The sequence below is a fragment of the Scyliorhinus canicula genome, chromosome 16 (genome assembly GCF_902713615.1).
Source record: "Scyliorhinus canicula chromosome 16, sScyCan1.1, whole genome shotgun sequence".
Lineage (NCBI taxonomy): Eukaryota > Metazoa > Chordata > Chondrichthyes > Carcharhiniformes > Scyliorhinidae > Scyliorhinus > Scyliorhinus canicula.
The window spans coordinates 91956865-92245222 of NC_052161.1; the positions used below are offsets into that span (position 1 = coordinate 91956865).

The window sequence follows — 288358 nt, forward strand, 5'->3', positions numbered from 1 at the left end:
TCTGAACTGTTTCTAACACATTGACACCTTTCCTTAAATAAGGTGACCAATACTGTACACAACAATGTCGATGTGGTCTCATTAATATCCTGTATAATGGAAGCAATAACCTCCCTACTTTTGTGTTCAATTCCCTTTGCAATAAACAGTAATGTTTTATTAGTTTTCCTAATTACTGGCTGTATGTGCAGACTAAACTTTTGTATTCATGCACGAGAACACCTTGATCTCTCTGTACCCCAAAGGATGTAAGTGTGTATCAGTGTGTGTGAATATAGGTGTGTATCAGTGAGTGTGAATATAGGTGTGTATCAGTGAGTGTGAATATAGGTGTGTATCAGTGTGTGTGAATATAGGTGTGTATCAGTGAATGTGAAGGTATATCAGTGAGTGTGAATAATGGTGTGTATCAGTGAGTGTGAATGTGGTTGTATATCAGTGTGTGTGAATTTGGTTGTGTATCAGTGTGTGTGAATATAGGTGTGTATCAGTGAGTGTGAATGCGAAGGTATATCAGTGAGTGTGAATAATGGTGTGTATCAGTGAGTGTGAATGTGGTTGTGTATCAGTGTGTGTGTGAATTTGGTTGTGTATCTGTCAGTTTGAATTTGGTTGTGTATCAGTCAGTGTGAATTTGAATGTGTATCAGTCAGTGTGAATATGGGTGTGTTTCAGTCAGTGTGAATTTGAATGTGTATCAGTCAATGTGAATATGGGTTTGTATCAGTCAGGGTGAATATGGGTGTGTATCAGTCAATGTGAATATGCGTGTGTTTCAGTCAGTGTGAATTTGAATGTGTATCAGTCAATGTGAATATGGGTATGTATCAGTCAGTGTAAATATGGGTGTGTTTCAGTCAGTGTGAATATGGGTATGTATCAGTCAGTGTAAATATGGGTGTGTTTCAGTCAGTGTGAATATGGATGTGTATCAGTCAGTGAGTATGTATCAGTGTGTGTTAAAGTGAGTCTGTGTCAGTGAGTGCAAATGTGGGTGTGTATCAGTCAGTGTGAATTTGAATGTGTATCAGTCAGTGAGTATGTATCAGTCTGTGTTAAAGTGAGTCTGTGTCAGTGAGTGCAAATGTGGGTGTGTATCGGTGAGGATGAATGTGGCTGTGTATCAGTGAGTGTGTATCTGTGAGTGTGAGTCAGTGAATGTGAGTGTGTATCAGTGAGGGTGAGGACGAGTGTGGATCAGTGAGTGTGTGCATATCGAAGAGTGTGAATTGGTGAGTGTCTTAGTGAGTAAGGGTGCAATTCTCCACCAAAATTTCTAAGTTATTTTGTGGCGGGTTTTTCAGGGAGTTTCCCGCCGGCTCTGCCAGCGGGTTCTCCATTGCTCTTCAATGGCACTCAGATGAGGTACTTATCAGCCATGATAGAATGGCGGAGCAGACCTGATGGGCCGAATGGCCTAATTCTGCTCCTATATCTTATGAACTCACGAACTTAGTCACTTTTTTGGACCCGAGGGAATTTCTCATTGGTTCAGCCCACAGTCAGAATTTTTAGAAGCACTGGGGAACTGAACTCGGCCATTTTGAAATGGTGCCCCGATCTCGATGTGAGCTTATGGGTTCCCCACATCCCCACCCATTGGGCAATGACACTCACCACACAATGGACATTGCCCCACACCCCCAAGTGAGGACACCCCGGTGAATCGACGGAGGTCATGGATCCTGCGCAGGTAGGTCGTAAGTAGGTTTATGACTGTGATGATATGATTTGCATACCTGTCTGCCATTGGGGCAGAACACCGGCTTACCATTGGCCCTGGTCGGTCATGTGCCTCTCAACCGATTGGCCGAGAGGCTGAGTTAACCACGCCTCCATTACCGAGGTATAAATAGACAAATGCCCGGCGATCGTCCATTCCATTGTAGACGATCGCAGAGCTGTGTTCTAGTTTATTAAAGCCTGACTTTTGTAAAGCACCCGTCTCTCGTACAATTGATGGCACATCAATTTAATAAACTACGACTTTGAAGATGGAGTTCCGGATCAAGCACGAATGCCTCCGCATCAGCCCGCAAACTCCGAACTCTGCAGAACTTTTCCAACTCTGGCTGACATGCCTCGAAGGGTTCCTAGCATCTACAACCCCCCCCCCCCCCCCCCCCCCCCACCCCCCCACCCCCCCCCCCCCCCCACTGGGGCACAGAAGCTGCACGTCCTCCACTCCAGCGTGGATATCGACACCTACGCAATAATCAAAGAAGAAACGACTTATGATGAAGCAATACTAAAGCTAAAGGGACAATTCAGCAAACCAGTCAACAGGGTATTCGCCCGACATCTGCTGGCCACCAGACAGCAGCTCCCCGGTGAGTCACTCAACCAATTTTACCGGGCCCTCCATACCCTGGGGAGGAATTACTCCTGCGCGCAGTCTCAGCTACGGAGCACATGGAACTACTGATCAGAGACGCTTACGTGGCTGGGATGCAGTCCCCCACTATCCGCTAGCGGATGCTGGAGAGAGACGACCTCAGCTTAACTGAGACACTGACCCTCTCCTCCTCTCTGGAGGTCGCTGATCAAAACGCCCGGTTCTATGACCCCAGCCAGTATTCCTGGCACGCTTCCCAACCGCCATCCGCTGCTCCCGACCTCCCTCAGGCCTGTGCCGCGTGACGCCCCGACAAGTCCGCGGGGTCCTGCTGCTACTTTTGCGGGTTCGCAAAACACCCTCGCCCGCGCTGCCCAGCCCGCTCCGCCCTCTGTAAGAGCTGCGGGAAGAAGAGCCACTTCTCCACTGTCTGCCAGGCCAAAACGGTGGCTGCAGTGCTTCTGGACGCCACGCAATGCTCTCCCCCCCACCCCCAGGGCCCTGCGATCGGCCTGTGCGCCTCTCTCTCTCCTCCGGGCCCTCCTGGTCCCCTCCTAGCCACTGCGCAACACTCTCCCCCCCGCCCCAGGCCCCCGCGCCTGACCTGCTCACCTCTCTCTCTCCTCCGGGGCCGCTCCAGCGCACCGAGCTCCTCCCAGCTCGCGCCCCGCCGGCCGACCAGCGCGCCTCTCCGGGCCCTCCCGGTCCCTGCCTGCCCGCCGCGCGCGTTTTTCCCCCCCACCCCCGGGCCCCCGCGCCTGGCCTGCTCGTTTCCCTCCCTCCCCCGGGGCCGCTCCTCCCAAACCGCCGCCCCCGGGCCCCGGCACCCGACCTGCGTGCCTCTCCAGGCCCTCCCGGTCCCTACCTGCCCACCGCGTGAGTCTCTCCCCCCCGCCCCCGGGCCCCCGCGCCTGGCCTGCGCGCCTCATCTCCCCCGCTTGCAGCCGCTCCACTCGGCTCGCCGGCAACGCTAGCCCCGCCCCCACCGACCACGAGCCGCCATCTTGGGGTGCTGACTCCACGTGCGGGTCCTGGGCGCCGCCATCTTGGGGCCCCGACGCCACGTGCGGGTCCTGGCCACCGCCTTCCGGGACTGGCACGCAAGGTTCTTCCCACATCGACTCGGACGGCGACGACGGACACGGATTTTCTCCACGGCTCGTGGCCATTCAGCTCGACCAGTCACGTCCACGCACGCTCGCCAAAACGACAACGCTGATCCACCTCAACGGCCACGAGACGGGCTGCCTGCTGGACTCCGGGAGCACGGGAAGCTTTGTTCACCCTGACACAGTAAGATGCTGCGCGCTCCCTGTCCATCCGGTAACACACAAAATCGGGTTAGCCTCAGGGTCGCACTCCGTCCACATCACCGGCTGCTGCATCGCGGACCTCACGGTCCAGGGGAAGGTTTTTAAAAATTATAAATTCCTTGTCCTCCCTGACCTTTGCGCACCGGCACTCCTAGGACTGGACTTCCAGTGCAACCTGCAGAGCTTGACCTTCCAATTCGGCGGCCCTATACCCCCCCTCACTGTCTGCAGCCTCGCGTCCCTCAAAGTGGACCCCCCCTCCTTGTTTGCTAATCTCACCCCCGATTGCAAACCCGTCGAAACACGGAGCAGACGGTACAGAGCCCAGGACCGGTCCTTCATCAGGTCCGAGGTCCAGAGGCTGCTGACGGAAGGGTTCACCGAGGGCAGCAACAGTTCCTGGCGAGCCCAAGTGCTGGTGGTCCGGACTGGGGAGAAAACCCGGGTGGTCATCGACTATAGCCAGACCATCAACCGGTTTACGCAACTGGACGCGTATCCTCTCCCCCGTATTTCCACCATGGTAAACGAGATCGCGAAATACAAGGTCTTCTCCACTGTGGACCTTAAGTCCGCTTATCACCAGCTCCCCATCCGCGCGAGTGACCGCAAGTACACCGCGTTCGAGGCTGATGGGCGCCTCTACCACTTCCTTAGGGTTCCATTTGGTGTCACAAATGGGGTCTCGGTCTTCCAACGGGAGATGGACCGAATGGTCGACAGTTACGGATTACAGGCTACCTTCCTGTATCTTGATAATGTCACCATCTGCGGCCACGACCAGCAGGACCATGACGCCAACCTCCAGAAATTCCTCCAAACCGCAAAACTCATTAACCTCACATACAATAAGGATAAGTGCGTGTTCAGCACCGACCGCCTAGCCATCCTCGGCTACGTAGTGCGGAAAGGACTGATAGGCCCTGACCCCGAACGCATGCGCCCCCTAATGGAACTCCCTCTCCCCAATACCCCCAAATCCCTCAAACGCTGCCTGAGGTTCTTCGCATACTACGCCCAATGGGTTCTCAACTACACGGACAAGGCCCGTCCCCTCATTCAAACCACGACCTTCCCGCCGTCGACAGAGGCCTGCCAGGCCTTTAGCCGCATCAAAGCGGACATCGCAAAGGCCACGATGCGCGCCATCGGCGAGTCCCTCCCCTTCCAGGTCGAGAGCGACGCATCAGAAGTTGCTCTGGCGGCCACCCTGAACCAAGCGGGCAGACCCGTGGCCTTCTTCCCCAGAACTCTCCAGGCTTCTGAACTCCGCCACCCCTCTGTGGAAAAGGAAGCCCAGGCCATAGTCGAAGCGGTGCGACATTGGAGGCACTATTTGGCCGGCAGGAGGTTTACCCTCCTCACAGACCAACGGTCAGTAGCCTTCATGTTTGATAATGCACAAAGGGGCAAGATCAAGAATGACAAGATCTTACGGTGGCGGATCGAGTTGTCCACTTACAACTATGATATCTTGTATCGTCCCGGGAAGCTCAATGAGCCTCCTGATGCCTTGTCCCGTGGTACCTGCTCCAGCGCGCACATAGACCGCCTTCGCTCCCTCCACGTGGACCTCTGCCATCCAGGGGTGACCCGCCTCTACCATTTCATTAAGGCCCGCAACCTGCCTTTCTCCATCGCGGAAGTCAGGCCAGTAACCCGTGACTGCCACATCTGCGCTGAGTGCAAACCGCACTTCTACCGCCCCGAGCGCGCACACACCTGATCAAAGCATCCCGCCCCTTCGAACGTCTCAGCATTGACTTCAAGGGGCCCCTTCCCTCTAACAACCGCAACATTTACTTCCTGGCGGTAATTGACGAATTCTCCCGCTTCCCCATCGCCATTCCCTGCCCCGACATGACCACATCGACCGTCATTAAGGCCCTCCTCTCCATCTTTTCCCTGTTCGGCTACCCCACGTACATACACAGCGATCGGGGATCCTTCTTTATGAGCGACGAGCTGCGTCAATTCCTGCTCAGCAGGGGCATTGCCTCTAGCAGGACGACCAGCTATAATCCCCGGGGTAACGGACAGGTCGAGCGGGAGAATGGTACCATCTGGAAGACCATACTACTGGCCCTCCAGTCCAGAGATCTCCCTATTTCCCGATGGCAAGAGGTGATCCCCGATTCCCTACATTCTATCCGCTCACTCCTCTGTACCGCAACTAATCAGACACCCCATGAACGTCTTCTTGTTTTCCCCAGGAAGTCATCCTCCGGATCCCCTCTCCCGACGTGGCTGGTCACCCCCGGACCCATCTTGCTCCGGAAGCATGTGTGGGTGCACAAGTCCGACCCGTTAGTGGATCAAGTCCAGTTACTCCACGCTAACCCGCAGTACGCGTATGTGGAGTACCCCGACGGTCGGCAGGACACGGTCTCCCTCTGGGACCTGGCACCCGCCGGCGTGCGGCCTTCCCCCCCTGACCCCCCCCCTCTGTTTTTTTCCCCCAGCACCCCACTCAGGTTCCCCCTTCCCCATCCATGGCGTCTCCACAGCCAGCTCGGGTGACGGAGACTATTCAAGGACCATCGCTCCCGGACTCCAGGACGTCAGCGGAACCACCACCATCGGCCGACCCGACGTCAACTCCTCCACTGCGGCGGTCTGCCAGAACGTCACGGGCCACAAAAAGACTGATCGAATCGTTCTAAATTTCGACAGCTCCATGGACCTTTGTGTACATACCGCTTCTTGTCTGGGCCAGTGGGAAGCACCCAAATTCGTTAAGAGAAAGGAGGGAAAATTTTATCCTCCCGGCTGCTACTCATATCACCAGTTCTCTCCCCCCCCCCTCCCCCCCCCCCCCCCCCGGCTCCCGTTCATACCCCCCCCCCCCCCCCCCCCCCGGCTTCCTTCTCCGCAAGGGGTGAATGTGGTGATATGATCTGCATACCTGTCTGCCATTGGGGCAGAACACCGGCTTACCATTGGCCCTGGTCGGTCATGTGCCTCTCGACCAATTGGCCGAGAGGCTGAGTTAACCACGCCTCCATTACCGAGGTATAAATAGACAAACGCCGGGCGATCGTCCATTCCATTGTGGACGATCGCAGAGCTGTGTTCTAGTTTATTAAAGCCTGACTTTTGTAAAGCACTCGTCTCTCATACAATTGATGGCACATCAATGACCTACATCCACAAGCATCATTCGGTGCCGCCCATTTTGGGCGGAGTTCCTACTCCGACATCTCGCGGCACTCCGGAGAATCTAGCGAGGCACCGAGTGCGTTGGGAGCCTCGCTTCAGGCTTCTCCACAATTCTCTGGCCGTATTGTGAGCACAACGCAGCTGTAACATCGTGCCTTCAGAGTGTGTATTGGTGAGATTGAATGTGTAATGGTGAGCATGAGGGTATGTGTATATTGGTAAGTATGAGTACATTGGTGTGAGTGAGTTTGTGTCAGTGTGTGTGGGTGTGTGTCGGTGAGCATGAATGCGGGTGTGTATCGGTGAGCGTGAATGCGGGTGTGTATCAGTGAGCGTGAATGCGGGTGTGTATCAGTGAGCGTGAATATGGGTGTGTATCAGTGAGCGTGAATGCGGGTGTGTATCAGTGAGCGTGAATGTGGGTGTGTATCAGTGAGCGTGAATGCGGGTGTGTATCAGTGAGCGTGAATATGGGTGTGAATCAGTGAGCGTGAATGCGGGTGTGTATCAGTGAGCGTGAATGCGGGTGTGTCTCGGTGAGCGTGAATATGGGTGTGCATCAGTGAGCGTGAATGCGGGTGTGTATCAGTGAGTGTGAATGCGGGTGTGTATCAGTGAGTGTGAATGCAGGTGTATATCAGTGAGCGTGAATGTGGGTGAGTATCAGTGAGCGTGAATATGGGTGTGTTATCAGTGAGAGTGAATCAGTGTGTGTATCAGTGAGTGTGAATCTGGATGTATCAGTGAGTGTGTGATTGTGGGTGTGTTTCAGTGATTGTGAATGTGGGTGTGTATCAGTGAGCATGTATCTGAGTGAATGCGGGTGTGTATCAGTGAGTGTGAATGTGGGTGTGTATCAGTGAGTCTGATTGTGTTATCAATGAGAGTGAATCAGTGTGTGTGAATTTGGATTTGTATCAGTGAGTGTGAATGTCGGAGTATATCAGTGAGTTTGAATTTGGATGTTATCAGTGTCAGTGAGTGTGAATGTGGATTTGTGACAGTGAGTGTGAATGTGGGTCAGTGAGTGTGTGAATATGGGTGTGTATCGGAGAGTGAGAATGTGGATGTGTATCGGAGAGTGAGAATGTGGGTGTGTATCGGAGAGTGGGAATGTGGGTGTGTATCGGAGAATGAGAATGTGGGAGTGTATCAGTGGGTGTGAATCTGTGTGTATTATCAGTATCAGTGAATGTATCAGTGAGTGTGCATCAGTGAGTGCAAATGTGGGTGTATTATCAGTGAGTGTGAATGTGGGTGTGTATCAGTGGTGTGAATTTGGGTGTGTATCAGTGAGTGTGAACATGGGTGTGTATCGGTGAGTGTGAATGTGGGTGTTATATCAGTGAGAGTGTATCAATGTGTGTGAATTTGGGTGTGTTATCAATATCAGTGAGTGTGAATGGATATCTACCAGTGAGTGTGTGAATGTGGGTGTGTTTCAGTGAGTGTGAATGTGTATGTGCATCAGTGAGTGTGAATGTGGGTGTGTATCAATGTGTGTGAATTTGGGTGTGTTATCAATATCAGTGAGTGTATGAATGTGGGCATGTTTCTGTGAGTGAGAATGTGGGTGTGTTTCAATGAGTGTGAATGTGGGTGTGTATCAGTGTGTATGAATTTGGGTATGTTATTAGTATCAGTGAGTGTGAATGGGTGTGTATCAGTGAGCGTGATCATGGAGTGTGGATGTGCATGTGTATCACTGAGTGTGTATCAGTGAATGTGGATGCGGGTGTGTATCAGTGAGCTTGTGTGTATATCAGTGCGTATGTATCAGAGTACATATCAGTGAGAGTGAGTGTGTATCAGTGACTGTGAGGACAAGTATGTATCGGTGAGTGTGTATCAGTGAGTGTGTGTGTATACTGGTGGGTGTGTCTCAGAGTACATATCAGCGAGAATGAATGTGTATTGGTGAGTGCGAGTGTGTATCAGTGAGTATGTGTGTGTATCAGTGTGAGCATGAGTATTTATCAGTATGAGTGTGTATCGGTGAGTGTATATCAGTGAGGGTGTGTGTATCAGTGAGTATGTATGTGTATCAGTGAGTGTGAGCATGAGTGTTTATCAGTATGAGTGTGTATCGGTGAGTGTGAGTTGTATCAGTGAGGGTGAGTGTGTATCAGTGAGGGTGAGTGTGCAGCTGTGAGTATGAGTCTATCAGTGGGTTTGTGTGTGCATTGGTAAGTGTGCCACGGTACGTGAGCATGAGTGTTTATCAGTAAGTATGTGTATGTATGGCTGAGAGTGAGTGTGTATCGCTAAGGGTGAGTGGGTATCAGTGAGAGTGAGTGTACATTGGGGAGTGAGGATGAGTCTGTATCAGTGAGTATGAGTATATCAGTGAGTGTTAGTGTGTATCGGTGAGTGTGTGTATCAATAAGTGTGTGTGTTAGTGACAGTGAGTGTTTGCTGGTGAGTGTGAGGATGAGTGCGTATCAGTGAGAGTGTATCGGTGACAGGACAAGTATGTATCGGTGAGTGTGTGTATCAGTGAGTGTGTGTATATCGGTGGGTGTGTCTCAGAGTTTGTATTATAAAGAATAAGTGTGTATTGGTGAGTGTGAGGATGAGTGTGCATTGGTGAGTGCAAGTGTATCAGTGAGCATGAGGGTGTGTGTATCAGTGAGTTTGTGTATCGGTGAGTGTACATCGGTGAGTGTGAGCATAAGTATTTATCAGTAAGTATGATTGTGTATCAGTGAGCGTGACTGTGTATCAGTGATCGGGAATGTGTACCTGAGCGTGAGTGTATCAGTAAGTGTGCCACAATAAGTGTGAGTATGAGTGTTTATCAGTAAGTATGTATGTATCAGTGAGAGTGAGTGTGTATCGGTACGAGTGAGTGGGTATCAGTGAGAGTGAGTGTGTATTGCGGAATATGAGGGTGAGTCGGTATCAATGAGTGTTAGTGTCTACCGGTGAGTGTGTATTAGTGTGATTGTGTACATCAATAAGTGTGTATCGGTGAGTGTGTTGGTGAGAGTGAATGTTTTCTGGTGAGTGTGAGGATGAGTGTGTATTGGTGTGTGAGTGTTTATCGGTGGCTGGGAGGACAAGTATGTATCGGTGAGTATGAATGTATCAGTCAGTGTGCATTGGTGAGTGTAAGCATGAGTATTTATCAGTATGAGTATCAGTGAGAGTGAGTGTGTTGGTGAGTGTGAGTGTGTATCAGTGAGTTTGTGTGTGTATCGGTGAGTGTGCATCAGCGAGTGTGATCATGAGTGTTTATCTGTAAGTATGAGTATGTATCAACGAGTGTGTGTGTGTGTATCGGTAAGAATGTGTGGATATCGGTAAGAGTGTGTGTGTATCGGTAAGAGTGTGTGTGTATCGGTAAGAGTGTGTGTTGGTGAGTGTGAGGATGAATCTGTATCAGTGATATGAGTCTGTATCAGTGAGTGTTATTGTGTATTCAAAGTGAGTGTGTGCATTGATGAATGTGTATCAGTGAGTGTGACTATCAGTGAGTGTGTGTTGGTGAGAGTGAGTTTACTGGTGAGTGTGAGGACGAGTGTGCATCAGTGAGTGTATTGGTGAGTATGTTTTATTGAGTACGAGTGTTATCAATGAGTGTGCATTGGTGAACGTGCATTGATGAGAGTGAGTATGTATCAATGAGTGAGTGTGTATCAGTGAGTGTGTATGTGTATGATGAGAATGAATATGCTTGGTGAGAGTAAGGGCAAGTGTGTATCGGTGAGTCTATGTGTGTATCAGTGAGTGTGAGTGTGTAATGTGTGAGGACGAGTGTGTATCAGTTAGGATGAGTGTGCATCGGTGAGTTTACAAGAGAGACCAAGACTCAAGACACATTGATCAAGACATTTATTATCAGCTTTGTAGTTCGTCTCAAGCTGGATTTGAGGTTGGAAATATCATCGGAATCTACACTTTAACATTTGTATCTCTGGAAACCGACAGCTCCTCACTGGGATGTTCAACTGTGGAAAAAACACCAGAGAATAAAAACACTATCAGAGCTCAGGATCCAGTAACACAGAATGGCCTCCTCCTGTTCCTATGTAACAGGCCCGAGAGGGACCAAATGGCCTCCTCCTGTTCCTCTGCAACAGGTTCAAGAGGGGCTGAATAGCCATTCTCCTGTTCCTCTGCAACAGGCTTGAGAGCAGCTGAATGGACCTCCTCCTGTTCCTGTGAACATGCTCAAGAGGGGCTGAACGCCTTAACTATATTTGTGTTAAATATCATGAATAAATTATAACTTTAAGTTGGTTTAATTCAATGTTTCTATGCAAGGAAGGGTAAACCTCTAGTTTGATTCATGCCAGACAAAGGTGTTTGTATGTGTGGGGGTTTGCTCAGTTCAAACTTTGCTCCTATTGTGCTTAGAGAGGGTTACGGCGTGAAAGGTAAACAAGCCGGCAGAAGCATAAAGTCATTGCTTCGCAACAGGGGCAGCTTTAAGGTAGGAAGGCTTTTTGATTTTAGTTTTAGCTGGATAAAGAGGCAGTTAAAGATAGGAAGCCGGAGAATGAACATCTCTCAGCTCTGCCAGAGGTAAATTGGACAGGACAAGGGGGCTGAAAAAGGCAGATTTACCAAAGAAGCTGATACAGTCCACACATCCAGGGAATTGGGAATGAAAGAATGTGCTAGGAAGACTGAAGTTAAGGGAACAGAGACCAAAAAGTTGAACGGGATCTGTTCAGAAGAGGTTAAGGGAAAAAACAAAGAAGTGTTCTGAGTTAAAGAGGCAATCGTGGCAACCAGATTTAAAGTGGGAAATCAGACTTCAGAGGTCAATTAAAAGTTTGGTACCATCTTAATACAATCTGGGAATTGATAGTTAAAGCAATTGTGAATTGTTTGTGTAGCAGTCAAGACAAAATAATCCTGAAGGGAGAACCCTAAAACTGGAAGTAAATCATGGACAGAAGAAGCTGAGGGAAAATGTTGTTTAAAAGAAGAATTGAAAGCAAATCTTTTGAAAGCAGAATTTGAAATCCCTCATGTGGAAGCCGGAATTCAGTGACACAAGGTGGCTCATGGCGTAAGAATAATCTGGGGGATTTTGAGGAGAAATCCATGGAAATTCACTCTGGTTTAGAGAGAAGTGTGTCTCCAGCCAGCCTGTGTGTCTACAGGGACAGTGTGTTACTGAGACCATTATAGCACAAAGTATATTTTGTAACATGTTAACTTTGTAATCTGTGTAAATTTGAGAAGGTAAGTGGAAGTTGAGGAGTATCGTATTATTAAACTTTTTAATAAATGTTTTTTTTTCTAATTAGCGGTCCCATGACTGCTCTTCCAAATATTGGACAATAAAGTAAACGTTACGATCCTTTGAGCCAGGTTATCGTTCTGGGATCGTCCTGTCTAGTTATAACTCAACTGGAATCGCAACACTGGGAACACAAGAGACAAACTGAGAGTTGGAGAGAAAGAGTGAAATAGATAGAAGACAAGTGTGTGAAGTGTGTGTTACTGTGGCAGAGTGACAGATACAGAGTGTGGGAGAGAAAGAGAGTGAGAGAGACAGTGTGGGAGAGTGAGAGAACGAGAGGGAGTGAGAGGGTTGGAGAGAGTGAGAGGGTCAGAGAATGTGAGAATGAGAGGGACAGAGTGTGGAAGAAAGAGAGTGAGATTCAAAGGCATAGACGTCTACAGTCCATCGTGTCCATGCAGGTCAAAAACAACCACTTAACTATTCTAATCCTATTTTCCAGCACTTGGCCCATAGCCTTGTGTGCCTCGGCATTGCAAGTTCACATCTAAATACTTATTACATGGATTAATTATGTCTCCCCCTCAATCGCTTCTGCTCCAAGGAAAATAATCTAACTCTTGATAGCTAAAACTCTCAGTCCAGACAACATCCTGGTAAATCTCTGCTGCACCCTTTCCAGTGCTTTCACTTTCCTCCTATAATGTGGATTCCAGAACCACATACAATACTCGTAATGTGGCCGAACCAATGTTTTATACAGTTCCAGCATAACCTCCCTTCTCTTAAACTCTATGCGTTGGCAACTATCCCATATGCCTCCTTAACCACTTTATCCACCTGCTCTGCTACCTTAAGGGACCGGTGTACATGCACACCAAGGTCCCTCTGATCCTCGGTGCTTCCCAGGGTCCTGCCATTTATCATGTATTCCCTTGTCTTGTTAGTACTGCCCATTTGCCTCACCTCACACTTATCCGGATTGAATTCTATTTGCCACTGACCAGCCCGTCTATATCCTCCTGTAATCAAAGGCTATTTACCACCCACCAATTTTCATATCATCCGCAAACCCACTGATCAACCCTCCTACATTCATGTCTTAATCATATATATAAACCACAAATAGCAAGGCCCCAACACTGATCCCTGCAGCACCCCACTGGACACAGGCTTCCAGTCAGAAAAACACCCAGCGACCAAAACCCTCCACTTCCTGCTATTCAGCCAAACCATGCTGACTGTTTTTCATTAATCCCTACCTCTCCAAATGAAGATTAATTTTGTCTCAGAATTGCTTCCAACAGTTTCCCCACCACTGATGTTAGACTGACTGGCCTGTAGTTTCCTGGTTTATCTCTTCCTCCCTTCTTAAATAATGGTACCACATTGACTATCCTCCGGTCCTCTGGCACCTCTCCTGTTGCCAGAGAGGAATTGAGAGTTATTATTCCCAGCGCCCCTACTATTTCCTCCCTTGCCTCATTCAATAGCCTGGGATACATTTCATCTTGCCCTGGAGATTTGTCTCCTTTTAAGCATGACAGACTACTCAGAACTTCCTCTCTGTGTATGGAGGGACAGAGTGTGGGAGAAACAGAGAGAGTAAGAGGGACAGATGTGGGAGAGGGTGAGGGTGAGTGAGGGCAGATTTAGTGGGAGGTAAATCACTCAATACTGACCAGGGTTTTACCAGTAAATTAATTCACATGTTCTCCGATCCTCTTGGTGCCTCATATTCAACTTCAGCAAAGTCATCTGTAGGATAAAGGGACCCAGAGTAAACACCCAGGAATAAATACCCAGAATAAACACCCTGGATAAAGACCCAGGAATAAACACCCAGGAATAAACACACACAATAAACACCCAGAATAAACAACCATGAATTAGACAGGGAGTGCTGGAATGAGAATCAACACCCGGGAATTGTACAGGGAGAGATGGAAGGGAATAAACATCCGGGAATTGGACAAGGAGAGATGGAAGGGAATAAACATCCGGGACTTGGACAGGGAGAGATGGAAGGGAATAAACATCCAGGTATTGGACAGGAACTGATAGAAGGGGAATATACACCGGAGAATTGGATGGAGTGCAGTAATAAGACCACAAGACATAGGAGCAGAATTAGGCCACTTGGCCCATCGAGTCTGCTCCACAATTCAATCACGGCTGATATTTTTCTCATCCCCCATTCTCCTGCCTTCTCCCCATAACACCTGACCCCCTTATTAATCAAGAACCTGTCAATCTCTGTCTTACAGACACTCAGTGATTTGGCCTCCACAGCCTTCTGTGGCAAAGAGTTCCACAGATTCACCACCCTCTGGCTGAAGAAATTCCTCCTCATCTCTGTTTTAAAGGTCATCCCTTTAGTCTGAGATGGTGTCCTCTGGTTCTAGTTTTTCCGAAAGTGGAAACATCCTCTCCACGTCCACTCTATCCAGGCCTCGCAGTATCCTGTAAGTTTCCATAAGCTCCCCCCTCAACCTTCTAAAACGCCAACGAGTACAGACCCAGAGTCCTCAACAGTTCCTCGTATGACAAGCTCTTCATTACAGTGATCATTCTTGTGAACCTCCTCTGGACCCTTTCCAAGGCCAGCACATCCTTCCCGAGATACGGGGCCCAAAACTGCTCACAATACTCCAGATGGAGTCTGACCAGGGCCTTATACAGCCTCAGAAGTACATCCCTGTTGTATTCTAGACTCTTAACATGAATGCGAACATTGCATTTGCCTTCCTAACTGCCGACTGAACCTGTACGTTAACCTTAAGAGACCCATGAGCAAGGACTCCAAAGTCCCTTTGTGCTTCTGATTTCCTAAGTATTTCCCCATTTACAAAATAGTCTATGCCTCCATTCCTCATTCCAAAGTGCATAATCTCACACTTATCCACATTGTATACCTCCTGCCACTTCATTGCCCGCTCTCCTCGCCTGTCCAAATCCTTCTGCAGCCCCCCTGCTTCCTCAATACTACCTGTCTCTCAACAGATCTTTATGACATCTGCAAACCTAGCAACGGTGCCTTCAGTTCCTTCTTCCAGATCATTAATGTATATTGTGGAAAGTTGTGGTCCCAGACAGACCCCTGAGGCACACTACTAGTGACCGGCTGCCAACCTGAAAAAAGACCCTTTATCCCCACTCTCTGCCTTCTGCCTGTCAGCCAATCCTTTATCCATGCAAGGATCTTACCCTTAACACCATGGGCTCTTAACTTATTTAACAGTCTGCTATGCGGCACCTTGTCAACGCCTTCTAGAAATCTAAATAAATTGCATCCACTGGTTCTCCTTTGTCTAACTTCCTTGTTACCTACTTAAAGAACTCTAACAGAAAGGAATAAACACCTGGTAATTGGAAAAGGAGAGATGGAAGGGGATTAAACACCAGACAATTCAACAGGGAGCGATGGAAGGGAATAAACACCCGGGAATTAGACAGGGAGTGATGGAAGGGGATTAAACACACTGGAATTGTACATGGAGTGATGGAAGGGAATAAACGCCCAGGGATTGAACAGGAAGTGATGGAAGGGAATAAGAACCTGGGAATTGTACAGATAGTGATGGAAGGGGATTAAACACCCATGAATTGGACAGGGAGAAATGCTCGATAATAAACACCTGGCAATTGGACAGCTTGCGACGGAAGGAGAATAAACAGTAATTGGACATGGAGTGAAGCTGATGCAGGGTTCCTGTTAGAGACAACCTACCAGTCTCATAGTAATCGTACACCTTTAACACGGCTGCCTTCAGATTCTCAATCTCAAAATCTTGGTGAACGAGAATGGACAATTGTAACAGGTGATTCGGTTCCATCTGGAGAAACATAAATAGGTTAAATCCCCGAGAAACTGAGACTTTCCCCAAAAACAACGGGCGCGATTCTCCGCACCCGCGGGGATTCGCGGAAGCCGCCGTCTTCCGAAACCGCTCCCGGCACCCGATTCTCCCACCCCCCCGGTGGGGCTAAGAGCGGGCCTCTGGGTATCTCGGCGGCGCGGCATTGACACTGTCGTCAAGGCCGTGCGCCAAGAATGACGCGCAGCTGGCGCCCATATGACGTCAGCAGCGCATGCGCGGGTTGGCCGGTTCTAACCCGCGAATGCGCGGATGACGTCATCCCGCAGACGGCACGTTTCCGCGCATGCGCAGTGCCGTCTTTCCCCTCAGCCGCCCCGCAAGACGTGGCGGCTTGATCTTGCGGGGTGGCGGAGGGGAAATAGTGCGTCCGATTTGGACGCTGGCCCGACAATCGGTGGGCACCCATCGCGGGCCTGTCCCCTCCCGAGCACAGTCGTGGTGCTCTTTCCCAAATCGGGCGCCTAGAAACCCCAAACGGGCTTCTGGCGCCCGTTTCACGACGGCAGCGACCAGGCCCATCGGGCTCGGAGAATCGCCGTTCACCGTAAAAAACGGCAAGCGGCGATTCGGTGAGTGGGGGGAGGGGCGCAAAAAATGTTGGGAGGCCCTCCCGCGATTCTCCCAGGCAGCGTGGGTAGCGGAGAATTCCACCCACCATATTAATTCGAGGAAAAAACGCAACTCAATTCACAGCCCACATCCACCCCAAATCTCACCCTCTATCATTATCCGACTATCTGTCTCTCTCCCTTTTAATATCTCTCATTCCATCACTCTTGGTCTGTATGTGTGTGTCTCTTCCCCTCTCCCTCCCCCCCCCCCCCCCCCCCCCCCCGCCCGCCCCAAGTTCCCCCTCTGTCTCTCTCCTCTCTCTCTCTCTCCCTGTGTGTGTGTCTCTCTCTCTGTCTGTGTCACTCACTACCCAACCTCTTCCTCTCTCCTCCCTCTCTTTCTATCTCTCCCCCTCTCCCAGTACTCACTGGTTTAAGATACAGGACTGTGTGATCATCGTGGATTTCAGCTCGACTGATATTCAAATGGTCCAAGCTCTGGAATAGCCGAAGGGATTATGAAATATCAATGTCAAACAATAAATATTAATGATAAACAGTGAATATTAATAACAAACAGTGATCATTAATGGTTAACAGTGAATATTAGTAATAGAGTGATTATTAATGACAGACAATGATTATTAATGACAGGCAATTAATATTAATGAATATTAATTCTAAACAGTAAATATTAATGAGTCAGTGAATATTAATGATAAACAGTGACTATTAATGACAGAAAGTAAATATTAATGACAGTCGGTGAATATTCATGATGAACAGTGAATATTAATTATAAATAGTAAATATTAATGTTAAACAGTGAATGTTAATGATAGTCAGTGGGCGTTAATGACAGTCAGCAAATATTAATGATAAAAGTGAATATTAAAGACAGTCAGTGAATATTAATGACAGTCGATGAATACAGTATTAATGATAAACAGTGAATATTAATGACAGTGAATATTAATAACCAGTAAATATTAATGATAGTCAGTGCATGTTAATGACAGTCAGCAAATATTAATGAGAAACCGTGAATATTAATGACTGAATATTAATGAGAAACAGTGAATATTAATGACAGTGAATGTTGATGATAACCTGTAAATTTTAATGACAGTCAGTAAATATTAATGACAAAGACAGAAAATGCTGGAAATCCTCAGCATGTCAGGCAGCTTCTTTGGAGACAGAAACAGAGTTAATTGCCGTGAATGCAAAGACTGGGAAGACGGGAATCTCAAAAGTGGGACCTGGGGCTGGATTCTCCATTATTGGGACTTTGTCCCCACGCTGGCGTCAAAACGGTGAAGTTTTACGCCTGAAAATCCTGGATTAAAGGGACACGAATTGCCAGTCCTACAGGGGGCTAGCAGGGTCCCAGAGTAGATCTCTCAGCTTTTGCTGCAGATACGGGCCCTGCACTCCTGGGACGGAGACCGCACATACGCATGGCTAGACCCACAAAAGAAACCCTCCGATCAGCCGTGCACCCTCCACATGAACATTCACCGGCCGCCCACAAGGACCCCAGCCACCAATCCACCCGCCCCCGGCCAGGACTGAGTCTGTAGCTGCTATTCGAGTATCCCGACCAGCTGGAGCACATTAGTTTCACGCCGTCGGGATTTCGGCTGGTCGGGGGCGGAGGATGTCAGAGTGGGCCTCTGGCAATAGCCCCAGGCGGCACGACGAACTCCCCGAGTACACCGCTTTTCAGGGCCTGCAGAATCGGTGAGCCGGCGGCAGTGCCGATTTCTTGAGGAACATGGATTCTCCGCCCCCGCGCCGGTGCGATTTCGGCACGAGGATATGGAGGATCCAGCCCCTGGTTTTCACATTCACGCTGGCACCCCGCCGGTGACATTACAAGGTTCTCGTGCAGGAAGGTCTGGAACCTCATTTCATTAAATTTTAATTCAATTGGCGAGTTTACCTGTCATACTGTCCCCATTGGGAATCTCCCTCATTAGCAGATTTAGAACTGCCTCACAATAATGGGAAACAGGCACGGCAGGGCCGAGAGTGGGGGTGACCTCAGTGTCCATGGGGGTCCTGCGTGTCTGTGTGGGAGGGAGGTTCCTTTGTGTCCGTGCTTGGCCGTGACAGGGGTCCCCCATGTCTGTGTGGGTGGGGAATCCCCCGTATCCACGGTACTCCATGCCCGTGTAGGTGGCATGTTCCCCATGTCCCTGGTCATGCCGGGGGTCCTCCATGTCCGTGTCGGCGGGTCCTCCATGTCCATGATCCTTTGTGTAGGTGGAGGGGGTCCTCCATGTCCGTGTGGGTAGGGGTCCCTCTGTATCCGTGTGGGTGGAGAGTCCTCCATGTCCATGTGGTGGAGGGCTCTCCGCATCCGTGTAGGTGTGGGGGGGGGGGGTGTGTGGGGGTTCCCCCATGTCTGTGATCGTGCTGGGTCCTCCTTGTCCGTGTGGGTAGGGGGCCCTCTGTCTCCGTGTGGGTGGGGGCTCACCATGTCCATGTGGCTGGTCTCTGAGTCTGTGTGTGGACGGTTCCTGTCTTTTATACCAGGGAGGGGGTGGGTTCCAGTTTAAGAAGTAACCTCAATCTGGGGATTCCCAGCTGCCGGCTGTTTGCATCCCCAACCGGTCAGTGGGAAGACATGGGCCACATCTCCGGATACTTTCTTCACAGACGCTGGATTATCTGGAGAGAAAACCCGGATGTGCAGCCGGTGAGTTGCACGTCTCAGCCAACACTCTCAGCTACACGTCTCAGCCAGAATGGAAAATTCCACCCAATGTGTCAGCTCTGTGATCTGTCATCAGAGGCCAGAAAACTTCAAAATATTATTTCATCCTGAGGTGCACCCACAGTGTGGTTTACTGAGGAAGTTCCAGGGTTCTGGCCCAACGACAGTAAGGATCGGCCAATATATTTCCCAGTCGGGCTGGTGGGTCACTCTGAGGGGAACTTCCAGGTGGGGGTGTTGCCCATGTATCTGCTGCCCCTTGTCCTTCTAGATGGTAGAGGTTGTGGGTTTGGAAGGTACTGTTGAAGGATCCTTGGTCAGTGGCTGCAGTGTTTCTTGTAGATGGCACACACGGCTGCCACTGTGCGTGGAGGGAGGGAATATTTGTGTGCAGCGTGTCGATCGGGCGGGGCTGCTTTTTCATAGATGGTGTCGAGCTTCTTGAGTGTTTTGGGAGCTGCAAATGGAAAGTGTCCCATCCAAGGTAGACTGGAAAGAGTTACTTGTGGGGAAATCTACAGAAAAGCAGTTGGAGGGACTCAAAAAATAAATGGAGAGGGTACAGGCCCAGCATGTTCCCGCCAGGGTAATAGAAAGGAGAAACAAAGGGATCTTGGCGTGTTTGTCCATAGATCTATGAAGGCAGAAGGGCAGGTTAATAGAGTAGTGAAAAAGGAATATGGGACACTTGCCTTTATCAATCGACACATAGATTGCAAAAGTAGGGAGGTCATATTGGAGTTGCATAGAATTTTGATGAGGCCACAGATGGAATACTGTGTGCAGTTCTGGTCACCACATTCTCGGAAGGATGTGGTTATACTGGAGGGGGTGCAGGGGTGATTCACCATGATGTTGCGTGGGATGGGACATTTAAATTATGAAGAGAGGCTGGATAGGCTTGGGTTGTTTTCGCTGGAGCAGAGAAGACTGATGGATGACCTGGTTGAGTTGGACAAGATTATGAGAGGCATGGACAGCATAGATAGGGAGCAGCTCTTCCCCTTAGGTGAAGGGTCAGTTACATTGGTCTTAAATTCAAGGTGAGGGTCAGGCAGGAGGTTTAGGGGGGATTTGAGGAAAGCTTATTATCCAGAGGGTGGTGATGGTCTGGAATGCACTGCTTGGTAAGAGTGGTAGAGGTGGGTTGCCTCACATCCTTTAAAATGTACCTGAATGAGCACTTGGCATGTCATAACATACAAGCCATGATGTGGAGATGCCGGCGTTGGACTGGGGTGAGCACAGTAAGAAGTCTTACAACACCAGGTTAAAGTCCAACAGGTTTGTTTCAAACACGAGCTTTCGGAGCACGGCTCCTTCTTCACCTGAAGAAGGAGCCGTGCTCCGAAAGCTCGTGTTTGAAACAAACCTGTTGGACTTTAACCTGGTGTTGTAAGACTTCTTACTATAACATACAAGGCTATGGGCCAAGAGCTGACAAATGGAATTAGGTAGGCAGGTCAGGTGTCTTTCATGCGTCGGTGCAGACTCGATATGTTGAAGGGCCTCTTCTGCACTATTATTCTGTGATTACACTTCTGACTTGTGACTTGTGACTTGTAGATGGTGGACAGGCTTTGGGGAGAGTCAGGAGATAAGTTCCTTTCTGCACATTCCCCAGCCTCTGACCTGCTCTTGTAGCCACTGTATTTATAGAGCTGGACTCAGTTCAATTTCTGGTCAATGGTAACCCCCAGAGTGTTTATTGAGGTGGATTCAGCAATGGTAATGTCATTGAATATCATGGGGAGATGGTTAGATATTCTCTTGTTGGAGATGGTCACTGACTGGCACTTGTATGGCTTGAATGTAACTTGCCACTTGTCAGCCCAAGACTAGATATTTTCCAGGTCTTGCTGTATTTGGACATGGACTGCTTCAGTGTCTGAGGAGTTGCAAATGGTGCTGAACATTATGTAGTCATCAGTTAACATCCTCACTTCTGACCTTATGATGGAGGGAAGGTCAAGCAGCTGAAGATGGTTGGGCCTCGGACACTAACACTGAGATTCGCAAGTGAAGCCCATCACCAGAAATGGAGAGAGAGAGACAGCAGTTGGAAAAGAGAATGGAAGAGATGAAGATAGACCAGGTAAAGACAGGAAAAGTGAACAGGTGGAGATGTACCAGGTGAATACAGCAGAAGAGAAGAGGTGGAGATGGGCCAGGTGCAGACAGGAGAAGTGAAGAGGTGGAGATGGACTGGTGAAGACAGGAGAAATGAAGAGGTACAGACGGACAAGGTGAAGACAGGAGATGGGAAGAGATGGAGATGGACCAGGTGAAGACAGTAGGAATGGAAGGAAAGTTGAGATTTTGCAGAGTGTCACTCACTTGCTGATAAGAATTCTTAACGGCTGAGAATCCGGACAGCATGGAAACATCGGCAAGGACCATGTTTGAAACTGGACGGTCACCAATATAGCTAAAAAGGAGGGGGAATGAGAATGAGATAGATGGACATTGGTCACTAAATACTGACCACAGCACCCACCCCAGTAAATACTGACTCTCACACCGAGTAAATACTGACCCTCAAACCCAGTAAATACTGACTCACCGAGTAAATACTGACTCTCACACCCAGTAAATACTGACTCACCCAGTAAATACTGATTCTCACACCCAGTAAATACTGACCCTCACACCCAGTAAATACTGATTCTCATACCCAGTAAATACTGACTCTCACACCCAGTAAATACTGACTCTCACACCCAGTAAATACTGACTCTCACACCCAGTAAATACTGACTCTCACACCCAGTAAATACTGACCCTCAAACCCAGTAAATACTGACTCTCACACCCAGTAAATGCTGACTCTCACACCCAGTAAATACTGACTCTCACACCCAGTAAATACTGACTCTCACACCCAGTAAATACTGACTCTCACACCCAGTAAATACTGACCCTCAAACCCAGTAAATACTGACTCACCGAGTAAATACTGACTCTCACACCCAGTAAATACTGACTCTCACACCCAGTAAATACTGATTCTCACACCCAGTAAATACTGACTCTCACACCCAGTAAATACTGACTCTCACACCCAGTAAATACTGACCCTCAAACCCAGTAAATACTGACTCACCCAGTAAATACTGACTCTCACACCCAGTAAATACTGACTCTCACACCCAGTAAATACTGACCCTCACACCCAGAAAATACTGATTCTCACACCCAGTAAATACTGACTCACCCAGTAAATACTGACTCTCACACCCAGTAAATACTGACAACAGCACCCACCCCAGTAAATACTCAATCTCACACCCAGTAAATACTGACCCTCAAACCCAGTAAATACTGACTCTCACACCCAGTAAATACTGACTCTCACACCCAGGAAATATTGACCCTCACACCCAGTAACTACTGACTCTCACACCCAGTAAATACTAACCCTCACACCCAGTAAATACTGACCCTCAAACCCAGTAAATACTGACTCACCCAGTAAATACTGACTCTCACACCCAGTAAATACTGATTCTCAAACCCAGTAAATACTGACTCACACACCCAGGAAATATTGACCCTCACACCCAGTAAATACTGACTCTCACACGCAGTAAATACTGACTCTCACACCCAGTAAATACTGACTCTCAAACCCAGTAAATACTGACCCTCACACCCAGTAAATACTGACTCTCACACCCAGTAAATACTGACTCTCACACCCAGTAAATACTGATTCTCACACCCAGTAAATACTGACTCTCACACCCAGTAAATACTGACTCTCACACCCAGTAAATACTGACTCTCACACCCAGTAAATACTGACTCTCACACCCAGTAAATACTGACTCTCAAACCCAGTAAATACTGACCCTCACACCCAGTAAATACTGACTCTCACACCCAGTAAATACTGACTCTCACACCCAGTAAATACTGACCCTCACACCCAGTAAATACTGACCCTCACACCCAGTAAATACTGACTCTCACACCCAGTAAATACTGACCCTCACACCCAGTAAATACTGATTCTAACACCCAGTAAATACTGACTCTCATATCCAGTAAATACTGACTCTCACACCCAGTAAATACTGACTCTCACACCCAGTAAATACTGACCCTCACACCCAGTAAATACTGACTCACACACAGTAAATACTGACCCTCACACCCAGTAAATACTGACTCTCACACCCAGTAAATACTGATCCTCACACCCAGTAAATACCGACTCTCACACCCAGTAAATACTGACTCTCACACCCAGTAAATACTGACTCTCACACCTAGTAAATACTGACTCTCACACCCAGTAAATACTGATTCTCACACCCAGTAAATACTGACTCTCACACCCAGTAAATACTGACTCTCACACCCAGTAAATACTGACTCGCACACCCAGTAAATACTGACTCTCACACCCAGTAAATGCTGACTCTCACACCTAGTAAATACTGACCCTCACACCCAGTAAATACTGATTCTCACACCCGGTAAATACTGACTCTCACACCCAGTAAATACTGACTCTCACACCCAGTAAATGCTGACCCTCACACCCAGTAAATACTGACTCACACCCAGTAAATACTGACCCTCACACCCAGTAAATACTGATTCTCACACCTAGTAAATACTGACTCTCACGCCCAGTAAATACTGACTCTCACACCCAGTAAATACTGACTCTCACACCCAGTAAATACTGACTCTCACACCCAGTAAATGCTGACCCTCACACCCAGTAAATACTGACTCTCACACACAGTAAATACTGAATCTCACACCCAGTAAAAACTGACCCTCACACCCAGTAAATACTGACTCACACCCAGTAAATACTGACCCTCACACACAGTAAATACTGACCCTCACACCCAGTAAATACTGATTCTCACACCCAGTAAATACTGACTCTCACGCCCAGTAAATACTGACCCTCACACCCAGTAAATACTGATTCTCACACCCAGTAAATACTGACTCTCACACCCAGTAAATACTGACTCTCACACACAGTAAATACTGACCCTCACACCCAGTAAATACTGACTCACACCCAGTAAATACTGACTCTTACACCCAGTAAATACTGACTCTCGCACCCAGTAAATACTGACTCTCGCACCCAGTAAATACTGATTCGCACACCCAGTAAATACTGACTTACACACCCAGTAAATACCGACTCTCACACCCAGTAAATACTGACCCTCACACCCAGTAAATACTGACCCTCACACCCAGTAAATACTGACTCTCACACCCAGTAAATACTGACCCTCACACACAGTAAATACTGACTCTCACACCCAGTAAATACTGACTCTCACACCCAGTAAATACCGACTCTCACACCCAGTAAATACTGACCCTCACACCCAGTAAATACTGACCCTCACACCCAGTAAATACTGACTCTCACACCCAGTAAATACTGACCCTCACACACAGTAAATACTGACTCTCACACCCAGTAAATACTGACTCTCACACCCAGTAAATACTGATTCTCACACCCAGTAAATACTGACTCTCGCACCCAGTAAATACTGATTCTCACACCCAGGAAATACTGACTCTCGCACCCAGTAAATACTGATTCTCACACCCAGTAAATACTGATTCTCACACCCAGTAAATACTGACTCGCACACCCAGTAAATACTGATTCTCACACCCAGTAAATACTGATTCTCACACCCAGTAAATGCTGACTCTCACACCCAGTAAATGCTGACTCTCACACCCAGTAAATACTGACTCTCACACCCAGTAAATGCTGACTCTCACACCCAGTAAATACTGACCCTCACACCCAGTAAATACTGACTCTCAAACACAGTAAATACTGATTCGCACACCCAGTAAATACAGACTCTCAATCCCAGTAAATACTGACTCTCACACCCAGTAAATACTGACTCTCACACACAGTAAATACTGACTCTCACACCCAGTAAATACTGACCCTCACACACAGTAAATACTGACCCTCACACCCAGTAAATACTGATTCTCACACACAGTAAATACTGACTCTCACGCCCAGTAAATACTGATTCTCACACCCAGTAAATACTGACTCTCACACCCTGTAAATACTGATTCTCACACACAGTAAATACTGACTCTCACGCCCAGTAAATACTGATTCTCATACCCAGTAAATACTGACTCTCACACCCAGTAAATACTGATTCTCACACCCAGTAAATACTGACTCTCACACCCAGTAAATACTGACCCTCACACCCAGTAAATACTGACTCACACCCAGTAAATACTGACTCGGACACCCAGTAAATACTGACTCTCGCACCCAGTAAATACTGACTCTCGCACCCAGTAAATACTGATTCGCACACCCAGTAAATACTGACTTACACACCCAGTAAATACTGAGCCTCACACCCTGTAAATACTGATTCTCACACACAGTAAATACTGACTCTCACGCCCAGTAAATACTGATTCTCATACCCAGTAAATACTGACTCTCACACCCAGTAAATACTGATTCTCACACCCAGTAAATACTGACTCTCACACCCAGTAAATACTGACCCTCACACCCAGTAAATACTGACTCACACCCAGTAAATACTGACTCGGACACCCAGTAAATACTGATTCTCACACCCAGTAAATACTGACTCTCACACCCAGTAAATACTGACCCTCACACCCAGTAAATACTGACTCACACCCAGTAAATACTGACTCGGACACCCAGTAAATACTGACTCTCGCACCCAGTAAATACTGACACTCGCACCCAGTAAATACTGATTCGCACACCCAGTAAATACTGACTCTCATACCCAGTAAATACTGACTTACACACCCAGTAAATACTGATTCTCACACCCAGTAAATACTGACCCTCACACCCAGTAAATACTGACTCTCAGACCCAGTAAATACTGACTCTCACACTCAGTAAATACTGACTCACACACAGTAAATACTGACTCTCACACCCAGTAAATATTGACCCTCACACCCAGTAAATACTGACTCTCAGACCCAGTAAATACTGACTCTCACACCCAGTAAATACTGACTCTCACACCCAGTAAATACTGACTCTCACACTCAGTAAATACTGACTCACACACAGTAAATACTGACCCTCACACCCAGTAAATACTGACCCTCACACTCAGTAAATACTGATTCTCACACCCAGTAAATACTGACTCTCACACCCAGTAAATGCTGACTCTCACACCCAGTAAATGCTGACTCTCACACCCAGTAAATACTGACCCTCACACCCAGTAAATACTGATTCTCACACCCAGTAAATACTGACCCTCACACCCAGTAAATACTGATTCTCACACACAGTAAATACTGACTCTCACGCCCAGTAAATACTGATTCTCACACCCAGTAAATACTGATTCTCACACCCAGTAAATACTGACCCTCACACCCAGTAAATACTGACTCACACACCCAGTAAATTCTGACCCTCACACCCAGTAAATACTGACTCTCACACCCAGTAAATGCTGAATCTCACACCCAGTAAAAACTGACCCTCACACCCAGTAAATACTGACCCTCACACCCAGTAAATACTGACTCACACCCAGTAAATACTGACCCTCACACACAGTAAATACTGACTCTCACACCCAGTAAATACTGACTCTCACACCCAGTAAATACTGAATCTCACACCCAGTAAAAACTGACCCTCACACCCAGTAAATACTGACTCACACCCAGTAAATACTGACCCTCACACACAGTAAATACTGACCCTCACACCCAGTAAATACTGATTCTCACACCCAGTAAATACTGACTCTCACGCCCAGTAAATACTGATTCTCACACCCAGTAAATACTGACTCTCACACCCAGTAAATACTGATTCTCACACCCAGTAAATACTGACTCTCACACCCAGTAAATACTGACTCTCACACACAGTAAATACTGACCCTCACACCCAGTAAATACTGACTCACACCCAGTAAATACTGACTCTTACACCCAGTAAATACTGACTCTCGCACCCAGTAAATACTGACTCTCGCACCCAGTAAATACTGATTCGCACACCCAGTAAATACTGACTTACACACCCAGTAAATACCGACTCTCACACCCAGTAAATACTGACCCTCACACCCAGTAAATACTGACCCTCACACCCAGTAAATACTGACTCTCACACCCAGTAAATACTGACCCTCACACACCGTAAATACTGACTCTCACACCCAGTAAATACTGACTCTCACACCCAGTAAATACTGATTCTCACACCCAGTAAATACTGACTCTCGCACCCAGTAAATACTGATTCTCACACCCAGTAAATACTGACTCTCGCACCCAGTAAATACTGATTCTCACACCCAGTAAATACTGATTCTCACACCCAGTAAATACTGACTCGCACATCCAGTAAATACTGATTCTCACACCCAGTAAATACTGATTCTCACACCCAGTAAATACTGACTCTCGCACCCAGTAAATACTGATTCTCACACCCAGTAAATACTGATTCTCACACCCAGTAAATACTGACTCGCACATCCAGTAAATACTGATTCTCACACCCAGTAAATACTGATTCTCACACCCAGTAAATACTGACTCTCACACCCAGTAAATGCTGACTCTCACACCCAGTAAATACTGACTCTCACACCCAGTAAATGCTGACTCTCACACCCAGTAAATACTGACCCTCACACCCAGTAAATACTGACTCTCAAACACAGTAAATACTGATTCGCACACCCAGTAAATACTGACTCTCAATCCCAGTAAATACTGACTCTCACACCCAGTAAATACTGACTCTCACACACAGTAAATACTGACTCTCACACCCAGTAAATACTGACCCTCACACACAGTAAATACTGACCCTCACACCCAGTAAATACTGATTCTCACACACAGTAAATACTGACTCTCACGCCCAGTAAATACTGATTCTCACACCCAGTAAATACTGACTCTCACACCCTGTAAATACTGATTCTCACACACAGTAAATACTGACTCTCACGCCCAGTAAATACTGATTCTCATACCCAGTAAATACTGACTCTCACACCCAGTAAATACTGATTCTCACACCCAGTAAATACTGACTCTCACACCCAGTAAATACTGACCCTCACACCCAGTAAATACTGACTCACACCCAGTAAATACTGACTCGGACACCCAGTAAATACTGACTCTCGCACCCAGTAAATACTGATTCGCACACCCAGTAAATACTGACTTACACACCCAGTAAATACTGACCCTCACACCCTGTAAATACTGATTCTCACACACAGTAAATACTGACTCTCACGCCCAGTAAATACTGATTCTCATACCCAGTAAATACTGACTCTCACACCCAGTAAATACTGATTCTCACACCCAGTAAATACTGACTCTCACACCCAGTAAATACTGACCCTCACACCCAGTAAATACTGACTCACACCCAGTAAATACTGACTCGGACACCCAGTAAATACTGACTCTCGCACCCAGTAAATACTGACTCTCACACCCAGTAAATACTGACTCTCAGACCCAGTAAATACTGATTCGCACACCCAGTAAATACTGACTCTCATACCCAGTAAATACTGACTTACACACCCAGTAAATACTGACTCTCACACCCAGTAAATACTGACCCTCACACCCAGTAAATACTGACTCTCAGACCCAGTAAATACTGACTCTCACACTCAGTAAATACTGACTCACACACAATAAATACTGACTCTCACACCCAGTAAATACTGACCCTCACACCCAGTAAATACTGACTCTCAGACCCAGTAAATACTGACTCTCACACCCAGTAAATACTGACTCTCACACCCAGTAAATACTGACTCTCACACTCAGTAAATACTGACTCACACACAGTAAATACTGACCCTCACACCCAGTAAATACTGATTCTCACACCCAATAAATACTGACTCTCACACCCAGTAAATGCTGACTCTCACACCCAGTAAATGCTGACTCTCACACCCAGTAAATACTGACCCTCACACCCAGTAAATACTGATTCTCACACCCAGTAAATACTGACCCTCACACCCAGTAAATACTGATTCTCACACACAGTAAATACTGACTCTCACGCCCAGTAAATACTGATTCTCACACCCAGTAAATACTGATTCTCACACCCAGTAAATACTGACCCTCACACCCAGTAAATACTGACTCACACACCCAGTAAATACTGACCCTCACACCCAGTAAATACTGACTCTCACACCCAGTAAATGCTGAATCTCACACCCAGTAAAAACTGACCCTCACACCCAGTAAATACTGACCCTCACACCCAGTAAATACTGACTCACACCCAGTAAGTACTGACCCTCACACACAGTAAATACTGACCCTCACACCCAGTAAATACTGATTCTCACACCTAGTAAATACTGACTCTCACGCCCAATAAATACTGATTCTCACACCCAGTAAATACTGACTCTCACACCCAGTAAATACTGACTCTCACACACAGTAAATACTGACCCTCACACCCAGTAAATACTGACTCACACCCAGTAAATATTGACTCTTACACCCAGTAAATACTGATTCGCACACCCAGTAAATACTGACTTACACACCCAGTAAATACCGACTCTCGCACCCAGTAAATACTGACTCTCGCACCCAGTAAATACTGACCCTCACACCCAGTAAATACTGATTCGCACACCCAGTAAATACTGACTTACACACCCAGTAAATACCGACTCTCGCACCCAGTAAATACTGACTCTCGCACCCAGTAAATACTGATTCGCACACCCAGTAAATACTGACTTACACACCCAGTAAATACCGACTCTCACACCCAGTAAATACTGACCCTCACACACAGTAAATACTGACCCTCACACCCAGTAAATACTGACTCTCACACCCAGTAAATACTGACCCTCACACTCAGTAAATACTGATTCTCACACCCAGTAAATACTGACTCTCACACCCAGTAAATACTGACTCTCACACCCAGTAAATGCTGACTCTCACACCCAGTAAATACTGACCCTCACACCCAGTAAATACTGACTCTCAAACACAGTAAATACTGATTCGCACACCCAGTAAATACTGACCCTCACACACAGTAAATACTGACCCTCACACCCAGTAAATACTGATTCTCACACACAGTAAATACTGACTCTCACGCCCAGTAAATACTGATTCTCACACCCAGTAAATACTGATTCTCACACCCAGTAAATACTGACTCTCACACCCAGTAAATACTGACTCTCACACCCAGTAAATACTGACCCTCTCACCCAGTAAATACTGACTCTCACACCCAGTAAATACTGAGCCTCACACCCAGTAAATACTGATTCTCACACCCAGTAAATACTGACTCTCACGCCCAGTAAATACTGATTCTCACACCCAGTAAATACTGATTCTCACACCCAGTAAATACTGACTCTCACACCCAGTAAATACTGACTCTCACACCCAGTAAATACTGACCCTCTCACCCAGTAAATACTGACTCTCACACCCAGTAAATACTGAGCCTCACACCCAGTAAATACTGACTCTCACACCCAGTAAATACTGACTCTCACACCTAGTAAATACTGACTCTCACACCCAGTAAATACTGACTCTCACACCCAGTAAATACTGACTCTCACACCCAGTAAATACTGACTCACACCCAGTAAATACTGACTCTCACACCCAGTAAATACTGACCCTCTCACCCAGTAAATACTGACTCTCACACCCAGTAAATACTGACTCTCACACCCAGTAAATACTGACTCTCACACCCAGTAAATACTGAATCTCACACACAATACATACTGACCCTCACACCCAGTAAATACTGACTCGCACACCCAGGAAATACCGACTCTCAATCCAAGACAATTAACCCTTGTCGTAACTCACGTGATATTAATATTTATCTTGTGCTTTGATTCTTCAATCACCATGTCCACCGATAGGTTGAAAACGGTGTCTTTCTGTGCGGTTGGCGTGTTATAACGAAGTGTTGTCTGTAAGTGGAAGACATTTAATTACTGGATGTATAGGTTGCCAGGGATCAAGGCTCCCTGTAACCCTCACATCCCCATATCCATCACTCTCCAATCCCCATATCCCTCACACCCCCATCCTCATCTCCCTCACTCCAATCCCAACACACCTCTACACCACCCTGTACCACTCATTCCTCTTTCCCCATATTCCACACTGCCTCCATCCTATATCACTCACTCCCATAAATCCCTCACTCCCACCTGTTCATATCCCTCACTCCCACATTCCCAAATTCTCTCACAGCCCTATCCTCATTTTCCTCACTCCCACATGCCCATAGCTCCCTCTCCTCATTCCCCATATCCCTTGATTCCAACTCCCCAAATACCAAGTTCCTATCCAAATATTCCTTGCTCCCATCCTGAATATCCCACATTCCCAGCTCCCCATATTCTCCATTCGCAACCTGACTATCCCTTGGTCCCATCCCGAACATCCTTCACTCTCACCCTGAATATCCCTTTCTCCCACCTTGAATATCCCTCACTCCCATCCTGAATATCCCTCGTTCCCATCCTGAATAGTCCTCACTCCCATCCTGAATATCCCTCACTCCCACCCTGAATATCCCTCACTCCCATCCTGAATATCCCTCACTTCCAATCTGAATATCCCTCACTTGTCCTGAATATCCCTCATTCCTACCCTGTATATCCCTCATTCCCACTGAATATCCCTCATTCCCATCCTGAATATCCCTTGCTCCCATCCCGAATATCCCTCGCTCACACAACTCCAGATCCCTCACTCAGGATGATCGGGGAGTGACTGACCTGGATGAGGAGACAGCTGGTGCCGCTGATTTCCGCAGTGTAGTCTCCGGGAATCTCCGTCAGGGGCTGACTCTGGAGCAGGAGCTGGTTGGTAGAATCAATGTGAAATTCCTTGTGGAATCCACTCTCCGAGGTCACGGACACTGAGCCGTGCGGGTCGGCGACGTGGGTCAATTCGGCATAGAGGGCAAGGGCCTGGAGGGCAACCACGGTGTCCTGGAGGAGGGGAGGTGCAGGTTAGTCAACCCTGCAGTCACAGTCACACAGTCACAGTACAGTCACACAGACACAGTACAGTCACACAGACACAGTGACAGAAACACACAGGCACAGTACAGTCACACAGACACAGTACAGTCACACAGACACAGTGACAGAAACACACAGTCACAGTACAGTCACACAGACACAGTACAGGCACACAGTCACAGTGACAGAAACACACAGTCACACAGACACAGTCAAACACACACACACAGGCCTAGAACCTGAGAAATACGTGCTGGGGGAAGTCCATTCGGCCCATTGACCTTGCCCCTCAATTCAATATGGTCATGTGTACAACAATCGAGCACCCATTACCCTCTGGGATGTTCAGTTCCAAAGATTTGCACCCTTTAAAGTGAAGAAAGTTCTCCTTATCTCAGCCCTAAATGATTGACCCCCTTGTCTTTGGTCTTTGTCCCCATGTTTCAGATTCCCAGATGAGTGCGAACTGTCTCCCAGAGCCTACCCTCTCAAATCCCTTCCAAAATTGTCTTTCAATGAGATCCCCTCTCATTCTGCTAAATTCTTGGGAATCTCCACCCGATGTATTCAGTCTCTCTCATCCCAGGGAACAATCTGGAGAACCGCCTGTGATGGGAGTATATCCATTCTTCATTGAGGAGACCCTAAGCTGCTCACAGTATTCCAGATATGGCCGCACCAAACCCCTGTACAACTGGAACAAGTTAACTTTATTCCTGTAGTCCAATCCACTCACAATAAAGGTAAACCTGCCATTGGCTTTGCTAGTTGCTTGTTACACACAAGCCTGTATCACAGTATACCACAGGGATGTACCTGCTAGGGTCGGTAAAGGGGAACCTGTAGATGTACTGTACCTGGATTTACAAAAGGCTTTCAGCAAGGAGCTACACAGAAGGCAAATGCACAAGGTTCGCGCTCATGGAGTTGTGGGGCAGATATTAGCCTGGATAGAGGACTGGTTAACAGACAAGCTAACTTTCTGCATTGGTCGCAACAGGACAGTCAAGTCCCTCTGAACATCAACACTGATAGATTTCACACATTTGAGAAGATATTCTAATTTTCAATTCTCCCAGAGTGAATAACTGCGCTTCCCCATATCAAACTCTATCTGCCATCTTGTTATCCACAGGTTGAACCAGTCTATGTCACTTTGCAGCCTCTCTGTATCCTACTCGCAGCCTACCCTCCCTCCTCACTTTGTAACGTCAGCAAACATGGATACCTGATTCACTGGGCAGAATTTTCCTGTAATTTGTCAGTGTCAGGCTCTGACTGAAAACCGCTAAGTCACTCTCCAGATGCACTGCCAAGATTTCAGACCAGACCTTGAGTCACTCTGACAGAGTCCGGGCGGGGGGGGGGGGGGGGGGGGGGGGGGGGGGTTGGTCGGGGGGGACATGGTTTACACTGTCTGCCAGGGGCGGGGCTTATTATTACCATATTAAAAATAACAATGCCACACCTGTATCACCAGCGTTCTCTCCAATCAATGCCGACTCCCTCCATCACTGCCAGGTCCCCCCCTTCAAAAGCTTAGCTGCTCTCCCCCCACCACATAAATTGGGAACACCGCTGATGTGTTGGGTAGCTGGGTCTAGGTGGACTGCGTTTGATGCAGTGTAGCGAGAGACAGACTTCCAACACTTGATGAGATGCAACACGATTTTATTTAACATCTAACTATTTTACATATACGACTGTGGGTTTACACTATCCTGACACTAGCCTGACCAGACTTACTGACTACCACATGGTGTTTGCACTGGCTCTGCTCACGAGCTCTGACTGTCTCAGTGGCTGGATCCCGAAAGAGCGGGAAAACTGGTGCCCTCTGGCTTTATAGTGGTGGTGTCCTGTCTGGCGATTGGCTGCTGTGTTCTGTGTGCTCACTGGTCATCCTGTGTGTCAATCACTGACTGTCTGCACTCCATTATATACATAGATGTATATTATGACAACCCCCCCTTTTTTTTTAAGCTTGTGTTCAGATAATAAATATTAAGGTACATGTGCGTGAAAATTGTATGTGTACGTATATGTACGCTATATACATAATATGCTATAATGGACTTATACACACAGGAAGGTGTCGCTACTGCAGATATAGGGCAGATAAGACGGTTAAAAAAAACGATATTTACAGATGCCAAAACGATGAAGTAACAAAATTGTGCAAACATTCAGTCTATAAGTTTAGTCTCTGTGGCGGGCGACGAATTCTGGTTGACCGTCTCAAGGGTGGATCAGGGGCCGACTTGGATAGGCGGGCGCAGAGGTCGGCAGGATTACTGATAGATCGGTGGCCTCATGGCAGGGCGTGTCTGGAGGAAGCAATGTGTGAGGTGGGACATCACGGTTGGATGGCGGGCGTGGAAGTCTGCGCAGTGCCCGCCTATTGCGTCGGAGGAAAGAGCCATCAGCCATGCGAATGAGGAACGATCTCGGAGCCACTTGCTTGATCGCCACAGCTGAGGCGGACCAGCCACCTTCAGGCAGCTGTACACAAACTCGATCAGTTGGGACCAGCTCGGGGCGATCCGTGGTATGAGCGTTGTAGCTGATTGCTGTTGGACCCGAGACTGCTGCATCTTCCGTATGACCGGGAAGTTGTCAAGATCTGGAATGTGGATGGCTGGAACCATTGTTCGCAGAGTGTGGTTCATGAGCAGCTGCGTTGGAGACAACCCAGTGGACAGCGGGGTCGCTCTGTATGCCAACAGCACCAGGTTGAAGTCGGAGCCTGAATCTGCAGCCTTACATAGTAATCGTTTGACGATGTGGACCCCTTTCTCGGCCTTCCCATTTGACTGCGGGTATTGGGGGCTGGATGTGATGTGACGAAAATTGTACAGCCGGGCAAAATCAGACCACTCCTGGCTGTAAAAATATGGGCCGTTGTCACTCATCACCGTGAGTGGTGTCCCATCTCTGGCAAATGTTTCTTTGCATGCTTTAATCACTGCCGCCGACGTGAGGTCAGGCAGTCTGACCACTTCGGGGAAATTGGAAAAGTAGTTGACCAGGAGGATATAGTCACGCCCCTTGGCGTGAAAGAGGTCAACGCTGACTTTGGACCATGGTGAGGTCACTATCTCATGTTGCTTCAGAGTTTCTTTAGGCTAGCCGGCTGAAATTTTTGGTATGTAGGGCAGTTGAGGACCGTGTTGGCAACATCCTGGCTGATGCCCAGCCAGTAGACTGCCTTCCGAGCTCTGCGTCGATATTTCTCGACCCCCAGGTGACCCTCGTGGAGTTGGCCAAGCACCATGGCTCGCATGCTCTGCGGGATCACAATTCTGTCAAGCTTCATGAGGATGCCGTCTACCACCGTCAGATCATCCTTGACATTGTAAAACTGGGGACACTGTCCCTTCTGCCAGCCATTCGTGAGGTGCTGCATCACCCGCTGGAGCAGAGGATCCCTGGCCATTTCCTCACAAATCTGAATGACCCTCTCATCAGAGGCCGGAAAGTTGGAGGCACAGAATTGCACCTGCGAGTCGATTTGACAGACGATGTCAGTTTGCTCACACGGTGTGGTGATAGATCTGGAAAGAGCATCTGCAACAATGAGTTCTTTGCCCGGGGTGTAAACCAGGTCAAAATCGTAGCGGCGTAGCTTGAGAAGGATGTGTTGTAATCGTGGCGTCATGTCACTGAGGTCTTTTTGGATGATGTGAACCAATGGCCTGTGGTCCGTCTCAACCGTAAATTTAGGGAGGCCAAACACATAGTCGTGGGACTTGTCGATTACCGTTAGGAGGCCCAGGCATTCCTTCTCAATCTGAGCGTATCGTTGCTCAGTGGGCGTCATGGCTCTGGAGGCATACACAACTGGGGCCCAGGAGGAGGAGTCATCCCGTTGGAGGAGCACCGTCCCAATGCCAGCCTGGCTCGCGTCAGTGGATATTTTTGTCTCCTTGGCAGGGTCGAAAAACGGCAGCACCGGGGCTTTGGTGAGTTTTGCCCTCAGCTCACGACATTCTTTCTCATGAGCGGGCAGCCACTGGAATTCCGTCGACTTTTTGACGAGACGGCGGAGGGCTGTGGTGTGGGACGCCATGTTGGGGACAAACTTCCCAACGAAGTTGATCATCCCTAGAAAGCGGAGGACCGCTGTCTTGTCCTCTGGGGTCTTCATGGCGTTGATCACTGAAACCTTGTCAGTATCTCGCTGCACACCTTGCTGCGAGATGTGGTCGCCAAGGAATTTGATTTCTGATTGACCGAATGAGCACTTGGCCCTGTTGAGTCGGATCGTGGATCCTGTGGAATACCTGCTTGAGGCAATCGATGTGTTCTTGAGGAGTTGTGGACCAGATTATGACATCGTCAACATACACTCGCACCCCCTCGATACCCTCCATCATCTGTTCCATCATGCGGTGAAATACCTCGGAGGCAGAGATGATGCCAAAGGGCATCCGGTTGTAGCAGTAGCGACCAAACGGGGTATTGAATGTGCACAGCTTGCGAATGGATGCATCCAGCTGTATTTGCCAGAACCCCTTGGAGGCGTCCAGCTTCGTAAAGAATTTGGCATGAGCCATCTCGCTGGTCAACTCTTCTCGCTTCGGTATCGGGTAATGTTCCCTCATGATGTTGCGGTTCAAATCTTTGGGGTCGATACCGATTCGAAGCTCCCCTGACGGCTTCTTGACGCAGACCATGGAGCTAACCCAGTCTGTGGGTTCCGTGACCTTTGATATGATGCCCTGGTCCTGGAGGTCTTGCAGCTGCTGCTCGAGGCGGTCCTTGAGGGGTGCCGGCACCCGACGTGGTGCGTGAACCACAGGGGTGGCGTTTGGTTTCAGTAGGATTTTGTATCGGTCTGGGAGCGTGCCCGTTCCGTCGAACACGCTATGGTGCTGCGCTATGATGTCATCAATTTGAGCCTGGAAGTTTTCATCAGGTGAGGCCGTCGCCTGTGAGGATGACATGGTGTGGATTCGCTGAACCAGGTTCAGAAGTTTGCAGGCCCGGGCAACGAGCGGGGACGCTCTGTCATGTCCTATGATTTCAAATCGCAGCGTGGCTTTAAATGACTTATTGGAAACTCCGAGTTGGCATGAGCCACTGGCAGCAATGGCATTGCCATTGTAGTCAGGGAGCTGGCAGGCCAGTGGAAGAATGCTTGGTCTGACGCGGATGGTGTCGGGGTCGGATTTAGAAATGAGGTTCGCTGATGCGCCGGTGTCCAGCTTGAAACGGATGCGAGCCTTGTTAACTGTGAGGACAGCACACCACTCATCGTCAGGATCCACACTTAGGATTGGGAGGTGTTGCACCATCTTTGGGAAAGGCAGCGCATACTTAGTAATGATGCCCACCCGGAATGGGGATTTGAGGCACTCGGCGTCTGGATCTGTTGGGCTGTCGGGGTCGGAGTCTGGCACGGCCTGCTGTATTGAACGGACGCTTCTGCGCCATGGCTGGGATCTCTGGATGCTGGGCAGTGGAGCAGATCTGCAAAGGGCTGCGTAGTGGCCAAGCTTGCCACACTGTGGACACCGTCGTGATTTTGCCGGACATTGCCACTTTAAATGGGCGGAGTCACAATTCGGACACGTCATGACGCCAACGTCAGCGCGTTCCGTGCGCCAACGTGCATGTGCAGTGCGGTCGAATGACGTACGCACCTGCGCAGGCTGGTCACCGGTCTCGCCGTCCCCTCGGTCGTGGCACGCATGCGCTGGAGCCCGGGAAAAGCGCGCAAAATGGGCACTCTCATCAAGACTCAGGCCCTGCATTTGTGTGATGGCCTGCACCCGTTCTGCCTCATGGGGGGTTAGCTTTGCCGTTTCTGCCGCCCTGATGTGGGAGTACCGGTTGTTAGCATGCTCGTGGAGAACGCACGTTTCAATGGCGATGGTGAGGGTGAGCTGCTTGACTTTCAGGAGCTGCTGGCGAAGGGAATCGGGGTGGACCCCGAAAATGATCTGATCGCGGATCATGGAATCAGTTGTGGAGTCATAGTTACATGACTGCGCGAGGATGCGGAGATGGGTCAAAAAGGATTGAAAAGGTTCATCCTTACCCTGAAGCCTCTGCTGGAAAACGTACCGTTCAAAGCTCTCATTCACCTCAATGTCACAGTGAGGAATTGAACAAATGAATGTGATAAAAAATAGGATTATTAGTTAAAATAGTATAGATAATAGGGCCGGTCCGATGGTAGTGAGCTCACAGACAAAGAACAAAGGAATTTAGCAAAGCCTGGCTAGATAAGGGGGAGGGTAGCCTCATGGAGAGAATGGTGAAAAGGATGCTGGGTAACAAGGGGCCCAGGATAGAGAAATGCAAAGTGACCCAATCAGGATATATGGCCAGGTCAGGAGGTGTATAGAATGTCCAATGGGAAGCTTATATGTGAATCTTACTGTGATTTTGAATATATCTGTAGAGACCCTTTGTCCTCAGTCTCTCTTGCTCTGGGCTCCCAGAAGATGGCTGTGTGTGTGTTCTGAGGTCCTACGAGTAAGCCAGCCTTGCAAGTTGCTTATTATTAAATGATACTATACCTACAAATCCATCTTTCATTTTATTGAGCCAGACTACCGGGTGAAGAATTTAACTATCAGCAGTGGCTGTCGAACTTCAGCAGGATTGTTTTCAATTTAGTCTTGTCTTCGCCTTCAGTGAATGTAAGGGAGTTGTAGATGTGGATGGCGTGGTCCCTGGCTGTGGAGAGGAATAGTGCGATCTTCCTGGCGTCCGATGCAGCCTCGAGGTCGGTGGCTTCGAGGTAGAGTTGGAACGTCTGTTTGAAGATTTTCCAATTTGCACCGAGGTTGCCGGCAATGCGGAGTTGCGGAGGAGGGCGGACGTTCTCCATGTCACCGGATGGCTGTTTGCTGGTCAACGCTGATTCACTCAACGTATGTCCGTCAATTTTCAGCTTCCAATACTGGTACCATGATGTGTTGGGTGGGAGATGCAACACGGTTTTATTTAACATCTAACTATTTTACATATACGACTGTGGGTTGACACTCTGCTGACTTGACTGGAGACCTGAGGCTAACCTGACCAGACTAACTGACTACCACATGGTATTTGCACTGGCTGTGCTCACGAGCTCTGACTGTCTCAGAGGCTGCATCCCGAACGAGCGGGAAAACTGGTGCCCTCTGGCTTTATAGTGGTGGTGTCCTGTCTGGTGATTGGCTGCTGTGTTCTGTGTGCTTACTGGTCATCCTGTGTGTCAATCACTGCCTGTCTGCACTCCATTATATACATGGATGTATATTATGACAACCACCAACCCATCAATTGGGCTCCTCAGAGGGCTCGTACCAGGCACTGCCCCCAGTATTACCCAGGCATGTCCCTCTCTACCCCTCTGACTCCCTCTCAGGGGCTATACTTACATTGGTGCCCCAGGCGAGAGCACTTCGACTGTTTCCAGTCTTCCTAAAGCTGTTGTGAACCTCGCCGATGTGAAGTTTGAATATTCCGAGGGGGGGGAAAATCATGTGACCGGGAGACACATTAATATGCAAATTCATTCAAATATATTCAGATGATATTACCCACATTCTGGGCGGGAAAATCATTACATCACTGGCGAGGGGCAGGGTAAATCGGGCAAGGGGATCTTGCCAGCATACATGCGCGGTACTTTTTACCGGTGTCGCCATTCTTGCTGATGGCTCAAAATCTCCCGTATTGTCTCTTCATCCAAGTCATTGGTATAGATTATAAATAGCTGAGGCCTCAACACTGAACCGTGCGTCACACCACTCATCCCTACCTGCCACCTCACAAATGCCCCATTTATACCCACTACACAGTACATCTGCAGGTTCCCCTTTACCGACCCTACCAGCGACATCCTCAAAAAACATGGACCTCTCCGATCCCATTTTCAGAGGGGTGCTGATCCCCACTCTCTGGCTTTACCTGGGTCGAAGCGAATCCCCCGTAGGAATTCCTCTGTTTGACCAGCCAGCTGACGATGTGAATGGCCTGGTCCAAGTCAGAGGCCGGGACCTGGGGCTGGGACAGCAGGGCCAGCAGAACATAGGCTGTCATCTCCACCTCAGCTGAAGGAGCTCTCCACCAATATCCAAAATCTTCCTCTTCCTCAGGATCCTCCTTGCGCTGCCAGTGGGTCAATCCGTCTGCAGCACAGAGATTGGAGACTCAACGTTAGTTACGCTTCACCCCACAGTCCAACATCCAAGGCGGGATTCTCTGAGCTTGTGCCAGAGAATCGGCGACAATCGCGGTCGCTGCGGCCACCGGTCAGGGGCTGCTTTCAAGTGCTGAGTGCCCGCCGAGTCCTGCCGGCATGGTTTACATATGGTGCTACCCGGCGGGACCTTGGCGTTCTGGCTGCGGGGGCTGCCCTGATGGGGGAGCGGGGGGGGATCCGACTCTGGAGGGTGGGGGAGGGGGGCCTCCACAGTGGCCAGGCCCGCGGTCGGGGGCTACTGATCGGCGGGCGCACTCATTCCGGGGGGGGGGCCTGTGGTCCTCTGCACCCGGCCCCTGTAGGGCTCCGCCATGTTGCCTGGGGGCCGGTGCGGAGATGGAAACAACGCGCATGCGCCGGCGCGGAGACGGCCGTGGCGCACATGCGCGAACCCGCGCCGGCCATGTAGGGCCGGCTTTCGGCGCCGGAGCAGCGCACAGTACTCCAGCGGCGTTCTAGCCCCCGAGGAAGAGGAGAATTACTGGTCCTGGACGCCTGTTGACGCCAACGCCGCTCGCGCCGGTTCTGACGCCTGTGTCAACACTTGGTCGCGATATCGGTGAATCCCAACCCCAGTCTTCCCACACTTGAGGATGTGAGAGAGGGAGTGAGAGAGGACGAGGAGAGGAGGGCAGGAGATAGATGTAGAGAACATGGTGAACAAGGCCTTACCTTTTTTGACTGCCAGCCCCTCGAGCCTGTTGAGTATTTTGCTCCGAGTCGCCTGGTCCCCGGCCAATGTGAAGGTGTAGGCCAGGAGAGAAAGAGTGTAGGTGCTGTTCACCGTCTCCAAGGCATCTCTCAGACAGCTCAGGGCCCTGTCTGTCACTCCTGTCTAGACAGCAGAGGCAGACGGAGAGAGTTGGTCAGAGATACAGGGTCACACACTTCCCCACATCCTCATACCCCTCACCCCTCCCTCCTTCTATCACTCATTACCTTCTCCCCATACCTCACTCCATATCCCTCACTCCCAAGACCCCATATCTCTCTCTCCCAAGTTCAAATATCATAGAATCATAGACTTTACAGTGCAGAAGTAGGCCATTTGGCCCATCGAGTCTGCACCAGCTCTTGGAAAGAGCAATCTACTTAGCCCCACGCCTCCACCCAATCTCAGTAACCCCAGCTAATCTTTTTTGACTCTCTATCCCTCATTCTAACCTATCCCTCATTCCCTCCTCCCAGTACCCCTTACTCCCCATATTCCTTAATCTCTCTCCCCATGTCCCTCACTCCCAAGGCCCCATATCCCTAACTCCCTAATTCACTTATCACTCACTTTGCCCTTCCCATATCCCTCACTTCTCCATTCCCATATCCCTCACTCCCCTACCCCTATCCCTCACACGTTCCTCCCACCTCCCCGTATCCCTAACTTCCCCCCCCCTGTATATTTCACTCTCTCCTCCCTATATCCCTCACTTCAAAATTCAAATATCACTCACTCTGCCCTCCCCATATCCCTCACCCCCTCCCAGTATCCCTCACTCCCCATCCCCATATCCCTCACTCTTCCCTTCCCATATCACTTACACTGTACTTTCTCTCACGCTAACCTCACGCCTAACACTGACCCATTTTGCCTGATATGGAGGCTGTTTACAAACTCCCCTCCCACTGGGACAAGAGACGAGTGAACGATTGTCCCTGTCCAGTGGGGAATGACTCACATGGAGGGTCAACCTCTACTGACCCCGAAAACCCTTCCCCCTCTGCAATCCATTCCCCTCTTCCATTTTAAATATCAAATTCCCCCCGTCACTGATGTTCCCTTATTCACACTGTTATCCCTCCCTCTTGATACATCGGCCCCTCCCTCATACCCCATTACCCACCTTTCCCATTAAGGGGCAATTTAGCGTGGCCAATCCACCTACCCTGCACATTGTTTTGGATTGTGGGGACGAAACCCACGCAAACACGAGGAGAATGTGCAAACTCCAGACGGTCAGTGACCCAAGGCCGGGATTGAACCTGGGATCTAGGCGCCATGAGGCAGCAGTGCTAACCACTGCCCCCCCGTGCTTCCCCCTCTCTTTGTTACCTGCATGAATTTCAGATACCAACTGCCACTGTCCAATGCTCCCTTACCTGGAAGTCTGTGGCGGTTCTGTTATTAGGGGAGGCGGTGGAACGTTCAGCTGCTTCCTCAGAATCTGAGGAAGACCAGTATTCCCCTGGGATGAGGAAAAGAGAGTTGGAGAGTCAGTGAGAGGGGTGTAAACAGAAGAAAGGGGAAAGAATGGGGTTTGGGCGTGAGACCTGCTCAATACCAACCTGTGGATAACGAACGCATCATCTTCTTCTGCCATTGTGTGTAAGCGTTATCAGCCTGGGGAGGGGTTCAGAAAGATAGCGGTGAGAGTCTGTCACAACCGTGTCATTTTAGATTCTCACACCAGTTTCTCACTCCTGTCTCACTCTAGATTCTCACATCAGTCTTTCACTCCTGTCTCACTCTAGATTCTCACACCAGTCTCTCACTCCTGTCTCACTCCAGGAGCGCGATTCTCCCATCGGGAGACTAAGTCCCGGCGCCGGAATGAAAACCGGAATGTCCCAGCCCCCTATTCTCCCACCCTCGGGGGGCTAGGAGCGGAGCTGCGTGATTTACACGCTCCGGGCCTTGGCACCGCGTAAAAGTGGCGCCGTGTAAATTACCCAGCCGGCGTTGTGTAAATGACGTCACCCGCACATTCACAGGCTGGCCGGCGCCAAACCGCGCATGCGCGGTTGCCGTCCTCCCCGCGGCCGCCCCGCAAGAAGATGTCGGATTGGTCTTGTGGGGCGGTGGAGGAGAGGAGGCCCTCCTTCAGAGGGCACCGATCGCGGGCCAGACCCCTTTTGAGGCCCCCCCCGGTGCAGGATCCCCCCACCCCCCAACAGGCCGCCCCCCCCAGCGTTCCCACGCTGTTCCAGCCGGCAGCAACCAGGTGTGGACGGCGCCAGCGGGAACCTGTCGTGTTGGGCAGGCCGCTCGGCCCATCCAGGCCGGAGAATCGCCGCTCGCCCATTATAAACGGCGAGCGTCGATTCTCCCAGCGCCCAGCTGTGAATCGCGCCGCACCGGTTTCGGGGCGGTGGGAGAATCGCGTGCGGGTGCCGGGGCGGCGTGGCGGGATTCGCTCAGCGCCCCAGCGATTCTCCCACCCGGCGTGGGGGGGGGGGGGGGGGAGAATTCCGCCCCAGATTCTCACACCAGTCTGTCACTCCTGTCTCACACCAGACTCTTACCCCAGTATGTCACTTCTGTTTCACACTGGAATCTCATACCAGTTTGCCACTCCTGTCTCACTCTGATTCTCACTCCAATCTCTCACTCCTATCTCACTCCGGATTATCACACCAGTGTCTCACTCGAGACTCTAACCCCTGTCTGTCACCCGTTTCACTTTAGATTCTCACGCCAGGCTGTTACTCCTGTTGCCCTGATCTCTCACCCTCCCACTCCTCTTCCATCATTCCCTCCACACTCTCTTCTCTCCCATGCAGCACCATCAGTAAAGCAGGAATTTTCTCACCAATTCCTTATCGTTTTTCCCCAATTCCAGTAAAGCTGACGTCACGTAAGCTGACAGGGAAATGTGATCATCGACACCTCCCTGAGGGGAAAAACAGAGATCAGAGCGAGAGGAACATTCAACACTCAGATAGCAATGAGAGTGTCATCCCTCAGAAAGTGCAGCACTCCCTCAGTACTGACCCTCTGACAGTGCAGCACTCCCTCAGTACTGACCCACTGACAGTGCAGCACTCCCTCAATACTGACCCTCTGACAGTGCAGCACTCCCTCAGTACTGACCCTCTGACAGTGCAGCACTCCCTCAGTACTGACCCACTGACAGTGCAGCACTCCCTCAGTACTGACCCTCTGACAGTGCAGCACTCCCTCAGTACTGACCCACTGACAGTGCAGCACTCCCTCAGTACTGACCCTCTGACAGTGCAGCACTCCCTCAGTACTGACCCTCTGACAGTGCAGCACTCCCTCAGTACTGACCCTCTGACAGTGCAGCACTCCCTCAGTACTGACCCTCTGACAGTGAAGCACTCCCTCAGTACTGACCCTCTGACAGTGCAGCACTCCCTCAGTACTGACCCTCTGACAGTGCGGCACTCCCTCAGTACTGACCCTCTGATAGTGCAGCACTCCCTCAGTACTGACCCTCTGATAGTGCAGCACTCCCTCAGTACTGACCCTCTGACAGTGCAGCTCTCCATCAGTACTGATCCTCTGACCGTGCAGCTCTCCCTCAGTACTGACCCTCTGGCCGTGCAGCATTCCCTCAGTACTGACCCTCTGACAGTGCAGCACTCCCTCAGTACTGACCCTCTGACCGTGCAGCTCTCCATCAGTACTGATCCTCTGACAGTGCAGCGCTCCCTCTGAACTGACCCTCTGACAGTGCAGCACTCCCTCAGTACTGACCCTCTGACAGTGTGGTACTCCCTCCGTACTGACCCTCTGACCGTGCAGCTCTCCATCAGTACTGATCCTCTGACAGTGCAGCACTCCCTCTGAACTGACCTACGGGCTTTGTTCAGTACTCTGTAAGTACTGAACCACTGAAAATGTGGCCCTCCATCAGTACTGACCCTCCAACTGTGTAGTGCTTCCTCTGCACTGGCCCATTGACAGTGTAGCACTCCCTCAGTACTGATCCTCTGGGAGGATTTCCGGTGGTGACCATGGAATGAGCGGTCGCACATTTGGCAGCTCCCGCTCTTGGTGGTCCTCTTGTGGCTTTTACACTGGCTTGTTGCAGGAATTTTGTAGAAGAAAGGCGTAGAAGCAAGAACAGAAGAAAGGGACTCCCAGTTTATGGAGCTGCGGCCCAAAAGTGATCGGAAAAGAATGAACCAGGTGGTGGTGGCAAGTGAGGAGCGGACAACCCGCGTGGAGATGGCAGACGAACAGGGTCGGACCCCACCATCACAGTGGTCGATGGACCAGCTGGGGAGCTTCTTAAATGAGAAGTTCACCCAACAGTGGAAGGAGAGTGTGGAGGACCTGGCCCGGGCGGTGGACTCGATCAAGGCAGTGGTTGAGCACATGGAAACGAGACTGGCAGCCTAAGGAATGGCAATACAGAGGTTGGAGGAGCTGGCGGGGGAGCATGAGCACCAGTTCACCTCAATGGCAGCAGAGATTGGGGTGCTGCGTGACCAGCAGAAGAGTCAGCTGGAGAAAGTGGAGGACCTGGAAAATCATTCTTCGAGGCAGAACATTCAGATCGTGGATCTGGCGGAGGGAATCGAAGGATCGGATGCTGGTGCGTATGTGGGGAAGATGTTGGAGAAGGTGCGTTTGATCAATCATTGGAGGTGGATCGGGCCCACGGGGCACTGATGCGTAAGCCCCAGGGGGGGTGAGCCGCCGAGGGTGATGGTGGGACAATTACATCAGTTCCTGGACAAGGAAAACATTATGAGGTGGGCCAGGCAGACAAGGCGATGCACTTGGGAAGATGTCGAGATCCGATACCTGGACCTGGGAGAAGAGCTTACGAAGAGGAGGGCGAGCTTTAACAAGGTCAAGTCGGCCCTATACAAGAAGGGCATAAAGTTTGGACTACTGTACCAGGTTCGCCTGTGGGTGACCTATGGGGGCTGGGAGTCATACTTTGGCTCGGCAGAGGAGGCAGCGGACTTTATGAAGGAGAATAGACTGCCAGGAGAATGAGGACCTTGAACTTTGACTGAGGAGATCTGGCCTATGTTCTGTAAATACTTTGGGTTTGCGTTGTTTGGATTTATTTCGGGGGTTTTGCTTGTTTCTTTATATTTTTTCGGTCCTGTTTGGGTCAGGATGATATATAGTTCCTTGTTACGGGAGGCGGGGTGGGTCTTTGGGTTTGGACCTTGGGAGGGATGGTTTGTTTGATTTTACTTCTTGCCTTTGTTTCGATTGTTTTGGATGTTTGCACTAAGAGTGGGGAAGGAGGGGAACCAGTGGGGAGTAAGATGCTGGGCGCCATGAGCTAGCTGGGGGGGCTAGTTCATGGAAGCAAAGTGCAGGGTTAGCTGAAAACCGATGTGGGGGGGGGGGGGGTGATGGGAGGGGAGTAGGGGAGTTGGGTGGGGGGGGGATTATACTGCTGACGGGGAGGTACTTTCAAGATGGAGGAGGAGGTGGGCTGATGATGGTAGTTGCCTGAGAGTGGGCCAGGGAAGGTGCGGGTCATAGGCTGCAGACTGGCCGAGGAGAGGTTATGGTTGATCAGCAGGGGAGGGGGGAAGCGGGGTGCCCCCCCGACCAGGCTGGTCACGTGGAACGTTCGGGGACTGAATGGGCCAGCCAAAAGGGCCCGTGTGTTCGCGCACTTGAGGCAACTGAAGGCGGATGTGGCTATGTTGCAGGAGACACATCTGAAGGTGGGGGATCAGATTAGGTTAAGGAAGGGATGGGCCGGGCAAGTGTTCCATTCGGGATTAGACTTTAAAACGAGGGGGGTGGCAATCCTGGTCAATAAGCGGGTGGCATTCAAGGTGGGAAATATAGAGGTGGACCCGGGGTGTAGATATATTATGGTTCTTGGGAAATTGGAGGGAATGGCCGTGGTACTGGTAAATTTATATGCCCCAAACTGGGATGACATTGAGTTTGTTCGGGTGCTGGGGAAGATCCCGGACCTGGATTCACATCGACTGATTATGGGGGGAGATTTCAACACGGTCCTGGATCCAAGGCTGGACCGGTCAAGTGACAGGTCTGGGAAGGTATCAGCTATGGCAAAGGAGCTGCGGGGAGTTATGGAGCGCATGGGGGGGTGGTTGATCCATGGAGATTTGGGAGGCCAAGGAGTAAGGAGTTTTCATTCTACTCCCATGTGCACAAAGTGTATTCCCGGATAGGCTTCTTTGTGTTGGACAAAACGCTGCTGGCAGAGGTAGTAGATGCTGAATATTCAGCAATTCTGATGTCAGACCACGCCCCACACTGGATAGATCTGCAAGTTAACAAAGGAAAGGCCCAGCGCCCACAGTGGAGGTTAGATGTGGGGCTGTTAACAGAGGAGGAGGTGTGCGAGCGGGTGAGGGTGGCCATTCGGGGATATATAAAGATCAATGACACAGGTGTGGTTTAGGCTGGGGTGGTGTGGGAGGCACTGAAGGCGGTTATTAGGGGGGAATTCATCTCAATTCGGCCCCGTAAGGAGAAGGCTGAGCGGGTGGAGTTAGACAGGCTGGTAGGTGAAATTTTACAGGTGGACAGGAGGGTTGCAGAGTCTCCGGATGACGGGCTTCTGAAGGAGCGTCAGAGACTGCAGCTGGAATTTGGGCTCCTGTCCACAGGTAAGGCGGAGTGACAGCTGAGGAGGGTAAACGGGGCGGTCTATGAGCATGGGGGAAAAGCCAGCAGGATGCTGGCGCATCAGCTGAGGAAACAGGAGGGAGATTGGGAAAGTAAGAGATACAGGAGGGAAGGTGGTTTGGGATCTGGCGGGGGTGAATGTTGTGTTTCGGGAATTTTATAGTGGATTGTATAAATCGGAACCCCCAGCCGGGGAAGAGGCTATAAAGCGATTTCTGGAGTTTCTGAGGATAGATGAGGAGTTGGTGGAGGGTTTTATAGCCCCAATTGGGCTGGAGGAGGTTATAGACGGATTGGGGGCAATGCAATCGGGTAAGGTCCCGGGACCTGACGGATACCCAGTTGAGTTTTATAAAAAGTTTTCCGGGCTGTTGAGGCCGCTTCTGGTAAAGGCTTTTAATGAGTCCAAGGAGTTGGGAGTGCTCCCCCCCAATGTTACCGACATATCGATTTCCCTTATTTTGAAGCGGGATAAGGATCCAGAGAGTTGTGGGTCGTATAGACCAATTTCCCTGTTAAATGTGGATGCAAAATTGTTGGCAAAGATCTGGGCCATGCGGATGGGATTGTGTTCCGGGGGTAATAGAAGGAAGGAATTTGTGAAGGGATGACACCTGACGTCCAACATTAGGCGGCTCCTAAATGTAATAATGATGCCTGCGGAGGGACGTGAGGTCGAGGTGGTGGTGGCCATGGACATAGAAAAGGCCTTTGGTCGGGTGGTGTGGAAGTACCTATGGGATTTGTTGATCGGGTCCGGTTGCTATATCAGGCACTGGTGGCGAATGTAAGGACCAACCGTGATCGATCAGAGTATTTTAGTCTGCGCAGGGGGTCAAGGCAGGGGTGTCCACTCTCCCCACTACGTTTGCCCTGGTCATAGAGCCTTTGACAATGGCACTGAGGGCATCGAACATTTGCCGGGGAATAGTGAGAGGGAGGGTGGAACATAGGGTCCCATTTTATGCGGATGATTTTCTCCTTTGTATAACAGACCCATTGGGGTGAATCGCAGGAATGATGAGATTACTGGAGGAAATTGGCCGGTTCTCAGGTTACAAACTGAATATGGGTAAGAGTGAGGTTTTTGCGATCCAGGCAAGGGGACAGGAGAGGAGACTGAGCGAGATGCCGTTCAAAGTGGTGGGAAGGAGTTTTATGTACTTGGGGATTCAAGTGGCAAGGGACTGGGGTCAGCTTCATAAACTAAATTTGGGCAGGGATATTGAGCAAATGAAAGGGGGCAAATGTAGGTGGGACTTGCTCCCGCTGTCATTGGCAGGGAGGGTGCAGACTGTGAAGATGACAGTCCTCCCGAGATTGCTGTTTGTGTTTCTGTGTCTCCCAATCTTCACCCCAAGGCAATTTTTAGGAAGATGAACGCGGCGATCTTGGGTTTTATATGGGCCGGGAAAGCCCCGAGGGTGAAGAAAGTCCTTCTTGAGCAGGGGCGCAGTGAGGGAGGCTTGGCCCTTCCGAACTTTATTAACCATTACTGGGCGGCCAATATTTTGATGATTAGGAAATGGGTAGTGGGGGAGGGGTCGGTATGGGAGCGAGTGGAGGCGGCATCTTGCAAGGGCACGAGTCTGAAGGCTCTGTTAATGGCACCTCTGCCGTTCTTGTCGACTTGTTACTCCACAAGTCCAGTGGTAGTGGCAGCCCTGAGAGTGTGAGGGCAATGGAGGCAACACATGAGAATGGAGGGGGTGTCGGTACAGTCACCGATCTGTGATAATCACAGGTTTGCTCTGGGGGGGAGGGGCTGGACGGGAGCTTTAGGAGGTGGCAGAAGGAAGGGATTGAGAGATTTGGGGATCTCTTCATTGAGGAAGGTTTCCTGAGCCTGGAGGGCTAAAGGAGGAGTTTGAGTTACCGGGTGGGAACCGGATATGAAAGTGAAGAATAACGGCAGGGAATCTAGTATACCGGTCGCTAAGAGTTAGGGCGGTGGGAAGTTGGGTATGTTGTGGGGTTTTTGCGTGTGCTGGACCGCTCTGTTGTTTAGAATGTTAAAATTATAAATGCCTCAATAAAATATTTTCTCAGAAAATGGACTGGCCCTCTAACAGTGCGGCACTCCCTCAGCAGTGCAACACTCCCTCAGTCCTGAACTTCTGAGAGTGCCGTAATCCCTCAGTACTGACCCTCTGACAGTGCCGTAATCCCTCAGTACTGACCCTCTGACAGTGCCGTAATCCCTCAGTACTGACCCTCTGACAGTGCCGTAATCCCTCAGTACTGACCCTCTGACAGTGCCGTAATCCCTCAGTACTGACCCTCTGACAGTGCCGTAATCCCTCAGTACTGACCCTCTGACAGTGCCGTAATCCCTCAGTACTGACCCTCTGACAGTGCGGCACTCCCTCAGTACTGACCCTCCGACAGTGCAGCACTCCCTCAGTACTGACCCTCTGACAGTGCGGCACTCCCTCAGTACTGACCCTCTGACAGTGCAGCACTCCCTCAGTACTGACCCTCTGACATTGCAGCACTCCCTCAGTACTAACCCTCTGACAGTGCCGCAATCCCTCAGTACTGACCCTCTGACAGTGCAGCACTCCCTCAGTACTGACCCTCTGACAGTGCAGCACTCCCTCAGTACTGACTCTCTGACAGTGCAGCACTCCCTCAGTACTGACCCTCTGACAGTGCAGCACTCCCTCAGTACTGACTCTCTGACAGTGCAGCACTCCCTCAGTACTGACCCTCTGACAGTGCAGCAATCCCTCAGTACTGACCCTCTGACAGTGCAGCATTCCCTCAGTACTGACCCGCTGACAGTGCAGCACTCCATCAGTACTGACCCTCTGACAGTGCAGCACTCCCTCAGTACTGACTCTCTGACAGTGCAGCACTCTCTCAGTACTGACCCTCTGACAATGCAACACTCCCTCAGTACTGACCCTCTGACAGTGCAGCATTCCCTCAGTACTGACCCTCTGACTGCGGCACTCCCTCAGCACTGACCCTCTGACAGTGCAGCATTCCCTCAGCACTGACCCTCTGACATGTAGCACTCCCTCAGTACTGACCCTCTGACAGTGCAGCATTCCCTCAGTACTGACCCTCTGACAGTGCAGCACTCCCTCAGTACTGACCCTCTGACAGTGCAGCAATCCCTCAGTACTGACCCTCTGACAATGCAACACTCCCTCAGTACTGACCCTCTGACAGTGCAGCATTCCCTCAGTACTGACCCTCTGACTGCGGCACTCCCTCAGTACTGACCCTCTGACAGTGCAGCATTCCCTCAGCACTGACCCTCTGACATGTAGCACTCCCTCAGTACTGACCCTCTGACAGTGCAGCATTCCCTCAGTACTGACCCTCTGACAGTGTAGCACTCCCTCAGTACTGACCCTCTGACAGTGCAGCACTCCCTCAGTACTGACCCTCTGACAGTGCAGCTTTCCCTCAGTACTAACCCTCTGACAATGCAGCATTCCCTCAGTACAGACCCTCTGACAGTGTGGCACTCCCTCAGTACTGACTCCCTGACAGTGCGGCATTCCCTTAGTACTGACCCTCTGATAGTGCAACATTCCCTCAGTACTGACCTCTCTGACAGTGCAGCACTCCCTCAGTACTGACCCTCTGACGGTGCAGCACTCCCTCAGTACTGTCCCTCCAACAGTGCAGCACTCCCTCAGTACTGACCCTCTGACAGTGCAGCACTCCCTCAGTACTGACCCTCTGACAGTGCAGCCCTCCCTCAGTACTGACCCTCTGACAGTGCAGCACTCCCTCAGTACTGACCCTCTGACAGTGCAGCACTCCCTCAGTACTGACCCTCTGACAGTGCAGCATTCCCTCAGTACTGACCCTCTGACAGTGCAGCACTCCCTCAGTACTGACCCTCTGACAGTGCAGCACTCCCTCAGTACTGTCCCTCCAACAGTGCAGCACTCCCTCAGTACTGACCCTCTGACAGTGCAGCACTCCCTCAGTACTGACCCTCTGACAGTGCAGCCCTCCCTCAGTACTGACCCTCTGACAGTGCAGCACTCCCTCAGTACTGACCCTCTGACAGTGCAGCACTCCCTCAGTACTGACCCTCTGACAGTGCAGCACTCCCTCAGTACTGACCCTCTGACAGTGCAGCATTCCCTCAGTACTGACACTTTGTCCTGCCCTTTGCCCCATGTACCTTCATGGCATTGTTGAACAGGCCGCCCAGGCTGGCAAAGCAGCCAGACTCCATTCGATTTTTCAGGAAGAAGGTGGTGGCTTTCTTGAGGATGTTCTCTTCGATGAATATGTATGGACGGGCTTGTACGAATGATTTCAACACAAAAGCTGTCAGCCTGAGAAAGAGCAGGAGAGAGATGGAGAGTGGGAGAGAAATGGAGGGTGAGGAGAACAAGGTTAGCAGTTCTTGTCTTCATTATGTCCATTTCACATTCTGATTCATTTCCTCTACGTGTATTTCACTCCCATCCTGAGTTGCTCCGTCTCTCTCTCTCTCTTGACTCAGTCTATCACTCTGTCTCTCAGTGCCACTGAGTATTATTAAATTAACCAGTCAATACACAAAAGTTTTGTATGGTACCGTATTCAGATTCAGCCCTATCGGTGTGTATTATGACCACTGTTTCTGAGTGAATCTGAGTATAACAGACACACACAGATTCACTAGGAAAAAGTGATCATAATACACACATAGAGGGATGAAAACATCACAGACACGCAAACACACATTTGTGTCTGTGATCTTTTCATCCCTTTCTGTGTGTATTATGACCACTATTTCCTGGTAAATCTGGATGTTTATGTGTCCGTCATATTTTCATCTCTCTGTGTATCTTATAATCACTGTTTCTCTGTGAATCTGGGTGTTTCTGTGTCTGTGATGTTTTCATCCCTCTATTTGTGTATTATGATCACTTTTTCCTAGTGAATCTGAGTATCTGTGTGTGTGTCTGTTATTTTCTGTTGTCCGAGTATTATGATCACTATTTCCTAGCAAATCTAGGTTGTGTATGTGATGCATTCAGCCCTCTCTGCATATTATGATCACAATTTACTGGTTAATCTGTGTGTTTATGTGTCTATGTTTGTTTGATCCCTATCTGTGTGCATTATTATCACTATTTCCTGGTAAGTCTGGGTGTTTATGTCTGTGATCTTTAAATCCTCGCTGTGTATGCTATGATCATTAATTCCTAGTAAACCTAGGTGTTTGTGTGCCTGCGATGTTTTCATCTCTCTTAGTGTATATTATGACCACTGTTTCTCTGTGAATCTGGGTGTTTATGTGTCTGTAATATTTTCTTCCTTCCCTGTGAGTATTGTGATCAGTATTTCTCTGTGAGTCGGTGTTTTTGTGTGTCTGTGATGTTTTCATCCATCTTTCATAGAATTTACAGTGCAGAAGGAGCCATTCGGCCCATCGAGTCTGCACCAACCCTTGGAACGAGCACCTTACCTATGCCCACACCCGTACTCTATCCCCGTAACCCCACCAAACCTTTTTGGACACTAAGGGCAATTTAGCACGGCCAATCCACCTAACCTGCACATCTTTAGACTGTGGGAGAAAACTGGAGCACCCGGAGGAAACCCACGCAGACACGGGGAGAACATGCAGACTACGCACAGCCAGTGACCCAGTGGGGAATCGAACCTGGGACCCTGGAGCTGTGAAGCAACTGTGCTAACCGCTGTGCTACTGTGTGTATTATGACTGCCGCTTCTCTGTGAATCTGGGTGTTTATGTGTCTGTGATGTTTTCAGCCCTCTCTGTGTTTATTATGGAAACATTGGAAACAAACAAGTAGAGGCCATTCAGCTCTTTGAGCCTACTCTGCCATTCATTATGATCATGGCTGATCATTCTACTCAATAGCCTAATCTGCCATATCCTTTGATCCCATTCACCCCGAGTGCTATGTCCAACTGCTTCTTGAAAGCATACAGGGCATGATTCTCCATCGCCTGACACCAGAATCGGGAAACACGATTGGGCGGGGAATTGGTTTTGATGCCAAAATTGTGGCGGTGCCGATTTCACTCAAAAACGCAACTCTCTGGGGCCATGACAGCGGTGTCAATGCGCTCCACTCTGCACATAGAGTAAACACCGTTGCCTTATCATTAGCGGGCCTGACCCGATATTCTCTGGGGCCCCCCGCAATTCTCCACCTACACCGGGGTGAATTTCTGATGGTGACGATCACTTGTGGTTTTAAACATTGGGTAACAGGCGCCGTGGTTGATGAGGGAGAGAGAGGAGGTAGGACCGTGGGCTGCCAGTTCTGACACTGGATGGGCTAGCTGGGATGGGGTGGGGCCCTGCCAAGGCCAGTGGAGTGACTGGGGGGGAAGGGCTGTGGTGACCCCCACGGGACTGGAGTGGTGTCCAGGTCCGGACCTGCATTGCTGCGTCCTGAAAGGCAGCCATCTTGCTGTGCACCCCACTGACCACCCACCTTGGCCCATAGTTCTGCAGAGTGCCATCGGCTGTATGAGTGCTCCCTCCCCCGCACCTCAGCCCCTATTCTTCCACCCCACCAGCCCCCCCACCCCAGCTCCTATCCTCCACCCCACCACCTTCGCACCCCGCCCTCTGACATCCCCCCCCCCCCAAACCGGCCATCACCCACCAGCAGGGCATCATGCGGCCCACCCAATGGCAACACCCACAGTAGCCCCTACAGGGTGGCTACAGACAGGGGCCATGGACCATACCGGTGGCATGCGCAGTGCCAGCCAACAGTACCCCTATCAGCAGAGGCAGGCAGCACGGCCAGAGGCCCCCAAGGTGCCAGGCACCGACTGGGCCAGTGGTGCGGGGATGGATGGGGGAGGAGGGGTGGGGGCACATGTAGGGGAAGAGTCTGCAGTGACAACTGGGGGCGCCGTTGAAACTGGTTGGGCACTGGGGAACGCACCATGTTACATGTCAGCCTTTCAAACCCTGCAGACAATGGATATTGGAATACAACCAGCAAACTGGCCTTCCTCCTAGTCGCCGCAGCCTTGGGGATACACTGCGGCTGTACGACCTAGAGCTGCTCGAGGAAGAGGAAGGTGAAGCAGCGGAGCAAGCAGCAGCTGAGTGTGTCCCAGAGGAACAGGAGACAGTGGATGAAGATGGAGAGCTGGCCACTCAACAAGGTTTGGGCAGCACGGTAGCATGGTGGTTAGCATAAATGCTTCACAGCTCCAGGGTCCCAGGTTCGATTCCCGGCTGGGTCACTGTTTGTGCGGAGTCTGCAAGTCCTCCCCGTGTGTGCGTGGGTTTCCTCCGGGTGCTCCGGTTTCCTCCCACAGTCCAAAGATGTGCGGGTTAGGTGGATTGGCCATGATAAATTGCCCGTAGTGTCCTAAAAAGTAAGGTTAAGGGGGGGTTGTTGGGTTACGGGTATAGGGTGGATACGTGGGTTTGAGTAGGGTGATCATGGCTCGGCACAACATCGAGGGCCGAAGGGCCTGTTCTGTGCTGGTTCTATGTTCTATGTAAGGTAAGGATGAGGTTCGAAGGAGGGGCCACATTAGGACTGTGTGCACCGGTAGCGCGTCATTCAAGGACCTGCCAGACCAGGCATGCTGTCGAAGACTCCGGCTGAGCAGGGAGACAGTGCGACATATCTGCCAGATCATGGCGCACCTGGCACCACGGGGAATGGGGGAGGACACCCGCTCCCAGTGGCCGTCAAGGTGATGGTCGTCCTGAACGTCAACGCCATGGGCTTCTTCCAGGCACGGTGCATAGGTGGATCCATGCTGTCACAGAGGTCCTTTATGCCCAGTCAGCGCAATAGATCCATTTCAATGTGGACTGGGCCCACCAGGATGCCCGGGTAAAGGAGTACGCCGCCATCGCCGAGATGCCCCAGGTCCAGGGGGTGATGGAGGGGATGCATGTTACCCCACGAGCGCCTGAAGATGACAGGTCGCTCTACACAAACTGAAAAGGGTTCCACTCAATGAACGTGCAGCTGATATGTGACCATCAGATGCGCATCATGCATGTCTGCGCCCAATGTCTGGGCAGTGTGCACGACACCATCCTGGCAAATTCAATGATTCCCGACCTCTTTGAGGTGCATCTCCAGCTGGGGAGTTGGCTCCTGGGCAACAGGGTTACCTGTTGTAGTTGTAGCTGATGACGCCTATATGGAAGATTCAGACCAGCACGGAGACCCACTACAACGACACCCATGCCATGACCAGGAGCATGATTGAGCGATGCTTCAGCCTCCTGAAGATGCAATTCAGGTGCCTGGACCAGGATGGTGCTGGGAAGGTCGGCTACATCTTGAAGGTCTGCTTCATCCTGCACAGCATCGCGCAACAGAGGGACAACATACTGGAGGAGGAGGATGATGCCAGGCCTAGTCTGATGAGGAGATTGCAGGGTATTGAAAGGATGGGCAGGACATGAGGCCCGGGCAGGCACAGGATGCCACACAATATGTGAGGCAGGATACTGCATCTGACCCCCACACACCCCCAACCCCAGCCATACCCCTGCCTGCAACCCCCTCCGTGATATATACCAGCCACAGGACGGGTTGCGGGCCCTGGGTTGGCAGCAACAGCCATGGATGGAGGATGATAAAAACCGCTCTGAGATTTAGCTCTGGTGCTCCACATTGTTTGACAATGTCTGGCTCCTGCCCAAGTAGCACATTTCACCATTTGTGATCCCTGCATGCGAGCTGGCTATTCCATCATACGGCCCCATTGAATCCCTGAGGTCGCGAAGGTGGGGATGGTGGGGGAAGAGGGTGGGGAATGGGGACACTGGAATGGTGAGTCAAGTCCACTCACAGTGTCTGCCAATTCCCCCCCTACCCACGCCCCCTCCAGAGCCAGCCCAGACCAGCCCACCCCTCACACCCTTCTGACAGAGCACCATGGCAGGTTGTAACATTGTCTACAGGTGGTTAATGTGAAATATATATACGGATACATGCCCTAGCCCCTATTACAAAACTATGCATTGCATTCATGCCAACTTAACTTTTGTCTACTTTTCTAGCCTTATGGATCCTATGGCTAAGTCTAGGTGGATCCCCAGACGGTATATCAGGAGTGGAGGCTGCCTGATCTGATTCCTGCCCTCTGACCTGGGTCCCCTTTGGCAGGCGTCTTCCGGGGCGACTGGGCCTGGATGGACCCAACCTCGGGGTGCCCGATGGGACAGGGGGTGGAAAGGGAACTAACCCCTGATGCTCCCCCCGCCACTTGCCAGTCCTAAGATCCACTGCCGTCTCGACCAGGGTCTACATTCTCGTGGCCATGGAACACAGGGAATGGACCACCCCCGTGTGGAACTGCGCTACATCATGCTGTGACTGTACCACCACCTTCTGGGTCTGTGCCACATCAGTCAGTGACTGCGCCATCTCCCTCTGGGACTGGGCCACCTCCCTTTGTGTCTGTGCCACATCGGCCAGCACCTGGGCACTGTCGCCAACGCTCTCGGTCGTGGTCTGCTGTGACTGGGCCAAGCTCAGGATTACTGCTGCAATATCCAGGTGGCCCAGACACATGGCTGCCTGTGAATGAACAGCCCTGTCCTTGGCCTCAGCCAGTGTCTGCACAGATTGCCCCAGGCTTGGGACATGCGGATCGTTAGATGAAACCCTCACCCCCAAAGCCTCCACCGCGGACGTGGCGGTTTTGGCCGGGGTGGCATGCATGGCCGGCACCACCACCTGCTCCTGCATGCAGTTAGTCTCCTCCACCTGTGCCTGCAGGCTGTAGATGCTCACCGAGAACCCCCCATGTCCCTGGCTCTGTGACTGCATCTCCACAATCGATGGGATTGGGGAACGTGGGAATATGTGGAGTGGGGGTGAGGTGGGTGTGAGTGAGGGTAGTGTGTGGGTGAGGGTGGTGTTGGGTGGGGTGACACACATCACAGGGAACTGCAACTCAGTGGGGTAGCACGATAGCACAAGTGGATAGCACTGTGGCTTCTCAGCATCAGGGTCCCAGGATTGATTCCCCGCTGGGTCACTGTGCGGAGTCTGCACGTTCTCCCGTGTCTGCGTGCATTTCCTCCGGATGCTCCATTTTCCTCCCACAGTCCAAAGACATGCAGGATAGGTGGATTGGCCATGATAAATTGCCCTTAGTGACCAAAAAGGTTAGGAGGGGGTTATTGGGTTACGGGGATAGGGTGGACGTGAGGGCTTAATGGCCTCCTTCTGCACTGTATGTTCTACATCCAGGGCCCTGCTGCTCTTCCACAGTGAGGGGCCGCAGGTCTGGCGGTCTCCCTTCAGACCTCTCCTACTCCCGGCAGTTCCTTGGGGGAGGAAAACAGAAAATGCAGTGTTAGTCCGATGCATACAGCCCAGGAGGTGGGCCGCTGGTGGGCTTCAGTGGCCAGGGCACCCGGCCATGGTGGCCGGTATGTGTGCCAGCATGTAGTGCAGGGTGGGGGTTTCGGCCACCCTCTGGGTGGTGGGGGGCGTGGATAGGATTTCGGGAGTGTGTTGGTGCCAGGGGCAAAATGCTGCTTATTCACTCTGGCTGCCCTGAGGAGGTCGTAGTTTCTTACAGCACTGCTGGCCGTTCCGGATGGTGTTGCTCGTGACACTTACTGCCTCTGACATCCATGCCCAGGGACGGCGAAAAGAGACAGCAGGCAGCCTTTTTTCCCAAGCCAGGGTATAGGGTAGCCCACCTCTCCTCCATGGTGTTCAGCAGCGTCTTTAGCTCGGCGTCCGTGAATCTCAGGGCCACTCTCCTTGCTGTCATCTTGTTGACTGGGACGGTATGTCTGGGGAGTGAAGTGCGTACATGCAGCTGCAGCACATCAGCTTCCTGAGTGTCAGTCACGAATCCGGCACCGTCTCTCATTGGAATAGGTTGTGTTCTATGTGGCACCGGTGCTAGCCCAGCAATGGTCGCTGAATCAGTCCAGATGCGGCGCCGGTTTTGCTGTCGTACATGTCCATGAATCCTGCCTGGCGTCAATTCTTAGTCTCAGGAACAGAGAACCCCACCAACAATGTTTGGCCTCAGCTGCTTTCTGTGGTAACAAATTCCACAGGCTCACCTCTCTCTGGGTGAAGGAATTTCTCCTCATCTCTGTCCTAAATGGTGTACCCTCTATCCTCAGAATTTGACCTTTGGTTCTGGACACACCCACCATTGGGAACATCCTTCCTGCATCTACCCTGCCTGGTCCTGTTAGAATTTTATAGGTTTCTATGAGATCACCCCTCATTCTTCTGAACTCCAACGAATACAATCCTAAGCGACTGAATCTCTCCTCATATGTCAATCCCACCATCCCAGGATCAGTCTGGCAACCTTCACTGCTCTCCCTACAGAACAAGAACATCCTTCTTCAGATAAGGAGACCAAAACTGCACACAATATTCCAGGTGTGGCCTTACCAAGGCCCTGTATAATTGCAACAAGACATCCCTGCTCTTGAACTCAAATCCTCTCGCTATGAAGCCCAACATACCATTTGCCTTCCTTACCGCCTGCTGTACCAGCATGCTTACCTTTAACAACTGGTGTACCAGGAACCCAGGTTTCGTTGCACATTCCCCTCTCCTAATTTATGGCCATTGGGATAATAATGTCTTCCCATTTTCAAACTAAGTGGATCACCTCACATTTATCCAAATTATCCTGCATGTGCCATTCATCTGCTCACTCTCTCAACTTGTCCAAATCACACTGAAGGATCTCTGCATCCTCCTCACAGCTCACCCTCCCACCCAACTTGTCATCTCCAAATTTGGAGATATTGCATTTAGATCCCTCATCTAAATAATTTCTATATAGATATATATATAGTGCATAGCTGGTGTATCAGCATCAACCCTGAATTACCCCACTAGTCACTGCTTGTCATTTGGAAAAATACCCGTTTATTCCTACTCTTTGTTTCCTGTCTGCCAACCAATTTTCTATCCATCTCAATACGCTACCCCTAATCCCTTGCATTTTTATTGTACATGCTAATCTCTTATGTGGGACTTTGTTGAAAGCCTTATGAACGACTAAATAAGCCAATGCACTAGTTACATCCTCGAAGAATTCTAGTAGATTTGTCAAGCATGATTTCCTTTTCATAAATCCATGCTGACTATGTCCGATCCTGCCACTGTTTTCCAAGTGCTCTGCTACAAAATCCTTGATAATGGCTTCTAGAATTTTCCCTACTCCCAACGTCAGGCTTTCTAGTCTATACATCCCTGTTTCCTCTCTACCTCCCTTTTTAAATAGTGGAGTTACATTAGCTACTCTCTAATCTGCAAGAACTGCTCCAGAATCTATTGAATCCTGGAAGATGACCACCAATGCACCCACTATTTCTAGAGTCACTTCCTTCAGTTCTCTGGGATGTATATTATTAGGCCCTGGGGATTTAGCCTTCAATTTCCCCAATATCATTTCACTACTAATATTGATCGCCTTCAGTTCCTCCCTTTCACTAAACATTGTCTTCCCCAACATTTCTGGTATGTTGTGTCTTCCCTTGTGAAGATAGAACCAAAGTTAGTTGGTCGGCCATTTCTTTTTTCCCCATTGTAAATTCCTCCGTTTCTGACTGTAAGGGACCTACATTTGTCTTCATCAATCCTTTTCTCTTCACATACCTATATAAATCTTTACAGTCAATTTTTATGTTCCTTGCAAGCTTACTATCATATTATTGTTGCTCATCCCCAAGGGATCTCGCAGAACTAGACTGCCAGTGATTCCGTTCTCATTACACAATACCCAGTCGAGGATTACCTATTCCCGAGTTGGTTCAACGTATTGATCCAGAAAATTAACTCGTATGCACTCCAGGAATCCCTCCCTCCAGCACTGTGACTAATTTGCTTTGCCCAATGTACATGCAGATTAAAATCACCCATAATTACAGATGTTCCTTTAGCACACGCATCTCTAATTTCTTGTTTAATGCAACTCTGTTCTTCCTAAATACTGAATGTTCAATTCCCAACCCTGGTCACCCTGCAGCTATGTCTCTCCAATCCTGACCACATCATTCCTGTTTACCTCTATTTGCATGATTAATTCATCCACTTTATTGAGAATGTTGCACGCGTTAAGGCACGAAGCCTTAAGGCTTGTCTTTTCAACATTATTTGTCCCCTTCCCACTATTGTTCACTGTGACCCTTTTGCATCTGTCTATCACTTTTCTTATTCTCCTTTCTGCCTTTTTTGTCCTTGAATCGCCCCTCCTCTGACTCCTTGCATAGGTTCACATCCTCTGCCTTTTTAGTTTAAACCCTCACACGGTTTTCCAATCACTTTAGCAGATACCACCCCCCTCAGGACATCAGTTTCGGTCCTGCCCAAGTGTAGCCTGTCCAGTTTGCATTGGATGCATCCCCCCCAGATCCAGTCCCAATGCCCAGGAATCTGAAACCCTCTCCCTCTCATTAGCTCTTCAGCCATGAATTTGTTTGATATATCCTGCTATTTCTACTCTGACAAGCATGTGGACAATAATGATCCTGAGATCACTACGTTTGGGATCTGACTTTTCAACTTTCTTCCTAACTCCCTATATTCTGCTTTTCGGACCTCATCCCTGTTTATACCCATGTTGTTTGTACCAATGTGAACCATGACCATTGGCTGTTCATCCTCCCCCTCCAGAATATCCTGTAACTGCTCCAAGACATCCTTGACCCGAGCACGAGGGAGGCCACTATCCTGGAGTCTCATTTGCAGCCACAGAAAAGCCTATCTATTCCACTTACATTTGAATCCCATATCATGATTGCATTTCCACACTTTTTACTCCTCCCGTCTGCAGCAGAATCAACCATGATGCAATGAATTCGGCTATCGCTGCTTTTCCTAGTGTCCAAAGCGGTATATCTGTTTTCCAGGGGAATGACCACAGGAGATTCCTGCGCTGCATGCCTAGCTCTCTTGGCCTGCCTGGAGGTCACCCATTCCCTGCCTGCCTGTGGAGTCTGACCCTGCGGTGTGACCGCCTCGCTATACGTGCTATCTATGATACTCTGCTTCACCGTCTCCTCAGCCACCGCTCCAGTTCCAAAACCCAGGGATTCCAGGAACTGCAGATTGAAACACTTAATAAACACATGCTGACCCCAGGCACAGGAACTGTTTCCAGCTCCTCACATGGAGTACAAGGAGCAAACCACAACTTTGAGCTCTCCTGCCATGACGTACCCCTTTAAATTAAACCTTTGGAAGATGCTTGATATCAGATTAAATCCAATTCTCCAGGGCCCTTCTTTCCTAGTCCTTGTTACTACCAAATATACCATAAAAAGACCTTTCAATCCATATGACAAAAGCGATAAATACTTATCCTATCTTAGCTACTAATACCAATCAACTCTCTCCCTCATAGTCTCTAATGTTTCAGCAGGGCAAGACCACTCTCTGAACATTGAAAAAGTTACAAAGCAAGAAGAAAAAGCACAAAACACCTCTTTCCGCTCTGCACCAAATTCCCATTCTGTTCCAAATTCTCGATACCCACACTCACTGTGGCCGTGTCTCACTCCAGACTTGATGCGGTATCTCCCACTCCTGGGGCGTCACTGTCATCATTATTTCCTAGTGAATATAAGTGTGTGTGATACTTTCAGCCCCTTCTGACTGTATTATGGTCACTATTTCTCAGTGAATCTGGGTGTTTTTGTGCATTTGATACTTTCAGCCCTTCTGCGTTTATTATGATCACTAATTCTCAGTGATTCCTGGTCAGTGTAGGTGTGTGGAAGACAATAATGAAGTAATTAATCCTTTTGTTCTGTACCAGGTATTTCCCTCAGAATCACTGTCTCCAAATATACTGAAGGATCCATCGCTATGTTTGTACTTCAGCTGGTTCTGGTACCCTGTGTGGAAGAGAGAGTAAATGGTGATTCAATTGGCACAGGACACATCGTGTCACATACACTGTAACACTGTAACACACACACACACACACAATGTAACACAGTGTAAAATAAACACACACTGTAACACGGTATAGCGCACACAGTGTAGCACACACGTACTGTAACACACACACGGTGTAGCACACACACGGTGTAGCACACACACGGTGTAGCACACACACGGTGTAACACACACACGGTGAAGCACACACACGGTGTAGCGCACACACGGTGTAACACACACACGGTGTAACACACACACGGTGTAACACACACACGGTGTAGCGCACACACGGTGTAACACACACACGGTGTAACACACACACGGTGTAACACACACACGGTGTAACACACACGGTGTAGCGCACACACGGTGTAGCGCACACACGGTGTAACGCACACACGGTGTAACATACACACGGTGTAACACACACGGTGTAGCGCACACACGGTGTAGCGCACACACGGTGTAGCGCACACACGGTGTAGCGCACACATGGTGTAACACACACACGGTGTAACACGCACATGGTGTAGCGCACACACGGTGTAGCGCACACACGGTGTAGCGCACACACGGTGTAGCGCACACACGGTGTAACACACACACGGTGTAGCACACACACGGTGTAGCGCACACACGGTGTAACACGCACACGTTTAAGGAGCTAGCACCGGCCTCATGTGGAACGCGATAGTTTTCACTGAAAAATGGTGTTGGGTTCGCTGGGTTGGGTGTGCCACTTGAAAGGCTGACAAGCTGCAGCCGCATATTAGCACTCCACTCCCTACACATGCTCATCCCGTCAAAGAAGATGGCACTGGTGGGCTGTGGGGACACCCGAGGACCCGCGGCACTAAGTTCGTAGTGGGCAGTCAGCAGTGTGTGCAGCCACATGGCTGCCTTGCAGGCATGGCTGTGGTGTTTTCTGCCCATCCACTGATAGATAGATAGATAGAGAAATACAGCACAGAACAGGTCTTTGGCCCACGATGTTGTGCCGAACTTTTGTCCTAGGTTAATCATAGAATTTTGGACACTAAGGGCAATTTATCATGGCCAATCCACCCAACCTGCACATCTTTGGACTGTGGGAGGAAACCGGAGTACACGGAGGAAACCCACGCACACATGTGGAGGATGTGCAGACTCCACACAGACAGTGACCCAAGTCGAAATCGAACTTGGGACCCTGGAGCTGTGAAGCAATTGTGCTATCCACAATGCTACCGTGCTGCCCTTAAGAAGAAATTAATCTACACTCCATTATTCTACCCTAATCCATGTACCTATCCAATAGCCGCTTGAAGGTCCCTAACGTTTCCGACTCAACTACTTCCACAGGCAGTGCATTCCACTGATGCACTATCAATTATGACAAGATGAGAGTAGAGAGTAATCGAGGCTTTATTACGCAGAGATGTGTAGCCTCCCGCAGCTGCTGCCAAAATGGCTGCAGCTCGGAGCGCTCACACTTTATACTCCGCCTACTGGGCGGAGCCAGCAGGCAGGGATCCACCCCCGTACCTGTACTACAGGGGCATTACCGTAAAACACCTCATATGCGGTACATACAATACAACAGTGGTGACTACAACATTCACCCCCTGTTAAAAAGAGAGTCTGGCGGGGGTGGTGGATTGCTATCTACATGTAGGCATTTAACATTTTAGGAACAGTTCATAAATTCAGACGATTGGGCGCCTTGATCCATCGTTGCGAGTGTCACAGTCTCGGTGGCGATTCAGGTGTCGGTTCGGTCGTCGGTGACTCCGGGAGCGTGTCGACCTCATCTTCATCCCCGGGTGGGACCAAGGGGAGGACGGATCATCCTGGAGCGGGGGCTGTGGGGGGGGGGGTGCGTTGGGGGGAGGGAGGGTGGTGCCAGGACAGGAGGGGGGGGGGGTGTCGGGACCCAGCTGGTGCCAGGTCCCTGAGGGAGACCTTGTCTTGGCGGCCGTCGGGGTACACTACGTAAGCGTACTGCGGGTTTGCGTGAAGAAGCTGTACCCTCTCAACCAACGAGTCCACCTTGTGGAGCCGCACGTGATTGCAGAGGAGAACGAGTCCTGGAGCTGCCAGCCACATCGGGAGCGAAACCCCGGAGGTGGACTTCCTGGGGAAGGCAGAGACATTCATGGGGAGTTTCGTTAGACGCTGTGCAAAGGAGCGACCGAATGGAGTGGGGAGGCGTCAGAGAGGACCTCTGCCAGCTGGAGGACGAGAGATATCTAGACCGTAGGGCCAGCTGGACGGCCTTCCAGACTGTCCCATTGTCCCTCCCCACCTGCCCGTTTTCCCAGGGGTTGTAGCTGGTCGTCCTGCTCGAGGCAATGCCCTTGTTGAGCAGGTACTGGTGCATAATATGAGGATCCCGGTCGCTGTGGACGTGGGCGGGGAAACCGAACAGAGCGAAGATTGTGTTGAGGGCAATCTGGAATATTCGTCGACCACGTTAAAAAAGTACGTGTTTCAATCGGTGGAGGGGAGGGGCCCTTTGAAATCCACGCTGAGACGTTCAAAGGGGCGGGAGGCCTTCACCAGGTGCGCTCGGTCTGGCCGGTAGAAATGCGGTTTGCACTCCGCGCAGACCCGGCAATTTCTGGTGACCATCCTGACTTCCTCAAGGGAGTAGGGCAGATTGCGGGCCTTTATGAGGTGATAAAAACGGGTGACTCCTGGGTGACAGAGATCGTCGTGCAGGGTCCGGAGTCGGTCCACCTGTGCGCTGGCACATGTACCTCGGGATAAGGTATCGGGGGGGCTTGTTGAGCTTACCGGGGCGATACAAAATCTCGTAATTATAGGTTGAGAGCTCGATCCTCCACCTGAAGATCTTATCATTTTTGATTTTACCCCGCTGTGTGTTATTGAACATGAAGGCAACTGACCGTTCTCCAGTGAGGAGAGTAAATCTCCTGCCGGCCAGGTAATGCCTCCAATGTCGCACAGCTTCTATGATGGCTTGGGCCTCCTTCTCGATGGAGGAGTGCCGGAATTTCTGCGGGTGAAGAATGCCACAGGTCTACCTGCCTGGTTGAGGGTGATGGCCAGTGTGACGTCTGATGCATCGCTCTCGACTTGGAAGGGGAGTGTCTCGTCGACCGCGTGCATTGCGGCCTTGGAGATGTCGGCCTTGATACAGTCATAGGCCTAGTGAGCCTCAGCCGTCAGTTAGAAAATGGTGGAGTGGATGAGTGGGCGGGCCTTGTCCGCATAGTTAGGGACTCACTGTGCGTAGTACGAGAAGAAACTCAGGCATCGTTTGATGGTCTTGGAGCTGTGGGGGAGTGGGAGTTCCATGACGGGGTGCATGCCATCAGGGTTGGGCCCTAGGACTCCGTTTTGCACCACATAGCCGAGGATGGCTACTCGGTTTGTGCTGAACACGCACTTCTCCTTGTTGTAGGTTAGGTTGAGGAGTTTGGCGGTGTGGAGGAATTTGGAAAGGTTAGCTTCGTGGTCCTGCTGGTCGTGGCGCAGATGTGACGTTATCCAGGTACGGGAAAGTGGCCCGCAGTCCGTACCGGTCAACCATTCGGTCCATTTCCCGTTGGAAGACCGAGACCCCGTCAGTGACGCCAAAGGAGACCCTAAGGAAATGGTAAACGCGGCCGTCCGCTTCAAACGCGGTGTAGGGGCGGTCTGCCTTCTGGATGGGGAGCTGGTGGTCGGCAGATTTCATGTCCACTCTCGAGAAGACCCGGTACTGTGCAATCTGATTGACCATATCAGATACGCGTGGGAGCGGGCACGCGTCGAGCTGCATGTACCGATTGATGGTCTGACTGTAGTCAACGACCATTCTGTTTTTCTCCCCAGTTTTCACAACTACCCCTTGGGCTCTCCAGGGTATGTTGCTGGCCTTGATGATGCCTTCCCAAAGCAGCCGCTGGACCTCAGACCTGATGAAGGTCCTGTCCTGGGCACTGTACCGTCTGCTCCTGGTGGCAACGGGTTTGAAATCCGAGGTGAGGTTTGCAAATAGGTAAGGTGGGTCGATCTTCAGGGTCGTGAGGCTTCAGACAGTGAGGGTTGGTCGGGGCCCGCCGAATTTCAGGGTTAGGCTCTGGAGGTTGCACTGGAAGTCCAGGCCGAGAAGTAGGGGAGCACAGAGGTTGGGGAGGACCTAGAGCCGGAAGCCACTGAACTCTACGCACTGGATGGTGAGGGTGGCGGTACAGTACCCACCGTATCAGGGTGGATGAAGCTCTCAGTGCTCCTGGAGTCCGGAAGGCAGGAGGTCTCGTGCCCGTCGATCTTCACTGTCGTCGACGCGGTCGTGAGGTTGTGTGGTCGGGACTGGTCGATCGTGATGGAGGCGAGACGCGGCTGATCGGCAGCGGTTGCTGGCGATGATCAGCCAGATGAGGTGCCCGACGAGCAATGGTCCTGAGCCGGGGAAGATGGCTGCGCCCACGGGGCGCATGTGACGGGCGGTGTGAAAGATGGCGGCACCCACGGGCCGCATGTGCCCTTAGGGGGCAAGATAGCGGTGCCCACTGGCCGCATGTGTCCTGAGGCAGGCAAGATGGCGGCGCCCACTGGCCGCACACGTTGTGAGGCGAGCAAGATGGCGGCGCCCATGGGCCGCACGGGGTCTGAGGCGAGGAAGATGGCGGCGCCCACGGAATGCACATGGGGGGTGCAGGGACAATAGAGGTGATTGAGTGGGCCTGGCACACAGCAGCAAAATGTCCTTTCTTCCCACAGGCCTTGCAGAGCGCACTCCGCGCCAGGCAGCGCTGCCGGGGGTGTTTTGTCTGTCTGCAGAAGTACCACTTGGTTCCCCCGGGGTTGCTTGGCTGCCGCGCGGTGCAGGCCTGGGATTGGCTGGGCGATGCCGCTGGTGGGGTCCATGATGGGGTGTTCGCCAGCGCGGTCCACGATGCACAGGAGGGGTGGGCCGAGCGGTCGGGGGCACATGCCTGTACATTGCGGGAGACGACCGTAAGTGAGATCACTAGCTTCTTGGTCGCCGCGAATTTGAGGGTCACCCCTTCTAAGATGCGCTGGTGGATGTAAGCTGACCCTTTGCCAGTGACGAACGCATCTCAAATTAGGAGTTCAGAATGTTCAACGGCCGAAACGGCCTGGCAATCGCATTCCCTCGCCAGAGCGTGCAGGGCACGCCAGAAATCTTCCACAGACTCACCGGGGAGTTGATGCCGCGTGAAGAGGAGGTGCCTGGCATAGAGTTTGTTGGTCTGCTGAGCGTAGTTCTCCTTCAGTAGCGCCATGGCCACAGCGTAGGTCGGCACGTCCCGGATGAGGGGAAAGATGTTGGAGCTCAGCCACGTGTAAAGGATCTGGAGCTTCTGTGCCTCTGAGGGTGGTTCAGAGCAGATCCGCTATATGCCTCGAAGCAAGCTAGCCAATGTACAAAGGCCGACTTGGCGTTGTCTGCTTGAGGGTGCAGCTGCAGGCGATCAGGCTTGATGAGCAGATCCATCGTTTTAAATTCTCTGCGTAATAAATTGATGCGCTATCAATTACGATGAGATGCGAGTAGAGAGTAATCGAGGCTTTATTAAGCAGAGATGTGTCGCCTCCCGCAGCTGCTGCCGAAATGGCTGCAGCTCGGAGAGCCCACACAATTATACTCTGCCTACTGGGCGGAGCCAGCAGGCAGGGATCTACCCCCGTACCTGTACTACAGGGGCCTTACCGTAATACACCTCATATGCGGTACATACAATACAACAGTGGTGACTACCACATCCACCCCGATCCCATGGCCCAAATTCGGGCTGGCCCCGCTGCTCCCCCCCCCCAACCCAGGCAGAAGCCCCCCTCGCCAGCGACACTATAGCGATGCTGGATACTTTTCGGACCCCCCCCCCCCCCCCTCTCTCCCTCTCTCAGCCATGGCGCCTATTTCCTGACTTTTAAAAGCACAAATGAACCTCGCCGTTGGGAATTCCGCCCAGCAGAGGCGGAGAATCCCAGAGTCTCAGGAGAATACCGGGTCAGGCCTGCTAAAGAGATGGAACGGCATTTATGATACGTGTGGAGTGAATGCATTGGCGCTGCTGATGATTTTGGAGTCAGGACCGATCCTCATACCAACCGCCTTTCCTGATTTCAAGTCAGCTGACGGAGAATCCCACCCATTGTCTCTAATTATCTACTCACCAAGGAAGCTTTTTTATATCAACAAAATTCTACCATCTGACTTTTACGATGCTTTAATTATCCCTTGTTGCCAAAGTGTCTGCTTATCTTGTAAACCAGAGTTTAAAAAATTACAACAGCAGCCGTACACACACTAATCCAGGCTTTTAACTCTTACTGCACCAAATATCTACAATACAATGAATTGGATTCTCTGATTATGAGGCTGCATCTTCACGCCAGCGTGGGAACGGTGGCATTTCACCGAAAATCCAGCGCAAACAGGCCACCAATCCTCCGTGTGGCTGAGGGCTGCCATGCCAATAGCATGGAGCACCCAGCTCTAGCTACCGATACGGCCTGGAGAATTGCCGGGTTCGTGGCCGCGCGTTCGCACGGCAGTGGCCTGCAGGGCGGCCAACATGGCGGCGGCTGCTCACGGACCTGGCCTCCAAAATAGTGCCTCTCCTTTGGCCAGCCAGTGTGCCCCGGACCACCTCCTAACAGCCCCTGATAAAGTCCCTGCTGTGGATCGGCCCTCCCCTGACTGTGGCAGCCCTGATTGAGTCCGCAGCCGCCACCGGGTGAGACCAGGAGAGATCCACGCCGTCGGGAACTTGGCCGCTCGAGGGCCAGGCTTTGGAGGGGGCAGAGCTTCACGAAAGTGGCGCCGCCCGCGATTTGGTCGGGAACTTTAATTCTCTGGCCGATCGCTGAACGCGATTTCGGCGACGGCAACCGGACAAGCCAGCCCAATATCTCTAAAATTTCCACATTCATCACAAACAGACACACACACACTCACACACGGTGAAATATTCTGGGCCCAACGCTGGTGGGTATTATTGCAGATGGGGCAGAAAAATGTCCCCTCCCAGCCAGCGGTAGTGCCTTCTGGTGTCAGGACCACAGAAATCTCCACGGTGTTTAACACAGACTCGTACACACAGTAATACATCATGACAGAAATGTACCTCTCTGCAGGTAGTCAACCGCCCTGTCCTGAATCTCCCTGGTCAGCTGGTGGGTTTTATTCAGGTATCTCTGCACGTAAACATTAGGGGCAAAGTCCACCATGCTCTGTTCTCCACATCCTGTCGGCAGACTGATTAAACTATCCAGATTCTCCATCGCAGACCCCATGATATCCCCTGGAAAGGGACACAGAATATAACAAGGACTTGGACAATCTGATCAGAGTTCAAAAAACCCAAGACAATTCCAAATCTCAATCTCAAAACCCACAACCAATCTAAATCCCCCTAACCCCCAAACACAAAATAGATCCATGGAGTAATAACCATGGGGGATTTCAACTGCCCCAACATGAATTTGGAGGTAAAGAACGGTAAGGGAATGCAATTAGCTCAATGTGGACAGAACATTTCCCTGATCTGATGTAAAATACCCAACACGAGAAGATTCACTGAGGATCTAGTAAACGGGAACAGACAAGAGCAGCTCAGGAAGCCAAAAAAGGAGAACATCTCGGCAATAGTGATCGTAACATTGTACAATTTAACTGATGATCAAAAAGGACATAATTATGACAAAGAAACAGGATAATCAATTGGAGAAAAGTGGTTTTAAGGGGCTGGAGAGAATTAAAATGAGCAACAATATTAACAAACCAAAAATGCAGAACAATATGGGGAAATATTTAAATAGTGTGCAAGGGATTGCAGAGAAAATGTTACAAGGTTAGGGACAAATAGGAGTCTTGGAGCTGAATGAGGATGTAAGAGGGGAGGATATACGATCAAGAGAGACTTAATGGAATTAAAGGAACCAAACTGGAAGACGATTATGCCTCATCTAGCTGGATTGTAGGCACGGGTTTGTCCACAATCGTGATGGAGAGAGCGGATACGTTACTACACATATTTAATACTTGTTAGAAAAAGGTGATGTGTCAGAAGACAGCCAGGGAGCTGATGCAGTCTCCAGATGGAAGGAGGAAGACAGAATATGCCCAGGTAATATAGACCAGTCAGTTGAACATGGGCCACAAGAATAAAATGGAATTTGTGAGAAAGGAGAGGAAAAAGGACATCTAGAACGGAGAATAAATCAAGGTCTCAGCGTGAATTCCACAAGGGAAAATATGACTTGACTAAATTCCTTGTATTTTTCCTGGAATGACAGAGAGAATCGGTAAGGGTAATGCAGTGGATGTAATTTATCTGGATTTTGGAAAAGTCTTCGGTAAAATGTCCAATCATAGATTAATGAATCAGATCAAACAAGTATTGAGGGTATCCGAATCCAGATGTTTCAATTCATGAAAGGTGTTGATAGAGTGGGGAGACAGAGAGAGAATGTTTCCTCTAATGGGGAGCGATCAGAGCTGGAGACGTACAATATAATATTGGATCTGAATGTCTGGAGCGATTCAATGGAAAAAAATCTTTGTCTGGTTTTAGGAGCGTTTAATGGTGTGTTTCTTGGTGGCTGCATTGCCAAGAAACAACCCACAATTCAACGGCACTTTGCTGTTTGTTTGGGGTATTTTTCTCCACCAGTGCCACACTGACATTTCCTGCTTGCAAGCTCAGGAGGTAAGGCCTCCAGCAGATCGGGGTGGCTTTTTGTCTGCCTGCTCTGATCTTCACCCCCCCACCCCCACCCCCCCCCCACCCCGCCTGCTTTCAGCCCCCAGCCCATTTTTGACGCTGCCCAATGTCCAACCTCGGGGGCCCCCTGTAACACCCTCTGAACCCACCTGGTAAAGTCCCCTGGACCCTAAACCAGGCAATGCCAGCTTGGCACCCTGGCAGTACCCCTGCCAGCCTAGAAGTGCCCCATGGCAGCACCAGGGTGGCACTACCTGTGTGCCACCAAACTGGCACTGCCAAGGTGCACGGGTGCCACAGAGAGTGGTTGGGTGCCCCTCCTGCCCTATTACCGATGACCCGGGGTCTCTTATGGCATGGGGGATCCCCAGCTGCCACGTTTCTGGAAACAAATATCAAAAAGCACTGTGACGAGATCTCCCATTAGGTGCCGAGTGCCAGGAAAATCACACGAACCCTATGGCTCATTTAAATATGCAGCTCTGCAACCTCGCCCAATGAGAGCGAGATCCAGATCGCGACGTCTTGTGAGATTTTGTTACATTCCGCGGGTATTTCGACCTCACAAATCGCATGAAAGGCCCCTTGAGAGATTCAACGACCTGATTGTAACACCAAGTAGGGCGCTACAAGGCTGCTAAATCGTGCTCTCCAACTTGGTTGAGAACATACATCAGTAGAGGCTGGGGATGGAGCCTGTGGCCTTTCCTATGTTGTTTGTGGCCTCAGTGCCAAGGACATGTGGCTCTTACCCAACACGGTGATGTGTGCCCTGCTCGAACCTTCAACCGCATCCTCTGGGAGCTGCAGATGAATCTTCTCAGTGACACTCTTTCCTGGAGGGAGCAGATCCACAAGGTAATACAGGGCAGACTTTATGTTGGTCTGAAGTGACCCTTACTGTCCCCATCCCCAAACCCCTTCCAATTAATCCCTGCAGATGTCACCATGGAAAATCCCTCCCACCCTCGCCCACTTCTCTCCCTCACACACAGAGCAAGTGCTCAGGAACATTCCCTCACACACAGATAGTGCTGAGGGACACACCCTCCCACCTCACACACAGAGACAGTGCTGAGGGAAGCCAAAGAGAAAATGCTGGCAAATCTCAGCAGGTCTGGCAGCATCTGTAGGGACAGAAAAGAGCAAATGTTTCGAGTACAGATGACTTTGTCAAAGCTGGACTTGCAACGTTAGCTCTTCTCTCTCACAACAGATGCTGGCAGACCTGCTGAGATATTCCAGCATTTTCTCTTTATTTCAGATTGCAGCAACCGCAGTAATTTGCTTTTAGACAGTGCTGAGGGACACTCCCTCCCACCCTGTATCATATTCCCCCCTCACACACAGAGACAGTGCTGAGGGACACTCCCTCCCACCCTGTCCGCCACCCCCCACCCTAACACCCCCCCCTCCCTCACCACCACGACGCACACACAAACTGGGAAGTGGACATGAAGCCTCTCCCATCACAATTTGAATAGATTTCCTGTACCTGCTGGACACAGGAGGGAGCTGTGGGTCAGTTCAGTCTCAGTGCCTTCAGGCTGCAACAGAGAGAGCGAGAGAGTCAGAGAGAGACAATCCGAGAGAGAGAGAGAGATAATCCGAGAGAGAGAGAGACAATCCGAGAGAGAGAGAGAGATAATCCGAGAGAGCAAGAGACAATCCGAGAGAGAGTCAGAGAGAGAAAATCCGAGAGAGAGAGAGAGAGTCAGAGAGAGAGAGAGAAACAATCCGAGAGAGAGAGAGCGGGACAATCCGAGAGAAAGAGTGAGAGAGACATTCCGAGAGAGAGAGCGGGACAATCCGAGAGAGAGAGTGTCAGAGAGAGATTCCAAGGCAGAGAGAGTCAGAGAGAGAAAATCCGAGAGAGAGAGAGAAAATCTGAGAGAGAGTCAGAGAGAAAATCCCAGAGAGAGTCAGAGAGAGCAATTGCAAGAGTCAGAAAGAGAAAATCCGAGAGAGAAAGACAGAGAAAATCCAAGACAGAGTCAGAGCGAGAAAATTCAATCCTGAAAATCTGAGAGAGAGAGAAAGTCAGAGAAAAAATCTGAGAGTCAGAGAGAGAGAGTCTGAGAGAGAGAAAGTCAGAGAGAGAGAGAGTCAGAGAGAGAGAGAGTCAGAGAGAGAGAGAGAGAGAGAGTCAGAGAGCGAGTCAGAGAGAAAGAGCCAGAGAGAGGAAATCTGAGAGTCAGAGATACAGAGAGAGAGAGAGTCAGAGAGAGAGAGTCAGGGACTAAGAGCCAGAGCGAGCGGGAGAGTCAGTGAGGGAGAGACAGTCAGAGGGAAAGTCAGAGAGAGAGAGAAAGAGAGAGTCAGAGAGGGAGAAAAAGTCAGAGAGAGAGAGAGAGTCAGAGAGGGAGAGAGTCAGAGGGAGAAAAAGTCAGAGAGAGAGCCAGAGAGAGAAAATCTGAGAGTCAGAGAGAGAGAGAGTCAGGGACTAAGAGTCAGAGAGAGAGAGAGTCAGAGAGGGAGAGAAAGTCAGAGAGAGAGAGAGTCAGAGAGAGAGAGAGTCAGAGGGAGAAAAAGTCGGAGAGAGAGCCAGAGAGAGGAAATCTGAGAGTCAGAGATATATATATAGAGAGAGAGAGAGTCAGAGAGAGAGAGTCAGGGACTAAGAGTCAGAGCGAGCGGGAGAGTCAGAGAGGGAGAGAAAGTCAGAGGGAAAGTCAGAGAGAGAGAGAGTCAGAGAGAGAGAGAAAGTCAGAGAGAGAGAGAGTCAGGGGCTAAGAGTCAGAGAGAGAGAGTCAGAGAGGGAGAGAAAGTCAGAAAGAGAGAAAGTCAGAGAGAGAGAGAGAGAGAGACAGAGAGAGTCAGAGAGAGAGAGCGAGAGAGAGAGTCAGGGGCTAAGAGTCAGAGAGAGAGAGTCAGAGAGGGAGAGAAAGTCAGAAAGAGAGAAAGTCAGAGAGAGAGAGTCAAAGAGAAACAGAATCAGAGAGAGAGAGTGAGATTTACGGAGACAGAGATGAACAGACACAAAGACAGAGAGAGAATAATGGGAGTGTGAGAGAGAGGTAGAGAGAGAGACAGAGAGGAACAGAGACTGAGAATGTGAGAGAATGAGACAGAGACAGAGAGACAATCAGACAGAATGAGGAACAGACAAGCAGAAAGATTAAGAGAGAATACTGAGAGTGCAAGAGAGATTAGAGACAGAGAGAGGAACAGACATACAGAGAGAATACTGAGAGACAGGGAAGAGAGAGATAGAAAGAAGAAGACACAGAGACAGTGAGAGAATAGTGAGAATGAGAGAGCGAGAGAGATCAACAGCGAGAGAGAGAGGAACATACACTATTATGGGCCAGGGGTTAGAGAACTCCAAAGTATATCATGGAGATCACCTAACCCACAACTTTTAATAAATTCTGGTATGGGGAGCACACGGCCCACTCTATAGGTGTGGTACAGCAGAAATCTAAAAGTATTTTTTTTAAAGCAAAACAATGTTTAGTCTATGAACTCAGTTAACCTCTTTAAAATATACAGTGAACATCTTAGCAACCATCAATTCAAATACAACCCCCCAAAAATACAACACTCTAAGTAATCCTTGAACTTTCCTTTTAACATCCATAAGACAAAAAGAACCCTTTGTACAGAAAGAGATCAGGTTTAACTTCACTACTGAGAACAGTTACCACGTTGAGATCACCAAATGGACATTCATAAGCTTGAAGAGTCATACACATCTTGCTATGACTGCAGCGTCTCCAAAACTAAAATGAAACTAACCACACCCTGTAGCTCCAAGCCCAAAGCAAAAGTAAAAGCTGACAGACAGGCCAGCTCCACCCATACTCTGACATCACTGCAGCCAATTGAGCAGACAAACATTTCTTACATTAACCATGACACCTCCCCCCAAGAAAAAAAACCCATCAACTTCAAGATGGTTTCGCTTCCAGTGTGCACCATGGAGTAAGTGGTCACACACAAGGCAGCTTCTGCCCAAGGTTACAGAAAAGAGCTCTTTTTTAATCAATACGGGGTGGAATTTTGATGAAAAGGCGTAGATGAATGTTGGAGGAGTAATTTCCCCCAGGAATGGTATGTTTCTTGGTTACCAGACCCGCAGAAAGAGTGAAAGATTTGGCTGAAGCTGCAGCAAAGACAAAAGCCTCTTCCAGCACGCAGGCGGGGGAAGGGCGAGCTTAAAGGCCTCAAGCTGATTTGAGGGCCTTCATTAAAGTTGAATTCTAGCAGCAGGGGGAACAACTGTGAAAAGATCTCACCAAGGCCATTGAAGAAGCGGTGATGGCTGACTTCCGGTGACGGTGGGCGGGAGGCAGACGCGCGTTGGAGGGCTCCCGTTCGGGAATGGCATTGTTGGGGATTGACGCCTGGTCCTAGGGGCAGCGAAGGTGGTGAAGGCCAGGAGAAAGCACAGGGAAGGGATATGTCGAGGTCCAGTAAGAAAACGGCTGTGAAAACAGCTGAAAGTTCGTCGGGGAGTAGAAAGGTCACCGCGGGGTCACCAAGGAAAATGGAGGCTGGAGCACCAGGGGAGGTCGCATTGCTTACGGCTGAAGAAATAACTAAGGTGATGGCTGCGGAATTCGAAAGGCAATTTACAAAATACATGGAGTCAATGAGGAAGGAGATGAGGGAGGTTTTGAGTGTGCTGGTGGAGGAGGTGATTTTCCCGGTGACAACGGCGTTGGCGAGCGCAGTGGCGGAGATGCAGGAGCAAGGGGAGGCGCTGAAGGAAGTGGAGGAAACATTATTGCAGCACGGTGATCAGCTTACATCGATTGGGAAGGAGATCCGGAAGGCGCTGGAGATTAATAAGGATCTGCAAGGAAAAATGGAAGACCTGGAAAACAGATCCAGGCGACAGAATTTGAGGATTGTGGGGCTGCCAGAAGGAGTTGAAGGGCCGAGGCCGACTGAGTATTTTGCTGCGATGCTGGCGAAACTATTGGGGGAGGGGGAGGATCTCTCCCGATATGAACTGGATCGGGCTCATCGGTCGTGGAGGCCTGTACCCAAGGCGAGTGAGCCGCCAACGGTAGTGACTTTATGCTTCCGTAGGTACAGTGTGAAGGAGAAGGTCCTGTGCTGGGCCAAGCAGAAGCGGGTGGTGCAGTGGGCTGGAGCTGGTATACGTGTATACCAGGACTTTACGGTGAAGCTGGCGAGAAGGCGAGCTGCTTTCAACCGGGTGAAGAGGGCACTGTACATTAGCAAGGTGCAGTATGGCATTGTGTATCCAGTGAAGCTGAGGGTGACTTACAAGCCCAAGGACTTTTATTTTGGAACGGCGGAAGCAGCGGAGGAGTTTGCGAAGGCAGAAGGACTGTGGCAGAGCTGAGAAATTGAGAAATGGCCATGTGCCGATGTAACCTCATGACTGTATTTTATTTTTTTTTGTTTGTTTGTTTCACTGCGTGCGGGTGTATGGGCTAAAGGAGCCGGTGTTGTATATATTTGGACAAGGGAAGTGATGGGACTTTCACTCAAAGTGAGGGCTCTTTGGGGTGTAGGTGGATATGCGGGGTTTGTGTGTTAAAAGGAGATTTTTGGGCTTTCCTAGGGTCGGGCAAGGGGGAAAGGGACCCGGGCGGGGGCCTCCACGCTGGCCGGTCTATGCCGGCCAGTGAATGGGAGTGAGGTGGGGGGAGGGGCTGCGGCCATTGGAGCCTGGCAGAACAGGGTCCGAGTGGTCTAGCCAGGGTGGAAAATTGGGGGAAGGAACTGAGGTTGGGGGAAGGGGTTTTACAAGAGGCAGTGGACTGGAGGAGTTGGGGGGGAGTGGGGGGGGGGGGGGTTTACAACTCTTGAGTATCATGTACGGCACTCTTTCAGAGGTTGGATGGCGTTGAGTGTGTGTGTGTGGGGGGGGGGGGGGGCGGCAGTGGGGGGGGGGGGGGGGGGGGAGTGGACTCTATGGTGACCATGGGAGGTCCCGGACTCCTTTTTTCTTTTTCTCCTTTGTTTTTTGTTTCCACTGTGGGAGGTTTGTTTTATTGGATGCATATATTGACAGGTGGGCCGATGTTTGGGGTGGTGGGGTGATGGGATCGTTGTTATTGTTAAGGGGATTGATTTTGTATTTGTTGTTGTTTACTGTCTGTGGGTGGGGTGTAAATTTTGAAGGAAAATGTGAAAATGGAGAATGCAAACATTTATTAAAAAAAACTTCAAGATGGTTTCATTTTTCACCTTTTCACTATCCTTTAGGAAATGCACAAAATAAATATACTTTATCGTTTCAAAAAACAACACACGCAAACAGGTATAATAACATAGTCCATTTTAGTTCTTCCTCCAACTGGAATCCTTCTCAATTGACAGTCTCTTTGAACAAGAAGGTCTGCACGATCCATCCATTTCTCAACACCATGGCACTTATCTTTAAAGTCAGAAACTTTATAGAACATAGAACAGTACAGCACAGAACAGGCCCTTCGGCCCTCGATGTTGTGCCGAGCAATGATCACCCTACTCAAACCCACGTATCCACCCTATACCCGTAACCCAACAACCCCCCCTTAACCTTACTTTTATTAGGACACTACGGGCAATTTAGCATGGCCAATCCACCTAACCCGCACATCTTTGGACTGTGGGAGGAAACCGGAGCACCCGGAGGAAACCCACGCACACAGGGGGAGGACGTGCAGACTCCACACAGACAGTGACCCAGCCGGGAACCGAACCTGGGACCCTGGAGCTGTGAAGCATTTATGCTAACCACCATGCTACCGTGCTGTCCTACAAGTTACAAGAATTAGTCCCAGTTTGGAAATAAAAGCTGATTGTCCCATTTTCTCAATGCAATCCTCCAAACTTGGGATTGGATAAGAGTCTGTTCTTGTAACTGCATTAACCTTTCTATAGTCCACACAGAACCATTGGGTACTGTCCGGTTTTGGTACCATCACTGTGGGTGAGCTCCATTGGCTGCAATCCACTTGAATTATGCCATTTTAAGCATACTTTCAATCTTTTTGTTAACCAGGGCCAATTTTAAAGGGTTAAGTCTATATGGATGTTGTTTAATTGGAACACCATTTCTCCACATCTACATCATGTATAGCCATTCTAGTGCTTCCCAACTTATCTCCACAAACTTTCCCATGTGATATCAATAACTCTTTCAGGTCAGTCCGTTTTTCCTCTGGAAGGTAACTCAACAATTTATCCCAATTTTTAAGAACATCCTCGTTTTCCAATTTAATTTGAGGTATGTCTGGACTTGGTTCATCATTTTGAGTTAGAATCATTAAAAACTCCTTTTTCTCTCCTTCCCTTTCAAAGTACCTTTTAAGCATATTCACATGACACACGCGCTGGGTTTTCCTTCTATCCGGCGTTCTTACCACATAATTCACCTCACTTAATTTCCTTTCAATCTGATAAGGTCCACAAAACCTTGCTTTTAAAGGTTCACCTACCACTGGTAACAATACTAAAACTCTATCTCCACAAGCAAAACTACAAACTTTGGATTTTGAGTCTGCGACCCATTTCATCGCAGTTTGTGCAACTTTTAAATGTTGTCTTGCCTATTTAATCGTTCCTCAAAATGTGACACGTAATCCAATAATGTAACTTCTGATTTCTCACTCACCAATTTTTCCTCAATCAATTTAACTGATCCTCTTACCTTCATGACTAAAAATTAGTTCAAAAGGACTGAATTTGGTTGACTCATTAAGGGCATCCCTAATTGCAAACAGTATGACTGGAATTCCTTTATCCCAATCCTCTGGATGAACGTAACAATAAGCCCTCAACAGTGTCTTTAATGTCTGATGCCACCTTTCTAATGCCTCCTGTGATTCTGGATGGTACGCAGTTGATTTAAATTGTTTTATTGCTAAGCTATCCATAACTTCTCTGAATAACCTCGAGAGCCACCGCCATAATTACCTCATCTTTCCGCATTTTGTCAGGTAATGTTAACTGCAATATTTTTGCCAACTCTCAAAGCCTGTTTTTAGTCTGTCCGTAAGGTACTGCATGTGACCGTCTCCACCCTTAAAACCTTCAGAGCCCCTGAAAGAGCCATTGGCCATAACACACTCCCTACTTAAACTGATATACCACACCTGAGAAGCAACCACAATATGCTCACCCCTCACTGTCTTTAAGTTCACTAAGCCAATCCAATAGATCGACTTTTATCCAGGATGGGCCCCCAATTTGATATGGACCAAGGTTTAGAGAACTCCAAAGTATATCATAGAGATCACTTGACCCACGACTTTTACTAGATTGTGGTATGCGGAGCACACGGCCCACTCTACAGGTGTGGTACAACCAAAATCTAAAAGTACTTTTTAAAGCAAAACAATGTTTATTCTATGAACTCAGTTAACCTTTTTAAAATATACAGTGAACATCTTAGCAACCATCAATTCAAATACAACCCCCCAAAAATACAACACTCTAAGCAATCCTTAAACTTTCCTTTTAACATCCATAAGACAAAAAGAACCCTTTGTACAGAAAGACATCAGGTTTAACTTCACTATTGAGAACAGTTACCACGTTGAAATCACCAAATGGACATTCACAAGCTTGCAGAGAGTCATACACATCTTGCTGTGAGTGCAGCATCTCCAAAACTAACCATACCCTGTAGCTCAAAGCCCAAAACGAAAGTAAAAGCTGACAGACAGCCCAGCTCCACCCACACTCTGACATCACTGCAGCCACTTGAGCAAACATTTCTTAAAGTGACATTCCTATGACAACACAGAGACATAGAGAATAGCAAGAGAGTGAGAGAGATCAATGGAGAGAGAGGGACTAATGAGAGTGTGAGAGAGAATGTGAGACAGGTAGAGACCGATAGTGAGAGATAGAGACTGAGAATGAGAAAGAGCAAAGAAGAAAATGTGGAGATGGACCAGTCCTGGATTGAAAGGTTGACACTGACCTTGATAAGGAGCGGTTTGCGGATGATATCGATGGCTCCTTTCTCCGGTACAATCACCACCTCATTCCCACACAGAGAGTCTGAGGGAATGGATTCTGCTTTGACTGTTAAATTCTGTTCACCTGGATCACAGAGAGTGAGAGAGGGAATGTGTGAGAGAGTGAGTGGCAGAGATAGAGGGTGAAAGAGAAAGACAGATAGTGGGAGAGACAGTGTGAGAAAGTGAGAGTGTGATACAGAGTGGGAGATGAGAGAGTGAGTTAGAAACAGCGAGTGAAAGATAGAAAGTGAGAGAACAAATGATGGAGGTAGAGAGAGAGATAAAGAGGGCGAGCGAGGATGAGAGCGAGAGAGAAGGTCAGAGAGTGAGAGTGAAAGAAAGAAATGGAGAGATGGAGCTGTATAAAGCGCTCGTTAGGTCACAACTGGAGTACTGTTTACAGTTGAGGTCACCACAATATATGAAGGAACTGATTATACCAGAGAGGGTGCAGAGAAATAGGGTTAATGAGAGTGAGAGAGAGAATGAGTGGGAGAAAGAAAACTGGACAGAGATCAGGAGAAGAATCCGAACAGATCAACCCCCCCCCCCCCCCCCCCCACCAACCAAACCCAGGGGTCATTGGACAGGGAACAGGAGCAGGAACCCGGGCTGATTCACCCCCTCTCCCTAACAAAGGGTTCACTGGACAGGGATCAGGAGCAGGTGCCCGGACTGATTCACCCCCTCCCTAACCCAGGGGTCACTGGAGAACGATCAGAGGCAGGATCCGAGGATGATTCGCCCACCTCCCTAAACTGGTGTCACTGGACAGGGAACAGGAGCAGGAACCCGGGCTGATTTGCCCCCAAGACCTGAACCAAGAGGTCACTGGACAGGGATAAAGAACAGGAACCCAGGTTGATTCATCCTCCATTCCTAACCTGGGGTTACTGGACAGGGATTAGGATTGCAAACTCTGGCTAATTCGCCCCCTCCTCCCTAACCCAAGCGTCACTGGACAGGGATGTGGAGCCTGGGTTGATTGATTGCACCTTGGGGGGACTTGGTTTGTTTAGACTTTCAGAAGGCTTTCAACAAGGTCTCACATGGAAGATTACTGTGTAAAACTAAAGCCCAAGGGAATATGCATAGTGTCCTGAGATGGATAAAAAGCTGGTTAGCAGACAGGAAGCAAAAAGTTGCAAAAATGTGTCTTTTTCTGCTTGGCAGGCAGTGACTAGTGGGGTACTGCAGGGATCTGTGCTCGGACTCCAAGTTGTTATAAATGATTTGTACAAAACGCTCATTAGGCCACAACTGGAGTACTGTTATAAATGATTTGGATGAGGAAATTAAATGTATTATCTCTAAATTTGCAGATGATACAAAGGTGGTGGTGGGGGGGGGGGGGGGGGGGTTGTGAGGAGGGTGCAGAGATGCTTCAGCATGATTTGAACTGGCTGAGTGAGTGGGCATATGCATGGCAGATACAGAACAATGTGGATAATAATGTGAGGTTATCCGCCTTGGTAGCAAGAATAAGGCGGCAAATTATTATGTGAATGGGTCTAAATTGATAGAGATGGATACTCAGTGAGACCTTGGTGTCCTCGTCATCAGTCGCTGGAAGTTAGCGCGCAGATACAGCAGGCAGTAAAGAAGGCAAATGGTATATTGACCTTCATGGCAAGAGGATTTGAGTGCAGGAATAGGGATGTTTTACTACAATTGTCCAGGGCACTGGTGTATTATGTTCAGTTTTTGTGTCCTTATCGGAGGAAGGATGTTCTTGCTATGGAGGAAGTGCAATAAAGGTTTACCAGGCTGATTCCTGGGATGGCAGGACTGTCATGTGAGGAGAGACTAAATCGGTTAGGATTATATTCATTGGTGTTTAGAAGAGTGAGTGGGGATCTCATTGAAACTTTAAAAATTCGAACAAGATTTGACAGAGTAGATTCAAAAAGAATGTTCCCGATGGTTAGGAGTCCAGAACCAGGTTGAGGATAAAGGGTAAACCTTTTAAGACTGAGGTGAGGAGAAATTTCTTCACCCAGAGAGTGAATCTGTGGAATTCACTACCACAGAAAGTAGTTAAGGGCAAAACATTGTGTAATTTCAAGAAGGAATTAGTTATAGCTCTTGTGGCTACAGGGATCAAGGGATATGGGGGGAAGGCGGGATCAGAGTATTGAACATAATGACCAGCCATGATAATGATGAATTGCAGAGCAGGCTCAATGGGCCGAATGGCCTCCTCCTGCTACTATTTTCTATGTTTTTATGTAAGCTGTACTTGAAGCCTGTGACTGACCCAGTCCTGAGTTAATGACTGACCCAGTCCTGTGGCGTTTAGATGCCAGCTGATAGTCACACTCTCCATGGAACAGACACAGGTTTGGTGTTCAATGCTGCTCTCTGAGGCCATGTCAAATCCCTTGTGTTCGAGCAGTGTGACCTTCACCTGAAAGACAAAAAAGAGCAGCAAAGCGTTAAATTCCCAGTAACACAGAGCAAACTTTCCCAGTATGAGGTACAATTCGTAAACTATGGTCAGACACATCACACTCCAAAGTGAATGACAGGTGTGCCCAAAGTCGATTCCATAGATTTCTCAACATTCCAGCCAGATGCTTGTTGCACCAGTCTCGCTAAAACTCTCTGCCTTCTTCCACAAGATTTTTCCAATCTCCACGTTTGAGGGATTCACTTCGTATTTTTCTACAAACATCAGCTCCAGCTCAGCTGGTTTCAACAAGGCGCCACCTTGCAGGATTTCAAACAGACCTTCCAAGGTTGCTTTCCACCAGGGTTTCACCTTCCGAGCGCAGTTTCAGATCTTTGGCCATGCCATGCGCAACCCCACTGCTTCAGAAAAAAGGGGGAATCTTTGTCCTTATGGCCCACAGATTGTTCTTATGGCCCACCAGATGGCATTGCCAGCTTTGCCCTTACAGCCCGCGCCAGACCGTTACCAACATTTGCTCTTCTGGCCTGCAGTATGGTATTGCCAACATTTTCCTTTACGGCCCACAGCACGGCATTGCCGTTCTTTGCCCTCATGGTACACAGCATGGCATTGCCAACCTTTGCACTTACAGCCGCAGAACAGCATGCCACCCTTTGGCCTTATGTCCTTTGGCATTTCTAACCTTTAGCAGTCCTCTGCAATCTCTTTTATTCTGAGTTGACTGTTCTGAACACTTCTCAGAACTTTGTTCGAAGGGATCAATTTCTGGGCCGGGATTCTCCCCTACCCGGCGGGGCGGGGGGTCCCGGCGTGTTGGATTGGCGTAAACCACTCCGGCTTTGGGCCGCCCCAAAGGTGTGGATGTCTCCGCACATTTAGGGGCCAAGCCCTCACATTGAGGGGCTAGGCCCGCGCCGGAGTGGTTGGCGCTCCGCCGGTTGGCGTGAACGGCCTTTGGCGCCATGCCAGCCGAGGCCGAAAGGACTTTGCCGGCCGGCGTAAGTCCGTGCATGCGCCAGAACGTCAGCGCCTGCATGAGCAGGGGAGGGAGTCTCTTCAGCCTCTGCCATGGTGAAGACCATGACGAAGGCGGAAGAAAAAGAGTGCCCCCACGGCACAGGCCCGCCCGCTGATCGGTGGGCCCCAATAACAGGCCAGGCCACCGTGGGGGCACCCCCCCGGGGCTAGATCGCCCCGCGCCCCCCCACCTCCCCCCACCCCCGAAGGTGGGACATGCTCCCGCCGTCACTAGCTGAGAGGGTACAGACAGTGAAAATGATGATCCTCCTGAGATTCCTGTTTGTGTTTCAGTGTCTCCCCATCTTTATTCCACGGTCCTTCTTTAAACGGGTCAATAAGGTGATCTCTGGCTTTGTATGGGCGGGTAAGACCCCGCGAGTTACAAAGGGGATGCTGGAGCACAGCCGGGAGCAGGGGGGGCTGGCGCTGCTGAACTTTAGTAATTATTACTGGGCGGTTAATATAGCCATGATTAGGAAGTGGATGGTGGGTGGGGTCGATGTGGGAGGGTGTAGAGGCGGCATCATGTAAGGGCACTAGTTTGGGGGCATTGGTAATGGCGCCTCTGCCGTTCCCGCCGGACCAGTACTCCACCAGCCCCATGGTGGCAGCGGCCCTGAGAGTCTGGGGGCAATGGAGGAAACATGTGGAAGCATCGGTTTGGTCTCCAATCTGCAATAATCACTGGTTTGCCCTGTGGAGGCTAGATGGGGGTTCTGGAGATGGCAGAGAGAAGGGATCGAGAGGATGGGAGATCTGTTGATAGAGGGGAGCGTTCCCAGCCTGAGGGAGTTGGAGGAGAAATTTGAATTGGCAGGAGGGAACAAGTTTAGATACCTGCAGACGCGGGACTTCCTACACAGGCAGGTCTCAACCTGCGGGAGGGCCAGCGAACCATGTCCATATGTTCTGCGCATGTCCAAAGCTTAGGGGATTCTGACAGGAGTTTGCAGATGTCATGTCCAACATGTTGAAAACAAGGGTGGCACCGAGTCCAGAGGTGGCGATTTTCGGAGTGTCAGAAGGCCTGGGAATCCAGGAGAAAGAGGCAGACGTTCTGGCCTTTCTTTCTCTGGTAGGCCGGAGACGGATATTATCAGCTTGGAGGGACACAAAGCCCCCGAAATCGGAGACCTGGCTAACTGACATGACTGGCTTTCGCTGTCTGGAGAAAATCCAAGTTCGCCCTGAGAGGGTCGATGTTAGGGTTCTTCCGGAGTTGGCAGCTGTTCGTCGACTTCTCTGGCGAAAATGAACCGTCAGCAGAAAAAGGGGGGGGCGGGGGTTGGGGTTTAGTTTAGAGTAGGGTGTTTGAAAAGGTGGGACCTGCGAGGGAGGAAGACGGCTTGTGCACTGTGTTTATATTTGTATGTGTGGTGGTATGATTTGCATAGCTGTCTGCCATTGGTGCAGAACACCGGCTTACCATTGGCCCTGGTCGGTCATGTGCCTCTCGACCGATTGGTTGAGACCAGTCATGTGACGGCTCTCCGATTGGTCGAGAGGCTGAGTTAACCACGCCTCCATACTGAGGTATAAATAGTCAGAACGCCCGGCGGTCATCCATTTACTGTAGTCGACCGCAGGGCTAAGTTCTACCTTATTAAAGCCTAACGTTTGTACAGCAACTCGTCTCGCGTTCGATTGATGGTTCATCAATATGGACATTATTTCTTCTGTTATTGTTATAAAACCATAAATACCTCAATAAAATGTTTATGTAAACAAAAGAGCAAGTCTGGAGACAAAGGTTGAGTCGACTAAGGAATAAATTAACACCAAGCAGGAATCAGTTTAAACATGATGAGAACCGGATGTATCACTCCTCTAAGATTTGAGAAGCATCAAAGCATTTTTAACCAATGCTCATCAGTGAAACATTCTCGTTAGACATGATGAAAACTAGATGAATACAATGGGCAAACAAAATTACATGAATGAGCAGAAGATATTAGTTGAAGATAATAAAATGCAATCAGCGTGGCTGTGATAAATATCCTGAATCGCTAACAGCCATCATCATTTCCAGCTCTCAGAGCTGCTTCGGTAGATGGGAAGGACTGAATGCAGGAGCCTAACAGCGGATCGAAGTTACTGAGAACACCCACAGATAAGAAGAGAGATTGTCAAGGGGCCATGAAGGTCTGTACAAATGGAATGGAAATTCCAGAAGTAAGATTTTTTACTTGTTGTAAAGACAGTGATGTTATCTTTTGAAGTAAAATAAAGTAAGTCAAAAACTCACTTCAACCTGAAATAGTGGTTATTACAGATATCAAAATGTCTACTGTGCTATTACCTCAGAAAGGCTGGACTCAGGAACGATATTACTTATGCTATGTAGATAAAATCTTCTTTGTAGATACAGGTTATACCGGGAATAACTTGAAATATTAGTTTGACCTGAATAGCACCCCCTTAAGTTTGTATAAAGGAGTCAGGGAGTGAAAATCCTGGTACACCATTTAGAAAATCTTTTTGATCCTTTTTGGTTCAGGAGAAGATTTCTAATAAAAGTGGTGATTTCAATTTAGCAACCTGCAGTCACGTCTTCCCTCAACAGCCATGAAGCGGTTTCAAGGTGACCCATGCCGTCAGGAATTCAGCCCATCAGAGGCAGAGCCCGCTAACGATATGGAAACAGTGTTTACTGTGCGTGCGTTCCGGATCGCATTGACGCAGTTGTCGAGGCAACGGCAAATTTAGACTTGACGCCCGCCATGATTTTGGCGTCAGGACCCGTTTCTCCGTCTGCCACGAGAGAATCCCGCTCCCAGTCTCTGTTCCTGGTCTGTACAGAATTAAGCTGATCAAACCAGTGTGATATTGGGAAGTTGCATACTTACACAGACACACACATGCGCACTGACAAATTCACACATGCACACAACCACATGCACGAACACACACTGCACATGCACACTTGCGTGCACACAAACATAGGTGCACACATGCAGGTGCACACACACCCAAACACATGCACATGCATCGCAAGCACATGCACGCACATGCATGTGTATACAAATATGCATGCATGCACCTGGGCACACACATACACATAAACATACACACATGCATGTGCACACACACACCATGCACACATGCGTGTGCACAGATACATACATACCCACGCGCACACACACATATAAACACAGACAAGCATAAAAACACAGGCAGACACACATTCTTTCTCTCACCCATACACATGTGACATACATAGATGCACACAGCCACACATATTGACACACACGAAAACACAGAAGGACAGACAAACATGCTTACAAACACAACATAATTATATACACACTATTACTGATAAAATCATACTTGCATTCTCACAAACCTTCACATTTACTGAGTCACACAAATGCACACACATGCACACACACAGAGTCAAACTCACAGGCACACAAAGTTATAAACACACACACAATCACAGACAGAGGGAGAAGTCAAAATTCTGATGTATGCCTTCTCCCACAGTGGGTGGCTCACTCACCATGATGCATTTTTTCAGGTAGTTGAAGACTTTGGCCTTGAGTGTGAATTCCTCTGTCCTGACAATAGAGTAGGGGAGAGCCAGCTCCACAAAGAAGGGTTTAAAGGCATTTAGAGATACGGTTTCCGATATTCCGAAGCCCGCCTGTCCGGTGCAGAACATACTGCCTTTCCATTCGGTGATCGAATCCGGCACAGTGAGGGGGAGAGAGGCACTCCCAGTGGGTCTGAGACAGGGAATGGAGAGAGTTAGAGAACAGGTTCACACAGCAGTCCCTCGGTACTGAGCTTCTGACAGTGCAGCACTCCCTCACTACTAATCCTCTAACAGTGGAATACTCCCTCAGTACTGGCCATCTAACAGTGCGGTACTCCTTCATTGCTGCACCTCCGGCAGTGCAGCACTCCCTCAGTACTGATGCTCCAACAATGCAGGAATCCCTCAGTTCTGACCCTCTGAAAGTGCGGCACTCCCTCAGTACTGACCATTTGATAGTGCAGCAGCCCCTGATCAGTAACCATCTGACAGTAGAGTGCTTCCTCAGTGCTGACCCTCTGACAGTGCTGGTCTCCCACAGTACTGACCCTCTGAATGCAGCGCTCCCTCAGGGCTGACCCTCCAACAGTGTAGCACTCCCTCGGTACTGACCCTCTAACAGTGCAGCACTCCCTCAGTACTAACCTCTAACAGTGGAACACTCCCTCAGTCCTGACCCTCTGACAGTGTAGCACTCCCTCGGTACTGACCCTCTAACAGTGCAGCACTCCCTCAGTACTAACCCTCTAACAGTGGAACACTCCCTCAGTACTGACCCTCTGACAGTGCGGCACTCCCTCAGTACTGACCCTCTGACAGTGCAGTACCCCCTCAGTACTAACCCTCTAACAGTGGAACACTCCCTCAGTACTGACCCTCCGAACTGAACTCCTGACAGAGCAGCACTCCCTCAGTGCTGACCCCTGACAGTGTAATACTCCCTCCGTACTGACTTCCTGACCATATAGCACTCCCTCAGGTCTGGCCCTCGGTCAGCACAGCACTGCCTGATCAGTGACCATATGACAGTGGAGCTTATTCTCAGTACTGACTCTCTGAATGAGGCACTCCCTCAGTACTGACCCTCTGACAGTGCAGCACTCCCTCAGAAGTGACCATCTGACAGTGTAACACTCGGTCAGTACAGACCCTCCAACAGCCCAGCATTCCCTCAGTACTGACCCTCTGACAGTGCGGCACTCCCTCAGTACTGACCCTCTGACAGTGCAGTACCCCCTCAGTACTAACCCTCTAACAGTGGAACACTCCCTCAGTACTGACCCTCCGAACTGAACTCCTGACAGAGCAGCACTCCCTCAGTGCTGACCCCTGACAGTGTAATACTCCCTCCGTACTGACTTCCTGACCATATATCACTCCCTCAGGTCTGGCCCTCGGTCAGCACAGCACTGCCTGATCAGTGACCATATGACAGTGGAGCTTATTCTCAGTACTGACTCTCTGAATGAGGCACTCCCTCAGTACTGACCCTCTGACAGTGCAGCACTCCCTCAGAAGTGACCATCTGACAGTGTAACACTCGGTCAGTACAGACCCTCCAACAGCCCAGCATTCCCTCAGTACTGACCCTCTGACAGTGTGACAATCCCAGAGTACCAGAGTACTGACCTTCAACAGTGCGACAGTCCCCTAGAACTGACCCTCTGACAATGTGGCACTCCCTCAGCACTGATGCTCAGAAAGTGCAGCAGTCCCTCAGTACTGACTGTCCTACAGTGCGACACTCTCTGACAGCGCAGACCTCCCTCAGTACTGACCCTCTGACAGTGCGGCACTCCCTCAGTACTGACCCTCTGACAGTGCGGCGCTCCCTCAGTACTGACCCTCTGACAGTGCAGCACTCCCTCAGTACTGACCCTCTGACAGTGCGGCACTCCCTCAGTACTGACCCTCTGACAGTGCGGCGCTCCCTCAGTACTGACCCTCTGACAGTGCGGCACTCCCTCAGTACTGACCCTCTGACAGTGCGGCGCTCCCTCAGTACTGACCCTCTGACAGTGCGGCGCTCCGTCAGTACTGACCCTCTGACAGTGCGGCGCTCCCTCAGTACTGACCCTCTGACAGAGCGGCGCTCCCTCAGTACTGACCCTCTGACAGTGCGGCACTCCCTCAGTACTGACCCTCTGACAGTGCGGCGCTCCCTCAGTACTGACCCTCTGACAGTGCGGCACTCCCTCAGTCATGACTATCTGGCAGTGGAGCATACGGTCAGTGGAGCGTTCCTTCAACACTGACACTCTGACAGTGTTGCACTCTCCAGTTTGATAAACCCAGCCATATCGTTGACCCAGCATTCTACGCCCGGGGGCAGCGCATCCTTCCACTGTTGAAGAATCCTGCGCCGGGCTACCAGGGACGCAAAGGCCAGAATATGGGCCTCTTTCGCCTCCTGCACTCCCAGCTCCACTGCAACCCCAAATATTGCGAGCCCCCAGCCCGGCTCAACCCTAGAACCAACCACCCATGACAGCGTCTCCGCGACACCCCTCCAAAAGCCCTCCAGCGCAGGGCACGCCCAGAACATATGGGTATGGTTTGCTGGGCTCCCCGAACACCTGACACACCTGTCCTCTTTCCCAAAGAACCGGCTCAGCCTTACCCCAGTCATGTGCGCCCTATGCAGCACCTTAAATTGAATTAAAGTGAGCCTCGCGCAGGACGGGGAGGAATTCACCCTCCCCAGGGCATCCGCCCACGTCCCCTCGTCGATCTCCTCTCCCAGCTCCCCCTCCCACTTACCTTTCAGCTCCTCCATCGAAGCCTCCTCCCCCTCTTGCATCACTTGATAGATTGCCGAAATCCTCCCCTCGCCAACCCACGTCCCCGAGAGCACCCTGTCTCAAACCCCCCTAGACGGTAACAATGGAAACTCCGCCACCTGCCACCTCACAAACGTCCTTACCTGCATGTATCTGAAGGTGTTCCCTGGGGGGAGGCCAAACCTCCCCTCCAACTCCCCTAGGGTCGCAAACTTCCCATCAGGAAAAAGGTCCCCCATCCGCTTGATGCCCACCCTGTGCCAGCTCAGAAAACCTCCGTCCATTCTCCCTGGAACAAATAGGTGGTTCCCCCGTATTGGGGACCAGACTGAAGCCTTCACCTCCCCCCTATGCTGCCTCCATTGCCACCAAATTTTGAGGGTAGCCGCCACTACCGGACTCGTGGTATATCTTGTTGGGGGGAGCGGTAACGGCGCCGTTAGGGAGAGTGGCAACAGATCCCACCTCTTAAACTCCTCCTCCATCTGCTCCACCAGCTTCGTGAAGTTGAGCCTGTGTAGGGCCCTCCAGCTTCTGGCTACCTGGACACCCAGGTACCTGGAACTCCTCTCCGCCCTCTTCAGCGGGAGCTCCCCAATGCCTGAACTCCCTAAGAATCCTCATCACCTCTGGCATCCCCCCACCGGGTCCGCCACGTACAACAATAGGTCATCCGCATATAACGACAGCCGATGCTCCCCCCCCCCCCCCCCCCCCCATATCCCCCTGGGGCTGGTTTAGCACACTGGGCTCAATCGCTGGCTTTTAAAGCAGACCAAGGCAGGCCAGCAGCACGGGTTCAATTCCCGTACTAGCCTCCCCGAACAGGCGCCGGAATGTGGAGACTAGGGGCTTTTCACAGTAACTTCATTTGAAGCCTACTTGTGACAATAAGCGATTTTCATTTCATTTCCAGTTCCTCGACTCCCTCAGCGCCATGGCCAGGGGTTTGATCCCCAGCGCAAAAAGCAGGAGAGACAGGGGGCACCCCTACCTCGTCCCCCGGTACAGTCGAAGATTCTCCGACCTCCTCCCATTCGTAACCACACTCGCCACCGGGGCCTCATACAACAGCCTCACCCACCTAATAAATCCCTCTCCAAACCCGAACCTTTTCAAAACCTCCCAAAGATATCCCCACTCCACCCTGTCGAAGGCCTTCTCCGCATCCATCGCCGCCACTATCTCCGCCTCCCCTTCCATCATTATGACATTCAAAAGCCTCCATACATTAGCATTCAACTGCCTCCCTTTCACAAAACCCGTTTGATCCTCGTGTATGACCTGCGGCACGACGTCCTCCACCCTCCTGGCCAATATCTTTGCCAGCAGTTTCGCATCCACATTCAGGAGCGAAATCGGCCTATATGACCCACATTGTAGGGGATCCTTATCCCGCTTCAGGATCAGTGAGATCAGCGCCCTAGACATCGTCGGGGGCAAAGCCCCCCCTCCCTCGCCTCATTAGAGGTCATCACTAGCAGCGGGCCCAGCAGGTCTGAAAACTTCTTATCGAATTCAATCGGGAACCCGTCAGGCCCCGGTGCCTTCCCTGTCTGCATGTTCCCTATCGCTTTGACCAGCTCCTCCAGCCCAACTGGTGCCCCCAACCCCCCCCCCCCCCCCACCTGCTCCTCCTCCACTCTCGGAAACCTTAGCTTGCCCAGAAACCAATTCATCCCTCCCTCCTCCACCGGGGGCACTGACCGGTATAGTTCCTCATAAAAAGTCCTAAAGACCCCGTTGATGCCACTCGCACTTCGTACTAGACTCCCTCCTCCATCCCTAACTCCCCCTCTCTCCCTAGCTGCCTCTCGCTTCCGGAGCTGTTGCGCCAGCATCTGACTCGCCTTTGCCCCATATTCGTATACCGCCCCCTATGCCCTCTTCCACTGGGCCTCCGCCTTCTTAGTGGTCAATAGATCAAACTCCGCTTGAAGACTACGTTGCTTCCTCAACAGCCCTTCCTCCGGGACCTCCGTATACCTCCTGTCTACCCTCACCATCTCCCCCACCAACCTCTCCCTCTCTCTCCTCTCCCCCCTCTCCCTATGTGCCCTGATGGAGATCAGCTCCCCCCTAACCACCGCCTTCAGCGCCTCCCAGACCACTCCCACCTGCACCTCCCCATTATCGTTAGTATCTAGGTACCCCTCTATACACCTCCGGACCCGCCCGCACGCCTCCTCGTCCGCCAGCAACCCCACCTCTAGCCGCCACATCGGACGTTGGTCCCTCCCCTCCCCCAACACAAGGTCTACCCAATGTGGAGCGTGGTCTGAAATGGCTATCGCCGAGTATTCCGTGCCTTCCACCCTCGGAATCAACGCCCTGCTCAAAACAAAAGTCAATCCGGGAGTAAGCCTTGTGGACATGGGAGAAGAACGAGAATTCCCTAACCCCCGGCCTCATAAATCTCCAAGGATCCACCCCTCCCATCTGGTCCATGAACCCCCACAGCACTTGGCCGCCGCCGGCCTCCTACCCGTCCTGGACCTAGAGCGGTCGAGTGCTGCGTCCGGCACTGTGTTAAAATCTCCTCCCATTATTAGACCCCCTGTCTCAAGGTCAGGAATCCAGCCCAACATACGCCGCATGAAGCCCGCATCATCCCAATTCGGGGCATACACATTGACCAGCATCACCCGCTCCCCCTGGAACTTACCGCTTACCATCACATATCTGCCACTGCTATCCGCCACCACACTCGACGCCACAAACGACGCTCTCTTCCCCACCAAAATCGCCACCCCCTGTTCTTCGCATCTAAACCCGAATGGAATACTTGCCCTACCCACCCCTTTCTCAACCTTACCTGATCCACCACCCTAAGGTGCGTCTCCTGGAGCATGGCCACATCCGCCCTCAGCCCCTTTAGATGCGTGAATACCCGGGCCCGTTTGACCGGCCATTCAGTCCCCTTACATTCTAGGTTACCAGCCGGATCAGGGGGCTATTCGGCCCCTACCCACCCCCGGCGCCGATCAGCCATAGCTCTTCCTAGGCCAGCCACGTGCCCGCGTCCCACGCACGGCCCGTTCCCCACAGTCCCGACCCCTTCTACTAGCTTCAGTTCCCCTTCGGCCCTTCCAGCAGCGAACCGGTACACCCCCCTCCCCCCCACTCCCACCGCCCACCCAGCTAGGTCCCCCCCGAGCTGCGTTGCTCCCCCCATTGTCCTCCCGTAAGTCAGCTGACTCCTGCTGACCCCGGCCGCTCCCCCACCCCAACGACACCCCCCCCCTCCCCCCCACCGGTGTAACACTGCTCCTCCCCTCCCTGCCCACCAACAGTCACAGTCCCCTCCCGTTCCGGCCCCAGCGCGGGAAAAAGCCCACGCTTCCAACTTTAGCCCCGCCCCTCAGCCCATAGCACGGGGAAAAAAGCCCGCGCCACCCGCTCAGCCGGCCCCACCCCCTCTGGCGCAACTCCCTTTCCAGGCCCAAACTCCCCAGCCCCAACCCAGGCCGCCCTTCCCTCCCCCGAGGCCCCGTCGATCTTCACCGACCCTCATCCCCCCCCCCCACCGCCCCCCCCCCCCCCCCCCCCCCCCGTCCACCACCCCCCCCCCCCACCTCCCATGAGCTCGTCCAACAGGCTTACACAACGTCCGCCGAACTCCCCGAGAAACAAAGGAACAAGGGAAAAAAGAAACCCCAAAACACTACACAACAATCCCCGACTATCCCCCAAGCCTCAGTCTGAGTCCAGCTTTTCGGCCTGAACAAAGACCCAGGACTCCTCCGGGGACTCAGAATAACGATGACGGTCTTTATGGGTGACCCAAAGGCGCACCGGCTGTAACAAGCCAAACCTCACCCCTCTCCAGTGCAGCACTGCTTTCGTCCGGTTTTAACCGGCCCTCGTCCTCGCCACCTCCGCACTCCAGTTCTGGTAGATTCAGACCTCCGCATTCTCCCACCTGCTGCTCCGCTCCTTCTTGACCCACCTAAGTACACACTCTCGATCAGCGAACCGGTGGAACCGCACCAGAACCGCCTTTGGCGGCTCGTTGGGCTTGGGCTTCCTCACCAGCATCTGGTGGGCCCCCTCCAGCACCAAGGGCCTTTGGAAGGACCCCGCTCCCATCAGCGAGTTCAACATGGTGACCACATAGGCTCCCATGTCCGATCCCTCCAGCCACTCCAGGAGGCCCAGGATCCGCAAATTCTTCCGCCGCGAGCGGTTCTCCATTACCTTGAGCCTCGCCTGCCATTTCTTGTGGAGCGCCTCGTGCGCCTCCACCTTCACCGCCAGGCCTAGGATCCCATCCTCGTTCTCCGAGGCCTTCTGCCGGACCTCCCGGATCGCCGCCCCTTGGGCCATCTGGGTCGCCAGGAGCTTGTCAAATGAGGCCTCTAGCGGTTCCAGCAGCTCACCTTAAGCTCTCTGAAGCAGCGGTGGAACAGCTCCTGCTGCTCCTGCGCCCACTGCGTCCACGCTGCCTGTTTCCCGCCCGCCAACATCTTGGTCTTCCTCCCTCGCACCTTTCTCTGCTCCAATGCCGCTTTTTTAACCGCCCCACTGCCGGTCCAATCCATACACCAGCAGGGAAATGTTGCTGTTACCTTACCACACCAGGAAAAGTCAGACAAGCGCCGAAACGGGCCCTAAAAAGAGCCCACAAGTCCAATGATAGCGGGAGCTGCTGAATGTGCTGCTTAGCTCCGCATAGCCGCAACCAGAAGTCGGTGGGGGGTCAACCTTGAGGGGTGCGAGGCCGTAAACGGTGAGTGGAGGTAGGGGCCCGCTGAATTTGAGGTGAGGCTCTGGAGATTGCACTGGAAATCCAGGCCCAGCAATAGTGCAGCACAGAGGTTGAGGAGGATGTAGAAGTGGAAACCGCTGAATTCTACGCCCTGGACAGTGAGACTGACTATGCAGAACCCTCGGATCGGGACAGAGTGGGATCCGGAGGCCAGGAAGAACCATTGATTGGTGGGGTGGGCCGCGAGGGAGCAGCGCCTTACTGTATCTGGGTGTATGAAGCTTTCGGTGCTCCTGGCGTCCAGCAGGCAAGAGGTCACGTGGCCGTTGATTTTCACCGTCGACGAAGCGGTGGCCAGGTTGTGAGGACGAGACTGGTCCAGTGTCATCGAGGCGAGCTGCGGGTGGCTGTCCGAGGTTTCAGATGGAGAGCGTCAGTGACCAAGATCTGGCATTCCAGCCCTGTGGGGGAGACAAGATGGCGGAGTCCGGAGGTCCTGTTGGGAACAAAATGGCAGCGCCCATGGAGCGCACGTTGCGGGGGTGGGGCAAGATGGCGGCGCCTATGCGCCGCACGTGGACTGAGGGGGGAAAGATGGCAGCGACCACTGGCCGCACCTGGCCCTGGGAGGAGAAGATGGCGGCGCCCATTGGCCACACGTGGACCTGGGAGGAGAAGATGGCGGCGCCCACTGGCCGCACGTGGCCCTGGGAAGAGAAGATGGCGGCGCCCACTGGCCGCACGTGGCCCTGGGAAGAGAAGATGGCGGCGCCCACTGGCCACACGTGGACCTGGGAGGAGAAGATGGCGGCACCCACTGGCCGCACGTGGCCCCGGGAGGGGAGGGTGGCAGAGTCCATTGTGCGTTCGGCCGTCGGAAGGGGCAGATTGCGGACGCGGTAGTGGTGATGCGTGGGCCTGGCACACAGCTGCAAAGTGGCCCTTTTTACCGCAGGACTTGCAAGTGGCGGCGCGGGCCAGGCAGCGTTGGCGGGGGTGCTTCTGCTGACCACAGAAGTAGCAGCGGGAACCCCCAGGGTGCGCAGATTGGTGGGCAGCGCAGGCGTATTAACTAGGCAGGGCCCTAGCCGGGGGGTCGTTTGCGGGGTCCAGGAGGGGTAGGACAGGTGGGCCGTGCGGCTTTCATCTCCGTTAGGTCGAGTGTGGCCCCTTCCAGCAGTCGTTGTCATATGGGGTCCGTTATCCCCGTTACGAACGCGTTGCGCATGAGGAGATTGGAATGTTCGGTGGCCGTAACGGCCTGGCAGTCACAGTCCCGTACAAGTGGGATTAGGGCCTGCCAGAAATCTTCGATAGAGTCACCAGGGAGTTGAGAGCGAGTGGCGAGTACATGCCTGGCGAAGAGCGTGTTTGCTTTCTGTGCTTAGTTCTCTTTTAGGAGTGCCATGGCTTCCGCGTAACTTGGGGCATCCTGGATCAACGGGAACATGCTGGAGCTCAACCTGGGGTAGAAGACTTGTATCTTCTGAGCTTCCATTGGCGTGGGGTCCGCTGCGTTGATGTAGGCCTCAAAACAAGCCAGCCAGTGATTAAAGTCCTTCCTGGCATATGGCGAGTGCGGATCCAGCTGCAGGTGATCTGGTTTGATTCTGATATCCATTTCTTAGAAAATCTGACTGTAATAAATTGATGCACGATCAATTGCACGAAAGACTCAGATTGGTACAACTGTGGCTTTATTACAGTCAGATGCGTGGCCTCCTACTGGCAGATCAGAGGAGGACACGCAAATTTATAGGGTTCCTTGTGGGCGGAGCTAGCCGGCAGGGGCTACCGGTGAACCTGTAGTGCAGGTCCTACCTTACATTCCCTAATACAGGTGCACACAGTGGTTCACTACACTCTATTTCTCTCTCTGTTTTTTTTCTCTGTCTCTCCCTCTCTCTCGCTGCCTCTTTCTGTGGCTCTCTCTTTGTCCATCTCTCTCTCGGTCTCTCTATGTTTGTGTCTTTCTCTCTGTTTCTCTGACTCGCTGTGTCTCTATCTCGCTGCCTCTCTCTCACTGTGTGTCTCTCTTTCAATCTCTCTGTCGATCTGTCTCTCTGCTTCTATCTCTTTTTCTCACTCTGTCTGTCTCTCTCTCTCTGTATCGCTCTTTCTTTTGCCAAAATCCCCAAATTCACAGCTCCCTTGCTCTCCCACTAGTTAACATTGATGCCCTCGGTAACACTTTGATGGGGGAGATTATCAGATTGACTTACCCAACAGGGACCAGGTCCCAGATCCAGGTCTCAGGGAAATATTTCCGGATTGCTGTCTCTGTGATTCTCCCTCGAGGAGCGGCATTCTGTCTACGCATTGGACCCATTGCCCCTGGGTGCCCGAAAAACGTATGCACCCTTCTTTCACCAAATGATCTCTCTCGCGTCACTGTGAGAGACACAACCAGGAGACATAGGTTAGATACTGCAGGTGGGGATACAGAGAGAGACTAACAGTAGAGGGATAGTCCCACAGTCTGGGTGGGGTGGGATATGTATGTCTGCGGTCTGGGAGGTGTGAGTGGATTTGACGTGAGAGGTCCCACAGTCTGGAGGGTATGTATGGGTCTGTGGTGAGGTTTGCTGTTGTGTTATACTTCTTCATGTAGCATAAGCTGCTCCCTTGATGTATGCTCTGACAAAGGTAAGTTCAGACTTGGAGATAGATTTAACACATTTATTGAACAGTTAACAATTCTCCTACTTGAGTTTGACTCTCCTGCTAATCTTGCTATCGTAACTCAGTCTAACTAACCAGTCTGCTCTAAGCCATGAGGTGGGTGTGATGCTTCTTGAATTGCCCCTGTCCTTCTCTCTAAGTGTCGCCTGTGGAAAGAAAAAGAGCATGTGTGCCCTGGCCTTTTATATGGGTTGTGTAAATGCCCCCTTGTGGTAGTGTCACCTCTGGGTGTCTTGACTGGGTGTCACCTCTGGGTATCGTGTCCTATTCAATGTGTTCATTAGCTGTATGTCTGTATGTCATGATGTCCCTGGTACTCCCTCTAGTGTTTACTTCGTCTTAGTGTATTTACATTAACCCATTGTGTATTTACAGTGATGCATATCACCACATGTCCCACAGTCTGGGAGTCTGTGAGGAGGTTTCCCACAGTCTGGGAGTCTGTGGGGAGGTGTCCTGGGTGGGTATAGGGTTCTGTGTTTCATAGAATCGTAGAATTTACAGTGCAGAAGCAAGCTATTTGGCCCATCGGGTCTGCACTGGCCCTTGGAAAGAGCATCTTGCTTAAGCCCACGCATCCACCCTATCCCCATAACCCAGTAACCCCACCCAACCTTTTGTGTACACTGGGGCAATTTATCATGGCCAATCCACATGACTAGCACATCTTGGGAGTGTGGTAGGAAATGGGAGCACCCAGAGGAAAGCCACGCAGACAGGGGGAGAACGTTGCAGACTCCGCACAAACAGTGACCCAGGTCAGGAATCGAACCTGGGACCCTGGAGCTGTGAGGCAACAGTGCTAACCACTGTGCTACTGCGCTGTGTTGTGAGGTCTCAGTCTGGGGTGTCTGGGGGTGTTTGAAGGTCTGTGCTGTGGGGTCCCACAGTCGGGGGGGGGGGGGGGGGTGAGGTCTGTGTTGTGAAGTCCCACAGTCTGCGGGGGGGGGGGGGGGGGTTATTGGGGTCTGTTGTGGAGTCCCACATTCACCTGAGGCCTGTTTAGGGGCACATTGTATTCTTCTATTTGAAGTTTAGGTATTTTTTGAGTCATCGATTAGCTGAGGTCTGTATAAAAGACAGACAGAGAGCGCACTCAGTAAGCTAGTGCTTTTCCAGGAGACACATCTGGAGTGAGACTCATCTAGAGTGGGATTGCAACTTGGTAATTTGGTGCAGTGAGGTAAATCAGGAAAGGTAAGTGGAAAATCTAATTCTGCTGTTTTTCAGTTAAAAGTGCAGTGTGTAGCGTAGTGTCTGATTGGTTGAAGCTGCCCCCACCCTAATTGCTGAGAGGCAGTTATCTGTCAATCACCTGAGGCCTGTTTAGGGGCACATTGTATTCTTCTCTTTGAAGTTTAGGTATTTTTTGAGTCATCGATTAGCTGAGGTCTGTATAAAAGACAGACAGAGAACGCACTCAGTAAGCTAACGCTTTTCCAGGAGACACATCCGGAGTGAGACTCATCTAGAGTGGGATTGCAACTTGGTAATTTGGTGCAGTGAGGTAATTCGGTGCAGAGTGTGAAGAGGTGCTTTTTAACCCTGGTAAGTGACTGGTAAGTAGTTTTTCTTTTCATTCTTTTTATTGTCTAATTTATTTAATTTAATTTTGAAATTGTTGTTGTATAAGTTTACCTAAGGTTTAAGACATGGCAGGAGATCCCAGACCCATGTCATGCTCCTCGTGTGCGATGTGGGAGCTCAGGGACACATTCACTGTCCCTGGCTCTTTCACGTGCAAGAAGTGTGTTCAGCTGCAGCTCCTGTTAGACCGCTTGACGGCTCTGGAGCTGCGGATGAACTCACTTTGGAGCATCCGCGATGCTGAGGAGGTCGTGGGTTGCACGTTTAGCGAGTTGGTCACACCGCAGGTGAAAATTAATGAGGGAGATAGAAAATGGGTGACCAAAAGAAAGAGCAAGAGTAGGAAGGCAGTGCAGGTGTCCCCTGCGGTCAACTCCCTGCAAAACAGATATACCGCTTTGGATACTGTTGAGGGAGATGGCTCACCAGGGGAAGGCAGCAGCAGCCAGGTTCATGGCACCGTGGCTGGCTCTGCTGCACAGCAGGGCAGGAAGAAAAATGGCAGGGCTATAGTGATAGGGGACTCGATCGTAAGGGGAATAGACAGGCGGTTCTGTGGACGCAATCGAGACTCCAGGATGGTATGTTGCCTCCCTGGTGCAAGGGTCAAGGATGTCTCGGAGCGGCTGCAGGACATTCTGGGAGGGGAGGGTGAACAGCCAGCTGTCGTGGTGCACATAGGCACCAACGATATAGGTAAAAAACGGGATGAGGTCCTACAATTGGAATTCAGGGAGTTAGGAGTTAAACTAAAAAGTAGGACCTCAAAGGTAGTAATCTCAGGATTGCTACCAGTGCCACGAGCTAGTCAGAGTAGGAATGTCAGGATAGATAGGATGAATGCGTGGCTCGAGAGGTGGTGCAAGAGGGAAGGATTCAAATTCCTGGGGCATTGGGACCGGTTCTGGGGGAGGTGGGACCAGTACAAACCGGACGGTCTGCACCTGGGCAGGACTGGAACCGATGTCCTGGGGGGGGTGTTTTCTAGAGCTATTGGGGAGGGTTTAAACTAATGTGGCAGGGGGATGGGAACCGATGCAGGAAGTTGGAATGTAGTAAAACAGGGACAGAAGCAAAAGGAAGTAAGGGGAAAAGTGCAAGGCAGAGAAGACATAGTCAAAAATCTAAAAGGGCGACAGTGCAAGGTATAGTGACTGAGGGGAGCTCAGTGAATAGGCCCAGTAATAACAAAAGGAATAAAACTGGATATGTTAAGATTCAAAACAGAGGTAAAAAAACCAACATAAGTGTACTTTACCTGAATGCTCGTAGTATTCGGAATAAAGTAAATGAGTTGATGGCACAAATCATCGTAAATGACTATGATTTAGTGGCCATTACTGAAACATGGTTAAAGGATGGTCACGACTGGGAGTTAAATATCCGAGGGTATCAAACAATTCGGAAGGACAGAGTGGATGGTAAGGGAGGTGGTGTTGCTCTGTTATTTAAGGATGACATCCGGGCAATAGTAAGGGGTGACATCGGTGCTATGGAGGATAAGGTTGAATCCATTTGGGTGGTAATCAGGAATAGCAAGGCGAAAAAGTCACTGATAGGAGTAGTCTATCGGCCACCAAATAGTAACGATATGGTGGGGCAGGCAATAAACAAAGAAATAACTGATGCATGTAGAAATGGTACAGCAGTTATCATGGGGGATTTTAATTTACATGTCGATTGGCTTAACCAGGTCGGTCAAGACAACCTTGAGGAGGAGGTTATAGAATGTATCCGCGATACAGTAGTCCCCCGTTATACCGCGCTCCGCAATACCGCGGTTCGCGATATACCGCGGGGGGGCTTATGGACCCCAACTGTCAGTTGTGTCAATTTCAGCGGCCGGCTCACTTTGATCCGGAGAGGGAAGCTGCTCTCACTGAAACAATCAGCCGGCCGCTGAAATTGACACTGCCGGCTGCTCTCTCCCTCCAATCCAACTTTTAAGTTTTAATGTTTCTGATTGGAGGGAGAGAGCAGCCGGCAGTGTCAATTTCAGCGGCCGGCTGATTATTTCAGTGAGAGAGCAGCTTCCCTCTCCGGATCAAAGTGAGCCGGCCGCTGAAATTGACACTGCCTGCTGCTCTCTCCCTCCAATCCAACTTTTAAGTTTTAATGTTTCTGATTGGAGGGAGAGAGCAGCCGGCGGTGTCAATTTCAGCGGCCAGCTCACTTTGATCCGGAGAAGGAAGCTGCTCTCACTGAAATAATCAGCCGGCTGCTGAAATTGACACTGCCCACTGCTCTCTCCCTCCAATCAGAAACATTAAAACTTAAAAGTTGGATTGGAGGGAGAGAGCAGCCGGCAGTGTCAATTTCAGGGGCCGGCTGATTATTTCAGTGAGAGCAGCTTCCCTCTCCGGATCAAAGTGAGCCGGCCGCTGAAATTGACACTCTTTTAATTAGATCCACGATGGGGGTTTTAAATTTATTTAAAAAGCTATGCTAGCGCTTCCCATTGTGAGTCTACGGGGGTCTGACCTCTCCCCCCGCCCCCCGTAGACTCTCAATGGGAAGCGCTAGCATAGATTTTTAAATAAATTTAAAACCCCCATCATGGATATCCGCGGCTCGGATGCAACGCGGGTGGCTGTCTTGGACCCCAACACCCGCGTTATAAAGGGGGACTACTGTAGTTTCCTAGAACAGTATGTAATGGAACCTACGAGGGAACAAGCGGTCCTAGATCTTGTCCTGTGTAATGAGACAGGATTGATTCATGATCTCATAGTTAGGGATCCTCTCGGAAGGAGCGATCACAATATGGTGGAATTTAAAATACAGATGGAGGGCGAGAAAGTAAAATCAAATACTAGTGTTTTGTGTTTAAACAAAGGAGATTACAAGGGGATGAGAGAAGAACTAGCTAAGGTAGACTGGGAGCAAACACTTTATGGTGGAACAGTTGCGGAACAGTGGAGAACCTTCCAAGCGATTTTTCACAGTGCTCAGCAAAGGTTTATACCAACAAAAAGGAAGGACTGTAGAAAGAGGGAAAATCGACCGTGGAAGTCTAAGGAAATAAGGGAGAGTATCAAATTGAAGGAAAAAGCATACAAAGTGGCAAAGATTGGTGGGAGACTAGAGGACTGGGAAATCTTTAGGGGGCAACAGAAAGCTACTAAAAAAGCTATAAAGAAGAGTAAGATAGAGTATGAGAGTAAACTTGCTCAGAATATAAAAACAGACAGTAAAAGTTTTTACAAATATATAAAATAAAAAAGAGTGGCTAAGGTAAATATTGGTCCTTTAGAGGATGAGAAGGGAGTTTTAATAATGGGAAATGAGGAAATGGCTGAGGAACTGAACAGGTTTTTTGGGTCAGTCTTCACAGTGCAAGACACAAATAACATGCCAGCGACTGATAGAAATGAGGCTATGACAGGTGAGGACCTTGAGAGGATTGTTATCACTAAGGAGGTAGTGATGGGCAAGCTAATGGGGCTAATGGGGTAGACAAGTCTCCTGGCCCTGATGGAATGCATCCCAGAGTGCTAAAAGAGATGGCTAGGGAAATTGCAGATGCACTAGTGATAATTTACCAAAATTCACTAGACTCTGGGGTGGTCCCGGTGGATTGGAAATTAGCAAACATGACACCACTGTTTAAATAAGGAGGTAGGCAGAAAGCAGGAAACTATAGGCCAGTGAGCTTAACTTCGGTAGTAGGGAAGATGCTGGAATCTATCATCAAGGAAGAAATAGCGAGGCATCTGGATAGAAATTGTCCCATTGGGCAGACGCAGCATGAGTTCATAAAGGGCAGGTCATGCCTAACTAATTTAGTGGAAATTTTTGAGGACATTACCAGTGCAGTCGATAACGGGGAGCCGATGGATGTGGTATATCTGGATTTCCAGAAAGCCTTTGACATGGTGCCACACAAAAGGTTGCTGCATAAGATAAAGATGCATGGCATTAAGGGTAAAGTAGTAGCATGGATAGAGGATTGGTTAATTAATAGAAAGCAAAGAGTGAGGATAAATGGGTGTTTCTCTGGTTGGCAATCAGTAGCTAGTGGTGTCCCTCAGGGATCCGTGTTGGGCCCACAATTGTTCACAATTTACATAGATGATTTGGAGTTGGGGACCAAGGGCAATGTGTCCAAGTTTGCAGATGACACTAAGATGAGTGGTAAAGCGAAAAGTGCAGAGGATACTGGAAGTCTGCAGAGGGATTTGGATAGGTTAAGTGAATGGGCTTGGGTCTGGCAGATGGAATACAATGTTGACAAATGTGAGGTTATCCATTTTGGTAGGAATAACAGCAAACAGGATTATTATTTAAACGATAAAATATTAAAGCATGCCGCTGTGCAGAGAGACTTGGGTGTGCTAGTGCATGAGTCACAGAAGGTTGGTTTACAGGTGCAACAGGTGATTAAGAAGGCAAATGGAATTTTGTCCTTCATTGCTAGAGGGATGGAGTTTAAGACTAGGGAGGTTATGTTGCAATTATATAAGGTGTTAGTGAGGCCACACCTGGAGTACTGTGTTCAGTTTTGGTCTCCTTACTTGAGAAAGGACGTACTGGCACTGGAGGGTGTGCAGAGGAGATTCACTAGGTTAATCCCAGAGCTGAAGGGGTTGGATTATGAGGAGAGGTTGAGTAGACTGGGACTGTACTTGTTGGAATTTAGAAGGATGAGGGGGGACCTTATAGAAACATATAAAATTATGAAGAGAATAGATTGGATAGATGCGGGCAGGTTGTTTCCACTGGCGGGTGAAAGCAGAACTAGGGGACATAGCCTCAAAATAAGGGGAAGTAGATTTAGGACTGAGTTTATGAGGATCTTCTTCACCCAAAGGGTTGTGAATCTATGGAATTCCTTGTCCAGTGATGCAGTTGAGGCTCCTTCATTACATGTTTTTAAGGTAAAGATAGATAGTTTTTTGAAGAATAAAGGGATTAAGGGTTATGGTGTTCGGGCCGGAAAGTGGAGCTGAGTCCACAAAACATCAGCCATGATCTCACTGAATGGCGGAGCAGGCTCGAGGGGCTAGATGGCCTACTCCTGCTCCTAGTTCTTATGTTCTTATGTTCTTATTCTAGAGGAGGGTCTGTGTTAAGGGGTCCTGCAGTCTGTGAGGGGTGGGTGTGAGGGTCTGTAGGAAGGGGTCCCCAGTCTGGGGGGGGCTTGGATCTGTGGTGAAGGGTCCCCAGTCTAGCTGCTATGGGTCTGTGGTGGGGGGAGTCCCACACAGTCTGGGTGGGGGGAGGGGGGGAGCTCCTGTTGAAGGGTTCTGATGTACATTCTCCAGCCCCTCCCTCTTCCCCAGTTGAAAGATCCACACACAGAATCATGCTCAGGCATTCAGCCGGAGTTCAGAGGATTCCCACAGGACTTACTGATGTCTTCGCTCATCTCACATTCAATGGGTCTGTGATACTCTGTGTTCGTCAAAATCTTCAGTCCCATATCCTGTTCGAAAGGTCAGACACAATCATTGGAGTAGAGAGGGATAGACAGAGAAAAGGACAGTGTATGAAACAGAAAGAAAGAGAGACAGAGAAAGAGGCATGCAGACAGAGACAAGTACAGAGAGAGAAATGCAAACAGAGAGAGGAAATCAGAGACAAGAGACAGAAAGGCAAGACAGACAGAGAGGGAGATAAGAGAGATAGTAATAGGGAGAGACAGAGAGAGAGAGACAGAGAGAGAGTGACATGGAGGGTGACAGAGAGAGGCAGAAGTGAGTGAGGGAGACAGAATAACAGAGAGGGCATCTCAATCAACAATCCCTCCATCCATCCCCCCTCGCCTTCCCCTCCATCCCTACATTCTTAAACCTCTCTTTCCATTGTTCACCCCATCTTCCTCTCTTGAGCACTGCAATCTCTTGGAAACATAGAAAAAGTAGGAGCAGGATGAGGCCATTCGGCCCTTCAAGCTCGCTCTGCCATTCATCACGATTATGGCTGATCATCCAACTCAATAGCCTAATCCTGCTTTCCCAATATCTTTTGATCCCCTTCACCCTCAGTGTTATATCTCACTGCTTCTTGATAACATAAATGTTTTGGACTCAACTGCTTCCTGTGGTAACGAATTCCACAGGCTCACCACTCTCTGGTTGAAGATATTTCTCATCCCTGTCCTAAATGGTTTACCCCGAATCCTCAGACTGTGCCCCCATCATCGGGAACATCCTTCCTGCATCTACCCTGTCTAATCCTGTTAGAATTTTATAGGTTTCTGAGATCACCCCTCATTCTTCTGAACTCCTATCCGTTTTTCTCTCTATTTCCAACTCTGCGTCACAAACTCTCACACTCGCTTTTTTCCCACCATCCAGCAATCTCTCACTCCCTCAGACTGTTGCAATCACTCCCTCGCATTTTGTGCCTGCCTGGCTCACTCCCAATTTGTCTCCCTCTCTTACACTCTGTCTCACTCTCTCCCTCACTCTCTGTCACACTCTCTCCAAACTCACTCTCTCTCTCACTCTCTCCCTCCCTCACTCTCTCCCTCACTCTCTCCCTCGCTCACTCTCTGTCTCACTCTCTCCCTCACTCTCTCCCTCGTTCATTCTCCCTCCCTCGCTCTCTCTGTCTCACTCTCTCCCTCGCTCACTCTCTCCCTCGCTCACTCACTCCTTCGCTCACTCTCTGTCTCACTCTCTCCCTCGCTCACTCTCTCTCATTCTCTCCCTCGCTCACTCTCTGTCTCACTCTCTCCCTCACTCACTCTCTCCCTCGCTTCCTCTCTGTCTCACTCTCTCCAAACTTATTCTCTCGCTCGCTCTCTCCCTCATTCACTCTCTCACACTGTCTCCCTCGCTCACTCTCTGTCTCATTCTCTCCCTCGCTCATTCTCTCTCCCTCGCTCTCTCTGTCTCACTCTCTCCCTCGCTCTCTCTGTCTCACTCTCTCCCTCGCTCACTCTCTGTCTCACTCTCTCCCTCGCTCACTCTCTGTCTCATTCTCTCCCTCGCTCGCTCTCTGTCTCACTCTCTCCCTCGCTCTCTGCCTCTTTTCCTTCCTCGCTCACTCTCTGCCTCACTTTCTCTTTCACTAACTCTCTGCAGCATTTTCTTTCCTGTCTCACCCTCCCTCGCTCCCTCTCTGTCTCACTCCAAACTTATTCTCTCGCTCACTCTCTCCCTATTTCACTCTCTCACACTCTCTCCCTCGCTCACTCTCTATCTCACTCTGTCCCTCGCTCTCTCAGTCTCGCTCACTCTCTGCCTCGCTCACTCTCTGTCTCGCTCTCTCCCTCGCTCACACTCTCCCATTCTCACTCTCAGCTTTGCTTTCTCCCTCGCTCACTCTCTATCTCACTCTCTCCCTCGCTCACTCTCGGTCTCACTCTCTCCCTCGCTCACTCTCTGTCTCACTCTCTCCCTCGCTCTCTCCCTCACTCACTCTGTCTCGCTCTCTCCCTCGCTCACTCTCTGTCTCACCCTCTCTCCCTCGCTCACTCTCTATCTCACTCTCTCCCTCGCTCACTCTCGGTCTCACTCTCTCCCTCGCTCACTCTCTGTCTCATTCTCTCCCTCGCTCACTCTCTGTCTCATTCTCTCCCTCGCTCACTCTCTGTCTCACTCGCTCCCTCGCTCTCTGCCTCTTTTCCTCCCTCGCTCACTCTCTGCCTCGCTCACTCTCTGTCTCGCTCTCTCCCTCACTCACTCTGTCTCGCTCTCTCCCTCGCTCACTCTCTGTCTCACCCTCTCTCCCTCGCTCACTCTCTATCTCACTCTCTCCCTCGCTCACTCTCGGTCTCACTCTCTCCCTCGCTCACTCTCTGTCTCACTCTCTCCCTCACTCACTCTCTGTTTCACTCTCTCCCTCCCTCACTCTCTGTCTCACTCTCTCCCTCACTCACTCTGTCTCGCTCTCTCCCTCGTTCACTCTCTGTCTCACCCTCTCTCCCTCGTTCATTCTCGGTCTCACTCTCTCCCTCGCTAACTCTCTCTCTCTCACTCTCTCCCTCGCTCACTCTCTGTCTCATTCTCTCCCTCGCTCACTCTCTGTCTCACTCTCTCCCTCGCTAACTCTCTCTCACTCTCTCCCTCGCTCACTCTCTGTCTCACTCTCTCCCTCGCTAACTCTCTCTCACTCTCTCCCTCGCTCACTCTCTATCTCACTCTCTCCCTCGCTCACTCTCTCTCTCCCTCGCTCACTCTCTCTCTCCCTCGCTCACTCTCTATCTCACTCTCTCCCTCGCTCACTCTCTCTCTCCCTCGCTCACTCTCTATCTCTCTCTCTCCCTCGCTCACTCTCTGTCTCACTCTCTCCCTCGCTCACTCTCTGTCTCACCCTCTCTCCCTCACTCACTGTCTCGCTATCTCCCTTGCTCACTCTCAGTCTCACTCTCTCCCTCGCTCACTCTCTCTCTCACTCTCTCCCTCGCTCACTCTCTCCCTCACTCACTCTCTCTCTCCCTCGCTCACTCTCTGTCTCACTCTCTCCCTCGCTCACTCTCTGTCTCACTCTCTCCCTCGCTCACTCTCTGTCTCACTCTGACCCTCGCTCACTCAGTCTCGCTCTCTCCCTCGCTCACTCTCTCTCGCTCTCTCCCTCGCTCACTCTCCCTCGCTCACTCTCTGTCTCACTCTCTCCCTCGCTCACTCTCTCTCTCCCTCGCTCACTCTCTCTCGCTCTCTCCCTCGCTCACTCTCCCTCGCTCACTCTCTGTCTCACTCTCTCCCTCGCTCACTCTCTCTCTCCCTCGCTCACTCTCTGTCTCACCCTCTCTCCCTCACTCACTGTCTCACTCTCTCCCTCGCTCACTTTGTCTCACTCTCTCCCTCGCTCACTCTCTGTCTCATTCTCTCCCTCGCTCAGGCTCTGACTCACTCTCTCCCTCGCTCACTCTCTGTCTCACTCTGACCCTCGCTCACTCTCTCCCTCACTCACTCTGTCTCACTCTCTCCCTCGCTCACTCTGTCTCACTCTCTCCCTCGCTCACTCTCTGTCTCACTCTCTCCCTCGCTCACTCTCTGTCTCACTCTCTCCCTCGCTCACTCTCTGTCTCACTCTGACCCTCGCTCACTCAGTCTCGCTCTCTCCCTCGCTCACTCTCTCTCGCTCTCTCCCTCGCTCACTCTCCCTCGCTCACTCTCTGTCTCACTCTCTCCCTCGCTCACTCTGTCTCGCTCTCTCCCTCGCTCACTCTCTGTCTCACCCTCTCTCCCTCACTCACTGTCTCACTCTCTCCCTCGCTCACTTTGTCTCACTCTCTCCCTCGCTCACTCTCTGTCTCATTCTCTCCCTCGCTCAGGCTCTGACTCACTCTCTCCCACGCTCACTCTCTGTCTCACCCTCTCTCCCTCACTCTGTCTCACTCTCTCCCTCACTCACTCTCTCTCTCACTCTCTCCCTCGCTCACTCTCTGTCTCACTCTTTCCCTCGCTCACTCTCTGTTTCACTCTCTCCCTCACTCTCTGTCTCATTCTCACCCTCGCTCACTCTCTCTCACTCTCTCCCTCGCTCACTCTCTGTCTCACCCTTCTCTCCCTCACTCTGTCTCACCCTTCTCTCCCTCACTTTTTCTCACTCTCTCTCTCGCTCACTCTCTGTCTCACTCTCTCCAAACTCACTCTCTCTCTCGCTCTCTCCCTCATTCACTCTCTCAGTTGTAATGAAGTGCTTCGAGAGGCTGATTATGAAGCTCATCACCTCCATACTCCCGGAACGCCTTGACCCACTTCAATTCCTATACCGTCGCAACCGGTCCACATCAGACGCCATTTCCCTGGCCCTACACTCATCCCTAGAGCATCTCGAAAACAAGGACTCCTACATCAGACTCTTATTTATTGACAACAGCTCCGCCTTCAACACCATAATCCCAGCCAAGCTCATATCAAAGCTCCAAAACCTAGGACTTGACTCTCCACTCTGCAACTGGATCCTTGACTTTCTGACCAACAGACCACAGTCCGTAAGAATGAACACCAACACCTCCTCCACAATAGTCCTCAATACCGGGGCCACGTGGGGCTGCATACTTAGCCCCCTACTCTACTCCCTGTACACACACGACTGCGTGGCAAAACTTAGTTCCAACTCCATCTACAAGTTTGCTGACGATACGACCATAGTGGACCGGATCTCGAATAACGACGAGTCCGAATACAGGAGGGAGATAGAGAACCTAGTGGAGTGGTGTAACGACAACAATCTCTCCCTCAATGCCAGCAAAACTAAAGAGCAGGTCATCGACTTCAGGAAGCAAAGTACTGTGCACACTCCTGTCAGCATCAACGGGGCCGAGTTAGAGATAGAACATAGAACATAGAACGATACAGCGCATTACAGGCCCTTCGGCCCTCGATGTTGCACCGACATGGAAAAAAAAAACTAAAGGCCATCTAACTACACTATGCCCTTATCATCCATATGCTTATCCAATAAATTTTTAAATGCCCTCAATGTTGGCGAGTTCACTACTGTTGCAGGTAGGGCATTCCACGGCCTCACCACTCTTTGCGTAAAAAACCCACCTCTGACCTCTGTCCTATATCTATTACCCCTCAATTAAGGCTATGTCCCCTCGTGCTAGCCACCTCCATCCGCGGGAGAAGGCTCTCGCTGTCCACCCTATCTAACCCTCTGATCATTTTGTATGCCTCTATTAAGTCACCTCTTAACCTTCTTCTCTCTAACGAAAACAACCTCAAGTCCATCAGCCTTTCCTCATAAGATTTTCCCTCCATACCAGGCAACATCCTGGTAAATCTCCTCTGCACCCGTTCCAAAGCTTCCACGTCCTTCCTATAATGAGGCGACCAGAACTGTACGCAATACTCCAAATGCGGCCGTACCAGAGTTTGGTACAGCTGCATCATGACCTCATGGCTCCGGAACTCAATCCCTCTACCAATAAAGGCCAACACACCATAGGCCTTCTTCACAACCCTATCAACCTGGGTGGCAACTTTCAGGGATCTATGTACATGGACACCGAGATCCCTCTGCTCATCCACACTACCAAGAATTTTACCATTAGCCAAATATTCCGCATTCCTGTTATTCTTTCCAAAGTGAATCACCTCACACTTCTCCACATTAAACTCCATTTGCCACCTCTCAGCCCAGCTCCGCAGCTTATCTATGTCCCTCTGTAACCTGCAACATCCTTCCGCACTGTCTACAACTCCACCGACTTTAGTGTCGTCTGCAAATTTACTCACCCATCCTTCTGCGCCCTCCTCTAGGTCATTTATAAAAATGACAAACAGCAACGGCCCCAGAACAGATCCTTGTGGTACGCCACTCGTAACTGAACTCCATTCTGAACATTTCCCATCAACTACCACTCTCTGTCTTCTTTCAACTAGCCAATTTCTGATCCACATCTCTAAATCACCCTCAATCCCCAGCCTCCGTATTTTCTGCAATAGCCGACCGTGGGGAACCTTATCAAACGCTTTACTGAAATCCATATACACCACATCAACTGCTCTACCCTCGTCTACCTGTTCAGTCACCTTCTCAAAGAACTCGATAAGGTTTGTGAGGCATGACCTACCCTTCACAAAACCATGCTGACTATCCCTAATCATATTATTTCTATCTAGATGATTATAAATCGTATCTTTTATAATCCTCTCCAAGACTTTACCCACCACAGACGTTAGGCTCACCGGCCTATAGTTACCGGGGTTATCTCTACTCCCCTTCTTGAACAAAGGGACCACATTTGCTATCCTCCAGTCCTCTGGCACTATTCCTGTAGCCAATGATGACCTAAAAATCAAAGCCAAAGGCTCAGCAATCTCTTCCCTGGCTTCCCAGAGAATCCTAGGATAAATCCCATCCGGCCCCGGGGACTTATCTATTTTCACCTTGTCCAGAATTGCCAACACTTCTTCCCTACGCACCTCAATGCCATCTATTCTTATAGCCTGGGTCTCAGCATTCTCCTCCACAATATTATCTTTTTCTTGAGTGAATACTGACGAAAAGTATTCATTTAGTATCTCGCTTATCTCCTCAGCCTCCACACACAACTTCCCACCACTGTCCTTGACTGGCCCTACTCTTACCCTAGTCATTCTTTTATTCCTGACATACCTATAGAAAGCTTTTGGGTTTTCCTTGATCCTACCTGCCAAAGACTTCTCATGTCCCCTCCTTGCTCGTCTCAGCTCTCTCTTTAGATCCTTCCTCGCTTCCTTGTAACTATCAAGCGCCCCAACTGAAACTTCACGCCTCATCTTCACATAGGCCTCCTTCTTCCTCTTAACAAGAGATTCCACTTCTTTGGTAAACCACGGTTCCCTCGCTCGACCCCTTCCTCCCTGCCTGACTGGTACGTACTTATCAAGAACATGCAATAGCTGTTCCTTGAACAAGCTCCACATATCCAGTGTGCCCAACCCTTGCAGCCTACTTCTCCAACCAACACATCCTAAGTCATGTCTAATGGCATCATAATTGCCCTTCCCCCAGCTATAACTCTTGCTCTGCGGGGTATACTTATCCCTTTCCATCACTAACGTAAAGGTCACCGAATTGTGGTCACTGTCTCCAAAGTGTTCACCTACCTCAGATCTAACACCTGGCCTGGTTCATTACCCAAAACCAAATCCAAAGTGGCCTCACCTCTTGTTGGCCTGTCAACATATTGTGTCAGACAACCCTCCTGCACACATTGTACAAAGAACGACCCATCCAATGTACTCGAACTATATCTTTTCCAGTCAATATTAGGAAAGTTAAAGTCTCCCATAACAACTACCCTGTTACTTTCGCTCTTTTCCAGAATCATCTTCGCCATCCTTTCCTCTACATCTCTAGAACTATTAGGTGGCCTATAGAAAACTCCCAACAGGGTGACCTCTCCTTTCCTATTTCTAACCTCAGCCCATACTACCTCGGAAGAAGAGTCCCCATCTTGCATCCTTTCTACCACCGTAATACTGTCCTTGACTAGCAGCGCCACACCTCCCCCTCTTTTGCCCCCTTCTCTGACCTTACTAAAGCACCTAAACCCCGGAACCTGCAACAACCATTCCTGTCCCTGCTCTATCCATGTCTCTGAAATGGCCACAACATCGAAGTCCCAGGTACCAACCCATGCTGCCAGTTCCCCTACCTTATTTCGTATACTCCTGGCATTGAAATAGACACACTTCAAACCACAGACCTGAACACTGCCGCCCTCCTGCGAAGTCAAAACTGTGCTCCTGACCTCTCTACTCTCAATCTCTCGCACCCCAAAACTACAATCCAGGTTCCCATGCCCCTGCTGAATTAGTTTAAACCCCCCCAAAGAGTACTAACAACAAATCTCCCCCCCAGGATATTGGTGCCCCTCAGGTTCAGATGTAGACCATCCTGTCTATAGAGGTCCCACCTTCCCCAGAAAGAGCCCCAGTTATCCAGAAATCTGAATCCCTCCCGCCTGCACCATCCCTGTAGCCACATGTTTAATTGCTCTCTCTCCCTATTCCTCATCTCACTATCACGTGGCACGGGCAACAACCCAGAGATAACAACTCTGTTTGTTCTCGCTCTGAGCTTCCATCCTAGCTCCCTAAAGGCCTGCCTGACATCCTTGTCCCCTTTCCTACCTATGTCGTTAGTGCCAATGTGGACTACGACTTGGGGCTGCTCCCCCTCCCCCTTAAGGACCCGGAAAACACGATCCGAGACATCACGTACCCTTGCACCTGGGAGGCAACATACCAAACGTGAGTCTCTCTCGCTCCCACAAAATCTCCTATCTGTGCCCCTGACTATTGAGTCCCCAATTACTAATGTTCTACTCCTTTCCCCCCTTCCCTTCTGAGCAACAGGGACAGACTCCGTGCCAGAGGCCCGTACCCCATGGCTTACCCCTGGTAAGTCGTCCCCCCCACAAGTATCCAAAACGGTATACTTGTTACTCAGGGGAACGACCGCAGGGGGTCCCTGCACTGACTGCTTCTTCCCAGTCCCTCTTACAGTTACCCATCTATCTCCAGTCTTTGGTGTAACTACTTCCCTGAAGCTCCTATCTATGACCCCCTCTGCCTCCCGAATGATCCGAAGTTCATCCAGCTCAAGCTCCAGGTCCCTAACACGGTTTTTGAGGAGCTGGAGTTGGGTGCACTTCCCACAGATGAAATCAGCAGGGACACTGACGGCTTCCCTCACCTCAAATATTCTGCAGGAGGAGCATTGTACTGCCTTCCCTGACATCCCCTCTAGATTAAAAAAAAACAAGAAAAAGAAAGGAAGAGCTTACCTGATATTACCTCAAACCCTGATCCCGCTGAAAGGTAAGCAAATTTAAAGGCACTCACTCACCTTCACGACAGGCCCCTGCTCCCGCTTCCCAACCACCGTAGGGTGGGAAACACTCACAAAGTGTTTCGGGTTTAACTGTCACTTGCCAACAGCCCCTCCACAAACCACCTTCAACTTAGGCTGACCGCACTGCACGTATGCAAATTTCCCCAGAACAGCTGATCAGTAGCTCTGCTCTGCTGGTTGCTTGCCTTTACTCAAACTCCTTGGGTCTTCTTCGCAGGTTCACCTTCAACTTAGGCTGACCGCACTGCACGTATGCAAATTTCCCCAGAACAGCTGATCAGTAGCTCTGCTCTGCTGCCCTCTGCTGGTTGCTTGCCTTTACTCAAACTCCTTGGGTCTTCTTCGCAGGTTCACCTTCAACTTAGGCTGACCGCACTGCACGTATGCAAATTTCCCCAGAACAGCTGATCAGTAGCTCTGCTCTGCTGCCCTCTGCTGGTTGCTTGCCTTTACTCAAACTCCTTGGGTCTTCTTCGCAGGTTCACCTTCAACTTAGGCTGACCGCACTGCACGTATGCAAATTTCCCCAGAACAGCTGATCAGTTAGCAGTTTCAAATTCCTAGGGGTGCACATCTCCAAAAATCTGTCCTGGTCCACTCACGTCGACGCTATCACCAAGAAAGCACAACAGCGCCTATACTTCCTCAGGAAATTAAGGAAATTCGGCATGTCCACATTAACCCTTACCAACTTTTACAGATGCAGTATAGAAAGCATCCTATCGGGCTGCATCACAGCCTGGTATGGCAACTGCTCGGCCCAGGACCGCAAGGAACTTCAGAGGGTCGTGAATACCGCCCAGTCCATCGCACAAACCTGCCTCCCATCCATTGATTCCATCTACACCTCCCGCTGCCGGGGGAAAGCGGGCAGCATAATCAAGGATCCCTCCCACCCGGCTTCCTCACTTTTCCAACTTCTTCCATCGGGCAGGAGATACAGAAGTCTGAGAACACGCACGAACAGACTCAAAAACAGCTTCTTCTCCACTGTCACCAGACTCCTAAACTACCCTCTTATTGACTGACCTCATTAACACTACACCCCGATATGCTTCATCCGATGCCAATGCTTATGTAGTTACATTGTATATCTTGTGTTGCCCTATTATGTATTCTCATGTATTTTCTTGAATTTTCTTGAATTTTGTTTAATTCCCTTTTCTTCCATGTACTGAATGATCTGTTGAGCTGCTTGCAGGAAAATACTTTTCACTGTACCTCGGTACACGTGACAATAAACCAATCCAATCCAATCCAATCTCACTGTCGCCATAACTTTCTACCTTGCTCACTCTCTCTCTCGCTCTCTCCCTTGCTCACTCTGCCTCACTCTCTCTCTCACTCACTCGCTCACTCTGTCTCAGTGTCTACTTCGCTCACTCTCTGTCTCACTCTCTCCCTCAATCACTCTCAATCTCACTCTCTCCCTCGCTCACTCTCTCCCTCGCTCGCTCGCTCCCTCGCTCACTCTCTGTCTCACTGCCTCCTTCGCTCACTCTCTGTCTCACTCTCTCCCTCGCTCACTCTCTGTCTCACCCTCTGCCTCGCTCACTCTGTCTCACTCTCTCCCTCGCTCACTCTCTGTCTCATTCTCTCCCTCGCTCACTCTCTGTCTCACTCTCTCCCTCACTCACCCTCTCTCTCCCTCGCTCACTCGCTGTCTCACTCTCTCCCTCATTCACTCTCTCTCACTCTCTCTTTCCCTCGCTCACTCTCTCCCTCGCTCACTCTCTCCCTCACTCACTCTCTCGCTCACTCTCTCCCTCACTTACTCTCTCCCTCACACTCTCCCTCACTCTCTATGTCTCATTCTCTCCCTCGCTCACTCTCTGTCTGACTCTCTCCCACGCTCACTCTGTCTCACTCTCTCCCTCGCTAACTCTCTGTCTCACTCTCTCCCTCATTTACTCTCTCCCTCGCTCACTCTCTCCCTCATTCACTCTGTCTCACTCTCTCCCTCGCTCACTCTCTCCCTCACTCACTCTTTGGCTCACTCTCTCCCTCGCTCACTCTCTGTTTCACTCTCTCCCTGGCTCACTCTCTGTCTCACTCTCTCCCACGCTCACTCTCTGTCTCACTCTCTCCCTCATTCACTCTGTCTCACTCTCTCCCTCACTCACTCTCTGTTTCACTCTCTCCCTCGCTCACTCTCGGTCTCACTCTCTCAGTCATTTACTCTCTCCCTCGCTCACTCTCTCCCTCATTCACTCTGTCTCACTCTCTCCCTCGCTCAATCTCTGCCTCACTCTCTCCCTCGCTCACTCTGTCTCACTCTCTCCCTCGCTCACTTTCTCACTCGCGCTCTCCCATGCTCTCTCTGCTTTGCTTTCTCCCTCGCTCACTCGCTGTCTCACTCTCTCCCTCACTCACTCTTTGGCTCACTCTCTCCCTCGCTCACTCTCTGTCTCACTCTCTCCCTCGCTCACTCGCTGTCTCACTCTCTCCCTCACTCACTCTCTGTCTCACTCTCTCCCTCGCTCACTCGCTGTCTCACTCTCTCCCTCACTCACTCTTTGGCTCACTCTCTCCCACGCTCACTCTCTGTCTCACTCTCTCCCTCGCTCACTCTCTGTCTCACTCTCTCCCTCGCTCACTCACTGTCTCACTCTTCCTCGCTCACTCTGACTCAGTCTCTCCCTCTCACTCTCTCCCTTGCTCACTCTCTCCCTCACTCATTCTCTCCCTCACTCTCTCCCTTTCTGTCTCACTCTCTCCCTCGCTCACTCTCTGTCTCACTCTCTCCCTCGCTCACTCGCTGTCTCACTCTCTCCCTCGCTCATTCTCTGTCTCACTCTCTCCCTCGCTCACTCGCTGTCTCACTCTCTCCCTCGCTCACTCTCTGCTTTGCTTCTCCTTCACTCACTCTGCTGCTTTTTCTCCCTCGCTCAATCTCTGCCTCAATTTCTCTGTCGCTAACTCTCTGCAGCACTTTGTCCCCCACTCACTCTGTCTCGCTCTTTCCGTCGCTCACTCTGTGTTTCAGGGAGCTTGTTTAGCACAGGGCTAAAGTGCTGGCTTTTAAAGCCGACCAAGGCAGGCCAGCAGCGCGGGTTCAATTCCCGTACCAGCCTCCCCGAAGGGAGGGGCTTTTCACAGTAACTTTATGTGATGATCGGTATTTACCTTTAATACCTTGCCCCTTTAAGAGGCTTGGAACCCTGGGGGACTCCGCATCCGGCTACGCCCCCTGGAAACAGGATACAAGCTGAGACTCCATTTTGCGAGCACACTTCTCTTGGATGCTGTCCTGTTCTCTGTTTATTAAAGCCTTTGATTACTCACCTCGCTTTCGCGTCGTAATTGAGAGTGCCTCAATTTAATAAACAGAGAACACATCAAGATGGACAGCGCTCTGAAACCAGAGAAACTCAACCTGGACGGCAGGCCGCCGGAAACCCCGGAAAATTTTAAACATTGGCTCCGGTGCTTCGAGGACTATCTGGACTCCTCACCGTCTGATGTCGACAGCGCTCGCAAGCTGTGCTTACTACATGGCGGGTGAGCCACTGACTCTCCACCTATACGTACGATATTAAATATCGCCCGGGGAAGGTCAACGAGCCCCCAGATGCCCTGTCTCGCGGCACGTGCGCCAACGCGCAATTGGACCGCCTGAGAGCCATCCACGATGACCTCTGCCACCCGGGGGTCACCCGGCTTGCCCACTTCATCAAGTCCCACAACCTACCCTACTCCACAGGAGAGGTCAAGGCCATGACTAAGGCATGCCAGATCTGTGCGGAATGCAAACCGCAATTCTATCGACCAGACAAGGCCTGCCTGATAAAGGCCTCTGGGCCCTTTGAGCGACTAAGCGTGGACTTCAAAGGGCCTCTCCCATCCAACAACCGCAACATCTATTTCCTCACCGTCATCGACGAATTCTCCCGCTTCCATTTTGCTGTCCCCTGCCCCGATACTACCTCGGCCTCCGTGACCAAGGCACTGCGCAGCATCTTCACTCTGTTTGGTTTCCCCGCTTACATTCACAGCGACCGGGGTATATCGTTCATGAGCGATGAGCTGCGTCGGTACCTGCTCAGCAAGGGCATCGCTTCGAGCAGGATGACGAGCTATAACCCGCGGGGAAACGGGCAAGTGGAGAGGGAGAACGCGACAGTTTTGGAAGGCTGTCCTCCTAGCCCTACGGTCAAGGAGTCTCCCGATCGCCCGCTGGCAGGAGGTCCTACCCGATGCCCTGCACTCCATTAGGTCGCTCCTCTGTACGGCCACGAACGAGACCCCTCACAATTGTTTGTTTGTCTTCCCCAGGAAGTCCACCTCTGGGGTCTCGCTTCCACCCTGGCTGACGACTCCGGATCCAGTCCTACTCCGGAGGCACGTGAGGAGCCATAAAACGGATCCCATAGTCGAGAGGGTCCACCTGCTGCACGCAAACCCTCAATATGCCTACGTCGAGCACCACCCGACGTTAGGCAGGATACTATATCCCTGCGAGACTTGGCACCCGCTGGCTCTCCCACTGACCCCACCGACCCCGACTTTTTCCCCACCGCCCCCCCCCCACCCCCTCTACCGACGCTCCCGGCCCCGCACCGACCGCCGACTCCGACAGCGCCCCCCATAGCGCCCCCTGCCCCCCAGCCGGCACCGGCACTGACCACCCTAATCACTCCTGATACCCGCCCCTCTCCAAGGCGGGCAAAGGTTCAGTCAACCGTGCTCCCGGATAGACCACCATCGGAACCGACCGCATCCACGGCGCCACCACCGGAGCAGCGAAAGTCAGCACGGACTATCAGACCACCACAAAGACTGAACTTAGAATTTAAAACACTTCCCGATGGATTATGTGTTTTTTTTTAAACAGGGGGTGAATGTGATGATCGGTATTTACCTTTAATACCTTGCCCCTTTAAGAGGCTTGGAACCCTGGGGGACTCCGCCTCTGGCTACGCCCCCTGGAAACAGGATATAAGCTGAGACTCCATTTTGCGAGCACACTTCACTTGGATGCTGTCCTGTTCTCTGTTTATTAAAGCCTTTGATTACTGACCTCGCTTTCGCGTCGTAATTGAGAGTGCCTCACTTCATTCGCCTACTTGTGACAATAAGCAATTTTCCTCTGGGCACGATTTAACGAAACAGTTTCTAAATGTGGTAGCGAGTGGGAACTGCCGCCCAGCTTTACGATGCTCAGCCCAATATGAATATGACCCCTTTGGCACTTTCTTCCGCTATGCTGTCCCAGGACCTGGAGGTCCTAGACTTCTAACACCCCACCCGTGCCCCCTCCCCCGGCACACCCCGGCAGGTGATGGTTGTGAGCGAGCACTCAGTAGACAGGGGGTCAGAATATGGCATTGAATGAGCACCAGTGCTCAGCTCTCTGTGGGTTATCATCACCCCCCAGGGGGGGGGAAGGGGAAGGTGAAGGGGTGTGGGAGCGGCACTCGGAGGGTGGGAAAGGCAGAGGGATGGGGGGGGGCAAGGGGCAGGAAGGGAGGGCATTTAGGGAGAGGGTAAATAATGGACAAGTCCAGCCTCAGTGAAGCAGATGAGGATGAAGGTGTGGTGGTATAACCACTGTAGATATGTGTACTTGCAGTAGGGGGATGTATGGCTGTACCTGTAATACAGGTTCCTCTGGTAAGCCCCTGCCGGCTAGCTCCGCCCACAGGGTGCTTGTGTATAAATATGCGTGTGAGTCACTGAGATCCTATTCTACAGCTGCCGCCGGAGGAATAGCATCACACAGCAATAAAGCCTTGATTGTACTTGTCTCGAGTCTTTGTGTGCAATTGTTAGCGCCTCTGAAGGCCCCTCTGGCCCTCCGGGGCTGCCGAACCCGCATCAGTCTATTCTGTACTCCATCCTCTGGCTGGTCCTGCGGGTCCTCCAGCTCCTCTTGGTCCAGTGCATCCTCCTTCTCCTCCTTGGAGGTGGTCACATAATCCTCCCCCTCCATCTCCGGCACATTGCCTCGCTGCTGTGCCAGGTTGTGCAGGACAAAGCAGGCAACCCTCTGGGGGTGGGGTATATTCCAAGGCACCACCAGAGCCGTCGAAGCATCGGAACTTCATTTTGAGGACTGAGATGCACCGCACAATTACAGCCTGGGTGGCCTCATGGGCCTCTTTGTATTGGATCTCTGTCTCTGTCACTGGCCTCCGTACCGGTGTCATTAACCAGGTCTTCAGCGGCACACCTTGACCCCCAAGAGCCAATTGGCCATCCTGGGGCGCTCCTTGAAGAGGCCGGGGATGTCCGAGTGCCCCAGGACGTAGCTGTCGTGCACACTCCCCAGGAAGCGACCACCTTGCATGATCTTCATGTGGTGGTCGCACATGAGCTGGATGCTTAGGGAGTGGAACCCCTTCCTATTAATGAAGGGCACTCTCTGACGGCCTGGTGTTCGCAAGGCGACATGTGTGTGTGGTGAATGTATAGTACTAGTAATTCACTAGTGTATTAGTATCATGTTCTGCCATTGTGTTACAGCTATGTTATGTTGTTGACCTTGTGGGCTCCACCTATGGGCCATTGTGTGGCTTCACCCACAGGGGGATACGTTGGGGACTGTACGGGCTCCGCCCATGGCTCCTCCCCTTGAAAGGAAGTATAAAGAGCAGGTGACCCGTAGGCAGTCCGCAGTATTGTACCAGTCGCAGGCAGGCACTGTTCTAAGCTGATTAAAACCTGGCTTTACATCTCCTCGAGTCTTTGAGTGAATTGATGGTCGCATCAATTTAATCAGCTTAAACACAACTATGGGATAAGCCCTCAAACCTGATCGACTGGAACTCAATCTGCAAGCTGTGGAGGCAAAATAAATTTTTTGGCACTGGCCTTGATGCTTCAAGGCCTATCTCGCTGCCTCATCCACACCGTCCGTCACCGATGAACAGAAGCTGAGCCTCCTCCACGCACGGGTAAGCCATCGCATTTCTGTTCAGCTCGACGAGGCCTCCTCCTACACAGACGCCCTTGCGATGCTCGAACGCCTATACGTACGGCCCGTGAACGAGGTCTACGCGCGACACATCTTCACCACTCGCCGCCAGCGTCCCGGGGAGTCGCTAGATGACGACCTATGCAACCTCAAAGCCCTCGCACGCAACTGTAATTACCAAGCCGTTACGGCCACTCAGCACTTGGAACTCACCGTCCAAGACGTCTACGTGGCGGGAGTCTAGTTGAATTATGTGAGACAGCACCTGTTCGATAACGTTAGCCACCTCTCTGGAGGTTGCGTTTCAGAACCTTACTGTGTTCCCGGCTTACAATGCAACCCCCTTGTGGACCCCCGACCAAGGCTACCCCAGGCCTGTGCCGCGCTGCCGTCCGCCCATCATGGGGGGTCTACCCTGCTATTTTTGCGGCCAATCTCAACACCCCCGACAGCGCTACCCGGCCCGCAGCGCGAACTGCAGCAGCTGCAGGAGAAAAGGACATTTCACCAAAGTCTGCCTGACCAGATCTAAGAACTCGAACTCCGATCCTCAGACTCACAGGCCCGCAGACCCCGCAGTGTGACAGCGTGTCTGCCGACTCTGCCCCCTGCAGACGTGTCATCAGCCTCGTGTGCTATCAGTGGGGGCGGCCATCTTCCAGCCCTCACAGCACATGCGACGCACGGGGCACGCCATCTTGGCCACCCTCCCCCACGCGGCCAGCCACGTGCGATCCATGGGGGCCGCCATCTTCCTCACCGCCCGCCACGCTCGACCAACTGGGGGCCGCCATCTTGGCCGCAATCTGCTACGCCACTTGACGCGTATGATCAATATGGACAGTCATCGCAGAGCCACCCCAGCACCTCCAACCACGCCGCCGGCTACCCGCAGCTCAGTGCGGTCACCCTGGACCAGTCGCGACCCGAGCACCTCCGGACCTCCAAGATGGCCATCTGGGTTAACGGGCACGAGACGCCTTGCCTCTTCAACTCCGGGAGCACGGAGAGCTTCATTCACCCGGACATGGTAAGACGCTGCTCGCTCCCAATTTTCCCGGCGCAACAAACTATCTCCCTCGCCTCTGGGTCGCACTCGGTGCAGATCCAAGGGTGCACTACTGCAACCCTAGCAATACAGGGCTCTGAGTACGCTAACTTTAAATTATATGTGTTCCCAGACCTCTGCGCTCCTTTCCTATTGGGACTCGATTTCCAATGTAACCTCAGGAGCCTAACCCTGAAGATCGGGGGAGCCCCTGCCCCCACTCACCATATGCAGCCTCGCAACCCTAAAAGTAGACCCTCCTCCTCTCTTTGCAAACCTCACCGCCATCTGCACACCAGTCGCCACCAGAAGCAGGCAGTATAGCATGCAGGCAGGACATTCATTAGGTCCGAGGTCCAGCGTCTCTTGTGGGAGGGAGTCATCGAGGCCAGCAATAGCCCCTGGAGAGCTCAGGTGGTGGTCGTCAAGACCGGGGAAAAGTTCCGGATGGTGGTTGATTACAGCCAAACTATAAACTGGTTCATGCACCTCGATGCGTACCCCCTCCCCAGAATTGCAGACATGGTTAACTAGATCGCGCACTACCGGGTGTTCTCCATGGTGGATCTGAAGTCTGCATATCACCCGCTCCCGAATCCGCCCGTGGACGGCTTTTTGAGGCAGATGGCCGCCTTTTCCATTTCCTCCGGGTCCCCCTTTGGCGTCACTAATGGGGTCTCGGTGTTCCAAAGAGCAATGGACCAAATGGTGGACCAGTACAGGCTGCGGGCCACATTTCCGTACTTGGACAATGTCACCATCTGCGGCCATGATCAGCAAGACCACGACGCCAACCTCCACCGATTTCTCCAAACCACAATCTCACCTTCAACAAGGAGAAATGCGTTTTCCGCACAACCAGACTAGCCATCCTTGGCTACGTTGTGGAGAACGGGGTCCTAGGGCTGGACCCTGACCGTATGCGCCCCCTCCTGCAACTCCCTCTCCCTTACTGTCCCAAGGCCCTGAAGAGGTGCCTTAGGTTCTTTTCATATTACACCCAGTAGGTCCTCAATTATGCGGACAAAGCCCGCCCACTAATTAAGGCCACCATCTTTCCACTGGAAACTGAGGCCCACCAGGCCTTCAACTGCATCAAGAAGGACATCGCCAAAGCCATCCCCTTCCAGATGGAGAGCGACGCATTAGAGGTCGCTCTCGCCGCCACCCTCAACCAAGCAGGCAGACCGGTAGCGTTCTTTTCGCGCACCCTCACCACCTCTGAATTTCAACACTCCTCAGTCAAAAAAGAAGCCCAAGCCATCGTGGAAGCCGTGCGGCACTGGAGGCACTACCTCGCTGGTAGGAGGTTTACCCTCGTCACTGACTAGCGATCGGTAGCCTTCATGTTCGACAATACGCAGCGGGGCAAAATCAAGAACTAATCAGATCTTGAGGTGGAGGATTGCACTCTCCACCCATAACTACGATATAGTATATCGTCCTGGGAAGCTCAACGAGCCCCCAGATGCCCTGTCCCGCGGCACAAAGGGCCAGCACGCAAGATGACCGACTACGGACTATCCACGATGACCTCTTCCACCCGGGGGTCACCCGGCTCGTCCATTATATCAAGGCCCGCAACCTACCCTACTCCACCGAGGAGGTCAGAGCTGTAACCAAGGACTGCCAAATCTGTGCAGAGTGTAAACCGCACTTCTATCGACCAGATAAGGCCCACCTGGTAAAGGCAACCCGGCCCTTTGAAAGGCTCAGTATCGATTTCAAAGGGCCCCTCCCCTCCAATAACCACAATACATATTTCCTCAACATCATAGATGAGTTCTCCCGCTTCCCATTTGCAATCCCCTGCCTAAATTTGACCACGTCCACTGTCATTAAAACCCTACGTAGTGTCTTCACCCTGTTTGGTTTCCCCATGTACGTTCACAGTGACCAAGGCTTGTCGTTCATGAGCGACGAACTGCGTCAGGACCTGCTCAGTAAGGGCATTGCCTCGAGCAGGACTACCAGTTATAACCCCAGGGGAAAAGGGCAGGTGGAGAGGGAGAACACGACGGTCTGGAAGACTGTCCTATTGACACTGCGGTCCAGGAATCTCCCAGTTTCTCATTGGCAGGAGGTCCTCCCCGATAGGCTCCACTCTATCAGGTCCCTCCTTTGCACAGCCACGAACGAGACTCCTCATGACCGCTTGTTTGTTTTCCCCAGGGGAGCTACCTCAGGGGCCTCGCTTCCGTCCTGGCTGAAGACACCGGGACCAGTCCTCCTCAGAAAACACATCAGGAGCCATAAGACCGACCCTCTGGTAGAGAGGATCCAGCTCCTGCATTCCAACCCCCAGTATGCTTATGTCGAACACCCCGATGGCCGACAAGATACCGTCTCCCTGCAGGACCTGGCGCCCGCAGGCTCCACCACCACCTCAGCCCCCCCCCCCACTATATCCCGCCCAACCTACCATGTCCAGCGCCCCCACCCCTCTTGGCTCCTGCGCTGTCTCCCGCCCGCCACATCAGTCCACAGGAATGAAGCTCCAGAAGAGTCGCTCCCGAAGCCCACGCCTGTGCCCGCGCCGTCCCCACGTCCGATGCCAGCACGGATGAGCCCGACACCCGGACCAGCAGCAACACCAGAGCTTCGGCGATCGCAACGCACAATCCATGAGCCGGACCGGCTGAAATTATGAGCCGGTCATCCCCGCCGGACTTCATTTTTTTTAACAGGGGGTGAATGTGGTGAATGTATTAGTAATTCACCAGTGTATTAGTATCATGTTCTGCCATTGTGTTACAGCTATGTTACGTTGTTGACCTTATAGGCTCCACCTATGGGCCATTGTGTGGCTTCACCCACAGGGGGATATATTGGGGCATTTTTGGGCTCCGCCCATGGCTCCTCCCCTTGAAAGGAAGTATAAAGAGCAGTTGACCTGTAGGCGGTCCACAGAATTGTACCAGCCGCAGGCAGGCACTGTTCTAAGCTGATTAAAATCTCGGTTTACTTCTCCTCGTGTCTTTGAGTGAATTGATGGTCACATCAGCGTGCCATTGATTACCCTCTGGATCTGGGGAATTCCAGCGATGTTGGAGAATCCTGCTGCCCGGGCATCTTGTTGGGCCTGGTCCATATTAAAGTTTAAAGAGTTCTTTGCCCAGGCACACAGGGCGTCCGTGACCTTATTTGTGGGCTTGTGAAATACCATACAAGTCCCAGTCAAACCCTTGAATGATCCTTAGGCGTAGGAGGTCAGAGAGCGGGTGTCCTCCTCCTCCTCCATGTGGTGTCGAGGACATGGCACAGGTGTTGCACCATCCTCTTGTTGAGGCAGAACCAGTTGCTACACACGTTGTCCGTCATATTTTCGAACGACCAACGATGGGTAATGGTAATATCTCCGGTTCTGGGGCCCAGTCCCTGGGTGTTTGGATGTTGGCAGCTACGTCCAGGGTGTTGCTTCCTGCAGTGCTCAGGCACAGTGTCTAGGCATCACGGTCTGATTGGGATGTTAGGCAATAACTCCCACATGCTACATGGCATGCCCACCCTCAGGAATCAACCTGGAAAATGTGAAGTGCTCACTTAACTACGATTGCCAATTCCCAATTTGCAATAGCCTTCAGTCGCACGGCCAGAGGCCTCCATGGTCAGTGGAACGGTGGTCGGTGGTGCAGTGGGTGCTGGGGTTGCCCCGGAACGGGACCATGCGGCGCAGGAGTTGGCATGGTGGACCAGCAGGCGCTGAGACTACACCCCCCTACCCCGTTGCCAGTCGCAGTCACCCCTCCTGCTGCGGGCCCCACACCAATGGGGACCACCCGACCGAAGCAGGCCACCGGGGGCTCTCCTAATCCCCTCTCGAGCACCAGGGCAGCAACCCCAGTGCCCTCGGTATCTTTGCCTGTGAGTGAAGGTGGCTACTCACCTCCTCGGGTCCCAGCAGCAGCCCTTCCGCCAGCTTCACGTTTTTAATAAGGATTACTCATTGGCGCTCGCGTGGACCATTGCTGGGGAGGGGTTAGATCACAGGAGGCCATAGATAGGGAGTTTCTCCCGTTAATTGTATGGAGATTGGGCTTAAGTGGCAATTATTGGTTTCTTGCCATGGAATCCTGATTTCACCAATGGGAGTAGGCCGGTGAGATCACAAACGATCGTCGCCTGATTTCACCAATGGGAGTAGGCCGGTGAGATCACAAACCGATCGTCGCCTGATTTCACCAATGGGAGTAGGCCGGTGAGATCCAAACCGATCGTTGCCTGGCACGTTTCTCGTTTCTGCCACTTCCAGGATTTTACGGCCTCGTTATGCTCGCGCTAAAACGCAACGTGGCCATTAAATTGCTTTCTCTATGACGCTTTCTCCCTCGCTCACTCTCTGTCTCGCTCACTTTCTGGCTCGCTTTCTCACTCTCCATCTCTCAATCTCTCTCTCTGACACCCTCTCTCTATCACAGACTGTCTCTCCTCTCTCACTCTTGCCCCCTCACACACAATCTCTCTCTTTCCCTCTCTGTCACTCTCTTTCTGTTTTCCCTCTCTCGCTCCTTCTCTCTGTCGCCTCTCTCTGCCTCTCACTCCCTCTCCCTCGAAATTCCTCTCTCTGCACACACTCTCTCACTCCCCCTCTCTGTCTCACTTTCACTTCTCTCTCTCACTCATTTGCCTCTTTCTCTGTCTCTCCCACACAATGGGCGGGAGTTCACTGTTCCTCGATGCCGATTTCGTAATTGTCAATCGGCGGAGATTTCCTTCTGACGGCCAAATCAGGGCTGCATCGGTTTGACGCAGGTTTTGTGTCCTCCGCCCCCTCCGAAGTGGCAACGTCTCATCGCGCACCGCACGCATTGGAGTGATGTTGGAGCGTCACCTGAAGGCCCTTCCCGATGCTCGCCCGATGGGCGGGGTTCCCGACCGCGCGGGACACGTGTCCGGCGCCAGCATAGTCGGGTGGGAGGCATGCTGCTGGCTGAGTGTGGGGGGGGGGGGGGGGGGGGGGGCTTCTACGAGGGCTGGAGGGACTGGTGGGAGGTGGCCAGGGCGTGCCCGGGGGGCACATCTGGCAGGTCGGTTCCGCACACGGCCAGTGCCATGTTTTGTGGCATGACCACAGTAGGTCGTCGCCGTGCGCATGAGCGGGCCCGCAGACCTGGCTAACCTCCAGGCGTTTATATCGTGGGAGCCGGGAATTTTACTCGGTGCAGCTGCTAGCCCGTCACCAGTTGCAGGTGAGGGGCTAGCGCCAATTTTGCCTTCGTAAAATGCCAGAGTTCCCACACCAGCGTCAGCACTTAGCCTCCAAACGGTGCATCCAGCACCAAATCTTTCTCTCACCTCTTTTCTTCTGTCGCCCTTTTCCTCTCTCTGTCTCTTACTCTCTACCCATTCCTTGCCTCTCTCCGTCACACACTCTCTCACTCTCCCTCTCTCTATGTCTCTCTCAGTCTCTCACTTCTCTCATCTGTTACATAATCTCTTTCTCTCACTTCACCTTTCTGTCATAGTCTCTTTCACGTGGTGTCACAAACGTTTTTACTCTATCTTCCTCTCTCTGCCACACACTCCCTCTCTCTCTAGCTGAATCTCGCTGTTCACACACAGCCTCTCTCTCTTCCTCTGACTGTTCCCCCACTGCAAGACTCACAGTCCACCTGGCTCCTCTCTGTCATACATCTCTCTGCCTCTCTCGCTTCCTCACTCTGTCCACATTCTGCCTCTCTCTGACACACTTTGTCTCTTTGCCATGCTCCCAGTCACACACTCCCTCTCTGACATTCTCTCTCAATCTCTCATTCACAATCTCTCCCTCTCATTCTCTCACTCTTTTTATCTCAAGCTGTATCCCACTCCCTATATCTGTAAAACATTCCCTCTCTATCTCTCTATGTCACACACTCTCTATCTCTCACTCCCTCTCTCTATCTGTTTCTCATCCTCTCCCGCGTTACGATCCCCGATCAGCGTCAGGAATTCCTGATGAATCTCTGGCTGATGAAGTAACAGGAACCTGGAGAAGGAGGGCGAAGTCTCCAATGGCATCGTTCATGGAGACAGGCTCTAACCAGCGGCCCTGACGTCTGCAAAATTCCTGAGGACCTTCCTGAATTCTGTAATGGTAACCAGAGAGGTCGAGGACTGGCAGCAGTGAATAGACCTGCAGATAACGAAGACAGGAAATTGTCAACAGGGTGAAGATCAGAAGATTCATTCCTCACTCGCCTGAGGAGCACACCCCACAGTGAACCCAAACTGCTGGAATATTCAACCAGGAGAGGATTCACACAGCAATCCAAATCCAAGGCAGTCCTCACCATACAGGACCCCCCCCCCCCCCCCTCCCCCAAGCTGATTCACCTCCATCCCTAGCCCAGGGGTCACTGGACAGGGATCAGGAGCAGGAACCCGAGCTTATTCACCCCCCTCCCTAACCCAGGGGTCACTGGACAGGGATCAGTAGCAGGAACCCGGGCTGATTCACCCCCTCCCTAACCCAGGGTCACTTAACAGGGAGCTGGAGCAGGAACCCGGGCTGATTCACCCCCTCCCTAACCCAGGGTCACTGGACAGGGATCAGGAGCAGGAACCCAGGCTGATTCACCCTCTCCCTAACCCAGGGGTCACTGGACAGGGATCAGGAACCCGGGCTGATTCACTCCCTCCCTAACCCAGGGGTCACTGGGCAGGGATCAGGAGCAGGATCAGTAAGGGGCCTCACGGTAGCATGGTGGTTAGCATCAATGCTTCACAGCTCCAGGGTCCCAGGTTCGATTCCCGGCTGGGTCACTGTCTGTGTGGGGTCTGCACGTCCTCCCCGTGTGTGCGTGGGTTTCCTCCGGGTGCTCCGGTTTCCTCCCACAGTCCAAAGATGTGCGGGTTAGGTGGATGGCCATGCTAAATTGCCCGTAGTGTAAGGTTAATGGGGGGATTGTTGGGTTACGGGTATACGGGTTACGTGGGTTTAAGTAGGGTGATCATTGCTCGGCACAACATCGAGGGCCGAAGAGCCTGTTCTGTGCTGTACTGTTCTATGTTCTATGAACCCTGGCTGATTCACCCCCTCCCTAACCCACGGCTCACTGGGCAGGGATCAGGAGAGGAACCCGGGCTGATTCACCCCCTCCTAACCCAGGGGGCACTGGACAGGGATCAGGAGCAGGAACCCAGGCTGATTCACCCCCTCCCGAACCCAGGGGTCACTGGACAGGGATCAGGAGAAAGAACCCAGGCTGATTCACCCCCTCCCGAACCCAGGGGTCACTGGACAGGATCAGGAGCAGGAACCCGGGCTGATTCACCTCCCTCCCTAACGCAGGGGTCACTGACTGGGATCAGGAGCAGGAACCCAGGCTGATTTACCCCCTCCCGAACCCAGGGGTCACTGGACAGGGATCAGGAGCAGGAACCCAGGCTGATTCACCCCCTCTGGGTCACTCCTCTCTGGGTGTGAATAGCTCCCTCAGTTCTAGTCGGGTTGGGTCCTGGGTATATCTCGCCCCCGGAGAGAGTAGCCTCTGTATCTTACACTGTCTCGGGAAAACTCCATCTCAGGTTTGAGGAGTAGGACACTGCGATCGACAACACGTAGTCCACACAGAGAGTCCGGGGCAGCATGAACATCAAGACTGACGTGACTTTTAGGCAGGTCTTCAGCACTGAGAAATGGAGAGACACCTAGAGGGAGAAAGGAGAGAATGGAGATGAGTACAGGAGATAGAGAGAGAGAGCAACAGAGAGAGGGTGGAGAGTGACAGGGAGAGGGAGAGGTGGAGAGTGACAGGGAGAGACAGCAACAGAGAGATAGAAAGAGAGAGAAATACAGAGAGAGGGAGACAGAGAGAGGGAGGACAGAGAGTGGGAGAGAGAGGGAGGGAGATGGAGAGAGAAGGGAAGAGCCAGAGAATGAGACAGAGTGAGAAGGGGTTGAAGAGAGAGGACGAGAAATGGAGACAGAGGGAGAATGAGAGACTGACAAAGAAAGAGAGGAAGGGAGACAGCCAGTGGTAGTGAAACAAAATAGAGAGGGAGGGAGAAAGACAGAACTAGAGGGAGAATCAGAGACAGTCAGAGAGGGAGAGGCAGACAGAGGGAGAAAGAGAGCGAGAGACAGAGATAGGGAAGGAGAGAAGTACAAAAACAGACAGAGAGGCAGAGAGAGAGACTGATGAAGCAGTGTGGGAGATGGAGAGAGAGTGGCAGAGCAGATTGGAGAGCGGGAATGTGATAGAGCAGATTGGAGGTGGAGATGGAGAGAGGGAATGTGACAAAGCATAAATAGAGGGGGGAAATAGAGAGAGGGTCTATGACAGAGCAGATTGGAGGGGTAAGTGGAGAGAGGCAGTGTGGCATAGCAGAAACAGGGTAAATGGAAAGAGGGAGTGTGACAGAGCAGATTGGAGAGGGAGATGGAGAGTGGGAGTGTGACAGAGCAGATTGGAGGGGAAGGTGGAGACAGAAAGTGTGACAGAGCTGAAATGGAGTCTGGAGTTCACCTCACCTTGTTCCGAAAACATTTGGAAACCTGGAATTTAGCGCTGTCACCAATTGTTTCCCCATCAGGGAGAATGGTAAAGACTAGGAGGCGAGCAACCGGGGAGAGATCAGCATTGATCGGGAGAGAGAGGTGGAAATGTCCTTTTGTACCTGGGGAGGGAGAGAGAGAGATAGTATGAGAGAGAGTGAAAGTGAGAGCGATAATGAGGGAGTATGTGTGTGAGAGAGAGATAGATACTGAGAGTGCGTGTGTGTGAGAGAGAGAGAGCGAGTGAGTGAGAGAGAGACATGTGGGTCAGGATAGCCGTGCAGTCAAAGGCATTGCATTTAGGTCGCAATCTGTTCTGGAGGTGTAGTTTTGAATCCCACTCCCAACGTGTTAGGGAGCGGCACGGTGGTTAACTGTAGAAGCTAGTATTTCTAATACACATAATATAGGTAAAAGATAGCTGTTTAAGCGTAAATATTAAGCCCCAGTTTTAAATTAAGGATTAAAAAACACATATTCTGCAAATTCATTGACATAGTTTTAAAGTAACACAGAAGTCTGATAAGACAAACACTTTTCATTACATTTCTCCAAGGAAATGAAAATGAAATGAAATAAAAATCGCTTATTGTCACAAGTAGGCTTCAATTAAGTTACTGTGAAAAGCCCCTAGTCGCCACATTCCGGCACCTGTCCGGGGAGGCTGGTACGGGAATCGAACTGTGCTGCTGGCCTGCTTGGTCTGCTTTAAAAGCTAGCGATTTAGCTGAGTGAGCTAAACCAGCCGCTAAGGGCTGAATCTATGGCAACGAGGTGGCAGGAGTAAAGGCTCTACTGTTCTCATTTCACCCCACTCGTGATAACAGCCTGAATCACATTCCATAACTTATACAGGCGGAAACATTCTAGACTATGTTGCCTTGTTTTTAATAAATGGACCGTTAGAACATCAAATCAAATATATTTGATTCCAACATTCTCAAAACATAACAATTTCATAGAAGCAGCATAATTCACTTTACTAGATTAAAACAGCCAGTTTGATTTACATTTTTCAAGTCATTGTCCAGCATGGCATGACAAGATAACATGAAATCTCCATTGTTACAATAGCCAAGTCATCAGAAAACCAGTTTTTGCTGGTAAAGATAAAGCACAATATTGCATTCTTTAACATACAGAAGTATGCATATACGCAACAATTAGAAGTAATGTTACATATTGAAGATGGACGGCTTGCCGTCAAATCAAACGTGTTTGAGTCTAACCCAAACCAATTAGGATTATATTGGGGTGTGATCAGATGATTTAAGACAGATATCAAACAGTATAACTGAAGAGTTTCATTCCACCATTGTTTAGGTAGGTAGCTTTTGTTGGCTTTTGGTAGGTTTTGTTGGTAGGTTAGAATCATCAATACTTTGATCTGAACTATTCACTGTCTCCCTGTATTCATATTTCATTTTCAGACTTTGACTTTTAAAGGTATTTTTCGAGCTGTTTGCCTAAGCAAGAAGATCATTTTTGTGATTCTTTGAAGCTTAAAATTGTCTGCAAATTGCCTTTTAAATGACTTTCAAATTGTAATCAATAGAAGACAAATAAAACAATTCTTATTTGCACCTGAGAAGTTTTAGCTTAAATTTCTCCTGAGTTCCAGTAATCGCAAAGTGCAGCTGGTAACCCGAATGGTTTTAAAATCCCTCAACTGGCACAGTCGAATCCTACATTAACACTGATGCCTCACAGCTCCAGGGACCCAGGTTCAATTCCGGCCTCGGTGACTGTCTGTGTGGAGTTTGCATTTTCTCCCTGTGTCTGCTTGGGTTTCCTCCGGGTACCCAATTTCCTCCCACAGTCCAAAGATGTGCAGGTTAGATGGATTGGCCATGGTAAATTGCCCTTAATGTCCAAAAAGGTTGGGAGGGGTTACTGGGTTGCGGAGATTGGGTGGAGGCATGGGCTTAAGTAGGGTGCTCTTTCAAGGGCCGGTGTAGACTCAATGGGCAATGGCCTCATTCTCTACTGTAAATTCTATAAGGCAGAGTGAGAGAGCCACAGAGAACGGTAAAGACCAGGACATGAGCAATTGGAAAGATATCAGTATTAATCTGGAGAAAGAGTTGGAAATGTCCTTTTGCACTGCAGAGAGAGAGTGTGAGAGAAAGAGTGAGGGAGCCATAGAGAACGGTAAAGATCAGTAGGTGAGCAACTGGATAGATATAGGTATTGATCAGAAGAGAGAGGTGGAAATGTCCTTCTGTACCTGGAGAGAGAGAAAGAGTAAGAGAGGGAGTGAAAGGGAACAAGAGAGAGAGTGAAAGAGGCAGTAAAAGAGAGAGAAAGAGTGCGAGAAGGCTAGAGAAAGTGAGAGAATGATAATGAATAAGAGAGCCCATAACACTAAAGACCAGGAGGCGAACAGTCAGAGAGATATCAATATTGAACGGGGAAGAGAGGTGGTAATGTTCTTTTGTATCTGGAGAGCGTAAGAGAGTGAGTGAGAGAGTGAGACAAAGTGAAAGAAGTTGAGAGTGACAGAGAGAGACAGAGTGAGAGAGAATGAGAGAGAGACAGAGAGAGTGTGGCACTGTGATAAATGTAGGGATTTCAGATATATTGTATTGTAGCTATTTGGTGCAGTAAGGTTTAGTGTGTGCTTGACGCTGCAGTCATGCCTTTAAAATAAATTCTAGTTTGAAAGATAACTGTTTGAGCCAGAGGTAGAATTAAAGCAATTGAAACTTGGGCTGATGGAATGTTGCTTAGATGAAGGGGTGGATTTAATTAGGTTCCAGCTTGGTAAGACTGTGAGGAACCAAGTTGTCGGGCATTTTGCAGAAAAGCAGGGTTCGTGAAGAGTGAGTTGGAGATGTGAGCAGAAGTCAAGCAACTCAGTTCAGTCAAACATATGTCTGCAGCTCGATGAGCAGTTCCTTTCCATGCAGTTCAGAAGATGTAATTAGAAGGTCAGCTGAAACAAGTTGAGAAGCATTTTCTCGAGAAATGCAGCCAGAGTTTCTTCATGGTTCTGAGAGGATTTAGGTATTTTCTTTAAAACAGTGTCAAAGGATATCTCCTTCACAAAGAACATCTCTGAAAAGCAAGTATCCCTTACGGCTAACTGTTATTAATTCATGTTGTTGAAGTGTCTCTTTGCACTGTGCAGGTTGGTGCTTCGGACAGGTAGCACATGTTGTGACCATGTTAGAGATATTTTTGTTGATGCCAGGCCAGTAAACTGCCTGCCTTCCTCTCCTTTTACATTTCTCAATTCCAAGATGTCCCTCGTGAATTTTGTGTAGCATCTCAGAGCATAAACTCTGTGCAATCACAATTTGATCATTTCTTAACAATAGCCCATCAACTACTGTTAACTCGGTTTGAATGTTTTGATATTGTGGACATCGTCCTTTTGGTCAACCATGTGGAGATGGTGCAGCACCCTCAGCAAGGTTGCATGTTTCTTTGTTTCTTGTTGGATAATCTGTAGCTTCTCATCAGATGCCGGAAGATTCTCCGTACATAACTGAGTTTGAGCTTCAATGTCTCTGATAAATTCAAGTGGTGTGTTCTCTGTAGCAATGGATCTGGATAACTTACCAGCAATGATGAGTTCTTTTCCAGTCGTGTATATCAAGTTAAAATCATATCGGCGTAACTTCATCATGATAAGCTGTAGACGAGGAGTCATGTCATTTAAAATATTCTCAATAGTGTGGCCCAACAGCCTGTGATCCGTTTCCACGTTGGAAGCCCGTACACATAGTCGTGGAATTTAAGTATTCCCGTGAGTAATCTGAGACATTCCTTTTGTATCTGTGCATATCTGCACTTTGTCGCAGTCATAGCCCTTGAAGCATCTGCAACAGGAACCCAATCAGATTGATCGTTCTGCTGTGAAAGAACTGAGCCTATTCAATCCTGACTTGCATCAGTGGATATCTTGGTTGCTCTTTTCGGGTCGAAGAAAGCGAGTATCGGTGCGGTCATAAGTTGATGTTTAAGATCCACCCATTCACTTCGATGCCTTTGTGTCCATTTGAAAGTGGTGGACTTTCTGATCAGATTGCGAAATGCAGATGTTCTCGATGATAGGTTTGAGGTAACCTTGCTCAAGAAATTTACAACACCCAGAAATCTTAGAACAGCCTTCTTACCTTCTGGCATTTTCATATTTTGGATTGCAGAGATTTTTGTGTTATCCGGTCTGACACCTTGAGAGAATATGGCATCTCCAAGGAAGTTTAATGAGGATTGTGCAAATGTGCACTTTGCCTGGTTTAATTTCAGTCCAAACTTATGGATTCGTTGAAAAATATTCTTCCAGCGACAAATGTGTTCTTCTTTTCTCGTGGACCAAATGATTATGTCCCTTACAACATCGACACCATCAGTCATCTGCTCCATTATCCTATGGAAAATCTCTGAAGCGGATATGAATCTAAAAGGCATGCGGCTAAAGCAGAAGCGTCCAAATAGAGTGCACAACAATCTGCTCGAGTCATCAAGCTGCATCTACTAGAATCCCTGCAAAGCATTGAATTTTGTGAAGATACGAGCATTCTCCATCTCGCATGTGATTTCCTCACGCTTGGGGATGGGATAATGTTCCCTGCGAATATTTTATTTAAGTCCTTTGGATCTATGCAGATTCGAAGATCTCAGATGGTTTTTTTTATACATACTAGAGAGCTGACCCAGTCAGTCGGTTGTGTGACTCGAGATATGATTCCTTGTGATTGTAATTATTCAAGTTCTAGTTTCAACCTCTCTCGCAAAGGAGCTGGAGCCCTCCTATGCGGATGAATTACAGGTTTTGCATCTTTTTTAAATAAGATGTTGTACTGGTAAGGTAAAGTGCCCATACCTTTAAATACATCAGGGTACTGTTGAAGGATATGCTGGATTTCATCTTCCATGAGTAATGTGTCCTGAGTATTCATATAGATTCTTTGAACAAGCTGAAAGTCTTTGCAAGCCTGAGTGCCTAACAGGGATGATCTTTCGTTTTCCACTATCTCAAATCGTAGCATCTTCTTTACTTTCTTGTTTTTGACTTTGAGATGACATGATCCCATTGATGCGATCTGATTACCATTGTAGTCTTCAGCCTACTTTCAGCAGGTAGCATCTCATGTTCTCTTGGAATTGTCTTGAGATCCATGCTTCGTCATTGGCTGAAGCCCCAGTGTCAAGCTTGAACAAGATTGGAAAATTGTTAACTTGCACTGTTGAAGTCCATTCACTGATGGAGTGGATCATATTTACTGGTTGAGGAATGCTTGTTGTAGCTTTTTTCAATTCCAATGTAAAACGTGTTTTCTAATGAGAAATTGTTCTTTTCTGATGAAAAATTCTCTTTGTTTTTTTTCTGCTCCGATGAATCTACACATCTAACATTGAAGTGCCTTTGTTTTGGTTTTGGAGTTTGAAATTTTGCTGAAGATCTGCATTGTGAAGCATAGTGATTGAATTTTCCACACTTTAAACATTGTTTGCCTTGAGCCGGACATTTCCCCTTTAAGTGGGCGTTGCCACATCGGTAGCACGTCATGATGTCGTCTCTCTGATGCATGAGACACATTCGCGCGTGCGCAGACTCATTTTCCTCAGTCTCCCATTTCCGTTTGAAGTGCGCATGTCCTGGGTTGGAGTGTGCATGCACAAAATAGCTGCCTTCCGAAACGTGCTTCTTTACTGCCTGCGACACCATTTTAACACTCTCAACCTCATGGTTGACATTCGCTCCTTTTTCACGGTAATAAAATTCAATGTACTGGTTTTTACTCTGTTCATGAGATAAACATTTTTCAATTGCGATTTTCAGCGATAAATCCTGCTGTCTTAACAATGCTTCTCTTATACTCTCATCACTTATTCATACACTATTTTATCCCTGATCAGCGAATCATGCAAGGCTGCATAGATGCAAGTTTGTGCTAATAATTTAAGGTTGGTGACAAAGCTGGTGAATGATTCCCCATGTTTTTGCAAATGTTTGTTGAACCTGAATCTCTCAAAGATTTCATTTGTCTGCGTTTTGCAATAGTCATCAAATTTGTTAAATATTGGATCGAATTAGCTTTTGTCCTCCCCTTCAGAGTAGATGAGAGTTATATATTTCTATTGCCTGCTGATCTGCCATGGATAAAAGCAGTGCTATTTTCCTCGCCTCAGTAGCGGTGGATAATCATGTGCCTCTAGATAACTCTGAAACTGCTGTTTGAATAGTTTCCAATTGGAATTAAGATTACCGGTTGTCTTGAGTTGACGTGGAGCTTGAACGTGGTCTATTGAGGTGATTTTTCTTCAGATTCAAATGCTGCGAAGCTTCCCCAGTTGAATAGTCAGTACAAATTTTTTATTTTTTCTTGCTGTTTCTAATCTAACCTAATCTAATAAGTTTTCGTGAAGTCAATACCTGGTACCATGTTATATTTTATTGTGTAATATCTTGTTGGCCATTTGCTTCTTTCCAAGATGGTTCTATACTCGATGTTCATTACTGCCTGCGCCACTCAAAGTCTTCAATTAAAGCAAATATTATTTATTGAGCAATGGCAACAATTAAACTGTGAGTTTGTTCTCTCTTCAAGAACTACACTAGAGATTAAATTAACAAGATTAAGTATATATTAAATATGATTAACTATACCTGCTATCTCTCTCTACCTCTGGTCACTAGTCACTCCAAACACGAAGCGGTGGGAACTCTGCTTGAGTTTGTTTTTTATACCCATCTCTAGTGCTGCCTTCTAGTGGTTATCAACTTTTACTTCTGTATATTAACCCTTTATATACATACAGGTATGCAAATCACTACACATAGAACATAGAACAGTACAGCACAGAACAGGCCCTTGTTGTGCCGAGCAATGATCACCCAACTCAAACCCACGTATCCACCCTAAACCCGTAACCCAACAACCCCCCCCCCCCCTAACCTTACTTTTTAGGACACTACGGGCAATTTTAGCATGGCCAATCCACCTAACCCGCACATCTTTGGACTGTGGGAGGAAACCGGAGCACCCGGAGGAAACCCACGCACACAGGGGGAGGACGTGCAGACTCCGCAGACAGTGAACCAGCCGGGAATCGAACCTGGGACCCTGGAGCTGTGAAGCATTTATGCTAACCACCATGCTACTGTGCTGCCCCTACATAGTATCACAGGCTATGCAACAGAGCATACTGAATCAGAGGGGATATGCCAGTTCAGTCCAATTAGTGGCTTGCGGTGGGGGGGAAGGGGGGGGGGGGTATGGCTGGGGGGGTTCAGTTCTAAACCAAATGTCTGTGACAGATATTAAGCGAGAAACACAAAACAGGCCAGGATGTGAGCAAGTTCCTTCCAGTATTTCTTTAGCAGATGCTTCTCAACTTGTTTCAGCTCAGCTTTCAATCAAACGTGTCTGAACTGCTTGGAACGAAACTGCGAATTTGGCTCCAGACATATCTTTGACTGAACTACAAAGAGCAAAATGCTTGACTCCTGCTCACAGCTTCATCCAAAACTTCTTCATTAGAACGACGGAGGTTTGGGGGCGACCTGATTGAGGTCTACAAGGTTATGAGAGTGGATAGAGTGGATGGGCAGGCACTCTTTCTGAGAATGAAGGGTCAGTCACTAGGGGACATAGGTTTAAGGACCGTGGGGCAAGATTTAGAGGAGATGTACAAGGCAGGTTTTTTACACAGAGAGTAGTGAGTGCCTGGAACGCGCTGCCAGAGGAGGTTGTGGAAGCAGATACATTAACGTTGTTCAAAAGGCATCTCGCCAAATACATGGATAGGATGGGTATAGAGGGACATGGCACTAGGAAGTTCTGAGGGTTTTGGTCAAGGGTGGTATCATGACCAGTATAGGCTTGGAGGGCCAAAGGGCCTGTTCCTGTGATGTACTGTTCTTTGTTTAACTGACCTGCTTTTCTTTTTTTTAAACAAACAATTTTATTGAGGTATTTTTTGGCATTGTAAACAGTTACAGATAACAGAAATATGCAAGCATCAACGTAAAACCAATACTTCAATCAAACCATAATGCACATACCCGCTCCTCTCCCACAGACACTACCTGCCTATTTATCCCTCCTACTCTACTCTAATCTCCCCCCTGACCTGCTTTTCTACATAACGCCTGATGCCTTAGCTCCACCCAGTAACAACATAATCTTACTGATCTGAAATCTAATCAACTCTGCAGGGAATCCCCCTTAATCCAAACAAAACTCCATTTGCCCAAGCTTTTTATGGTTGCTTAATTGCACCCCAGGCTCCCAACCCTTCAAACCAGGATTCTTTAAAAACATTACTGCAGCAGTCTCACACACACAGTCACCCGATCTTTTCACCCTTACTGCACGAAATACCTGAAATGCAATGCATCTAAAATCTCTACATTCATCACAGGCAGAAAGAAAGAGAGAGACAGAGCGAGAGAGACAGACAGACAGGCAGGGAGAGACATTGAGAGAGAGAGAGAGAGAGAGCCAGAGAGAGAGAAGCCAGAGAGAGAGAGAGAGACAGAGGGAGAGAAACATTGAAAGAGAATGAGAGACAGGAAGACTGAGGTAGGGAGTCTGAGGGAGGGAGTCTGAGGGAGACAGAGAGAGGGGGAGACAAAGAGAGGGGGAGACAGAGAGAGGGAGACACAGAGAGAGGGAGACACAGAGAGAGGAAGAGACAGAGGCAGAGAGAGAGAGAAAGAGAGACGGTGAGAGAGAGAGGGAGAGAGACCGAGGGAGGGGGAGAGAGGGAGGAAAGAGAGAGAGAGCGACCGACAAAGAGCGACACAGAGAGAGGGAGTGATGTAGAGAGACGGAAGGAGACAGACTGAAGGTGAGAGAGAGCGACAGAGAGCAACAGAAGAGAGAGTGTAACAAAGAGAGAGACACACAGAGAGGCACAGAGAGAGACAGACAGATAGTGACAGAGTGAGACAGAGAGTGAGAGAGAGAAAGTGAGAATGGCATAATGACACATTAAATCAGAGCGGGGTGGGCCTCCAGCCCTTTGAGCCTGCTGCTTCATTCAGTATTGTAAGGGCTCTACCTGGGCTTCAGTTCCATTTTGCCTCCCTCTCCCCGAATCCCTGAATAATAGATTCCAGCATTTTCCCAACAACAGGTGTTCTTCGAATTTTGCTGTTTTCTCTCCCACCTTTCCTGACAAGCAGCCGACTTCCAATCTGAGGGGAGTACAAGTGATTGTGGAAAATCACAGCCAGATTATCCACATAACTTCCAACAGAGTATATGGTTTTCCATTTTTCCATTTACCCCCTGTGATGTTCTTTGTTTTCTGAATGAGCATGGCTTTGAAGTGTAGTGTATCACAAAGAACATCAAGCTACGTTTTGAACAAAGCTAATTTATTAACACTACAACTAAATAGATTCGACTTGTTTGCTAAAATATAAAAGATTACAGATTCACTAAATTATGATTCCAATTACAGAGCTCCTGATAACACGACTATTCTCTGCCTCACCTACCAACTTTCTCCCCGAATCAAGAGTATTCACGTGATCCACGTGTATGCGCTTGATCGCCATCTAGTGATTGGATGCAGTTACAGTAAATTGTTAACCCTGCATCATTCTTACAATATACATATTGTCACACTCTCCCCTCCGCCCCCACCCATGAAGGATTTGGTCATGAATCGCCTCCACCTTCTGACCTCCTTAGGGCAAACTTGATTTTCTCCAAACTGAGAAACTCACACAAGTCTCCGAACCATGCTGCGACCCCGGTGGCGGAGCCGACCTCCAATTCAAATGTATCCATCTCCGGGCAATCAGAAAGGCGAAGGCCACCACATCGGCCTCCTTCTTCTCCGGCAGCTCCGTCACCTCCGACAGCCCAAAGATCGCCACCGTAGGGTCCAGGTTCACCTCAAACCCTACAATCCTCAATAAAACACTGCCGCCCAAAAGTCCTCCAACTCCACATACCCCCAGAACATATGGGAATGGTTCGCCGGCCCCCTGCCACACCTTTCACATTTGTCCACTACCTCCGGGGAAAACCCACTCATCCAGGCCCAAATCAGGTGGACGCTATGCACCATCTTAAACTGTATAAGACTCATCATTCCGCAGGAGAAGATTGAGTTCAGTCGACGCATTACTTCACACCAAAATGCTCATCCTACCTCCCCTCCCAACTCCTCCTCCCACTTCCTCATGACCCTCTTCACTAAGGTCGCCGCCTGCTCTCCCAACCACCCATATATGTCCCCTATCCTACCATCCTCCCTTTCATCCAGGAGCAACATTTTCTCCAAATGCATATATTCTGGCCCCTGAGAGAATGAGGGCGGCTCCTTGCGCATAAAGCCGCAGACCTGCCAGTACCTTAGCTCACTCTCCCCTGGTAGCTCAGACCTCTCTCGCAGTTCCTCTAGCCCGGCAAACTTACCCTCCATAGGCATGTCCCTGACCCATACTAACCCTTCCTTTCACCATCTCCTATACATTCCATCCATTCCCCTCAGCGCAAACCTATGATTTCCACACAGTGGAGTCATCACTGACATGCGACCCAGTTTAAATTGCTTCCCACCACTGGACTCCCCGTATAATTCCTCGGAGCAATGGCAGCGGAACTGTTAACAGAGCCCTCAGGCTCATCCTCCCGCTCAACACTTCCTCTAACCTGACCCAATCTGCCCCCTCGCCAGCCTCTCACAAACGTCTCAGCTTTTCCACATTTGTTGCACAATAATAATGCAGCAAAATCAGGAGCTGATGCACGATCAATTGCACAAAGAGGAGAGTTGAATACAACTGAGGCTTTATTACAGTAAGATGTGTGGCCTCCAACAGCAGCTGGCGAAATGGCTGCTGTATGCGGAGCACACATATTTATACTCCGCCTACTGGGCGGAGCCAGCAGGCAGGGACTACCCCCGTACCTGTAGTACAGGGCCTTACCACACATCTCCTAATATATACAACAGTGGTGATTACCACTGTTAAAATTGAGTCCAGCGGGGGTGGCGGAGAACTATATACAAAGGCAAAAAAAATGTTGAAGTCCAGTACAAGGTGCTTTAACAGCCCCGAACCAATGACAGGTTTAGCTGGTCCGGGGCCTTGATCTGACGTTTGGGAGCGACGCAGTGATGGCGGCGATTCCGGTGTCAGTCTGGTCCTTGGTGACTCTGGGAGCATGCCGAAATTCTCTTCATCCTCGGGCGTGGGCAGGGGGAGGACAGATGGTCCTGGGGGGGTTGCTGCTGGGTGCGCCGGGGGAGGGGAGTGTGGCGCCGGGCCGGAGGGGTGTGTGTGTGTGGAACCTGCTGGTGCCAGGTCCCTGAGGGAGACAGTATCTTGGCGGCCGTCGGGGTGCGGTACATAGGCGTACTGGGGGTTAGCATGGAGTAACGGCACCCTTTCAACCAACGAGTCCGCCTTGTGGAATCGTACGTGCTTACGGAGGAGTACAGGTCCTGGAGCTGCGAGCCAAGTCGGGAGCGACACCCCGGATGTGAACTTCCTGGGGAAGGCAAAGAGACGTTCATGGAGTGTGTCGTTAGTCGCAGTGCATAGGAGCGACCAAATGGCGTGCAAAGCATCGGGGAGGCCGGGAGATTTCTGGACCGTAGGGCCAGCTGGACGGCCCTTGCAGACCGTCCCGTTCTCCCTCTCCACCTGCCCGCTTCCCCGGGGGTTATAGCTGGTCGTCCTGCTGGAGGCGACGCCCCTGCTGAGCAGGAACTGAGGCTGTTCATCGATCATGAATGAGGATCCCCTGTCACTGTGGATGTAGGCGGGAAGCCAAACAGAGCGAAGATTGTGTTGAGGGCTTTGATGACGGTGGCAGACGTCATGTTGGGGCATGGGATGGCGAAGGGGAATCTGGAGTACTCATCGACCACGATGAGAATATACGCGTTACGGTCGGTGGAGGGGAGGGGCCCTTTGAAATCCACGCTGAGGCGTTCAAAGAGGCGGGAGCCCTTCGCTAGGCCCACGCGGTCTGGCCGGTAGAAGTGCGGCTTGCACTCCGCACAGACCTGGAAGTCCCTGGTGATTGCCCGTACTTCCTCGACGGAGTAGGGCAGATTGCGGGCCTTGATGAAGTGGTACAGCCGTGTGATTCCCGGGTGACAAAAGTTGTCCTGCAGAGTCCGGAGTCGGTCCACCTGTGCGCTGGCACGTGTACCTCGGGATAGGGCATTGGGGGCTCGTTGAGCTTGCCGGGGCGATACAAGATCTCGTAGTTATAGGTGGATAGCTCGATCCTCCACCTCAAGATTTTATCGTTTTCGATCTTGCCCCGCTGTGTGTTATTAAACATGAAGGCTACCGACCGTTGGTCAGTGAGGAGAGTGAATCTCCTGCCGGCCAGGTAATGCCTCCAATGCCGCACAGCTTCAACAATGGCTTGGGCCTCTTTTTCGACGGAGGAGTGCTGAATTTCGGAGGCATGAAGGGTTCATGAAAAGAATGCCACGGGCCTGCCTGCCTGGTTGAGCGTGGCGGCTAGAGCGACGTCTGATGCGTCGCTCTCCACTTGCAAGGGTAAAGTCTCGTCGACTGCGTGCATCGCGGCCTTGGCGATGTCGGCCCTAATGCGGTTGAAGGCCTGTTGAGCCTCGGCCGTCAGGGGGAAAAGGGTGGACTGGATGAGTGGGCGGACCTTGTCCGCATAATTTGGGACCCACTGGGCATAGTAAGAAAATAACACATCTCCTAATATATACAGGAGTGATGATTACCACAGGAGCACCAATCCCTCTTCTGCTTTTGCCTTTGCAACAGAGTCCTACTGTCAGCCCCTTCTCTGCCCACACAAACTCCGAGATTAACGCATTTGCCGTCTGTAAAAAGGCCTTGGGAAGAAAATCTGGGAGGGACTGAAATACAAACAGGAATCTTGGCAGTATGTTCATCTTTACTACCTGTACCCGCCCCACCTATGTCAAATGCAGAGTATCCCACCAGTTAATCTCCTCCAACAACCCCGTCAGGTTCCAACTATGCATCGTGACCCACTCATTCATTACCTGGATCACCAAATATTGGAACCTCTCCAATGCCACCTTAAATGGCAGAGCTTTGCACCCCTCCCTTCCCGCCCCGAAGCCTTTACTCGGACGGCCTTCCTTTTCCCAACAATCAATTTGTAGCCCGTGAAGGCCCCACATTTCTCCAGTAAGCCCATGATTCTACCTATTCTTTCTAACGGAAGGGTTTAAACTAATTCAGCAGGGGGTTGGGAACCAGAGGCCCTACCCAGTGGGGCGGGGGGTCCCAGAGTAGCGGAGTGGCGCCAACCATTCCGGCGTCGGGCCTCCCCAAAAGTGCGGAATTCTCCGCACCATTAGGGGCTAGGCCCGCGCCGGAGTGGCTCCCGCTCCGCCGACTGGCAGCAACGGCCTTTGGCGACGCACCACCTGGCGTCGGGGCTGGCCGAAAGGCCTTCGCCGGTCGGCGTGAGTCCGCGCATGCGCCGGAGCGTCACCACCGGCGCATGCGCGGTGGAGGGGGTCTCTTCCGCCTCCACCATGGTGGAGGCCGTGGCGGCGGCGGAAGAAAGAGAGTGCCCCCACGGCACAGGCCGGCCGGCCGATCGGTGGGCCCCGATCGCGGGCCAGGCCACCCTGGGGGCACCCCTACCCCCCCCCCAGGACCCCGGGGCCCGCTCGTGCCGCCTGCTCCCGCCAGCACAGAGGTGGTTGAAACCACGTCGGCGGGAGAGGCCTGACAGCGGCGGGACTTCGGCCCATCGCGGGCCGGAGAATCGCCGCAAGGCCCTGCCGATCCGCGCGGGGGACCCGCCGACTGGCGGGGCGCAATTTCCGCCCCCGCCGATTCCCGGGTGGCGGAGAATTCTGGCCACGGCGTGGGCGGGATTTACGCCGGCCCCGGGCGATTCCCCGACCCTGCGGGGGGTCGGAGAACTCCGCCCCTGAATTGTAGCTCCAGTATACAGGATGTTGAGAGTAGTGAGGTCATGAGTAAAGTTTCAAGGTTGCAGGAGTGTACCGTCAGGCAGGAAGGTGGTTTAAAGCGTGTCTACTTCAACGCCAGGAGCATCTGGAATAAGGTGGGTGAACTTGCAGCCTGTGTTGGTACCTGGGACTTCGATGTTGTGGCCATTTCGGAGACATGGCTAGAGCAAAGGAATGGTTGTTGTCCAGGGTTTAGATATTTCAGTAAGCTCAGGGAAGGTGGTAAAAGAGGGGGAGGGTGGCATTGTTAGTCAATGACAGTATTACGGTGGCAGAAAGGACGTTTGATGAGGACTCGTCTACTGAGGTAGTATGGGCTGAGGTTAGAAAGAGGAAAGGAGAGGTCACCCTGTTGGGAGTTTTCTATAGGCCTCTGAAAAGTTCCAGAGATCTAGAAGAAAGGATTGCAAAGATGATTCTGGATAGGAGCGAAAGTAACAGGTTAGTTGTTACGGGGGACTTTAACTTACCAAATATTGACTGGAAACGCTATAGATCGAGTACTTTAGATGGGTCCATTTTTGTCCAATGTGTGCAGGAGGGTTTCCTGACACAGTATGTTGATAGGCCAACAAGAGGCGAGGCCACATTGGATTTGGTACTGGGTAATGAATCAGGACAGGTGCTAGATTTGGAGGTAGGTGAGCACTTTGGTGATAGTGACCACAATTCGGTTACGTTTACTTTAGCGACGGAAAGGGATAGGTATATACCGCAGGGCAAGAGTTATAGCTGGGGGAAAGGCAATTATGATGCGATGAGGCAAGATTTAAGATGCATAGGTTAGGGAAGGAAACTGCAGTGGATGGGCACAATTGAAATGTGGAGCTCGTTCAAGGAACAGCTACTGCGTGTCCTTGATAAGTATGTACCTGTCAGGCAGGGAGGAAGTGGTCGAGCGAGGGAACTGTGGTTTACTAAAGTAGTTGAATCACTTGTCAAGAGGAAGAAGGGAGCTTATGTAAAGATGAAACGTGACGGTTCAGTTCGGGTGCTCGAGAGTTACAAGTTAGCTAAGAAGGGCCTAAATAGAGAGATAAGAAGAGCCAGGAGGGGACATGAGAAGTCTTTCGCAAGGATTAAGGATAACCCTAAAGCTTTCTATAGGTATGTCAGGAATAAAAGAATGATGAGGGCAAGAGTAGGGCCAGTCAAGGACAGTAGTGGGAAGTTGTGCATCGAGTCTGAGGAGATAGGAGAGGTGCTAAATGAATATTTTTCCGTCAGTATTCACGCAGGAAAAAGACAATATTGTCGAGGAGAATACTGAGATACAGGCTACTAGAAGGGCTTGAGGTTCATAAGGAGGAGGTGTTAGCAATTCTGGAATGTGTGAAAATAGATAAGTCCCCTGGGCCGGATGGGATTTATCCTAGGATTCTTTGGTAAGCTCAGGAGGAGATTGCTGAGCCTTTGGCTTTGATCTTTATGTCATCATTGTCTACAGGAATAGTGCCAGACGACTGGAGGATAGCAAATGTTGTCCCCTTGTTCAAGAAGGGGAGTAGAGACAACCCCAGTAACTATAGACCATTGAGCCTTACTTCTGTTGTGGGAAAAGTCTTGGAAAGGTTTATAAGAGATAGGATTTATAATCATCTAGAAAGGAATAATTTGATTAGGGATAGTCAACACGGTTTTGTGAAGGGTAGGTCGTGCCTCACAAACCTTATTGAGTTCTTTGAGAATGTGACCAAACAGGTGGACGAGGGTAAAGCAGTTGATGTGGTGTATATGGATTTCAGTAAAGCATTTGATAAGGTTCCCCATGGTAGGCTATTGCAGAAAATACGGAGGCATGAGATTCAGGGTGATTTAGCAGTTTGGATCAGAAATTGGCTCGCTGTAAGAAGACAGAGGGTGGTGGTTGATGGGAAATGTTCAGCCTGGAGTTCAGTTACTAGTGGTGTACCACAAGGATCTGTTTTGGGACCACTGCTGTTTGTCATTTTTATAAATGACCTGGAGGAGGGCGTAGAAGGATGGGTGAGTAAATTTGCAGATGACACTAAAGTCGGTGGAGCTGTGGACAGTGCAGAAGGATGTTGCAGGTTACAGAGGGACATAGATAAGCTGCAGAGCTGGGCTGAGAGGTGGCAAATGGAGTTTAATGCAGAAAAGTGTGAGGTGATTCATTTTGGAAGGAGTAACAAGAAGACAGAGTACTGGGCTAATGGTAAGAATCTTGGTAGTGTGGATGAGCAGAGAGATCTTGGTGTCCATGTACATAGATCCCTGAAAGTTGCCACCCAGGTTGATAGGGTTGTTAAGAAGGTGTATGGTGTGTTAGCTTTTATTGGTAGAGGGATTGAGTGTCGGAGCCATGAGGTCATGTTGCAGCTGTACAAAACTCTGGTGCGGCCACATTTGGAGTATTGCGTGCAGTTCTGGTCGCTGCATTATAGGAAGGATGTGGAAGCATTGGAACGGGTGCAGAGGAGAGTTACCAGGATGTTGCCTGGTATGGAGGGAAGATCTTATGAGGAAAGGTTGAGGAACTTAAGGCTGTTTTCATTAGAGAGAAGAAGGTTAAGAGGTGACTTAATTGAGGCATACAAGATGATCAGAGGATTAGATAGGGTGGACAGTGAGAGCCTTTTTCATCGGATGGTGATGGCTAGCACAAGGGGACATAGCTTTAAATTGAGGGGAGATACAGGACAGATGTCAGAGGTAGGCATCTTTACTCAGAGAGTAGTAAGGGCGTGGAATGCCCTGCCTGCAACAGTAGTGGACTCGCCAACATTAAGGGCATTTAAATGGTCATTGGATAAACATATGGATGATAAAAGAATAGATTAGATGGGCTTTAGAGTGGTTTCACAGGTCGGTGCAACATCAGGGCTGAAGGGCCTGTAGTGCGCTGTAATATTCTATGTTCTGTATGTTCATAACAGATCTGTCATGAATAGCAGCAGGTCATCGGCATACATCGACACCCGTAACCCCCTCCCGATCCCCCGCCACTCAACCGAGGCCCAAAGTGCCATCTTCAAAGGCTCATTCGCCAGTGCAAAAGGCAGCGGGGACAACGGATGCCCCTGCCTCATTCCCCAATGCAGCCCAAAATACCCCACGTTTGTCTCATTCGTTCGCAGACTTGCCATGTGGGTTACATATAACAACCATGCAACAAACCTTGGTCCAAACTTGAGCCTCCCCACAAATACCTCCACTCTGCCCAGTTGGAGGCCTTTTCTGAGTTCATTGACACAATCACCTCCAGCACTTTGAGAAAGCTGCCTCCCCTTGACAAAGCCCGTTTGGTCCTCCGAGACCACCTCTGATACACACCCCTCCAATCTTCTCGCCAATACCTTTGCCAGGACTTTCACGTCTGTGTTCAGCAGTGAGATGGGCCTTGTAATTGAAAATATGGAAAGATACGTCATTTGAAACATAGAAGTCTGGCAATACCTGATCTAAGAATGCATGAGAGAATGTCAGAAAAAATCCCACGAAGTGTTAACTGCAGCTGCCAGGAGAGGATTATAAAATGCAGGTAGCCTTGGTCAAGCAGGCTTAGCAAACAAAACAAGCAGGTCTTTCAAGTCACAATCAGATAATTTTAGTATACAGCTAAAAGCAATTTTTCGCACCTACTTTTGAAGTTAGGTAAGCAGATGGAAAAGAATGGATGAGGTTCAGCTGAATTAGGTGACAAATGTTTAAATGTGAGGCAAGTCTTTTGAACTCACCACCAATAAATCTTTAGTATAAAGCTAAAAGCAATATTTCACACCTTCATTGAAGTTAAGTAAGCAGCTGGAAAAGAATGGATGAGGTTCAGTTGAATTAGGTGACAATTCTAGGTGTGAAAATGTGCTGACACCAGGTGAATATGGAAAGCTGGAGACAACGTGTCTACAAGAACACAAATTAGACCCAAATCAAAGTCGAAATTATGAGCTGGGGACACAATTTAATAATAAAACTATAGAAATGATAGGAATCAAAAGTAACACCCCTTAGAAATCACAGCATTTTTGAACATCACAAAGGATACAATGTAATCTGAGATCTAGGAGATGAGGTCATGCTCAAAATGAATACTTAATCGTGTTAGAAAAATTCAGATTAAAGGTATCTTTTACAATCCAAGTAAAATAAAAGTTACTTTACAATAAAGTCATAAAACTTAGTAACGGCTCAAAAGGGGAATATAAACCCTGAGAAAGGGGACGGTAGGCAGAGAAGCAGAGAATGAACCACAGAGGCCATGAGTCAGCTCAGTCAGCTGACAGCCAGCTCAGTCATGGGAAAGACACAGAGCAAAGCAGCCGAGTTAAAACAGCTAATACGTCTAACGAAGACCAGAATTTAAAGAGGAGGCAGAGTCAGCCCAGAGTCAGCGCAGAACCAGCTCTCACAGCTCGGTACATGAGAAAGATAGAGCATAGCAACCGAGCAGAACAGCGAATACATCTGAAGAAGACCAGATTTTAAAAAGAAGATTGATTGTCAAGGTGGACCTGAATGTCCCTTCAACCAACCAAGAGAATCCAGAAGCAAGATCGTTTTACTTTTCTGTAAAGACAGTGATTGCATCTTTTAAAAGAAAAAATCTAATAATAAAATAACTTAAAAGTTTTAACCTGAAACAGTGGTTATTACAAAGCCTACTTTACTTACTTAGCAACACAGGACCCAGGATATTGATGCTACTAAGTGGTAAGTAGGGAAAATTCTTCTGTGAAGGTTTGGGTTATACCGGGGGATAACTTGAAAACATAGTTTGACCTGAATAGCACCCACCTAAGCCTGCAGAGGTGTCAGGGAGTGAGAATCCCTGTCCACCATTTAGAATGTCGACTCTTTTTGGTGTTGGGGGAATTCTAAGAACAGTGGTGAGTTTTTAACTTCAGCCTATAGTACCTGTACTCCAGCGGATCGTTTCCATTTTTTAGAATCAGCAAAATCGATGCCTGCGCCAGCATAGCTAGTAGTTCCCCCTTCTCCATCGCTTTATTGAACAAGCCCAGAAGGTGTGGGGCCAACTCCATTGCAAACAGCTCATTAAATTCTACCAGGAAACCATCTGGCCCCGGCACCTTGCCCGAATACATCATACCAATGCACATAATCATCTCTTTTAGCCCCAATGGTTACCCCAGTGCCTGCCCTCTCCCCCCCCCCCCCCCAACTCCAGGAAGTCCAACTCGTCCAGAAACTGGCCCATACCATCCTCCTCCACCATTCCTGCTCGGCCCAAATAGCCCCTCATAAAAGTCCTTGCACGCCCTCATTTATCCTCTCTGGATCCAACACCACTCCCCCGAACCCCCCCCTCCCCTCCATACCTCCCCAAACTGATTGAGCTCAACACAATTCTTAATCGCCACTGCCACCTTCCCACAGAACTCTTTGTCTGTCAAAAGCCCCGAATCCAACCTCCAACCCCGCCTCTGCGCCTGACCTGAACGAAGTCTCACATCTAGATAGTGCAGAGGGTGGTCCAAAATCACTATTCCCCCACATTCCACTATCAGCACCGCCCATCTTACCACAAGAATGTCAATCCTGGAATATACCCTACACATATACGAGAAGAAGGAGTGTTCCTCTCTCCCGGGTGCCCAAATCTCCATGGATCCACCATCCTCATTCTCTCCATAAATCCTCCCAGCTCTCGCGCCACCCTTGACCTCCCCATTGACTTATGGCTTGACCAATCCAACCACGGTTAAAGTACAAAATTAAAATCCACACCCACACCATAATCAGTTTATTGGGAGTCCGAGCTCAGAATTGCTCCTAACAGCCTTTTCATGAAACCCGCCGTCATCCCAATTCAGTGCATATACATTCACCAATACCACTGGAGTCCCCACTAGCACCCCACTCACTATCACAAACCTCCCCCCACATACCTCCCCTCACTTTCCGGGTCCTGCACGTCCCTAGCCCCCGGAAACCCCGGTTTATTATTCGGCAGTGTGGCAACCCACCTCGACTTTGAGCAAAACCCTGAATGGAACACTTGTCCATCCACCGCTTTCTCAACTTCATCTGATCTTTCACCCGGAGATGCGTCTCCTGCAAGAAAATCACCACTGCTCTCAAACCTTTCAAGTGCGCGAACATCCAAGCCTGTTTAACCGGCCCATTTAGCCCATGACATTCCGTGCTACGATTCTCACTGGAGGCTTCTGCCTCCCCACCCCCCTGGGTCAGCATTATTCTTGGGGTCCGCATCCCTACCCCCACTCTGAATCGGGCCCATCCAAGATGGCTCCCCACCCTGTCCATGCATAACTCATCCTACACATAAGCGGCATGCCTCCACTCCCCCATCCCCTCTCCTGACCCCCTTCCCCTCCCCCTTCAACCTCCCGACCCCTCCCCACATCCAGGCTAACCACCACACCCCTCCCCCATTTAATATCCGTTTACTAGCATTTCTTGCATGGCGATTCCCACCTCAATGCCCTGACCTGAGAAACCGCCAACCCCTCAACCCATCCCCCCTTCCTCCTGCACCCCATTACTTCTCTCCAGCCCTCCTCCCCAGCCCCTCCCCAGTCCCCCACCCAATGCAAGAGACTTCACCCCAAAATGGCTCCCATACAGAACATTCTCAAACCACCCCACCTGATTCACTACACCTCTCATGCTGTACAGAGCATAGGATACAGAATGCAATACAATTATAAATTATACCTCCATCACCGAAGGGTCCCCCCCCTCCAAAAAAAGCAACTATTTAACTTTAATTAAAAAAAGGGGGGCTTAACCATCCCCATAACAATCTTTCCCAGTCAGCAAACAAAAACGTGAGACAAAAATAACAGGGACAGAACTTCCGCCCACGTTCATTTTTCAGCTTGTGTTCCTTCATAAAGTTATTTGCCTCCACTGGTGTCCCAAAGTAATATTCCTGACCCTCGAAAGTGACCCAAAGTTTGGCCGGGTACAACACCCAAAGCGAATCTGGTGCTGGTACAACACTGCCTTGGCCTTGTTGATCCCCGCCAGTCTCTTCGTCAGCTCCGCATAAATCTGTATTCAGTTTCCTTCCCAATCGCAATTCTGCCGCGTTCTGGCCCACCTCAGAATGTTTTCCTTGTCCTGGAACTCGTGCATATGCACTACCAGCAGTGGCACCCCCGCTCTTGGCTTCTTCCTCAGGGATCTATGGGCCCGATTCACCTCCAGGGCCTTTTCCAGAACCTTCTTGTCCACCAAGCTGGCCATCAACCTCGCGATGTAGCCCATTACACTCGTTCCCTCCACTTCTTCCGGCAGGCTCACAATCCGAAGATGCCGCCTGGATCTGTTCTCCTTGTCGTCCACCTTTGCGACGCGTCTTGCACAAAGTTTTCCCCAGATCGCCATCCTCCACTTCCCAGAGACACAATCTGGCCTCTCTGGTCGATGCCACCTTCTCCACCTCTTGGATCGTCACCCCCCTTGGATCTCCAGGCGCTTTCTCCACCCAGTAACAAAGAAGTTCGACAAAGGAGAACCAGTGGACGTGATTTATTTAGATTTCCAGAAGAACTTTGACAAGGGGCCGCATGGGAGATTGTTAAAATAAGTTAAGAGCCCATGTGCTAAAGGGTAAGATCCTGGCATTGGATAGACGATAGACTGACTGGCAGAAGGCAGAGACTGGGGATAAAGGGGGTCTTTTCAGGATGGCAGCCGGTGACTCGTGGTGCACCTCAGCGGTTGGCGCTGGGACCACAACTTTTCACAAATATACATTATGATCTGGAGGAAGGAATTGAATGGAAATTAAAATGGAATCGCTTATTGGTCACAAGTAGGCTTCAAATGAAGTTACTGGGGAAAAGCCCCTAGTCGCCACATTCCGCCCCTGTTCGGGGAGGCTGGTACGGGAATTGAATCCGTGCTGCTGACCTGCCTTGGTCTGCTTTAAAAGCCAGCTATTTAGCCGTGTGCTAAACCAGCCCACTTATAGCCACTCTTGCTAAGTTTGCAGATGATACAAAGATCTGTAGAGGGGTAGGTAGTATTGAGGAAGCAGGCGGGCTTCAGAAGGACTTGGACAGGCTAGGAGAGTGGGCAAAGAAGTGGCAGATGGAATACAATGTGTAAAAGTGTGAGGTTATTCACTTTGGAAGGAGAAATAGAGGCATAGACTATTTTCTAAATGGGAAGATGCTCAGGAAATCAGAAGCACAAAGGGGAATGTGAGTCCTTACTCACGATTCTCTTAAGGTTAACGTGCAGGTTCAATCGGCAGTTAGGAAGGCAAATGCAATATTAGCTTTCATGTAGAAGGGGCTTGAATACAAGACCAGGGACGTACTTCTGAGGCTCTGGTCAGACCCCATTTGGAGTATTGTGAGCAGTTTTTGGGCCCCGTATCTCAGGAAGGATGTGCTGGCCTTGAAAGGGTCCAGAGGAGTTCACAAGAATGATCCCTGGATTGAAGAGCTTGTCGTATGAGGAGCGGTTTAGGATTCTGGGTCTGTACTCATTGGAGTTTAAAAGGATGAGGGGGGATCTTATTGAAACTTACAGGATACTGCCGAGGCCTGGATAGAGTGGACGTGGAGAGAATGTTTCCACTTGTAGGAAAAACTAGAAGCAGAGGATACAATCCCAGACTAAAGGGATGATCCTTTAAACAGAGAGTGGTGGATCTGTGGAACTCTTTGCCGCAGAGGGCTATGGAGGCCAAATCATTGAGTGTCTTTAGACAGAGATAGATAGGTTATTAATCAATAAGGAGATCAGGGGTTATGCGGAGAAGGCAGGAGAATGGGGATGAGAAAAATATCAGCCATGATTGAATGGCGGAACATACTCGACGGGCCGAGTGGCCTAATTCTGCTCCTATATCTGTCTTATGGTCTTATTCCAAAGTCCCGCGGAAAGGTGCCACAGCATCCCCATTTGCCTTCAACCAGTAACTCTGCATTTCTTTACGCTGCTGATGAAATTTGTACTTAATGAAGCTCATCAACTGTTCCATTGCCACTCTCTCTCTATCCTTCACCTTGTATCTCTCTCTTTTCTGTCTCTTCTTCAGCTTGCAACATTCCCTTTCTCTCCCTTCCTTTCTCTCTCCCTATTAGTAATCCCCACACTGATACTCCCTTGCCGGGAACTCACACACAGTGAGTGGGTGCTATGTGACTAGTGTTTCTGAGGAAAGCAAAGCACCCAGGAGTTGGGGGAACAGGGGCTGTAAATATCTCAGGAGCGTGGCATTGGCCGAGGTTGGGTGGGGGCGTTTATCGACACAGGATGTCTCCGTGGGCAATCGAGAAGAGTGAAGCTCAAACCTTCGGAGCCTCCAACGGAGATCGTTTCTTCTTAAATGCCACAATCAGTCCTCTTGACATCACCTACAGAGAGAGAGAGAGAGAACAGGATGATTCACACAGACAGACTGTGGATCAGGGGGTGAGGGTCAGAGGTCAGGGAGCCTGCGGGGGTCTGGGGATAGAGGACTAGGAAATGGGTGAGTGTTCAGGGTCCTGGTCTAGTACGACAAGCCAAATGTTCTCACCAGGTAGAAGACATCCTGGTCGTGCTTTTCCTGGGCAGAACAGAGCCTTGATGATGTAGTCAACGTTTACATCCCAGTTTCTGAATCACAGGCCAGAGCGTGGTGATGTTTCCTGATGGAGAGGTAACTGTTGGATCTGGAGTAGAAGGGTTTAACCAGATGATGGGCTGGCTGATGATGGGGCAGACTGTTTTGATATTCATAGTCCTGGTACTGACCCTGATAAATTGCCTAGACATGGAAGGAGAGAGAGGAACAGGTCAAGAAAATTCAGTGTCTGCAAGATAGTCTCCACAATATTCCCCAACCCTTCCCGAAACATTCGGTCAAACAATGACAATCTCCAATAAGAGAGGATCGAACCATCACCCTTGCATTCAATGACATTACCATCGCTGAATCCCCCACTGTCATTTCATTTTCATTTTCATTTTCATTTTCTTATCAATATCCTGGGCGTTAACATTGAACAGAAACTCAACTGGGACCCAGCCATATAAATAGGCTGCAAGAGCAGATTAGCAGCTGAGAGCAACACGCCTCCTGACTTCCCCCCAAAGCCTGTCCACCATCTACAAGGCACAAGTCAGGAGTGTGATGGGATACTCTCCACTTGCCTGGATGAGTGCAGCTCCAACAATGCTCAAGGAGGCTCAACACAATCCAGGACAAAGCAGACCCGCTCGATCGACACACTAACCACAAACATTCACCCCCTTCACCACCGACGCATAGTAGCGGCTGTCTACAAGATGCATTGCAGTGGCTCACCAAGGTTCCTTTGATAAAACTTCCAAACTCCACAACCTCTATCACCCAGAAGGACCCATGGGGAATAGCATGACCTGCCAGTTCCCATCCGAGCAACTCACCCATCCTGACTTGGAATATATCGGCCATTCATTCACCGTCACTGGGTCAGAATCCTGGTACTCTCTCCCTAAAAGCACTGTGGGTGTACCTACGCCACGGAAGTTTCAATGGTTCAATAGGTCACTAATCGACATCCTCAAAAAGGACAATTAGGGATGGACAATAAATGGCAGCAATGCCCACAACCAAGAAAAAAATTTAAAGCCCGCTATCCCCCCATACGTTCCCCATTCAGTCCACTAATACCACCTGATAAACCCCCTCCCATTCCTCACTCAGTCACTGAGACTCCTGATAAACCCCCTCCCATTCCTCACTCGGTCACTATACCCCCGATAAACCCCCTCATTCCCCACTCAGTCACTGATACCCCAATAAACCCCCTCCCATTCCCCACTCAGTCCTAATACCCCAATAAACCCCTCTCATTCCCCACTCAGTCACAAATACCCCATAAACCCCTCCCATTCCCCACTCACTAATACCCCAATAAACCCCCCTCACTCCCCACTCAGTCACTAATACCCCAATAAACCCCTCCCATTCCCCACTCAGTCACTAATACCCCAATAAACCCCCTCCCATTCCCCACTCAGTCACTAATTCCCCAATAAACCCACTCCCATTCCCCACTCAGTCACTAATACCCCAATAAAACCTCTCCCATTCCCCACTCAGTCACTAATACCCCTGATAAACCCCCTCCCATTCCCCACTCAGTCACTGAAACTCCCGATAAACCCCCTCCCATTCCTCACTTGGTCACTAATACCCCCAATAAACCCCCTCCCATTCCCCACTCAGTCACTAATACCCCAATAAACCCCCTCCCATTCCCCACTCAGTCACTAATACCCCAATAAACCCCCTCCCATTCCCCACTCAGTCACTAATACCCCAATAAACCCCCTCCCATTCCCCACTCAGTCACTAATACCCCAATAAACCCCTCCCATTCCCCACTCAGTCACTAATATCCCAATAAACCCCCTCTCCTTCCCCACTCAGTCACTAATACCCCAATAAACCCCCTCCCATTCCCCCACTCAGTCACTAATACTACCAATAAACCCCCTACCATTCCCCACTCAGTCACTAATACCCAATAAACCCCTCCCATTCCCCCACTCAGTCACTATACCCCAATAAACCCCCTCCCATTCCCCACTCAGTCACTATACCCCAATAACCCCCCCCCCCTTCCCCACTCAGTCACTAATACCCCAATAAACCCCCTCCCATTCCCCACTCAGTCACTAATACCCCCGATAAACCCCCCTCTCCTTCCCCACTCAGTCACTAATATCCCATAAACCACTCCATTCCCCACTCAGTCACTAATACCCCAATAAACCCCCTCTCATTCCCCACCTCAGGTCACTAATACCCCAATAAACCCCCTCCCATTCCCCACTCAGGTCACTAATACCCCAATAAACCCCTCCCATTCCCCACTCAGGTCACTAATACCCCAATAAACCCCCTCTCATTCCCCACTCAGTCACTAATACCCCAATAAACCCCCTCCCATTCCCCACTCAGTCACTAATACCCCAATAAACCCCTCCCATTCCCCACTCAGTCACTAATACCCCAATAAACCCCATCCCATTCCCCACTCAGTCACTAATACCCCAATAAACCCCCTCCCATTCCCCACTCAGTCACTAATATCCCAATAAACCCCCTCCCATTCCCCACTCAGTCACTAATATCCCAATAAACCCCCCCCCCATTCCCCACTCAGTCACTAATACCCCAATAAACCCCCTCTCATTCCCCACTCAGTCACTAATACCCCAATAAACCCCTCCCATTCCCCACTCAGTCACTGATACCCCAATAAACCCCCTCCCATTCCCCACTCAGTCACTAATACCCCAATAAACCCCCTCCCATTCCCCACTCAGTCACTAATACCCCAATAAACTCCTCCCATTCCCCACTCAGTCACTAATACCCCAATAAACCCCCTCCCATTCCCCACTCAGTCACTAATACCCCAATAAACCCCCTCCCATTCCCCCACTCAGTCACTAATACCCCAATAAACCCCCTCTCCTTCCCCCACTCAGTCACTAATACCCCAATAAACCCCCTCCCATTCCCCACTCAGTCACTGATACCCCAATAAACCCCCTCCCATTCCCCACTCAGTCACTGATACCCCAATAAACCCCCTCCCATTCCCCACTCAGTCACTAATATCCCCAATAAACCCCCTCTCCTTCCCCACTCAGTCACTAATACCCCAATAAACCCCCTCCCATTCCCCACTCAGTCACTAATACCCCAATTAAAACCCCCTCTCCTTTCCCACTCAGTCACTAATACCCCAATAAACCCCTCATTCCCCACTCAGTCACTAATACCCCAATAAACCCCCTCCCATTCCCCACTCAGTCACTAATACCCCAATAAACCCCCTCTCCTTCCCCACTCAGTCACTAATACCCCAATAAACCCCCTCATTCCCCACTCAGTCACTAATACCCCAATAAACCCCCTCCCATTCCCCACTCAGTCACTTAATACCCCAATAAAACCCCTCCCATCCCCACTCAGTCACTAATACCCCAATAAACCCCCTCTCATTCCCCACTCAGTCACTAATACCCCAATAAACCCCCTCTCCTTCCCCACTCAGTCACTATTACCCCAATAAACCCCCTCATTCCCCACTCAGTCAACTAATACCCCCAATAAACCCCCTCTCCTTCCCCACTCAGTCACTATTACCCCAATAAAACCCCTCACTCCCCACTCAGTCACTAATACCCCAATAAAACCCCTCCCATTCCCCACTCAGTCACTAATACCCCAATAAAACCCCTCCCATTCCCCACTCAGTCACTAATACCCCAATAAACCCCTCCCATTCCCCACTCAGTCACTGATACCCCAATAAACCCCTCTCATTCCCCACTCAGTCACTAATACCCCAATAAACCCCTCTCATTCCCCACTCAGTCACTAATACCCCAATAAACCCCGCCCATTCCCCACTCAGTCACTAATACCCCAAAAAACCCCTCCCATTCCCCACTCAGTCACTGATATACCCCAATAAACCCCTCTCATTCCCCACTCAGTCACTAATACCCCAATAAACCCCCTCCCATTCCCCACTCAGTCACTAATACCCCAATAAACCCCCTCTCATTCCCCACTCAGTCACTAATACCCCAATAAACCCCCTCATTCCCCACTCAGTCACTAATACCCCAATAAACCCCCTCTCATTCCCCACTCAGTCACTAATATCCCAATAAACCACCTCCCATTCCCCTCAGTCACTAATACCCCAATAAACCCCCTCCCATTCCCCACTCAGTCACTAAACCCCAATAAACCCCCTCATTCCCCACTCAGTCACTAATACCCCAATAAACCCCCCCCATTCCCCACTCAGTCACTAATACCCCAATAAACCCCTCCCATTCCCCACTCAGTCACTAATACCCCAAAAAACCCCTCTCATTCCCCACTCAGTCACTATACCCCAATAAACCCCCTCCCATTCCCCACTCAGTCACTAATACCCCAATAAACCCCCTCTCCATTCCCCACTCAGTCACTAATACCCCAATAAACCCCTCCCATTCCCCACTCAGTCACTAATAACCCCAATAAACCCCTCCCATTCCCCACTCAGTCACTAATACCCAATAACCCCCTCCCATTCCCCACTCAGTCACTAATACCCCAATAAACCCCCTCCCATTCCCCACTCAGTCACTAATACCCAATAAACCCCCCCCATTCCCCACTCAGTCACTAATACCCCAATAAACCCCCTCCTCATTCCCCACTCAGTCACTAATACCCCAATAAACCCCTCCCATTCCCCACTCAGTCACTAATACCCCAATAACCCCCTCCCATTCCCCACTCAGTCACTAATACCCCAATAAACCCCCTCCCATTCCCCACTCAGTCACTAATACCCCAATAAACCCCTCCCATTCCCCACTCAGTCACTAATACCCCAATAAACCCCTCTCTCATTCCCCACTCAGTCACTGATACCCCAAATAAACCCCCGCCCATTCCCCACTCAGTCACTGATACCCCAATAAACCCCCCCTCCCATTCCCCACCGCCAGTCACTAAGTATTCCCAATAAACCCCCTCTCTCCCTTCCCCACTCGTCACTAATACCCAATAAACCCCCTCCCATTCCCCACATCAGTCACTAATACCCCAATAAACCCCCCTCATACTTTCCCCTCAGTCACTAATACCCCAAATGAACCCCCTCATTCCCCACTCAGTCACTATACCCCAATAACCCCCCTCCCATTCCCCACTCAGTCACTAATACCCCAATAAACCCCCTCTCCTTCCCCCACTCGGTCACTAATCCCCCAATAACCCCCTCATTCCCCACTCAGTCACTAATACCCCAATAAAACACCCTCCCCATTTTCCCCACTCAGTCACTAATACCCCAATAAACCCCCCCCCATTCCCCACTCAGTCACTAATACCCCAATAAACCCCCTCTCATTCCCCACTCAGTCACTAATGACCCCAATAAACCCCCTCTCCGTCCCCACTCAGTCACTATTGACCCCAATAAACCCCCTCATGTCCCCCATCAGTCACTAATAACCCAATAAACCCCCTCTCCTTCCCCACTCAGTCCACTATTACCCCAATAAACCCCTCCATATCCCCCACTCAGTCACTAATATCCCAATAAACCCCCCCCCCATTCACCACGTCAGGCACTAATACCCCAATAAACCCCCTCTCATTCCCCACTCAGGAGTCACGAAGTACCCCAATAAACCCCTCCCATTCCCCACTCAGTCACTAATATCCCAATAAAACCCCCCCCCATTCCCCACTCAGTCACTAATACCCCATAAACCCCCTCTCATTCCCCACTCAGTCACTAATACCCCAATAACCCCTCCCATTCCCCACTCATCACTGATACCCCATAAACCCCTCCCATTCCCCACTCAGTCATTAATACCCCAATAAACCCCTCCCATTCCCCACTCAGTCACTATACCCCATAACCCTCCCATTCCCCACTCAGTCACTAATACCCCAATAAACCCCCCTCCATTCCCCACTCAGTCACTAATACCCCAATAACCCCCTCCCATCCCCACTCAGTCACTAATACCCCAATAAACCCCCTCTCCTTCCCCACTCAGTCACTAATACCCCAATAAACCCCCTCCCATTCCCCACTCAGTCACTGATACCCCAATAAACCCCCTCCCATTCCCCACTCATTCACTGATACCCCAAAAAACCCCCTCCCTTCCCCACTCAGTCACTAATATCCCAATAAACCCCCTCTCCTTCCCCACTCAGTCACTAATACCCCAATAAACCCCCTCCCATTCCCCACTCAGTCACTAATACCCCAATAACCCCCCCCTCCCTTTCCCACTCAGTCACTAATACCCCAATAACCCCCTCCATTCCCCCCACTCATCACTAATACCCCAATAAACCCCTCCCATTCCCCACTCAGTCACTAATCCCCAATAAACCCCTCTCCTTCCCCACTCGTCACTAATACCCCAATAAACCCCTCATTCCCCACTCAGTCACTAATACCCAATAAACCCCCTCCCATTCCCCACTCAGTCCACTAATACCCCAATAAACCCCCTCCCATTCCCCACTCAGTCACTAATACCCCAATAAACCCCCTCTCATTCCCCACTCAGTCACTAATACCCCAATAAACCCCCTCTCCTTCCCCACTCAGTCACTATACCCCAATAAACCCCCTCCATTCCCCACTCAGTCACTAATACCCCAATAAACCCCCTCTCCTTCCCCACTCAGTCACTAATACCCCCAATAAACCCCTCCATTCCCCACTCAGTCACTAATACCCCAATAAACCCCCTCCCATTCCCCACTCAGTCACTAATACCCCAATAAACCCCCTCCCATTCCCCACTCAGTCACTAATACCCCAATAAACCCCTCTCCATTCCCCACTCAGTCACTGATACCCCAATAAACCCCCTCCATTCCCCACTCAGTCACTAATACCCCAATAAACCCCCTCTCATTCCCCACTCAGTCACTAATACCCCAATAAACCCCTCCCATTCCCCACTCAGTCACTAATACCCCAAAAAACCCCCTCCCATTCCCCACTCAGTCACTGATACCCCAATAAACCCCTCTCATTCCCCACTCAGTCACTAATACCCCAATAAACCCCTCCCATTCCCCACTCAGTCACTAATACCCCAATAAACCCCCTCTCATTCCCCACTCAGTCACTAATACCCCAATAAACCCCTCTCATTCCCCACTCAGTCACTGATACCCCAATAAACCCCTCCCATTCCCCACTCAGTCACTAATACCCCAATAAACCCCCTCTCATTCCCCACTCAGTCACTAATACCCCAATAAACCCCCTCCCATTCCCCACTCAGTCACTATACCCCAATAAACCCCTCCCATTCCCCACTCAGGTCACTATACCCCAATAAACCCCTCTCATTCCCCACTCAGTCACTAATACCCCAATAAACCCCCTCCCATTCCCCACTCAGTCACTAATACCCCAATAAACCCCCTCCCATTCCCCACTCAGTCACTAATACCCCAATAAAACCCCTCCATTCCCCACTCAGTCACTAATACCCCATAAAACCCATCCCATTCCCCACTCAGTCACTATACCCCCAATAAACCCCCTCCCATTCCCCACATCAGTCACTAATATCCCAATAAACCCCCTCCCATTCCCCACTCAGTCACTAAGTATACCAATAAAACCCCCCCCCCATTCCCACTCAGTCCTAATACCCCAATAAACCCCCTCTCATTTCTCACTCAGTCACTAATACCCAATAAAACCCCTCCCAGTTCCCCACTCAGTCACTGATACCCCAATAAACCCCCTCCCATTCCCCACTCAGTCACGAATACCCCATAAACCCCCCCCCTTCCCCACTCAGTCACTAATACCCCATAACCCCTCCCATTCCCCACTCAGTCCTAATACCCCAATAAACCCCCTCCCATTCCCCACTCAGTCACTAATACCCCCAATAAACCCCCTCTCCCATCCCCACTCAGTCACAAATACCCCAATAAACCCCCTCTCCTTCCCCACTCAGTCACTAATACCCCAATAAACCCCCTCCCCATTCCCCACTCAGTCACTGATACCCCAATAAACCCCCTCCCATTCCCCACTCAGTCACTGATACCCCAATAAACCCCCTCCCATTCCCCACTCAGTCACTAATATCCCAATAAACCCCTCTCCTTCCCCACTCAGTCACTAATACCCCCAATAAACCCCCTCCCATTCCCCACTCAGTCACTAATACCCCAATAAACCCCCTCTCCTTTCCCACTCAGTCACTAATACCCCAATAAACCCCCTCATTCCCCACTCAGTCACTAACACCCCAATAAACCCCCTCCCATTCCCCACTCAGTCACTAATACCCCAATAAAACCCCCTCTCCTTCCCCACTCGGTCACTAATACCCCAATAAACCCCCTCATTCCCCACTCAGTCACTAATACCCCAATAAACCCCCTCCCATTCCCCACTCAGTCATTAATACCCCAATAAACCCCTCCCATTCCCCACTCAGTCACTAATACCCCAATAAACCCCCTCTCATTCCCCACTCAGTCACTAATACCCCAATAAACCCCTCTCCTTCCCCACTCAGTCACTATTACCCCAATAAACCCCCTCATTCCCCACTCAGTCACTAATACCCCAATAAACTCCCTCTCCTTCCCCACTCAGTCACTATTACCCCAATAAAACCCCTCACTCCCCACTCAGTCACTAATACCCCAATAAACCCCTCCATTCCCCACTCAGTCACTAATACCCCAATAAACCCCCTCCCATTCCCCACTCAGTCACTAATACCCCAATAAACCCCTCCCATTCCCCACTCAGTCACTGATACCCCAATAAACCCCCTCTCATTCCCCACTCAGTCACTAATACCCCAATAAACCCCACTCATTCCCCACTCAGTCACTAATACCCCAATAAACCCCTCCCATTCCCCACTCAGTCACTAATACCCCAATAAACCCCCTCCCATTCCCCACTCAGTCACTGATACCCCAATAAACCCCTCTCATTCCCCACTCAGTCACTAATACCCCAATAAACCCCCTCCCATTCCCCACTCAGTCACTAATACCCCAATAAACCCCCTCCCATTCCCCACTCAGTCACTAATACCCCAATAAACCCCCTCTCATTCCCCACTCAGTCACTAATACCCCAATAAACCCCTCTCATTCCCCACTCAGTCACTAATACCCCAATAAACCCCCTCCCATTCCCCACTCAGTCATCAATACCCCAATAAACCCCCTCCCATTCCCCACTCAGTCACTGATACCCCAATATACCCCTCTCATTCACCACAAAGACAATAATACCCCAATAAACCCCCTCCCATTCCCCACTCAGTCACTAATACCCCAATAAACCCCCTCCCATTCCCCACTCAGTCACTAATATCCCAATAAACCCCCTCCCATTCCCCACTCAGTCACTAATACCCCAATAAACCACCCCCCCATTCCCCACTCAGTCACTGAGACTCCCGATAAACCCCTCTCATTCCCCACTCAGTCACTAATACCCCAATAAACCCCCTCATTCCCCACTCAGTCACTAATACCCCAATAAACCTCCTCCCATTCCCCACTCAGTCACTAATACCTCAATAAACCCCTCTCATTCCCCACTCAGTCACTAATACCCCACTAAACCCCTCCTATTCCCCACTCAGTCACTAATACCCAATAAACCCCCTCCCATTCCCCACTCAGTCACTAATACCCCCAATAAACCCCCTCCCATTCCCCACTCAGTCACTAATACCCCAATAAACCCCCTCTCATTCCCCACTCAGTCACTAATACCCCAATAAACCCCCTCCCATTCCCCACTCAGTCACTAATACCCCAATAAACCCCCTCCCATTCCCCACTCAGTCACTGAGACTCCCGATAAACCCCTCTCATTCCCCACTCAGTCACTAATACCCCAATAAACCCCCTCATTCCCCACTCAGTCACTAATACCCCAATAAACCCCCTCCCATTCCCCACTCAGTCACTAATACCCCAATAAACTCCCTCCCATTCCCCACTCAGTCACTAATACCCAATAAACCCCCTCCCATTCCCCACTCAGTCACTAATACCCCCAATAAACCCCCTCTCATTCTCCACTCAGTCACTAATACCCCAATAAACCCCCTCCCATTCCCCACTCAGTCACTAATACCCCAATAAACCCCCTCCCACTCCCCACTCAGTCACTAATATCCCAATAAACCCCCTCTCCTTCCCCACTCAGTCACTAATATCCCAATAAACCCCCTCTCCTTCCCCACTCAGTCACTAATACACCAATAAACCCCTAATTCCCCACTCAGTCACTAATACCCCAATAAACCCCCTCCCATTCCCCACTCAGTCACTAATATCCCAATAAACCCCTCTCATTCCCCACTCAGTCACTAATACCCCAATAAACCCCCTCCCATTCCCCACTCAGTCACTAATACCCCAATAAACCCCCTCTCATTACCCACTCAGTCACTAATACCCCAATAAACCCCCTCCCATTCCCCACTCAGTCACTAATATCCCAATAAACCCCCTCCCATTCCCCACTCAGTCACCAATACCCCAATAAACCCCCCCCATTCCCCACTCAGTCACTGAGACTCCCGATAAACCCCTCTCATTCCCCACTCAGTCACTAATACCCCAATAAACCCCTCCCATTCCCCACTCAGTCACTAATACCCCAATAAACCCCTCCCATTCCCCACTCAGTCACTAATACCCCAATAAACCCCCTCCCATTCCCCACTCAGTCACTGAGACTCCCGATAAACCCCTCCCATTCCCCACTCAGTCACTAATACCCCAATAAACCCCTCTCATTCCCCACTCAGTCACTAATACCCCAATAAACCCCTCCCATTCCCCACTCAGTCACTGATACCCCGATAAACCCCTCTCATTCCCCACTCAGTCACTAATACCCCAATAAACCCCCTCTCCTTCCCCACTCAGTCACTAATACCCCTGATAAACCCCCTCTCAATCCCCATTCAGTCACTAATACCCCGATAAACCCCTCTCATACCCCAGTCACTAATACCCCGATAAACCCATCTCATACCCCACTCAGACACTAATGTCCCCGATAAACCCCTTCTCATACCCCACTCACATTAACACATGCAATACACCCCCTTTTATTCCCCACAGTCACTAAAACTCCTGATAAACCCCTACTCATACCCCAATCAGTCACTAATACCCCAATAAACCCCCTCATTCCCCACTCAGTCACTAATACCCCTGATAAAACCCCCTCATTTGTCACTCAGACCTCAATACCCCCCAAACAACGTTCATTCCCCACTCAGTCACTGATACCCCGAGAAACTCCCTTTCATTCCCAAATTAAATTCTAATACCTTCTGTAAGCCCCTATCTCACTCCCAACCGCACAACACAGGACAGTCTGTAATTACCACCTGCATTCCAAATACCCACTCACCGTGAAGGACACAGGTAGAGATCCCCAGGATGATGTGTCCAGTGAGAATGATGCAATCCCATTCTCATCAGTGCTCACTTTCTCCGCCCCAGGTTTCAAAGAGGTAAAAAGGTGGATTGTGGCATTGGATACAGGACCCCCAGTGGAATATTGCATTTGAATCTGTGCATTGAGAAAAATGGGTTAACATAATCGAACAGCATGAGTGGTGTTTTACAATGTTTACGTTACACAATGTGTACAGGGGAGGAAAACATATTTTACAAAGCGTGTGTGTTGGAGAGTTTAACCTTGTAGAAAATTACAGTGGACGCGATTCTCCGGAAAGATTACGAAGTGTTGTAGCGAGCGGGAACTGCTGCGAGTTTCATTGCGCTCGGCATAGCGAAGCAGGCAATGCTATTCAGCGTTAATTGGTCCACTTAACGAGGCCCCACGGGCTTCTCGCCTCAAATGAAGGCTCGCCAACGGATTCATCGGCACCCTGCTCATCGCTCCCATGATAACAAGGTCGAGCATCACATAAGAAGCACTTGCTCAGCCAACCCCAGTCAGCTCGCAACAATGGCGGCAAGGAGACCAACCCAAAGATTCGGCAATGCAGACCTGGGGAGGCTCCTAGACGCAGAAGAGACAAGAGGGACATTCTGTTCCCCCGAGGGTCCTGGAGAATGAGTCACTCGGCAGCCAGTGCTGCCTGGGATGAGGTGGCGGCAGAGGCCAGCTCCAGCAATGTGACCAGGAGGATTGGCCTCCAGTGGTGAAGAAAGGCCAATGACCTACCCGTGCAGCATGATTTAGTACACACTAACGTACCCTTCTCCCCTTCTCCCCCCCCCCCCACCAGCCCCCGAGATCTTTCCACCCACGCGAATATCTACCCCAACTCTCCATGAGACCCCCCAACCCTCCTTTCCTCCTCCCTCTCCCTGCAAACCACCTGCCCTCAGACGTCTCTTCCCACCACCGTGAACCCCGCGTGTGACTCTCTAAGTCCGCTCGGGAAAAGCTCTCCCACGATCATCGGGAGAGGGCCCAGACTGGCGGAGGAGTGCTGGACTTATGAATCCTCATCTCCTTTGAGGAGCGGGCCCTGGATGTGACTGGGGTGGCCGAGGACAGAGCGTCACCCACGTGGAGGGTGAGGACCCATTGGGCCCCACCTGGAGGACCAGTCAGACGTGAGTTGTTATTGCCATACTGACTGACCCATCCCTCCCACTGACCACATGTCCATTCTCCTGTAGGTCCTCCAGCCGAAGGTGCCGGCCCATCCCAGGTGGCACCCCCTCCAGCCTCCCAGGAGACCATCTCAGAGGGGAACTCTGAGGAAGACTCCGATTGAGGCGTCACAGCTGAGATCGCCATTCTCCACCAGCGCAGATAATAATCAACTTTATTTGTGTCACAAGTAGGCTAACACTGCAAAGAAGTTACTGTGAAAATCACCTCGTCGCCACACTACGGCACCTGTTCGGGTACACGGAGGGAGAATTCAGAATGACAATTCACCTAATAAGCACCTCTTTTGGGATTTGTGGGAGGAAACCGGAGCACCCCGAGGAACTCACGCAGACACAGGAAGAACATGCAGACTCCACAGAGCCAGTGTCCCAAGCAGGAATCGAACCCGGGTCCTGGCACTGCGAAGCAACAGTTCTAACCACTATGCTATCGAGCTGCTAACACACTCACCTCGGTGGGAAACGTAAGTGGTCAGGCTTCTGGGGCCCATTCTGGTGAGCACCACACTGCTGCTGATGTACATCAGGTGGAGGCAGGAAACCCCCCCAGGTGAGACAGCAGTCAGAGGTCTGCTGGATCCCAGGACCTGATGCTGAGCCTATGTAAGAGGCATTCCTTTAGCTGATGTAGACGTTAGGGTGCGGTCAGGAAATTCAGAGGGCGTTGTCAGCAACCTTCAGCAGATCCATAGCCGATTGGAGGAGTCCCAGAGGCTATGGGCGCAGGAGGTGTCACCGGCAATGTGTGGCACCGAGGTCAACGCTGCTAGGTTGGCGACCGCAATGGAAAGCCTTGTGCGCGACATCAGCACCATGAGTGAAAGTGTCTAAGTGGTCGCGTAGTCAGTGACGGCCATGGCTGAGGGTCTCGGCAGAATGTTCAACTTGCTGGGGATGTTACCCAGTACGAGGCCAAACTTGATGAGGTTCTGCGGGACATGTCCCGCTCTCAGGTGGGAATGGCCGAGGCGCTGCGAAGCTTATTCCAGCCGCAAGTGGGCATTGAGGCTCTGCACTGAGTAGCATCGCCCAGGGCGTCGACACCATGGTGCAGGGATCGGTGAGCTGGCAAGACTGGCAGAGCCGGATGATGTAGGAACAGCCGGGGCTCGAATTAGCTGGACCCCAGGGGCACCGAATGGGAGGAGGGGGCACTCAGTGCCAACCCGGATCCATCCCATGGAGTGCTGCTAAGACGGGTAGCCAGATGCTAGAGATGGCAGCAGCAGCATCAGCGGATGCTTGAGGTGGTGATCCATGTTCGGGGCCCCGTCCCGGGCATCCTGTTGGGCTTGGTCCATGTCAAATTTCTTTTAGTTTTCTGCCTGGGCAAACAGGGCATCTGTGACCTGTCGGATGAACATGTGGGTTGTGGCCCGCTAGATACCACACAAGTCCTCGCTCGAGCCCTGGAAGGATCATGAGGCGTGAACGTTCAGTCCTGCAGTGACCTTGGCAGTACCGGGAGCGGGTGTCTCCTCCTTCATGTGGTGCCAAGTCCGCAAGGACATGGCACAAGTGCCACACTGTCTTCTTGCTGAGGGGGTGCCTCCTGTGGCACACACAGTGCCTCTTCTGTTCAAATGACCAGCGACGCCTGTATACTCTGGGCCATCGTGGGACTCCCAATCTGGGTCCATCCCTGGCCTGATGGCCAGCCGGGTCCTCAGAATGTGGGACGGGGTCCGGCACATAGGCTGCAGTCTCGAGCATCTGCTGACCCACCATTCCTCCATTGATCCTCACCCTCCTCTCCTCCCCCATGCCCGGAACGCCCTGCCCACGCACACCCGGCCGCAGCGGACCCCCTCACTGGACCACAGAACCTGTACCCCAGACACATGCTCATCATGTCACTTGGGCTGGACTCTGGTCCCCTCCCATTTCACTCTCCCACCATCTGACCATGGACTTTCCCCCGGAGCTGTGTCCCATCCCCAGGTTGATCCAATGTTGGCTGCTGCATGTGTGGTGTTGCCTCTCGCAGTGTCCACGCACATTGTCAGGCATCATGGTCTGTTTGGGATGCTAGGCAATGACTCCCACATGCTACATTTCCCGCCCACCCTCGGGAATCCACTTGGGTTGTGTGAAGTGCTCATTTAACCACGATTGCCAATTCTCTGTTATCATGGCTACAGGTCTCGGCATTCGAGGGAGCTCATGTGTGGTCAGTGGGGCAGATGGGCAGAGACATGGGTTGCCCGCGGAATGGATATGCACGATGCAGGGGCTGGCATGGTGGTGTTGCACGAGGTGACCCCCCCATTTGCCGCAACCCCCCACTACTCTCCAATGGTAGCCCACCTCTGCGGGTGGCTCCCACCCCCAGCCGGTGTTCCCACGCCCTGCTAAGCACTGGGGTGGAAAGCCCAGAGTCCCCGGGCTTTTTGTTTCTGGGCAAAGATAGCTACTCAACTCTCTGGCTCCCCAAAGAAGTCCTTCAAAAGGAGTACTAATTGACGCCAGAGTTAGTACTTTCTGGGGAGGCCGATTAATCACGGGAGGCCATTGCATAACGGGTCGCTCCAATTAATTGAATGGAAAAAGGGTTTAAGTTGTGTTAATTGGCTTCTCGCCAATCTACGGCAAGATCGCAATATCACCGCGGGAGATGGCCAGTTGCATCGCAAACTGTTTGGCACCTAGCACGGTTCTCGTTTTCAGCCTCTCACACTATTCACCAGTCTGGTATCGCTCGAGCGAGAGCACAACGCGGCTGGAGAATCGCGTCCAGTGTGTGCGAGGGTTTAACCCTGTATATATTACAGTGTGCGTAGGAGAGTTTAACCCTGTATATATTACAGTGTGCGTAGGAGAGTTTAACCCTGTATATATTACAGTGTGCGTAGGAGAGTTTAACCCTGTATATATTACAGTGTGCGTAGGAGAGTTTAACCCTGTATATATTACAGTGTGCGTAGGAGAGTTTAACCCTGTATATATTACACAATATGTGTCGGAGAGTTTAACCCTGTATGTAATAAACAGTGTGTGAAGATCTCGGTGTCCATGTACATAAATCCCTGAAAGTTGAAAAGATTCCTGTATCTATTGCAGAGAGTTTATCCCTCTATACAGTGTGCAAGAGAGTTTAACCCTGTTTACATTACACTGTGTGTGTGTAGGAGTGTTTGACCCTGTACATATTATACAGTGTGTGTAGGAGAGTTTAACCCTTTATATCATATTGTGGAGATGCCGACATTGGACTGGGGTAGACACAGTAAGAAGTCTCACAACACCAGGTTAAAGTCCAACAGATTTGTTTGGAATCACTAGCTTTCGGAGCACATCTCTTTCATCAGGTATTTAGGAGAGTTTAAGCCTGTGTATATTATACAGTGTGTGCAAGGCAGTTTAACCCTATATATATTACACAGTGTGTGGAGGAGGGATAAACCCTGTATATATGAGACATGTGCAGGAGAGTTTAGCCCTCTATATATTACACTGTGTGTGTAAGATACTTTAACACTATATATTACACATTATGTGTAGGAGAGTTTAACACTGTATATATTACAAGTGTGTATAGGAGAGTTTAGCCCTGTATATATTACACTATGTGCGTATGGGAGAGATGAACCCTGTAAATATTACACAGTACATGTGTGGAAGAGTTTAACCCTGTATATATTACGCAGTGTGTGTAGGAGAGTTTAACCTTGTATATATCACAGTGTATGTAAGAGACATTAACCCTCTATATATTACACTATGTGTGTAAGAGAGTTTAATCGTGTATCTATTACACAGTGTGTGTAGATGAGTTTAACCCTGTATACACAGTGTGTTTGCAGGAGAGTTTAACCCTGTATATATTAGTGTTTTTAGGAGAATTTAACGCTGTATGTATTACTCAGTGTGTGTAGGAGAGTTTAACCCTGTATATATGGTCATGTGAGAGTACCTTTAAGAAATGAGTGTTTAGAAAAATATCTGTAGTGGATGTACCTTTAAGAAATGGGTGTTTATCAGTGATGTCAGAGTGTGGGTGGAGCTGAGCTGTCGGTCTGCTTTTACTTTCACTTTAGGCTGTTTGCTACAGGGTGTGTTTAGTTTCATTTTAGATTTGGAAAAGCTGCAATTGCAACAAGATATGTATGAACCTCTGCAAGCTTATGAATGTTCATTTGGTGATTTCAAAGTGGTAACTATGCTCAGAAAAGAAGTTAAACCTGATGTCTTTCTGTAAAGAGAGTTTATATTCTTATGGATGTTGCAAGGAAAGATTAAGAGTTACTTAGAAAGTACTGTATTCTTTGGGGGATTTATTGGTGTTGATAGTTGTTAAGATGTGTACTGTGGGTTTATAAGGTGTTAACTGGTTCCATAAATAAACATTGTTTTAATTTAAAAGTACTGTAGATTTCTGTTGCATCATACCTGCAGAGTAGGGCCGTCTGCTCCCCATAACCACAATCTATTCAAAGTTGTTGGTCAGGTGAACTCCATGATACACTTTGAGGCTCTCTAAACCCTGGCCGATAACAATATTACACTGCGTAGGAAAGTTTAACCCTGTATATATTACACATTGTGTGTGCAGGAGAGTTTAACCCTGTATATATTATACAGTGTGTGCAGGAGAGTTTAACCCTGTATATATTATTCAGTATGTGCAGGAGACTTTAACCCTGTATATATTACACTGTATGTTTGGGGTAGTTTAACACTATATATTACAGTGTGTGCAGGATAATTTAACCCTGTACACATTACACAGTATATGTAGGAGAGATCACTCAGGTGCGAGTCGGGGATTTTAACCCTGTATATATTACACCGTGTGCGAAGGAAATTTTAACCCTGTATATAGAATATAGAAAAGTACAGCACAGAACAGGCCCTTCGGCCCTCGATGTTGTGCCGAGCAATAATCACCCTACTCAAACCCACGTATCCACCCTATACCCGTAACCCAACCCCCCTTAACCTTACTTTTTTAGGACACTACGGGCAATTTAGCATGGCCAATCTACCTAACCCGCACATCTTTGGACTGTGGGCGGAAACCGGAGCACCCGGAGGAAGCCCACGCACACACGGGGAGGACGTGCAGACTCCGCACAGACAGTGACCCAGCCGGGAACTGAACCTGGGACCCTGGAGCTGTGAAGCATTTATGCTAACCACCATGCTACCGTGCTGCCCACATATGTTACAGAGTGTGTCTAGGAGAGTTGAACCCTGTATATATTACACAGTGTGTGTAGGAGTATTTAACCCTTTATGTATTACACAGTGTGTGTGGGGGAGTTCAACCCTGCATATATTGCACAATGTGCGTAGGAGAGATAAACCCTGTATATATTGCTCAGTGTGTAGGAGCCTTTAAGCCTGTATATATTACAGAGTATATCAGAGAGTTTAACCCTGTATATATTACTCAGTTTTTTGTAGGCGAGCTTAAACTTGTATATATTACACAGTGTGAGTATCATCGGATCACTGAATCCCTAAAATGCAGGAGGCCATTTGGCCCATTGAGTATGCACCGACCCTCCTAAAGAGCACTCGATCTTGTCCCACTCTCTTTCTGTAAGTCTGCGCATTTATCATGGCCAATCCACCTAACCTGCACATCTTTGGACTGTGGGAGGAAACCAGAGCACCCGGAGGAACCCAGGCAGACACAGGGAGAACATGCAAACTTCACACAGACATGTTTTCTCCTGGGTCGGCAACACGGGGGCGGGGGGGGGGGGGGGGGGGGGGGGGGCAGTGGATACCACTGCTGCCTCACGGCGCCGAGGTCCCAGATTCGATCCTGGCTCTGGGTCACTGTCTGTGTGGAGTTTGCACATTCTCCCCGTGTTTGCGTGGGTTCTGCCTCCAAAACCCAAAGATGTGCAGGGTAGCCGGATTGGTCACGCTAAATTGCCCCTGAATTGGGAAAAATAAGTTAATTAGACACTCCAAATTTATTTTTTAAAAGGTTTACTCTGAGGTATATGACAGAGAATATAGGAGTGTATAATTATGTATATATTGTAACGAGTGCTAATGTATCCTATGAACATTAATTGTACCTGTCCTTTGTACTCAAATCCTGATTTATAATAACTTTCCACTTCTTCAAAAGTGATCTTTGTGATCTCCGTAATAACTTCACTTTGGGCAAATGATGAGATTTGAATACCTGCAGGTAAGAGACAGTTTGTTAAATTAGGAATTCACAGACACAGGGTTCGGGTCAGTGTCAGGATTATCCTTAGCTTATGTGTTAGTGTTAGGGTTAGCATTTGGGTCACTGTCTGTGCAGAGTCTGCACATCCTCCCCGTGTGTGCGTGGGTTTCATCCGGGTGCTCCGGTTTCCTCCCACAGTCCAAAGATGTGCGGGTTAGGTGGATTGGCGATGATAAATTGCCCTTAGTGTCCAAAATTGGCCTTAGTGTTGGGTGGGGTTGCTGAGTTATGGGGATAGGGTGGAGGTGTTGACCTTGGGTAGGGGGTAGGATGCTCTTTCCAAGAGCCGGTGCAGACTCGGTGGGCCGAATGGCCTCCTTCTGCACTGTAAATTCTATGTAACCATCTATGTTAGCATTTGGATTAGGGTCAGGGTCACGATTATCATTAGGTTATGTGGTCTACATTTGGTCTACAGTTATTTCACCAATCCCTCTTAGTATTTTATATACCTCGATCAGATCCCTTCTCATCCTCCTAAACTCCAGCGAGGACACGCCCAAACTGTTCAATCTCTCCTCAAACGCCAACCCTTTCATCCCCGGAATCAATCTGGTGAACCTCCTCTGAGCTGCCTCCAATGCCAGCACATCCTTCCTCAAATAGTGTTTTGTTTAATTAAGGGGCAAATTAGCATGGCCAATCCACCAACCCTGCACACCTTTTGGGCTGTGGGGACGAGACATATGCAGACACAGGAAGAATGTGCAAATTCCACACGGAAGCGACCCGGGATCGGGATTGAACCCGGGTCCTCGGTGCGTGTGCTAACCATGCCGCCCATGTCCTTCCACAAATAAGGATACCAAAACTGTACACAATATTGTGACCTCACTAGTACCCTATACAATTGCAACAACACCCCTCTACTTTATAATCCAGTCCTTTTGCAAGAAATGCCAAAATTCCATTTGCTTTTTATTACATGCTGTTCCTGCATACCAACTTAATGCATTCTTGAACAAAGAGACCCAGATCTCTCTGCCCAGATGTATTTTGAATCTGCTTTCCATTTAGATAATGATTTGCCTTTCTACTTTTTCAGCCAAAATGGATAACCTCACACTTATCCAGATTAAACTCCATCTGCCAAATTTTGACCCCTTCTCCTAGCCTAGCCATATCCATCTGTAAAATCTTTATCTCCTCTTCACGGCCTGCTTTCCCACCTAGTTTAGTATCATCTGCAAATTTGGCACTCTCATCTCTGCTTGCAGATCATTTGTATAGATTCGAAACAGTTGAGGTTTGAGGACTGAACCCTGCGGCACCCCACTAGTCACAGTTCACCAGTCAGAGAAGGACCCATTTATCCCGACCCTCTGCTTTCTGTCAGTCAGCCAATCCTCTATCCAATCTAGTCCTCTACTCCCAATCCCCTGCGACCTCACCTTCTTGATCAGGGTTAGAGATAACATTTGGGTTAGAGTTGCATTGGTTTTAGGGTTAGGGTTAGAATTTATGTTGGGTCAAGGGTTATGGCGATCATTTGTGTTGGGGCTAGGGTTAGGGTTCAGGTCAGTGTTAGGATTGCCCTTGGGTTATGTGGTAGTATTAAGTTTAGGGCTAGTATTTGTGTTAGGGTTAGCATTTGGGTTCGGGTCAGTGTCAGGATTTTCCTTAGGCTATGTGACAGTGCCAGGGATAGGGTTAGAATTTGGATAAGGGGCAACAGTGAGAGTTAGGGTCAGTTTCAGGGGTAGGATCAGTTCATGGCTTCAGGTTAGTTACACGATTAGGGTCAGGGATAAGTTCTTAACAAATATTATCTGTAGTACTAGGGTTAAGGTTAGGATCAGGCTGAAGGTTAGAAGTGGGGTTGGGGTTAGGGTTCGGTTTCCATTGGGGGTTAGGATTAGCGCTACATCAGGGTTTGGGTTTGGATTAGAGTTAGTGTTATGTTAGGACTAGGTTTCCATTGGGGGTTAGGTTTAAGGAGAGGCTTAGTTTGGCATCAGACAGTATTTAATCTCAATATCTGAAAGTGAGCGACTCGCTGTTCAGTGGGAGGTTATAGTGACAGAAAAGATGAGAGGGAGAACAAGAGAAAGAAAATTAGATAAAGATAGAGAAAGAGAGAGCAAAAGGCAAGAGAAAGTGAAAGGGAAAACCCAAAGTAGGAGTACTGTGTTCGAGATGGAGAGAAAGAAAGACAGAGAGTGAGAGAATGAGAGAGAAAGACAGAGGGTGAAAGACTGAATCTTTCACCTCTTCATTCACCTGAGGAAGGAGCTGCGCTCCGACAGCTAGTGTTTGAAACAAACCTGTTGGACTTTAACCTGGTGTTGTCAGACTTTTTACTGAAAGACTGAGTGACAGAGAGAGATGGAGAGGAAGCAAGAGTCAGAAATGCAGGGAGAGGCAGAGAGAGAACAGAGGGAAACAGAAAGAAGAGAGAGGGAAAGGGAGAGCGACAGACAGAAAGATAGGAATTCTGAGAATGAGACAGAGCACAGCAGATAGTATCAGAGTGATTAAAAGTTAGAGAGCTAAAGGTGGATGTCATGATATGTATAATGTAAGGGGTGTAAAGGGTTGACAAGATGATGTTCACATATCTCAACACTAGATGGCACCACAGTAGTCATCTGAAATTTGTGCCTCTTGGAGTTCTGGGAGGAGGTTGGAGAAGATGTTATAGAAGGTTAGTTAAAGGTTGAGATATTAGTTAGTTGTATGAAAGATATAGATTTCTGTCGCATAGATTGTTCTTTTATTAGCTATTACGTAGTAAAGTGTGCAAATCATTTAAAGTAGTGTAAAATAAACTAGCTTTGTTTCAAAAACATTGCCTGATGTTCTTTGTCAGAACTACAACTTTTCGACATCTTGAAGGACTACACAAGGAACATCACAGTGGAGAGATTGTGAGAGATAGAATGAATACGGGAGATAGAGAGAAACAGAGAGAGAGACAGTGAGAGAGACACAAAGATTGAGAGACAGAGAGAGAGAAACAGAGAAAAAGAGACGGAGTGAGAGAGCGACAGAGAGAGGCAGAGACAGATAGAGAGAGGAGAGAGAGACAGGCAGAGATTCAGACAGAGAGAGAGAGAAAAAGAGAGAGCACATAGCAAGAGAAACAGAGACAGAGGGAGTGAGAGAGAGACAGAGAAAAAATGATTGAGATCCAGACAGACAGTGAAGGGAAGAGGGTATTTGAGGAGATTCGTATGTGTTGTTATATTACACTTGGTGATAATACATTGTGTTCTTTGTCTTCTTCTCCCAGAATGGTCCATTATGTTGATGACAAAGAATCAATCATTAGATTGAAACAAAACTAATTTATTGTATAACGATTAATTAAATGAAGTTTGCACATGCTACTGAGCTATAGTTAATAATAAAGTAATATTGAATCTGTCTAGCAGTAATCAATAATTTAAATAGTCACTAATAATACTATGATCTAACCTCGTGTTAACTCTATCTAACCTAATCTTCTCCGAGTGCTGTTCTCTTGCTTTCTCCTTCACTAACACCACCCAGCATTCCCTGAGGTGTGATTTATAAACAGAAAAGTGGTGGTGCCCTCTAGTGTTTGAATTACAGAGAGATGTAATAATTAACCCTTCACTAACCTGCCTATATATATATCATTACTTGTGTGTCCATATACTCACCCGTGCCGTCCTCTGTCAGAACAAAATGTGCGTGAATGTTAAGATTGAAGCGCCGTTCAATGAGTTTGAAGGCTTTCAAGGGGAGAACCTGAATTAGGCAGCCATCAGAATCCGTCTGAGGGAGAGAATTTGGAAAAGATAGTTACGTTGACCTTGTCACTCCAATCATTCTCACAGCTATCTTCCCAGCACCAACCCAACACCGCACAAAGCTGATATTCTGGCAATCACACTCCATTTACATAAGTACTGACCCTCGAACAGCACTATCTCAGTACTGACCATCGACAGTGCAGCACTCCCTCAATACTGACCACTACAGTGCGGCACTCCCTCAGTACTGACTACCGACAGTACAGCACTCCCTCAGTACTGACCCGCTGACAGTGCGGCACTGCCTCAGTACTAACCCTCCCACAGTGCAGCACACCCTCAGCAATGACCCTCTGTTATCTGTGGGAGGTGCTGGGACGATTTGGGTTCGGGGAGGGGTTCATTGACTGGGTTAGGCTGTTATATCAGTCCCCAGAGGCTAGTGTAAGGACAAATAGGACAACATCAGATTACTTCAGACTGCAACGCGGGACAAGGCAGGGTTGCCCTCTCTCCCCACTGCTGTTTGCGCTGGCCATAGAGCCCCTGGCAATTGCTCTGAGAGCTTCAAGGGACTGAAAAGGACTGGTCCGGGGGGGAGTGGAACATAAAGTCTCGTTATACGCGGATGACTTGCTGTTATATGTATTGGACCCAATGGCGGGGATGGACTGTATCATGGAAACCCTGAGGAAATTTGGCCGGTTTTCAGGATATAAATTGAACATGGCTAAGAGCGAGTTGTTCGTAATTCAGGCAAGGGTGCTGAAGGGATTGCCATTCAGGCTGGTAGGAGAAAGTATTTGGGGATACAGGTGGCATGGGACTGGGGCAAGTTGCGTAAGCTAACCTTGTCCCGGTTGGTGGAGTAAATGAGGGACAAGTTCAGGAGATGGGGTGCACTCCCGCTGTCACTAGCGGGGAGGGTGCAGACTGTTAAGATGACGATTCTTCCGAGATTCTTGTTCATATTTCAGTGTCTCAAGATTTTCATCACAAGGTCCTTTTTTAAGAGGCTAAATCCTGGGATTTGTCTGGGCAGGCAAGTCCCCGCGGGTGAGGAAGGTGATGCTCGAAAGGAACAATGGGGAATGGGGGCTGGCGTTTCCGAACTTCAGCAACTACTACTGGGCGGCCAACATAGCGATGATAAGGAAATGGATGGTGGGTACGGGGTTGGTTTGGGAGCGGGTGGAGGCTGCTTCGTGCAGGGGCACCAGTTTGGGAGCCCTGGGCACGGCACCTCTGCCGCTCCCGCCGGCGCGGTTCTCCGCCAGCCCTATAGTGGTGGTGGCTCTTCGGATCTGGGGCCAGTGGAGGAGGCCCATAGGGAAAATGAGAGCATTGGTGTGGACCCCGATCTGCGGCAATCACCGATTTTCCCCGGGGAACATGGACGGTGGGTATCGACTGTGACGGAGGGTGGGGATTGCGAGGGTGGGTGATCTGTTCTTGGAAGTGAGCTTTCCGAGCATGAGGGCGTTGGAGGAGAAGTTTGGGCTGGCGGGAGGGAATGACATTAGATACTTACAGGTGCGGGATTTCGTGCGCAGACTGGTGCCGTCCTTCCCGCGCCTCCCGCCAAAGGGGAGGCAGGACAGGGTAGTTTCTAGGGGAGAGGTAGGTGAGGGTAGAGTCTCAGATATTTACAAAGAACTAATGGGAGCAGAGGATACACAGACTGAGGACCTGAAGCTTAAGTGGGAGGAGGAGCTCGGGAGGGAGATGGAGGACGATATTTGGGCAGAAGCCCTGAGCAGAGTAAACACGACCGCAACATGCACCAGGCTCAGTCTGATCCAGTTTAAGGTTGTGCACTGGGCCCACATGACAGTGGCCCAGATGAGTAAATTCTTTGGCTGGAGGACAAGTGTGTCAGATGCGCCAGCCAATCACGTGCACAAGTTCTGGTCGTGTCTTAAACTCAGGGGGTACTGGCAGGGTTGGGGGGTGAGGGGGGAAGCTAGGGTAGAGTAGAGTAGAGGGTGGTTTAGGCAGGTCCTTGCGAGAATACGTTATTTGCTTTTCTTTTTGTACAGTACTATACAATGTCATTGTTTTATATGCCGAAAATACTTCAATAAAATTGTTTAGAAAAAAAAAAGCAATGACCCTCTGACACTGCAGCACTTCCTCAGTAAAGGCCCTCTGACAGTGCTGCACTCCCGCAATACTGACGCTATGGCAGTGCAGCGCTCCCTCAATACTGAACCTCCGACAGTGCAACACTCCCTCAGTACTGACCCTCTGACAGTGCAGCACTCCCTCAGTACTGACCCTCTGACACTGCAGCACTCCCTCAGTACTGACCCTCTGACAGTGCAGCACTCCCTCAGTACTGACCCTCTGACACTGCAGCACTCCCTCAGTACTGACCCTCTGACAGTGCAGCGCTCCCTCAGTACTGAACCTCCGACAGTGCAACACTCCCTCAGTACTGACCCTCTGAAAGTGCAGCACTCCCTCAGCACTGACCCTCAGAAAGTGCAGCATTCCCTCAGCACTGACCCTCTGACAGTGCAACACTCCCTCAGTACTGACCCTCTGACAGTACCACTCTCCCTCAATACTGACCCTCCAATTGTGCAGTACTCAACCTGGGCTGATGCATGGATGTTAAATGTGAGCATTATATTTGTTACCGGATTGGTTGTGCAATTCTTACCTGACCATTCACATGTTGACAATGTTTCAGACGGGAAACATAGTTGTGGGATTCCAAGCAGATGGTGCCATTAACCAATCCTTTCACTGGTTTCCCGTAGGTGTATCTGTAAAATGTTCCACTTGTTAGACACAGAGTAAAGCTCCTTTTGCAATGCTGCCATCTAGCACTCCCAGGACAGGTACAGCACGGGGTTAGATACAGAGTAAAGCTCCCTCTGCACTGTCCCCATCAAACACTCCAAGGACAGGTACAGCACGGAGTTAGATACAGAGTAAAGCTCCCTCTACACTGTCCCCATCAAACACTCCAAGGACAGGTACGCACAGGGGTAGATACAGAGTAAAGTCCCCTCCACACTGTCCCCATCAAACACTCCCAGGACAGTTACAGCACGGGGTTAGATACAGAGTAAAGCTCCCTCTACACTGTCCCCATCAAACACTCCCAGGACAGGTACAGCACGGGGTCAGATACAGAGTAAAGCTCCCTCTACACTGTCCCCCATCAAACACTCCAAGGACAGGTACAGCACGGGGTTAGATACAGAGTAAAGCTCCCTTTCACCGTCCCCATCAAACACTCCCAGGACAGGTACAGCACGGGGTTAGATACAGAGTAAAGCTCCCTCTACACTGTCCCCATCAAACACTCCCAGGACAGGTACAGCACGGGGTTAGATACAGAGTAAAGCTCCCTCTGCACTGTCCCCATCAAACACTCCAAGGACAGGTACAGCACGGAGTTAGATACAGAGTAAAGCTCCCTCTACACTGTCCCCATCAAACGCTCCAAGGACAGGTACAGCACGGGGTCAGATACAGAGTAAAGCTCCCTCTACACTGTCCCCCATCAAACACTCCAAGGACAGGTACAGCACGGGGTTAGATACAGAGTAAAGCTCCCTTTCACCGTCCCCATCAAACACTCCCAGGACAGATACAGCACGGGGTTAGATACAGAGTAAAGCTCCCTTTCACCGTCCCCATCAAACACTCCCTGGACAGGAACAGCACAGGTGTTAGACACAGAGTAAAGCTCCCTCTACACTGTCCCTGTCAAATACTCCCAGGACAGGAACAGCATGGAGTTAGATACAGAGTAAAGCTCCCTCTACCCTGTCCCCATCAAACACTCCCAGGACAGATACAGCACGGGGTTAGATACAGAGTAAAGCTCCCTCTACACTGTCCCCATCAAACACTCCCAGGACAGGGACAGCACGGAGTTAGATACAGAGTAAAGCTCCCTCTACACTGTCCCCATCAAACACTCCCAGGACAGATACAGCACGGGATTAGATACAGAGTAAAGCTCCCTCTACACTGTCCCCATCAAACACTCCCAGGACAGGTACAGCACAGGGTTAGATACAGAGTAAAGCTCCCTCTACATTGTCCCCATCAAACACTCCCAGGACAGGTACAGCACGGGATACATGCAGAGTAAAGCTCCCTCTACACTGTCCCCATCAAACACTCCCAGGACAGGTACAGCACGGGGTTAGATACAGAGTAAAGCTCCCTCTACACTGTCCCCATCAAACACTCCCAGGACAGTTACAGCACGGGATTAGATACAGAGTAAAGCTCCCTCTATACTGTCCCCATCAAACACTCCCAGGACAGGTACAGCACAGGGTTAGATACAGAGTAAAGCTCCCTCTGCACTGTCCCCATCAAATACTCCCAGGACAGGTACAGCACGGGGTTAGATACAGAGTAAAGCTCCCTCTGCACTGTCCCCATCAAATACTCCCAGGACAGGTACAGCACGGGGTTAGATACAGAGTAAAGCTCCCTCTACACTGTCCCCATAGACACTCCCAGGACAGGTACGGCATGGGGTTAGATACAGAGTAAAGCTCCCTCTACACTGTCCCCATAGACACTCCCAGGACAGGTACGGCACGGGGTTAGATACAGAGTAAAGCTCCCTCTACACTGTCCCCATCAAACACTCCCAGGACAGATACAGCACAGTTTGGTTACAGCTTTTACCTGCCGCACGGGTGGCACAGTTGTGCAGTGGTTAGGATTGCTGCCTCATGACGACAAGGACCCGGATTCAATCCCAGCCCCGGGTCATTGTCCGTGTGGAGTCTGTACATTCTCCCCGTGTCTGCGAGGATCTCACCCCACAACCCAAAGATTTGCACCTTCATTGGAAAATGAGAATTGGGTACTCTCAATTTTTATTTAAAAAAAGCTTTTACCTGCCGCACACTTCGATGTGAATCGTTGGGTCGGTGATTTTGATTTTTTGGGGCATTTTCACCTTCAGTTCGGCGTTGGGTAAAACTAATTGAAAAGAGAGGACATTAATCTGTGAGAAGCTGAGCCACTCGGTTCCGGAATGTCCGCTTCATGAGCCACCCACTCTATGCTCTCTGAACTATCTTGGCTTTACTGCCCACAACCTCTAGATTGGAAAAGTTCCATATGTGGCCGAGCGTCTGCCTAAGGTGACGTTCTGCAAAGTATACTGGGAAAATTAGCCAAGTGTAAGGACAAGCAGGCTGCAGTATTAATGAATATTAATGAGCAAGCTGCAGCCTGGATATTGCAATATAAAGGAAATAGGTCATCTCCAGGCCAACCCAGCGACAATAGGACTGTCCAATCAATCATGTTTATTTACCAGAGACAAAGGCACCTAAACTCCTTATTTGGAAGGGCCTACGTGCCTCCAACACTTGCAGGCATGACCGTTGAGTGCCCACCCCAAAATCAGTGTGGCAGTCCCTGATTGGATTTAATTGGTCAGGGTGATCAAACCCTGATCAATTGATTGGTGATGATCCAGGGACCGCCCCAAAGGGCGCAACGCCAATGAAGGATAAAGGTGCTGCACAACCTAAGGAACTCTCTGCAGCCATCAGCAACCGGAACAGAACAACAGTGATCCGCACCGAGCCACCACAAGGAGGACCATCACACCATCAACAGAAGGAAGACCAGAGCCAGAGCATCAGACCAGGTTGAAGACCGAGCATCGAGGATGACAGAAACCAACACACAGATAAAGGCTAATAATATCTGCTTGAGTACTTGTCAGACACTCAAAGTTAAGTCAAGGTCTCGTATTGAACTTTAGCATTCCATGGTATAACATATTGATGGTGTGATTGATTGACATTAACATTGTGTGTGCGTGAGTACAGATTATTGATTTAATACAAAGTCGACTTGCAGTTATTTGTTCACCGTATAATGGTATAAGACACTCTGTGCAGCAGACGCAACACATATTTACTTTCATATTACCTTCTACCCCTTCAAACCCATCACTATACATGCAACATCCTCCAACTCCTACACCCTTCCCTATTTCTGAACCTCCTCCCTTTATCCATCTCTATCCCTGTAACTTCCTCTAGCTCCTACATCCTTCCCTACCTCTGCAGCATCCCCACCCCCCACAATGCTCCATGTCTCTGTAACATCCTCCAGCACCTGCATCCCTCCCTATCTTTGCGTAAGAGCACTGGGAGAGACCACCTCTGGAGTGGGACACAGCCAGAGTGAGTTTTAAATTTGGGAATTTGAAACAGAGTGGGAATTTGATGCAGAGCGGGAAGAGGGGCTTGTTGCTTTCTTTCCTTGCTTTGCTTTTAAATTGTCAGAGAGTGCGCTTGCCTTGCTGCAGCTGATGCAACAAGGGACAGAGCTGATTGGTAAGTGGTGGGTTAGGTTATAAGTCTTTACATCCTTTATCACTTATAACTTGAAAATACTCCTTGTGGTTTATAATCTGTCAAGGTTATAATTGTTAACCGCAAGGAGAAGGAAAGAAGAGCCATAGAGAATTGGACATCTTCTAATATCAAGCATCTTCCAAAGCTTGAATTTAAGGTGGTAAGTCATGGTTTAACAGCTCCAAGCCTTGGTTTGCTCCTCTTCCTCCATGTGGGAAGCCGGGAACATTTCTAGTGCCGGGGACCAGCATGTGTGCAGCAAGTGTACAAATTGGATGAGTTATACCTGGGCAGGACCAGGACTGATGTCCTGGAGGGGGTATTTTCTTTAGTGCTGGGGAGGGTTCAAACTAAAATGGCAGGGGGTGGTATCCTATGCAAGGAGTCAGAAGAGGAAGAAACAACAACACAAACAAAACATAGAAAGGGGAATAAGAAAACTGATAGGCAGAGAAACCAAGGTCCAGATTCAAACAGGCCACAGTCAAAAATATTGGGAACGGGACAAATAATGTTAAAAAGACAAGCTTAAAGGCTTTGTGCCTTAAAGTGCAGAGCATTTGCAATAAAGCGGGTGAACTAATTGTGCAAATAGACATAAATGGGTATGTTATAATCGGGGTTAGAAAACATGGCTGCAGGGTGACCAGGGATGGGAACTGAATGTCCAGGGTATTCAGGAAGAACAGGCAAAAAGGACAAGAGTGCAGTGCTGGCTAAAGAGGAAATTAACCCAATGGTGCAGAAGGATATCAGCTCTGACAATGTAGAATCAGGATGGGTAGAGCTGAGGAACACCAAGGGGCAGAAAATCTTATTGGTTATTATATATAGACCCCCAAACTGCAGTGATGATGTTGGGAATGGCATTAAACAGGAAATTAGAGACACATGCAATGAAGGAACATCTGTAATTATGGGTGATTTTAATCTGCATATAGACTGGGCAAATCAAAATAGCTACAATACCACAGAGGAGGAATTCCTGGAATGTATATTTCTCTGGGATGGTTTTCTGGGCCAATACATTGAGGGATCAACAAGGGACTGTGTAATGAGAACAGAATCATTGGTAATCTACTTGTGCGAGACTCTTTGGGGATGAGCGACTAAAATATGATAGAATTTTTCGTCACGATGGAGAGTGAAGTAGTTGATTCTGAGACTAGGGTCCTGAATGTTAATAAAGGAAACTGCGATGATATGAGGCATGAGTTGGCTTTGATTGATTGGGAAACATTATTTGAAGGGATGACAGTGGGTAGCCAATGGCAAACATTCAATGAGCACATGGCTGAACCGCACAACTGTTTGTTCCAGTCTGGCACAAAGGTAAAACGGCAAAGGCAGACAATCCATGTCTTACAAGGGATATTAGAGATAGTATTCGATCCAAGGAAGAAGCATACAAATTGGCCAAGAGAAACAACAGGTCTGAGGATTGTTTAGAATTCAGCAAAGAAGGAGTAAGGGATTGATTAAGAAGGGGAAAATAAAGTATGAGTGAAAGCTTGTGGAGAACATAAAAACTGACAATCAAATTGTTTACAGGTACATGAAGAGAAAAGGATTGGTGAAGACAAATATAAGTCCCTTACAGTCAGAAACAGGGGAATGTATAATGGGGAACAAAGAGACGGCTGAGAAACTAACCACATACTTTCGTTGTGTCTTCACAAATGAGGCCACAAATCAGATACCAGAAATGTTGGGGAACACAGGGTTTAGTGAGAGGGAGGAACTGAAGGAGACCAATATTAGGCGAGCAATGGTGTTGGGAAATTGATGGGATTGAAGGCTAATAAATCCCCAGTGCCTGATAATCTGGATCCCAGAGTGTTTAAGGAATTGGCTCCAGAAATAGTGGGTGCATTGGTGGTCATCTTCCAGGATTCAATCGAAGACTCTGGAATAGTTCCTGCAGGTTGGAGGGTAGCTAATGTAACTCCAGTCTTTAAAAAGGTAGGTAGATAGAAAACGGAATTATAGACCAGTAAGCCTGACGCTGGTAGTGGGGAAAATTCTAGAATCCATTATGGAAGATTTCACAGCAGAGCACTTAGAAAACAGTGGCAGAATTGGACAGTCAGCGTGGATTTATGAAGGGGAAATCATGCTTGACACATCTACTGGAATTCTTCAGGAATGTAACGAGTAGAGTTGATGAGGGGGGAGCCAGTTGATGTGGTTTATTTGGAATTTTAGAAGGCTTTTGGCTAAGTCCCGCATCAGAGATTAGCGTGTAAAATTAAAGCACATGGGATTAGGGGCAGTATGTTGAGTTGATAGAAAACTGGTTGGCAGACAGGAAACAAAGAGTAGGAATTAACAGGTCTTTTTCAAATTGGCAGGCAATGATTAGTGGTGTACAACAAGGATCGGTGCTAGGACCCAAGCAATTCACAATATATATTAATGATTTAGATGAGGGAACAAAATGGAATATCTCCAAATTTGCAGATGACATCAGGTTGGGTGGGAGGCTGAGCTGTGAGGAGGCTGCAGAGATCCTTCAGTGTGCTTTGGGCAAGTTGAGTGAATGGGCAAATGAATGGTAGATGCAGTACAATTTGGATAAATGTTGGTAGCAAAAGTGAGAAGGCAGGCTGTTATCTGAATGGCCATAAATTAAGAGAGGGGAATGTGCAACGTGATCTGGGTGTCCTTGTACGCCGGCACTAAAGGTAAGCATGCAGGTGCAGCAGGCGGTAAAGAAGGCAAATAGTATGCTGGTCTTCATAGCAAGAGGATTCAAGTACAGGAGCAGGGATGTCTTGCTGCAATTATTCAGGGCCTTGGTGAGGCCACACCTGGGATATTGTGTATAGTTTTGGACTCCTTATCGGAGGGAAGATGTTCTTGCTGTAGAGGGAGTGCAGCGAAGGTTTACCAGACTGATAATTGGGGTGGTGGGACTGACATAAGAGGAGAGATTGAATCGGTGAGGATTGTATTCGCCGAGGGTAGCACAGTGGCACAGTGGTTAGCACTCTCGCATCACGGCGCCAAGGACCAGGGTTCGATCCTGGCCCCGGGTGACTGTCTGGAATTTGCACATTCTCCCAGGTCTGCGTGGGTCTCGACCTCACAACCCACAAAGATGTGCAGTGCAGGTGAGTTGTCCACATTAAATTGTCCCTCAATTGTAAAAAAAAAATTGGGTACTCTAAATTTATTTTTAAAATGGATTGTATTCGGTGGAGTTGAGAAGAATGAGAGGGAATCGGATAGAAACCTATAAAGATCTAACAGGACTAGACAGGGTAGATGCAGGAAGGATGTTCCTGATGTTTGGTGTGTCCAGAACCAGGGGTCACAGTCTGAGGATACGGGGTAGACCATTTAGAACAGAGATGGAGAGACATTTCTTCACCGAGAGTGGTCAGCCTGTGGAATTCATTACCCCAGGACGTAATTGAGACCAAAACATTGTCAGCTGGATTCTCAGTCGGCATGATCCTCCATTTTGCCAGCAGCGCATGCACGCCCGCAGATTTCCCGATGGCGTGGGGGAGCCCGCAATGGTAATCCCTACTGGCCAGCTGCCGGGACGGAGGATCCAGCTGCCGGCAGGGATTCTCTTTACCAAAAACGGGTGCGGCGGGATGGGGAATCCCGCCCTGTATGTTTTCTAGAAGCAGTTAGATGTAGCTCTGAGGGTGAAGGGGATCAAAGGATAGGGGGGAAAGCTGGATTAGGCTATTGAGTTATCAGCCATTGATCAGTTATTGATCAGCCATTATCATAACGAATGGCGGAGCAGGCTCGAAGGATGAATGGAATCCTCCTGCTCCTATTTTATATGTTTCTCTGTTTCTATCTCTGTACTCTCCGCCACCCCCACACTATCCATCAGCTGCTCCAACCCCTACATCCCTCCCTACCTCTGTAACCTCCTCCAACCCCTACAGCCCTCCCTCTCTCCAGAAACTCCTCCAGCTCCTACACCCCTCCCTATCCCTGTAATCTCCTCCAGTCCCTACACCCCTTCCTATCTCTGTAATCGCCTCCAGAACCTACAGCCCTCCCTATCTCTGTACCCTTCTCCAGTTCTGACACAACTCCCTTTATCCGTAAACTCCTCCAATCCTCCCTATCTCTGTAAACTCATTTAGCATCCACACCCTTCCCTATCACTGCAACCTCCTCCAGCCTCTACACGCATCCTATATCTGTAACCTCCTCCAGCCATTACACCACTCTATATCTGTATAACTTCCTCCAGCCCCTATAACCCTCCCTATCTCTGTTCACTTCCCCAGCACCTACAAATGTCTTAACTCTGTAACCTACTACAGCCCCTATACTGCTTCCTAGCTCTTCAACCTTCTCCAGCCCCTCCGCTCCTCCCTATCTCTGCAAACTCCTCCAGACCTGACACTCCTCCCTATCTTTCCCCAACCTTATCCAGCCCTACACCCTTCTCGCTATATCTATCAGCTGCTCCAGAACCTACAGCCCTCCCTATCACTGTACCCTCCTCCAGTTCATACACACCTTCCTCTATCCGTAAGCTCCTCTAACCTTTCCTATCTCCGTAACCTCCTGAAGGCCCCACACGCTTCCCTATCTCCGTAACCTCCTCAAGTTCCCAAACCCTTCCCTGTCTCTGTAACCTCCTCCAGCCCCTACCACCTTCCCAATCTCTATAACCTCCTCCAGCCTCTGCAACCCTCCCTATCTTTGTAAACTCATTTAGCACCCACACCCTTCCCTATCACTGTAACTTCCTCAGCCCCTACACCCCTCCCTATATCTGTAACCTCCTGCAGACCCTACAGTATTCCATATCTCTGTAACCTCCTCCAGCCCCCAAACACATCTCTATGGGCGCGATTCTCCGAAAATATTTCTTAGTGTGGTAACGACCGGGAATAACTGTGAGCTTCCCGGTGCTCGGCCCAGCGAGGCCAGCAAAGCTATTCAACGTTAATTGGTCCACTTAACGAGGCCTCGCGCAAACCGTCCCGAATACCGGCTCGCCAGCCAATTTGCTGGGGCCGCGCTCGCCAGCCCCCCCGCTAACAAGGTCAAGCAGCACATAAGCTGCACTTGCTCAGCCAACCCCAGCCAGCTCGCAAAAATGGCGCCAAGGAGACCAGTCTCAAGATTCGGGGATGCTGACTTGTGGAGACTTCTGGATGCAGTGGAAGCCAGGAGGGATGTCCTGTTCCCCCGAGGATCCCGGAGGGTGAGCCATAGGGCAGCCAGTGCTGCCTGGGATGAGGTGGCGGCTGCAGTCAGCTCAGGGAGTGTAACCAGGAGGACTGGCCTCCAGTGCCGGAAGAAGTGCAACAACCTACATCGGGCAGTGAGTGAGCAGACACTAACGCCTACACCCCCCAAGGGAGCAAAAGCCCCCCAATGCCACAGGTGACCCCCAATCCTTCCTCCACCCTCTCCCCCTTTTCAACGCTCCCCAAACCCACCCCATTAACCCTTCCTCCAACCCAACCCTGCCTCCACAATCCCCCCTCCACAACTGTGAACCATGCGTGTGGCCAACGATGCCCTCTCTGTGCCTCCTCAGGAAAAGCTCTCAGATAATCGGCGGGAGAGGGACCAGACTGGCAGTGGGGTGCCAGACTTGAGAATCCTTACCTCCTTCAAGGGGTAAACTCTGGAGGTGACTGGGGTGGCCGAGGATAGGGTGGTCACCAACGCGGACGCTATCGGATGCCGCAGAGGTGAGGAACTACCGGGCCCCACCCGGGGACCTGTCAAATGTGAGTAACGATTGCCTTATTGACTGACCCAGTCCTCCCACTGACCACATGTCCATTCTCCAGTAGGGCCTCCAACCGATGGCACCGGCCCATCCTGGGCGGCCCCCTTTACTGACTTTGAGGAGAACACCTCAGGAGGAGAGCTCCATTATAGTCTCGTCACAGCTGTCATCCCCACCCTTCACCAATGCAGATACACACACCTCGGTGGGGAAAGTTAATGGTCAGGCTTCTGGGGCACAATCTGCTGAGCACTGTTGCTGATGTACATCAGGTGGAGGCAGGGACCCCCCCCCCCCCCCCCCCCCCCCCAGGCGAGTCAGCAGTCAGAGGGCTGCTGGATCCCAGGAAGCAGCTGGGTCCCAGCTTGACGCTGAGCCTCTGGAACAGGCTGATGGAGATGTTAGGGAATTCAGGGACATTCAGAGGGAGATGTCAATGTCACTCCAGCAGATCCATAGCCGATTGGAATAGTCCCAGAGGCTATGGGCGGAGGAGATGGCGCCGGCAATGGGTGGTACTGAAGCCAACACTGCTAGGATGACGAGGATGGAGAGCCTGGTGCACAAGTGAAGGTGCTCAAGGCATCGCTGAACCAGTGACTGCCTTGCCTGAGGGTCTCAACAGAATGTGTGCCTCGCTGGGGGACGTCACCCAGTACCAGGCCGACCTTGGTGAGGTTCTGCGGGACGTGTCCTGTTCTCGGATGGGCATTGCCGAGGCGCTGCAGAGCTTGTCCCGGTCACAGTTGGGCATTGCCGAGGCGCTGCAGAGCTTGTCCCGGTCACAGTTGGGCATTGCCGAGACGCTGCAGAGCTTGTCCCGGTCACAGTTGGGCATTGCCGAGACGCTGCAGAGCTTGTCCCGGTCACAGTTGGGCATTGCCGAGACGCTGCAGAGCTTGTCCCGGTCACTGGGGTATGTGTCCCAGTCACTGATGATCATCACCGAGAGCGTCGACACTGTGGTGCAGGAATTGGGGAATCGCCAAGGTGGCAGAGTCAGATGATGCAGGGTCAACCGGGGTTCAAGCTAGCTGCCCCTCCATCCCCAGGTGGACCCCAGGGCCCTATGGTCACCGACCGGGAGGAGGGGGGCACTGAGTGCCAATCCGGACCTGTGCCATGGGGCAGCGACGGCGACCATCAACTCCCCTGAGTTCCACCCCTCTGATGACGCTGTGTCTTGAGGTCAGCACAAGCACAGGGCGGCATAGCTGTGAATGTGTCGTCAACTAGTGAGCCTTGACCCACCGGCCCCAGAGCTACCAGAGGATGCCCGACGGGATGAGGTAAGCAGCTCGCTGCCTCCACCTCAAATGTGCATCCTGGCAGACATCAAGACATAGTTGTAGAGCTAGGAGGGCAAAGCACGGCGAGGCTCACTGAGGATACGGGGGTCGGGATGGGGGGGGAGGGGGGGGTGGGGGAGATGGGAGGAGGTAGGGGTTGAGGGAGAGTGTCGAGGGAGGGGTTGGAGGTGGCACCATCGGGACAGTGGGGACCTGTATTGAACCATAAACACCCTTGTGCACAGCCAATAGGATACCTTTCTTCCGCAATCAATGCATCTCCGCGTGCAGGTGGTGGGTGTAAGCGAGCACTCAGCAGACAGTCAGGGGTCAGACGATAGCATAGATTGAGGAGCACCAGCGCTTAGCTCTCTATGATTTATCATCAGCCCCTCATGCCCTCAACAGTGACCCGCTGACGGTGCAGACACAGTCCCAGCAACCTGGACAGATGTGACACATACCTTGGGAGGGTGGAAGATGGGGCTGGTGGGTGGGTAAGCTTGCAACGACGGACCAGGCCACTTCCTCGGAAAAGTGGGAGAGTATAAAGACCTTCCTGGCTCTCCGGGCTTGCTGGACCCTCACCGCTACCGCCTGTCCTGCAGCCTCCGGCTGGGCCTCAAGTTCTACCCCGGCTTCGTCCTCCAGTCCCTGCTTGATGACGCTTCCTCATCATCCATGTCCTCCTTGTCCTCATCTCCCACCTCCTCCTCGGAGGTGGCCACATGTTCCTCGTCACCAAACTCCAGCTTATAGCCCCGCTGCTGTACCAGGTTATGTAGGACATAACAGACCACAACAAAGTGGGCGAACCTCCAGGAGGTGTACAGCAGGGCACCACCGGAGTGGTCAATGCAGAGGAACAGGACCTTGAGGAGTCCGATGCACCACCCAATGACAGCTTGGGTGGCTACATGGGCCTCATTGCACCACGTCTCCACTTCGGTCTCCGGCCTCCGAACTGGCATCATTACCAGGTCCTCAGCTGATACCCCTTACCCCCAAGAGTCAACAACCCACCCTGGGGTCTTCCTCGTAGAGGACTGGGATGTCCGACTGCACCAGGATGTAGCTGTCGTGCACATTCCCCTGGAAGTGTGTGCACACGTACATGATCTTCATGTGGTGGTTGCATGCGAGCTGTATGTTGAGGGAGTGGAACTCCTTTCTGTTCACGTGGGACACCCCCAGATGGCCCGCTGAGCACAAGGCGACATGCATGGCATCTATTACCCCGAGACCTGGGCATCCCTGAAATGGCGGAGAATACTGCAGCCTGGGCATCTCGCTGATCCTGATATATATCAAAAACAATGTAGTATTCCGCCTGGGCTTACAGGGCGTTCGTGAACTGCTGGATGCACCTGTGGGTTGTGGCCTATGAGATGCCACACAGGTCCCCGCTGGAGGCCTGGAACGATCCTGAGGTGTAAACGTTCAGGGCTGCGGTGACCTTGACGGTCGCTGGGAGCGGATGTCCACCTCCTCCATGTGGTGCTAAGACATGACACAGGTGTTGCACCGTCTTCTTGTTGAGGCGGAGCCTCCTGCGGCACGCGCTGTCCATCATCTGTTCCAAAGACCAGTGACGCCTGTAGACCCTGAGCCGTCACAGGACCCCCCCCTGGGGCCCTCCCTGGCCTGATGGACGACCGGGTCCTCAGGGTGTGGGATGGGGACTGGGACATGGGCCGCCGCCGCCTGAGCATCTGCAGATGCTGCCATTGCCACTTTCTCCAGTGTATGGCCACATTGCGTGGCAGCAGCATCACTAGGGCACGTTCCCGGTCCAAAATCCCTGCCATAACATTCAATATCCGTAAGGCATTGAGAGAGGGTGTTAGGCTGACAAACAGCAATGGCTCCCACCCCGGGACCCTCCATTCCCCCATTGATCACCCCCCCCCCCTTCATGCCCCACACCCAGAACGCCCTCCCCACGCACACCCAGCTGCAGCGGGCCCCCCTCACCCAACCCCAGACCCTGTACCCCGGATACATATGCATAACGTCAACCAGACCAGGCCCACCCACCGCCACCCTTTCATGGCAGCCCACCCTTAGCCGAATGTCCTCAACCCCCCGCTGAGCACTGGGGTGGCAAGCCCAGCACCCCTAGACTCTTTGCCTATGAGCAAAAATGGCTACTCACCTCCTCTGCTCCTCACAAAAGCCCTTCCTCCAGGTTCACATTTTTCAAAAGGAGCACTAATCAGCGTCAGCGTGAGCACTTGCCGGGGAGGCTGCTGAATGACGGAAGGCCATTGGATAATGGGTGACACCCGTTAATTGTATGGAAATAGGGCTTTAATGGCGGTAATTGGTTTCTTGCCACGCTAGGGCAAGATCCTGATTTGGCCTATGGGAACCGGCAGGTTGCATCGAAAACTGTTTGGTGCCCAGCGCAGTTCTCTTTTTCGACGTCTTCCGCTATTCACCGGCTTCATTTCGCTTGAGCGAGGGTGTAGCGAGGCCGTAAGATCACGCCCCATATCTGTAATCTCCTTCAGCACCTACGAACATATTAACTCTAAACTACTTCAGACCCTATACTGCGCCTATCTCTGTAACCTTCTCCTACACCCCTCTCTTCCTCTGTAACTCCCTCCGGGCCCCACACACCTCCTTATCTCTGGAAACTTCTTTAGCCCTTACAACTCTCTCTATCTCTGCAACATCCACCAGCCCCTACAACCTCCCCATACAGTACCCTCCTCCAGCCCTTAAAACCCCCCCATCTCTGTAACATCCTCCAGCACCTCCAACCCTCCCCATACTGTAACCTCCTCCAGCCCTTACAGCCCTCCCTATGTCTTTAACCCCCTCCAAAGCCCTACACCCCTCCCTATCTCTGTAACCTCCTCCAGCTCCTGCAACCGTTCCTGTCTCAGTAACTCCTCCAGCCCCTCCAACTCTCCTTATCTCTGCAACTGCCTCCAGTTGCTTCAACCCTCCATCTCTGTAACCTCCTCCAGCACCAATAAATCTCACTGGGTGGGATTCCCTCAGCCCGGGGCCGGGCCAGAGAATCCTCGCGACTGGCGCAAATAGAGCCATGCCACCCTGACGCCGACACGCGATTCTCCGCAGAGCGGGGAATTGGCGCCGGCGTGGTTGGCGCGGCGCCGGTCGGGGGCCGCTTTACGCGGCCGGCCTGCTGATTCATGGCCTAGGATGGGCCGAGCAGCCATCGTAAAAAAGCCGACTCCCACCAGCGCCATCCACACCTGCTCTCAGCCGGCGGGAACTTGGCGTGGAAGGGTCCGGGGGGCGGTCTGTGGGGGGGGTGGGGGGTCCAACCCCAGGGGGGGGGGGGCCTCCGATGTGGTCGCCCGCGATCGGGGCCCATTGGTTGGCGGGCCGGCCTCTCTGGCTGGGGGCATCGTTTCTTCTGCGCCGCCTCTGTAGCCCTGCGCATGTTGCGTCGCGGTGGCGCATTGAAGGAAGCCACTGCACATGTGCACGTTGGCGCCAGTGCCACTGCGCATGTGCGGATCCTGCGGTGCCCAGTTGACGCCGGGATCAGCAGCTGAAGTGTTCCAGTGCCGTGCTGGTCACCTGTAGGGGCCAGAATTGCTGATCCTGAGGCTGTGTTGATGCCGTCAAGAAACGCAATGGGGTTTCCGACGGCGTCAACACTTAGCCTCAGGATCACAGAATCCCATCCCCTGTCTCTGTCAACTCCTCCAGTCCCTACAACCCTCTCTCTCTCATTGCAACCTCCTCCAACACCGACAACCCTCTCTGTCTCTGTAATCTCCTCTAGTCCCTACATCCCTCTTCATGTTTGCGTGGGTCTCAACCCCAAAACATAAAGATGTGCAGGGTAGGTGGATATACCATTCTAAGGTGCAGCATGGTAGCACAAGTGGATAGCACGGTGGCTTCACTACGCCAGGGTCCCAGATTTGATTCCCCGCTGGGTCACTGTCGGTCCAGAGTCTGCACGTTCTCCCCGTGTCTGCGTGCCCTTCCTCCGGGTGCTCCGGTTTCCTCCCACAGGTTAGGTGGATTGGCCATGATAAATTGCCCTGAGTGGCCAAAAAGGTTCGGAGGGGTTATTGGGTTTGCGGTGATAGGGTGGAGGTGAGGGCTTGAGTGGGTCGGTGCAGACACGATGGGCTGAGTGGTTACCTTCTGCACTGCATGTTCTATGTTCTAAATTGCCCCTTAACTGGAAAAGAAAATTGTGCATTTCAAATTTATTTTAAAAAATCCATCCACATGTCCATATCAAGCAATTTCCATACCATATTCCTGCACACTGAAGTCATGATCCCGTTTTCCCCTGTTCTTAAGCACTTCAATTCGGTACGTTCCGTGTGTCGGTTCCAGCAACAGGTCAAATGTCAGGTCTGCAATTCCCTGTCTGGGCTCCACATCCCTCCACCTTCGAATCCGATTGCTTTCTGGGTCCTGTCACAGACATTCAACTTATATTTTGTGTCTGTCTTCACAGCAGACATTTTAAATTACAAATCAGATATACAACATAACTGTGGGACCAGCGCATCTACAGGCTCCCCTCCATCTACCCGACTAATTACATCCGCATAAATCGAAGGAATCTGCCAAACAGACTTTCCCTTCAGTGAACACTTGTTGATTTGACCTGATCACACATTACTTTTCTCAGCGCATTGTTAGAAATACTTTCAGAATAGATTCCAGCATTTTCCTGACTGACTGATGTCAGTCTAACTGGCTCATCATTCCCTGTTTACTACCCCTCATTTCCTGAGAAACATTGGTACATTTGCCAACTCCCTAACTGCTAGGAATGTTCCGGAATGAAAGGAAATCATGGCTAGCATATTCACTATCTCGACAGCGCTCTCCTTGAGAACTCTCAGGGTTGCAGCTCCTGGGGATTAATGTCCGAGGCGAGGAAATGATGGAAAAGGTCAAGGGGCTAATATCGAACCAATCCTGTGCCTTGAACTGCAGGCCCGTCCAGCTGGCTTGAGGGTTTGACTAGAGTTGACATTGGGGTGTTGAGTTGGAGATTTATACTCACCCACACAGTGACGAGAGGATACTGGGAAAGAGAGAGAGAGAAAACAGGAGCACTGGTTAATGAGGAAGATCATTAAATGTCCAAACAAAGAAACAAATCACACTGGTCCTGAGCACAGGATACAGTGGGGAGGCAGAGGTGGGGGCGGGGAAGGTTGGTGAAAGAAGGGTGGATGGGGAAAGGCCGTCAGATGTATGGATGATTGGATAGATACATAAATTGAGGGAGGGATGAATGGAGGGTTGGACAAATGGATGGATAGACAGATGATTCAATAGAGCGAAAGATGGATGGACGGATGATTTGACGGACGGAAAAGTCGATGGATGGATGGACCGGATTACAGATGATTCGGTGAATGGATGGACAGATGGATGGATGAAGAGGTGGACAATTCAATGGTCTATTTGACAGACGGACGGATGGATGGATAATTCGATGAATGGATGGACGAAGAGGTGGACAATTCAATGGACTATTTGACGCACGGAGGGACGATTTGACTGATGGATGATTTGACAGATGGATGGATGATTTGACGGATGGACGGATGGACGATTTGGCGGATGGATGGACGATTTGACGGATGGATGGATGGATGGGCGAATGGATGGATGGAGGGGTGGATAATTCAATGGACGATTCAGCAGACAGATGGACGGACAGATGGATGGACGGATGGAGGAATGCAGGGAGGGGCAGATGATTCAATGGAGAGATGGATGAATGGATGGACGGATAGACAGACAGATGGATGGACAAATCGTGTGAGGATGGGATGGATGCAGACACAAATTAAGGGATGGAGGGGTGGAGAAAGGGAAGGAGGAAGGGCAGATGGATGGACAGATCAACAGATTAATGGACAATTCGATAGATGGACAAATTGAGAGATGGATGGACAGATGGATAGAAGGATGGACAGATGGTAGAAGGGATGGCCAGATTGATGGAGGGCTGGACGGATTGTTTGTGGGATAGACAATTGAATGGAGGGATGGATGGAGGAATGGATTGAGAGATAGTCAGATGGAAGGACTGGGGATGGAGCAATATATTGAGAGATGGACAGATGGAAGTACAGGGGATGGAAGAATGGATTGAGTGATGGACAGATGGGAGGACTGGGGATGGAGGAATGGATTGAGTGATGGACAGATGGAAAGACTAGGGATGGAGGAATAGATTGAGAGGTGGACAGATGGGAGGACTGGGGATGGAGGAATGGATTGAGAGATGGACAGATGGATGGACTGGGGGGTGGAGGGACAAATATTTGGATGGATTGATGGATGGTCAGATGGATAGAGGGATGGATGGCTGAATAAATTAATGGATGGAGGTGGATGGATGGAGAGATCGACAGACAAATGGAGTGAGGAATGGAGGAACTAATGGAGAGATGGATAAAGGGATGAATGGAGAGTTTGTTGCATGGGTTCAGAGATGGGTTGAAAGATAGGTGGAGGAAGGAAGGAGGGATGGTGAGAGAGATGGGTGGAATGATGAATGCATAGATGGAAACACGGATGGAGGGATAGGTGGGGTGACGAATGAAGAGATAGACGGACAGATGGAGAAATTGACAAATGGACGGATAGAGGTGTGGATGTAATGATGAATGGAGAGACAGAGGGTTGGATGGAGAGATTAATGGATGGAGTGACGAGTGGGGACAGGGATAGATGAAGGGATTGACAGATGGATGTTTCTCACCTTTTCCTGAATGGGGATGAAGTCTTCATTCAAGGTCACAATCCTGAACTTAACTGAATGACAAAGGAAGATGCACATTAAGATCAAAATCCCTGAGATCATCTCCATCCTCACCTATCGGAGATCATAATCCAGAGCCCAGAACAACAGATCTAGATGCATTAATTCTCCCTGGACACACACTCTGATCATTCTCCGGCTCCTCAAATTCCATTGATGCCCTCCGCCCAGACCCCAGGGGAAAGGTGTTCCAGATTTTCTCTCCTCACCGGCATGGTTCTCATGTTCCACTTGACCACAGTTGGGAGAGGCAGAAAGGGAATGGGAAGTGGCAAAGACTTGGTTTTCAGACAAGGATAAGGCCATTATTTATTACCCATCGCTAATTGCCCCTTCAGAAGGTTGTGGTGAGCCATTATCTTGAACCACTACAGTCCCAGGTGGTGAAGGTTCACCCACAGGGCTGGGTGACATGTATAGAAATTGTTATATGTTAGATTTTATATTTGCGGCAGTATTATTATTTAAAACCCAGGTTTAAAATACATACAGGCAGTGTACATTCTAAAGCTAAAATTAAGTCATAAAAGATAGGGTAACCACGGTTTCTAACCATTTACTTGCTGACAGAAAGATTGGTAATGGGATGTGGTTTTGACTGCTGGAGATTCCCTGGACTGTTGAGAATTTATGAGGGATGTTGTTTAGACCTAGCTAAGCAGGCCATGGGATATACATGATGTAATTAACGTGAGGAGCCAGGTCTGTCAGTAGATTTGCAGCCTGCTATAAGATTTTAAGTTGAACAGAAATTTTCCATATAATTTGAGTCTCACAAGACAGAAGGATTTTCATTTTGTTACTGAAAATGTCTCACTCTCTCCATAGGTTTGCACCGAGATGCAAGTAATCCTGATTGTTCACTTTATTTATAAGTGCCATTTGAACTGTATTGGTTTGCTAAATTGGAGTTAGTAGCAGATATAAATAATAAGTTAAAGTTTTTCTTTCATACTGGCTTGTGCCTTGTAGATGGTGGAAAGGAATTGGGGGAGTCAGAAGGTAAGTGTTATAACCTGCTTGCTTACCACTGGCTGGGGACTAATGGCAATCCCACAATCCTTACAGAGTATGAGCTTCCCCATGAGGAGAGCGGAGAAATCATTACCAGAATCCCTGCATAAATAGAGCTGGCCAGTACGGAACCAGCTAGAGAGGAGTGAGCAGCAAGAGATTACTGCTGCTGCTGTTGTGTATATATATGTAATTGTAAATAAATGGTATTTCTTCCTATTCTACAAACTCGTGCTCGATTCTTTGTGGCCCTCACATAAGTGAGTTACTTTTGTACTTACTCTCTCCAGCCTCTGTCTTGCACTTGTAGCCATAATATTTATATGACTGGGTTCTATTCAGTTTCTAGTCAATGCTAACCCCAAGGATGTTGCTATTGAGGGATTCAGCAATGGCACTGAACAGGAGGAGGGGAGACCCTCTCTTATTGGGTGAGATAACAAAACTGGGATCTTTTCTAGTGACGGACCTTATCCTGATTAGTAGAAGGGTCTCCTCAATGAACACAGTGCACAAACTCACTTCCAGTTAGACCTATCTCACAGGCTCCAGGCTTACCTGTCTGACCAGGTTTATAAACAGCTTTGTCAGTCTGGATGAATGTCAGCGAATCGTATCTCTTCAAAACCACCTTCTTTGTCTCATTGATGGAAATGTTTCCTCCTGATCCTCTCACAGTGACCGCTAGGAAGACGACATAGTTTGTGCTCAACTCCTTCTCTTCAATCTGCAGAGTAAACACATACCATATCATTTCAACATTAGAGAAGAGGAGCGGGAGGAAGCCATTCAGTCCCTCTTGAGCCTTTATGCAGGGACAGGAGAGGCCATTCAGCCCCTCTCAATCCTGTTACACGGAAACAGGAGGAGGCCATTCAGTCCTTCAGCCTTTTATACAGGAACAGGAGGAGGTCCATTCAGCCCCTCTGAAGTCTATAACATGTCTGTTACAAAAAAAGGAGGCCGTTCAGCCCTTCTCAAACCTGTAAAACAGCAATAGGAGGAGGCCCATTCAGCCCCTCTCCAGCCTGTGACATGTAATAAATAACCAACACCCATTGCCCCTCCCGCCTTACCCCCTCCCATCCAGCCTTTCCCATTTTAATGCTCTTAACCCCTCCTTCCCACCCCCCACCTCCCCTCCCCCCCCCCCCCCCGCCTTCCCCCCACCTTTCACTGACTCCTCAATCTTCCTTAAAGAAGTCAATGGCCAGTATTTAAAAACTCTACAGCCAGCCTGAACGAGTGCGCCACTACAGTAACTGACTTCATTAGTAAGTGTGTAGCAGACTGTGTGCCAAAGAAGCAAATCCGCCTGTTTCCCAACCGGAAACCCTGGATGAACAGGGATATCCACTGCTTGCTGAAGTCTAGGTCTGAGGCGTTCAGGTCAGGCGACCTGACCTATATAAGAAAGCCAGATATGATCTAAAGAAATCCATCAAAGATGCCAAAAGACAGTACCAGACCAAGCTCGAGTCCTAGGCTAGCCATGGGGACCCCCGCCGTCTATGGCAAGGTCTGCAAGACAAAACGGGCTACAAGATGAAGGTATGTAAAATCGCCGGCTCCAATGCACCTCTCCCTGATGAGCTCAGTGCATTCTATGCACACTTTGAGCGAGAGGTCAGAGAGAGTGAGCCCTCCACCCCAGAAGCCTCGGATGAACTTGCATCTGAGATCATTACTGCAGATGTCAGAGCAGCCTTCTCGAAGGTCAACCCACGGAAAGCCACTGGCCCGGATGGAGTACCCGGACAGGCACTCAGGTCTTGCGCAGATCAGCTGGCGAGGGTATTCGCAGACATCTTCAACCTCTCTTTACAACAATCTGAGGTCCCTTTCTTCTTCAAGACGACCATCATCCCTGGACCAAAAAAAAGCCAAGCAGCGTGCCTTAAAGACTATCGTCCAGTGGCTCTGACATCCATCATCATGAAGTGCTTTGAAAGGTTAGTCATGGCACAAATCAACTCGAGCCTCCCGGATTGCCTTGATCCACTACAGTTCACCTACCGCTGCAACAGGTCCACAGCAGACGCCATCTCCATGGCCCTGCACTCTACCCTGGAACACTTAAATAACAAAGACACCTATGCCAGACTCCTATTTATCGACGACAGCTCAGCCTTCAACACCAGTATTCCTATGAAACTGATCTCCAAACTCCATGGCATTGCCCTCTGTGACTGGATCCTGAACTTTCTTTTTTTTAAACCCAGCCATGTCACTAACCCAGGTCTCTACCTCGGGGGCGTCGAGTCTCCGGGCTACCAAGGAGGCAAAAGCCAAGACGTTGGCCTCTTTCGCCCCCTGAACTCCGGGATCTTCCGACACTCCAAAGATTGCTACCTCTGGACTCGGTGCCACCCAAGTTTTTACCACCATGGACATTGCCGTAGCAAAACCCTGCCAAAACCCTCTAAGCTTTTGGCATGCCCACAACATGTGGACATGATGTGCTGGGCTTCCCGCGCACCTCACACACCTATCCTCTCCCCCGAAAAACTTGATCATCCTAGCCACTGTCATGTGTGCCCGGTGGACTACCTTAAATTGTATCAAGCTAAGCCTGGCATCCACCCATAGACCCGCCTCTATCTCTCCTAGTTCGTCCTCCCACTTGCCCTTAAGCTCCGCCACCGGAGTTTCCTCAGCCTCCGAAAGCTCCTGGTAAATATCCGATACCTTCCCCTCTTCCACCCAGATACTGGAGACTACTCTATCCTGTATGTCCTGTAGCGGCTGCAGCGGAAAGGCCAGCACCTGTTTTCTCAGGAAGTCACGCGCCTGCAAATTCCTAAAACCATTCCCTGCTGGCAATGTAAATTTATCCTCCAAAGCTTTCAAGCTGGGAAAGCTCCCATCTATAAATAGATCCCCCATCCTTCTAATACCTGCCCTCTGCCAACTCCAGAACCCGCCATCTAGTCTACCCAGTACAAACCTGTGGTTGTTATAAATCGGGGTCCAAATCGATGCTCCCTCCACTCTCTTATATCTCCTCCATTGCCCCCAGATCCTCAAAGCCGCCACTACCACCGGACTTGTGGAGTATCGGGCTGGCGAGAATGGCAGAGGTGCCATTACCAAAGCTCCCAGACTGGTGTCTTTACATTACGCCGTCTCCATCTGTTCCCATGCCGACCCCTCCCCCACTACCCACTTCCTGATCATGGCTATATTAGCCGCCCAGTAGTAATTGCAGCGGTTCGGCAGAGCCAACACACCCTCCCCCCGACTGCGCTCCAGCCTGGATTGCAAACATCCCGCTTTCCCCCATGTTCAATTTATACCCCGAAAAATTGCCAAATTCCCCCAAGATTCGAATTACTTCCCCATCCCCTCCAATGGATCCAAAATGTACAAGAGCAGGTCATCTGCGTAGAGCGAGACCCGGTGCTCCATGCCCCCCCCCCCACTGAACCAGCCTTTTCCAGTTCCTAGAGGCTCTTAAGGCCATGACCAATGGCTCCATTGCCAGTGCAAACAGAAACAGGGAGAGGGGGCACCCTTGCCTCATCCCTCGCTATAGTTGAAAATACCCCGACCTCAGTCGGTTCGTACGCACACTTGCTACTGGTGCCTGATAGAGTAACCGCACCCAGTCAATAAAGCCCTCACCAAACCCAAACCTTTCCAGTGCCTCCCACAGGTAATTCCACTCTACCCAATCAAAAGGCTTCTCCACATCCATCGCTACCACCACCTCCACTCCTCTTCTTCTGAGGGCATCATAATAACATTTAGGAGCCTTCGAACATTGGCCTTGAGTTGCCTGCCCTTAACAAATCCCATCTGGTCCTCCCCTATCACCCCGGGACACAGTCCTCTTTCCTTGTGGCCAGTATTTTAGCCAGCAGTTTGGCATCCACATTCAGTCGAGAAATCGGCTTGTATGACCCGCATTGCTCCGGATCCTTCTCCCGTTTCAAGATCAATGAAATCGAGACCTGCGACATTGTTGGGGGGAGGACTCCCTTCTCTCTTGCTTTGTTAAATGTCCTCACCAGCAGTGGGCTCAATATCTCTGAAAACTTGTTACCCGGGGGCCTTGCCCGACTGCATGCCCTCCAGCCCCTTGATTATTTCCTCAATCTCAATTGGGGATCCCAGCCCCTCCACCAGGACTCATATAATTTACTATAAAAGTCCTTAAACACCTCGTTCACCCCCGCTGGGTCCAGGACAGTATTACCGTCTCTACTATTTACTTTACCTATCTCCCTGGCTGCCTCTCTTTTCCTGAGTTGGTGCGCCAACATTCTGCTTGCCTTTTCCCCGTACTCATAGGTCACCCCCCCCCCCCCCCCCCCCCCTTGCCTTCCTCAACTGTTCCACTGCTTTTCCTGTGGTAAACAGCCCAAACTCCACCTGTAACCTCCGCCGCTCCCTCAGTAGCCCTGCGGCCGGTGCCTCCGAGTATCTCCTATCCACCTGGAGTATGTCCTCCACTAATCTATCCCTCTCAGCCCGTTCCACCTTTTCTCTGTGGGCCCGCATCGAGATTAATTCCCCTCTAACTACTGCCTTCAAAGCGTCCCAGGTCGTTTCCAGGTAGTTCTGGATGGAATTGTTAACCCGCCCACAGACCGGCTCGTCCACTAGCAATCCCACATTCAGTCTCCACAGTGGGCGTTGCCCTCTCTCCACGCTAACCCATAGATCCACCCAGTGCGGGGCATGATCCGTCACTGCAATTACAGTATCCACCACCCCCTCGGTATTAGCGCCCTGCTCAGAACAAAAAAGTCAATGTGAGAATATACCTTGTGGACATGTGAAAAAAGGAAAACTCCTTCGTCCTCGGACGTGCAAACCTCCATGGGCTATCCACCCCCCCCATCTGTTCCATAAAATCTTCAATTACTTTGCCGCAACCGGCCTCCTCCCTGTCCTGGTCCAATTCCGGATCAATGACTGTGTTGAAGTCCCCTCCCCTGATCAGGTTATGTGACTCTAAGTCTGGGATCTTACCTAACACCCGCCTCTTAAACTCCACGTCGTTCCAATTCGGAGCATATATGTTCACAAGTACCACTCGCACCCCCTCCAGCTTTCCACTCACCATTATGTACCTATCCCCCTTCTCTGACATGATTCTCCCTGCCTCAAATGCCACTCGTTTGCTGATCAAGATCGCTACCCCCTGGTCTTTGAGTCCAGTCCTGAGTGGAACACTTGGCTAACCCACCCCTTCCTCAATCTCGTCTGGTCTGTAACCTTTAGGTGTGTCTCTTGTAGCATTGCAACGTCCACCTTCAATTCCCTCAAATGTGCGAACACGCAAACCTTCTTGACCGGCCCATTTAGTCATCTCACGTTCCATGTGATCAGCCTGGACGGGGGGGCTTCCAAACCCCCCCCCCCCCCCCCCCCCCCCACCCGCCCCACCCCGCCGACTAGCCATCACCCATTTTAGGCCAGCCTCGAGCTCGGGCCCTCCACTTCCGCGAGCCCCCACTCGGGCTGTTGCTGTTCCTAACCTCCCATTTGTCCCCTAGTAACAGTTCCTCCCCTGTCAGCCAAGCAGCTCCCCCCCCCCCTCCGCCCCTAGCAACGACACTAAAAAACCAATCCCCCAAATCAAGCTCCAGCTAAACACCTGTCCACCACCCGCCACTGCGCTTCCGAGAGTCAGCTGACCCATGCTGACTCGATAGCTCCCACCCCTGGCACCAAGCAGTCTGTCTCCCTATTGTACTCTCCTCTCTCACCGCCCCCCCCCCCCCCACCCCCACCACATGAATAAACATTTTAAACGGATCACATTCCCCAGTAAACAAACAACAGAAATAAAAGACAGTGAAGAAACAATCACTTTGGAAAAAAACGGTCACCCAAAAAGTAGAATTAAATTCAAAGACCATCCCCCCCCTCTAACAAGGTCCCTGCAAGACAGATTAACCTTTTACCATAGGTACACATAGATCTACTTAAAGTTTTACAATCCAGCACCACAAATCGCTGCCACAGTACTTCTCCAAGGCTTCAGTGTCTTTTAATTCGTCTCCAGCTGCATTTCTTTAATAAAGGTCCCTACTTCGTCTGGCGTTTCAAAGTAGAAATCCTGTTCCTCATATATGACCCACAGGTGGGCTGGGTACAGCACCCCGAACTTCACCACCTTCTTAAAGAGGGTCGTTTTTGCCCGATTTAACCCAGCTCGCCTCTTGGCCAAATCCGCTTCCAGGTCCTGCTAAATGCGCAACTCACAGTTCTCCCATTTGCTGCTCCGTTCTTTCTTGGCCCACCGCAAAATGTGTTCCTTGTCCAAGAAACGGGAAAACATACCACCAATGCCCTCGGCGGCTCGTTCGCTTTGGGCTTCTTCGCGAGGGCTCTGTGCGCTCTGTCCAATTACGTGGGCCAAGGGAACGCCCCAGCCCCCATCAACTTCTCCAACATGTCCGTCACATACGCCCTTGCATCCAATCCCTCACTGCCTTCAGGGAGGCCAACAATTCTGAGATTCTGCCTCCTGGGCCTATTCTCCAGGTCCTTCAGCTTCTGCTGCATTCTTTTCTGGTGGTCGTTTATCATCCCCACCTTGCTTTCCAGCACGGTTATATACTCCTCATCCTCGGACAACTTTTGTTCGACTTCCTGGATCGCTCTCCCGTGGGTTTCCTGATTCTGAACCATTTGATCAATCGAAGCCTTAATCGAGTCCAGCGTGTCCTTCTTCAGCTTGGCGAAGCAATCCTCGACAAACTTCACCAGCTGCTCTGTCGACCACTGTGCCGTCTCCCCACGGCCCTTGCTCTCTGCCATGCTGTCCCATGTTACCAGCTCTGTTTGCGTCTCCCTTTCGGACTTTGTCGTCTCACCTGGCCACTTCTGGTCCAATTCTCCATACACCGGAGGGGGATTTCTTCTCACTGTCTCACTCTTCACTGGTTTATCCCATAAAATCCGAAAAAAACCGGGGGGAAAAGATCCAAAAGTCCGTTACAGGCGGGAGCTATCAAATGTGCGACCTACCCCTCCATGGCCACCACCGGAAGTCAGCTGGATCCTGAACTTTCTAACCCACAGGCCACAATCAGTAAGGATAGGCAACAACACCTCCTCTACGATCATCCTCAACACCGGTGCCCCACAAGGCTGTGTCCTCAGCCCCCCTACTATACTCCTTATACACCTATGACTGTGTGGCCAAATTCCCCTCCAACTCGATTTTCAAATTTGCTGATGACACCACCGTAGTGGGTCAGTTTTCAAACAATAACAAGACAGGGTACAGGAATGAGATAGAGAATCTGGTGAACTGGTGCGATGACAATAATCTCTCCCTCAATGTCAACAAAACGAAGGAGATTGTCATCGACTTCAGGAAGCGTAGTGGAGAACATGCCCCTATCTACATCAATGGGGTGGAGATGCCGGCGTTGGACTGGGGTGGGCACAGTAAGAAGTCTTAAAATACCACGTTGAAGTCCAACATGTTTGTTTCAAACACTAGCTTTCGGAGCACTGCTCCTTCCTCAGGTTAATGAAGAGGTATGTTCCAGAAACATATATATAGAGAAATTCAAAGATGCCAGACAATGCTTAGAATGCGAGCATTTGCAGGTTATTAAATCTTTACAGATCCAGAGATAGGGGTAACCCCAGTTAAAGAGATGTGAATTGTCTCAAGCCAGGACAGTTGGTAGGATTTCGCAAGCCCAGGCCAGATGGTGGGGGATGAATGTAATGCGACATGAATCCCAGGTCCTGGTTGGGAACAAATGGGAACAAAGTAGAAATGGTCGAGAGCTTCATGTTTTTAAGTGTACAGATCACCAACAACCTGTCCTGGTCCCCCCATGCCGACACTATAGTTAAGAAAGCCCACCAACGACTCTACTTTCTCAGAAGACAAAGGAAATTTGGCATGTCAGCTGCGACTCTTACCAACTTCTACAGATGCACCATAGAAAGCATTCTGTCTGGTTGTATCACAGCTTGATATGGAGCCTGCTCTGCCCAAGACCGCATGAAACTACAAAAGGTCCTGAATGTAGCCCAGTCCATCACGCAAACCAGCCTCCCATCCATTGACTCTATCTATAATTCCCGCTGCCTCAGAAAGGCAGCCTGCATAATTAAGGACACCACGCACCCCGGACATACTCTCTTCCACCTTCTTCCGTCAGGAAAAAGATACCAAAGTTTGAGGTTACGTACCAATTGACTCAAGAACAGCTTCTTCCCTACTGCCATCAGACTTTTGAATGGACCTACCTCGTATTAAGTTGATCTTTTCACTACACCTTGCTATAACTGCAACATTATATTCTGCAGTCTCTCCTTCCTTCCCTATGTATGGTATGCATTGTTTGTACAGCATGCAAGAAACAATACTTTTCACTGTATATTACTACATGTGACATTAATAAATCAAATCAAATTGAATCAATGAACGGCTTCCACCTTCGAGCGAACCAATCTACCTCCTCAGGATGAACTTGACATTCTCCAGCCTCAGGATTTCCACCAGGTTGCTCACCCACACCTCCGCATTCGGTGCACTGAGTCCTTCCATCCAAGTAAGACCAGTCAAGGAGGTAAAGTCCAAGGCATAGGCCTTTCTGATCCTCTGGACTCCAGGGTCTTCTGATACCCCGAATATCGCTACCTCTGGACTCAGGACCAACTTCACCCCCAGCACCTCGGACATTGCGTCTGCAAATCTCTGCCAGAACTATACCTGCGGGAAGTGCACCCAACTCCAGCTCCTCAGGGACCGTGTTAGGGAACTGGACCTGGAGCTGGATGAACTTCAGATCATCTGGGAGGCAGAGGGGGATATCGAGAAGAGTTACAGGAGGTAACCACACCCAAGGTACTGGACAAGAGTAGCTGGGTTACAGTCAGGGGAAAGAAAACTAACATGCAGACAGTGCAGGGGTCCCTCGTGGCCGTTCCCCTTCCAAACAAGTATACTGTTTTGGATGCTGTTGGGGGGGATGACCTACCGGGGGAAGGCCCTAGCGGCCAAGTCTCTGGCACTGAGTCTGGCTCTGGGGCTCAGAAGGGAAGGGGGGGAGAATAGAAAAGCAATAGTAATAGGAGATTCAATGGTGAGGGGAATAGATAGGAGATTCTGTGGTCGCGAGCGACACTCCCAGAAGGTATGTTGCCTCCCGGGTGCCAGGGCCAGGGATGTCTCGGATCGTGTCTTCAGGATCTTGAAGGGGTGAGCAGCCAGAAGTCGTGGTGCACATTGGTACCAACGACATAGGTAGGAAAAGGGGGTGGAGGTAATAAACAAGTTTAGGGAGTTAGGCTGGAAGTTAAAGGCCAGGACAGACATAGTTGTCATCTCTGGTTTGTTGCCGGTGCCACGTGATAGCGAGGCTAGGAATAGGGAGAGAGTGCAGTTGAACACGTGGCTGCAGGAATGGTGTAGGAGGGAGGGCTTCAGGTATTTGGATAATTGGAGCGCGTTCTGGGGAAGGTGAGACCTGTACAAACAGGATGGGTTGCACCTGAACCAGAGGAGCACCAATATCCTGGGAGGGAGGTTTTCTAGTAGTCTTCGGGAGCGTTTAAACGAATTTGGCAAGGGAATGGGAACCGGGCTTGTAGTCCAGCAACTAAGGTAGCCGATATTCAGGACGGCAAAGCGTGTAGTGACGCAGTGGGGAAGGTAACACTGACAAAGGAAAGTACTTGCAGGCAAAGAGATGGGTTGAAGTGTGTATACTTCAATGCAAGAAGCATCAGGAATAAGGTGGGTGAACGTAAGGCATGGATCGTTACTTGGGACTACGATGTGGTGGCCATCACGGACTTGGATAGAAGAGGGGCAGAAATGGTTGTTGGAGGTCCCTGGTTATAGATGTTTCAACAAGATTAGGGAGGATGGTAAAAGAGGTGGGGAGGGGGTGGCATTGCTAATTAGAAATAGTATAACAGCTGCAGAAAGGCAGTTCGAGGAGGTTCTGCCTACTGAGGTAGTATGGGTTGAAGTCAGAAATAGGAAAGGAGCAGTCACCTTGTTGGGAGTTTTCTATAGGCCCCCCAATAGCAGCAGAGAATTGGAGGAACAGATTGGGAAACAGATTTTGGAAAGGTGCAGAAGTCACAGGGTAGTAGTCATGGGTGACCTCAACTTCCCAAACATTGAGTGGAAGCTCTTTAGATCAAATAGTTTGGATGGAATGATGGTTGTGCAATGTGTCCAGGAAGATTTTCTAACACAGTATATAGATTGTCCGACCAGAGGGGAGGCCATATTGGATTTGGTACTTGGTAATGAACCAGGGCAGGTGATAGATTTGTTAATGGGGGAGCATTTTGGAGGTAGTGACCACAATTCTGTGACTTTCACTTTAGTAATGGAGAGGGATAGGTGCGTGCAACAGGGCAAGGTTTACAATTGGGGGAAGGGTAAATACGATGCTGTCAGACAGGAATTGAAGTGCATAAGTTGGGAACATAGGCTGTAAGGGAAGGACACGAGTGAAATGTGGAACTTGTTCAAGAACAGGTACTGCGTGTCTTTGATATGTATGTCCCTGTCAGGCAGGGAAGAGATGGTCGAGTGAGGGAACCATGGTTGACAAGAGAGGTTGAATGTCTTGTTAAGAGGAAGAAGGAGACTCGTGTAAGGCTGAGGAAACTAGGTTCAGACAGGGCGCTGGAGGGATACAAGATAGCCAGGAGGGAACTGAAGAAAGGGATTAGGAGAGCTAAGAGAGGGCATGAAAAATCTTTGGCGGGTAGGATCAAGGAAAACCCCAAGGCCTTTTACACATATGTGAGAAATATGAGAATGACAAGAGCGAGGGTAAAACATATAACATAGAAAAATACAGCACAGAACAGGCCCTTCGGCCCACGATGTTGTGCCGAACTTTTGTCCTAGTTTAATCATAGTGTCCAAAATTCTATGATAATCTAAGGGCAATTTATTATGGCCAATCCACCCAACCTGCACATCTTTGGACTGTGGGAGGAAACCGGAGCACCTGGAGGAAACCCACGCACACACGGGGAGGATGTGCAGACTCCACACAGACAGTGACCCAAGCCGGAATCGAACCTGAGACCCTGGTGCTATCCACAATGCTACCGTGCTGCTCTTAAGAACAAATTAATCTGCACTCCATTATTCTACCACAATCCATGTTCCTATCTAATAGCCGCTTGAAGGTCCCTAATATTTCCGACTCAACTACTTCCACAGGCAGTGCAATCCATGCTCCCGTCTCTGGGTAAAGAACCTACCTCTGACATCCCCCCTATATCTTCCACCATTCACCTTAAATTTATGTCCCCTTGTAATGGTTTGTTCCACCCGGGGAAAAAGTCTCTGACTGTCTACTCTATCTATTCCCCTGATCATCTTATAAACCTCTATCAAGTCGCCCCTCATCCTTCTCCGTTCTAATGAGAAAAGGCCTAGCACCCTCAACCTTTCCTCGTAAGACCTACTCTCCATTCCAGGCAAAATCCTGGTAAATCTCCTTTGCACCTTTTCCAAAGCTTCCACATCCTTCCTAAAATGAGGTGACCAGAACTGCACACAGTACTCCAAATGTGGCCTTACCAAGGTTTTGTACAGCTGCATCATCACCTCACGGCTCTTAAACTCAATCCCTCTGTTAATGAACGCTAGCACACCATAGGCCATCTTCAGCTCTATCCACTTGAGTGGCAACTTTCAAAGATCTATGAACAGAGACCCCAAGATCTCTCTGCTCCTCTACATTGCCAAAAACCCTACCGTTAACCCTGTATTCCGCATTCATATTTGTCCTTCCAAAATGGACAACCTCACACTTGTCAGGGTTAAACTCCATCTGCCACTTTTCAGCCCAGCTCTGCGTCCTATCTATGTCTCTTTGCAGCCGACAACAGCCCTCCTCACTATCCACAACTCCACCAATCTTCGTATCATCTGCAAATTTACTGACCCACCCTTCAACTCCCTCATCCAAGTCATTAATGAAAATCACAAACAGCAGAGGACCCAGAACTGATCCCTGTGGTACACCACTGGTAACTGGGCTCCAGGCTGAATATTTGCCATCCACCATCACTCTCTGACTTCTATTGGTTAGCCAGTTCGTTATCCAACTGGCCAAATTTCCCACTATCCCATGCCTCCTTACTTTCTGCATAAGCCTACCATGGGGAACCTTATCAAATGCCTTACTAAAATCCATGTACACTACATCCACTGCTTTACCTTCATCCACATGCTTGGTCACCTCCTCAAAGAAGTCAATAAGACTTGTGAGGCAAGACCTACCCCTCACAAATCCGTCCTGACTATCCCTAATCAATCAGATGCTCAGAAATCCTATCCCTCAGTACCCTTTCCATTACTTTGCCTACCACTAAAGTAAGACTAACTGGCCTGTAATTCCCAGGGTTATCCCTATTCCCTTTTTTGAACAGGAGCACAACATTCCCCACTCTCCAATCCCCTGGTACCACTCCTGTTGACAGGACGAAAAGATCATTGCCAACGGCTCTGCAATTTCATTTCTTGCTTCCCATAGAATCCTTGGATATATCCTGTCAGGCCAAGGGGACTTGTCTATCCTCAAGTTTTTCAAAACGCCCGACACATCTTACTTCCTTACAAGTATCTCCTCGAGCTTACCAGTCTGTTTCACACTGTCCTCTCCAACAATATGGCCCCTTTTGTTTGTAAATACTGAAGAAAAGTACTTGTTCAAGACCTCTACTATCTCTTCAGACTCAATACACAATCTCCCGCTACTGTCCTTGATCGGACCGAACAAAGACTTGCGTCACTGTCTGTGTGGAGTCTGCACATCCTCCTGTGTGTGCGTGGGTTTCCTCCGGGTGCTCCGGTTTCCTCCCAGATGTGCAGGTTGGGTGGATTTTCCATGATAAATTGCCCTTAGTGCCGAAAATTCTATGATCTATGATTAACCTAGGACAAAAGTTCGGCACAACATCGTGGGCTGAAGGGCCTGTTCTGTGCTGTATTTCTCTATGTTCTATGTTCTAGAACCTCTTTAACTTCGGTTGAGTCCCGGGTGCCAGGTGATCCAGTGAACTCATATTTAAATGAGAATTAAATGTATGGCAATTTAAATATGCTGATCTGGACCGTGTCCGGTAAGGGAAAGAAACAGATCGTGACATCTTGCGACATTCGTTGAATCTTACGAGATGTTTTGCGCATCGCAGATCTCACGAGAGGCCACTCGTGAGATTCAAGTCTCGTGCTAACATCAAGACGGCGCAAGGAGGCCCATGAATCGCGCCCAGGGATTGCGTTACAAAGCAAAATCCAACGGCTCCAGTCCTTCGGAATCTTCCTCACACAGTGAATGACATTAAAAGGGGAAGACTGCAGCCCGTCCTCTCTGCACAACAAGATCCCATGGGAAGATTCAACTGTGGCTACGGGAGGGTGGGAGTGGGTAAAGTGAGATGAAGATTTCTCAGCTTTACTTCTATTCCGTCGAGGGATGTTTGCGTCACTGGTCCAGGCTCAGCATTTATTAGCCATTCATAGAACATCGAACGATACAGCGCAGTACAGGCCCTTCGGCCCACGATGTTGCACCGACATGGGAAGTCAAAAACTAAAGGCCATCTAACCTACACTATGCCATTATCATCCATATGCTTATCCAATAAACTTTTAAATGCCCTCAATGTTGGCGAGTTCACTACTGTTGCAGGTAGGGAATTCCACGGCCTCATCACTCTTTGCGTAAAAAACCTACCTCTGACGTCTGTCCTATATCTATTACCCCTCAATTTAAGGCTATGTCCCCTCGTGCTAGCCACCTCCATCCGCGGGAGAAGGCTCTCACTGTCCACCCTATCTAACCCTCTGATCATTTTGTATGCCTCTATTAAGTCACCTCTTAACCTTCTTCTCTCTAACGAAAACAACCTCAAGTCCATCAGCCTTTCCTCATAAGATTTTCCCTCCATACCAGGCAACATCCTGGTAAATCTCCTCTGCACCCGTTCCAAAGCTTCCACGTCCTTCCTATAATGAGGTGACCAAAACTGTACGCAATACTCCAAATGCGGCCGTACCAGAGTTTTGTACAGCTGCAACATGACCTCGTGGCTCCGGAACTCAATCCCTCTACCAATAAAGGCCAACACACCATAGGCCTTCTTCACAACCCTATCAACCTGGGTGGCAACTTTCAGGGATCTATGTACATGGACACCGAGATCCCTCTGCTCATCCACACTACCAAGAATTTTACCATTAGCCAAATATTCCGCATTCCTGTTATTCTTTCCAAAGTGAATCACCTCACACTTCTCTACATTAAATTCCATTTGCCACCTCTCAGCCCAGCTCTGCAGCTTATCTATGTCCCTCTGTAACCTGCAACATCCTTCCACACTGTCTACAACTCCACCGACTTTAGTGTCGTCTGCAAATTTACTCACCCAACCTTCTGTGCCCTCCTCTAGGTCATTTATAAAAATGACAAACAGCAACGGCCCCAGAACAGATCCTTGTGGTACGCCACTCGTAACTGAACTCCATTCTGAACATTTGCCATCAACTACCACTCTCTGTCTTCTTTCAACTAGCCAATTTCTGATCCACATCTCTAAATCACCCTCAATCCCCAGCCTCCGTATTTTCTGCAATAGCCGACCGTGGGGAACCTTATCAAACGCTTTACTGAAATCCATATACACCACATCAACTGCTCTACCCTCGTCTACCTGTTCAGTTACCTTCTCAAAGAACTCGATAAGGTTTGTGAGGCATGACCTACCCTTCACAAAACCATGCTGACTATCCCTAATCATATTATTCCTATCTAGATGATTATAAATTGTATCTCCTATATTCCTATTGCCCCTTGAGAAAGTGATGCCGAGCCGCCATCTTGAACCCGCTGCAGTCCGTATGGTGAGTGACTGGGAGGGGAACCTGCAGCTGATGTTGTTCCCCATGTGTCCACTACCCCTTGTCCTTCAATATGGTACAGGTTGTGGCTTTGGAAGGTGCTGTCGAAGGTACCTTGCGGAGTCGCTGCAGTGCATCTTGCAGATGATACACACATGATTTACAGTGCAGGAGGAGGCCATTTGGCCCAACGAGTCTGCACCAGCCCTTGGAAAGAGTACCCCACCCAAGCCCATACCTCCAGTCTAACCAAACCTAACCCTAACCCACTGCTGCTACTGTGTGTCGGTGGTGGAGGGAGTGAACGTTTGTGGTTAGTGTGTCGATCAAGCAAGGCTGCTTTGTCCTGGATGGTGTTGATCTTCTTAAGTGTTGTTGTTGGTTTCAGTTCAGTTTGTGGTCAATGGTAATCCCCAGAATGTTGATCGTGGGGATTCAGTGATGATAATGCCGTTGAATGTCAAGGGGTTAGATTCTCTCTTATTGGAGATGGTCATTGCTTGGCACTTGTCTGCCAATAGGTTTGGGGACATGAAGAATCCAAAATGTCTGGGCGGGTGGTGGCATATTATTAAGGTGTTTGGGGGAATTGGTGGTTGAAGGATGACAATGCTGAGGAAGTCTAGAGTGTGAGAGTGATATGGATGGAGACACAGAGATTGGGTAAAAGGTATACTGAAGCATTAACAAGACACAAGCCCATGAAATGGTCGAGGTATCAGAGACTTACAGTGAAGTTGAAGCAATTATATCCTGTATTGGTCAGGAGCTCTTGCTGTAAGAGAGTACTGTTGGTCATTTCATTCTCAATGGTCAGTGTGAGGGGAGAGGACTCAGTGGCTGACAGGATCAGAACACAAACATTCTCCAGTGTATCTGTGCGTAACTCGGCAGGAATCAGAACCACATAGTGACTGGAAACAAAGGAGACACAATGTCAACAGCGGAATGGATCATAGAAAACAACCCACACCCCAAAAATGTGAAAATGATTCACACCCCCACCCCGCCAAAAACTGTGAGAATAATCCACATCCCCTGTCCCCAAACTGTGAGAATGATCCACATCCCCTGTCCCAAACTGAGAGAATGATCCACATCCCCTGTCCCAAACTGAGAATGATCCACATCCCCTGTCCCAAACTGAGAATGATCCACATCCCCTGTCCCAAACTGAGAGAATGATCCACATGCCCTGTCCCAAACTGTGAGAATGATCCACATCCCCTGTCCCCAAACTGTGAGAATGATCCACATCCCCTGTCCCAAACTGAGAGAATGATCCACATCCCCTGTCCCAAACTGAGAATGATCCACATCCCCTGTCCCAAATCGAGAATGATCCACATCCCCTGTCCCAAACTGTGAGAATGATCCACATCCGCTGTCCCAAATCGAGAATGATCCACATCCCCTGTCCCAAATCGAGAATGATCCACAACCTCTGTCCTCTGTATCAGCATAGCCAAGGCCTGGGGCATTCTGTGCAGGCGCTGGCCGAGGCCCAGGGTTGTCCTCTCACACTCAATGATGTCCCAGAGCCACGTGGAAATCGCAATGGAACTCATTAGCGTGGGCCAGGCTGGGAACGCTGGCGGCATTGCTCAGGAGCTGGCTGACGTGGCTCAGACACAGATGGAGGTGACCCAGTCCAAGAGGGAGATGACGCAGTCACTGGCTGATGTGACACACATCCAGAAGGTGGTGGTACAATCGCAGCGTGATGTGGTGCAGTCCCAAAGGGGGAAGATCCACTCCCTGTGCTCCATGGCTGCGAGCATGCAGACCCTGGTTGAGGCCAGTGTCAGGTTGTGGGGAGCCTCAGGGGATAGTGCCGCTTGCATCCTCATCCCATGGTGTAGCCCGGGAGCTATCGGGCATCCCGAGGGAGGAGGAGGAGGTGATGGAGTCCGTGCCGATGACTCCAGCAGGGGAGGTGCCGGAACACCGCAGTACCTCAGATTCCCCCCTCCTGTCTGGGGGCACCAAGCCACCTGGGACACGCGAGCAGCAGCCAGGCCCCTCCAGGCCCGGTCACCCCAGAAGATGCCCGCCAACAGGGACCCAGGTCGCAGGGCAGGAATCACAGCCTCCAGGTTTACCGACTCTACTCCTGTACTGTCTGGGGATCAACCTAGATGGAATGTTAGGGCCCATAAGACACCAGTTAAGTTGGCACAGGTTCAGGGCACAATTTAGTTCCAGGGGCTCGGGCAAAAACGTGTAAATATTTGTTCATGTTAAACACCTGTAACCACTACCTGCCTCGCTGCTCTGCCAGATGGATGTGAAGGGTGGGCTGGTGGGCTGCCCAGGGAGATGGTGCGGGGTGGAGGGGGGCATGGATTTGGGGGAAGTTGAGGCTGGGCTGGCTGAGCTGGGCTCCTCCCCGGCTGACCGTCTCGTATTACGGAGCTTGGGGTGCAGGGGTGGGGGCACCCATACAGCTGGTGTAACTCTGCAGATCCAGGGGTAGGGTGGGTGGTCGGGTCGGTGCATAGCGAAATGGCGGTCCAGGACTGGACACCGCCCCAGTCCCGTGGGGGTCACCCCGACCGCTCGTCACCCCCCCCCCTTCCCCGGCCCTGCGATGCGTACTGTACTTGAGTTCCAGACCGCATTGAAGCCGCTGGCGAAGTGACAGAGAATCGTGATTTGATGGCCGCTACAATTTTGGGTGTCGGAACCTTTTTGTTGCCTAATTTCGATTTGCAATTCCGGTGTCGACAAATGGAGAATCCTGCCCCTTATCTATCTCTGCCTTAAAGACACTCAATGATTTGGCTTCCACAGCTTTCTGCAGCAAAGAGTTCCACAGATTCACCACCCTCGAGCTGAAGAAATCCCTCCTTACCTCTGTTTTAAAGGATTGTCCCTTTAGTCTGAGATTGTGTCCTCTGGTTCTAGCTGGTGGAAACATCTTCACCACATGCACTCTATCCAGGCCTCACAGTATCCTGTGAGTTTCAATAAAATCCTCCCTCATCCTTCTAAATTACAACGGGTAGAGACCGAGAGTCGTCAACCGTTCATCATAGAATTTACAGTGCAGAAGGAGGCCGTTCAGCCCATCGAGACTGTACTGGCCCTTGGAAAGGGCGCCCTACCTAAGCCCACTCCTCCACTCAACCCAGTACCCAGGCAATGTGGGAGGAAGACACGCAGACACGGGGAGAATGTCCAGACTCCACACAGACAGTGACCCAAGCCAGGAATCGAACCTGGGACCCTGGAGCTGTGAAGCAATTGTGCTAATCACTATGCTACCGTGCCACCTCATCATATGAAATGAAAATCGCTTATTGTCACGAGTAGGCTTCAATGAAGTTACTGTGAAAAGCCCCTAGTCGCCACATTCCGGCACCTGTTCGGGGAGGCTGTTACGGGAATCAAACCGTGCTGCTGGCCTGCCTTGGTGTGCTTTAAAAGCCTGCGATTTAGCCCAGTGTGCTAAACAGCCCCTCTGACAAGCTCTTCAATCCAGGGATCATTCTTGTGAACTTCCTCTGGACCATTGCGGGCATTGAAGGAGAAATTGTTGTCGCTGCACCACTTCATTATGTTCTCTATCTCCCTCCTGCATTCTGACTCGTTGTTACTCGAGATCCGGCCCACTATGGTCATATCGTCAGCAAACTTGTAGATGGAGAAGACCACCATCATACCGGTGCCAAAGATGAACCAGGCAACGTGCCTCAATGACTACCGTCCGGTGGTCCTGACTTAAGTCATAATGAAGTGCTTCAAGAGATTGGTCATGAAGCGCAACACCACCATACTCCCAGAACGCCTTGGTCCACGCAGTCATGTGTGTACAGGGATTATAGTGGGGGGCTCCGGTATTGAGGACAATTGTGGAGGAGGTGTTGTAGTTTATTCTTATTGATTGTGGTCTGTGGGTCAGAAGGTCGAGGATCCAGTTGCAGAGTGAGGAGCCAAGGTTTTGGAGATTTGATATGAGCTTGGCTGGCATTGTGCTGTTGAAGGCAATAAATAAGAGTATGATGTAGGGGTCCTTGTTGTTGAGAATCTAAGGATGAGTGGAGGGCCAGGGAGATAGCATCTGCTGTGGACCGGTTGCGGCGGTATGTAAATTGCAGTGGATCAAGGCGTTCTGGGAGTATGGAGGTGTTGTGCTTCATGACCAACCTCTTGAAGCACTTCATTATGACTGAAGTCAGGGCCACTGGATGGTAGTCATTGAGGTGCGTTGCCTGGTTCTTCTTTGGCACCGGCATGATGGTGGTCTTCTTGAAGCAGGTGGGGACCTCGGAGCGGAGTAGGGACAGGTTAAAGATGTCCGTGAACGCATCTGCCAGCTGGTCCGCGCAGGCTCTGAGTGCACGACCAGGAATCCCATCCGGGCCCGTTTCACTTTCAGGAAGGCTGATCTGATTTCGGAGCTCTGATGGTGGGTATGGGTGTGTTATGGGCTGCTGGAGCGCTCGACAGCGGATCATTGATTTCCTGTTCGAACCGAGCATTAAGTTCATCGAGGAGGGGTGCACTGCTGTTGGAGATACTGCTCGGCTTCGCTTTGTAGCCCGTTATGTTGTTTAGGCCTTGCCACAACCGCCGAGGGTCTGTAACGCTAGTCTGTGACTCTAGCTTGATCTGATATTCTACTTGGCATCTCGGATGGCTTTGCGGAGGTCGTACCTGGATTTCTTGTATAGGTCAGGGTCGCCTGACTTGAACGCCTCAGACCTGGCCTTCAGTAGGGAGTCAATCTTGCAATTGAGACATGGTTTCCAGTTGGGGAACGTATGCACTGCTTTCTTTGGCATGCAGTCGTCCACACATTTGCTGATGAAGTCTGTGACGGTGGTGCATGCTCATTTAAGTTGGTCACTGAGTTCTTAAATATGGACCAGTCCACTGTCTCTAAGCAGTCTCGTAAGCGTTCTTCTGTTTCCTTGGACCAGCACTGCACGACCTTCTTAGCTGGATTCTCCCGCTTGAGTTTCAGTTAGAACATAGAACATACAGTGCAGAAGGAGGCCATTCGGCCCATCGAGTCTGCACCAACCCACTTAAGCCCTCACTTCCACCTTATCCCCGTAACCCAATAACCCCTCCTACCCTTTTTGGTCACTAAGGGCAATTTAGCATGGCCAATCCACCTAACCTGCACATCTTTGGACTGTGGGATGAAAACGGAGCACCCAGAGGAAACCCACGCAGACATGGGGAGAATGTGCAGACTCCACACAGACAGTGACCCAACGGGGAATCGAACCTAGGATCCTGGCGCTGTGAAGCCACATGCTATCCACTTGTGCTACCATGTTGCCGCCATCTGCTTGTATGCCGGGAGAAGGAACACCGTCTTAGAACATAGAACAGTACAGCACAGAACAGGCCCTTCGGCCCTCGATGTTGTGCCGAGCAATGATCACCCTACTCAAACCCACGTATCCACCCTATACCCGTAACCCAACAACCCCCCCTTAACCTTACTTTTTAGGACACTATGGGCAATTTAGCATGGCCAATCCACCTAACCCGCACATCTTTGGACTGTGGGAGGAAACCGGAGCACCCGGAGGAAACCCACGCGCACACGGGGAGGACGTGCAGACTCCGCACAGACAGTGACCCAGCCGGGAACCGAACCTGGGACCTGGGACCCTGGAGCTGTGAAGCATTTATGCTAACCACCATGCTACCGTGCTGCCCCGTGCTGTCTTATGGTCTGATTTTACAAAGTGCGGTCGGGGGATGGAACGGTAAGCGCCTGTGATTTTTAAGTAGCAGTGGTCAAGAGTGTTGTCGCCCTGGTGGGACAAGAGATGTGCTGGTGGAATTTTGGCAGTACATTCTTGAGGTTTTCCCTGTTGAAGACCCCGGCCACAATGAACATGGCCTCCAGGTGATGCGTTTTGTAGTTGTTTATACCTGTGTACAGTTCGTCCAGCGCCTTCTTCACTTCTGCCTGGGGTGGGATGTAGACCGCTGTGATAATGGCTGAAGTAAACTCATGTGGAAGATAGTATGCGCGGCACTTCATGGTCAGGTATTCCAGGCGTGGGGAGCAGTAGGTCTCCATGGTCGCCACATCCAAGCACCAGGAGGAGTTGATGAGGAGGCAAACCCTTCCACCCTTCGCTTCACCTGATGACGCGGTGCGGTCGGCCTGATTAATTGAGAAGCATTTGCCTTCCTAACTGCCGACTGAACCTGCACGTGAATCTTAAGAGAATCTTGACTCCTAAGTTCCTTTGTGCTTCTGATTTCGTGAGCCTTTTCCCAATTAGAAAATATTCTAGGCCTCCATTCTTCCTGCCAATGTGCATAACCTGACACTTTTCCACATTGTATTCCATCTGCCACCTCTTTGCCCACTCTCCTAGCTTGTCTAAGTTCTCCTGCAACCCCCCTGCTTCCTCAATACTACATGCCCCTTTGCACATCTATGCATCATCTATAAACGTAGCAACAGTGCCCTCAGCTCCTTCCTCCAGATCGTTAGTGTATGTTGTGAAAAGCTGTGGTCCCAACGCTGACGCCTGTGGAACACCACTAGTCACAGGCTGCCATCCTGAAAAAGGTCATTTATCCCCTTCTGCCAGACAGCCAATCCTCTATCCATGCCATGGGAACTGATGCAAAGTAACTATTCTGTTCCTCTGCCATTTGTTTGTTTCCTAATGCTACTTCTCCAGCCTCATTTCCCACTGTCCCTCTAACTCCTCCTCCAGACTCTCTGGATTATATTTCCAAGGATGCATTCGGACCCGGAGCATGCGCAATGAGGAGGATCTCATTGGGTCCACCCAGCCCGCGCTGTCTCTGATGGGAATTGTAGCTCTGGTCCCACCCCCCATGTAGGGCTGTCATTGGTGGATTTGAATCTGAGCACGAGGTGGGGAGTCACGGCTGGAATTGCAGGAGTTCACCTGTAAATCCAAACCTCCCCGCTCCCTCTCTCAAACACCTCTTACTCATTCCTCCTCCCTCAACCCCACACCCCCATCCAAACCACTTCCCCCTCAAACCCCTATCCCTAACTCATCATTCAACCTCCCCCTTCAAACGCCTCCCTTAATCAATCGCTCATCCCTTGCCCAACCCTCATCTCCTCCCACATCTTTCTTTCCTCCCTCAAACACCTCCCTCCACAACCTCCTCCCCGCAAACTTCATAACTTCCTCTCAGCCCCCGCAACCCATCCCTCATCCTGCTCATTCAATCCCAAACCCTCCCTCATCCTCCATCTATCCCTGAAGCCCATAGCTCACCCCCTCCCTCAAACCCCCATTAGTCATCTCTAGTTTCTCCCCAACCCTCTTCCTCCCAAAGTGAGGGATAGGGAGAGAGAGGGAGACTGTGAGGGTTGGGGGAAGAGAGAGGGTATGTGAGGGATGTGGGTAGAGAGCAAGTGTGTGAGGGAGAGAGAGAGAAATTGTGTAAGAGATGGGGGAGAGACAGTGTATGAGGGGTTGGGGAGGGAAAGTATGAGGCGTGAGACAGAGAGTGTGTCAGGGATGGAGGACAGAGAGTGTGTGAGGGGTCGGGGAGAGAGAGAGCGTGCATGACTGGTGGCGAGAGAGAGTGTGTGCCTAACTGGTGGGGAGAGGGAGAGTGTGTATGATTGGTGGGGAGAGAGAATGTGTATGATTGGTGGGGAGAGAGAGAGTGTGTATGACCGGTGGGGAGAGAGAGAGAGTTTGGGGTAGGGGAGAGAGTGTGAGGGGTGGGTGGGGTGTAGTGTGGGGGGGTACCTCGGTGGTGTGGTGGTGGTGGTGGATCCTGCATGCGCCAGGTCCCGGAGGGAAACGGTGCCCTGACGGCCGTCGGGGTATTCAATGAAGGCTTATTGGGGGTTCGTATGAAGCAGTAGCACTCTCTCCACTAGCGGGTCTGTTTTGTGTGTCCGGACGTACTTCCGGAGGAGAACCGGGCCTGGTGTCCACAACCAGGATAGGAGCGAAGCCCCCATGGTAGTGCTCCTCGGGAAAACAAATAATCGATCGTGAGGGGTCTGGTTGGTGGCGGTGCATAGGAGGGACCTAATAGCATGGAGCGCGTCGGGGAGGACCTCCTCCCAATGGGAGGTCGGGAGATTCCTGGACTGGAGGGTCAGTAGGACGGTCTTCCAGACCGTCGTGTTCTTCCTCTCTACCTGCCCGTTCCCCCTGGGGTTGTAGCTGGTAGTCCTGCTCGAGGCGATGCCCTTGTCGAGCAGGTATTGACGCAGCTCGTCACTCATAAAGGACGAACCCCGGTCGCTGTGTACATAGCTCGGGAAACCGAACAGGGTGAAGTCACTGTGCAGGGCTCTGGTGACTGTGTGAGAGGTCATATCGGGGCATGGGATAGCAAAGGGGAAGCGGGAGAACTCATCGATGATGTTCAGACAGTACATATTTCGATTGGTCGAGGGGACTGGCCCTTTGAAATCGATGCTCAGGCGTTCAAAGGGCCGGGAAGCCTTTACCAGGTGGGCCTTCTCTGGTCTATAGAAGTGCGGTTTGCACTCCGCGCAGATCGGGCAGTCCCTGGTGATGGCTTTGACCTCCTCGGTGGAGAAAGGCAGATTTCGGGCTTTGACGTAGTGGGCGAGCCAGGTGACCCCCTGGTGGCAGAGGTCGTTGTGGATAGCCTTCAGGCGGTCGTCTTGCGCGCTGGTGCATGTGCCGCGGGACAGGGCATCTGGGGGCTCGTTGAGCTTCCCCAGTGATACATAATATCGTAATTATAGGTGGAGAGTTCGATTCTCCACCGCAAGATTTTATCATTTTTAATTTTGCCCCTTTGCGAGTTGTCAAACATGAAGGCATTGGTCGGTGATGAGGGTAAACCTCCTACCTGCGAGATAGTGCCTCCAGTGTCGTATGGCTTCCACAATGGCTTGAGCTTCCTTTTCGACTGAGGAGTGTCGAAGTTCCGAAGCGGAGAGGGTTCGGGAGAAGGAGGCGACTGATCTCCCTGCCTGATTTAGTGTGGCTGCTAGAGCGACCTCTGAGGCATCGCTCTCTACCTCAAAAAGGGGATGGATTCATCCACCGCCCGCATGGCCACTTTGACGATGTCCCACTTGGCGATGTCCTCCTTGGTGATGTCCTCCTTGATGCAGTTGAAGGCCTGCCGGGCCTCAGCTGACAGTGGGAAGAGTGTGGTCTTAAATAGTGGGCGGGCTTTGTCCGCATACCGGGGGACCCACTGGGCATAATAGGAGAAAGATCCTAGGCACCTCTTGAGGGCCCTGGGACAATGAGGGAGAGGGAGTTGTAAGAGCGCATACAGTCCGGGTCGGGGCCCAGAACTCCGTTTTCCACGACATAGCTGAGGATGGCTAGCCTGGTAGTGCGGAAAACGCATTTCTCCATATTATAGGTGAGGTTGAGTTTCTGGGCGGTCTGGAGAAATCGGTGGAGGTTGGCATCGTGGTCCTGCTGATCATGGCTGCAGATGGTGACATTGTCCAAGTACGGAAACGTGGCCCGCAGCCCGTAATGGTCCACCATTCGGTCCATTGTTCGTTGGAACACCGAGACCACATTCATGACGCCAAAGGGGACCCGGAGGAAATGGAAGAGGCGGCCATCGGCCTCGACGCCGTGTAGTGGCGGTCCTCCGGGCGGATTGGGAGGTGGTGATAAGCAGACTTCAGATCCACCGTGGAGAATATGTGGTACTGGCCGATCTGATTAATCATGTCTGCAATTCTGGGGAGGGGGTACGCATCGAGGTGCGTGAATTGGTTAATGGTTTGGCTATAATCAACCACCATCCGGAACTTTTCCCCGGTCTTGACGCCCACCACCTGAGCTCTCCAGAGGCTGTTACTGGCCTCTATGATTCCCTCGTGCAGGAGCCGCTGGACTTCGGCTCTGATAAATACCCTGTCTGCAGGCTCTCCCACCTGCTGCGAGCGGCTACGGGTTTGTAGTTTGAGGTGAGATTAGCGAAGAGTGGAGGGGGGTCGATTTTTAGTGTCGCTAGACTAAAGATATTGAGTGGAGGTAGGGGTCCTCCGAAGCTGAGTGTGAGGCTCTTGAGATTACATTGGAAATCGAGCCCGAGTAAGAGTGGGGCGCAGAGGTCGGGGAGTACGTACAGCTGGAAATTAGAGTAGCTGGCGCCCTGAATCGTTAGGGTCGCGACGGCGTGCCCTGGTATGTGGACTGAGTGTGAGCTCGAGGCGAGGGAGATAGTTTGCCGTGCAGGGAAGATAGGGAGCGAACAGCGTCTTGCCAGGTCAGGATGTACGAAGCTCTCGGTGCTCCCAGAGTCGAAGAGGCACGGTATCCTGTACCTGTTGATTTTAATGGACATCATTGAGCTCTGGAGGTACTTCGGATGTGACTGGTCCAACGTGACTGCATTGAGTTGCGGGTAGTCGGCGGCTCGATCAGCTGTCTGCTGAGGTCGTAGTCGTCGAGGTTCGGTTCGGTTGATGGCCAAGATGGCGCCCCCCATGACTCGCACGTGGCCGGCCGCGTGGAGGAGGGTTGCCAAGATGGCGACCCCCATGAGTCGCACATGTTGGGTGGAGGCGGAGTCGGCAGACACGCTGCAGCATTACGGGGTCTGCGAGCCTGTGAGTTGGGGAGGCGAGTGCTCTGGACTGCGGGGGAGTTTGGAGTTTTCGATCTTGCCAGACATACTCGGGCATAGTGTCCTTTGCGACCGTAGCTGCTGCAGGTCGCGTTGCGGGCCGGGCAGTGCTGCCGTGGGTGTTGGGGCTGGCCACAAAAATGGCACGCTGGCGCTCCATAATGGGTTGGTGGCCGTGCGGCGCAGGCCTGGGGCAGTCGCTGGTCGGGGGCCCACGATGGGGTCGCTTGGTCCGCGGGGAACGAGTTCAGACTGCGGAACGAGACCTCCATATTTGTAGCTAACCCTACAGTGTCCTCCAAGTTCTGGGCCCCTTTCTCAAGCAATCGTTGGCGCACATAGTTGGACCTGAGCCCTGCAATGTATACATCACGGACAGCGAGTTCCATATGCTGGGCGGCTGTTACAGCCTGAAAATTGCAGTCCTGAGCAAGGGCTTTTAAATTGCGCTGAAAGTCTTCCAGCGACTCTGTGGGGCGTTGGCGGCGGGTCGTGAAAATGTGCCGTGGTACAACTGAGTTGCATAGAGATACGATGGCTCACCCGTGCGTGCAGTAGGCTGAGTTTCTGCTCCTCTGTAGTCTCGGATGTGCTTGATTCAGCCAGGTAGGCCTTGAAACATCGGAGCCAGTGTAGAAAGATTTCCTTCGCCTCTGCAGCCTGTGGGTCGAGTTCTAGTCGGTCAGGTTTGAGGGCTGATTCCATAGTAGTTTTCTTCAAGTTTTCTAAGACTATTAAATTGATGTGACCATCAATTCACTAGAGACACGATTGGAAGTAAACTGTGGTTTTAATAGTCTTACAACTGAGCCTGCCAGCGACCAGAGGAACTGAGAGCAGGCTTACGTCTGCAGCACTTTATACTTCCGGTAGTGGGAGGGGCCAATGGGCAGAGCCGTAGGCGGAGCCAAGGGTGGAGCCCTGTACAAGCTCCTCATCTCCCCCTATGGGCAGAGCCGCGCAACGGCTCACAGACAGAGCCCACAAGGACATAATATAATGCAATGCAATACAGTATGAATTACAATACAGTATAATTCACCTCACACCCCCTGTTTGAGAAGGTCACTGGACAACATTTGCAATATCAGCTCTGTAAACCCACTCCGTAAACACTACATCCTTCTGTTTACATATGCAAACTCAAATCACTGATTAACTTCATAGCATAGACAGTGGGTGTGTGTGAGAGAGAGAGAGAGAGGAAGGGAGAGAGATAAAGAGAGAGAGAGGGAGAGAGATCGAGGTTGAGCTACAGAGAAAGAAGGAGATATACATAGAGAGAGATATATAACACATGGAGTGACATATATATCTGGAGACAAAAAGAGTTAGAGGAACTGAGGGGGCAAAAAGAGAGAGACAGAGAGAGAGGGAGACAGAGAGAGGCAACAAAAGACGAAAAGAGGGAGTCAGAGACAGAAACTGACTGGTGAACGTATTGTATTAACCATTCACCATGTATTACACTGTATCACGCTGTTGCTCATGTGGGCTCCACCTATGGACCATTGTACGATATTGCATAGGATGTATCATGTTGGTGCCCTTGTGGGCTCCGCCCCTGGCTCCGCCCCTTGAGGGGAGGTACAAAGAGCAGCAGCTCTGTAGGCGGCTCTCTCTAGCAGATCAGTTGCAGGCAGGCTCTGTTCTAGTCGATTAATGCCACAGTTTACATCTACTCTGTTTCGCGTGAATTGATGGTCGCATCAATTTAATCGACTACAACACCACAATGGAATCGGCCCTCAACCCTGACCGACTGGAACTCGACCCACAGGCGGTGGAGGCCAAAGGAATTTTTTCGCACTGGCTCCGTTGTTTCGAGGACTACCTCGCCACCTCGCAACTACCAGGGGCAGCATGATAGCATGGTGGTTAGCATAAATGCTTCACAGCTCCAGGGTCCCAGGTTCAATTCCCGGCTGGGTCACTGTCTGTGCGGAGTCTGCACGTCCTCCCCATGTGTGCGTGGGTTTCCTCCGGGTGCTCCGGTTTCCTCCCACAGTCCAAAGATGTGCGGGTTAGGTGGATTGGCTATGCTAAATTGCCCTTAGCGTCCTAAAAAATATAAGGTTAATGGGGGTGGGGTTGTTGGGTTACTGGTATAGGGTGGATACGTTGACTTGAGTAGGGTGATCATTGCTCGGCACAACATCGAGGGCCGAAGGGCCTGTTCTGTGCTGTACTGTTCTATGTTCTATGTACCAGGCCGTTACGGCCACTCGACATATGGACCTCCTACGTGGCTGGAGTCAGGTCCCACTACGTGTGACAGCGCCTACTTGAGGAAGATGCCCTCCACCTGGCAGAGACAGTAAAGCTAGCCTTCTCCCCAGAAGTAGCGTTCCAAAGCCTCAACGTGTTCCCTTCTGATCATGTGACCCCCTCGTGGACCCCCGACCAGAGAGTACCCCAGGCCTGTACCGCGTGGCTGTCCGCCCAACACGGGGGGGCTACCCTGCTATTTCTGCGGCCAGCATCAGCACCCAGGCAGCGCTGCCCGGCTCGGAACACGAATTGCAGCGACTGCGGTAAAAAGGGACATTTCACTAAAGTTTGCCTGGCCAGGTCCAAATCCTCAAAATCACAGGCCCGACTCTCAGACTCACAGGCCCGCAGACCCCGCAGTGTGGCTGCGTGCCTGCCGGCTCCGCCTCCTCCAGCGCGCCATCTGCCTCGTGTTGTCCGTGGCGGAAGCCATCTTCAAGCCCGCACAACATGTGCGACTCTCGGGGCCGCCAGCTTGGCCATTGTCACCCATGCGGCCCGCCACGTGTACTCATGGGGGCTGCAATCTTGGACACCATCTTCCTCGCCATCCGACACATGCGACTGACGGGGGCCGCCATCTTGGGACCACCCCAGCACCTCCGACCGCGCCGGCTACCCACAACTCAGCGCGGTCACCCTTGATCAGTCGCGAGCCAAACACCTCCGGAGCTCTATGATGACTGTCCGGGTAAATGGACACAAAACGCCTCGCCTGTTCAACTCCGGGAGCACGGAGGGCTTCATGCACCCAGACACGGTAAGGCGCTGCTCGCTCCCAATCTTCCCTGCACGTCAAACCATCTCCCTCACTTCTGGGTCACACTCGATGCAGATCCGGGGGTGCACTACCGCAACCCTTGCAACACAGGGGGCCGAGTACGCTGATTTTAAGTTATATGTACTCCCCGATCTCTGCGCTCCTCTCCTGTTGGGACTGGATTTCTAGTGCAACCTCAGGAGCCTAACCCTGAAGTTCGGCGGGCCCCTACCCCCACTCACCTTATGTAGCCTTGCGACCTTGAAGGTCGACCCTCCCCCACTCTTCACAAACCTCACCGCCGACTGCAAACTAGTCACCACCAGAAGCAGGCGGTGTAGCATCCAGGACAGGACTTTCATCCGGTCCGAGGTCCAGCGACTCTTTCGGGAGGGGATCATCGAGGCCAGCAATATCCCCTGGAGTGCTCAGGTGGTGGTTGTCAAGACCGGGGAAAAGAACCTGATGGTTGTAGATTACAGCCAAACCATAAACCGGTACACGCACCTCGCTGCGTACCCCCTTCCCCGGATCGCAGACATGGTAAACCAGATCGCGCACTACCGGGTGTTCTCCATGGTGGATCTGAAGACTGCATATCACCAGCTCCCAATCCGCCCGGAGGACCGCCACTACACGGCCTTTGAGGCAGATGGCCGCCTCTTCCACTTCCTCCGGGTCCCCTTCGGTGCCACAAACGGAGTCTCGGTCTTCCAAATAACGATGGACCGAATGGGACCAGCCGGGATGGGCTGCGGGCCACATTTCCATACTTGGACAATGCCACCATCTGCGGCCATGACCAGCAGGACCACGACGCCAACCTACAGAGATTTCTCCAAACCGCCCAAATCCTTAACCTCACTTATAGCAAGGAGAAATGCGTTTTCCGCACAACCAGCCTAGCTATCCTCAGCTACGTCGTGGAAACAGAGTTCTAGGACCCGACCCCGACCGTTTGTGCCCCCTCCTGCAACTCCCCCTCCCCCACTGTCCCAAGGCCCTGAAAAGGTGCCTCGGGTTCTTTTCCTTTTACGCCCAGTGGGTCTCTAACTATGCGGACAAAGTCCGCCCACTAATCAAGGCCACCATCTTCCCACTGGCGACCGAGGCCCGCCAGGCCTTCAGCTGCATCAAGGCAGATATTGCCAAAGCCGCGATGCGCGCGGTGGACGGGTGTGTCCCCTTCCAGGTGGAGAGCGACGCGTCAGAGGTCAACCTCGCCGGCACCCAGGCGGGCAGGCCAGTAGCATTTTTTTCACGTACCCTTAATGCCTCCGAAATTCAACACTCCTCGGTAGAAAAAGGAAGTCCAAGCCATCGTGGAAGCTGTACGGCACTGGAGGCACTACCTCACTGATAGGAGGTTTACCCTCGTCACCGACCGGCGGTCGGTAGCCTTCATGTTTGATAATACGCAGCGGAGCAAGATCAGGAATGATACGATCTTGAGGTGGAGTATCGAGCTCTCCACCTATAATTACGATATAGTGTATAGTACTGGGAACCCCCAGATGCCCTGTCCCGCGGCACGTGCGCCAGCATGCAAGTTGACTGACTCCGGGCCATCCACGATGACCTCTGCCACCCGGGGGTCACCCGGCTCCTCCACTACATCAAGGCCCGCAACCTGCCCTACTCCACCGAGGAGGTCAGGGCCATGATCAGGGACTGCCAAATCTGCGCGGAGTGTAAGCTGCACTTTCATCGACCGGATAAGGCCCACCTGGTAAAGGCATCCCGGCCCTTTGAGCACCTCAGCATCAACTTCAAAGCACCCCTCCCCTCTACCAACCGCAACATGTATTTCCTCAACGTCATTGACGAATACTCCCGCTTCCCCTTTGCAATCCCCTGCCCCGCCATGACCGCGGCCACCATCATTAGGGCCCTGCATAGTGCCTTCACCCTGTTTGGTTTCCCCACTTACGTCCACAGTGACCGGGGCTTGTCATTTATGAGCGACGAACTCCGTCAGTACCTGCTCGGTAAGGTCATTGCCTCGAGCAGGGCTACCAGTTATAACCCCTGGGGAAACGGGCAGGTGGAGAGGGAGAACGCGACGGTCTGGAAGGACGTCCTCCTGGCCCTGCGGTGTAGGAATTTCCCAGTTTCCCACTGGCAGGAGGCCCTCCCCGACGCACTCCACTCCATTAGGTCCCTCTTTGCACGGCCACGAACGAGACCCCCTCATGACCGCCTGTTTGTTTCCCCCAGGAAATCCACCTCTGGGGCCTCACTTCCTTCCTGGCTGATGACACCGGGGCCTGTCCTACTCCGCAAACACATCAGGAGCCAAAAGTCCGACCCCCTGGTCGAGAGGGCCCAGCTCCTACACACCAATCCCCAGTACGCATACATAGAACACCCCGACGGCCGACAGGATACGGTTTCCCTCCAGGACCTGGCACTCACAGGTTCCACTACCACCGCCACCCCAACCTACCCCCCCAACCTACGGTGACCAGCGCCCCCGCTCTCCCTCCTGCTCTCCCTCCCCCCTTCACCGAGCCACAGGAACAAAGCTCCAGAAGACACGCTCCCGGAGTCCACGTCTCTGCCCGCACCGGCAACTTTACCACCCAGGCACGTGTGGTGAATTATAAGTATCGTAATTCACACTGTGTTGCCTTGCGTTGTATTATGTCCTTGTGGGCTCTGTCTGTGAGCCATTGCACGGCTCTGCCCATAGGGGGAGATGAGGAGTTTGTATTGGGTTCCACCCTTGGCTCCGCCTATGACTCCTCCCACTAACCGGAAGTATAAAGTACTGCAGCCGTAAGCCTGCTCTCAGTTCCTCTGGTCGCAGGCTGGCTTAGTCTTAAGACTATTAAAACCACAGTTTACTTCCAATCGTGTGTCCAGTGAATTGGTGGTCACAACAATTTGATAGTCTTAGAAAACTTGAAGAAAACTACTATGGAATCAGCCCTCAAACCTGATCGACTAGAACTCGACCCACAGGCTGCAGAGGTGAAGGAAATCTTTCTACACTGGCTCCGGTGTTTCAAGGCCTACCTGGCTGAATCAAGCACATCCGACACTACAGAGGAGCAGAAACTCAGCCTACTGCACGCAAGGGTGAGCCATCGTATCTCTACGCAACTTAATTGTACCACCTCATATACAGAGGCCCTGCCATGCTCGACCGAATGTACGTGCGGCCCATCAACGAGGTCTACGCACGGCACATTTTCACGACCCGCCGCCAGTGCCCCGCGGAGTCGCCAGAAGACTTTCTGCGCAATTTAAAAGCCCTTGCTTGGGACTGCAATTTTCAGGCTGTAACAGCCGCCCAGCATATGGAACTCGCTGTCCGAGATGTATACATTGCAGGGCTCAGGTCCAACTATGTGCGCCAACGATTGCTTGAGAAAGGGGCTCAGAACTTGGAGGACACTGTAGAGTTGGCTAAAACTATGGAGGTCTCGTTCCGCAGTCTGACCTCGTTCCCCGCGGACCAAGCGACCCCATCGTGGGCCCCCGACCAGCGACTGCCCCAGGCCTGCGCCGCGCAGCCACCCACCCACTATGCACCCCCAGTGTGCCATTTTTGTGGACAGCCCCAACACCCACGGCAGCACTGCCCGGCCCGCAACGCGACCTGCAGCAGCTGTGCTCGCAAAGGACACTATGCCCGGGTATGTCTGGCAAGATCGAAAACTCCAAACTCCCCCGCAGTCCAGAGCACTCGCCTCCCCAACTCACAAGCTCGCAGACCCCGTAATGCTGCAGCGTGTCTGCCGACTCCGCCTCCAGCCGACATGTGCGACTCATGGGGGCCGCCATCTTGGCAATCCTCCTCCATGCGGCCGGCCACGTGCGAATCATGGGGGCCGCTATCTTGGACGTCATCTTCCTTGCCGTCCGCCACGTGCGATCCACGGGGGTGGCCATCTTGGACGCCATCTTCTTCAGCACCCGCCATGTGCGATCAACAGGGGCCGCCATCTTGGCCATCAACCGAACCGAACCTCGACGACTACGACCTCAACGGACAGTCATCACAGGGCCACTCCAACACAGCTGATCGAGCCGCCGACTAAACTCAACGCAGTCATGTTGGACCAGTCGCGTCCGAAGCACCTCCAGAGCTCAATGATGTCCGTTAAAATCAACGGCTACAGGACACCGTGCCTCTTCGACTCCAGGAGCACCGAGAGCTTCGTACATCCTGACCTGGTAAGACACTGTTCGCTCCCTATCTTCCCTGCACGGCAAACTATCTCCCTCGCCTCGGGCTCACACTCAGTCCACATACAAGTACGCACCGTCGCGACCCTAACGATTCAGGGCGCCAGCTACTCTAATTTCCAGCTGTACGTACTCCCCGACCTCTGTGCCCCACTCTTACTTGGACTCGATTTCCAATGTAATCTCAAGAGCCCCACACTCAGCTTCGGAGGACCCCTACCTCCACTCACTATCTGCAGTCTAGCGACGCTAAAAATCACCCCCCCTCCACTCTTTGCTAACCTCACTCCGAACTGCAGACCCATAGCCACTCGCAGCAGGCGGTATAGCCTGCAGGACAGGGCGTTTATTAGAACCGAGGTCCAGAGGCTCCTACGTGAGGGAGTCATAGAGGCCAGTAACAGCCCCTGGAGAGCTCAGGTGGTGGTCGTCAAGACCGGGGAAAAATTCCTAAAGGTAGTGGGCTATAGCCAAACCATTAACCGGTTCACGCTCCTCGATGCGTAACCCCTCCCCAGGATTGCAGACATGGTTAATCAGATCGCCCAGTACCGCATATTCTCCACGGTGGATCTGAAGTCTGCATACCACCAGCTCCCAATTCGCCCGGAGGACCGCCACTACACGGCGTTCGAGGCAGATGGCCGCCTCTTCCATTTACTCCGGGTCCCCTTTGGCGTCACAAATGGGACCTCGGTGTTCCAACGAGCAATAGACCGAATGGTGGACCAGTACGGGCTGCGGGCCACGTTTCCGTACTTGGATAACGTCACCATCTGCGGCCATGATCAGCAGGACCACGACGCCAACCTCCACCCAATTCTCCAAAGTGCCCAGAAACTTAATCTCACTTATAACATGGAGAAATGCGTTTTCCGCACGACCAGGCTAGCCATCCTCGGCTATGTCGTGGAAAACGGAGTCCTGGGCCCCGACCCGGACTGTATGCGCCCCCTCTTACAACTCCCTCTCCCTCACTGTCCCAGGGCCCTCAAGAGGTGCCTGGGATTTTTCTCTTATTATGCCCAGTGGGTCCCTCAGTATGCGGACAAAGCCCGCCCACTATTTAAGGCCACATTCTTTCCTCTATCAGCTGAGGCCCGCCATGCCTTCAACTGCATCAAGGAGGACATCGCCAAAGTGGCCATGCGGGCGGTGGATGAATCCGTCCCTTTCCAGGTTGAGAGCGATGCCTCAGAGGTAGCTCTTGCAGCCACATTAAATCAGGCAGGGAGATCAGTCGCCTTCTTCTCCCGAACCCTCTCCGCTTCGGAACTTAGACACTCCTCAGTCGAAAAGGAAGCTCAAGCCATTGTGGAACCCATATGACACTGGAGACACTACCTCGCAGATAGGAAGTTTACCCTCATCACTGACCAAAGATCGGTTGCCTTCATGTTTGACAACTCGCAAAGGGGCAAAATTAACAATGATAAAATCCTGCGGTGGAGGACCGAACTCTCCACCTACAGTTACGATATTATGTATCACCGGGGAAGCTCAACGAGCCCCCAGATGCCCTGTCCCGCGGCACGTGCGCCAGCGCGCAAGACGACCACCTGAAAGCTATCCACGATGACCTCTGCCACCTGGGGGTCACCCGGCTCTCCCACTACGTCAATGCCCGAAATCTGCCTTTCTCCACAGAGGAGGTAAAAGCCATCACCAGGGATTGCCCAATCTGTGCGGAGTGTAAACCGCACTTCTATAGACCAGACAAGGCCCACCTGGTAAAGGCATCCCGGCCCTTTGAACACCTGAACATCGATTTCAAAGGGCCACTCCCCTCAACCAATCGAAATGTGTACTTTCTGAATGTCATCGATGAGTTCTCCCGCTTCCCGTTTGCCTATCCCGTTCCCCGATATGACCTCCCACACAGTCATTAGGGCTCTGCACAGTGTCTTCACCCTGTTCGGTTTCCCCAGCTACGTACACAGCGACAGGGGTTTGTCCTTTATGAGCGACGAGCTGCGTCAGTACCTGCTCAACAAGGGCATCGCCTCGAGCAGGACTACCAGCTACAACCCCAGGGGGAATGGGCAGGTGGAGAGGGAGAACGCGACGGTCTGGAAGACCGTCCTACTGACCCTTCGGTCCAGGAATCTCCCGACCTCCCATTGGTAGGAGGTCCTCCCCGACGCGCTCCATGCTATTAGGTCCCTCCTATGCACCGCCACCAACTAGACCCCTCACGAACGACTATTTGTTTTCCCTAGGGGCACTATCACGGGGGTTTCGCTCCCATCCTGGTTGAGGACACCGGGCCCGGTTCTCCTCTGGCAGCATGTCCGGGCACACAAGACAGATCCACTAATAGAGAGGGTACTACTGCTACATTCGAACCCCCAATACGCTTTCATTAAATACCCGATGGCCGTCAGGACACCGTTTCCCTCCGGGACCTGGCGCATGCAGGATCCAACTCCACCACCACTACCGCCGCCGGACCCCTCACACTACACCCCACCCAACCCCCCGCGCCCTGCGCCGCCGCACCTATAGGTTCACTGCCCAGGCTCCGCACCCCCACACCTATAGGTTTCCTGCGCCCCCCCGTTGCCCATTGCACCGGTCAGGTATGAAGCTCGGACCGAATCACCCCGGAGTCCACCATCATACCCTCACCGACCGCCACCACCCAGCCACCCGAAGAGGCTGCAACCCCGGTGCTCCGCCGATCCCAAAGGATGACTTGGCCACCGGACTGGCTCAATTTGTAGACCCATCACCCCCGCCGGACTTGATTTTTTTTACAGGGGGTGAATGTGGTGAATTATATACATCGTAATTCATACTGTATTGCGTTGCGTTGTATTGTGTCCTTGTGGGCTCTCTATGTGAGCTGTTGCACGGCTCTGCCCATAGGGGGAGACGAGGAGTTTGTACTGGGCTCCACCCTTGGCTCCGCCCATGGCTCCTCCCACTAACCGGAAGTATAAGGTACTGCAGCCATAAGCCTGCTCTCAGTTCCTCTGGTTGCAAGCTGGCTTAGTTGTAAGACTATTAAAATTACAGTTTGCTTCCAATTGTGTGTCTAGTGAATTGATGGTCACATCAGCACGCACGGATGAGTTTGACACCCGGGCCAGTGGCGACACCAGAGCTTCAGCGATCACAGCGCACGATCAGGGCGCCGGACAGACTGAACCTGTAAACCCTTCACCCCCGCCGGACTTTTTTCACAGGCGGTGAATGTGGTGAACGTATTGTATTAACCATTCACCATGTATTACTCTGTATCACGCTGTTGCCCATGTGGGCTCCACCTATGGACCATTGTACGATATTAGACAGGATGTATCATGTTGTTGCCCTTGTCGGCACCGCCCCTGGCTCCGCCCCTTGAGGGGAGGTACAAATAGCAGCAGCTCTGTAGGCGGCTCTCTCTAGCAGATCAGTCGCAGGCAGGCTCTATCCCCCAGTCTCTCTCTCTCACCTAGTCTCCCTTCTCCAGTCTCTCTCTTGCTCTCTCCTCCAGTCTTTCTCTCTCTCAGCTCCAGTTTCTCTCTCTCACTCTCCTCCAGTTTCTCTCTCCTCCAGTCTCTCTCTCTCTCTCTCCCCTGGTTTCTCTACTCCAGTCTCTTTCTCCCTCTCTCTCTCTCCTCCAGTTTCTCTCCCTCTCTTTCTCTATCTCTCTCTCTCCCCTAGTCTCTCTACTCCAGTCTCTCTCTCTCTCTCTCTCTCTCTGTCCCATTCTCTCTCTGCCCCCCCCCCCAATCTCTCTCTCTCCCTCTATCTGTCCCCGAGTCCCTCAGTCTCTCTCTCTCTCTCTGTCCCCCGTTTCTTTCTCTCCCTCTCTCTGTCCCCCTGTCCATCTCTCCCTGTCCCCCAATCTCTCTCTCTCACTCTCTCTCTGATCCCAGTCTCTCTCTCTATATCCCCAGTTTCTCTGTTCCCCAGTCTCTCTCTCTCTCTCTCTCTCTCTGTCCCCCGTCTCTCTCTCTCTGTCCCCCAGTCTCTCTCTCTGTGTCCCCCAGTCTCTCTGTCCCGCTGTCTCTCTCTCTGTGCTCCAGGCTCTCCCTCTCTCTCTCTCTGACCCCTAGTCTCTGTCGTGTTAGGTACACTGGTCTAACACTGGCTGCAACTGGATGCAGCTTAGATCAGAAAGATACTCCAGACCTTGAAGTTAGTTCAATCAGGTTTATTGAATTAATAGCACAGTTACCACAGTTCTCTGGGGGTTCGACTCTGCTAACTTAAGTGTGGTTACCATGGGGGTGTCGCAACCGCGGCACGACACCCCGACGCCGCCACGCAATTCTCTGATGTGCGGAAAATCAGTGCCATTTGCGCCGGCGCGTTTGGTGCGGCACCGGCCGCGGGCCGCTGGAATCAGCAGGGCCGCCGACTCTCCGTCCCGGATGGGCCGAGTGGCTGCTCCGATGTCCCGCCGGCGCCGTACGCCTCTGGTCGCTGCCGGCAGGAACTCTGTGGGATCGGTTGAGGGGGCGGCCTGTTGGAGGAGGGGGAGGGGGTCTCTTTCACCGGGGGGGGGGGCTCTGATGGTGCCTGGCCCGCGATCGGGGCCCATCAATCTGCGGGCCATCCTTTTCACCCCCCCAGGCCTACTTCCTGGCGCAGTCGGCCCCTGAACACCGACCCCATGTTGGTCGGGGCCGGCGCGCAAGAGTCCCTCGCGCATGCACTGGTTGGCGTGGCGCCAAATGGGCTGGAGCGGCGTGTACCGCTCCAGCGCCGTGCTGGCCCCCTATGGGGGCCAGGATCGTACATAACCGGGCCCGGTTCGCGCCGTCATGAAACGGAGTTCACAATGGCGTGAATTCTTGGGCCCGATATTGGACAATTGTCCCCTCTGTCTGACTGAATCAGACTAGCTCTTAGCCACGTGGTGGAGGTGTGAGATTGTAACAACACCCTTGACTGACTCTCTATATCAGTGGAAAGAGGCAGAGTGCGAGTGCCTCGTGTCTTTTATAGTCAGATCCCACCCCTGAGTGTCCTGCCTGCTTATTGGTCATGTCCTGTTTGCCAGAGTTTCTGAGCTGGTGAGGAGCCAGAATCTACTCCATGGTACCGGGATACATTTGCTGGTCGTCACGGAACAGACTGAGGTAAGCCACCTTGTGGTAGTCACCACTAGTAGTATATTACATTTATTACGGCACTGCCCATATATTACAGGTACAAGGGTAAATCCATGCCTGCTGGCTCCGACCAGTAGGCAGCATATAAATTTGTGTGCTCTCCTGTGCTGCAGCTATTCTGGTTCCACCTACAGGTGGCACAACATCTTGCCCAATAAAGCCTTGATTGTTCCACTATTCTCGTCTTTGTGGTAATTGATAGTGCATCACACCTTAAATTAGTAGTCTCCTGGTATCATGTTGTGTTAGGTACACTGGTCTAACACTGGCTGCAACTGTATGCAGCTTAGATCAGAAAGATACTTCAGACCTTGAAGTTAGTTCAATCAAGTTTATTGAACTAATAGCACAGTTAGCACAGTTCTCTGTGAGTTCGACTCTCTGCTAACTTAAGTGTGGTTACTCTGTCTGACTAAACCAGACTAGCTCTGAGCCACGTGGTGGAGGTGTGAGATTGTAACAACACTCTTGACTGACTCTCTAGATGTTTATCAATGGAAAGAGGCGGAGTGTGAGCGCCTTGTGTCTTTTATAGTCAGATCCCACCCCTGAGTGTCCTGCCTGCTTATTGGTCATGTCCTGTTCTCTGTGTCTATTAGCTGCTTGTCTGTATATCATTATGTGTGTGTCTGCATATCATGACAGTCTCTTCCTTTCTGTCCCCAGTCTCTCTCTCTCTCTGTCTCCCAGTCTCTCTCTCTTTGTTCCCCAGTCTTTCCCTCTCTCTGACCCCAGTCTCTTCCTCTCTCTGTCCACCAATTGCTCTTTCTCTGTCCCCCAGTCTCTCTCTCTCTCTGACCCCCAGTCTCTCTCTCTCTCTCTGTTCCCCAGTCTCTCTCTCTCTCTCTCTGTTCCCCAGTCTCTCTCTCTCTCTCTGTCCCCCAGCCTCTCTCTCTCTGACCCCAGTCTCTCTCTCTCTCTGCCCCCAGTCTCTCTCTATGTCCCTCAGTCTCTCTCTCTCTCTCTGTCCCCCAGTCTCTCTCTCTCTCTGACCCCAGTCTCTCTCTCTCTCTGACCCCAGTCTCTCTCTCTCTATGTCCCCCAGTCTCTCTCTCTGATCCCCAGTCTCTCTCTCTCTGTTCCCCAGTCTCTCTCTCTCTCTCTCTCTCTGTCTCCATTCTCTCTCTCTCTATATATCCCCCAGTCCCTTTCTCTCTCTGACCCGCAGTCTCTCTCTCTTTGTCCCCGTCTCTCTCTCTCTGTTCCCCAGTCTCTCACTCTCTCTGTCCCCCAGTCTCTCTCTCTCTCTCTCTCTCTCTGACCCCAGTCTCTCCCTCTCTCTGTTCCCCAGTCTCTCTCTCTCTGTCCCCCAGTCTCTCTCTCTCTGTCCCCCAGTCTCTCTCTCTGTCCCCCAGTCTCTCACTCTCTCTGTCCCCCAGTCTCTCTCACTCTATATCCCCCAGTCCCTCTCTCTCTCTCTCTATGTCCCTCAGTCTCTCTCTCTCTCTGTTCCCAGTCTCTCTCTCTCTCTGTCCCCCAGTCTCTCCCTCTCTCTGACCCCCAGTCTCTCTCTCTCTGTCCCCCAGTCTCTCACTCTCTCTGTCCCCCAGTCTCTCTCTCTCTCTGATCCCCAGTCTCTCTCTCTCTCTGCCCCAGTCTCTCTCTCTCTCTGCCCCAGTCTCTCTCTCTCTGCCCCAGTCTCTCTCTCTCTCTGCCCCAGTCTCTCTCTCTCTCTCTGCCCCAGTCTCTCTCTCTCTCTCTGCCCCAGTCTCTCTCTCTCTCTGCCCCAGTCTCTCTCTCTCTGTCCCCCAGTCTCTCTCTCTGTCCCCCAGTCTCTCTCTCTCTCTGACCCCAGTCTCTCTCTCTCTCTGACCCCAGTCTCTCTCTCTCTCTGACCCCAGTCTCTCTCTCTGACCCCCAGTCTCTCTCTCTCTCTGACCCCAGTCTCTCTCTCTCTCTCTGATCCCCAGTCTCTCTCTCTCTATGTCCCTCAGTCTCTCTCTCTCTCTCTGTCCCTCAGTCTCTCTCTCTCTATGTCCCTCAGTCTCTCTCTCTCTCTGTCCCCAGTCTCTCTCTCTCTCTGACCCCAGTCTCTCTCTCTGATCCCCAGTCTCTCTCTCTCTATGTCCCTCAGTCTCTCTCTCTCTATGTCCCTCAGTCTCTCTCTCTCTATGTCCCTCAGTCTCTCTCTCTCTCTGTCCCCAGTCTCTCTCTCTCTCTGACCCCAGTCTCTCTCTCTCTCTGACCCCAGTCTCTCTCTCTGACCCCCAGTCTCTCTCTCTCTCTGACCCCAGTCTCTCTCTCTCTCTGTTCCTCAGTCTCTCTCTCTCTCTGTCCCCCAGTCTCTCTCTCTGTTCCCAGTCTCTCTCTCTCTCTGACCCCAGTCTCTCTCTCTCTCTCTGTTCCCAGTCTCTCTCTCTCTCTGACCCCAGTCTCTCTCTCTCTGTTCCCAGTCTCTCTCTCTCTCTCTCTGACCCCAGTCTCTCTCTCTCTCTCTCTGACCCCAGTCTCTCTCTCTCTCTGTCCACAGTCTCTCTCTCTCTCTCTGTCCCTCAGTGTGTCTCTCTCTCTCTCTCTCTGTCCCCTCGTCTCCCTCTCTCTCTCTGTCTCCCAGTGTGTCTGTCTCTCTCTGCCCCAGTCTCTCACCCTCCTGCTCTCTCTTCCCAGTCTCTCTCCACCCAGCCTCCCTCGCCCCAGTCTCTCTATTTCTCTATCCTCCAGTCTCTCTCTATCCAGTCTCGCTCGCTCTCATCCCCACTCCCCTCTCTCTTTTTCTCTCTCACTCTCTCCCTCCATACCCAGTACTCACCTTCTTGCTCTCACTGCTGTGAGCATGAGGCAGGCGAGAATTCCCCAAGCCTGCATGTTGCTGCTCCTCTCCCTGAGCCCCCGACAGACTAAGCTTCTAAACCCCTGAACACCCCCTGTTAAAGCAGTTTGACAAGGTCATTGGACAACATTTCAACATCAGCTCTGAGCCCACTCAGTAAACACTAAGATCCTCCTGTTTACAGAACGCAAAATCAGGTCACTGTTTAACTTGGCGGCAGAGAGAGTGGGTATTTACATAGATTTTACAGTGCAGAAGGAGGCCATTCGGCCCATCGAGTCTGCACCGACCCACCCAAGCCGTCACTTCCACCCCATCACCCTCCTATCCTTTTTGGACACTAAGGGCAATTTATCATGGCCAATCCACCTAACCCGCACATCTTTGGACTGTGGGAGGAAACCGGAGCACCCGGAGGGAACATGCAGGGACGGGGAGGATGTGCAGACTCCACACAGACAGTGACCCAGCGGGGAATCGAACCTGTGAAGCAACTGTGCTAACCACTGTGCTACCACGCTGCCCAGGTGTGAGAGACAGAGGACCAGAGAGAAATGAAATGAAATGAAATGAAAATCGCTTATTGTCACGAGTAGGCTTCAATGAAGTTACTGTGAAAAGCCCCTAGTCGCCACATTCCGGCGCCTGTCCGGGGAGGCTGGTACGGGAATCGAACCGTGCTGCTGGCCTGTTTGGTCTGCTTTTAAAAGCCAGCGATTTAGTCTTGTGAGCTAAACCAGCCCCTGGTTAGAGAAGGTTGGGGGAGGTGGGGGGGGAGGTGAGAGGGAAGCAGGGCAAAAGGGAAATAGAGGGAACGAGGGACTTGAGTAACTTCACAGTAACTTCATTGCAGTGTTAACGTAAGCCGACCTGCGACACGAATAATAATAAAATTTATTATGAAAGAGAAACGCGGAGGCATGGTGAGTGGGAAATAGTGAGGGGGAGAGAGAGAGGCAGGGAGAGAGTGAAGGGATGGAGAGTGATGCACCATCGATTGCACGCGAGGCGAGTGATTTACCAATGTCAGGCTTTAATTAACTAGAACACAGCCTGGCGATCGTCTACAGTGGAAAGGAACGATCGTCAGGCTTCTGAGCATTTATACCTCGTTGATAGAGGCGTGGTTAACTCAGCCTCTCGGCCAATCGGTCGAGAGGCACATGACCGACCAGGGCCAATGATAAGCCGACGTTCTGGCCCAATGGCAGACGAGTATGCAGATCATATCATCACATTCACCCCTTACGGAGAAGGAAGGCGGGGGGGGGGGGGGGGGGGGGGGGTGTGAACGAGACCCGGGGGGGGGGGAAGAACTGATGATATGAGTAGCCGTCGGGAGAATAATTTTCTCTCCGTACCCTTGTCGAATTTGGGGGCTTGCCACTGGCCCAGACATAACAGTATTTACAAAAGGAAGTCCATGGGACCGTAGAACTCTAGATGGATTCGATCAGTCGTTTGGTGGTCCTTGACGTCCTGGCCGAGCGCCGTAGTGGAGGAGGTGTCGTCGGATCGGCTGATGGTCCTGCTGATGTCCTGGAGTCCGGGAGCGATAGACCTCGAGTAGTCTCCGTCACCTGAGCTGGCCGCGGAGACGCCATGGATGAGGGATGGGGAAGCTGAGTGGGGTGCTGGGGTGAAAAAGGGGAGGGGGTGTCTGTGGTGGGGGGGGCTGCACGCCGGCGGGTGCCAGGTCCCGGAGGGAGACCGTGTCCTGCCGACCGTCGGGGTACTCCACATACGCATACTGCGGGTTAGCGTGGAGTAACTGGACATGCTCCACCAACGGATCGGACTTGTGCACCCGCACATGCTTCCGGAGCAAGATGGGTCCGGGGGTGACCAGCCACGTCGGGAGAGGGGATCCGGAGGACGACTTCCTGGGGAAAACAAGAAGACGCTCATGAGGCGTCTGATTAGTTGCAGTACAGAGGAGTGAGCGGATAGAGTGCAGTGCATCGGGGAGCACCTCTTGCCATCGGGAAATAGGGAGATTTCTAGACCGGAGGGCTAGTAGTATGGTCTTCCAGATGGTACCATTCTCCCGCTCGACCTGTCCGTTACCCCGGGGGTTATAGCTGGTCGTCCTGCTGGAGGCGATGCCCCTGTCGAGCAGCAATTGACGCAGCTCGTCGCTCATAAATGAGGACCACCGATCGCTGTGAATGTACGCGGGGTAGCCGAACAGTGAGAAGATGGAGAGTAGGGCCTTAATGACGGTCGATGTGGTCATGTCGGGACAGGGAATGGCGAAGGAGAAGCGGGAGTGTTCGTCGATAACCGCCAGGAAGTAAATGTTGCGGTTGTTAGAGGGAAGGGGCCCCTTGAAGTCAATGCTAAGACGTTCGAAGGGGCGGGATGCTTTGATCAGGTGTGCGCGCTCGGGGCGGTAGAAGTGCGGTTTGCACTCGGCGCAGATGTGGCAGTCACGGGTTACTGACCTGACTTCCTCGATGGAGTAGGGCAGGTTGCGGGCCTTAATGAAGTGGTGTAGGCGGGTCACCCCTGGATGGCAGAGGTCTGCGTGGAGGGAGCGGAGGCGGTCTATCTGCGCGCTGGCGCAGGTACCGCGGGACAGGGCATCAGGAGGCTCATTGAGCTTCCCAGGACGATACAAGATATCATAGTTGTACGTGGACAACTCGATCCGCCACCGTAAAATCTTGTCATTTTTGATCTTGCCCCTTTGTGCATGATCAAACATGAAGGCTACTGACCGTTGGTCTGTGAGGAGGGTAAACCTCCTGCCGGCCAAATAGTGCCTCCAATGTCGCACGGCTTCGACTATTGCCTGGGCTTCCTTTTCCACAGATGGGTGGCGGAGTTCGGAAGCCTGGAGAGTTCTGGAGAAGAAGGCCACGGGTCTGCCCGCTTGGTTCAGGGTGGCCGCCAGAGCTACTTCTGAAGCGTCGCTCTCGACCTGGAAGGGGAGGGCCTCGTCGATGGCACGCATCGTGGCCTTTGCGATGTCCGCTTTGATGCGGCTAAAGGCCTGGCAGGCCTCCGTCGACGGCGGGAAGGTCGTGGTTTGCATGAGGGGACGGGCCTTGTCCGCGTAGTTGGGAACCCATTGGGCGTAGTATGCGAAAAACCCTAGGCAGCGTCTGAGGGATTTGGGGGTATTGGGGAGAGGGAGTTCCATCAGGGGGCGCATGCGTTCGGGGTCGGGGCCTATCACTCCGTTACGCACTACGTAGCCGAGGATGGCTAGACGGTCGGTGCTAAACACGCACTTATCCTTATTGTACGTGAGGTTAAGGAGTTTTGCGGTTTGGAGGAATTTCTGGAGGTTGGCGTCATGGTCCTGCTGGTCGTGGCCGCAGATGGTGACATTATCAAGGTACGGGAAGGTAGCCTGTAATCCGTACTTGTCGACCATTCGGTCCAGCTCCCGTTGGAAGACCGAGACCCCATTCGTGACACCGAATGGAACCCTAAGGAAGTGGTAGAGGCGCCCGTCAGCCTCGAACGCGGTGTACAGTCGGTCACTCGCGCGGATGGGGAGCTGGTGGTAAGCGGACTTAAGGTCCACAGTGGAGAAGACCTTGTATTTCGCGATCCCGTTTACCATGGTGGAAATACGGGGGAGAGGATACGCGTCCAGTTGCGTAAACCGATTGATGGTTTGGCTATAATCGATGACCATCCGGTTTTTCTCCCCCGTCCGGACCACCAGCACTTGGGCTCGCCAGGGACTGTTGCTGGCCTCGATGACCCCTTCCGTCAGCAACCTCTGGACCTCGGACCTGATGAAGGATCGGTCCTGGGCGCTGTACCGTCTGCTCCGTGTGGCGACGGGTTTGCAATCGGGGGTGAGGTTAGCAAACAGGGAGGGGGGTCCACTTTGAGGGACGCGAGGCTGCAGACAGTGAGGGGGGGTATAGGGCCGCCGAATTGAAAAGTCAAGCTCTGCAGGTTGCACTGGAAGTCCAGTCCTAGGAGTGCCGGTGCGCAAAGGTCAGGGAGGACAAGGAATTTATAATTTTTAAAAACCTTCCCTTGGACCGTGAGGTCCGCGATGCAGCACCCAGTGATGTGGACGGAGTGCGAACCTGAGGCTAAACCGATTTTGCGTGTTACGGGATGGACAGGGAGCGCGCAGCGTCTTACCGTGTCAGGGTGAACGAAGCTTTCCGTGCTCCCAGAGTCCAGCAGGCAGTCCGTCTTGTGGCCGTTGAGGTGGATCAGCGTAGTCGTTTTGGCGAGCGTGCGTGGATGAGACTGGTCGAGTTGAACGGCCGCGAGCCGTGGAGAAAATCCGTCGTCGCTGTCCGATTCCATGCTGGAGGGACCTTGCGTGGCAGATGTGGAAGCCGGTGGCCAGGATCCCCAGGTGAGGTCTGTTCCCCAAGATGGCGGCGCCCAGGACCCGCACGTGGGGTCGGCACCCCAAGATGGCGGCGCCCAGGTAGCCCTCGTGGCCGCTGGAGGCGGAGCTAGCGTTGCCGGCGCTGTGAGCGGAGAGGCGCGCAGGCCGGCTCCAAGAGGTGAGTGACCGGCATCAGCTGCGGGGATGCGGAAGCCGGCTCCAGGACGCCGGCTAGGTGCATCAGCTGCGGGGATGCGGAAGCCGGCTCCAGGACGCCGGCTAGGTGCATCAGCTGTGGGGATGCGGAAGCCGGCTCCAGGACGCCGGCTAGGTGCATCAGCTGTGGGGATGCGGAAGCCGGCTCCAGGACGCCGGCTAGGTGCATCAGCTGTGGGCGGAGGTAAGGCGCGCGGGCCGGGTGCGGGGGGCCGGGGGCGGGGGGGAGCCGAGTCGCGCTGCGGGCAGGCAGGGACCGGGGGGCCCGGAGAGGCGAGCCGGTCGGGTGCCGGGACCCGGGGGTGGGGGGAGCCGGGGTCCGGGAGCGAGGGAAGCAGAGCCGCTGCGGGCAGGCAGGGACCAGGGGGGCCCGGAGAGGCGAGCCGGTCGGGCGCCGGGGCCCGGGGGCGGGGGGGAGAAACGTGCGCGGCGGGCAGGCAGAGGCCTGGAGGGGCCGGGGAGGTGCGCATGTCGGCCGGCGTGGCGCGAGTCGGGAGCAGCTGGGGCGGCCCTGGAGGAGAGAGAGAGGCACACAGGCCGTTTGCAGGGGCCTGGGGGAGGGGGGGAGAGTGCTGTGCAGCTTCCAGAAGCGCTGCAGCCAGCGATTTGGCCTGGCAGACCGTGGAGTAGTGGCCCTTCTTCCCGCAGCTCTTACAGAGGGCGGAGCGGGCTGGGCAGCGCGAGCGAGGGTGCTTAGCGTACCCACAAAAGTAGCAGCGGGGCCCCGCGGATTTATCGGGGCGCCCCGCGGCACAAGCCTGAGGGAGGCCGGGAGCGGTGGGTAGCTGGTGGGAAGCGTGCCAGGAGGCGGCCTGGCCAGGGTCATAGGTGCGAGCGCTTTGATCTGCGACCTCCAGGGAGGCGGAGAGAGTCAGTGTCTCCGTTAAACTGAGTTCGTGTCTTTCCAGCATCCGCTGGCGGATCACGGGGGACAGCATCCCAGCCACGTAAGCGTCTCTGACGAGTAGCTCCATGTGCTCTGTAGCGGACACCGCTTCACAGGCGCAACCTCTCCCCAGGGCACAGAGGGCCCGGGCGTATTGGTCTAGAGACTCACCGGGGACCTGCTTTCTGGTGGCCAGCAGATGTCGAGCGAATACCCTGTTGATCGGTTTGAGGAATTGTCCTTTTAGCTTCCGTATAGCGTCGTCATAATCTGTTTCGTCTTCGATTATTGAGTAAGCGGCAATACCCACGCTGGAGTGGAGGACGTGCAGCTTCTGTGCCCCGGTGGGGGGGGTGGTTGTAGATGCCAGGAACCCTTCGAGGCAAGTCAGCCAGAGTTTGAAAAGTTCTGTAGAGTTCGGAATTTGCGGGCTGATGCGGAGGCATTCGGGCTTGATGCGGAACTCCATCTTCAAAGTTGTAGTTAATTAAATTGATGCACCATCGATTGCACGCGAGGCGAGTGATTTACCAATGTCAGGCTTTAATTAACTAGAACACAGCCTGGCGATCGTCTACAGTGGAAAGGAACGATCGTCAGGCTTCTGAGCATTTATACCTCGTTGATAGAGGCGTGGTTAACTCAGCTTCTCGGCCAATCGGTCGAGAGGCACATGACCGACCAGGGCCAATGGTAAGCCGACGTTCTGGCCCAATGGCAGACGAGTATGCAGATCATATCATCACAGAGAGATAGATAGAAAGACGAGTTTGAGGTGCAGAGAAAGTGTCAGAGGGCAATGATTCACTGGAAAAATTTCTAAGCTTTGTAGCAAGGGGGAACTGCTGTGAGCTTCCGAGGGCTCGGCCCATCATTCAACATTAATTGGCCCACTTAACAAGGTCCCACAGGCTTCTTGCCAGAAATGAAGGCTCGACAACCAATTCGCCAGTCCCCTGCTAATAAGGTCGAGCAGCCAACCCCAACCAGCTCGCAACAATGGTGCCCAAGGGACGGGGCCCCAAGATTCAGGATGCAGATCTGGGGAGATCTAGACGCAGTGGAAGCCGGGAGGGATGTCCTGTTCCCCTGAGTCAGCCAGTGTTGCTTGGGACGAGGTGGTGGTGGCTGTGAGCGCCGGGAGTGTGACCAGGAAGACCGGCCTCCGGTGCAGGAAAAAGGACAACCACCTTCATCAGGCAGCAGGAGTGAATAGACACCCATGCCACCCGACCCGAGACCCCCCGAGACCTTTCTGCCCCCGTGCAAGCATCCACCCCCCAACTGTCCATGCGACCCCCAACCCACTCTCAAACCCCCTACCCCTTCAACCTCCCTGAACCCTTCCATCACACCACCCCCAACAACTGTGAACCACGCATGTGGCTAGCAATGCACTTTCTGTGTTTCCTCAGGAAAAACTCTTCCACGATTGCTGCGAGAGGGCCCAGATGGCGAAGTCATGCCGGACATAAGGGTCCTCGCCTCCTTTGAGGACCATGCCCTGGAGGTGACCGAGGACAGGGTGGTCAAAAACGCACAGGCGGGTGCCTGCCCTGCAACCTCTGCTGGTCCTCAGGTTCCTCCCTGGCCTAGTCCTCTAGCCGCTGCTAGTCCGGCACCATCACATTCTCCTTGTCCTCCTCCTCTTCTTTCTTGGAGGTAGCTACGTGTTTCCCATCACCATCCTGCAGCTCGTCGCCATGCTACTATGTGAGGTTGTGGAGCGCGCAGCAGACCACCACAAAGCGGGTGTGATGCACAATCAATAACTCCAGAAGCGAGATTGGAGACAATTGAAGGCTTTATTGCACTAAATGTTTCCCCCAGCAGCCCAGGTACAGAAGGCAGCTGCTGGAGAGACACGGGGCGCGATTCTCCGCACCCGCGGAAAATCGCGAAGTTGGCCGTGAAAACGGCCGACTTTTGCGACGGCCCGACACGGCCCATTTCCCGAGGTATTCACGTCTGGGAAATGGGCTAGGATCGGGGCCGCGTCAATCACGTGCGCGATGACGTCGGAACGCGGCGACGCTACGAACACGCCCACGTGACGCCGGCCGATACTGTAAAAGGGCGCGGGCGAGCACAGAAACTAGGCCAGGATGTCGGAGCTCAGGAGAGCAGCCCCGTGATTCATTGAGGCTGACGTGGAGATGCTGCTCGAATCAATCGAGCAGAGGAGGGGCATCATCTGCCCGCGTAGAGGGCATCGCCACCCTGCCAGCGTGGTGCGCCAGGCCTGGCGTGAGGTGGCTGCTGCCGTCAGTGCTGTGGGGCAGACCCCTCGCTCTGCAGAGCAATGTCGGAAGAAGATGCACAACCTCACCAGGGCTGCCAGGGTAAGTGCCAAGAGGGTGCCCCCGGGTCACAACCATCCCTCCCCCCTTAACTTAATCACCCCCCCCCCCCCGGCACGGGGGGTGGAGGGGGATTGGGGCAGAGTGAGTTGAGGGTGGTTCACAAAGTAGTCACAGACCCAGCGCTCTGGCCCCCGTGGAGAGATGCAATGGTCTTATTACAACTTGACCCCCAACCTGTGCCAGTATCTGAACGGACTGCTGATACCTGCCGTATTGTAATGATCTACCTATGCCCCCTCCCCCAACAGGACAAGACCGCTCACAACACCCGTGAGCGGAACAAGACTGGAGGGGGTTCGCCCATCCTGCACCCCCTCACCACGTTTGAGCAGAGGGCACTGGACCTTGTTGGGGGATCTGCCACCCGGGAGATCGCGCAATGCGAGGTTGGCGGAGCTGCAACAAGTTAGACAACCCTGCATGACAAACACCCCCCCTCCCCCATCCTCTGTCCCTTCACACTCTGCCAACTTGGACACCTCCCCCATCCTCTGTCCCTTCACACACCCTGCCCACTGGGATACCTCCCCCATCCTCTGTCCCTTCACACACCCTGCCCACTGGGATACCTCCCCCATCCTCTGTCCCTTCACACCCTGCCCACTGGGATACCTCCCCCATCCTCTGTCCCTTCACACACCCTGCCCACTGGAACACCTCCCCCATCCTCTGTTCCTTCACACACCCTGCCCACTGGAACACCTCCCCCATCCTCTGTCCTTTCACACACCCTGCCCACTGGAACACCTCCCCCATCCTCTGTCCCTTCACACACCCTGCCCACTTGGACACCTCCCCCATCCTCTGTCCCTTCCCACCCTGCCCACTGGGATACCTCCCCCATCCTCTGTCCCTTCACACACCCTGCCCACTGGAACACCTCCCCATCCTCTGTCCCTTCACACCCTGCCCACTGGGATACCTCCCCCATCCTCTGTCCCTTCACACACCCTGCCCACTGGAACACCTCCCCCATCCTCTGTTCCTTCACACACCCTGCCCACTGGAACACCTCCCCCATCCTCTGTCCTTTCACACACCCTGCCCACTGGAACACCTCCCCCATCCTCTGTCCCTTCACACACCGTGCCCACTTGGACACCTCCCCCATCCTCTGTCCCTTCACACCCTGCCCACTGGGATACCTCCCCCATCCTCTGTCCCTTCACACACCCTGCCCACTGGGACACCTCCCCCATCCTCTGTCCCTTCACACACCCTGCCCACTGGGACACCTCCCCCATCCTCTGTCCCTTCACACACCCTGCCCACTTGGACACCTCCCCCATCCTCTGTCCCTTCACACCCTGCCCACTGGGACACCTCCCCCATCCTCTGTCCCTTCACACACCCTGCCCACTGGGACACCTCCCCCATCCTCTGTCCCTTCACACACCCTGCCCACTGGGACACCTCCCCCATCCTCTGTCCCTTCACACACCCTGCCCACTGGGACACCTCCCCCATCCTCTGTCCCTTCACACCCTGCCCACTGGGACCTCCCCCATCCTCTGTCCCTTCACACCCTGCCCACTGGGACACCTCCCCCATCCTCTGTCCCTTCACACACTCTGCCCACTGGAACACCTCCCCCATCCTCTGTCCCTTCACACACCCTGCCCACTGGGACACCTCCCCCATCCTCTGTCCCTTCACACTCTGCCCACTGGGACCGTCCAGCGCCCGGCCGAGCGAATCTAAATAACCCATTTCATTCTCTTCCCTAGGACGTGATGCCGAACGACCAGTGCCGTCTGCCTCCAGGCGGACACAGGCATCTGCCCCCACCTCACCCAGGGCCGCACAAGAGAGGGTGCCCGATCAGCGGGGAGTCCCATCCTCCCCAACCGAATCTGTGGAGCAGGACGCCCAGAGGGCGGTGACAGAGGGAGAGAGAGAAATGGCCCGCGAACGCCCTGCGGCCTCTCAGCGGGCCGATGACATAGAGGAGGCGTCAATCCAAGACGACCTCGAGCTTGCGGCACAGCTATCTCCCACACCATCCACCATCCCAGAGACACTCACCCCGGTTGGCCTATTTAGTGATGAGGCTCCTGGGTCACAGTCTGGGTCGCACATCACAGTTGAACAGGTACAGCAGGTGGAGGTCGGAGCTGCCGAGGGCCCGGACTGGCGGAGGCCAGGCCAGGCCCAGCATGCAGCTGGCTCCCAGACGTTTTCCGAGTTCCTGGAGTTTCTCAACCCACCCGCACAGCCGATGCATCAAGAAACCCAGGGATACAATGACGGGATGAGGGCCGTCTTCCAGACTCTGCAGACGCTGTTAGAGGAGTCGAACCGCGTCCAGGAGTAGGGAGTGGTGCCGCTCATGGCAGCAACCCAGGCCGACACCGCATGGGTGGCATCCGCGGTGGAGGCAATGGGTCAGGTTATGCAAGGCGTTGGGCTTAATGTGCACGCGTCATCCTCGGCCCTGGAGAGGGTTGCCCTCTCACAGGCAGCAATGCGCCAGAGCTAACACGACATTGCTGGCGCGCTGTGGGCCTTGGCCGAGTCTCAGCAGGTCATGGCCCAGTCGCAGCACGCCATGGCACAGTCACAGCAGTCGATGGCACAATCCCAGAAGTCGATGGCACAGTCCCAGCAGTCAGTCGCGGAGAGCATCAACCGCCTGACACATGTGCTGGATGGTGTCGTGCACTCACAGGTTGAAATCGCACAGTCCCTGGCAGGAATGTCTAACTCCCTGGACTCCGTCTCTGCAAACCTTCGGATCCTGGTGGATACCGTTGCAGGCCTCCAGGACTGGCAGCGCCAGGTGTCGGTGGCGCGACGGGGCACCTCCCCGCTCGCACCTCTGTCCCAAAGTGAGGCCCGGGGGCCACCGGGCTCCCCGAGGGAGGAGGAGGTTTCGGGTCCCATCCCATTAACTCCATCACGGGACGTCCCGGAATTCTCGGCCTCCCCCCGTCCCATCCCTGGTGCATCGGGTGGGCAGCAGGCAGAGCAGGGTGGCACAACGTCACCCGAGACGCCCGCAGAGCAGCCTGGCCCATCAAGGCCGGGTCGCCCAAGGAAACGCTTGCCGAAGGAGAAACGAGTCGAAGGGGGCGATTCTCAGCAGTCCTCCTCCACTCCTGCTGTATCATCTGGGGAATCACTTAGGCGTAGTGGTAGGGCCCGTAAGGCAACAAAGAGAGACACTGAGTAAGTTGGCACGGGTGAAGGGCACAGTTTAGTTGTAGGGGCTAGGGCTCCTGTAAATTTTTGTTCACATTAAACGCACTGTTCCACCTTACTTGTAATACCGTGTGATTGTTCCACAGCCACAGGAATCGTGATGGTGACCGAGTGTCGCTGGGGTTGACGAGCGATGAAACTTCGGTGCCGGGTGTGCAGTCCCTTCCCCCCCACCCCCTCACACAGTTAGCCCACGCGGGCACGTGATGGAGTGTCCGTGACGATCTCAGCGGCCACCAAGGTGGATGGTTCAGCTATTGCCATGGGTCAGACTCTCTCTAACGATTCTGAGCTCACAGCTCTTTGCAGAGCGGCCTGTCATCATTCCACATGGCACTGATCACACCCGCTGACACAGCCATCAATGTTGTGCCATACCGTCTGGACCCGGTGGTAAGGGTGATGTCGAAGTGGAGCAGTGTACACTGAGAGGGGGGGAGGGGGAGGGGGGGGGGAGGGGGGTTGTGGTGGTGGCAGTTATGTGTTGACCCTCTGCACGACTAGCGATGCAGGTAGTGGTTTGGTGTTCAGCGGGGACGTCACATACGATGCGTGAACCGTGCTGCCGCCAAGGTGTCGCGTGCCCGCCGTCCTCGCCGGGTCCGTCGTGCCGCCTCCTGGACATCACCAGCACCAGGGTCGTTTCTGCGTGCTGCGCCCGCCACTCCGCCAGCCTCCTCCTCCTCCTCCCTCTCCTCCTCCTCCTCCTCCTCCTCCTCTGTGCTGGCACCACTGCCACTTGCTTCTCCCTCCGCCTCGTGCAGCAAGTCATCTCCCCTCTGCATCGCGATGTTGTGCAGCGCACAGCAGACCACAACAATGCGACCGACCCTGTCGGGTTGGTACTGCAGGGCCCCTCCGGAGCGGTCCAGGCACCTGAATCTCATCTTCAGGAGGCCAAGGCAGCGCTCCACCACACCCCTGGTTGCTGCATGGGCATCGTTGTATCAGGTTTCCGCATTGGTCTGAGGCCTCCGTATAGGCGTCATCAGCCAAGACCTCAGCGGATAACCCCTGTCGCCTAGCAACCAGCCCCTCAGCCGGGGGGACGTCCCTCAAACATCGCAGGGATGAACGACTGCGCCAGTATGTAGGAGTCATGCACACTCCCTGGGAACCTTGCACAGACGTTGATGATCCTCATGTGGGGGTCGCATACCACCTGGATATTCATGGAGTATGTCCCCCTCCTGTTTGTGAACATGTCTCTGTCCCTTGCAGGTGGGCGCATGGGGACGTGAACACAATCGATTGCCCCCTGCACCATCGGTATCCCAGCCACGCTGGCAAATCCACGAGCTCGTGAGTCTTGAGTTGCTCGGTCCTCGGGAAAGGTGATGTAGCGATCGGCGATGGCATAGAGGGCGTCGGTCACATCCCGGATACACCTGTGCACCGATGACTGGGAGATCCCGGAGACGTCCCCGCTCGGAGACTGGAAGGAGCCGGTCGCATAGAAGTTTTTTGTTTTTTTTTCTTGAAATAGTTTTTATTGAAAAATTTTGAATTTATACAACAATAACGCACCATAGTAAAATACCAAAAATAACAATAATATTAGCAATCATAAACATTCGCCCCACCTCCATGAACAACACAGCATTTTAACAACACAAATTAACACAGTATAAAGTTACAGAATAGAAACTACAATAAGGAACACCCCCCCCCCCGGGTTGCTGCTGTTATTGACCAAGATACCTATCTTTGAGCCAGGAAGTCCAGAAAAGGCTGCCATCGTTTATAGAACCCTTGTATTGATCCTCTCAGGGCAAATTTGGCCCTTTCCAATTTTATAAATCCCGCCATGTCACTGATCCAGGTCTCCACACTTGGGGGCCTCGCATCCTTCCACTGTAGCAGGATCCTTCATCGGGCTACTAGGGACGCAAAGGCCAGGACACCGGCCTCTTTCCCCTCCTGCACTCCCGGCTCTACCGCAACTCCAGAAATCGCGAGTCCCCACCCTGGTTTGACCCTGGATCCAACCACCCTCGACACCGTCCCCGCCACCCCCTTCCAGAATTCTTCCAGTGCTGGGCATGCCCAGAACATATGGGCGTGGTTCGCTGGACTCCCCGAACATCTGGTGCACCTGTCCTCACCCCCAAAGAACCTACTCATCCTAGTCCCGGACATGTGGGCCCGGTGCAGCACCTTGAATTGGATGAGACTAAGCCTCGCACATGAGGAGGGAGAGTTGACTCTCTCCAGGGCATCCGCCCAAGTCCCGTCCTCTATCTGCTCCCCGAGTTCCTCCTCCCATTTAGCCTTCAGCTCCTCCACTGACGACTCCTCCACCTCCTGCATTACCTTATAGATGTCAGACACCTTCCCCTCTCCGACCCACACCCCCGAAAGCACTCTGTCCATCGTCCCCCGCGAGGGCAGCAGAGGGAATCCCTCTACCTGTCGCCTAGCAAACGCCTTTACCTGCAAGTATCTGAACATGTTCCCTTGGGGAAGCCCAAATTTATCTTCCAGTTCCCCCAGGCCCGCAAACCTCCCGCCAATAAACAGGTCCCTCAATTTACTAATGCCCGCCCTTTGCCACCCCCTAAATCCCCCATCTTTGTTCCCCGGGATGAACCGATGATTGCCACCCAGTGGAGCCTCCATCGAGCCCCCTGTTTCCCCCCGATGCCGTCTCCACTGTCCCCAGATTCTTAGGGTCGCCGCCACCACCGGGCTCGTGGTAAACCTCTTAGGGGAGAGTGGCAACGGCGCCGTTACCATGGCACCCAGGCTCGTACCTCTACATGACACCATCTCCATTCTTTTCCACGCCGCCCCTCCCCCCTCCATCACCCATTTACTCACCATTGACACATTGGCCGCCCAATAGTACCCCAGAATGTTGGGCAGCGCCAGCCCGCCTCTATCCCTCCCTCGCTCCAGGAACACCCTCTTCACTCTCGGAGTCCCATGTGCCCACACAAAGCTCAAAATACTGCTAGTCACTCTCCTAAAGAAGGCCCTGGGGATAAAGATGGGCAGGCACTGAAAGAGGAACAAGAACCTCAGAAGCATCGTCATTTTGACGGACTGTACCCTCCCCGCCAACGCCAATAGCAGCATGTCCCACCTCTTGAACTCCTCCTCCATCTGATCTACAAGTCTGGTGAAGTTATGCTTGTGGAGAGTCCCCCAGTCCCTGGCCACCTGCACCCCCAGGTACCTAAAGCTCTCCCCTGCCCGCCTAAGTGGGAGCCTACCAATTCCTTCCTCCTGGTCTCCAGGGTGCACCACAAACACCTCACTCTTGCCTAAATTTAATTTATAACCTGAAAAGGTCCCAAACTCAACTAGCAGCTCCATCACTCCCGGCATCCCTCCCACCGGGTCCGCCACATACAGTAACAGGTCGTCGGCATACAACGACACCCTATGTTCCTCCCCACCTCGCACCAAGCCTCTCCACCTCTCTGAATCGCTCAACGCCATCGCCAGCGGCTCGATTGCCAGTGCAAACAGCAAGGGGAGAGGGGGCAACCCTGCCTGGTCCCTCAGTAAAGCCGGACGTACTCCGACCTCCTCCCATTCGTGGCCACGCACGCCATCGGGGCTTCATATAGCAGCCTTACCCATCTAATGAACCCTTCACCAAATCCAAACCTCCCCATCACCACCCATAGGTACCCCCACTCCACTCTATCGAAGGCCTTCTCCGCATCCAGCGCCACCACTATCTCTGCCTCCCCCTCAATCGCCGGCATCATGATGACATTCAACAATCTCCGCACATTCGTGTTCAGCTGCCTTCCCTTCACAAAGCCTGTCTGGTCCTCGTGCACAACCCCTGGCACACAGTCCTCTATCCTGATGGCCAGGATTTTTGCCAGCACCTTAGCATCCACGTTGAGGAGAGATATGGGCCTGTATGAACCACACTGCTGGGGGTCCTTGTCCCTCTTTAAAATTAACGAGATCAGCGCCCGCGACATCGTCGGGGGCAAAGTCCCCCCTTCCCACACTTCATTGAGTGTCCGCACCAGCAAGGGGCCCACTAGGTCCGCAAACTTTTTATAAAATTCCACCGGGAACCCATCCGGCCCCGGTGCCTTCCTGACTGCATCTGCCCGATCCCCTTAACTACCTCCTCCAGCTCAATCGGCGCACCCAACCCCTCCACCTTCTCCTCCTGCACCTTCGGGAAAGGAAGCCCGTTGAGGAACCTCTCCATTTACCTCCTCTCCCCCGTTGGCTCCGACCGGTACAGTTCCCCGTAAAAGCCCTTGAAGACCTCATTCACCTCTACCCCCTTCCACACCACATTCCCACTCTTGTCTCTCACTCCAGCAATTTCCTTAGCCGCATCCCTCTTGCGGAGCTGATGAGCCAGCATCCTACTCGCCTTTTCACCATGTTCGTACACTGCCCCTTGTGCCTTCCTCCACTGTGCCTCCGCCTTTCTAGTGGTCAGCAAATCAAATTTAGCCTGCAGGCTGCGCCTCTCCCCCAACAGTCCCTCCTCTGGTGCCTCTGCATACCTCCGGTCTACCTCCAGCGTCTTTCCCACCAGTCTATCCCTCTCACTCCTCTCGCTCCTCTCCCTGTGTGCCCGGATGGATATCAGCTCCCCACGAATCACTGCCTTCAGGGCTTCCCAGACCATCCCCACCTGAACCTCCCCCGTATCATTCACCTCGAGGTACCCCTCAATACTTGCCCGGACCCTCCTACACACCTCCTCCTCCGCCAGCAACCCCACATCCAACCGCCACAACGGGCGCTGGTCCCGCACCTCCCCCATCTCCAACTCCATCCAATGCGGAGCGTGGTCGGAGTTGCAATGGCCGAATACTCGGCCTCCTCCACTCTCAGAATCAGTCCCCTACTCACCACGAAGAAGTCTATCCGAGAGTAGACCCTATGTACGTGGGAGAAGAAAGAGTACTCGCGTGCCCTCGGCCTCACAAACCTCCATGGATCCACCTCACCCATCTGGTCCATAAACCCTCTCAGTACCTTGGCCGCCGCCGGCCTCCTACCCGTCCTAGAGCTGGACCGATCCAGTGAAGGACCCAACACCGTATTGAAGTCCCCCCCGCCCCATGATCAGACCTCCCGCCTCCAGATCCGGGACCCGTCCCAACATACGCCTCATAAAGCCCGCATCGTCCCAATTTGGGGCATACACTTCTCAAGTACCACCTTCTCTCCTTGTAGCCTGCCCCTAACCATAACATACCTACCCCCCTTATCCGCCACCACCTCCGATGCCTCAAACAACACATTTTTCCCCACCAGAATCGCCACTCCCCGGTTCTTCACATCCAACCAAGAGTGGAAAACCTGCCCCACCCATCCCTTCCTCAGGCGGACCTGGTCCGCCACCTTCAGGTGGGTCTCCTGAAGCATTGCCACATCTGCCTTTAGCCCCTTCAGATGAGCAAGTACCCTTGACCGCTTCACCGGCCCATTCAACCCTCTCGCATTCCAGGTGACCAACCGGATCAGAGGGCGTCCCGCCCCCCTCCCCCGTCGACTAGCCATAGCCCGTCGACTGCCCACCCCAGGCCAGCACCCTCTGCCCGACCCAGTCCCCACAGCGACAACATCTCACCTCTGTCCCCCCGGCCCCCACCAGCTCCTTCCTAACCCTGCCAACAGCAACCCGGTATTCCCCTTTCCCCCCCTCCCTTCCCCCCCAGGCTAGGAACCCTCCTAGCCGCGAACCATCCTCCATTGTACTTCCGTGGGTCAGCTAACTTCTGCTGACCCTGGAAACTCCCGCCAATAACCGACCCCTCCCAGAGTGGGATCATCCCCCAATCTATCCCTCCTCCAGGCACCGCTCCAGCGCGGGGAAGAACCAGTTAAGGCCCCGCCTCCCCCCGTCATCGTCTCCGCCCCCCAGCCCCACAGCGCGGGAAACCAGAGGAAAGCCCGCGCTTTCGCACTGCCCCACCACACCCTTCTGACGCAGCTCCCAAATACCAGCCCCACTCCATACCCCCAACCCGACATAGAATACAACAAACCCCCCCAACCCTCCCCGCAAGATACAAAACTCAAACAATGCCCCACAGCAAAAAAAACATAACAGAACAACACCCCCATAAATAACCATGTCAAAATTACAAAAGTACAAAAAAAAACAAAAAAAAGGAAGGACACAGCAACAGCAGAAACCAGCAATAAAGCATTACAACCGACCCCGCAACCCCAAACCCCTAGTTCAAGTCCAGTTTCTCCGTCCGCACAAAGGCCCACGCCTCCTCCGGGGAATCAAAATAATAATGCCGGTCCGATTAAGTTACCCACAGGCGCGCGGGCTGCAACATTCCGAACTTTATCTTTTTCCTGTAAAGCACCTCTTTCGTCCGATTAAATCCAGACCGTCGCTTAGCCACCTCCGCACTCCAATCTTGGTAGATCCGTACTACCCCATTCTCCCAATTGCTGCTCTTCACCTTCTTGGCCCAGCGCAGCACACACTCCCGATCACTGAACCGGTGGAACCTCACCAGCACCGCACGCGGGGGTTCATTCTCCTTAGGCCTCCTGGCCAGTACTCTGTGTGCTCCCTCCAGCTCCAAGGGCAAATGGAAAGACCCAGCCCCCACTAGCGAGTTCAGCATTGTAGTCACATAAGTTGTCAGGTCCGACTCCTCCAGCCCCTCCGCAAGGCCCAAGATCCGCAGGTTTTTCCGCCTCATGCGGTGATCAAGCTCCTCGAAGCGTTCCTGCCACTTCTTGTGGAGTGCTTCATGCCCCTCCACATTACTCACGAGGACCACGGCCTCCTCCTCTCGTTCAGTGGCCTGCGTCTGCAACTTCTTGATGACAGCACCCTGGGTCGTCTGAATCTCCGACAGCCTTCTGTTCATTTCCTGCAGAGAGCTCAGTACCTCAGCCTTGAAGTCTGTAAAGCAGCGCAGGAGAGCAGCTTGCTGCTCCTGGGCCCACTGCTTCCACTCCTCTGGAGCTCCGTCGGCCGCCATCTTGGATTCCTTCCCCCGTTTTTTCAGGGGAGCTGCTGCCGTTTTTTCCCCCTTTCCACTCCGAGTTCGAGTCATAGACTGCGGGGAAAGTCGATCAGCACACCTTCTCCCACCGGGAGACGTTGAAAAATTTCCGTTTTGGGCTCTAAAAAGAGCCGAAACGTCCGTTTAAAACGGGAGCTCCCAAATGTGTGGCTTCCTACATCATCGCCGCCACCGGAAGTCGGTCGTAAAAAAGTTAAGAGCGACCATCACCTTGATGGCAACCGGGATCGCGTGTCCTCCCCCCGTTCCACGTGGGGCGAGGTACGCCACGAGGTGACAGACATGTATCACCGTCTGCCTACTCAGCCGGAGTCTCCTCCTGCAGGTGATGTCCGTCATTGTTAGGAAAGAGATCCGGGCACGGTACACCCTCGGCCTTGGTCGTCGCCTCTGGCGCCGTAGCTGCACCCTCACTCTCTCCTCCTCCCCTTCCTCCTCCTCCTCCTCCCCATGCTGCTCGACGACTGGCAACTCCTCGGCCCTTCCCTCTGCTGCTGCAGCTGGCCCTGCAGCCACTGCGGGTTGTGGCTGTGGATGCTGCTGCATCACCAAATGCAGTGCAGCGGCCCCAACCACTGTGCAGGACATAGGCGTTCTGTTCACATACATTGTGCTAACCTACAGAAGGGTGGTGGGGGGCAGAGAAACGAGACAGGTTAGACGGAGGTTAGTCGACACCTCGGCAGCCGCCAGCCACGGGATACCTGTGTGTCCCGGTGGCCTGGTCGCGCTGCTGACACGCGGGCAGCCTAACCCCTGGTCACTTTCTGCATCCAACGGGCAGTTAACTACGTCCTCTTCACCGGTACGTCAGTGGCCTGTGGCCGTAAGCCACAGGGGAACCAGCGGCCGTGTCCTCGTGACCGGCACGCCATGGCATGGTGGCAGACATTTTGTTACGGGGTTGGACGGGTCACTCGCTCACTCTCTCCCTACCCCCCCCCACTCCCACTCCCCACCCATCTCCCCCACTCCCCCCTCAGTCTCCCCCACTCCCCTCTCAGTCTCCCCCACTCCCTCCCTCAGTTTCCCCCACTCCCCCTCAGTCTCCCCCACTCCCCCCTCAGTCTCCCCCACTCCCTCCCTCAGTCTCCCCCACTCCCCCTCAGTCTCCCCAGTCTCCCCTCAGTCTCCCCCACTCCCCCTTCAGTCTCCCCCACTCCCCCCCGCTCTGGACCCCCCTCCCATTCTCGGGGATGCCTTCCCCGGTGTGGCCAGACTCCAGCGGTGCGCTGAGCGGTGCGCTCACCTAATCGAAGCTCTCGTCAGCCAGCACGACTGGTTGACGAACTTGAAAAGCAGGTGTGTTGGCCGGCGTGAAAACAGTGCGTGATGACGTCGGGACTTCGGCCCATCCGGGCCGGAGAATAGCGGGGGGCCAATAAGTAGCGATTCTGGTCGTGTCGGGGGCGCGTTCGAGGCCTTTGCCGGGAATCCTGACGTGTAGTTTGTGCAGGGTTCGGAGAATAGCGGGAGGGCGTCGGACCTGCGTCGCCGTGAAAATTTGCGCGGCCCGCTATTCTCCGAACCGGCGTGAGTGCGGAGAATTGCGCCCACGGGCTCTTATACTCCGCCTTACTGGGCGGAACCAGTAGGCAGGCTTAACCAATGAAACAGCAGTCTCAGGTACCTCCCACACCAATAGTCTCAAAGCATATTCAGAGGTACCGTAATACCTCTTACTACCGACTACCACATTCACCCCCTGTTTAAAAAAATTCCGGCGGGGTGGTGGCTTCGCATTTCACAGTGGTAGAGGTTCAGGTTATGGAGGTACCCAGTATACATCAGTACAGTGTTTTGCCTCGTTACGTCGCAACTATTTACAAATGTATTTACAGTTCAGAACAAAGCAATAAGTTGATCGGGGGCCCTGGTCGTCCTCTGCAATCGTCGTAGCTTCGGCGGTGATGCAGGCGCCGGCCCGGGCGTCTGTGGCTCCGGGAGCGTGGCTTCGGCTTCTTCTTCATCACCCCTAGATGGGACCGGTGGGAGGACCGATCCACCTGGGAAGGGGACGACTGTGGGGTGCGCTGGTGGGAGGGAGAGGGGTAGTGGTGGTGATGGGGGTGTGGGTGGGGCCCCAGCGGGCGCCAGGTCCCGAAGGGAGACCGTATCCTGTCGGCCGTCGGGGTGCGCCACATAGGCGTACTGAGGGTTAGCATGAAGGAGGTGGGCCCTCTCGACCAATGGGTCCGACTTGTGCGCCCGCACGTGTTTGCGGAGCAGGATGGGTCCCGGAGCTGCCAGCCAGGTTGGGAGCGAGGTCCCAGAGGAGGACTTCCTAGGGAAGACAAGGAGACGTTTGTGAGGTGTTTGGTTGGTCGTGGTACACAGCAGTGACCAGATGGAATGGAGAGCATCAGGAAGGACCTCCTGCTAGCGGGTGACTGGGAGATTCCTGGACCGTAGGGCCAGTAGTACGGTTTTCCAGACCGTTCCGTTCTCCCTCTCTACCTGCCCATTTCCCTGGGGGTTATAACTGGTCGTCCTGCTCGAGGCAATGCCCTTGCTGAGCAGGAATTGACGCAGTTCGTCGCTCATAAAGGAGGACCACCTATCGCTGTGTATGTAGGCGGGGAAACCGAACTGTGTAAAGATACTGTGGAGGACTTTTATGACAGTGGCTGCGGTCATGTCGGGGCAGGGGATGGCGAATGGGAACCGGGAGTACTCATCAATCATGTTCAGGAAATACCTGTTGCGGTCGGTGGAGGGGAGGGCCCTTTGAAGTCCATACTGAGGCGTTCAAAGGGACAGGAAGCCTTTATCAGGTGCGCTTTCTCTGGCCTGTAGAAGTGCGGCTTGCACTCCGTGCAGATTTGGCAGTTCCTGGTGGTGGTCCTGACCTCCTTGATGGAGTTGGGCAGTGTGATAGTATGACTAGAGGTACTACGTTACCTGGGAGTGTGAGCTGCTATTGGTGGAGAAGGCTCGCTGCTCATTGGCCCAAGTGTTGCTTTCTCATTGGTCAAGACGAAGATAGCTCCGCCCAGTGAGGCGGGGTATAAGAACCCGTGTTTCCCAGCAGCCATCGTTCTTTCTGTACTCAAGCTGCTGGGGAAACAGCTTGTAGAATAAAGCCTTCAATTCGGACTACTCCTTCGTTTCTGTGGTTATTGATCGTGCATCAGGCAGGTTGCGGGTTTTAATGAAATGGAAGAATCGAGTGACCCCCGGGTGGCAGAGGTCCGCGTGGAGGGCCCGGAGTCGGTCCACTTGTGCATTGGCACATATGCCGCGGAATAGGGCATCAGGAGGCTCATTTAGCTTCCCGGGACGGTACAAGATCTCATAGTTGTGGGTGGAGAGTTCAATCCTCCACCGCAAGATCTTGTCGTTTTTTATCTTGCCCCGCTGTGAATTATCGAACATGAAAGTCACCGACTGTTGGTCGGTGAGAAGAGTGAATCTCCTGCCGGTCAGGTAATATCTCCAGTGCCTCACAGATTCTACTATGGCCTGGGCCTCCTTTTCCACGTGCTTATATAAGTCCTTCCCTTGTACCCACACTGTATACAAGACTGACCTGATGCGTTGTATGACTGTTCCCGGAATCCATAATGCGGCGTCAGTAAACTTTTGGACGTAAATAAAGTCACCGGTGCTGAATTCTCCCACAGGCCTGGCTCGCAGCGCTCTGATCCATTCCTGCTGGTCATGGATCCTACCGCCGATGTTCAGTGAAATGAGGCTGAACCCTGAGTGCAAGCGATGACCCATCATAAGCTCCGCGGGCGTCACCTCGGTGGTAGCATGTGCCATGGTCCTATAGTAGAACCGGAAACGGGCAAGGCAGGTTTTGGATGAGCCTGAGAGCTGCTTTCTCATCCCCAGTTTGAATGTCTGCATGGCTCTTTTTGCCGACTCATTAGAGGACGGGTGCTAAGGGGCAGTGCAGACATGATTGACTCCATTTGCTTCTGAAAATCCGCTAACTCTGAAAACGAGGACCTGCAGGAGTCCGTGAACATGAAAGGTCTGCCGGAGCGTTCGGTTCATGCAATTTAGTCGCCATCATCAGATGTACATCCATCCATTTCGAGTGCACTTCTATCAATAGGTATATCATCGCCAGTGTAAAGTCTCATGCTAGCGACCACTGGGAAGTGATGTCTGTAGAAAATGTTCGGTTTTATTCGAGTTACAATACACTCCTCCCAATCCCCGAAGGGTCTCCCACATTTACATCCCAGCAGTAGACCGTATTCAGGTGAGGCCACAGGGACTTTGATGTTGCAGATTCCTGGGCCTTCTTTAAGATCATTACACCAGCACAGAGAGGTGGACTTGCAGAGAGAGAGAATGACAGAAAGACAGAGAGAGTGACACATGGGGAGTGTGACAGAGAGAGAGAGAGAGAGAGAGAGGCAGAGTGAATTGTACTGAGAGAGAGGGAGACAGAGTTAGCGGAACAGAGAGATAGAAAGAAAGACGATGAGAATGTGGAAGAGAGGGAGAGTAACAAGGGAAGCAGACCAAGAAAGAGGTAGAGGAGAGGGAGAAAGAGAGAGGGAGAGAAAAAGGGAGATGAATAAGCATTCCAGGGCAATGAGAGAGGGAGAGAAAGATTCCCAAACATCAGAAATGGTTAATGTAGGTCATTCGCTTTTGAGGGGGAGTCAGGAGGTCAGTTACCCAGTTAGTTAGCTAATTATTTCAAACAAAATAGTTCGGAGAGAAAGGCAAAGTTGACTTGTCTCCAATCACTTGGCCTTATTTACCGAACAAGGGAATTGAGAAATCACAGAATTGCTAAATTGCAGGATTTGGCCCATCGTGCCTGCACTGGCTGTCTAAATGACCATCGTGATCTGGTGCCATACCCCTGCTTTATCCCCCATACCCATGCCTCTTTCCCCGTATCCCTGCCTTTTCCCCATTCCCCTGCCTTTCCCCATACCTCTGCTTCTTCTCCCACAACCCTGCATTTTGCTCCAAACCTCCTGCCTTTTCCCCGTACCCCTGCCTTTTCCCCGTACCCCTGCCTTTTCCCCTGTACCCCTGCCTTTTCCCCTGTACCCCTGCCTTTTCCCCTGTACCCCTGCCTTTTCCCCTGTACCCCTGCCTTTTCACCCGATACTCCTGCCATTCCTCCGTTCCCCTGCTTTTCCCTCTGCTCCTCCACCCCAATAAGAATTTTACCCCTTATTTTATACTGTCTTTATGTTCTTCCCACCAAAATGCAGCACCTCACACTTCTCTGCATGGAACTGCATCTGTTCCCTCTCTGCCCACCCCACCAACTTGTCTCTGCCCTTTTGACTTTCTACGCTGTGGGGAGATGCCGATACCCCTGAATTGAATCTTGTTAAGACCACATTTGGGGAGGACTGTGTGGGATTCCAATCGGCATTTTATAATAAGGATGCAAGGATGTTGAAGAAATGTGAAAGATCTTGTGTGTTCCTGTGATGATGTTAGGCATTTTAAATGTACCTTTTGTATTTCTGTCTGTGAGCAAAATATATCAGTTTCAGTGTGGACCAAGCTCTCTTCCTGCCTCACCAAGATTCCGAAATGGCTGCCACAGTTGGCAAAGGTACCTGGCGGACACCTCCTGCCGAGAACAGAAAATCCCCCCCATCTCTCCCCCCCCCCAAATGCTGGCAATCTTTGCACGTCCCAGGGCGGGTTCGATAACCCAGTCGGGTGACTAGATACAAGGCAGAGAGACTCCCTCCCCTTGGAGTCAGAATGGGGTGCAAAAGACACAGCACTCTCGGACATCGCTACTACAACCAAGAAGTCCAACTTGGTCAGTATGAAAATCCTGGACAGGACCCCAACAGTTGCTAGGATACCGGACAGAACCCCAATATTTAATTTAATTTGTAAGACTATGGGGAAAGGATATCTCGCTCCAGAAATTATTTCACACACAAAAAGGGTATGTTGAAACAAACAACATCATCAACACAGTACTACTAACTTTAACATCATAAAGACAGATGACTTTCAATTACCAGTTAAGGGGTCACCATGGTGATGCAGTGGTTAGCACTGCTGCCTCATGGCGCCAAGGACATGGGGTACATTCCAGCCACAGGTCACTGTTCTTGTGGAGTTTGCACATTCTCCTCGTGTCTGCGTGGATCTCACCCCCACAGCCCAAAGAGGTTCAGGGTAGGTAGATTGGCCACATTAAATGCCCCTTGATTGGAAGAATTTTTAAAAAAGAAAAAAAAACAATTACCAGTTAAACAATACTTTACAATGAAACAATCTTAACTGCTTTCTTTCTCACTAAAACCATCCATCTCAGATCAGAATGCCTTTTAATTGCAGTTAGTATACTTGCTGCAAAAAGAGGTCTTGGAAAAACCACTTTGATAAAGAGATTCTTCAGGAACCAGCTGCAGATTCTTGCCTGTCTCAAACTACTGTTTAAACTGACAGCCGAAGATACTGTTCCTGCCCTGTATATAGGCACATCTTTAACTCACTGTCTGGAGAACTGCTGTTTGTCTGGTCTGGCCCCTGTCAATTCTTAAACTGAGAAACTGCTAATCTGTCTGCAGACAGCGCTAGACTCACTGGGCGGGATTCCCTCAGCCCGGGGCTGGGACGGAGAATCCCCGTGACTGGTGTGAATCGCGCCACACCGCCCCGAGGCTGGAACGCGAGGGGGGTCCGACCCCGGGGGGGGGGGGGGGGGGGATTCCGATGTGTTGCGAGGGGGCCGGCGCGTTGAAGGAAGCCACTGCGCATGCGCACGTTGGCGTCAGTGCCACTGCACATGTGCGAGTTGGTGCCTGCACCACTGCACATGCGTGGATCCCGCGACGCCCAGTTCACGCCGGGCTCAGCAGCTGGAGCCACGTGAACCACTCCAGTGCCGTGCTGGCCCCTTTTGTGGGCCAGAATTAGTCATCCAGTCAGCCCGTTCACGCTGTCGTAAAAGGCGACAGCGTTTACGACAGCATGGACATTCTGCCGCGGGATTAGAGAATCTGCCCACTGTGTTGAGAGCCTAGTGTCTTGTCTGTTCACATCCCCAATAGAACATAGAACATAGAACAGTACAGCACAGAACAGGCCCTTCGGCCCTCAATGTTGTGCCGAGCCATGATCACCCTACTCAAACCCACGTATCCACCCTATACCCGTAACCCAACAACCCCCCACTTAACCTTACTTTTATTAGAACACTACTAAAACTAAACTTAAAATCTCAACACCTGAATGCTTCATCCCTGGCTTGTCCCATTAGCTGCATCATCTACCAAATCAAATACAATGTCCCTAATTGTCGACTCCCCAGGGAAACCTGTTCATATAAACAAAATTCCATTAGCCCAACTTCAGCAAATAATATCCATGGCTATGGATACCAGCCTCCCCAAACAGGTGCCAGAATGTGGCGACTAGGGGCTTTTCACAGTAACTTAATTTGAAGCCTACTCGTGACAATAAGCGATTTTCATTTTCATATGATCTTACTTTTATGATGCTTTAATTGCACCTGTCTCCAAAATGCCGAGCTGCCTTTCAAACCAGGATATTTAAAAACATGACTGTGGCAGTCACACACACAATGTTTTTGAAATTTAAAGTACCCAATTCCTTTTTTTCACCCAATTAAGGTGCAATTTAGCGTAGCCAATTTACCTACCCTGCATATTTTTGGGTTGTAGGGGTGAGACCCCGCAAAACAGGGAAAATGTGCAAACTCCACACGGATAGTGACCCGGGGTCGGTATCGAACCAGGGTCCTCAACGCTGTCATGCAGCAGTGCTAACCATTGTGTCACCGTGCTGCCCAGTCACAAACACACTAATCAAGGCTTTTAACCCCTTCTGCTCCAAATACGTACAATACACCATATCCAAATTTTCTACATTCATCACTTCTGTCACAGGAATTTGGGCGGAATAATGTTCTATTTATTTCATTCTAGCCCCTCATACGAGCGTTGCATAAAATTTGAAAATCATTGTACTCTTGGTGGTAGTTATTTTAAAACGTTTTGTAATGTTCTTTACAATATTTTAGCAATAAATTATATTTTCGCAACAGAAACAATGACAGGCGGAGATATTCATTCAGCGGTCCAACAGCGCTCCAGCACGTGGGTCTTACCAAATGATGGGTGTTGTGAGTATCGACCATTGCTTGTTGGATTCATAAAGGAATTCCTACAGAGAAAGGAAATGTATCCAAAGTTGTTTTGTGTGGTTGATAGTCAATGCGGGGTCTAGAACTTAGAGGGTAGATCCCTTGCTTAAATGCCTCGCAGAGGTTTCAGACAACATTTACAAGTGTCCACGTTACCAGAAATATGTGGGTATAATTGTGAGGGTGGATGTTGTTTGATTGATAGGGGAAACCTTTTTAATTCTGTAAAGAAGGCTGTGCGCTTGTGTGCGTGCATGTAAATTATTAAAGTAAACTGGGGAAATGTTAATAAGGACATTGTCTGGGAGAGTTGAGAAATGAAAGAGGTATAGGTACTAATGCGCATTAGAAGATAGAGACGTGGCTTTTCAGCTGCTAAATTTCAAGGTTTCATAAGTAAACAATAGAGGGTTGTCTAAACAATATTTTAGTTGATTTTTGATCCAAAAGGGTAGGAAAACATCAAATTTTTTATATGTTGGAAAGGTTGAGTTCAAAGAGGTGGAGAGGGCAATGGAATTGAAGGTGAGGTGGAAACATTGATATTTAAGGAAATATGTTGAGCTGGGTTGGATTGCCTGTGCGTGGGGGAAGGTATCCTGGGATCAGCCTGGTGTTGAGAGACATCTGAATTAGCCATCCAGAAGTCAGAAAAGTCTTTGTTTCAGAAAGCAGTTCTTGTTTCTGGGTATTCTTGGATTTCCACAGCAGAGTCGATGCGTGTGAGAAAGCGTGTGGAATACCTGTACTGAAGTGACAGCACTTTTGACTGAGGTAATATTACTGGATCATTAGAGTTAAAAACCTCAAAGGGTTTGGTCGCTAAGAAGGTGTTCAACAAGGTGTTCTGATGAAGTGGGTACTTTTGGGCACCTTTTGGAAGATGGTGTTAACTGTTTAACTGTAATTGTGTGTGCTTAAGTTTTCTTTTATTCTTTTGTCGATAAACCTTTTAATTTTTTTAATCTCCAGAGTGCGACTGGAATTCTATGCTGCTGGGATCAGTAGGCTTCTCTTCCTCTGGTTGAAGCAGACATAGTGGATGTGTCGGAGGGGCAACTGGACAAGAACATGAGGGATAAGGGAATGGACGGATACGATAGTAGATTGAGTTGGAAGAGATGTGAGGAGGCTCACATGGAGCCAGCATGGTCTGGCTGGGCTGAGTAGCCTGACCCTGTACTGTATATCCTCTGTATTCCCAAGAAATTCACTGTTTATCCCTCCCCGTCTCTTCATCACCCCTCTAATCTAACTTTCACTCTCCCTTTCTCTCTCTTCCTCATTCTATTCCCCCTCTCTCCCTCAGTCTCACTCAACCAACCTCTATTTCCCTCTCTAACTCACTCCCTCTATTTCCCTCTCACGCTCCCTCCCTTATTTCCCTTTCTCACTCCCTCCCGCCTTCTATTTCCCTCTCACTCTCTCACTATTTTTCTTTCGCCCTGCCTCCCTCGATTTCCCTCAATCGCCCATCCTCTACATCCCTCTCGTCCTACCTCCCCCATTTCCCTCTCCCTCCCTCTATTTCCCTCTCTCCCTCCCTGTATTTCCCTCTCGCCCTGCCTCCCTCTCTCGCCCTACCACCCTTTATTTCCCTCTTATCCTGCCTCCCCGTCTCTCCCCCAACTCTAATTCCTTCTCGCCCTGCCTCCTTCTCTCTCTCAACCCCCACTCCCCGCCTACCTTCTCTCTCTCAGTTCTTCTATCTCTCTCACACCCACTCTCTCTTGTTGGCAAGTTAAACAGTGACCTGATTTTGCGTTCTGTAAACAGGAGGATCTTAGTGTTTACTGAGTGGGCTCAGAGCTGATGTTGAAATGTTGTCCGGTGACGTTGTCAAACTGCTTTAACAGGGGGTGTTCAGGGGTTTAGAAGCTTAGTCTGTCGGGGGCTCAGGGAGAGGAGCAGCAACATGCAGGCTTGGGGAATTCTCGCCTGCCTCATGCTCACAGCAGTGAGAGCAAGAAGGTGAGTACTGGGTATGGAGGGAGAGAGTGAGAGAGAAAAAGAGAGAGGGGAGTGGGGATGAGAGTGAGAGAGACTGGGTAGAGAGAGACTGGGAAAAAAACACTGGGAAGAAAGTGAGGGAGCAGGAGGGTGAGAGAGAGAGACTGAGGGCAGAGAGAGAGAGAGAGACTGAGGGACACAGAGAACAGTAACATGCAGGCTTGGGGAATTCTCGACTGCCTCATGCTCACAGTAGTGAGAGCAAGAAGGTGAGTACTGGGTATGGAGGGAGTGGGGAGAGAGAGAAACGGGGTGGGGGGAGGGGCAGGGGGGCTCAGAGAGATCGAGACTGGGGAGAGAGTGACTGAGGAGAGAGAGATACTGGGGGGGGGGGGGGGAGACACTCAGGGAGAAAGAGAGGGAGACACGGGGGGGGGGGAGAGATACTCGGGGGGAGACAGTGTCAGGGCAACGATAGCAAGAATGTGAATATCGGATATAATATGGGGGGAGAGAGAGATGGAGGGGAGAGACAACGGGCTGGATTCTCCGATTTTTAGACTATGTCCCCACGTTTTACGTGGCGTTTTACGACAGAAAAAATGGCTTTAATATCCTATCCAGTCTGATCCCACTCTCCCTATCATGCCCTGCATCTATTAATAACCAACCAGTTTAATCCCATTCTTCCAATTCTCTCTCTCCCCTCTCTCCACATGTTGGGTGGGATTCTCCGGTCTCCGATGGCAAAATCGCGTTCAGCGATCAGCCGCAGAATCCCCATTTACGACTAAATTGGGGATGCCACCCCAAAGCGTGTGCTGTATCAACGGCATCAGGACGTTGCCTGAGGCTCACCCCCCCGATGCTCCATCCCCGACCGGCCAAGTTCCCAACAGCGTTGGTCGAGTGTGGTCTAATCCATCGGGAACTCGGCGTGGCGGCTGCGAACTCAGTCCAGCACCACCACAGTTGGCCGAAGTCCGATCCGCGAGAACGGGGGACTTTGACTTTGCCAGGGGCTGGGTGCACTGTGGTGGTGGGGGGGGGGGGGGGGGGGGGTACTGGCCAAAGGGGTGGGTACTATTTGGTAGGCCGTGTCCACGAGCATCCAACACGATGTTTCCCGGTGCGGCCATTGCCAGCCGGCAGAGTGCGCATGGGCGGCACAGGCCCGGCAATTCTCCGGGCTGTATCGGCAGCTAGAGCCAAGTGCTCTTCGTTGCCTTGCTGCTAGCCCCAGTCAAACGGAGGATCATTGGTCGCAAGGAGTGAGGGAGATGGTGGGATTATATTGGGGGAGATATTAAAAGGTGTGGGGAGTGAGGGGGGAGAGTGGGATTAGATTTCGGGGGATATTAGTGAGGGGAGAAGAGTGGGATTAGATTTGGGGGGATATTAGTGAGGGGGGAGAGTGGGATTAGATTTGAGGGTATATTAAAGGGTGCGTGGAGTGAGGGGGAAGATTGGGATTATACTGGGAGGGATATTAAAAGGTGTGGGAAGTGAGGGGGAGAGTGGGATTACACTGGGTGGGATATTAAATAGTGCGGGGAGTGAGGGAAGAAGTGGGATTGGACTGGTGGGATATTAAATGGTGTGGAAAGTGAGGGGGGAGTCGGATTAGACAGGGTGGGATATTAAAGAGTGTGGGGAGTGAGGAGAGTGGGATTAATTTGATTTGAGATTCCTTGTGTTCTCACTGTCAATGGATTTCCAAACCATGTCTCCCACGTCACTTGCAATGAGAATATTCCAGGCCATAGTCCCGGGTCAGTCTTAGTAACGTTGGCCTTATCGATTCCTTCGAAAACCTTGACCCAACGGCCACAATCTCTGACACGGCAACTCTTCAACTGGAAAAGGTGGAGTGTGTTTGCTCAGCGTCAGCTCTCTGCATGACGAACCTGCTGACACTCAGAGTCAAGAGGTAGATGCACAGTGAGGTGGGACAATGAACTGATTGAATCAAACCCTCGTCTGCCCAGTCCCTGAACTACACTCACAGTCTCTCTCTTCAATATGATCAGTGTTGCTTCATTAATCCATCCTCATGGATATTATCCACACAACACTTTCTGTCACAGGCAGAGTAACAGTTACTGGGGGAATCTGCCCTCAGCTCCTTTATCAGAACCAAACCCCAGGAACTAAAGGACAAAGCCCAACCCCCTCTCGCACACAACACACACTCTTCCTCTTCACCCTCAACTCTTCTTCTTTGCCCTCACACTCTTCTGCTTCGCCCCTCACACTCTGTTCCTCTCCACCCCTCACACTCTCTTCCTCTTCACCCTCACTCTTCCTCTAAACCCTCACACTCTCTTCCTCTTCACCCTCACATACTCTCTTTCTCTTCACCCTCACATACTCTCTTCCTCTTCACCCTCACACACTCTTCCTCTTCAACCCTCACACTCTCCCTCTTCAACCCTCACTCTTCACTTAACCCTCACACACTCTTCCTCTTCACCGCTCATACTCTTCCTCTTCAACCCTCACACTCTCCCTCTTCAACCCTCACATGCTTTCACAGCACCCTCACACACTCTTCCTCTTCACCGCGCATATACTCTTCCTCTTCACCTCCTCAGTCTCTTCCTCTTCATCCTAACTCTCTCCCTCTTAACCCTCACACTCTCTCCCTCTTCAACCTCACACAGCCTCGTCAGCCCTCACAAACCCTTCCTCTTCACTCCTCACACTCATCCTCTTCACCCTCACATTCTTCCTCTTCACCCTCACTCTCTTCATCTTCATCCCTCACACACTCTTCCTCTTCACCCCTCAGACACTTTCTCTTCACCCCTCACACTCATCCTCTTCACCCTCACTCTTGCTCTTCACCCTCACATTCTCTCCCTCTTCACCCTCACACTCTTCTCTTCACCCTCACTCTTGCTCTTCACCCTCACACTCTCTCCCTCTTCACCCTCACACTCTTCCTCTTCACCCTCACTCTTCCTCTAAACCCTCACATTCTCTTCCTCTTCACCCTCACATGCTCTCTTCCTCTTCACCCTCACATTCTCTTCCTCTTCACCCTCACACTTTCTCTTCACCTTCACACGCTCCTCTTCACTCCTCACTTACTTCTTCTTCACCCCTCACAAACTCTCCTTCACCCCTTGCACTCTCTTCCTCTTCAACCATCACGCACTCTTCCTCTTCACCTACACAAATACTTCTTCTTCACCCCTCACACTATTTTCATCTTCACCCTCACATACTCTTCATCTTCACCCCTCACACTCACTTCCTCTTCACCTTCAAACTCTTCCTCTTCACACTCATCATCTTCAACCCTCACACTCTTCCTCTTCACTCCTCACTCTCTTCCTCTTCATCCTCACACAGCTTCTTCAGCCCTCACAAACCCTTCCTCTTCACTCCTCACACTCATCCTCTTCACCCTCACATTCTTCCTCTTCACCCTCACTCTCTTCATCTTCATCCCTCACACACTCTTCCTCTTCGCCCCTCAGACACTTTCTCTTCACCCCTCACACTCATCCTCTTCACCCCTCACACTCATCCTCTTCACTCTCACACTCTATTCCTTATCACCCCTCACTTTCTTCCTCTTCACCTTCACTCACTTACTCTTCAGCCCTCACACTCCCTTTATCTTCACCCTCACACTCTCTCTTCACCCCTGACTCTTTCTCTTCATCCTCACACTCTCTTGCTCTTCACTCACACACTCTTCCACCTTTGCTCTTCCTCATCACCCTCACACATACTTCCTCTTCACCCCTTACACTCTCTTCCTCTTCACCCTCACAAACTCTTCTTCCTCACCCCTCACACCCGTCCTCTTCACCCCTCACTCTTCCTCTTCACCTCTCACACTCCTTCCTCTTCATCCCTCACATTCTTCCTCTTCACCCCCACACTCTTCCTCTTCACCCCTCACACACGCTTCCTCTTCACACTCACAACCTCTTCCTCTTCACACTGTCTTCATCTTAACCCCTCACAAACTCTTCTTCACCCCTTCGCACTATCTTCCTCTTCAACCTTCACACACGCTTCCTCTTCACCGTCACACACTCTTCCAGTTCACCTTCACAAATACTTCATCTTCACCCCTCGCACTCTCTTCCTCTTCACCCTCACATCTCTTCCCCATCACCCTTCAACACTTTCTTTCTCTTTACTCCTCACACACACTTCCTCATTACGCTCACACTCTTTTCATCTTCACTCTCACAAACTCTTCCTCTTCACCCCTCACTCACTTCCTCTTCACCTTCAAACTCTTCCTCTTCACACTCATCTGCTTCACCCCTCACACTCTTCCTCTTCACTCCTCACTCTCATCCTCACATACTTCCTCTTCACCGTCGCACTTTGTCTCTCAGAAACAATTCCTATTCATCCTCTCTTCCTCTTCACCCCTCACACTCTTCCTCTTCATCCTCACAAACTCTTCTTCATCACCCTCACTCTCTTCCTCTTCACCCCTCACATTCTCTTCTTCACCCCTCACACTCGCTTCCTCTTCACCCCTCACTCTCTTTCTCTTCACCCTCACCCTCTTCCTCTTCAAACACACACACTCTTCCTCTTCACACTGTCTTCGTCTTCACCCCTCATAAACCTTACTTCCTCACCCCTCACTCTTCCTCTTCATCCTCACAAACCCATCCTCTTCACCACCCAAACACTCTACCTCTTCACCTCTCACACTCTTCCTCTTCACCACTCACACTCTACCTCTTCACCCTCACACTCTCTTCCTCCACTCTCACACTCTCTTCCTCATCACCTCTCACTCTCTTCCTCATCACCCCTCACTCTCTTCCTCTTCACCCTCACCCTCTTCAAACTCACAAACTCTTCCTCTTCACACTGTCTTCGTCTTCACCCCTCACAAACTTTACTTCCTCACCCCTCACTCTTCCTCTTCATCCTCACAAACCCATCCTCTTCACCACCCACACACTCTGCCTCTTCACCTCTCACTCTCTTCCTCTTCACCACTCACACACTCTACCTCTTCACCCCTCACTCTCTTCCTCCACTCTCACACTCTCTTTCTCTTCACCCTCACACTCTCTTCCTCTTCATCCCTCACACTCTTCCTCTTCACCCTCACTCTTCCTCTTCACCCTCACACCTCTTCCTCTTCATCCCTCACTCTCTTGCTCTTCATCCCTCACACTCTTCCTCTTCACCCTCACTCTTCCTCTTCACACTCACAACCTCTTCTCTTCACACTGTCTTTGTCTTCACCCCTCACACTCTCTTCTTCACCCCCACTCTTCTTCACCCCTCACTCTTCTTCACCCCTCACATTCTCTTCTTCACCCCTCACACTCGCTTCCTCTTCACCCCTCACTCTCTTCCTCTTCACCCTCACCCTCTTCCTCTTCAAACACACAAACTCTTCCTCTTCACACTGTCTTCACCTTCACACCTCACAAACTTTACTTCCTCACCCCTCACTCTTCCTCTTTATCCTCACAAACCCATCCTCTTCACCACCCACACACTCTGCCTCTTCACTCTCACTCTCTTCCTCTTCACCACCCACACTCTACCTCTTCACTCCTCACACTATCTTCCTCTTCACCACTCACACACTCTACCTCTTCAACCCTCACTCTCTTCCTCCACTCTCACACTCTCTTCTTCACCCTCACACTCTCTTCCTCTTCACCCTCACACTCTCTTCCTCTTCATCCCTCACTCTCTTCCTCTTCACCACTCACACTCTTCCTCTTCACCCCTCACTCTTCCTCATCACCACTCACACTCTTCCTCTTCACCCCTCACACACCCTTCCTCGTCACCTCCAACTCTCTCTTCACACTCACAACCTCTTCTCTTCACACTGTCTTTGTCTTCACCCTCACACTCTTCCTCTTCACCTCCCACTCTCTCTTCACACTCACAACCTCTTCTCTTCACACTGTCTTTGTCTTCACCCTCACACTCTTCCTCTTCGCCTCCCACTCTCTTTCTCTTCACACTCACAACCTCTTCTCGTCACACTGTCTTTGTCTTCACCCCTCACAAACTCTTCGGCTTCACCCCTCACACTCTCTTCCTCTTCAACCTTCACACTCTTCATCTTCACCCCTCACTCTTCCTCTTCACTCCTCACTCTCCTCTTCATCCTCACATATGTCCTCTTCACGTTCACAAATCATCCCCTTCAGCCCTCACACTCTCTTCTTCTTCAGCCCTCACACTCTCTTCTTCTTCACCCCTCACTCTTCTTCTTCACCCCTCACTCTCTTCCTCTTCACCCTCACCCTTTTCCTCTTCAAACACACAAACTTTCCTCTTCACACTGCCTTCGTCTTCACCCCTCACTTCCTCTTCAGTCCTCACTCTCCTCTTCATCCTCACATACGTCCTCTTCACCTTCACAAACTCATCCCCTTCAGTCCTCACACACTCATCCTCTTCACCCCTCACACTCTCTTCTTCTTCACCCCTCACTCTTCTTCTTCACCCCTCACACTCTCTTCCTCTTCACCCCTCACTCTCTTCCTCTTCACCCTCACCCTCTTCCTCCTCAAACACACAAACTCTTCCTCTTCACACTCTTCTTCTTCACCCCTCACTCATCTTCTTCACCCCTCACATTCTCTTCTTCTTCACCCCTCACACTCTCTTCCTCTTCACCCCTCACTCTCTTCCTCTTCACCCTCACCCTCTTCCTCTTCAAACACACAAACTCTTCCTCTTCACACTGTCTTCGTCTTCACCCCTCACAAACTTTACTTCCTCACCCCTCACTCTTCCTCTTCATCCTCACAAACCCATCCTCTTCACCACCCACACACTCTACCTCTTCACCTCTCACTCTCTTACTCTTCACCACTTACACTCTACCTCTTCACCCTCACACTATCTTCCTCTTCACCACCCTCACAAACTCATCCCTTTCAGCCCTCACATACTCTTCCTCTTCACCCTCACACTCTTCTTCTTCACCCCTCACTCTTCTTCACCCCTCACTCTTCTTCTTCACCCCTCACATTCTCTTCTTCTTCACCCCTCACACTCTCTTCCTATTCACCCTCACACTCTTCCTCTTCACCGTCACTCTCTTCTCTTCACCCCTCACAAACTCTTCTTCACCCCTCACACTCTCTTCCTCGTCACCCTCACACTCTCTTCCTCTTCACTCCTCACAAACTCTCCCCTTCAATCATTTTCACAGTTTGGGGACAGAGGACGTGGATCATTCTCACAGTTTGGGACAGGGGATGTGGCTCATTCTCACAGTTTGGGACAGGGGTAGAGTAGCAATCCTGGTCATCAAGCGGGTGGCTTTTAAGGCAGGGAATATTGTAGCGGACAAGGGGGGTAAATACATAATGGTCAGCGGGAAACTGCAGGGGACTCAGGTGGTGCTAGTGAACTTTTACACCTCGAACTGGGACGACGTAGAATTTATGAGACGCACGCTGGGTAAAATTCCAGACTTAGACTCACACAATCCGATTATGGAGGGGGGGGTGACTTTAACACAGATATAGACCCTGTACTGGATCAGTCAAACCCCAGGTCGGGGAAGCGACCAGCGGCGGCTAAAGAACTGAGGGTGGGGACCTGTGGAGATTCGCCCGACCGGGGGCGAAGGAGTTGTCTTTCTTTTCCCATGTCCACAAAGTCTACTCCCGTATAGATTTCTTTGTGATGAGCAGGGCGTTAATCCCTAGGGTGGAGGGGACAGAATACTCGGCCATTGCAGTCTCTGATCATTCTCCACACTGGGTGGATTTGCGTCTTGGGGGGGAGAGAGGTCAGCCCCCACTATGGAGGCTAGATGTGGGCTGCTGGCAGATGACGAGGTTGTGGGCGGATAAGGACGAACATCAAGAATTACCTGGAAACTAATGATACGGGGGAGGTAGCGGCCTCCACGCTGAAGGCAGTTATCAGAGGAGAGTTGATCTCTATCAGGTCCCATAGAGAGAAGAAAGAAAGAGCGGATGGAGAAAGGCTAGTCGGGGAGATACTCAAGAGTAGACAGGAGCTACGCGGAGACCCCCGAGATGGGGCTACTGAAAGAGCGCCGGAGGCTGCAGGCGGAATTCGACCTGCTGACCACTGGGAAGGCGGTAGCACAGCTGAGGAAGGCCAAAGGGGCTGTCTAAGTGTACGGGGAGAAAGCAAGTAGAATGCTGGTGCACCAACTTCGCAAGAGGGGGACGGCCAGGGAAATTGGGGAAGTACGGGATAATGTGATGTATGGGTGATGTGACCATCAATTCACTAGAGACACGATTGGAAGTAAACTGTGGTTTTAATAGTCTTACAATTGAGCCTGCCTGCGACCAGAGGAACTGAGAGCAGGCTTACGGCTGCAGCACTTTATACTTCCGGTTGTGGGAGGGGCCATGGGTGAAGCCCTGTACAAGCTCCTCATCTCCCCCTATGGGCAGAGCCGCGCAACGGCTCGCATACAGAGCCCACAAGGACACAATATAATGCAATGCAATACAGTGTGAATTACAATGCAGTATAATTTACCACAGAGGGCAACCCGCTCATAGACCCAGAGGGGGCGAAAAAAGTCTTTAGGACATTCTACGGTAAATTGTATGAGTCAGAGCCCCCGCTGAGGGGGGGAGGTGATGAAGCAATTCATGGACCGACTGAGGTTCCCAAAGGTGGAAGAGGATCTGGTGGAGGAACTGGGGGCCCCGATAGAGCTAGAGGAGATGGTAAAGGGTTCAGGGAACATGCAGTCAGGCAAAGCCCCGGGGCCGGATGGCTACCATGTAGAATTCTACAAGAAATGTTTGGAACTGCTGTGCCCTCTCCTACTAAGGACCTTTAATGAGGCCAAAGAGAGAGGGACCCTCCCCCCAACAATGTTACATGCTTTGATTTCATTCATCCACAAACGAGAGAAAGATCCGCTACAGTGTGGCTCTTATAGACCGATATGGCTCCTGAATGTAGACGCCAAACTGTTGGCCAAGATCTTAGTTGCTAGCATTGAGGACTGTGTCCCTGGGGTGATAGGGGAGGGTCAGGCAGGCTTCGTCAAGGGCAGGCAATTGAACTCAAATGGACGGAGGCTCCTAAACATCATCATTATGCCCTCAGAGGGAGGGGAGGCAGAAATGGTGGCGGCAATGGACGTGGAGAAAGCCTTTGACCGGGTGGAATGGGAGTATCTGTGGGAAGCGCTAAGAAGGTTCGGAATCGGTGAGGGGTTCATAGGTTGGGTCCAGCTACTCTACCAGGCCCCAGTGGCAAGTGTGTGCAAGAACAGGGTGAGGTCGGAATACTTTAGGCTCCACTGGGGGACGAGGCAGGAGTGCCCCCTCTCCCCGTTATTCGCCCTTGCGATAGAGCCGCTGGCTATAGCGCTGCGGACTTCAAAGAACTGCCGGGGGTTGGTTTGGCGGTGGGGGGGGGAGGAACATTGGGCCTCGCTTTATGCTGATGACCTGCTCCTGTACACGTCGGACCCAATAGATGGGATGGGGGAGGTCATGCAGATTCTGAGGGACTTTGGCAATTTCTCGGGGTACAAGCTAAACGAGAAGAAAAGCGAGATGTTCGTGACCCAAGCTAAGGGGCAGGAAAAGGAACTGGGAGAGCTTCCGCTGAAGTTGGTCGAGAGCTTTCGGTACCTAGGGATACAGGTGGCTCGAAAGTAGAATGCCCTCCACAAGCTTAATCTATCTCGGCTGGTAGAGCAGATGGAGCGAGACTTCAAAAGGTGGGACATGCTCCCGCTATCTCTAGCGGGAAAGGTGCAGACCATTAAGATGACGGTCCTCCCCAGATTTCTGTTCGTCTTCCAGTGCCTTTCCATCTTCATCCCTAAGTCCTTCTTTAAGCGGGTGTTCAAGATCATCTCGGGATTCGTATGGGCAAATAAGACCCCGCGAGTAGAGGCTGCACCTAGAGCGCAGTCGGGGGGATGTGGGGGAGGGGGTGGTGCGGGCTGGCGATGCTGAACTTTTGCAGCTACTATGGGCAGCTAACGTAGCCATGATTAGGCAATGGGCATTGGGGGAAGAGTCGATGTGGGAGCAGTTAGAGGCGGCCCCATGTAAAGGTACCATTCTAGGGGCACTTGTAACGGCACCTCTGCCATTCTCGCCGACCCGCTACTCCTCTAGTCCGGAGGTGGTGGCAGCATTAAAGATCTGGGGTCGGTGGAGAAGACACGGGGGTGGAGGGAGCCTCTGTCTGGACCCCGATACGCAACAATCACAGATTTGTCCCGGGCAAGATAGACGGAGGGTTTCAAAGCTGGCACAGGGCAGGCATTAAAAGGATGAGGGATCTTCCCCAGCCTGAAAGCGCTGGAGGAGAAATTCAGTTTGCCCCCTGGAAACGCTTTCAGATACCTTCAGGTACACACCTTTCTGAAAAAACAGGTGGTATCATATCCGCTGCTACCCCCACGCAGGATACAGGATAAAGTGGCCTCTGGCAGCTGGGGAGGGGAGGGAAAGGTTTCAGACATCTACCGGGAACTTCAGGAGGCAGAGGAAGCCCCTGTCGAGGAGCTTAAGGGCAAATGGGAGGAGGAGCTAGGTGGGGAGCTGGATGCGGGCCTGTGGGTGGACGCCCTAAATAGCATCAATTCCTCTTCATCATGTGCTAGACTTAGTTTAATCCAGTTTAAGGTGGTCCACCGGGCGCACATGACGCCAACCAGGATGAGCAAGCTCTTTGGGGTTAAGGATAAATGTGCGAGGTGTGTGGGAAGCCCTGCAGATCATGTCCATATGTTCTGGGCATGCCCAGCTCTTAAGGGATTCTGGCAGGGTTTTGCAAAGGCAATGTCAAAGATCTTAGACATGTGGGTGGTGCCGAGTCCAGAGATAGCGATCTTTGGTGTGTCAGACGATCCGGGAGTTCAGGGAGTGAAAGAGGCCGACGTTCTGGCCTTTGCCTCTCTGGTAGCCGAAAGATGGAGCCTTTTAATGTGGAGCGACTCGAAGCCCCCGAGAGTAGAGACCTGGGTTAGTGACATGGCTGGGTTTCTCAGTCTTGAGAAAATAAAGTTCACCTTGAGGGGATCAATGCTGGGGTTCTCTCGGAGGTGGCAGCCGTTCCTCGACTTTCTAGGAGAGAAGTAAAGGTCAGCAGCAGAAGCACCCCGGGGGCGGAATCGTTATGTTGTATTGTTCTTTTCTTTGTATATACGGTTAACATTTATTTTATTCTGTTAATTGTTGCATACGGTTGTGCACAAATCATGTTTTTGACAAAAATTTGAATAAAAATAATTTTTAAAATAAGTTTGGGACAGGGGATGTGGATCATTCTCGGTTTGGGGATAGGGGATGTGTCTCATTCTCGGTTTGGGGACAGGGGATGTGGATCATTCCCTCAGTTTGGGAACAGGGGATGTGGATCGTTCTCAGATTGGGATCGGATGTGGATCATTCTCACAGTTTGGGACAGGGGATGTGGATCATTCTCGATTTGGGACAGGGGATGTGGATCATTCTCGATTTGGGACTGGGAGTGTGGATCATTCTCTCAGCCTGGGACAGGGGATGTGGATCATTCTCACAGTTTGGGGACAGGGGATGTGGATCATTCTCACAGTTTGGGGACAGGGGATGTGGATCATTCTCACAGTTTGGGGACAGGGGATGTGGATCATTCTCACAGTTTGGGGACAGGGGATGTGGATCATTCTCACAGTTTGGGGACAGGGGATGTGGATTATTCTCAGTTTGGGACAGGGGATGTGGATCATTCTCACAGTTTGGGGACAGGGGATGTGGATCATTCTCAGTTTGGGACAGGGGATGTGGATCATTCTCACAGTTTGGGGACAGGGGATGTGGATCATTCTCAGTTTGGGACAGGGGATGTGGATCATTCTCACAGTTTGGGACAGGGGATGTGGATCATTCTCAGTTTGGGACAGGGGATGTGGATCATTCTCACAGTTTGGGACAGGGGATGTGGATCATTCTCAGTTTGGGACAGGGGATGTGGATCATTCTCACAGTTTGGGACAGGGGATGTGGATCATTCTCAAGTTTGGGACAGGGATGTGGATCATTCCTCGACAGTTTGGGACAGGGGATGTGGATCATTCTCAGTTTTGGGACAGGGGATGTGGATCATTCTCACAGTTTGGGACAGGGGATGTGGATCATTCTCAGTTTGGGACAGGGGATGTGGATCATTCTCACAGTTTGGGACAGGGGATGTGGATCATTCTCAGTCTGGGACAGGGGATGTGGATCATTCTCACAGTTTGGGACAGGGGATGTGGATCATTCTCACAGTTTGGGGACAGGGGATGTGGATCATTCTCAGTTTGGGACAGGGGATGTGGATCATTCTCAGTTTGGGACAGGGGATGTGGATCATTCTCAGTTTGGGACAGGGGGATGTGATCATTCTCACAGTTTGGGACAGGGGGATGTGGATCATTCTCACAGTTTGGGACAGGGGATGTGGATCATTCTCACAGTTTGGGGACAGGGGATGTGGATCATTCTCACAGTTGGGACAGGGGGATGTGGATAATTCCAGTTTGGGGACAGGGGATGTGGATCATTCTCACAGTTTGGGACAGGGGATGTGGATCATTCTCACAGTTTGGGACGGGGATGTGGATCATTCTCACAGTTTGGGACAGGGGATGTGGATCATTCTCACAGTTTGGGGACGGGGATGTGGATCATTCTCACAGTTTGGGACAGGGGATGTGGATCATTCTCACAGTTTGGGACGGGGATGTGGATCATTCTCACAGTTTGGGGACAGGGGATGTGGATCATTCTCACGTTTGGGACGGGGATGTGGATCATTCTCACAGTTTGGGACAGGGGATGTGGATCATTCTCACAGTTTGGGACAGGGGATGTGGATCATTCTCACAGTTTGGGGACAGGGGATGTGGATCATTCTCACAGTTTGGGACAGGGGATGTGGATCATTCTCACAGTTTGGGACAGGGGATGTGGATCATTCTCACAGTTTGGGACAGGGGATGTGGATCATTCTCACAGTTTGGGACAGGGGATGTGGATCATTCTCACAGTTTGGGACAGGGGATGTGGATCATTCTCACAGTTTGGGACAGGGGATGTGGATCATTCTCACAGTTTGGGACAGGGGATGTGGATCATTCTCACAGTTTGGGACAGGGGATGTGGATCATTCTCACAGTTTGGGACAGGGGATGTGGATCATTCTCACAGTTTGGGACAGGGGATGTGGATCATTCTCACAGTTTGGGACAGGGGATGTGGATCATTCTCACAGTTTGGGACAGGGGATGTGGATCATTCTCACAGTTTGGGACAGGGGATGTGGATCATTCTCACAGTTTGGGACAGGGGATGTGGATCATTCTCACAGTTTGGGACAGGGGATGTGGATCATTCTCACAGTTTGGGACAGGGGATGTGGATCATTCTCACAGTTTGGGACAGGGGATGTGGATCATTCTCACAGTTTGGGACAGGGATGTGGATCATTCTCACAGTTTGGGACAGGGGATGTGGATCATTCTCAAGTTTGGGACAGGGGATGTGGATCATTCTCACAGTTTGGGACAGGGGATGTGGACCATTCTCACAGTTTGGGACAGGGGATGTGGATCATTCCCCAGTTTGGGACAGGGGATGTGGATCATTCTCACAGTTTGGGACAGGGGATGTGGATCATTCTCACAGTTTGGGACAGGGGATGTGGATCATTCTCACAGTTTGGGACAGGGGATGTGGATCATTCTCACAGTTTGGGACAGGGGATGTGGATCATTCTCACAGTTTGGGACAGGGGATGTGGATCATTCTCACAGTTTGGGACAGGGGATGTGGATCATTCTCAGTTTGGGACAGGGGATGTGGATCATTCTCACAGTTTGGGACAGGGGATGTGGATCATTCTCACAGTTTGGGGACAGGGGATGTGGATCATTCTCAGTTTGGGACAGGGGATGTGGATCATTCTCACAGTTTGGGACAGGGGATGTGGATCATTCTCACAGTTTGGGACAGGGGATGTGGATCATTCTCACAGTTTGGGACAGGGGATGTGGATCATTCTCACAGTTTGGGACAGGGGATGTGGATCATTCTCACAGTTTGGGACAGGGGATGTGGATCATTCTCACAGTTTGGGACAGGGGATGTGGATCATTCTCACAGTTTGGGACAGGGGATGTGGATCATTCTCACAGTTTGGGACAGGGGATGTGGATCATTCTCACAGTTTGGGACAGGGGATGTGGATCATTCTCACAGTTTGGGACAGGGGATGTGGATCATTCTCACAGTTTGGGACAGGGGATGTGGATCATTCTCACAGTTTGGGACAGGGGATGTGGATCATTCTCACAGTTTGGGACAGGGGATGTGGATCATTCTCACAGTTTGGGACAGGGGATGTGGATCATTCTCACAGTTTGGGACAGGGGATGTGGATCATTCTCACAGTTTGGGACAGGGGATGTGGATCATTCTCACAGTTTGGGACAGGGGATGTGGATCATTCTCACAGTTTGGGACGGGGATGTGGATCATTCTCACAGTTTGGGGACAGGGGATGTGGATCATTCTCACAGTTTGGGAGAGGGGATGTGGATCATTCTCACAGTTTGGGACAGGGGATGTGGATCATTCTCACAGTTTGGGACAGGGGATGTGGATCATTCTCACAGTTTGGGACAGGGGATGTGGATCATTCTCACAGTTTGGGACAGGGGATGTGGATCATTCTCACAGTTTGGGACAGGGGATGTGGACCATTCGCACAGTTTGGGACAGGGGATGTGGATCATTCTCAGTTTGGGACAGGGGATGTGGATCATTCTCACAGTTTGGGACAGGGGATGTGGACCATTCGCACAGTTTGGGACCGGGGATATGGATCATTCTCAGTTTGGGACAGCGGGTGTGGATCATTCTCACAGTTTGGGACAGGGGATGTGGATCATTCTCTCAGTTTTTGGCGGGTTGGCGGTGTGGATCTTTCTCACATTTTTGGGGTGTGGGTTGTTTTCTATGATCCATTCCGCTGTTGACATTGCGTCTCCTTTGTTTCCAGTCACTATGTGGTTCTGATTCCTGCCGAGTTACGCACAGATACACTGGAGAATGTTTGTGTTCTGATCCTGTCAACCACTGAGTCCTCTCCCCTCACACTGACCATTGAGAATGAAGTGACCAACAGTACTCTCTTACAGCAGGAGCTCCTGACCAATACAGGATATAATTGCTTCACCTTCACTGTAAGTTTCTGATACCTCAACCATTTCATGGGCTTGTGTCTTGTTAATGCTTCAGTATACCTTTTACCCAATCTCTGTGTCTCCATCCATATCACTCTCACACTCTAGACTTCCTCAGCATTGTCATCCTTCAACCACCAATTTCCCCAAACACCCTAATAATATGCCACCACCCGCCCAAACATTTTGGATTCTTCATGTCCCCAAACCTATTGGCAGACAAGTGCCAAGCAATGATCATCTCCAATAAGAGAGAATCTAACCATCACCCCTTGACATTCAATGGCATTATCATCACTGAATCCCCACGATCAGCATTCTGGGGATTACCATTGACCACAAACTGAACTAAACCCAGCAATATAAATAATGTGGCTGCAGGAGCAGGTCAGAGGCTGGGAATCCTGTGGAGAGTAACTCACCTCCCGACTCCCCCCCCCCCAAAGCCTTTCCACCATCTACAAGGCACAAGTCCGGAGTGTACTGAGACACAGTCCACTTGCCTCGATGAGTGCAGCTCCAAACAGCACTCAAGAAGCTTAACACCATCCAGGACAAAACAGCCCCGCTTGATCGACATGATAACCACAAATGTTTACCCCCTCCACCACCGACGCATAGTTGTAGCCATGTGTACCGCCTATAAGATGTTGTGCAGAGAGGGGGGGCTGCAGTCTTCCCCTTTCAATGTCATTCACTGTGTGTGAGTGTGATCCCCTCGCACTGTCTTGGTGTCAGCATGAGATTGTTGCATCTCACCAGTGTTCTCTCGCGAGATCTGCGATGCTCAAAACATCTCACAAGATTCAACGAACGTCGCGAGACGTCGCAATCGGTTTCTTCTCCTTACTGGGCACGGTCCAGATTAGCATCATTAAATGAGCCGCACGGTTCAATTAAATATACATTTGCCGGATCATCTGGTGCCCAGGACTCAACGGCTGCACCTGCGAGACCTCGCCAGGGCGCCGGTTAGCACTGGTCCACACAAACGTGCACGAGGTGGATCGCCACCATTTGTGGGAGAGGGGGGTCTCAAAGGGCATTGGAGAGTCCCGGGTGATCAGGCAAATGGCAGGGTTGGCTCCCTGGCTCTTCTTCTGACACCCCGGCCCCATTGGCACTATCACACTGGCACCAATGCCAGGTTGGCTCTGGCTTACATCGAGTCCGTGGGGCCTCTCCACCTAGAGTGGGGAGTGAGGGAGGGGGTTCCCAAAGGCTCTCCCAAGCTGGGGGTGTGAGGGGGTGGCTGAAGACTGGGGTGGGTGGCAGCCTTCCAAAATGGCGCCCCAATGTGTGAGGATCCTTTTATGCTGGGCTCACCAGCAGGTAAATCCCTCTAAGCGGACCCTCAACAGAGAGGATCTGCCCGAGGTCAAACCAAACGGCAAACTGCAGTTGAATAGCGAGATACTTCTTGCCGCTGCAGTCACCGACAAACACCCTGCTAAACGTGCCATTCAGTGGACTTTACCTCAAGTTACTCACACCACCTATCTCCAGCTGCACTTTCTCAATCCAGTTATTATAAATTATATTATATGGGCGGCACGGTAGCACAGTGGTTAGCACTGTTGCTTCACAGCTACAAGGTCCCAGGTTCAATTCTCGGCTTGGGTCACTGTCTGTGCGGAGTCTGTATGATCTCCCCTTGTCTGTTTGGGTTTCCTCCGGGTGCTCCGGTTTCCTCCCACAGTCCAAAGATGTGCAGGTTGGGAGGATTGGCCATGCTAACTAGCCCCTTTGTGTCTAAAAATGTTCGGTTGGGTTACGGAGATAAGGTGGAGGTGTGGGCTTAAGTGGGGTGCTCTTTCCAAAGGCCAGTGCAGACTTAATGGGCCGAATGGCCTCCTTCTGCACTGTAAATTCTATGATTCTCTGATGATAAAACCCATTGGTTTGGTGAGAGGTTAAGACTTTTCTTTTAAAGTGTTGGCTTTTATCTCCAGCTTGCTAGAAATCTAATTGAAGTTAGATATTTGACAGATCATGATCTGAGTTAGGCTCTTGTGAGTGAACAATGTTCAGCTCCAGAGAGCAGACCAGCAGGCAGGGTGGTCTGATGGTCCAGGAGAAGATGAAGTGAGGATTCACCACAAGGATCTGTGGACTAAAAGGGTAAATCACGAGAATGAGCTGTTCAGACTGGGCATGAACACTCTTTGGGTGTAGGAGATTGAGGAGAGATCGGATTGAGGTGGTTTGAAGTGATTAGAAGTTTGGGTAGAGGGAATCGATTTCATGTGTAACAGGCTGGAGAGGTTCCGAATGGACTCCTCCTGTTCCTGTAGCAAGCTTGAGAGGAGCTGAATGGGCCTCCTGTTCCTGTAACAAGCTCGAGAGGAGCTGAATGGGCCTCCTGTTCCTGTAACAAGCTCGAGAGGAGCTGAATGGGCGTCCAGTTCTTGTGTAAGAGGCTGGAGAACAGCTGAATGAGCCTCCTGATTTTGTGCAGCAGGCTGGAGAGGAGCTGAATGGACTCCTCCTATTCCTCTTCTCTAATGTTATGGCATGTGTTTTCTCTGTAGATTGAATGCAAGGAGTTGGACAGTGACTGTAGCACCCTCATCGCGGTCACTGTGAGAGGATCAGGAGGAAACATTTCCATCAATGAGACAAAGAGGGTGGTTTTGAAGAGATACGATTCGCTGACATTCATCCAGACTGACAAAGCTGTTTATAAACCTGGTCAGACAGGTAAGCCTGGAGCCTGTGAGATAGGTCAAACTGGAAGTGAGTTTGTGCACTGTGTTCATTGAAAAGGCCCTTCTACTAATCAGGATAAGGTCCGTCACTAGAAAAGATTCCAGTTTTCCTATCACCCAATAAGAGAGGGTCTCACCCTCTCACCAACGCTCCTCCTGTTCAGTGCCATCGCTGAATCCCTCACGATCAACATCCTGGGGAGTTACCAGTGACCAGAAACTGAACAGAATCCAGTCATATAAATACTGTGGCTACCAGAGCAGGTCAGAGGCTGGGAATTCTGCAGTGAGTAACTCACCTCCTGACTCCCTCAAAGCCTGTCCGCCATCTACAAGGACCCAAGACGGTAGTGTGATGGGATACTCTCCACTTGCCTGGAGGAGTGCAGCTCCCAACAATGCTCGAGAAGCCCGACGCTATCCAGGACAAAGCAGTCCATCTTGATCGACACACTGACCACAAACATTCACTCCCTCCACCCCCGATGCACAGTCCAGGGAATCTCCAGCAATCATAACTATATCCCGTTCGCCATCTCTCTGTCAACAAGTAAAGGGTTTGAAACCGTGGTTAGCTTATCTTTTACTACTTCTTGAAATGAAAATCGCTTATTGTCACAAGTAGGCTCCAAAATGAAGTTACTGTGAAAATCCCTAGTTGCCACGTTCCGGCGCCTGTTTGGGGAGACTGGTACGGGAATTTTACCGTGCGGCTTGCCTGCCTTGGTCTGCTTTCAAAGCCAGCGATTTAGCCCTGTGCTAAACCAACCGACTTTTTAATTGCAGCTTTAAGATGCACACTGCCGTATGTATTTTAAACCAGGGTTTTTAATCATTTTAATAATTTTAATTTTACTGTCACAAATATAAAATATAACATATTACAATTTCTACACTTGTCACACAGTGCTGTAGGTGAACCCACACCACCTGGGACTCCTGTGGTTCAAGATGGCGACTCACCACCACCTTCTCAAAGGGAAATTAGGGATGGGTAATAAATGCTGGCCTTGTTTGATAACCAGCTGAAACCTTTGCCAATTCCAGGTTCACTTCCTGCCTCTCCCGACTGTGACCAAGTATAAATTGAGAGCCAGGCCGGTGAGGAGACGAACTGGAACACCATTCCTATGGGATCTGAGAGTATTAGGGGCCAGAGATTGATCTGTGTGTGTGTGTCCATGGAGAATTAATGCATCTGGAAACTGTTCTTCAGGGCTCCGGATTGTGATCTCCGATAGGTGATGGCAGGGAGGGTCTCAGGGTTTGGGATCTTACTATGCATCTTCCTTTGTCTTTCAGTGAAGTTCAGGATTGTGACCTTGAATGAGAACTTCTTCCCCATTCAGGAAAAGGTGAGAAACATCCATCCGCGCTCCCTCCATCTATCCCTCCTCCCACTCGTCATTCCATTCATTAATCTCTCCATCCAACTCTCCGTCTCTCCATTTGTCACCACATCTACCCCTCCACCCCTCTATTCCTCCATTCAGCACTCCATCCATTAATCTCTCCATCCGTCTATCTATCCATGCATCACTCCCCCCATCGCTCCATTCATGTTTCCATTCAATGCACTCATCTTGCCACCAATTTCTCTATTCATCCCTCCATCGTTCCCTCCACCCATCTCTCAACCTGTGCATCCAACTCTCCATTATCCCTTCATCCAATCTTCTATCCCTCCATTCATCCATCTGTCGATTTGTCCCTTGCTCCCTTCCTCCATCCGTCCCTTTCTCCGTCCCTCCCTCCGTCCTTCCACCATCGAATCATAGAATTTACAATGCAGAAGGAGGCTATTCGGCCCATCGAGTCTGTACCAGCTCTTGGAAAGAGCACCCTACTTAAGCCCAAGCCTCCACCATATCCCCGTAACCCAGTAACCCCACCCCTTTTAGACACTAAGGGGCAAGTTTTCCTGGCCAATCCACCTAACCTGTACATCTTTGGACTGTGGGAAGAAACCGGAGCACCCGGAGGAAACCCACGCAGACACGGGGAGAACATGCAAACTCCACACAGAGTCACACGAGGCTGGAATTGAACATGTATCTGTGAGGCAGCAGTGCTAACCACTGTGCCATCATGCCACCCTGTAAAAGAACATGCTTATAGTTTCTTTTTTACATTTTTATTTATTTATTTTTGTAATTTTTTCAATTAAGGGGCAATTTAGCGTGGCCACTCCACCTATGCGGCACATCTTTGGGTTGTGGGGGTGAGATACATGCAGACACTGGGAGAATGTGCAAACTCCACACGGACAGTGACCCAGGGCCGTGATTGAATCTGGGTCGTCAACGCCATGAGGCCCTTTATCCATCTGTCCCATTCATTTCCCAATTTGTTCCCCCTTTGAATTAACCATCCAACTGTCCCTCCTTCAATTGGTCCATCGATCCATCCCTCCCCATCCCTCTCCCTCTATTTGTCCCTCAATTTGTCTCCCCAACCATCCCATCTTCCCTCAATTTGTTCGTCCATCCCTCCGTCCCACGATCCCTCTGTCCATACATCCATCCGTCCGTCTGTCTATCCATCCATCCATCAGTCCGTCCATCCATCAGTCTGTCCATCCATCCATCCATCCCTCGGTCCATCCATCCCTCCGTCTGTCTATCCCTCATTCCATCTGTCCCTCTGTCCATCCATCTATCCATCTGTCATCCATCCATACCTCCGTCTATTCATCCACCCCTTCGTCCATCCCTCTGTCCGTCCCTCCGTCCATCCCTCCATCTGTCTGTCTGCTCTCCCGTCCATCTATCCGTCTGATCCTCATTTTGTCTGTCCACCATCCACCCATCTGTCCATCCCGTTCTTTCTGCCGTCCCTCCCTCCTTCTCTCCCTTGTCTGTCCCTCCCTCCTTCTTTCCCTTCGTCTGTCCCTCCCTCGTTCCCTCAGTCCCTTCCACCATCCCTCCCTCCTTCCCTCTCACTGTCTCTCCATCTCATCGTTTCTCTGTCCCTCCATCCATTCCTTCCTCCATCTCTCCATTGAACCCTCCGACTCGCCCTCCGTCAGTCCGCCCCTCCCTCCGTCAGTCTGTCCCTCAATCGAACCCTCCGTCGAATCGTCCCTCCATCCGACCCTCCATCGAATTGTTCCTACATCCGTCTCTCGATCAAATTGTTCACCCATCCCTCCCTCTTTCCATCAAATCGTCGGTTGGCCCATCCATTTGCCTATCTCTCCAACCCGCCCTCCCTCAATTTGTGTCACCAGCCAATCATCCATACATCTGATGATCTCTCCCCCATCCACCCCTCTTTCACTTCCCCCATCTCTGCCCGGTGTTCCCCTCCCCCTCCGAAACACACACTGCACCCTGTGCTCAGAACCAGTGTGAGTTGTTTCTCTGTTTGGACGGTTAATGATCTTCCTCAGTAACCCGTGCTCCTGTTTTCTCTCTCTCTCTCTTTTCCAGTATCCTCTCGTCACTGTGTGGGTGAGTATAAATCTCCAACTCAACACCCCAATGTCAACTCTAGTCAAACCCTCAAGCCAGCTGTACGGGCCTGCAGTTCGAGGCACAGGATTGGTCCAATATTAGCCCCTTGACCTTTTCCATAATTTCTTCGCCTCAGACATTAGTGACCTTAATTTTCTTGAGATGCTGGAGCACGCCCGAGACATCTCAATGAGAAAGCTGTCGAGATAGTGAATGTGCTGGCCATGATTTCCCAGAATTCATTTCATCCCAGAACATTCCTAGCAGTTAGGGAGTTGGCAAATGTACCAATGTTTCTCAGGAAATGAGGGATAGTAAACAGGGAACAATGAGCCAGTTAGACTGACATCAGTCAGTCAGGAAAATGCTGGAATCTATTCTAAAAGTATTTCCAACAATGCGCTGAGAAAAGTAATGTGTGATCAGGTCAAGTCAACAAGCATTCACAGATTCCTTACAGTTTTCTGCAGATGTAATTAGTCGGGTAGATGGAGGGGAACCTGTAGATGTGCTGGCCCCACAGTTATGGTCTATTTCTGATTTGTAATTGTCTGCTGTGAAGACAGACACAAAATATAAGTTGAATGTCTGTGACAGGACCCAGACAGAAATCGGATTGGACAATGGAGGGATGTGGAGCCCAGACAGGGAATCGCGGACCTGACCTTTGACCTGATGCCGGAACCGATGAAGGGAACGTACCGGATCGAAGTGCTTAAGAACAAGGGAAAGCGGGATCACGACTTCAGTGTGCAGGAGTATGGTACAGAATCTGCTTGACATGGACATGCGGAGGGGTGTAGGGGCGAGGAGGTTACAGACATAGGGAGGGGGTGTAGGTGCTGGAGGAGGTTACAGAGATAGGAATGGTTGTAGGGGCTGGAGGAGGTTACACAGATATGGAGGGTTGTAGGGGCTGGAGGAGGTCACAGCGATAGGGAGGGGCATAGGGTCCGGAGGACATTACAGAGATAGGGAGGGGCATAGGGGTTCGAGGAAGTTGCAGAGATAAGGAGGATTTTAGGGGCTGGAGGAGGTTACAGAGATAGGGAGGGATTTAGGGGCTGGAGGTGGTCACCAGAGATAGGGGGCGTAATTCTCCGACCCTCCCGCATCGCCCGGAGCCGGCGTAAATCCCGTCCCCGCCGTGGCTGAAATTCTCCGCCACCCGGGAATCGTCGGAAGCGGGAATCACGCCCTGCCGGTCGACAGGCCCCCCGGCCGATCGCGGGCCCCCTGCGGTGATTCTCCGGCCCGCGATGGGCCAAAGTCCCGCCACTGACAGGCCAATCCCGCCGACGTGGTTTAAACCACCTCTGTGCCGGTGGGATTGACGGCGCAAGCGGGCCCCGGGGTCCTGGGGGGGGGGGGCGCAGGGCGATCGGACCCCGGGGGGTGCCTCCACGATGACCTGGCCCGCGATCGGGGCCCACCAATCGGCCGGCGGGCCAGTGCCGTGGGGGCACTCTTTTTCTTCTGCCGCCGCCACGGCCTCCACCATGGCGGAGGCGGAAGAGAC

At 51.2% G+C, this 288358-nt stretch overlaps 2 protein-coding genes across 2 annotated transcripts in view; one reads left to right on the forward strand and one right to left on the reverse strand.

Moving 5' to 3' along the window:
• Positions 1 to 10624: 10624 nt before the first annotated feature.
• Positions 10625 to 237539, reverse strand: LOC119951033 (alpha-2-macroglobulin-like). Its single transcript, XM_038774067.1, has 42 exons — positions 237415 to 237539; positions 212500 to 212683; positions 197459 to 197627; positions 195827 to 195879; positions 194111 to 194131; positions 193344 to 193509; positions 180592 to 180676; positions 178377 to 178482; positions 175619 to 175733; positions 171835 to 171944; positions 164556 to 164717; positions 153183 to 153343; positions 138718 to 138853; positions 134932 to 135451; positions 134531 to 134719; positions 133821 to 134087; positions 129676 to 129821; positions 129217 to 129220; positions 128704 to 128852; positions 127189 to 127335; positions 104359 to 104431; positions 96960 to 97143; positions 87214 to 87439; positions 82562 to 82688; positions 80242 to 80363; positions 72844 to 72895; positions 72101 to 72184; positions 69750 to 69926; positions 62537 to 62618; positions 51948 to 52104; positions 44004 to 44084; positions 42760 to 42814; positions 42574 to 42659; positions 41152 to 41314; positions 40185 to 40405; positions 32028 to 32243; positions 31105 to 31211; positions 21496 to 21586; positions 16866 to 16934; positions 15735 to 15840; positions 13687 to 13762; positions 10625 to 10757 (listed from the first exon to the last, which is right to left on the reverse strand). Exons 1-41 carry the CDS (start codon positions 237468 to 237470, stop codon positions 13710 to 13712), a joined length of 5478 nt encoding a protein of 1825 aa, XP_038629995.1. The 5' UTR covers positions 237471 to 237539; the 3' UTR covers positions 10625 to 10757; positions 13687 to 13709.
• A 27825-nt stretch (positions 237540 to 265364) lies between these two features.
• LOC119951034 (pregnancy zone protein-like) overlaps positions 265365 to 288358 on the forward strand; it is a 151126-nt gene continuing 128132 nt past the window's right edge. The window contains exons 1-6 of the mRNA XM_038774068.1: positions 265365 to 265495; positions 280493 to 280676; positions 283208 to 283376; positions 284687 to 284739; positions 286816 to 286836; positions 287437 to 287602. Coding sequence (XP_038629996.1) covers positions 265440 to 265495; positions 280493 to 280676; positions 283208 to 283376; positions 284687 to 284739; positions 286816 to 286836; positions 287437 to 287602 — 649 coding nt within the window. The 5' untranslated portion in view covers positions 265365 to 265439. The remainder of the gene's footprint in view (positions 265496 to 280492; positions 280677 to 283207; positions 283377 to 284686; positions 284740 to 286815; positions 286837 to 287436; positions 287603 to 288358) is intronic.

What these genes read in the sequence shown, in the direction of transcription:
- LOC119951033 (XM_038774067.1), bottom strand. Translation starts at nt 237,470, where the DNA reads ATGCAGGCTTGGGGAATTCTCGCCTGCCTCATGCTCACAGCAGTGAGA. An exon ending in ATAATTGCTTCAACTTCACT is followed by an intron (nt 197,628 to 212,499) that starts GTAAGTCTCTGA and finishes TTTACTCTGCAG; the next exon opens with ATTGAAGAGAAGGAGTTGAG. An exon ending in GGGGATTCGCTTCGACCCAG is followed by an intron (nt 32,244 to 40,184) that starts GTAAAGCCAGAG and finishes CCCCTCCTCCAG; the next exon opens with GACACCGTGGTTGCCCTCCA.